This window comes from Perca flavescens, chromosome 8, assembly GCF_004354835.1.
Source record: "Perca flavescens isolate YP-PL-M2 chromosome 8, PFLA_1.0, whole genome shotgun sequence".
Lineage (NCBI taxonomy): Eukaryota > Metazoa > Chordata > Actinopteri > Perciformes > Percidae > Perca > Perca flavescens.
In genome coordinates, this window is record NC_041338.1 from 29662507 (window position 1) to 29950864 (window position 288358).

The 288358-nt window shown below is 39.6% G+C and overlaps 9 protein-coding genes across 22 annotated transcripts; 3 read left to right on the top strand and 6 right to left on the bottom strand.

Annotated features, from left to right (window-relative positions):
• The first annotated feature begins 7819 nt into the window (after positions 1-7819).
• Positions 7820-92671, top strand: map1ab (microtubule-associated protein 1Ab). The gene is given in 11 exon segments (XM_028585248.1): positions 7820-8129; positions 8879-9174; positions 19253-19354; positions 71071-71153; positions 72377-72514; positions 72978-76815; positions 76918-81774; positions 81877-85350; positions 85353-85730; positions 86637-86869; positions 89589-92671. Coding segments are annotated over 11 exon segments (13668 nt in total). The 5' UTR covers positions 7820-8016; the 3' UTR covers positions 89745-92671.
• An 8137-nt stretch (positions 92672-100808) lies between these two features.
• ppip5k1b (diphosphoinositol pentakisphosphate kinase 1b) lies at positions 100809-166612 on the bottom strand. 5 transcript variants are annotated; one of them, XM_028584189.1, is made up of 31 exons: positions 166446-166612; positions 152333-152927; positions 150419-150614; positions 145295-145385; positions 144144-144229; positions 143828-143982; positions 143177-143278; positions 142907-143068; positions 141667-141788; positions 139052-139153; positions 138101-138187; positions 137558-137633; positions 137149-137258; positions 134431-134516; positions 133823-133948; positions 129353-129474; positions 128427-128609; positions 127951-128092; positions 127478-127701; positions 126082-126209; positions 125807-125921; positions 122646-122753; positions 122408-122524; positions 120504-120644; positions 120177-120285; positions 116615-116764; positions 114108-114170; positions 109615-109800; positions 106442-106579; positions 105383-105496; positions 100809-103591 (listed from the first exon to the last, which is right to left on the bottom strand). In XM_028584189.1, exons 2-31 carry the CDS (start codon positions 152519-152521, stop codon positions 103500-103502), a joined length of 3822 nt encoding a protein of 1273 aa, XP_028439990.1. In that variant the 5' UTR covers positions 152522-152927; positions 166446-166612; the 3' UTR covers positions 100809-103499. The 5 variants fall into 5 exon arrangements, with proteins under 5 accessions (XP_028439990.1, XP_028439992.1, XP_028439993.1 ...); XM_028584191.1 differs by lacking the exon at positions 109615-109800; XM_028584192.1 differs by lacking the exons at positions 109615-109800; positions 114108-114170.
• An 18307-nt stretch (positions 166613-184919) lies between these two features.
• On the top strand, positions 184920-195534 carry acanb (aggrecan b). Its single transcript, XM_028585249.1, has 18 exons — positions 184920-184998; positions 185524-185907; positions 186232-186406; positions 187063-187190; positions 187311-187682; positions 187816-188013; positions 188755-188929; positions 189045-189172; positions 189269-189562; positions 189710-189817; positions 189979-190086; positions 190270-191373; positions 191575-191688; positions 191831-191989; positions 193058-193140; positions 193217-193361; positions 193526-193708; positions 195443-195534. Exons 1-18 carry the CDS (start codon positions 184920-184922, stop codon positions 195532-195534), a joined length of 4029 nt encoding a protein of 1342 aa, XP_028441050.1.
• Positions 195535-200827: 5293 nt separating this feature from the next.
• On the bottom strand, positions 200828-209513 carry hapln3 (hyaluronan and proteoglycan link protein 3). Of its 2 annotated transcripts, none has more exons than XM_028585887.1 (5): positions 209432-209513; positions 208346-208492; positions 203798-204196; positions 202357-202659; positions 200828-202271 (listed from the first exon to the last, which is right to left on the bottom strand). In XM_028585887.1, exons 2-5 carry the CDS (start codon positions 208476-208478, stop codon positions 201994-201996), a joined length of 1113 nt encoding a protein of 370 aa, XP_028441688.1. In that variant the 5' UTR covers positions 208479-208492; positions 209432-209513; the 3' UTR covers positions 200828-201993. The 2 variants fall into 2 exon arrangements, with proteins under 2 accessions (XP_028441688.1, XP_028441689.1); XM_028585888.1 differs by having other exon boundaries at positions 208346-208489; positions 209432-209489.
• A 9027-nt stretch (positions 209514-218540) lies between these two features.
• mfge8b (milk fat globule EGF and factor V/VIII domain containing b) lies at positions 218541-244339 on the bottom strand. 4 transcript variants are annotated; one of them, XM_028585431.1, is made up of 11 exons: positions 244109-244339; positions 235444-235566; positions 235001-235132; positions 233963-233995; positions 224784-224897; positions 224004-224185; positions 223443-223598; positions 222710-222854; positions 221108-221292; positions 220489-220644; positions 218541-219288 (listed from the first exon to the last, which is right to left on the bottom strand). In XM_028585431.1, exons 1-11 carry the CDS (start codon positions 244176-244178, stop codon positions 219145-219147), a joined length of 1440 nt encoding a protein of 479 aa, XP_028441232.1. In that variant the 5' UTR covers positions 244179-244339; the 3' UTR covers positions 218541-219144. The 4 variants fall into 4 exon arrangements, with proteins under 4 accessions (XP_028441232.1, XP_028441231.1, XP_028441235.1 ...); XM_028585430.1 differs by having other exon boundaries at positions 221108-221310; XM_028585434.1 differs by lacking the exon at positions 233963-233995.
• A 5867-nt stretch (positions 244340-250206) lies between these two features.
• Positions 250207-259690, top strand: LOC114560754 (monoacylglycerol lipase ABHD2-B). 3 transcript variants are annotated; one of them, XM_028586363.1, is made up of 11 exons: positions 250207-250297; positions 250700-250772; positions 251883-252113; positions 253412-253587; positions 254492-254659; positions 255382-255565; positions 256119-256211; positions 256646-256747; positions 256854-256923; positions 257194-257278; positions 259439-259690. In XM_028586363.1, the coding sequence occupies exons 3-11, from the start codon at positions 251902-251904 to the stop codon at positions 259663-259665; spliced, it is 1317 nt and encodes a 438-aa protein (XP_028442164.1). In that variant the 5' UTR covers positions 250207-250297; positions 250700-250772; positions 251883-251901; the 3' UTR covers positions 259666-259690. The 3 variants fall into 3 exon arrangements, with proteins under 3 accessions (XP_028442164.1, XP_028442166.1, XP_028442165.1); XM_028586365.1 differs by lacking the exon at positions 259439-259690 and adding an exon at positions 257987-258074; XM_028586364.1 differs by lacking the exon at positions 250700-250772.
• A 2284-nt stretch (positions 259691-261974) lies between these two features.
• On the bottom strand, positions 261975-269070 carry rlbp1b (retinaldehyde binding protein 1b). Its single transcript, XM_028586188.1, has 8 exons — positions 269008-269070; positions 267727-267769; positions 266453-266581; positions 265604-265808; positions 264885-265063; positions 264257-264415; positions 263872-263982; positions 261975-263328 (listed from the first exon to the last, which is right to left on the bottom strand). Exons 2-8 carry the CDS (start codon positions 267736-267738, stop codon positions 263200-263202), a joined length of 924 nt encoding a protein of 307 aa, XP_028441989.1. The 5' UTR covers positions 267739-267769; positions 269008-269070; the 3' UTR covers positions 261975-263199.
• A 4311-nt stretch (positions 269071-273381) lies between these two features.
• Positions 273382-279195, bottom strand: isg20 (interferon stimulated exonuclease gene). Of its 4 annotated transcripts, none has more exons than XM_028585156.1 (5): positions 279154-279194; positions 278649-278768; positions 276487-277168; positions 274723-274923; positions 273382-274418 (listed from the first exon to the last, which is right to left on the bottom strand). In XM_028585156.1, the coding sequence occupies exons 3-5, from the start codon at positions 277135-277137 to the stop codon at positions 274218-274220; spliced, it is 1053 nt and encodes a 350-aa protein (XP_028440957.1). In that variant the 5' UTR covers positions 277138-277168; positions 278649-278768; positions 279154-279194; the 3' UTR covers positions 273382-274217. The 4 variants fall into 4 exon arrangements, with proteins under 4 accessions (XP_028440957.1, XP_028440955.1, XP_028440958.1 ...); XM_028585154.1 differs by having other exon boundaries at positions 278608-278768; XM_028585157.1 differs by lacking the exon at positions 278649-278768 and having other exon boundaries at positions 279154-279195.
• Positions 279196-279588: 393 nt separating this feature from the next.
• Positions 279589-288126, bottom strand: pdia3 (protein disulfide isomerase family A, member 3). Its single transcript, XM_028586236.1, has 13 exons — positions 287801-288126; positions 286764-286842; positions 286547-286664; positions 286247-286354; positions 286014-286143; positions 285720-285836; positions 284360-284485; positions 283840-284022; positions 283311-283419; positions 281223-281351; positions 280924-281003; positions 280290-280347; positions 279589-280197 (listed from the first exon to the last, which is right to left on the bottom strand). Exons 1-13 carry the CDS (start codon positions 287932-287934, stop codon positions 280075-280077), a joined length of 1494 nt encoding a protein of 497 aa, XP_028442037.1. The 5' UTR covers positions 287935-288126; the 3' UTR covers positions 279589-280074.
• Between the last annotated feature and the right edge of the window lie 232 nt (positions 288127-288358).

The following is a 288358-nucleotide window of genomic DNA, read 5'->3' on the forward strand; positions in this document are numbered from 1 at the left end:
ACATCGCTGTATGCATTGTTTTGAGAGAACAGAATCCAGTGCCTTTTGTATTTCAATATTGAATATAGCATCTATTAAAATGCTTGGCTTTCATTCAAAGCTGTGTTTGTTTTGTCTTATAGAATCTTGTCGCAGTCCCTATACAGATTTTTTTTTTTTTTCATAACATAAAATACTGTCTGAAATTCTGTAAATTGGAAATCTCTGGGTTCATAGGAGAGTAGATGTTCTGATGAGCACTTGTTTTGACATTTTTGCATTAGTGTCCTCTTTGATAAGTACTTTATTATTCACCATTTATTTATTTATTTATTTTACCATTATTCTGTTCTTATAGACACTCAGTCTGTGTACCTTAACTTAAGAGAAGAGTTCATTCAAGTTACTTTAAGGTGGTCATGAAACTGGCCTAAAACTTGCACACAAACTCCCACATTTCAATTAGCATGCTGTATTCTCCACAAGGGGAAGCCGGAAGAGTCACTATCTTAGTCTCGCATTTCCCAGTCTATATCCTTGACGTTCCACTTCCGGATTGCTCTGGTGCTGCAGGAAAATTCCACCAGATGCATGTATTTTCCATTTCCTTCCGCTTTCTTTGTGTTGGAATTTTAAATCTGGTCGATTTATGAGGACTACGGTTAACTGCTCCTCAGATCTCTGCAGGGTAAATCCAGACAGCGTTTTCCCTCGCATGACTATTTTGCAGCAGCTCTGTGCGGAGCTTAGCGCCGCCCATGACGATTGTGATTGGTTTAAAGAAATGCCAATTAACCAGAGCACGTTTTTCTCCCATCCTGGAAGCAAAATTACGAATCCCACTATGGCCACGCCAAGACCCGCCCTACGAAGCAGCTCGATTGGTTGGGGTTAGGCATTTCACCTCGAGTGGTTAAGGTTAGGGTTAGGGGATTGGTCAGGGGATAGGACCTGTACATGTAAACATGGACGCCTGGCCAATAGTAGTGTGTGAACGCTATTGAAGGGCGGGTCTTGGCGTGGCCATAGTGGGATTCGTAATATCGCATCCTGGAATGCTGTGGGGACTAGCCAGACCTAGCCAGACCCCCCTCCGCTTCGCAGCGTGTGGATGGTCTGGCAAAGCGAGACGATGAAAGAAAAACGTGCTCTGGTTTATTGCCATTTCTTTAAACCAATCACAATCTTCATGGGCGGAGCTAAGCACCGGACGGAGCCACGGTGCCGCTGCAAAATGGACATGTGTAGTTTAAAGACTGCCACCATCTAAACTTAAGCAATGGTTTTCAACCTGGGGGTTGGGGCCTAAACAATGCATCGTAAGATATATCTAAAAAGGTATACAAAATGATTAACAGGATGGGGGAGGGATAGTGGGGGGGATCTTTACTCTTTTTTTTTTTTTGTGAATAACTGAATAATCCTATCTCTACAGTGCTCTAAATATGAAATAAAACAGATATTCTTAACATAAAACACTGCACATGTAGACATTACCTCGCAATCTGAAAAGGATTGGGAGCTGCTGATCTGGAGGGAAGGTTCTAGCAGCTGCAGTTTAGACGGACGTAGACATGTTAACGTTGACTCCTACTTGGCGCCGCCCGCAGACAATAAATTATTGATTATTCTTGGCCGCTGGACGGACAGGAACCGCAGACACTGCAGCTGTACGTACAGTTGCCCAGATGGTTTGGACCGGTGTCTGTCAGAGGGTTTCACATCAGGAGATTCTCGATGTTTTGCTGATGTGTTCCTGAACTGAAATTCTTGCCCTTAGCCAGAACATTTACATGTTATTAAACAACAGCTAAACATACTGTAGACAGCTCACTCATCTTCAATGGCTCGAGGCAATTTTCTCATCTTTGATAGAGTCTCGCACTTTTTTGTTTCCTTCTCTTTTTTTTTTTTTTTTTTTTTTTTTTTTTTTTTAAGAACAGAGGAGCAAAAAACTAAAGTGGAGAGGGCTGACTTTTGTGACCACTCTGTGTCTGCAGTGACCCAGACAGTCTCCCAAACTGCTTCTACCATCTGTCTGTTTATCACTCCGTCTGTCTGTTTTTTTTCCTCTAGGCTCTGTCTGTCACTCAGTCTGGAGCTCAGAATAACTGCAGCCACTTCCCATCAAACTCCGGCTCCGCTATCAACAAACTGGGCCAGACCTGTCGGCTACTTGAGCAGACGGGCGCTTTTGGAAGCACAACTGTGCAGTTTTACTCTTGTCTTCACTGTAATCTTAAAGGTCCCATGACATGGTGCACTTTGGATGCTTTTATATAGACCTTAGTGGTCCCCTAATACTGTATCTGAAGTCTCTTTCCCCAAATTCAGTCTTGGTGCAGAATTACAGCCACTAGAGCCAGTCCCACAATGAGCTTTCCTTAGGATGTGCCATTTCTGTGTCTGTAGCTATTGAGGAGGAGAGAGGGGGGGGGGCCTTGATCAACTGCCACTTTGCTCGTTTGAAAGCCATGATGTCTCTTTCTCGTGGGTGGGCCAAATTCTCTGTGCGGGCAAAGCAGAAAAAGGGGAGGTAACCAGAAGACTTACAACTTTCAGACACGTTGCTCACGTCACATTTACGTTGTCTCTGTCAGTTGGAGGCTGCGCAGTAAAGCAAGAGATCACCGGAAAAGTGCTTCTAATAGCCTTCACTGGTCTCCGTCCAGAGCAACGGGCTCTATTGGTCCATTATATTTATGTCAATGCATACAGTACAGTCTATGGCGCAGACACGTATGTTATTGTTGAACGCAGCAAAAACGAAGCCTCAGAAAGAATGAAATCCCTAATGAAAATCCTGTAAGTGCTTCGATTATGTTTATATCTCCATAATAATTGCTTATTATAGTAAAATATTTGGAGTTGGTGTTCTTATATCAAAAGTTGCATTAACTAACTTCCAGCGGCTAGTTGTTTTACAAATTCCATTAACATAAGGGATGAGAATTGCCAACCCTTTGAAGGTGCATGGTGCTGCCATAATGAGTACACCTGGTGGATTTAGGTAACTTAGTTAACTTCCTTGCTCAAGGAAAGAATGACTGTTATCCACTTTGTCATGTCAGGGATTTATATAAGGTGCTGTAACTTTGTTGCTCCAGAATTAGAGGGTTACCTGTTAGATTATAGCCAATCCACTTCTCCAGACACCACTACAATACTGGGACTAGCCCAAACCATGAAAAACATCCCAAGACCATTATTCCACCTTCAAAATATGTCAATATAATTTTGCCTGCAGTAGTGTAGCAAGGTAGTCTTCAGTATTTTTTATAATTACATTTTAGGGGACCCCCCCAAGAGTCCTAAGTCATTTCGAACCCTGGCTACAACACACACAAATTCACCCTAATCTGCAAAATAAATTGTATAGAATTACCTACATGTCCCTGTTCTTCAGGTATTCCACGCAAAGTTGGGCGTGCGCCCTCGTTCAGAAGAAGTCTCCCAGCTAATCCTGCCTTGTACTGACTGAAGTTGGAGAAACAGCTAGCTAGCTCATGTAATCCTTACCTAGCTACTGCGCATGTGCGACTGACAACAAAGACGTTACAGAAGTTGAGAGGTCTCACTCTGTAGCTAAAACAGAGACCTGATACAGGGTGAAAAGAGGAGCTGCAGCAATGTGCAGTACAACAAAAATATGGTGTTTTTTGAAAATTAAACCATGTAAACCTATTCTGATACAATCTCATATTACAATTATGAACCTGAAAAATAGCATAATATGGCCACTTTAATGTCCGTTGTATGAGGTGAAGTCTACAGAAATATAATCCATGTTTTGCTGAGATAGTGCAGGTAATGAGAGAGGGGGAAAGGTCACATCCCAGTGGTTTCTCTTTAGCGTGCTAATCACCTAACAATCTAATTACCAACACCTGGGTTTCCCTAACAAACCAGCCAGTAAGTATGTGTTTCACAAAACCTTCCTGAACTCTCTTTCTAACATCACTCATGTCCTTAGTATTGTTCTTCTCCTTCTATGGAATAAATTTGATCAGTAAGCTTCAAATACCATTTAATTGTGCCGTTTTCTGTGGTCCCACAAGATATAGGATGGCCCATATTCGTACAACTCCACATCCTGCACGTGTTTCATATGATTGCTTTACAGTCTGTGAAAGATGATGCTATAGACCTTTCTCACAGACGTTTTGACTTGTCATAGTAGGAAAAGCAAAGCTGAGATTGATAACCTTAACGATGGCTCAATTCCATCAAGTGTCCCAGTAAGATATTTCAGTGAGTCAGCGTGCACAATACCAGGGCCTCTCCTAAGTTTAATGCAGCCATCATTAATGGGTTTGAATACACCTGTGCTTTTCCTACTATGACATGTCAACATGTCTGCCGTGAAAAAGGCAGTCTCTGTTTTACAGTAGGTCAGGATATACCTCAAGTGAATTTTAAAATAATTATACATTCAGTTAAGGCACAACTTGTGAGTAATTTATTTATTCAAAGCATAGAATATGAAGTAAAGTGATTTTCTTTTTCCCATTTTAGCTTGTTCTCAAAGTGTACGCATGCACACACTTAAACACACTCTCAAGACCCTAAAAGATAGATCTTTGCCTATTTCGTTTTATTCTTTGGTAAACATGTTTAAATTAACAGCTGACATACTTAAATGCAATAGATTTGATTCAAATACACTTTTTTGTAGCTTTTTTTTTTAGTATTGATCAGTGTAAAATATGTTGTAAGTAATTAAAAAATGAGTTTGTTGGGTTGGAGGGATACTGTATTTATGGGTGATTTGAGCCAACAATGTGCTTTAACATCCGTTGTCCAGCAGATGGCGAGGTAGAGGCCATGCTATAGTTGCCATATGTTGATACAGTAATCTTGACAATGTAGTATTGGGATCAAAATGCTCTAATGTGCTACTTGTTTGTAAAAACTGACACAAAACCCGTGTGATTTGTCTGACTGGAGGGAATTAGTTGTAAAGTGTAATATTGGGAGCATCCTTAGGAACATTTATAAAAGTAATTGTGTGCACATCCCACCTTCTGGCAGGCGCAGGACAAATGAAAAATACTGAAGTGAAAAAAATGTAATGTCCGCAACACTGCTTTAAGCTCCCATATTTAATACAAAGGCAACATTGCCAGTGGACATTACATTTTTTTTCACTTTAGCATCCTTAGGAACAACATACTATTATTTATTTTTGGTCAGTCATATTTTTCTTAAAATGAAAGTAAAACATTGTGCAGAATTTTTGTCTTATGCCTGCTCTTAACATCTACTTCTAAACAATGTTTTAGTCTATGATGAAACATTTGCTTTGTCAGTTATATTTATTTTATTTTCCAACAGAAAAAAAACTGAAACTGTACATTCTAGCTGGTTTTATATATTTCTCAGCCATAACCTACAGATGTATTATAGCTTACATTAGAGATTTTCAACAGGGGGTGCGGGACCCCTATGGGGTCCTCAGAGTTACTGCAGGGGGGCCTACAAATTATTGTTAATGTTTTGAAAGTTATGTCTTATCATGAATCCAACATATTATTAGCAAATATAAATCAGCATAATTTGTAAAAAAAACACATTGATGATAGGCTTACATACCTATAAGGTAGTCACTAAGGTAGATACCCACAGATACAGTTCATCCTAAGGATTCACTGTGCCACATGTATGTTTAACATTAAAACATGATTCATAAAATCATGCCAACAATTATTTTAATAGCTTAGTATTCTATGCACTAAAAAGCTATGTATGTTGAGACAAACAACTGCTGTATGTTTTTTGTGTAAGCATACACATATGGATGTACAGATTATGACTATGGGTATTACAGCTACTACATTTGATCCTTGATCTCTTTTGTTTTATGTTATGTGCCTTGTTGTTCTGTTTTTGTCTGTCAAATGTACAAAAACTCAATAAATACATGTTAAAAAAAGAAGGTATGTATAAAGGCTTTAGGCCGCCCTACATGTTAGTGTAGGCCTAGTTTAATATGCAACTTAATTTTATGCAACATAGGGGGTTCCTGCTCTGTCTTCTTTCAGTTAAGGGGTCCTTGGCATAAAAAACGTTCAGGACGCCTGCCTTACATCATCTACCAACTAGTGAGTTGGGAGTGTCGTATTTTTACCACTAGAGGGAAGCATTTCTGTGGTGTAGGTCGTCTATGAAGTGAAGTGCTGACTCACTGTCAGAGAGATCTGCAGCAAAAACAGAGGTATCTTCACACTGCTACTGTGGGATTTAACACACTGTTTATTTTTTACTTTCATGGTGTCTCTTACAAATGCAGCACGTAGTAAATGTACCGAATTGATGTTTATAACCATTTAACTTTGGCTTAAATTGAATTCAAGAAGAGAAATGTTTTTTTTTTTAATAAGGTATGTTTGGGTATTTGCATTTTGAATCAGAAATAAGAATAGAAAACAGCACATCATTAAAACAGAACTTTATTAAGACCATGGCCTAAATGAAAGGAAAGTATTTACAATCTGCATCAATGCAAATAGGACAGATCTGAAAACATGTGCTTTTATTTGCAGATATCTCCTGCCATGTGTTGAATCATTGGTAATCAGAGTAAAATAAAGGTTCATGCTTACTTGCGAGGCCCAACAGAAGTAGGTGTGGACCTCCTTATTATCCCCTCAGTGTGATGCTGACAGTTTATGCTGGGAGGCCCTCTGCTTCACAGTGAAATGGGCCAAGCTCAAGGTTAACCAGGAGAAAAGCTGAATGAGGAACATTTCTCAGAGAAGAAAGAGGCTATTTTAAGGCTGGTCTGCATTATCTTTCTCTCTTTCTCAGTGTGTCCTGATGTGTGTGTGTGTGTGTGTGTGTGTGTGTGTGTGTGTGTGTGTGTGTGTGTGTGTGTGTCTGTGCAAAAAACATGTTTTTTCTACAGGTTATTTTAATAATTCCTACGCATTCACTGCACAAGACTGACTACATTCATACATCATCTAAATCCTGAATGGAGATTGAGAGGGAAAATCAGCGCCTGATTGACATTTAGAGAGATCTAATCTTGTTTTGCTTATAAATCCTGTGCAAGTGTGCAGTCTTCACTGTCACAGTTTGTTACACTCAAGCTGCCTGATTCAGGTTTTGTTTTTCCAAAACACAAACATTCAAACACAGTGAAATGCTGTAGCTTCTAGGTTTTTATTTGTATTTAAATACATATGAATTTAAATACTTTAAGATAAAGCATAGGCTGTTGTGCAATAATATTTATCCTGGAACAAATACGGTTTGTGTGGTATTCATGTTTTAGAATAGGAGCTACTTGCTAAATGACAGAAAGTATGTCAATGCATTGCAATTCCTCTCACAGCAAATAACCTTCATAAGCAAGTGCACTAAAACATACACTCAGTTGCCATTTTATTAGGTACACCTAGCTATAACTAATGCAGTCTACTACAACAGTCCTGCAACAAATCATGAAGGTTATAAGGTTCAGTCTTGTTTTAGGGTTTCAACTTTGTGATCTTTATGGAGGGTGTAGTTTGTGGTGCTGTTGAACTGTATTGCAAAAATAGGTGTTTCTGTTATTAAGCCTTCCCTCATTGATATAAATGTGGTGGACACAAAAATAGAAGCACCTGTATAATGCAGCACATTCAGCAGCACCACAAACTACATCTTCCAAAATGCTCATGAAGTTGAATAAACAGTTTAAGCAAAATTGTAATATTAATTTATTTCATGGCTGTTGAATAGAATAAGACTGCGTTACACTGAGTGTGTTTATTGACTGAAAACATTAAGCAACATTTTTCCCTCTGCAAACTAGAGGGTGTTGCCCATTTACCCATAGACTGTTAAGAGAGTGATGTATTATGGGTTGTTTGTAGCCTTACTTTTGCGAGGCTGCTACTACTAAATTGTGAATTATCCACATACCTGTGTACATGTTTGTTTCCCAAGTTAATTTGTAACCTGTTTTGACGATTGAAATAAATCCAAAAGTGGTAACGTTAACAGTCCTTCAGAGAGTCCGTCAAGCAAAATAAATGGTGTCACGCAGAAATCATGGGAGAAAATGGAGATACCAAAAAACGACATGCTGAAGCAGTTAAAGAAAACATTTCTAACAAGAACTTGGTATGTTGTGGCCTAGTTATTGCGTTTGTGGCAGAGAGAAGGTAAGCTTACCTGATTGATAACTCTTTACTCTTCTACATGAGAAAATACTTCAAGAATGATCATTATTTCATGAATTTGTCAACAGCAGGATAAATGTGCTAGCTTATATTGTTTTAGCTAACATTGACGTTAGCTTGTTAGCATAATTTGTGACCTCAGCGCACTCCGTGATATGGTCACATAACGTTAGCGTTTAGTAAGCAAACACAGTAGGGATAACTCAGAAGTTTTGTACCTGTTATTTTGGAGCAGGTTACATATCTTATGGTATTTCCTACTTCTCACATTTTATAATTATATACAATAACATGTTTATTCGGGCCGAGATTAACGTTTAAATACAATGTTTTCAAAGTGTGTCGGGCCACTACCATTGACTGTATATTGACAGTCTATGGCCACTAATACGCACTGCTAGCTATGGGCACCATGTGGTATAGCTACATTATAGAAATTGATTTAAACATTGGTTTCACCCAGCGTTTCACCACAATATTTTAAAATAAAGTTTTGACCTATCACTGGTTTGCTCAGCTGAAATGTTTGTAAAACGTAGCTAGTATAAGCCAATACACATTTTACAGTTCATTCACCCAAGAGCTTTTACTTTGAAAGCTCCACCGGAGATTTGTAGCCTGTATAGTTTTAATAGTCTGGGCGGTTAGACCATGGATGTATTAATCTTAGTTTGACACGACACGCTGTCCCCTGCCTCCCCTCTTACTCCTCCCCCCCCCCACCCCACCAGATTTTTCCCCTCGCTCACACCGGTAGTTGTCATGGCGATGGAGTCAGCCTCGGCGTCGGTTCCAGGGGTTGTTGCCATGGAGATCCCGGTGCGAGGTGCGCTCCCGGTGGTTGAAGAAGACGAGGGCTACAGCGCGCCGCCGCCGGGGTCCGAGGAGCGACTACGGTACCGCCGAGGAGGTGGAAGACGTAGGCGCGGGGTGCCGTTCAACCGGGGCGGCTACTACATGCTGATAGTGATCGGGGAGATCGGCACAGAGCACCAGTTGGACACCGCCAGAGCGCAGATAGAGCGGGGTGAGTGATGGACGAATCACCGGCTTGTATCTGTACTTGTTATCTGTTTGGCAGCTGTGATTCAATGTGTAACTTTGCGATGGAAAGTCGTGGAAGGAGGAGAGAAATGGTTTGACGCAATGGACAGGATAGTATGGATGTATAAGGTAGAGGCATTTGCTGCAGCATTGCACCATGGGACACCACGCATTTTCCCTCACCCCAACGTGAACTGCAGACTCAAGTTTTAGATGCAGCAGAGGTCTCTTTACTTTAATACAGCAGCGGCAAGCAGCCTTCTCGATTTTAACCTTAAACTGTCATTTTATCAGTGTATGAATCAAATATAAATCAAGCAGATATTAACATACCTGGCCAATCAGCATGACTGGATAGGTTAAGTTAAATAAGTAAGACATTTATTTTCACCCTGCACAATAATGTACCTGTCTGTCTTGCAGCAGTCATCTACAATGCAGTTTGGTTTGAGCAGGATGTTACGTGTGTGTGTGTGTGTGTGTGTGTGTGTGTGTGTGTGTGTTTTTGCATACATGTGTATCTTTACATGGGTTTATTCCTGGATTGTGGTGTCATGTACCCTTAAACCTTTAAACAAACAAAATATGCAGGCTGTGCTCAGCGGCGAGAACACAACCCCTTCAGATATTATAAAGGAAAACTCGTAGCTTTCTCTTTCCTGCTGGTTTCTTATTTTGTGTCACTCAGGCATCGTTACTCAGCAATATTTCAGTGAGTTCAACCCCTTCTTCTTGGAGCAGGCTACATTTATCCTGTCCGTGTGGGCTGTCTAAAGTTTAGGGATGTTGAGCAGTTGTGAAAGATGTTGTTGTGTACGGACTCAGGAGTATGCAACTCAGCAATTTTCCGCTGTGCCGTTGCCCACTCTAACCTGTTCTCAGTCCAGATGATCAATCACACTTTGAAATGCCAGTCTGGCACCATAGCAACCCCATCCATCCCCTCTCTCGTTAGGGACTTTACTGCTCTGCTGCTCTGTTGCAAACTCCGTGTCCTCCACCCTTCCCCATTACACCATTGATTCGTTCGCCCAGGTTTGTGTTTTAAATGTGACTCCATGTGAATGACCTGCCATTGATTCTCATTACACGTGAGTCACAGCGTCCTTTTGCAGGCCTGCAACAAGTCACCCACGCTGCAGTGTTGTCGTCAAACAAGAACCAAGGTTAAAGATCTTATTATTTGGGCAGATTTCATTTGATTTTCTTCAAATCTGACTCAACAATGTTTTTGCTTGCTTGAAAAATTACTTTATTGGTAATCGCTTATCAAAATAGTTGCAGATTAATTTCCTGTCTTTGAAAAATCTATTAATTGAATGACTGCTTCAGTTCTAGTCCAACCAACAGTCCATAACCCAAAGGTTATATATATTTACAATCAGAGGTCCAAAATGAACTTTTTTTTGTCCACCAGCCAAATGGCTGTGTTCCATTCAGAAAACTTGGATGAGTATTGTGATGCAGTGACTGGGTACATTGACTTTTGCATTGATTGCTGTGTTCCAAGAAAGGTAATAAAACGGCATGCTAGTCAGAACCCGTGGTACAATGCGGATGTGAATAGGAAAATGCAACAGCGGGCCGTGGCTTTTAAATCTGGTAACGCCGCTGCTTATAAGCTGTCCAGATATTCTTTGGAGCGGTCCATAAAAGCTGCTAAACGAGCTTATGGAGCTAAGATAGAGGGTCATTTCATGGAGGGGGACCCACGACGTATGTGGCAAGGGTTAAATTCTATCACTGCTTGGAAACCTAAAGGAGGATCTATCACTAATGTTGATCCATCCTTGCCAAACAAACTAAATGAGTTTTATTGTCGTTTTGAAATCGGAAATGTTGAACCTGTTGTTTTTCCTGCTTGTAATGAGCAGAGTTTTAACATCATTCAAGAGGATGTCCAGAGGGTTTTGGCCCGGACGAAGGTTAGGAAGGCACCTGGACCGGATTGTATTCCTCCCTGTGTCCTTAAACTGTGCTCCGAGCAACTTGCTCCTGTTCTGACAGATCTTTTCAACATGTCACTGAAGAAGTGCACTGTTCCAGCTAGCTTTAAAAGATCAATTATAATTCCAGTGCCCAAGAAGACACCTGTGACGTGTCTGAATGACTATCGGCCAGTGGCCCTCACATCTGTCCTGATGAAAACCTTTGAGTGGTTGGTGTTGGATTTTATCAGTGATCAAATCCCTGTGTCTTTGGACCCACTACAATTTGCATACAGGAAAAACAGAAGTGTTGAGGACACCATTTCTTTTGCTTTAAACTCTGTCTATAAGCATCTAGATGCACATAAATCATATGCTAGAATGCTATTTATAGACTACAGTTCCGCTTTTAACTCAATGGTCCCAACAAAGCTCATTCATAAATTGAAATGTCTTGGACTTGATGATGCCATTTGTAAATGGATTTTAAATTTTTTGACTTGTCGACCACAAAGGGTCAAAATCAATGGTTGTATCTCAGATGAGCTGTATGTTAGCACTGGTTCACCGCAGGGGTGTATTCTGAGCCCCCTGCTGTTCACATTGTATACTCATGACCTCGCAGCATCTCATGATAATAATGTCATAATCAAATCCGCCGATGATACAACTATCATTGGGCTGATCAGCTCAAACGATGAATCTCATTACCGCGAGGAGGTGGAGAATGTTGTTCAATGGAGTAAAGAAAACAACTTGCTTTTGAACACTTCAAAAACGTGTGAACTTGTTATTGATTTTTGTCACAATAGGATTCAGTTGCCTATTACTATTCATGATTCTGATGTGCAGATTATTGAGGAATGTAAATTTTTGGGTGTGACTCTTTCTCATGATTTGAATTGGAGCTCTAATACGACTAATATTGCTAAGAAAGCGAGACAGCGCCTTTTCTTTTTACGTAGGCTTCGAGAGTTTACTCAAAATACTAAGATTTTATTGAATTTTTACTATTGTGTAATTGAGAATGTCCTAACCTGTTGTATTACTGTGTGGTTTGGTAATCTCACTCAAAAAGAGAAGAAGGCTTTGAATAAAGTGGTTCGCTCAGCCCGCAGAATTATTAGCTGCACTTTTCCGCTCCTGGAGTTCATATATAAAGCTAGACTATTGAATCGAGCTTTACATCTGGCTAATGATGCCTCAGGCCATCCAGCAGGGGCTTTCTTTGAGATGCTTCCCTCAGGGAGAAGGTATCGTTCTGCCAAATGTTCTACTGATCGCTTTGAACAAAGCATCTTAAACTAGGCACTTTAAATTTATGTATGGATTTCATTGTACAGCATTTTTATATTGAGCATTTTTAATATTGAGGCTTCATGTGGCTTTGTTTGTCTGTTTTTATGTTGTGTCCGCTGATGTGTTGACTTTGCACTTTGAGCTACTTGCAAATTTTTTTCCAATGCAGGTTACACTGCAAATGGCTAATAAAGGGAATCTGAATCTGAATCTGGCTAGTGGATGTTCATATTTTACCACCCATTCAATAGATAAACATGATATTGATCTACCAGCATTTGGCTGGTAGATGGTGCCGATTTTGGACCCTGTTTACAATCATATTTAACACAAATACACCGCTCTTTCGCCGCATAAATTGCTGATTTCCGCGCAAAATATGCGGGGCTTGCATGATTTCATAATCCCCGCATTTTCGTTGCAAAAAAGTCACATATATCTTAACAGAAAGTTGAAAAAAATGTTGCGTTTACTTCACACAAGAGCAGCCATTTTCCCCTGTTGCCATGGGAACGTTATGTAGTGGCGTAATTACGCGATGTAACATCATCGAAAAGCAGGGTGTTGGGGGAATCACTTTTTTTTCTCTTTTTCATCAAACCGCAGTTTTTGCAAGTTCCCGCAATTTCATCGCATAAAATTGCATAAATATCCCGCATATTCCATCGCATTTTTTAAGGAAAGCAAAGGATTTTTGCCTGCAACAATCACAAAAAAACTCTGCATTTTTCTGCAAGGACTGGTTATCATTGCTTCCCTGTCCAGTAAATCTGTACTGAAATGTTTCTTTCATTTTGGCTTTGCCAGATCTTTGTCCGAGCCGCTTTACTATTTGTTCAGGTTTAGGAAGGACTATCAGGAAACATGAAATCTACTAATGCTGACGGCATGAAAGTTTAATGGGTCTCTTATGTTATTCCAAACACTGTGATACAGAAACTGGTAGCGTGCACTAAATGACAGCATGAAACACAACAGCTTGTTACACTTTTTAAGCCCTTTATTTTTTAACCTATGGCTTACTGTTAGCCCCAGGTCAAATCCCACTTCCTAAATTTAGAGCCCACGATTAATATATTTATCCTCACAAGTTATTTAAATCTCATTGGACAACAGTTCAGTTTTTTTTCTTCCCTTTTAAAATTTGAGTATAACCGCTACAGCTTGAAAGATATGTTACTTATATAACATTGCTCTGCGGATATAATGATTTTTGTGTAAATGTGAAGTGATGTATACATTTCACCATCTATTGTCTTCATTTACACTGAATTTGAGACCCAGTTCTTGCACCATGTGTTTGACCACCACAGTTTGTTTTCTTTTAGTGTTCCTGCACCAAAAAAATGACTGTTCCTGAGATAGAGACTGATCTAACATCACTAACACGTCCTGAGCTTATGATTCAGCGTTTTCCCCAGAGGTGCAGGGGAAGACTTTCAGGCTAACACCTTTAAGGTTTAGCAGATCTGAAACCTGGAGGCAGTGAAATAGAAAATTAGTGCGACTGTGGTTCTGACACTGAGCTTAGTAGGGCTGCAACTAACGATTATTTTCATAGTCGATCAATCTGTTCATTATTGATTATGTGGATCAGTGTTTCCCAAAAGCCCAAGATGACGTCCTCAAATGTCTTGTTTTGTCCACAACTCAAAGATATTCAGTTTACTGTCACAGTGGAGACAAGAAACTAGAAATTATTCACATTTAAGAAGCTGGAATCAAAGAATTTTTACTTTTGTCTTAAAAAAATGACTCAAACCGACTAATCAATTATCAAAATAGCTGGCGATTAATTTAAGAGTTGACAACTAATTGATTAATCGATTAATCTTTGCAGCTCTAGAGCTTAGTGCTCTTTCCCTTTCACCTCAGACAGCATGAAGACACCATGTCCCAACCCTGAATTCAGATTATGTGATTCACTTTGCCCTCCGTACAGGCTAGTGTAGGTGTTCTGCAGCATCAAGCAGCCATAATCCTTTGGCTATTTTACACACTGCGCAGTTAAAGGGATAGTTCAGATTTCTTGAAGTGGGTTTGTATGACGTAATTATCCACAGTCAGTGTATTACCTACAGTAGATGGTGGTCGGCACACGCTCCCAGTTCGGAGAAGCAGGCTAGACTGCTGTGGACGGGGCCATCCGAACTACGAAACTGTGAATCTGACTATACCCTTCAAAACACCAAAGTCACACAGTAACCCAAACAAACTAAGTGTTCGAGGCAACGGTAGACCAGCAACTCCTGTGTTCTGCGAGGGAAAATGACCATAGATGGATAACGGCTTCAGTTCCCCATTGGAAAGGGCTGTCTGATAGCAAGGTAAAGCAGTGCAAATATTCTAAATATCAGTGGTGGAAGAAGTATTAAGATCCTTTACTTGAGTAAAAGTACTATTACCACACTGTAAAAACACTCTGTTACAAGCATTAAAAATGTTACTTAAGTAAAAGTATGTAACTATCATCAGAAAAATATACTTAAAGTATTAAAGTAAAAGTACTCCTCACATTTTAGAAACTGGAAATGATCAAAACAGTTCTGTGAACTGTTGAACGGCTAATCATTTCAGCTGGACTTGTAGGCCATTATATTGTTGGGTAGTTTAATTTATAATAAAACATTGTATTTTATTGTGTTTTGTGTGCAAAAATCGAATTTGTAAAGTAACTAGTAACTAAAGCTGTCAGATTAATGTAGTGAAGTGAATAAAGTACAATATTTCTCTCTGAAATGTAGTGGAGTAGAAGTAGAATGTGAGATGAAAAGAAAAGAATCAAGTAAAGTACAGGTACCTCAAATTTGTATTTAAGTACAGTTCTTAAGTAAATGTACTTAGTTTCACTCCGCCACTGCTAAATATAGCATACACTTAAACTTGATTTTTTTGAGTGGGCCTTTTTTAGGTGGTAAAATATGTTTTGCTGCTGCCCTGGTCCACAGCAGTACATTGTGCTCAGCTTCCATGTTGGTACTCCTGCCTGCCTCTCGACCGCCTTCTACTGTGGGTAATGACCTCAACAGTCCCACCCACAGCCGACTCCAGAAGTAAAAATCCCTTTGATTTTCTCCATAAGCATTTAGAATGTCAGTCATAATGTCTAAACCATCCGAGCTACGTGGTTGTGAAACGAAGGTTTCTGCTCCTGTAGAAGCTAGAAGTCCATATGAAATCAACCTTGTTTTAAGAAAAACATGTTTTATCCGCGATCTTATGGAGAAAAACTACACAACCCACAATCCTAAGCGTAACAGCAACGTCTCTAATTGGTCCAAATCTCTGTTACCATAGAAACGTTTACCGTACCCGCGAAACCGCGAACGGCTAGAGCGAGCTTCTACCATTGAAATCAATGATAGTTTCTGTACACGGTCTTGTACCTTTGCCTTTTTTGCCGTTTTCAAAATGTTTTTTTTGTGCCAAATCAAATGTGTTATGCTCACTATTCATCTGGTAGCTGGTTGGCTTGGTTCCAGACTTAAAACTCTCTATATAAGCAATTTTTCGAAACGTCAATGAAACAATTGAATCGGGAAAAACACTTACGGAGTCAGAGCCGTAAAAAAGTGGGCGGTCACTGTTGAGCTCTATACACTGACATTAGTACCTACTACAACCCCTCTTCCTTCAAACTATCCCTTTAATGACTCATTTAGTAACTGATGGGGTATTAAGCGGTAACATATTTTTATGAATACCTTTTTTTTTTCTCTCTCTGCCATTCACGTACCTTTGCTGTATCAGACGCTCAACCCTTGTGGATGTTTGTATTGTAACTGACATAAATTTAACTGATCAACTACTCTTTAAACGAGGAAACTATAAACATATTACAGCCACCTTTTAGGACTACAGCAGAAAAGTGTTTAGTACTGAAAAGATTTTTGGTGGAGTATGAGGTGCTTTAAGGCTCAGGATGATTTAGCTTTACTGGCCATACTCTTGTTGAGGTCTTATTCGGGTTAAATGAATCTTTACTGAGTCTGTATGTCACCACAGGCAAACCAAATAACTGTAAATATTTCAGTGCTCCTCCAACAAGTATTTAGTTGAATTCAAAGTATCTCATTCACTGATAAAGCATATTACTTATCCACATATGTTTTTGAGTGCAGCATCGTCCTTGCTTCATCCTGGTGTGCCAAGCTGTAATTGGCTCAGTACTGCCCCCTGAAGCTGGAGAGCTGAAGCTGTACTTGGTGATAACTGCAGTCAGAGTGGCTGTTTTTTCCCCCGTTGGTCACAGGGTGCAGCAATGAACCCATTCAACTCTCGAAAATTAAACTTGTACAGTTTGTTTTGGTTTTACAAGTAAGAAGGCTTCAAGGATGAGACCTAAGTTGTTGACTTGGCAAGTAGTCATCTAGTCAAATTCCTCCCCCCATAATAAAGAGCATCAGCAGCCGCTCGGGAAGCATCGGTGACTCTCCAATGCAGTGGAGTCCCAAGCTGGGCACCATGATGCATATTGATGTGCAGGTCTGGATCACTCTGTCACTTTGAGCAGATACTGACAACTATAAGTGAAAGTACAAAAGAGGCTTTCACTCCACATTAACTTGTATAAACTTGTATCGGTCTAACCAGATCTCTCATCATAGAAGAGTGAGCTGAACTGCCTTATTTTAACTGGTGCTGCAACTAATTGTTTTCGTTATAAATGCCATTATTTAATGAATTAATAATTTTGTGTATTCAATGTCAGAAAATAGAGAAAATGTCCATCACAATATCTCAAGACCTAAATTGTTTGTTGTGTGCAACCACCTATCCGAGACCCAAAGATTTACAATAATATAAAAGGAAAAAATCTGTAAATCCTCACATTTGAGAAGCAGGAACCAGCAAATGCTCGGCCTTCCTGCTTGAAAAATGACTAAAACAATTATAGATTATCTATATAGCTGCCAATTAATTTCCTGTTGGTGGACTATTTGATTGACTAATCATGTCGGCACTAAACAGTTGTCATCTTTATGTCGACACACAAAGCTGGTCACTTAGTAATAAGTAAAGTAGATTGAAACTCTCCGTGCAGTATACACAGCCACTGACGGCTCTCCTCTTGGCTATAAACAGGCAGTTATGTCTGAGCCTAGTTATGTTCGACACCAATGTCATCCTCCAAGAGGAGCGGATTCAGATGCACAAATATGAAGGCCTCATTTATTCCCATCCCTTTGCCTGTCTTCTGTGGACACTAACAACCTTTTTATCGTGAGGATTGGCATGAAAAGGCATCAACATCAGACTAGGAGGTTGTAATTTTTATGCGTCTGGTAGTGCAAAGAAAGACGTTTGCCAATGAATTCTAACGAAAAGGTAATAACAGTGACACAGCATTTCTGGGAACAGACTGCAGTCGGCAGCAAGGGAACATTTTCTCCTCAGTTAAGGGCAAAACAAGGTCTTCAAAGTCTTCTTTTGTGAAAGAGGAGATTTAAGCAGGGGCATGATTTGAAAAATTAGAATAATCTAATTTCTAGCTCTCGCTTAAGGAATCCACAGGTGGATAAGATGAGAGAGGTGTGTGTGTGCTGGTTTCTATCCTGCTGGATGAGATCTGACACAAGTTCTCTCTGAAGTTTGACTCACTGTGTCTCAGTAGAATCTGATAAAGCTGCTGCTGTGTGTGTGTGTGTGTGTGTGTGTGTGTGTGTGTGTGTGTGTGTGTGTGATGCTGATCAGTTCATTACTGAGTCATTTCTACTGATCCAGTGAACTCCAATTAGTTTTAGTGCTGATGTTTATGTGGGGGCTTTTACTTTTACTAGATATTATTACTTCATAAGCTGTTAAAATAAACATTAAAAGGTATTCATAAACATGTTATAATGATGATACGACAAAGACTGATTAACAATTCAAAATGACACAACAATAATTCTATTCAGTTCTATTCAATACCTCATAATATTGATATTGTATCATCAGCTAAAATATGTAATAAGGCATCAAACCTGCAGTTACAAATATTAGTAAGTCATTAAGACATTATTATTAGCCAGATGAAGTCTGAAGCCTTGTACTAGTAAGGATAGAAACAGTCAATAGAAGGAGTATGATTTCTGAATAAAAACACAAAATAAGGTGACAGAGGATATACATAAACCAATTCTATATTTTACTTAAAGTGTGTATTGATCTTGCATTCACCAGGTGGAGGCAACCATGACTCCGGACAAAAGTACAATGAACCATCATTTATAACATTAACAGTTTTATTACATTTTCTTTTCATTTAATGATTAAGAAAAAATCCAGACACAGAATTGAAGATATTCGTCATCAGTTATTGCAAAATGTGTTTAATACTTTGATACAATCTCTCATTTTTGTCCACTTTCTGTTAACAGTGACTAAGCAAAATAGAATTTCTTTCACCAAATGAGCAAAGCGTACAGTAACTATACTATAAAATAAATTGTAAAGTTACAAAGTGAAAAATGTTTAATAAATATGTCCCTTAGTAATATTATGGTTTTATACTGGGACTGCGGTAGTACAGGAGGATTGTTGTATGACAAAGTAGTGAGTAGTGATACAGTATGTTAGTGTCACTTGAGGTTAGTAATACTGTTGTGCCATCAGTCTCAGGACATTTTGAACTCTACACCGCTTCCTGCTCAGGGACCTTCCCTGCAGCTTCAACAGAGTTAGGGAGGCAAGATGCTGCCACAACATCTGGTAAAAGGCTATGCATGTTTGTGCCTCAGGTTCATCAGATAATGGTCCAAAGGTTTTTTCCATTAATTTCACTAATCTCCGTCCTTCCCTGCTTCATGTTGTTGTCCTCAAGCAATTTTTCTCTTCCCTCCTTCCTGACAGGAATTCGATCCTGGGACGTGGACCTCAAGTGCTGCAACCTTGATCAGCAGCTGCAGCTGTTTATAACTCGTCACTCGGCCCACTTCTCCTCCGAGGTCAGAGGTCAGTGTGATGTGGTGCTCTTGGCAATGGACCAATGATGACTACAATTAGAGGCGTTTATTCTGAGAAACGCATTGATTACATTATAGAGGTTTTATGGAGCAGATTTTGGATGAAACAAACACTAAGAAAGCTGCATTCAGCAAGAAATGAATGTAAATATACACCTGTCTCATTAGCTGAATCAGAAGATAATCAGTAGTGTTCTGTTCTCTTACCTGAGATGATGCAAGAAGGGATGAATTGCAAATGATCAGCAACTGACAAAGCTGGTCTTACTTTACAGGGGATCCTCTCTTGTCCCTTTTAGTATTTTTTGGCTGTCATTTGGAGCTGCAAAAAAATCCTAATACAGAAAGATGAAGCCCTGAAAACTTTAACATACGCTTACATACAGTACAGGTACTTTTTTTTTTCTCCCACAGTATCTTTATTTATTTCCAGACATAATGACATTTACATATAACCACTGGGACTCAAAACTCCTGCCCCAAACCCTGCAAAACCCATGTCCATCAAACCCTGACCAAGACATAACAACAAAACAACAACACAAATAAAAAAATATAAATAACTTAAGAAAAAAGGAACTTAAATACACAATAAAATAATAATACAAATACTACATAAGTAAATAAAAAGGGGGGAATAAGTACAAAACCAACCGTGCACTGCTCATACTCACAAGTGTGCACTACACATAAATTAGATAGTGGTCATTCAACACCAGACAGTAAACATTTTTCCCAAATGAACTGCAGAGGGCTACTTATGGGTCGTCCCCAGGTGTTTCCAAGTCTTTATTTGCAAGAAAATTTCTAAAGCAGTACAGTTACTTTTAACCTGAAGATATGGTAGATATACTGATATTATATAAATACTGGTGTATCAATATATAGCGATATTGGGACATGAGACCAGATATTATCTGTATTAACTGTCCTATATGCTGATCTACAGTTTAGTGATCTTATTTATACTATTATGCGTATACCGTCTCTACCTGCCTGACCGTTATATTCACTTCATTCATTTGTTTATTTTGACATTGGCAGTGCATTGATAATAATAAGTGCTCTTTCTAAAAACGAATGTGCTGAAAAAAAGCAGGCTCATTGCAGGTTGGGCTTATTAAAAAAAGGTTATAAAACAAATCCTGACTTGAGATTAAAATACTAATGGAACAAACTAAATATTTGGTACAAATTAAATATTAAATAAATGAGTACATTTATGGCTAGAATCAGAATGATCTATTAAGCATTCATTGCTTTTTTTAATTGCATTAAAATACACAAATACAGCTATAGAAAAAACAAGAAAATTAACAAATTATTTTTCTATTAAAACGTTATGCTAGCAGTTTTATTTTTATTGAAGGATGATTGACAGTAGTGAGTTGCATTTAGTTCAGACATTTAATCCATCTGCATTGCTTTAAAGCTGAACTGTGGGTATAATCACCCGGGTAACTGTTCAGTGTGTGTGTGTGTGTGTGTGTGTGTGTGTGTGTGTGTGTGTGTGTGTGTGTGTGTGTGTGTGTGTGTGTGGATGTGGACCTGCCTCTTTTGTCTATGTGATGCAATGATTTAGGGCTCAGAGCCCACGTTGAAAGTACAAAAGATGCTGAATAGGGAATTATTTCAATCATCTAGGTAAGGGCCTGATGGGATCTAACATGCACGCACACAAACACACACACACACACACACACACACACACACACACAAAATCACATATACACAAATACGAGGAAACGGACAACCCCAGGAGAGAATATTAGTGCACTATTGGCAAGTTCTAAGTAGCAGCAGGAGTCAGCAGAAAATGACACAGCGTTTTTCAACACAGTTGTTAAAACAGAGCAAATACCTTGGGAAGAAACAGAAGAATTCCTGTAAAACAATGAACATTAGTATCCTTTGTCCATCTGTCAACCAGTCTGGCCTTCTGGGTTACTTTTCTAAAGAGACACGGCTCCACTCCTGTGAACCAAAGTGAGTCACCTCCATTCGTGCTTACTGATACAACTGCTGATGAAACATCCAGATATTTTAGTGATTCATTCCCTCAAGTCTGCTCCATCTGTTACACATGAGAACAACAACATTTCATCTTTGAACACAGGATGATGCGAATATATCTTTTTTATTTCCTTAGATTTTTTTATTTATTTTTTTTACCTCAGGGGACAATAACATGTTTTGATAGATAATCATTTTTACGTTAAACATATCTTGGTTGACTGGATTCATATTGCTTTGAGAGAAACTGTATTGATTTCTGAATGGTATATTGGATTTCTAAGGTAATGTAAAATAGCATGGTGGCATAGTGGTCAGACAGGACGTCCTGTAAGGGTCTTCGTTTCATTGTCCGATGACCTTAAGCATCCTCCCTGCGGACGTGTTGCTGAATCCCTGCAGGTCTGGTTGGTTGTCAAAAGCTAGTGTTGCCTTTGGTAGATAAACAAGTAATATTTCCGAAAAGCATGTACTAGCATGTATTGAGTCTTGTCACTGCCCTTTATCGTGTAGACTCATTCACTAGTATCACATCTTTTTCACTAGATGTTTACTTCTGCATTCAGAGTGACATCTGTGTTTCTGGATTTTCTGTTGACAATGTTGTGGATATTGAACTTTCAGCAATAATGGTGTTTATTGTTAATGCAGCAACATCATCATCATATCTCTTTTTTCATTTATTCCTAGGGATGGGTATGGCCAAAATCTTCTATCCCAAAATAGATTGATAACAAATAATAATACAAATAATAAAAATAATAATTTATATCATGACATAGGATGTTTTCTGGTAATTCAATAAATAAAAAGTCTATATGAAATAACCACATGGTAAACAGTATCAAGGGAAATTATAAAGAAAAAAATAAATAATTATTTTCCAGCTATATACTGTGTTTTTTTTGTGATTATAGTGTGACTTTAAAACAAATCCGCAATTCTTCAAATGATATTTCCTCAAAATGTTTCACAACAGATTTTCTGAGAAAATTGAGTTAGTATGTGCTTGTTATTATCAATTTTGACGACGTAATTGTATATCTCGATATATGATTTCATCACGATACGATTCCATTGAAAGACGATAAATTATCATATTAAAGGTCCCATATGGTGAAAATGGGTTTTTATGGGATTCTGTGTGTCATATAAGCTCGGGGGTGTAAAGTAAAAGCTGTGAAAATGTGAAATCGCTCACTGCCACCATTTCTCCACCCCGCCACAAAACTAGACCGCCTCCCAGCTAAACGGGCCAGTTAGAATTTGATGTATTTGCTACGTAGAAACCAGGTAACCAATGGGTGTCGTGTTCCCAAATGGACCTAGCCCCGCCCCCTTTTCAACGTTCACTTCGTTCCGCTGATAAGAATCCGAGAAGATGCCGGAGTCATGTCGGGAGTTAATTCCTCCCTGAAAACCGGCCATGAGAAATGCATCATTCCAGGGTGCTCCCTTTTGTCTTCCTTGACAGACAGAGGAAGTTATATATGTTATAAGCTCTACAGTACCTATTTTTTATTATATACACATATATCTTTATTGCATCTAACTTGTTAAATACCTTCTTATATTGCACTGTTTGCACTGCCAGTGTTTAGTGTTACTTGCCTCATCCAAGTGCCTTTATTATCACTATCCCTATAATTATCACGACAACATGCAACATTAATTCAATTTAATTTAATTTATAGTGTCAAATCATAACAGAAGTTTTTTCGGGGCACTTCATGTAGAACAGGTCTAAAGTGGTGCAGCTGGGCAATGGGATCAGCTGGGGGAAACTGACAACAGTTAAATCACAACACAGCATTTTAATTTTTTTAAATGAACTGTCCCTCTGTCGTTGCTCCTTCTTGTGCAACTAGTCGTTGAGGTTGTTGGTCCAGCTGAGCTCAGACTGGCTCACCTCACTAAAAACTAAATGTTTAAACAAAAGGTTTTACCTGGACTGATGCCCATTGCTATTATTTTTATTTGTCATATTTCTATTATCTCTTCGTTTCTTGTTGTTGAACGTCTCTCTCTGCAAAATAATTAATTCATATGTTACACTTAAAATTATTTTACATTAAACATTTCTTTCTGTAAAAACACAGATTCAGTTCGGATCAGGATCGCTCTCTGTAGCGTACACACTTAAACTCGTATATCACGTACTGACGATTACTTCTACTGTCAGCATTAGCTACTGATGCCCAGTGTATTGTAAAGCCTAGAGCGCCCTCTGCTGACTATGCTAAGCTTAGCAGGAACAACCTCACCCATTCAAACACATGTATTGAAATTACCCTGTGACCAGACACTGATACAGAAAAGTAATAAAGTAGTTTATTTATGTTTTGAGTCCTTAGCTTCTAATCAGTTCAAAAATTAAAAAAGGGGCTAATATTTGCCTATCTTGTAGAACACACCATGTCACACATACATTTAGTACATTGCTATTAAACATTACATGTTTATGAAAAAATAAATAAAAAATACCTTACAAATTCATTCCACAGGCTATGTAAATGAGCTCATTGCCCTCTTTATTTGAGAGTGTTGTCCCTGACCCAGCACCTTTTACTGAAGAGCTGCAGAAGATTGTGGTTGCTGTTCATCTTTGTTCCAGGAATGCCTGTTACCAACTTAGCATCTCTTTTAGGATTGTGGTGGTCCTGCTTGTCATTATTGTAATTATTAGTCTGAGGTTTCTGCCTGTTAAAAGGCAGCTTTTCCTCACCACTGTCAAACCAAATGCTTGCTCTTGGTGGGAATTGTTGGGTCTCTGTAAATAAAATAAAATTGAACATTTGTAAGCTTCTCTTGCTGCCTTTTCCAGGCAACAGTGGTGCACAAAGAGCCGGGGATAAGAATATGTGGCCGTGTGTCAGGTAACGTTATGTCCTGGCACCGGAACATAAACACAGACACATCACTGACAGTATGATAATAACATGAAAACACATCATTCACTCTAAGTGGTTTCTGTGACTTTCAAATGTTTAAAACCCCCCAAAGACACCAAAATACACAGCCACCATATAACGTTAGCCTTAGCCCCGAATAGCCACATCACTGAAGATACACTTGTCTAACATTGACTTTGTCTGAAATGAAAACACACTCAACTTACCACTATGAAACATCCTGCTGCTGACCTCTTCTAAAAGAAATGAATTGGTCTAAAAAAGGTCTTGCAGATCCCGCTGCCATGTTTATGGTAGGCTTCCAATAATATCTGATTCCAGGCCGCCTTCTATGTGGATCTGTGTTTAGCCAATCAGAGCGTTCTGCTCATGAATATTAATTAGTTGTGGGCTGAACATTCCATCCAGCAGCGAATCCAAGCGTTTGTGGGAGGGGAGAAAAAAGGCTCTCAGAAAAGTGTGGGAAAATAAACCCAACTCTTTTTTTTTTTTGGTAACACTATTAAAATTGTGTTTAATAGACACTATAAAGGGTACAGCTATAAGTTAAGTGTCACCATATGGGACCTTTAAATTATCGCCCAGCCAAATTATTTTAGTCACTTTTCACCTGGACAACTAAGTGCAACACTATGATAGTTTTCCAGGAGACGGTGTGTTGTTACCTCCAATTTAAACGATATTGCACCCCCATTAAATGCGCCTTCAAGTATGGCGGTTTGAAGCAACTATAAACACTTTTGATTTCCGACGTGGTCAGACAACATGTCGTACCGATTCAGTTCGGATTCAGTACTGTAACCCAAGTAGAGAAGAGCTACAAACTCAGAAAACCGACCTAGTAATGTGAGATGCACAGCAATTTCTATCTAAAATGTGCTTAACATTTGCCACCGTAAGCTACTGGTCACACTAGACCAAGAAAAGCTGTCATGGCAAAACATCTGCATTCATTGGACTGGGCAAGCCTGACTTTTCATGCTCATTAACCCTCTGAGGACAAAAGACGCAATGTTTGACAACACTCCTACTCAAAAGCGATATTACAAAATTTCATTTGAGAGCTTTATTTACTATTTCATTCATATATTACACTACTTTTGTGAACCCAAGACTTTTGTAAACTTATTTCAAGCACCAAAACAATTGACTTTAGCTTTGTTTTCACAAGAGATTTGAGAAACTTCAAAAAGTGTACATACAATTTTCAGCTTTAGGCCAAAATTATCTCTTTATACATTGCTCTGGAACAATTTTGGGCATCACTATACAGAAAGCTGAGTTTGTGCTGAACATTTTTATATGAAACACATGGTTATACGGTTCTATGCAAATATCCTAAAATGTGAATTTAATAAGTAATAAGTAATGTAAAAATGTCCTTAGAGGGTTAATTAAAAGTTTTATTTGTAGGAGGAAAAGGAGAAAAGTTATTTCTTATTTCAAAAGTTGTAATGGGTTATTATATAAAATACTTTAATAATATTGTTGCTCAAAATGGATGTAAAACATTATGGAGCAAAACTTCATGTGTCAGTCTTAACATTTAACGGTAACACGTTGTACTGGAGCACCATTAAGGCTCTGACACACCAACCTGACAGCCGTCATTCGGCAGAAAAAAGGCAGTCGGACTGACTGCCTTCCTGAGTTGGTCAAAAAAGTGCCTCAGAACACCCTGAATCGACGCCGACTTGAGCATACGTTCTGCGCATGCGCAAGACGTAATACGTCTCCATAACAGCAAGCGGAACTAATCTGTATTGTCGCCCAAAAAATGTAAACTGGCAGCTGATTGGACGAACGCGTCACGTGGGTCTGGCTGCTCCCGTATTTTACAACCGAGCATAATGGCGGCTCCTTTCGGAATGCAATCTCATATTTTACGAAGATAGTTCGTGTTTCTGAAACATTTTAAGCAAGAAATAGGCCATGCGGTTCCTGGATCTGTCTTCATTTCAAATCAACAAAGGTCAGTTTAAAAGATTTTGAGAGGCGTTAGTCAGGCTCATCCCACTCGTCATTTCCGGGTTAGCGCTCCACGAATCAGATTGGCCCTTGAGTCCGACTGCCCGCCTTCCGATTCAACATGTCAAATCGGCCCAAATGAAGGCCGACGGCTCCTCCAACTGACGACGGCACGGAACACACCGAACAGACTCGAGTCACCGACCTCACCAGACTGTCCGACAGCCGATAATCTGGTTGGTGTGTCAGGGCTTTTAGTGTTCAACATGCACACATACAGTACATGATGTTGAAAAGTAACATTGTGCTTTCCTAAACTGATGAGGGAGATCATTGAAAATGCCTCATCCCTTTTTAAGACTGACGTGGCTGAGGCCAGAGGACCAAGGATGGAGGCTGGGAGTATTGATTACACCCCCACTTTTTTTTTTCAGTACAGCACACAAGACAGATCAATAGCACTTCAATGGAGAGCAGTCCGATGGATGCAGTGCATAAATAGATAAAGGGATCACATTGCCTTGGGTTAGCGGAAAAAATTCCATTGTGGGAAAATGGTTGATTTTGGACATGAGGTTATAAGGTGAGGGAGGGCTGATCGGTTTAACATTTAATTTACCCTTGAAAGAACATTCTAAAATATATCCACTTTGGAGGAGAAAATAACCATTTATTTTCACAAGTATCTCAATCACAGAGAGATTAAATCTGCATTATTTGTCTGGTTATTTTTCATATACCCAACCAAGGCCTTCAGCTGCCTACTACTATATTTTGTTTTGCTTGACAAGTTACTTTCAGTTTTGTATTTCCATTTGTATCAATGTAATTTTTTGTTGGATTTCTCATTTTGCAGCAAAACTCTCTGATAACTCTTTCACAGCTTGACCTTGATATCTTTCGATGTACATAACTATTTTCAACTCAAGAATGTACTGTTTTCTCCAAGGGGCAGTTGTTGGTTATTTGGAGGGGAGGCTACGGTTCATGGAGGTGTTTAGGGATGTCCATCAATCCATCCATCCATCCATCCATCCATCCATCCATCCATCCATCTTCATCCGCTTATCCAGTGTCGGGTCGCGGGGGGAGCAGCTCCAGCAGGGGACCCCAAACTTCCCTTTCCCGAGCAACATTAACCAGCTCCGACTGGGGGATCCCGAGGCGTTCCCAGGCCAGGTTGGAGATATAATCCCTCCACCTAGTACTGGGACTTCCCCGAGGCCTCCTCCCAGCTGGACGTGCCTGGAACACTTCCTTAGGGAGGCGCCCAGGGGGCATCCTTACCAGATGCCCGAACCACCTCAACTGGCTCCTTTCGACGCAAAGGAGCAGCGGCTCTACTCCGAGCTCCTCACGGATGACTGAGCTTCTCACCCTATCTCTAAGGGAGACGCCAGCCACCCTCCTGAGGAAACCCATTTCGGTCGCTTGCACCCTGGATCTCGTTCTTTCGGTCATGACCCAGCCTTCATGACCATAGATGAGGGTAGGAACGAAAACTGACCGGTAGATCGAGAGCTTTGCCTTCTGGCTCAGCTCTCTTTTCGTCACAAGGTGCGATAAATTGAATGTAATACCGCACCCGCTGCACCAATTCTCCGACCAATCTCCCGCTCCATTGTCCCCTCACTCGCGAACAAAACCCCAAGGTACTTGAACTCCTTCACTTGGGGTAAGGACTCATTCCCTACCTGGAGTAGGCACTCCATCGGTTTCCTGCTGAGAACATGGTCTCAGATTTAGAGGTGCTGATCCTCATCCCAACCGCTTCACACTCTGCTGCAAACCGATCCAGTGAGTGCTGAAGGTCGCAGGCCGATGATGCCATCAGGACCACATCATCTGCAAAGAGCAGCGATGAGATCCCCAGCCCACCGAACCGCAACCCCTCCCCACCCCGACTACGCCTCGATATCCTGTCCATAAATGCTACAAACAGGATTGGTGACAAAGCGCAGCCCTGGCGGAGGCCAACCCTCACCTGAAACGAGTCCGACTTACTGCTGAGAACCCGGACACAGCTCTCACTTTGGTCGTACAGAGATTGGATGGCCCTGAGTAGAGACCCCCTCACCCCATACTCCCGCAGCACCTCCCACAGTATCTCCCGGGGGACCCGGTCATACGCCTTTTCCAGATCCACAAAACACATGTAGACCGGTTGGGCATACTCCCAGGCTCCCTCCAGGTTCCTTGCGAGAGTGAAGAGCTGGTCCGTTGTTCCACGACCAGGACGGAATCCGCATTGTTCCTCTTCAATCTGAGGTTCGAATATCGGCCGAACCCTCCTTTCCAGCACCTTGGAGTAGACTTTACCAGGGAGGCTGAGAAGTGTGATACCCCTGTAATTGGCACACAACCTCTGGTCCCCCTTTTTAAAAAAGGGATGTTTAGGGATGTGTGGTTTTTAAATTTATAATTTTAGTCCAGGGCTCTGTCCTTGGGTTATTGTTTAAAATGAGATTTGCAATCACACCGTGTCAACGTTGTACCTATCATCACTTGTAAACTAACAGCATTTTGGTCTCAGCTTGTTATTAAATGGGCAGAATACAACATTTCTACGTTATCGTTATGATTCAAACACACAAGGGGCTGTTCAAACCTAGCTAGAATACTTTAATTATATCTTCAAATTTCACAGTACACTGGTTTTTAATAAGAAATGTCAGGGCCCTCTGCACTTGCGCGGAACAAGAAATAGGTTTTCTTTTCATGTTGTAGCGGCAAAGCAAGTTCCCATCACAACAGTACTGTAATACTGATACACTGAAAGTCATCTATGGGATTTACTGGTTTTGACCAAACATAGATTAGATAACTGCTGGATCCAAAATACTACAGTTGTTTGTCCACAGCTTTGTTTGAATGCCAAATAAATCCATTTACCTACTGTAGGGTTTTTATTATTTATTATTTGATAGGATGTAGTTGACCTTAAAACCAACTGTCATACTAACATCCTTTGTAAGCGTTACATTTGTTTAAATGTAGATTGAATCCATACGACAATATTTGGCCATAGTAAAACACCTGAAAATAAATAAAGAAGATACAGTCAAGGAAACCTCTTTACACTGTAGATTGCCTTTATTGATCTAAGATCTGAAATTCTCCTTCAGGGTTTTCATGCTGATAAGTATCTATTGAATGGGTTAATTCAGTAGGAGAGTGATAACACTGCTGTCCAGTACGACAGCCTCACAGTCAGAAACACGATCACCCTTTTCCCTTTTTAAAAAGCTGATCAAGTGCAAATCAAAATGTCAATATGAGGCTATATTTGATGATATGAATGTTGATTTAAAGAGTAAACACTTAATGCATAATATGCTTCAAGTTTAAGTCAGTCATAAACATCTGTTTTTATAGTTACAGGAGGGTTCACTTTTACATGAACGTTCCTCCATAACAAATATTACAAAGTGGCCCCTAGTGTTGAAATTATGTAATGCAGTGATGACTTTATATTTCTGGATAGGGACTGTCTCACTTGCAAAGAAATGCATATACAGCTGAATAACCTACCAATACTTAAGACACCACACACACACACACACACACACACACACACACACACACACACACACAGCCTACACAAATACCCGGCGAGGACCTGGGGAGATAGGCCATGGATTAGTGTCAGCGATTTACTCTGATTAACCCTCCCACACTGAAATCACAAAGGTGTGCGTGTCCATTTGCAGCGTATGTGTGTGTAGCTATGACTGTGTGTGCATGCTGTGTTTTGTGGAGTTTGCGTGAGTGCTGATTTCTGAGTATCCGAGTCCTCACTTGGTTTCTCTAAGTCATTGAAAATCTCTTCTTCCTGCTGTGGTCCTTACACCAGTGGTTGCCAGACATTTCCAGGAAGAGCTTCTTTCTTGGGAAATCTACCTTTTGTCTGGTTTAGTTTTTAAAAATGTTCTGTATTGCTTACTGCAAAATGAGTTTTAGATGAAACCTTCAGAGGCATGGAAGTTGAAGAAACGTGCATGACGTGAAAAAAAAGTCACTTCCATGCAGTAATATAGTTTAGAGAATATTATAGATCCAAGATGAAACTGACAGAAGGACTGAACTCAGAGAAAAAGTCGCAATTACAAATCCTTCTGCTAGTTCAGAACCACGGACAGCTTTCTGGATCCATCAATACACAGTTAGGCAACAGATATTTCAGTGCCATGGTCGGGACCATAGATAACTTGCACAAACCTCAGTCGGATGATGAGTCAGGGTGACTAGACTAAAACCTTTAACTACACAACCCCTCTGCTCCTGCTCCCTCTCTGCTACTAGGGGATGGAGAAAGGGGATGGCAGGATAACAAGGGGCATGCATTTTGCCAACAAGGGGGATGGCATCCCCCCTCAAATTGCACACTGGTCAGCAGCATGTAAGCATCTAAAGATGGTCAGAAGTTTAGGAGGTTTTACGCAGGCACTGAAAAAAATGGCTCAGATGCCAATCGTAGTATGAGGATTTATTACTGTATTGTTTTATGGATATATTTAATATATGTATGGTTTGTGATGATTGATGCTTGATCTGCTGCCACTTTGCTTTATTCTGTTATCCTGACTTTGTTTTGTTTTTAATGTATGGTGCATAGTTGTATCATATTTTATAATGAAATGGGCAAATAAAATCAATCAAACAATCAATCAGCATTACAGAAGCATCCATTCATCTGACCCTAGGTACTTTTTTCAGTGCCTTCTTTTTGGGTATTTCACTCCTGAGATTCCCTTAATGATTGGTGTATCTTTTCATTATTTATTCATTTATTCCATTTCCCATTAAGCTTTATTGTATACTCTAATAATGAAACTGCAGGTTTTTGAACGATCAGTATAGTACAAGTTCAAAACATATTAGAGGTAGATTTGTTTTATGGCAGCCTACGGGAATTATACTTAATTTAAAGTAAAAAAAGAAAAGAAAAAAGAGCGGGTCTCATAATGATGCATGACACACAGAGTCAAAGTGTTGTTACACATACACTCAGTTGTCAGTTTATGAGGTACACCTATCTTAAACTGATGGCAGTTGAGATGTGATGATTTGACTTGGTCATTTTGGGGGATGTAGTTTGTGATGTTGTTGAATTGTGTTGCGTTATACTGAGAGGTGTTTCATCATTTATCCACAAGGATACTAATAGAAGCATATCTGTTTTGACAGACAACTGATGACTAAAACGCTTCAGAAACACTTTTTAGGAAACGGTGTTGGTAAGGACTGTACATTTAGATTAGCACTAACAATATACAGTGTATAGTGGTTGCACATGCCACTACTAGCCTGTCAGTGCAGGTACTTCTCTAAGATGTTTATGAAACGTATTGAACAAAGCACTGAGAATGCTAATTAGGCCTACAGCGGCAGTTGGTTTATGGGAAACAGGCTTTAACGTCCCAGAGGTCCAGAGATGCTTTGAAGTGAGATGTGAAACATCACGTGTTTCTTTTCTCTCTTTTATTTGCTCTCTGGCTCTGTCTCTGTCTCTCTCTCTCTCTCTCTCTCTCTCTCTCTCTCTCTCTCTCTCTCTCTCTCTCTCTGGCTCTCTCTCTCTCCCTCTCTCTCATTGAGGGAGATGTGGGTGGAGAGAAAGGGAAAAGTAAAAGAATCAGTGGGAATAAACTTGATGTAATCATTACGTGTGGATCCTCCTTCCCACACACACACACACACACACACACACACACACACACACACACACACGCACACACACACACACACACACACACACACACACACACACACACACACACACACACACACACACACACACACACACACACACACACACACACACACACACACACACACACACACACACACACACACACACACAGGTTGAACTCAGTAAGATGGCTTAGTCAGGCTGGGAGCTCATGAAAGACTATAGACAACCAGTCCTTAATAAGAGGCTTCCAGGACGATCTATAATTCTGCTTCTCATTCATAAGAGCAGTCGTACCACTAAGATTAGACTTTCTTCTGTAACTTTTATGTGTGAATCTGTGACCGCTGGAAACATAAACTGCACAGGCTCACAATAGAGGGGATTTACTTTTCAGGAAAAGTAATAACTGGTTGCAGCTCTACCTTCCATAATTAAATAAATCCTTCATTGAATGGACTGTTGGTTGTGTATGTAGGAACTATTCCCATTTTCTTTTCTTCATGAGTTTCCCTCAGCCTGACCCGTGTGTTCATAATTTATGGGAACTCACACACACACACACAGGGGAGTGTTATCTCCATGGCATTGTCTGACGTACGTGGTAGAGGTGAGAGATGTGGCCTGGGGGCGGCACAGAGTGATTAATGATTCACATTTGATAGTGGAGCCAATTTGCTCCTGAGCCTGGGGAAACGTGCTTTTCACGGCCGTTGCCGTAGCGACCTCTCCACCCCTGCATGGATAGGATGACACTCGAAAGACCCTGAAGGCGTAACTCTGTCGACATATCATGACTGAGGTGAAAGGAGGCCGTGAGGGGGTCGAGGATGGTCAGGGCGCGTGCTGAAAATCTGAAGGAGACATTGTTTTTTGGTAGGAACAGGATGTTGGATTGGGAATGATGACGAATGAGAAACTGTATCCATTGAGTTCCAAAGCTAAGAAAATACTTAATCATAATTTAACATATCATCTAGATTTTTATCTGGTACCCCATGAAGTCATTGAAGAGTGTGTAAGGATAATGCCAGACGAAGTGTCCATTATCAGGAATGAATTGATGACTGGGAGGCCAGAACCATCTGATGCGCAGCGGGAGTTGCCAGTTTATTAGGTACACCTAGCTAAAACTAATGCAGTCTAATACAGCAGTCCTGCAATAAATCCTTCATTCATGAAGGTTATAAAGTTTAGTTTTTTTTTGTTTTAGAGAAAGTTTAGAGTTTCTGTGGTTTAGCTTACCCCCAAATCAAAATGCTCTGCTATATCAGCTACATTAAATTAATGCTATTTACATTTTTTTTTTTTGTGGTTAATGACTCAACAGACCACCCAAACAGATCAGCTTAAAAGCCCTTATTTGAAATGTCAGGCTTTTTACTTTGGATAAATCTTCATCATCTGTTATCGCGCAACCTGTGCTAAGTATTTGGATTGAGATTCTAATCATAAACCAAAAACTTGGTCTTTAAAAGTGTAAAGAACGCATGGAAAACTATTGTCAATGCCTGCACACATGCATGGGCCTGAGAGTCATGTATATTAGGATGGAAGTAGAACCTAATTTGTTCTTTCCATTTAGTCATATCCCCTCTCCCAAATCTTTACTTGCTGTAATATATGCTTATCTGGAAGTAAAGGAAACCCTTCTACATCCCCTGTAAGCTCTTATTGCTGTTATTTCTTGCACTTCTTTCTCACGTCATCATTTTAGGCTTGAATTAATATTTTTACACCTAAAATCTAAGTGATAGATGGCTTTAAATACCTTAAATAAAACCTATTTTATCTCTTTCCTCAGTTCTCATATCCTTTCTGTTTCTGACACTTTTCGTCTAACAGCTCACAGAAGTATTTGCACTTTGGCTCTGAACTTTGAAACATATTAGTTGCTTGTAATGTTGGAGATCTATTTGAATGGGAGAGGGAAAGTCTCATATGAAGACACATAATAAGGAATTATTCAGATTGCAGCTGTAATCTTTACTGAAGAAGTGCAGAAGTCCAAGTCATGATGTTTAACTGCACGCTCTCATCTGCAACTATCCCTAACATCTAACCAACAAATCATTTAGGCATCATTTTTTTATTCATTCAGTGATGTTTTTGTTGACCAGGTCTGTTTTTTTAAAGGGAGAACGGGCTGTCCACCCACTATTTTTATTTCTTTGTACAGACAGTAGAATAGCCATGAGGGAAATATGTGAGGGGGAGAGACGGGGGAAAATATGATCTGACAGGATTTGAGCTGAGCCCAGTTGTGGTTCCACTCACTGCTTTTGTGGTCAAGAAAAAGATGGGTAAGTTATTATCTCCAATTACCGTACTCACATTACCAGAAACCAACTATATTAACTACTGTATATTTTCATAGAAGTATACATTTGTGCTTTGTTTTTTTTTTCTTGGATTGACCACCACCACAGTTTACTTTGATGTATCTTGAAAAACTAAATTGGTCAGATCCAAGCCAATCAATCCAAAGTTGTTTAAAATAAAATATTCATGATAGCCTTGAACAGGGTGACTCACAGAATGTAATCTGTAAATGATACGGGCAGTAAACAGGTGGGAGTGATTGGAAATAATCACCCATAAATGTGACTCTGAGGATATTATGCAATAAGACACTTTGTTTACCTCATCTGTTTACCTTTTCGTTGAGATCATAAATATTAGATAATTTCCTTTCTGTACGAGGGTTGCACAAGGTAATTAGAAGGGCACTCGGAGAGCACAGACCTCCAAGACATGTCCTATTTCACATTGTTAATGCAGTGTGAATTTTCCGAGTCGGGAAATTATTTTTTCAATTATTCCAACACCACATGATTGCACACATATGCCCTATCTTGCAATGTTAAAGGAGAATTCCGGCTGATTTTTACCTGAATCTTGATTGCTATATATCTCTGAGTACTGTCGATAGGAAAAAAAAAACAAGCAAAATCGGTGCTAGCAAACTGGAGTTGCTGCAGCTATGTCCAGAGCTCCCAGTTAGCTAAAATGCCAGTTGTCTGGGCATCTTATAAAGAGTGCCTTTATGCCTCTTAACAGACACAAATGCAATTAAAATGTCTGTGCAACATGAACAGGGCCCTTACGTGACAACCAGATGCGTTTTGGTGGATCGGCTTGTTTTGTGCTTTTGTCGCCTGGCTTTGACTGGCTTTTGACCTGGCTTTGAGAATTGGCATCAGCTGTGTGCTTGGCCATCAAGTGGTATTTCAGACTGGACGTGCTGCGATGATAGCTCAGTTCACAACAAACAAACAAACAGATCACTTTGCTCTTGTCAATGGAACCATTTGGCAACTTTTTAAAAGTAAACTTTCCATTCAGAATCTTATTGGCATCCATTTTGGCGTCTCGCGCTCGCCGTCCACTCAAAAGGTAACGTTGGCCTCCTACTCTTTGGCCGGCTCGCAAGCCCAAACAAGTGTGTGCGGCGTGCCTGTAGTTTTGTTTCTGGTCTAGCTAGATCCGGTGTGGTGTTGTAGTTTTTCTAACGTTACTAGTTGTTGCAACAGCATGTGAAAAAAACTACAAAGTTTTCTAGGCCCAAAAGAACGTTATTCTTGCGATAAAAAAATGTACGCCTAAAAATGGGTTTACGTTAACGCCGTTAATAACGCGTTTAACTGACAGCATTAGTACAAACACACACCTCACACTTAATCTGATTTAACCTTAATCTTGAACTAACCTGTGATGTTTGTCATGTTGAAGCCACACGACGAAGGCGCAGCACTACTGTAATAAACTTACTGTTTCTCATGTTTATGGTGCCAGTGTTCCTTCCTATTCCCATCCCCAATCACCTCCTGCCTCTAACATATTTCTTCCTGTGTCAATTTCTGTGTCTGTCTCCTATATTGGATGGCGAGAAGAAGACATTTTCATCACTGTTAGGCTCGGCTAGATTGCCTTGAAGGAATCGATTGAACACAGTGGCAGCAGAAGTTATGGTTGGGAAGCTGGGAGCCCTTTTCCCCAGTGCCAGGATACGGTGTCGGCTCCTTATTTCCGCTGCTTTCTGCCTTATGTTTCTGGGCTTCTGAGCTGAGCCTTTTTTTTTTAACTCCTTGGTGTTTTCCTTTTATATACTGTAGGGCTGCACAACAATTAGTCATTAAAAAATCAACATTACACTCCTCACTTCTGCACTTTCCAAATTGCATGAGATTTCAGTTTTAATTTAGTCCCAAATGGCTTTGTAAACAAAATACGCTAGCGCTGTGGATATTCCAGTTTCATGACAAAAAGGTCCTTGTTATTCAACTCACAATCTACAGTATAGTCAGCTCAGAAGAAATGCGGTTCTAGACCATTTCAAATGAGGGGCAGGTACCAAATACACCCTCCGGTCTCTTATCAATCAATCAATCAATCAATCAATCAATCAATCAGTCAATCAGTCAATCAATCAATCAATCAATCAACATTTATTTATATAGCGCTTTAGAGCAACCAGCAGGTATCCAAAGTGCTTTACATAAAGTAAAAACATAAAACATAACATACAGTAAAATCAGAAAGGAATAAAACATACATCTAAATAAAACATACATCTAATAGACATCAAGGAGGAACCCAAGGCACTCGTCTTCAAGAAAAAATATTTTAAAATGCCTTTTAATATGTCTGGCACATTCTCAATAGAATAAGATTAAAAAACAGCTTCAACGCGTTGAGAATGTGCCAGACGTATTATAGGCATTTTAAAATATTTTTTCTTGAAGACGAGTGCCTTGAGTTCCTCCTTGATGTCTATTGGAGCTAAAGAGCACCGCCTTTTGTTCACTAACACTAGTTCCAAGAAGCTCTCCAATCTCTTCCGTTCTTCAAAACATACATGTAGTTTGTGATTGTAAAGTTTCATGAGGCTGTGATTACTATGGGGAATTTCTTCATCACACATGAATACAATTGGGCTCATTGAATTCACAAGAGTCTCAGCTTTCCAGTCATAACCAATTTTTGCAATTCCAAGACCGTTTAGGGTCCCCAGTATGCAGAATATTCAAATACACCACTTTAGAATCGGTGAAAATAACACATTTATACTGCATGAGAATAACTATAAGGTTTTTGCCCAAACGTGCATGGGATTAGAATAAAGTGGACATGTCTGCATGGGGTACCCAATCATAGAATTTCTTTTTTCTTCATTTTTTAGGCCTTTATTCTGACAGGACAGATGAAGACATGAAAGGGGAGAGAGAGGGGGAATGACATGCAGCAAAGGACCACAGGTTGGAGTTGAACCCGCAGCTGCTGCGTCGAGGAGTAAACCTCTATATATGTGCACCTGCTCTACCAACTGAGCTAACCCAGCCACCGTAGTACCTGTTTTCATTCAGATATTTTGAGGTGAGAGGTCAAGGGACCCCTTTGAAAATGGCCATGCCAGTTTTTCCCTCGCCAACCTTGGAAGTGTTATTTAGCCCCCTTTCACGACAAGCTAGCATGACCTGTCTGGTACCAGTGGACACCTTAAGTCTCTTAAGTTTCTTATTTGTTAGTATTATGCAGGCCCAAGTATCGATCAATGACTTGACAGTAGGGCATAGGGCATTAAGCTGTTTAAATAGTGTAGAACTGTTCTTTACAAATTAACTTCTTAACCTTCAAAGTCTTAGATACCACACTCACATTTCACTGTTAGTAGCTTTACATTTAGATTTAGAACATTTTTATTCCACACTGTGCAACAGAGTCACGTATTCTTTATCTGCTTACTCAAAGGATTCTTTGAATCAGTGTGTTGAAGGGGACCTTCTGATCCGTTTCTCTGACCTTCTTTTGCGTAAATTATCTCTTGCAACGATTTAAGTACTTTATACATACTATTTATATATGTGTGTGTGTGTGTGTGTGTGTGTGTGTGTGTGTGTGTGTGTGTGTGTGTGTGTGTGTGTGTGTGTGTGTAGATACTACATCAGATGCTACATCAGAAGCACAAAATGTAAAACATAATTTAAAACTAAATTGAAAAAAATGAAACTGGGGCGCCTGGGTAGCTCACCTGGTAGAGCAGATTGCCCATATATAGAGGTTTACTCCTTGACACAGCGGCCACAGGTTCAACTGCACCCTAATAAGGCCTAAAATGCCCCCCAAAAATAAAAATAGAATAGGAAACTGGCAACATTTGTTAATGCAAAAAAAGGAAAGAAATACAACAAAACAAATACATGAGCAAATCAATGGTGTTCATCCATTTATCACTTTATATTTTAAAGCAGATGTGGTTCTTGTGCCAGGGGATCTACTGTACCAATAAAACAGAAAGAAGTGACATTAATTTTGTAGCACATTATTAAGCTCTGTTAGACCATCCCCTATGGGAGCTTACTCATTGATTATCTTCATCGTCATTGTCACAGCTGTGTATCATTGGCTCTTACAGCACTCAAGGTGACCGCATTTTAATTTTGCTGTGTAACAGTGTCCTGACCTCTAAGTGTGACACAGCAGTTCTGTCCTCTCACTTTGTCTCAGTGGGAGGAACTGTGTGTGTGTGTGTGTGTGTGTGTGTGTGTGTGTGTGTCTAAATAGACCTGCTGATAACACTCACACACACATATTGCTCTTTCTCATACAAGTACAGTAATGCTTATGTGAGAACTGTATGTTCTTGCTCTTGTGGGTACACACACAAATACACATAGCGTCAGCTATCGTTAGAAAATGGCATCTGAGAGCCTGTCGGTTTCCATTTCGCTGGCCCTGAGCTGAACCAATGTGGAAAGGCTGTTTGCGCTTAGTCGACTCCTTTCTTTCCGCCTCTCTGCACATCGTCTTGTCTTGTGCTTTCTAGTAAAACGCTCCCCAGTGCCCGGAGGCAGTGAGTAGGGTGAAGAGTTTAAATTCCCTCAAGTTTAAGAGTGCCACTGGCTTTCGTCGGTTAGTGGAACATAAAAATGTAATGTTTGTTTTTTTATTATTCATGTCCTCATCAAGTTGTAGCTTTCATTCAGAATCATTCCCACACTAAGAATGCAAACGCTGAAGATAAAGCTAATTGCTAACTGGCATGAGTTCTGAACACTTCAGACAGGTTTGTATCATTTCATTTCAAGTAGGAGAGGTTATTTCTAAAGTAGTAGAAGAAGAAGTACTAGTAGTTTTCTTTTCTTTTTAAGATTATTTTTTGGGCATTTTTGGCCTTTATTTTTGACAGGACCGCTAAAGACATGCAGCAAAGGGCTGCAGGTCAGAGTCAAACGACCAGCGCCATTCCAGTTCTTTTTCTACATAGAAAAAATTAGGTGACTGACGGTTGCCGCATTTCCAGGGCTTGGATTGACATGAAATTCTCGTGATTTAATCATCAGTACCAAAACAGAGCATAGCTGCGTTAGAAATATCTAGTTTTGTTTGATAAAGTCAAAAATACAAGCTTAGATACAAATTAAACATAAGAAGAGACATTTACGACTACAATGTGCATCCAATCACCGTTCTTAAAGGGTAACTACCGTTTTTTCAACTTGTACCCTATGTTTTTGTGTCTAAGTGACTGATGGGAACAACAATATTTGCCATCGGTCCAGTATTAAACGAGATTGCTGCAGTCGGCAGCGGCGAAACAATTATCCAGCTTGTATTTACCTTCACAAAAGTGCTGTTTTGCCACTAACAGGCTCAGATTAATATTCTAAGTGTCTGACAACATTATGGTAAGGATCCCTTCAGAGATAGACCTTTTAAAACCTCTTTGAGACCTTTCTGTTTAACCAGAAACAGCTCTGAGGTCGCTAGCGCTAAACCCACCAAAGCAATACTTTTAGCATGTATAGAGCCATCATATTTTCACATATAAATTGGTAAACTATGTGTTTATTTCAACCAAAACTAGAGTTGTGGTAGTTGGAAAAGTGGAAAGACAACCCAAAACGGTTTGCTTCTGTCGACTTTCAATGAAGTGTATTTTAAGATTCTGAAATGACTGTTAGCGAATGCAATTTCGCAGATGTTTTTATGTTTTAAAAAAGGATCTTTCTCTTTAACAGAAAGGTCGACCTCCTTAGAAATCCTTACCATAATGTTGTCAGACACTTAAAATATTAATCTGAGCCTGTCAGGGGCAAAACAAGCACTTTTGAAGGTAAATAAAAGCTACACAATTGCCCTATTAACTTAAATTGTAGCTGCAGCGATCTTGCTTACTACACCAATTTCAAAGATTGTTGTTCCCGTCAGTCACTTAGACACAAAAACAGGAAAATAGGGTGTAGATATATTGTAAAAACCTGATAAAACATTCTGTTGCTTAAATCACCTCACTTTCAGATTTTGAATTCCGGCAGCTCTGATTTGTGCCTCTGGCTTCTTCTCTGTGTCATTGGCAGCTGAGGCTCATGGGTATCGTTGTATTTAAAGCCACTGGCCATGCCAAGCTGACAGAAAAAAACATGATTTTCCTTCTGTGTTTATGTGAAACATTGTGGATATAATAAAACAAAAAAATGAAACAAGAATTAACAGTGTGAAACCAGCACCTCCTCTGAATTTGCAATTCTAAAATAAAGTGCTGAATAATGAGAGGCCCGATACTGACTGCTAATAAAATGCTAATGCAAGAACTTCAAATTTATTGTGTTCATTGCTATGATTATTAGGCAGATTAGAGTCCTTCTCCTTTTAGCTTCATAAACACACTGTGGTAGCAAATATTTCTGCTAGCAAGGCAGGGAAACATCTGAATACAGTGGATTTAAACAGAATCATAATCCGTAGCCCATGAAGCTCATTTTGCTGTGACATTAACCAGTTTAGGTGACGAGTCATTACATTCAAATCTTTGATGGAGATAAAACTGCTTCACTTGGTGCTGAATGGACCTGAGTGAGTCTACAGCTGTGTGCACACTAATGCTAATCCAACAGTGCATAAAGTGCAGCGTCATCTCCCCTGTAATCTCACCGGCCTAACCCTCACCATGTGGGCAGGGATAGGATGGGTATCTGTTAGGGTTTAATATTTCCATGTTACCTTCAAATTTAATGTCCCTCCTAAATGAAAATAACCAAGAAGTGGTGATTGCCAGAGTAAATTTTTCACTTGGCACCCAGGACAGCTAATGTGAAACTGGAGTGTGAGGGACAACATCTAAAAGAACCTTTTCAGGGAAAACATGTCTAATAATTGCTCTACTTCAAAAGTGAGAAATGTATGAACTTATTAAATAATGAATAAGTGCTCACTTTGCTGTCTTTGATCTGCGGTGACTGTAGTTTTGGAGTAAGAACACTGAACGCTAGCTTTTGATCCCTGTCATACAGTATGTTGTATTGTCCCAGCCACAGCAGAGATACTTTCACAGTGGTATCAATAATCCTCTTTGCACCAATGCTAAGTGCAGCAGTGAGGCTGATGCACAGCTTGTGTTGCTCTCCGTGTTCAGTGGTTGTTATTTTGGCAACAGGAGGAACTGCATTCTTAATATGAAACTAAGACATGCAGTGAACAAATCTGACATTCCCAAACTAACTAATTTCACGTCATGTTTGAATGCTATACATTTGTCATTAATGCAGGTTGACTTCACCTGACTAGGTAGGCAAAGTGAGACAGAGAGACTGAGACTAAAAGAGACAGAAAGAGAGAGAAGGAGGCATCCTTCCAAAGTGGTTCATTGCGTCATACATTATTGAGGCAGCTGTTGAATTATGCAAAGCTTTGATATTGATCCCAGGGCTTGCCATCACTGCAGTCTGAGGGATAGAGAGAACGTGAGTGAGAGTGAAGAAGACGGGGGATGCATGAGGAAAAGAAAGATTGGAAACATAAGTAAAAGAGGGAGATGTACAGTATACTAGGAAAGGTACTAAGATAGAGATAAGGACGGTGAGATGGAAAGAAAACAGACATGAAGAAAGAAAGGAGTGAATAATCCATTGAAAACAAAGTAAGAAAGAGATAAAGACACACTGTGAGCCCCATATGGTGTATAACAACAAGAATACAAAGGTGAGCCCCTGTGTCTCAGAAGGAACAGAAGGAGACAGAGATGTTTAAAAAAAATGTATCACCTTTGGTGCTCCACACATCATAAACGGCTTCCCTGGAAGGCATGAAGTTGATCTCCAAGTGGCCTGGCTTGAATGCTGTTTTTGTTAGAGGGTGAAATGAGGAAAAACTCTTTACTATTCAGTGTTTAACTGCAACGAGTGAGAGGTAATCCTGAAGGTAGAAACACCATCTGTCCTAATATGTTTGGCTTTGCATAGTGATTGATCAAATGAACATTTGCAGGTGGGGTAGTCAGGCAGAGAAAGGACAGCCTCAGTCTCAAAGTGAGATGTTTTTCTCTGTCAAAGTGTAAGTCTCCTTTTTAAATACTAAGAGCTCACTTGATCTGTTATTTTACTAAAAGCAGAAACATAGAGAATAAAGTAAAGTTAACATTGTAAGAAAGTTGAAAGGGAATGCTTATCACTAAAGACTATAGACTGCTAGTTAAATAGTATAGCGTAATTTCTGTCGCCCCCATGAGGAATTCTAAGTTATGACAACAACAATGTCGGCGCATCCACATGACGCAAGCCTTCGGTGATCATGCACCACCCCCACCCCTCCTCCACGCTGTTGCTAGCGTTTATCTCGTCAAATCAAGGAGGATACGGAGGATTCAAAAAACATGATGGACTCTTCAGAAAAGGTAATTATCTTGAAATTTTGGATGTCCTCCAAAGCTGAACGCTGCTGTTGCCCTTTCTCAGAGGTAACATAAAACACGTCATTTGAGCTTCTGCGCGCCAATGTCACCAGACTACACCATTTTCTAGACATAGCCATACTGAGAAATACAGAGAGAGGTTTGTGTAGCTGATAGGCTTAATTAGCTTTGTATCAACTCATTTGGCAATAGCTCGAATATAACAGACGTTCATTAATATAAAATAGTTGCGCACTATAGCTTTAAGTAAACAATCACGCTTGTAATAGGAAAGTAATAGTCATGGTGACAGGTGTGGTCAAAGATTTCCACAACACCATATTTTCTTGTATTAATAAAACACTGGTATTAACAAAAGAAACACAGAGGTCACTGTGTTAAGTTAAGACAAGAAAGGAAGCTTTATTTATTGAAGACTGTGCCTGCTTCGGTTATCTCTCTTAAACCTTGTGTGAGTATTAGCCTTTTTAGCAGGTAGAGATTAACAAATTGGCTAAGCTAGATGGCTAATATATGCCTGCTTGTTAGCTAATTTATAAGCTAATGTTAGTTCTGCTCCTACCTTAACTCAACTATTTTCTAATGTTTAGTCTTTTACTCACAAGTAACAGTGATTGTGATAATGTGAGTTAAAGTGGGTTTGGCCAGCAGCAGAAATGTAATGGCAACTAAAATACTAGCTAACATAGCTAGCTTGCAAATGTTACCCAACTACCCTTCATTAGGTTGTCTTGTCTCTACTATAGAACCCAATCTATGAATCAGATGGGCCATTATGTTCACAAATATGCTGGCATATATACTAGTTGATGAGTAACACAATAGCTGTAGAAAAACCCAAATTATGTTAATCTGTCTCTCTATCCATCTACAGATAGGACTTAGATGCTTTGTTGCCAGGACCAGGCAGAAAAATCTTTTCCTCTGGTTGAAACTGGTTGATCTGATCAGCTGACAGGTTTTATTCCAGTGACAAGGCAGATAGAGAGTTAAATTGTGTGTGTGTGTGTGTGTGTGTGTGTGTGTGTGTGTGTGTGTGTGTGTGTGTGTGTGTGTGTGTGTGTGTGTGTGTTCAGGGTATAGTTAAACTGTTAGATGAATGGCAGTTGGTGCAGTGTACTCGTGGCAATGTGGCAAAAAGTCAGCAACACACGCAGAGCAAACACATGTACATGACAATACACAATGGCCAACAACAACAACAACACATTAACTACTTAACACAAAACATACAAGAATGATTATATATAATAGCCAAAAGAGCAAACACAATTGCAAAGACACAATCACAGTCCCGCTTACTGGAGTGTAAACATTTTCATCATTTACTTTTCTGATTACTTCTAAGCTTTTTTTATTACACACAGTGGTGGAGAAAGGTATAAAAGATTAGAGAATGTGTGAGAGAGAGGGTGAGCTGCTCTTGGTTGTCACATAACGTGACACTAATTCAATAACTAGATACAAACTAATCAGTGTTGTGGGTGGACATTATGCACACAGTGTCAGCATTATGATTAAGTCTGTTTAGGTTAGACTGTTGTTTGTGCATTATATTTCTCTTTAACTAGGATGATGTTCTATACTCAAAATGTACACTGTGGAAACATAAGTAATTGTTGAACAATGGGCCTTAGCATGCTGCTGTAACAGCCTCCTCTCTTCTGGGAAGGCTTTCCATAAGAGTTTGAAACCCATCTGCAGGGATCTGCTCTCATTTAGCCACAAGAGCATTAGCGAGGTCAGCCACAGATGTTTGGCTGATAAGACCTGACTCACTGTCGGCGTTACATTTCATCCTAAATGTGTTTTGATGGGTTTGAAGTTAGGACTCAAGTTTTTCCACACCTAAATGTGAAAAATATTTCTTTATGGACCTGGCTTTGTGCATGGATACACTGTAATGTTGTAACAGGAAAATGCCTTCACTAAACTGTTCCCAACTGTGTTTAAATAGTAGTTTGTTGTATGCTGTTACATTAACATTTACTTTAATTGGAATTAAGGTGGCTAGGCCAAACCAAACAGCCCCAGACTAAAACTATAATGGTATATTGACTGAGATGTCCACATACGTTTGCCCATACAGAATACATACCGTAAAAGTATTTGTTGAACTTTACTATGTATACTATACATAATTCGACTTACAAGTAATTGACCAACAAAGTGGGCATTTGCTGCTGGGCTCCAGACCCACAGAAGTCCAAGGCTCCAGGTTCACTATGTGGCAATTAACTTGTCATGTGATTGGTGGCCCATTTGTTTGTACTACAACAATCTTAAGGCCCCATCTTGTAGAGGGGCCCTAAGTTAAAATGTAGTTTTAGGGTCTGTATTATTTCAGTGTCTATTGTGCTTACACAGCGCACATGTATACATTTGTTTTTACTGTGGGAGAAAGTAGGGGATCATTGGGGCCTCCTAGTTATTTGGGTAAAGCTTGTAGTGGTGCTTTTTGTCTCGTTGGGCCCTATTGCTGTCCATCCGGCCCTAAATGCCATGACATTTGGTTTTGATAGTCTTGGTCCCCTGATGTTGATTCATAATTTTTGGTGCATCCCTGATCTGTCCTGCAGTGCCACCATTAGGACAAAATGTATGTTTTTTTCATTCATTTCATCAAGACAAAATGAACTGTCCCAAGGCTGATTGAATTGTTAAGCATTGGTAGATTGCATTATGTATCTTACCGTACAGAGTAATGTTAAAACTATTTACTATAACTCCCTCTGGCCCTCTTTTACAGAAACTAAATATCAAAAAATCACTTTCATATTGTCATGAATAATGTGTCTGTTTAATTCCTTAGCTGTAGGCTGATCCTAGGTCAGGTGTACCCCTATGTTTCTAGAAAAAAAAATAGTTTGTGGTATTTGAATTATAGTTGCTGACTAATTTATAAACTGCTGTAATGATTCTCATGGTGTCATTGTAAGCCACGATTGATTGGCTGACAACATATGTTTTTATGAAGCGCTGTGAGATATGGTGCATAACACGCTCACTCACAGACACACATACACAGCACAGAGCTGCTGTCTCACTCCCTCTGCTTACAAAAGCAGTCCACCCACCCACACCGGCTTGGCAGTGAATGAGTTACTCCTGGTGCAGTGTGTGAGCCTGGTGCGCCCCTCCCTGGTTGGACCGCACGCCGCTGGTCGGCTGTCTGCAGACGGATGTTGCCGCAGCTCGACGCGCTGCGCTCCGGCACCAGGCTGTATTCCTCTTCTAATGTTCCAACTCTCCTCCTCTTTCCTCCTGTCTACGTCTGACGCGCGCGCGCGCGCACACACACACACACACACACACACACACCGCCGACGCTCCTCTCTGGCTACTAGACACACAACTCTCCAGTAAAGTGGCTCATCATCCATAACGGTACGTAAACTGTTTCTGAAATATCCCAACTGTATTGTTTTCCTGCTTTTTTACGCGGAGTTGATTGCCACGGCAGGTTTCTTGAGTGGGATGCTGTGGAGCGAATGGTGCGTATTTTTGCCTGTTTTTATTCTCCCACGTCTGATTTTTCTCTCCTCTCCGCACAGACAAACAACTGCGTGCTAATCGGATTTCGTTCGTCTAAAATCATCTCCGCATCCAACATCCAGGAGCGAAACATAGACTTTTATGCGCAGTGTTTATGATAACGCGCAAAGGGAGAGCAATGTCTGGAAGTAATTAGGGCATGAACCAGCATAAACTCGTTAAACTATCAATCTATCCAATCTACCTTGACATAAGAGGAGGCGTGTGTGGTTCAGACGGGATTTCAGCAAGTCCTTTCTTTATCCAAAGTAACAGGATTAATGCAGGACCATAGAATAGTAGGTGCCTATTTAACCTATTTTTGTGTGAAAATATACTGTATAGAGCCACATTCAATTACATATCTGAATGAGCTTTTATGGAAATGAGGGCAGTCTCTACTTTTATCGGTTAAATAATTATTAGAAAACCAAAAGATGAAAAGGTTAAGGGTGATATAGTGGATAGATAGATTGTCCTGTAACTGCAAGGACACAGGTTGGATCCCCTAAAATTAGCCTTTTTCTGCTCAGTCACTTAGCCTTTTTCTGCTCAGTCACTTTGAGTCGATATGGATCATAGATATGAGAAATACCTTACATGCAGGTGATGCGGATGAACTCAGTGCCCCCTACAGACAGACATGGAAAAAAACAAAAACCCAGTTCTGTGTTCATGAAGTCATTGCTATGGTTTCCAGTTGGCATGCTGGTAACGTAATGGGATGAAGTCAATCTCTGGCCTGTGTTTTGGTCCAGAGGAGGAAAAATGACCATGCAGGTCCAGACTTGTGCACAAAGAGGGGATAGGGACTGTGTTTGTGTTTGTATGTATGTGTGTGTGTGTGTGTGTGTGTGTGTGTGTGTGTGTGTGTGTCTGTGTGTGTCTGTGTGTGTGTATGTGTGGGCGAGGGGGTAAATGTTTTGGTTGCGAAACAACCAGCCATCAATTTTACTCTAAAATAGAGCCTGACTGTGTTTTGTGATGATTCATTCATGCCGAGGATGTTGCCATTGCCATTGCGGTTAAACCATGTGTGTGTGTATGTGTGTGTGTGTGTGTGTGTGTGTGTGTGTGTGGGCTGTCTGTGAGATGACGATTGATGCCAAGAAAAGCTGTTATTTTTCAGTATTAGTCAGTATTCATCCTGCGTTATTGAGTAATCACCATCACTGCTCTAGTTTCCTGTATTGGTTTCTTGGGACTGGATGTTTCCAGTGACTCAGCAAAGGTGGTTCGACCCAGCCTGTGTGTGTGTGTGTGTGTGTGTGTGTGTGTGTGTGTGTCTGATCTGATTGACTGTCTGTCTGCTTGCCCGATTATTTTGGTTCCGTGATATAAACTGTGATTGTCTGCATGCAATCTCAGTAATTATTTGGCAGCATGCTTATCCCAACTTTAATTTTGGGATAAAATTGAGCCCTCAACTTCTATAATTATGTGTTGTAAAAGATTTCCTCTGATGTGCAACTTTGATTTTCGTCGATGCTGCATGTCGGTCCATGACTGTTAAAATATAATAAATAGAAACAGTTATAGAGTGTGGTCTAGACCTACTCTATCTGTAAAGTGTCTCGAGATAACTCTTGTTATGATTTGATACTATAAATAAAATTGAATTGAATTGAATTGAATAGTTGTTTTTAAATTTGTATTAGTCATGTAGTCCGACTGTCAAGTTTAAATCTGATGACTTGAAAGATGAAGCCAGTGTACTTTAACATTCTGCTTGAGTTAAACTGGGCTAACTTGGCCTTGTTGAAGCGGCTGGACTGCTTTGTATGTGAATGTTGTGTTTGCCATGGATTTAATGTTACTATTTGTACTAAGGTAGTACATGTCTGCGTTTATTTGAATTTGTGGCAAAACTAGTATTTAAGCGGACATATTTAATACTTCCTAGAGCAGAATCAGGGCCCTGCGGCATTCTGGGAATTTTTAGTTTACCAGGCTAAGTTTAGCCCTACTATCTGGCTTGCCATTGAATCAGCTTTTAGCAGCTCAGCTATCATTGCTGACTCACTTTTTGACATTTATTATTTAATATTATATTATATATATATATAACATTATATTATATAAATGTTATAGAAAAAAACTTAAAATGCATGGTTAAATTCCCCAGAGCAGTGACACTGTGCTTCATAAACAGACCCTGCTGAAGTACTACTGAGCATAGCAACACCGTAATGACATACAATTAGCCTAGCTGTTTGGCCTGCCAGTGAAACAACAGTTAGTAGTTGCAGTGAGAGTGCTAAGTTGCCTCCCAGGTCCTCACATCCCACACTGACTACATAAATACAAAGTTTCTACATGAACTATAGGAAGTGCTGTGGACTAAGGAGAAATAAATTGCTGTAGATAACTTGTCAAATCAAAAGGAAATCAGTCTTCAGTTTTCTATTTTCTTCTTCTTCTTTTGATACCTTCTGGTTTTAGATTCTAACCCGTCATCCACCATTTGTACTAGTCTTTTATCATGAAACAGAAATTCTATATTCATTAATATATCCTCATGGGTCTTTTTTTATAGTACAAAAACATAATGGAGTTTTGAAACAGATATAGCCCTGCAGGGAGTGCTGATGCTGGTATGGTTTTTAGACTCTCTATAGCTCAGGACATTGACTCGTGTTCCAGTTAATGGAGCAGCTGAAGCATAAAGGTTAGGGCATATTTTAAGCCACAAGTTAGAAATCTCAATGGAGAAAGGAAAATAAATGAATGAGTAGCTGTTATGTTTTGTCAACATCTACTGATGAAGTGCCACTGATCCGAGCATCCAATTCACAGCTGTTACATCTGGGCCAAATCAAACAGGTTACTGCTGTTTCTGGACAAACGGGTACAAAGAAAATATGACAGTACTATTAAGTTACCTACTGTAGAAGTGTTGTTGTTTTTTAAAGCTCCATACCATCCAGGGCTGAGCAATATATCAATAATATATCTATATAAATATATTAGGCTTGCTATCGTCTTACATTTTGGATATCATAAGTGTTTTCTTTTCCTGGTTTTAAAGGCTGCATTACAGTAAAGTGATGTAATGTTCTGAATTTTCCAGACTGTTCTAGCTTTTCTATTAATTGCCTTTACCCACTTAGTCCTTATATCCACGGTAGTGATCATTATTTATCATTATCACTATCATTTCTTTGTGTAAAAAGTTTGTGAAAGCATCCATTGTCAACCCTACAATATCGTCGCAATAATGATATTGAGGTATTTGGTCAAAAATACTGTGATATTTGAATTTCTCCATATCGCCTAGCTCTAACACCATCTAAAATTCAATGTATTCGTATCCACGCATCACAGTAATACATTTCTGGGGAAAAAAAGTGAAATTAAACTTTTTAACTTAAAACAAATGTCTTTTTAAAAAAACTACCATTAAGGGTTTTATAATAAAGTGTTGCAACCTGCAATGCATTAAAAGCTAATATGGAGGGATAATCATGTAATGTTATTAATGAATCACTGAGGGGGGAGTTGTTTTTCTCCTGCCCCCCTCAGGTCAAAGGTCAGGGTCAGCTGGAAATCAGCTGTCCTGAAACAGGTGGGTCATTTGTCTGTTTGCGCTTCAGCATTGCAGGTGTTTGACGACATGGATTCTGCTTAGGGACCCAGGTACAGACTAAGACTGGAACTAATGGTTAATCTACTGATTGTTATTATTATCTTTTTTGACTCATTGATCAATCATTTGGTCTACAAAATTGCTTTTTTTGTCTGACCAACACTCCAAAACCCAAAGATATTCAGTTTTCCATCGCATAAGACAAAGAGAAGCAACATATCCTCACAATGTAGAAGCAGGAAGAAAGGATTGGTTGTTTTGAAAATGTACTTTATCAACTAATCGATTATCAATATAGTTGCTAATTATTTTATCGGTTAATCAACCAATCTCGGCTCTAGTAAATTATTTTAGGAAAAACTGGCAGGTCGTTCCATCATGTGTTCTGACTTTATCCTGTTACTATTCCACCAAAATTTGCCTCACCCGACTCAACCACACGCTTTCAAATCACTAACTCACTACTCAGGAAGGTGCTTATTTGTTAAACTGCAAGGATTTGGGATTGTTGATGGAGAGACAATAAGCCGCACTCGCTCTTAGATTAGCAGCTTAATAGGGCATAGACCTTTAGATTAGTTCATTGATAGAAATACACACACACGCACACACACACACACACACACACACACACCTCCATCCCATTTAATATATCTTAACTGTTTTAACCACTGACCATTATAAAGCACCCAAAGCTGTCAGGAGTCCCTGAGCACCACTTGGCAAAGCCTGAGTTGCAGACCACTGTGATCATTGACATACTTCATTAGGTTGTCTTATTAAAGTATTAGCCGTCTTATGTCACTGAATAAATGCTTGAATGGGGACATTAGATGGCTTTCTAATAAGTGGCCAACTTGATAATGAAAATGCAGTTGGAGGGCAGCGCTTGAAATCGGCTTGAACCAATTTTCTCTCGCATTCCAGCTAGACTTTGAGCGATCCTCTTGGGTCAGTGAATTGATGAAAAAGACGTGTTGTTGCCTTTTTCTGCATGTAACAAAGTCCAGTGATCAGCTAATGCAGCTTTAGGTCACTGCTTTACCACCACTACTTCTACTACTATCACTGCCAACTTGGTGCAACGTTTCTTTTTGCCCCCACACCTGTCTCACAAAGCAAATTGTCCAGTTGCCATTATCTGCTCTCTGCAGGCCCAGCAGGGTAGTCAAGTTGTAGGAGAGGCAGACGTCTAGTAGGAAAGTTGTGGCTTTGATGCCACCTTCCATCAACAGCAAAGTTTTTTGGGAGGACTCCCTGCATGCTCAGTTCAGATAAGAGCATCAGCTAAATGGCAAAATGTAGTTCAGAGACACCAGGAGTGTATTGAGTTAGATGGAGTAGGACTGGGAGAACATTATAAAGATGATGCAGGAAGCTGGCCTCACTATGCCTCGGCTCATTTCTTTAACAAATCCTGTCTGCACTGTGTAGTCTATGTCCAAAAAAATATTTTTGTCTCATCCAACAAACGCTGTCAAACTACCAGCAAAAAGTTATTTTTGCATTCGTCATTTTACACATTTTCAGTGCTGTTATGTGTGTAGAATCAGTTAATGTGATTCATGTAGAGATGAGAATAGATTAGTGATTTAACTCAAAACTTGCTCAAGATACATATTTTAGTTGGACATATATTTTTCTACCCTTTTGGTGGCCTCACAGATGCATTGTGTTGCCAACTTGGCACATGTAAATAGTGCTTAGTTTAATTTAGTACTACAGTACAACAGTAGCTTGAAAATTACCACACAACTTTAAGTAGACGTACGCTAGCAGCTCTATGGATGGCAGTGCCACTTTTGTAAAGGACTGAAATATCTTAACAGATAGATTGCCATAAAACGTTTTGCAGACATTCATGGTTCCCGGACGATAAATCCTAATAACTTTGGATTAATGAGTCTCGCTTTGCCTGGAGGAGGGTCTGGCTACTCCACACAGCATTCGGGGATAGGAGGAAAACGTGCTCTGGTTTATTGGCATTTCTTTAAACACAATCACAATTGTCACCGGAGAGAAGCCGCAGTGCCGCTGCAAAATAGGCTCGGAAGGAACTTGTTTAGTTGGAACATGTGTACCTTTAGAAGTTGTTTTAGTTGTGAGCAGAAAACTCAGATTGGACAGACAGTCTAGCTAGCTGTCTGGATTTACCCTGCAGAGATCTGACAAAAGGTTAACCATAGTCCTCATAAATCGACCGGAGTTTAAAATGCCAACACAAAGGAAGCCCAAGGCAACGGATATCCGGCCTAAGTGAGTGAAATCCGGCGGATTTTCCGATCGCAACGGAGCAATCCCGGAAGTGGAACGTCAAGGATATAGACGAGGATTCATTGACTTTTCCTCCAGCGCAACCATGACGTTGACATTTGTGATTTTGAGTGAAATATCTCATCAACTATAAGATAGATTGCCATGAAATTTGGCACAGACATTCACGTCCTCCACCGGATGAATTGTTATATCTTTGGTGAACCTGTAACTTTTCCATCAGGTCAGATTTTTTATTTGTCCAATACTTTGTTTTTTGACCTGCAAAACTAAGGACGCTCCCATCCGCCTCAGTCATACTTTGTGTTCAGTGCTTATTTGCAAATGTTAGCATGCTAACAAGATAAACTGAGATGGTGAACATGGTAAACATTATAACTGCTTAACATCAGCATGATAGCTTTGTCATTGTGCGCATGTTGGCATCAGGGGTGTAGCACAAAATTCTGGACCCTGCACACAGGCATCCTCTATGGGCCCCTCCCCACATCCACGGCTATTCATTCTAGTACCTTTGTGGGCCCCTTTCTCACACAAGGACCCTATATACTCATTCCCCTTTTTCCCCCCAGTCCGATGCCACTTGTCGGCATGCTGGCATTAGCATTAAGCTCAAAGCATCTGAGTGCCAAAGTTGTTATAGGATCCTTGTTTTGCTTTGATTTAATTGGCTCACAGTCAGAAAGAGTGTACATTGATCAACGTAGACAAAGTTACTGTCTTAATGTAGCTGCCTATCAAAGTTTAAACACCATTTAAATTGTGTTAATTTGAGATCCTGATTGGGATGTCGGCTATCTGCGTTTCCAATTACAATATATACTGTATGTGTACAGTATGCTTTATATGTAGAGTGTGACAGCAGTACATCAGTTCCTGATCGCTGCTATATGATCATTCAGTAGCTATCTACATATATTTATTCATATTTTTGTTAAAATTCAGTTTCATCAATTTTCACCTAATTTATTTGGTAGTGCATTCTAGACCTTCCCTTGCTATTGGGTCACCCCACCTTCAGGAATAGATTACCTGCCTGTCATATTTTAGCTTTCAAAGGACAGTTTCACTGTTCCATTTTTAACTGCTTTGTCAGACGAAACACTGAGTACTGCGCTAGTATTTTTGGGGGCATGAAAATTGTCATTAACATGCAATACATCATTACAAAACACTGGCTCGCAGTCATAAATATTGGTACTGACTCTCATAAAGCCTCATTTGTCAAACCCTTGCAAGGTGTACCTTTGTCCGAGCAACAGCATCTTGATCATTTCTGCGTAATTTGTCACAATATAGTTAATCCCGTCTCCCCGCGATATTTATATACGATAAAGAAGTGCTAGTTACATAAATATCAAGCAGGCACAAATCACAATCACCGCCACATAAAACTTAAATGTCTGTAGATTATTTCGGCTTCGACAGAGGAGGAGTACAAAGAGAGCGGGTACTGAGCCGAGAGTCTCAGGACTCGTTGATAATAATGGAGAGAAAAGAGGGGAGGTTCTGGCTCGGAGAATGCAGCAGTGAGCAGTCTTTGTTTCGCACCTCCCTGTTTGCTCTGCTGCTTTAGCAAGCTCTCCCTGCTGCCTCTGTGTGTGTGCGTGCGTTTGTGTGTCTGTGTGTGTCTGTGTGTGTGTGTGAGAGAGAGAGAGAGAGAGAGAGAGAGAATGTACAGATATGCAGAAAATAGCCATGCTGTGTTTGTATTATATTTATATAAAAAGACTGTTTCGACTCTTCTGCAGACCAATGCGACGAACTCCTCCGCCCCACCCTCCGTTCTCCAAATACCCCCTTCTGAAATTCGGGTCCCTGTTTTTCGGAAGAGAATATAATCAGAGTTCTTTAAATTCTTAAACATACAGCCACTAGCCAGTAGATCAGAATCAGGGACACACAGGGTTAAAAAACAAATGTTTTTGTTAAATTTCTCTCTTTTTCCTTCTAGTCCCCTGGGTTATAGAGCAGAAATAGAGAGAGGTGGATAGATGTAAGAACTGAAAGAGTGTAAGGAACATTATTATGCTGCTTTTTTTAGGAATTGAGAGTGAGAAGACTTAGTGAAAGCTGCAAAGATTGAGTCTGAATGACAAAGCATGAAAAACACAGAGTTAAAGTGGAGAAAAAAAAATTGAAAAAAGGACTAACAACAGTACGAGTTGACTGCCCGACAAACATATTGAACAAAGGCAGAACGACAATGACTAACACAGACAGACAGACATAGACACACAAGCAAGGACAAAGAGAGAGTAGTCACACTGCAGGCAGGCAATTCATGCTGATGGCAGCCATATTGGGCTCGGAGTGCGGATGTGCTGCCTCAGTGTCTGCCGTTGTTCCACTCCACCCTCAAAGGGGAAGAGTAGAAGTAAACATTGATCCCTCCATCAGGAGTTGTTCCCAGAGGACCCTAACCTCCATCCCCTGACAGACAGCGGTGCCACCGTGTATCCAATGTGCCTGACACACCCAGACTCTGAAGGGATGGACCTCAGCAAGCCAAGCAACATATAGGCAGTGCAAAGGCAAACCTTTGTTTCTCTTGATAGCTATTTGCCACACATGCTGCATTTCGGCCTCCATTATGTTGTTGTATAACTGACCAAAGTTAGACAATATGGTGTTACTTTGACAATGGCCGGATCAATTTGATTTATTACAATTTGGGTCTTATGTTTGTAGTTTTGGCCATCAATTAGTGTGAATAACATTGTAATTACCTGGTTAATTGCTGAGATCTGGGAATGCGGATACATTGTGAAAAGGAAGTCGATAAAAGTCAAGAAACCCAATATACCGGTTTTATAACAAACCCCCAGGTTAGCCAAATTTCTTTGGAAGAGAAAATAACAGCAAATGGTAAAATATTTACCCAAACTGTCTTGACACTTGCTGTATTTAAGCGTGTGCACAGTTTCCGTTTTTTTCCAGATTTTCTGACATTTACTAACTAATAAAAAGGTTTAGTGGTCTACTATCTGATTGTTTCTTGCCCTGTCTGGGTTCATTGTAGCAATGTCACCATGTTTTCAGATCTCAGCGATTTCTTTGGTGTTATCATAACTGATTGCTACATCTAAGAAGGAGCCAAGTCAAGCATCAGTGATCATTCTTGACCTTTAGAAATAGAAGTGAGACAAACAATCGCAACTCAAGGTCTACAAACTCAAAAGTTCAGCATCGATGTTCAGTCTTGGAGATAATATTTCAACCAAAACAGTCCCGACTCAAAGTTTACTTACAGTATTAGCTTTGTTCAGGCTCACATGGTCTTCATCAGCGGATGGAGTATGAGACCCAAGTTGAGTTATCCTTTAACATCAGCATTTATTTATTTATTTAAAAATGTAATATTGTTGTTCTCTGTCCTTCTCAATTAAAGAGCAAGGGCTTCTTTCTAGAGCCAGCACTCTGCACTGATGTACAATACAACTCAGAAATACAAATTTGTAGCTGTTCTGCCAGCTGCTTCTGTGATTTCTAGTTTTCAGTTTTTGAATGCTAGAAAATAATTGTTATACCTTTTGGTAAACATAAGGTGTTCACATTTTCAAACCTTCATGAAGCAAGGCTTTGTCCCTCTTTAGACCAGAATGTAATGCTTAAACAAGATATATTGTTATCACTGTAGAGCTAAAATGTGTATATTCTTTCCTGGAGGTTGTTGAAAGGTAAATGTAGAAAAATGGGTTAGGATTATGGTGCATGATGCAAGCTGAAGGGAAGTGAGGTCACACAAAAATTAAAATTCATTCATCACAAATGAATAACTCCTTTGATAAAGTTTAAGATGCCACAGAAAAATGTTTTAACTGCTTTCATTTTATGGAGTTGCTGGACTTGAAGTGAACACAACAGGCAGCGAGTACTCATTAGATAAAACACTGTCCGTGATTAAAATATTACTTGTTTAAAAGCTTAACCTGAGGACCTTCATCTTGCTGAACATAGCAGGTTTGAATGTGCTCTGCAACCAAGAGATGCAAATGAGGAGAGAGACAATAACTGATGAGGAGACAGTGTCCATGGTAACCTAACCCCTGTAATGTGAAATAACTTCTCTGGTTTGTTATGTGCTGTGACAAAGCTGAGACAGACTCCTATTTTTTACCCAAAACTCTTAGAGTAGCTTAGGCCTTCACAAGTCTTTATTAGTGGGGTTTTGTCTAAATGAGGGTTACATTTTTCAAATATTAAAAACCTCATTTTGCAATTCAAATCTTCAAATCCTTCTGCAGACTTTTAAACCTGCAAACAGAACAGCTGATTGAAAAACATCCACCATGCCAAGCTGGATAGTCCTGAAATAAGCCTGTGTGCACGTTGATCCAAATCTAGTAGCTGAGCCCAGAAAGGAACTGGAACACGCAGCTTTTTTTCTTCTTCTTCTTTAACAGTATTATTACTTTGAATTGAATGCAGCCAATACATAATAGTGAAAGCTGAAGCTGTGTGCTTCAGTTTCGTTTTGAGCTCGTCTAGTCATAGGTTTGGATCTACATTGGCTTGTGCTTCTCTGAGAGCCTCTACTGCAAGGTATGGTGCTGTAATCACAGTATTGCCATTCAAATAGAGAAGCTCCTGTATAATGTTAGACTGGATCAGCAAAGCCACGTATCTATGAGGCTGTTGTTTCTGATAAGCTGTTATTACCAAGCGACCAGCCAGTAACTTGAACCGGCACGCTGGCAGTTTTAAAGCCACCTTAAGCTGCGAGTAAATCCCTGAGGGCCAATGCCTCTCACCCAGGAGCCGGCGCAGAAAAAGCTCCAAACAAATAGCAGTCTATCTGCAGCCAATTTAACAGCCTATGACTTCTGAATGGCATTTTTTTTTCACCTCTCCATTCCCATTTTTTCTTCCTCGAGCTTGTGATCTCTCGAGTCTTCTCTGTCAGGGGAGGAAAGCTTCTTCTCTCCCTTTTCCATTGCTTTGGGTTTTCCCACCTTGAGGTATTGAATATCTTGTCATTGTGTGAGGGAAGGTCACAGCGACTCTTATTTTTCATAACTGTCGTCCCTCCCGCCTGCATGTCTCTGACCCAGAGACCTTGTCTTGTCAGTCACCATGATGAATGAGACGTCCCTGCTCGTCAACGTATTGTTGACAACCACTTCATAATCATTATACCGCTCTCTTGACACCGCAAGACCTCAGTGAGGAATGTCCTTTAAAAAAAATAAATAAAAAAAGATGTGAATGTGTGTGGGGTGTTTATGTCAGTGCTTCATGGTGAAAAATAAGCTGCAAGAGAGTCTTAAATTTGCATAACTAATTTCTTCTTTTAGGCAAAATTGTGAGTAAAATTTCCGTAAGTTTACACGCTGCTATCAATTCAATTCAATTCAATTCTAACAACTTTATTTATCCCCGTACGGCAATTCTGTTTTTAGCCTACCAGTCGTATCAACGAAACAAGACAACACTTAATCAAGGATACAGACAAACAGAGAAACACTGTCAGTGACATCATATTGCATAAATGGGCGTCAAAAACAAAGCAACACATACACAAGCCATGATACTGACTAAGCAGCAACCAACTCTCAAAATATTATTATTATATATTAAATAAATAATAATAATACTAAGTACATACTAAATAACTAATAAAACAAAGGTTTGGAATCCCTTGCGCTTATTTAGTTGCCGCTGTCAACAGTATTTAAGAATCTAATGGCAGAGGGAATAAAAGAATTTGCATGTAGTGGGTCTTACTCTTGGTTGTGTTGTATAGTAGAGAAGCACCACCACACTACGTGGGACAGTTCTTTCAACACTCTATAGCAAGACAACACAGATCTGCATAATTTCATTTCATTTTAATTTTAGAGTAATAAAGCATTCACACATTGCTCTACATAGATGTGATGTTTTCACTTCATGTTAAAACACAGAACATCCCCATTAATAGGAAACTGTACAAATTATATTAGAATGTATTTTTTCTCATAAAAACATATTAACAACACTTTCAGAAACGTAAGAAAAGTAAAAAATAAATTGGGTTACACTTTACGTGATAGTATATACCCTTCAAAATATAAGTCTCTTTGAAAGGCCAATCATTTAACGCAGCAAAATACACACTGCGCTACACAAGCTCATTTAGGACAAATAACGCAGACAAGTCTGAATGTGACTTCTTGTTCTAGATACAGCCTGAACACAAAAGGCTCATTACTGTGGGTATTTATACTGTTGGACAGTGAGGGCAAATGTTTGTGGTGGCCTGAAAAAGATGTTCTGACACATTTTAGTGTGATGTTTTGGCAGCATACTGTACTCTAGAGTGTCTGTGTGTGTGTGTGTGTGTGTGTGTGTGTGTGTGTGTGTTGGAATTTAGACTGCTTTCAGTGCCACTTTAGGCCTTTAGACAGTGAAAAGGGAGCACAGGGGGCAGCAGTGATGTCATGGTTGGCACTCTGTGGACCGGACTCTAAAAGACGGTGACACTTTGCCAATATCCTCCTGCTGGCTTTTTCTAGCAGCAGCTCTTGCATTTTCATGCTTCTCCGTACTCTCAGGGTGGTCAGTCCCTCCGATTATATTCTCTTCTGCTCCTATACAGTTTATTATGAATGTCTTTCAACCAACTGGTTTATTAGAAATGACAATCATTACTGCAAGTACATCAACAAACACAGTTCTAATCTAAAGCTGGTTGTGTATATGTTTGTGTGTTTAAACTATGCCATCACACTATCATTGATACTTCATTTTTAATGCAGCATATGCAAATATATCTTCACTCTATCTGGGCCACAGCTTCATAAAAAACTAACATGCTTTTTTAACTGCCAAACAGGATATTTTTTGTATTTTAAGTGGTCATGTAATTCAGACAGTTTTTTGTAAATATTTTTTCATTTCTAGTTCTACTGTAGTCAATATTTTTATCTAACATTTAATTATTGTTTGAGAGTTTTTTGTTTTCCTTGATAGTATGAATGCCATTTCAAAGGCCTTCCCTCAATAACAAGAATAAAGTTATGTTGGACATGCAATTAGAATAGCCTGACCAATACTTGGCTTTTGAGGCCAATATTTAGATTGTTATTTGAAGGTTTCATTAAATCAGTCAATATTCATTTTTAAAAATCGTGACCATGATGATACTGAGTGGGACATTTTATAGTTGAAAAATAAACTTGTCACTCTGGGAGAGGAATTATGTAATGGAGACAATGTGTTTTAAATGACCTCAAACATATCTATTTCTGTACTGACATTTTTATTTATTTATATATCTTGTCATCAAGCCAATATCGGCCAATATATCTGTTTTAGAAAATAGTCACATTTATAAATAGTTAATATCTGCAACGTCGGTCCAAAACTATTGGTATTAGACATTAGTGTTCACACGAGTGTGTGTGTGTGTGTGTGTGTGTGTGTGTGTGTGTGTGAGTGAGCTGTAGAGCATCACCATGGCAGTCTGCAGCAACAAAGACTGAATGATAGACTTGCAAAGGGAGCTCAGAGGCCCTTTAAGGAGTGGACGAATAGGAGAAGATTGGAATGGCTGATGTAATAGAAGTTGAACTAGCTTAAGTCTGCCACAAAATACTTACATACTGAAATACCAAAGAGCTCTGGCTTTTTTAATCGACACATCCTTGCCCTCTATCTTCTCCTCTTCTTCTTCTTATTGATTCCTCCCTTTTAATGTGTCAGACATGATGATAGTGAGCTAATACCTCACCCCTGAGTTAAATCAGGTGAAATAAAGTTCTACTGAAAAGACTGGAGAAGTTATTTAAGTTCTTAGTACTTAGTTAAGTACTTTGCAGTCAGTTGGCTTTCCTCTTTCTCTTTATCTCCTTATTCACCCGGTGACTCATATGCTAGTAATGAGTCGGAGCTATTTAAGAACCCAATTTGAAGTTGTGAGAACAAACCTTTCAACCAAATCATTTTATGCTTTGTTGGTACATCAACATCTCAATTGTGACATCATCATATACAAATTTGTATCTTTGTTTTTTGTGTCTCTTATTGCAGCTTTGGAATTTAGTACAAAGTACAAATAAATATGACTAAATCTAAACTAATTAAACTAAACTAGACCCATTTTTTAGGGTGAATTGCTGTAAAGCATGAGCACACCTGTTGCTTTAATTGTAGGTTTTAATAAATGAAAGAAGAGCTTGATCAGTCTTAATCACTGCCTTGGAGCGATCCTTTCCAGTGTCCTTGCAGCAATAACAGTTAAACCTTATTTGCAGGTTTACACTTATCAGGTTTTTGTTGGATGTTTTCTGATGTGTCCTACTTTCAAAGTGCTTGTTTTTAAGGTGCAATTTACAACAGATTCATGGCTCGCTGTTTGACTCATACCCCGACAGTTACAGTTACCACCATGCTGGCCGAGTACATTAATAATAAATCATTTATCCGCAACAATTTGCCAAGATTAGCTTTATGAAAACTCTGTATTTAATCTGAGACAAGAGGGACTTTTCTTTTTTTGAGATACGATACACTTTAACTGATCCCTGTGGGGGTATTTGAAGGTTTTGCAGAGGTTTGGATATCTAGTCACTCATTAAACCAACATTGCACTTGACTCTACAAGATGCCACTGTAAAGGTTTTACTGCATCGTACATCAAAGTTAAGTGCAATCTGTTTTGTTGAGTACCTCTGACACATACATATCCTACTCCGTATGTGGATAAACGACAATTAGTTATCTCGAGAGCCAAGACTAACTTCACAAGACATACAGTTACGCACAGAGCTTCTGTAGAATGGAACAAGTTGCCAAATACTATCAGAGAATCAAAAAGAAAGTGCTTACATTTTTAAAAAACAAATGCAGGTGTAACTTAAGCAGACTGAATACATACACGTTTTTCTATCTGATGTCGTCTTAGTTTTTGTGAATTTTACAGAGGGTTGTGTAGTTAAATGTAGCTGTATTGTAATTATTATTTGTTATTCGTCTGTGCTTATTTGACACATTCTTTGCCTTTTTTTGTGTTTATATTATTTGAACCATTTATTGATATTTCTGATAACTGTGTCTTTTATTGTAGTATTAATGTTTTATTTGGACATTTTTTATGTGTGGATCCCATGAAGATTAGAAACTTCTTTGGCAGAAGCTAATGGGTCTCCAATAAAACAAACAAATAAACCTTAAGGTCTCAATGAACACATTTTGGACATTTCCTATCAATTCTTTTGACCAATTAGAATACATACTATATACATACAGTATGTATTTTTTTCTCTTTTCCTAGAAAGAGAGAGAGAGAGAGAGAGAGAGAGAGAGAGAGAGAGAGAGAGAGAGAGAGAGAGAGAGAGATACACTATTAGCTAACTATAACTGGCATAAAGGCTTTAGCTGTCTTAGCAGCCCAAACATTCAGCGCTGACAAATCACAGGACCAGGATTAGCATCAGGAACTAAGACTCTGGCTTCCTGTTGCTGTTGTGAACTAACGACAGTGATTGTGGTTCAAGGAGCAAGTTTGTGTTCTGGAGGTTACTTGGGCTGGATTTAATCATTTCGGCATAAGAAGTTACATAATCTACAACTGTTGAGGGGTAGATTATAGGGTCTGAGGTAGTCATAGTTATGCAAAGATGTATTTTATAATTTCAGTAGACAACAGGTAGCAAACATGGCAGGCAGACAACTAAATATCATTACATATGAGTATGCTAATTAATCAGTATAACCTTCCATATTTTATTTCTGCTCAACTTAATATAATAACTGTTTACACCAGTGAAAACATTTGGATGATCTGACATATTTTAACAGTACCTGTATTTTATTGGTCTGCAATGTAGACTTCAGCAGTGACTCAGCAATGACTTGACACTTTTAGACAAAAACAAATAAAGAGTTGATATATGGCTTTACTGGTGTGTGAAGATGAGGTTGGAGACAATCTGGTCGGTACCGGGATCTTTAATTTTCCAACCCACTTCACACCACTTTATCTCTAAGCTCAGACAATAGTTCTGAGTCTGAAAGAAGGAATGAGCTCACATTAGGTAAATGAGATTAAGAACAGGGTAATAACTTTTTGATGTCAGCTTCCATCAACCTCTGTTGATCTGACGTGTATGCTATATGAAGGCATCAGTTCACCTTCATTACCCCGCTCATTACTTGACTTAATTTTACTTGATTCACATTTAACAGAAAACAAGGCCAGAGTTACAGCAAAAGGATATTTGGTAGGGCTGCAAATAAGAATTATTTTCATTTCAGTCAATCTATAGAAATGCAGTATATAGATGTTAAACAAAATCATCTAAGCTCAAAGGTTCAGCTTTCAGAGCTTTGAAACCACATCTGACGGTCTAGATCAGCAAATGCAGCAGGCGTGTCAGGATGTAAAGGATGGTTCAGGGACAGCTATCCTGCTAGATAAACCTGTTCATGGATGGTCTTTGACGCAGGATCTGAACATCCTCCTTGATCTTTCTCTGGTCGTCCTCTGAGTCCTTACATACAGTAGTGTGTTCCACACCACTCCAGACTTCCCTTAAGGTATTGTCTTGTCTTTAGGGTGTACCAGCAGAGATATATATATATTCCCTACAACATTTTGTTGCTTCATTTATTAGTTGTATTCTAAAAAAATCTAACATAATGTTAGTTGAGCCCAAACTGGTATCCTAAGAGCCAAATCTTTTTATTTTACGGTTGAATAATTCTGAGAACTACCAAGCAGATTTTTGCATTAAATGATAAAATGATAAGAAATAAATTAATAAAAATATAATATTGATACCACCAAGATATGACTGCAAATACATTCAAATATAATGTATATACTTATACTAAAACAAACGCAAGTTTATATCCAGCATATCAAATTCACACCCTGCCTCAAGTGTGTGGCTATTTTCCTCTGTCATTAATGTGATGTGTTTACCAAATATTGCTTAAAGTCGCAACAATTCTCAAAAAGGAATGGGTTTCTTTTGATTTAAACATTATTTTTTACAAAGGAAATATATATTTATATATATATTTCTTGGTATTGCTTGGTATTTCTTGCTATTTCTTAGCATTATATATAATTCTATGCTATTTCTTAGAGTGAGTCACCATTTGTGTGTTATTGCGATACATTTACTGCCAGCAGTTAAGGCCATTTTGATAAATTGTGCTTTATGTCTTATATCCAGAGGCAGTACCAATGTGTCTCCTTGGAGGACAAGTCAGGCTAAGCAAAGTATATCAACTCCATTTTTTCGCTAATTGACTAATCATATTGGCTGTAACAATTAACCTTTTCTCTGCAGTGGCCGATGCTAGAAATTTGCATTATAACAACATTCAATGACTTGACCTTGTTTGTATGTTTGCTCACGTGGATGGTTTTCATAGCATAATACTATCCACCATCAAGCTCATTGGTTTTATATTTATATTTTATTTAACAGGATGTTGGCTGTCTGTCTGACATTACATTAGAATTATGAGTTTTACAGTTGAAAGAGGAGCTGTCCTTGGTACTGAAACTAAGCTCTGAAACACTGATCTTATATGCTGTTGTAACATCGGTTGTGAGTTTAAATTCAAAGTTTGAATATTACAACTTGTTAAACTGAATATTACACTGTATAAGTCTGTCTCCCTAGAAGTAGCTACCGCTTGTTTTACATGTTCCTTGAACCCTCTCACCATCCCACTTACCACTGTAAATGTGGAACATGCTATCTGGAGCAGTGCAGTGGCTGGGCCTCGGTCCATCAGTGCTCCGTTTTAGTCGCCTTTAAACAGAGCGTTCTCGTTTTGGGAGTTCAGACGTGGATATTTATATCAAACAGGTCAGCTGAGGAAGAGCCGGAATGAGCAGAAACACAGAGTTCTGTCTGACAAATGACCTTCCTTCCTCTGGGCATCGCAGTTATGAGCAGAGTCGTGGAAAGACCGAGAGGGAGTAAAGAGTTCACTTCCAAGATCCTTAAGTCAACTGACAGAAGCGGGGCGGATGACATCCAGTGTCTACTCTCCCACAAGTTATTTTTGTCAAGAAAATGGATCATGCAGATGTGTGATCTCAGTTAACACACATAAATTACAAAGTGTTTCTTTGGACTGTTGGAATTCATCAAGACTTATTTGGATCATAGAAACAGGTCAAGTTCAGGTTTAAGTAAAATAAAAACAGAGTACTGCAACAGTCAGTAACATAAATATAGAATAGAAATATTACAATAAAACAAGCTAAAAATATGTCAAAGATACTATAACAAATACTATAATAAAAATGTAAAATATAACTTTTAAAAAGAAAGCTGTAAGATTTTGTGCAAGGTGTGCCTAGATATAGATGAGGGGAAAATTTACAGTATATAGAATATATAGAATTTGTGGAAAATTTGTAATAATGGCCTGCTTTACCCTTCAAATAAAAAATAAAAATTCTGATACATTGAAAAGTCCTTTGAATTTTTTTGAAAATATAACTATGAGAGCCAAATCAATACATCTGCATGGCTCATATTATATGTTGGCTGACAAGCAATAACAAAGTTCACAAAGGTATGTTAGAAGCAATTTAGAAACGGTGTTACCATTAAATATCGTCCTCCAGATAACACTTATAAGTTTGTCCCCCAAAAGCAACTTTACTTCAAAATGTAATCAAACTTTAATCACACAATTTAGTCCTTATCAAAAAAGTTTGTTTATTTTTTGTGTTTATGTAAAATAAAAAACAATATCGTCCAGCATATAACTATCTGTTAAGCTATCAATATTGTATCATCGATTGGGTTTTGATCACCATTAAAACTGAAAAAGGGTTATTAGATGATTCAACACTTAGATTTATTCCTTAGTTGGGCAATAAGTTTTGTGTTCTATTTTTAGCCCTCATAGCGTGATGCTTTTTTAAAGCAAAGAAGCTCTGGATTCAAAGCCTTGACACTCAATGACACTTACTAAAATTACACAAATGAAATATCTAGTTGCAGAAGGAGTTTCTTTTTGTAATCCCAAATAGAGTTGCCATGTAATTTGTTGTGGACTGAGTGAACTGCAGAAATGTGTCACAATGACATGCTAATGATATGCACCGCTTTGATGTTGCAAAGAACAGGCTAGAGAACCAACTGATATCATAGGAAGAAGCTAAGAGTATTTAAGATGGATTCAGCTGACAAAGGATGCAGGGAGCCTCGTAAACACTGTGCAAAAATGAGAGGTATTTTAAAATGGTGCAAGTAGAAATGATTAGTCAGTGTGAACATTCTCATAAGATATTCCAATGCCTTTAGCTGAAAGTCACTTTATTTGAAAGGATGATGTCTGGGATGCCAGTGAAGTAAAGCCACGGGATAAATGGATGAGGGCAACTTGGCTGAACATCGCACTCTTCAAAAGGACTGTTTAAACAAACACTTTTAAGCTGAGGAACAGATGCTGGCCTGCTTGTGGAGGGGAGGGTTTAGCTTATAACTGTTTGGATCTCAGTGTATGGAATGCAGCCCTAAAGGCTCACTCACATCATTGAATTGTAATTTCCAGTAAAAGTCTTGTTATTTATTACAATTTACAGAGCACAGGAGTTAAAAGACTGAAATGATGATGGCTGTTTGTCATGAATACCACACAGGTTTCTTTGTGTTACCAAGCGGTGACTATGACTGTGTTATTTAACAGAGTAATATCACTGTTCTGCCGCAGTAGACATACAAATACCTTCCTTGAAATATGCCTGGAACTAGTATAATCTATAGTCTACTCAGAATTTTCTTAAAAAGGTGAATGCAATAGTTTTAATTTGTTTTTCTCCATGGATTCCAGCCTTGAGGATACAGACATTTAAAGGCTGACATGGTGGTGTGGGGACTTTGTAGGAGGTGGAGATGTGTTTAATCAAGGCGTGTCTGATGCACAGCAGAGATAAGTCGATTCCCACCTTGACTTAAGTCAGCGAAAAAGTCTTCCCCATTTGACAGCTTTCTTTAGGCTGAGCACATTTATCATTTAATTTGTCAATGCCACACAAAGATGGCTATTGATATGTAGATATAGGTTGTTGAATAGTAGTTATACAAAGAAACATTTATGTATTTTGTTTGAAGATCATTTTCTTCAAATAAAAAACAACATTAAGTTTCAAATTTGAAATTGTTAAGGCTTTTATAAAATGTAAACAATGATTATGATTATTAGTATAATGTAAATTGTTTGTCCAAAATGTTGTTATTTTTCCAACCTCAGTCAATTTAAAAAGACATTTAACGGGAAAATGTAGATACCAGGGATTCATCCCAGCTGTATGTGTTAAGAAGTAATTGAATTATTTCATGTACTGTGAAAGGGGTCCCTCTGTTCCCCTGTGCTCTACGCAGCGTTTTAGCATCTTGTTTTGGTTTTACAGCCTACAACTATGTTAGTTTGGTCCACTCTCACCACTCCCATCAAACTCATTTCCATCTGCAGCAGGCAGCTGTTTTCAGCAACAAGTGCAGTTATTTCATCATAAACTTGTAAATAATATACATAGGAATTAAGATTAATATGAATTATTATTTATTTGTGTCAAATACACAACACTAACTCACTGGACACACAATGTACATTTAAATTTATGTCATGATTTTTGCTAATGGCAGAAAAATGCTTCTAAACAGAATGTTTCACTGCATAACTTAATTAAAACACATATCGACACAATATATGTATAGGGTTATGTTGCAGTAATTAACACAAATACAGGCTGTGATAAAACAACACACCACATCTGACAATGAATGACCCAACTCTTTTTTAATAGTATATAACACAGTCGTCCAGAAAAACTACAACTGATAAAAACAAAATAACAATATACACATTTAATTTCTGCTTTTCAGTAGGAGGGATGACTAACCCTTTACTTTCACTTGCAAACAACCATCTAAAATCCTCTGTTGACTTCTTAGTTTACGCTACCTGTTGTCTCTCAGTAGGCCTACAGACTCAACACTCTCAGACACCAGTCCGTCTCTGCAACAGCAATAAGTAGGTCTTTATTAGAAGCCCAGGTCAAAGCAGACACGCCTCCAAGGAGGGTGTGGATCATGTCACACTAACTAATTAATGTTAAGATTAAATGGCACTTCTGGTGGGGCAAAACCTTGTACCATCAGTCTCAGCTTTTTTAGAAACACATCATAAAGTGATTTTGGACCTTTTTTAAACTTTAATTCAAAAAACATTTCATAAGCTCAAGAAGTTGAAAGAACAAATTTCCTAACCTGAGGGCCACATAGTCCCACAATAGTGATATGTTACATTATATACTGTATGAAGTTGAGTGTCTTGGATTTCGCCATGTCCATCAGTATGTGATATTTAAACTGTATGAATTGAGGAATTCTGTTCTTCCTTCCTATAGTTTGTCTCCAAAGATGTTTAATTTAAAGTTGTTTCTTAAATTTTTTTTGTTGAATTAAGATTTTAAGATTACTATACTATAGATAGAACATGATAACTGGACTTAGTCTTGATTCACAACACAAACGTCTTCCCAGTCAGGCACATGTTTTTGCATTTGAACCCCAAAATCAGCAGGTTTACTGAGGCTGCATCTAACGATTAATTTTCATTATTGAATAATCGGACGACTATTTTCGCTATTTATCGGTCTATATAACCTCATAACCCATCACAATTTCCTCGAGCCCAAGAAGATGTCGTCATGTTTTGTTCCCCAGAATATAAATTTTACTATAATAACAGGACAAAGAAAAGCTGCAATTTTAAACAATAACGATTATTAATAATAATAATAATAATAATAATAATAATAATAATAGATTATTTTAAAAGATTATCGGTAACACTTTACTTGAATGTATCTACACAAGAGTGACATGACACTGTCATGAACACATGACACTGTCATGACACAGTCATGACACATGAACCCTAACCCTAACCATAACTTGTCATGACAAAAACCGAATGACACTAAAAGAAGCGTTATGTCATAAACGTTTATGACTTGTTTTAATGTTTATGACACATTCATGACAGTGTCATGTCACTCTTATGTAGAGACCTTCAAGTAAAGTGTAACCAAATTATCATAGTAATTGCTGAATAATTGTCTGCCGATCAACTGAGCGATATACTGACTAATCATTGCAGCTCTAAACTTCATACACCAATGGTCTCATTTGACCATTTGAAAACAAAATCCTGAAATCTGAGCATTACAGGACCTTTTAAAGTATTTGTGCACCAATGACACCTCCACAGATTCCCGTCCAATTGCTGTGTTTGGGAGTGAAAATGAACCTGATCTGAGAGAGCGCCAACCGGCAGTGGGAGTGACAGTCCTCTCAGCTTCCCAGGGGGGAAACGGCAGCATTTCAGACTGACTTAGAGTGTCTTTGTTGTATTAGTATCATGTTGTACCAGTCCGCAGTGTCAGCGAGCCGTCACCCTGCAGGGCAGCCATCAACGGCAGCTAATGCAGTCGCTTCTCCTCTATTTCACCCAAGGAAAGCACATCAGGAGGTCAAAAGGACGCTCCGTCTCTCTGGGCTTCTTTCTTCTGAACGTGGATGTACGAATGGATACCTTGAAGCTGCCGTCTCTAATGTCTGTATCGACGAGGTTGCCTCAGTTGTTGTGTGTTGCTCTTGTCAGCGTTAGAAGTATCAAAGCAAAAAAAAAATTGCAAATCATCGCTCACCCTCGCAGCTTAGTCATCGTACTGTGAAACCGGACGCGTCTGTGGGCAGATCTGCTGAAGTGTTCAAACTCCTCCTGATCGCTGCACCAGCATGTTTTTTTCTATTTGATCAGTGACGGGAATCATTGTTTTCTGTCCATCAACCTCCTCGCCCACTCCATGCAGGGGTCAGCTGAGTAAAAAAAAAAATCATTGTTTTCTATCTCACATTAATGATGGTAACTGCAGTGTGTCTGCAGGGGGAAAAAAACATATGGCCATTAGTGTGTTGCTATGGTAACATCAACAGAGGGAGCCACATCCTCTAGTTTGTTTTCCGGGATGCTCTCTGAATGTTTTTTTTTAATAACTGTTCAATTCAGTTTCAATTCAGTTTTACTTATAGTGTCAAATCATAACAGACATTATCTCAAGACACTTTACAGATAGAGTAGATCTAGACCACACTCTATAATTTCTAGAGACCCAACGATTCCCCCAAGAGTAATCATTTGGTGCGACAGTGGCGAAGGAATGAATAACATGGTAAATGTTACCATATACCGTATACCTGCTAAACATCAGCATGGTAGCATGGTGATGTTAGCATTTACCTCAAAGCTCCAATGGGCCTAAATGCAGCCTCACAGTTAAAAGTTTGGCAGCTACATTTTGAACAAGCTATAGTTGCCTAGGAGCTTTTCTGTGTAGACCTGAGAAAAGACATTTACAATAGAATAATAATAATAAGCTAAAGATTAATATCGATTAGCTTTTTCTTTTAATTTGTATTTATTCACTGTAAACCACTGTTGTTGCTGTTGAAATGCAACTTTTGCTAAAGGCTGGATAAGTTGCCAAAAAAGAGCCACTAGAACAGCCGAGTAAACGTTTTCAGGATCTGACTTTAGTTTGCTCATATGAAAATGTCACGGATAACTATTTGCTAGATAAGAGGAAAATGTGGTTGAATATAAAACGATTCAATTCAGCTCATGTTTTTCATCAATGTTATAATGTTAATGCCATTTAGTTCGATGAAGAAAAGGAAAGCATAAAATACAATCATGGGCTGAAAGCAGATAATATGGCTGATTATCATCTGTAATATTACAGCTACTTATTAGGTGCTTCTTGCTCTGACTCACAGATGGTCTAGACTTTTAAGTCCTGTGCTGATTACCTTCTTGATATAGAAGCTGTAGAATGCTAGCTTCTCAAATGTATGAAATTACTTTTCTTATCAATTGCATTCAAACTCTTGTTCATCTTCACTAAGGGTAATCATCCTTCATCATTTCATAATGTTTCAGTCCTTTTTACATCACAGTAAGTGAAGCTGAGAATTATTTACTTTAGAGTATATTTTTCTTTTCTTTTTAAGATATTTTTTTGGGCATTTTAGGCCTTTATTTATATAGGACAGCTGAATACATGAAAGGGGAGAGAGAGCGGGGGATTGACATGCAGCAAAGGGCCGCAAGGCGGAGTCAAACCTGCAGCTGCTGCGTCGAGGAGTTAACCTCTATACTATACTGCTCTACCAGGTGAGCTACCTAGGCGCCCACTTTAGAAGTTTTTTACGGAAAAAAACATGTTGACAGCGCAGATCCTTAAAAGATGGCGAAGCACCGCAAGCTCAGGGGATGCACTGAAGATCCCGGTGGATGGTGTAGTCACTGAGATCCCCCTATTATTAGACCTCTCTAATATAAGAGCCTGCATCTGTGCTAAAACAAAGGGGAATTAAAAAAGCTTAACATCACCACTGAGTGGAATTAAGTACTGCTATAATTGCGATGAATATGCATCAGGATGTATGGGAAATGTACTTAACAATTTTCTTTCTTTCTTTTTGTGTGTGGATTTCCATGCATTAGTGTTTTTATTCACATAATCATTTATATTTCTGTATTGCAATTTAGAAATCAGACTCCTTTTAACCAGGACTAAATTGCAAGTGGCATATGTTTCTGTCTGCGTCCAGAAAAACATAAAATCAGGTTTAATACCTTATACCAAGGGTAAATATTGGACTCAACGTAGTGTGTGTTATCCTCATAGCTTTTTAAAGTATTTTAATCTTCACCCAACAGACATCAGTGACCTATTTTCTATTCTAACTTTTGTTCTTGCGTTTATGCACAAGTGCCTGTCTCTATACTGTGGTTGTCCCACATATGATGCAACACGCAGTATATTAAATCTGCCTAACTCAAAGAGGTTTTCCTTATCGGGTCTGGACGTCGTCCAGCTGGATGTCTTCAGCCCAGACGGCTGAGTGTCAACTTGTTTACCTCGTCCAACCTTCAGGCTTTAATGGAGAATCTTAGGCTTAAGTGCGTTATTCAACAACATAATGTTTTCCATCTTCTCCTTCAGGACAAAGAACTCTACACCACAGAAGTGATGTCCTAGAGACTGTAGTCCTCGTCAACCCTTCAGAAGAAACCGTAGTATCAGAGGTAATGGCAACATATTCTGAGGTACACAACCCTGCTGGTTGCATGTACACTTACATAAAAATGGTGTGGCATATTTAAAAAAATAAATAAATAGTACCCTCTTTCTGACTTGAACATTTGCTTGTCTATTCTAAGTCTGGGCATTGTTTGAAAATGTTCAATACCATTGCTAATATGATAATTTTGCTAATGATACCAAAACAATTGTTTTTTCTATAAACCAACCAATTCTTGATTCTTGCAACCAATATCAATATTTGAGAGTTTAAAAGAAATCTGATTTTTTTTTTTTTTTTTTTTACATTAATACTTAAACATAAACAATTTTGCTAGGTATCCACTAAAATTATTTTAAAGAAACATTTGCCCACCTGTATAGCATTGTTTGATTGCAAAACGCTGTAGAAGGGCGTCCTGCCCCAAAACGTCCGTGTGGCAACAAAAAGAATTAATTGGAGTGCTGTCCAAATCACCTTTTATATATTAATATCCACATTAAGGATCCAGCATCCAGTCTTCAAATTCTGCTTCAAAGTGAGTTGATTGTGTTAGGTTTCCAAGATATGGACTGAGCAGAACATTTTACAGTTAAAAAATAAAGTTGTCAGTGCTCTCTTGTGGACGAAGGATGTAATAGAGAAACTGTTTCTAAATTATCATAACTTTGCCATTTTTGTACTGCATTTTGTTTGCACTTATCAACAACATACTGTATACGCCAATACCAGTATAACTGTGACAAACTTATATGGGCCCAGCCAAAAATAATATGTTGGGCTTGCTTTGGAGAATGTGTTTATATTCCTGTTTGTCTACTTTTGTTCTTACAACTTTGCCAGGATAAATACAGTCTTAAATAGGCAAAAGTATGATTTAACTCTAAATCTATCTTATCAAAGAAAACAAGTTTATAAATCTAGCCAAGCATGCAATGCCTGTTTTAAACTGCAGGTGCTATTAGTTAGTACAAAAGAAGTAGATACCCAGCATATCCTCTCCTTCACGTCTGTTAAGGATATATAATAATAAAAAGATAATAGATTTTTCTGTATTTTTTGAAGAGAACTCATTGCCAAATCTTATTAACCTTGACACAATTAAAGTGCATGTTTTGCCAGTGACACAGGCATTTCTCTTTCCATCTTGGCAATGTTGTCTCACCTTTAACTGTCCTTTGTCTCTCTTTCTCTCTTTGTGTGTGTGTCTGTGTGTGTGTGTCCCAGATCCAGTCTCTCGTCACAGACTCAGCAGGACACAAGCTTCTGGTCTTGAGTGGACAGAGCTCAGATCACGGTGGCCTTCTTCTTCAAACTGGGGTTTTCACCTACAAGACCTTTTCACGTGTCTTTGCTGATCCTGGGGTGAGTCAAATCTACTGTCCTCTAACAATTAGCAACAATCCGATGAAAAATGTATACTGTACATTCATGAATGCTTTTCAGTGTTTTAAAATGGTTGAATATGAAAGGAAAGGTACTGTACATGCATTGATACATTTTAAGGAATATATTTATTGGATTTATTTATTTATTATTTATTGTATAAAAAAATAAAAACCTAATGTGGCCAGAAATCCACAGAGAACTCAATGTTTGCAGAAATAAGGTTTTTTGCACAAACATTGACAGCAAAAGAGAGTTTTCAGGCCTCAACTTTCTCACCTTCCAGTTAAATTGATAATTTTGTTCTAAAAGATATATATTTAAAACATACCCTTGACACACAGATTGTCTACTATTTTATTTCTTTCTATTTTTTTCACGTCTTTACACACACAGGTGCTTTTATCACTGACAGATGTGTCTGGGTGTGTTCCTCCTGCAGGTCAGTGAATTACTGGGCACAACAGTCCCCAAGCAGCAGGCTACACTTACTGTGTCCTGCCGCGGGGAGGTGGGCTGGAGCTCCCTGGGACAGCAGCAGACCCTGCGGGAGTTTCTGGAATACAAACTAAACCCTGAGTCTGTTCTTCCCAAGATGGAGGGCGTCACCGAGTTCACAGAGTACATCTCTGAGACGGTCGACGTCCCTTCACCTTTTGACCTCTTGGAGCAACCCACATCCGGTGGCTTCCTAAAACTGTCCAAGCCATGTTGCTACATCTTTCCCGGCGGACGAGGAGACTCTGCGCTCTTTGCTGTGAATGGCTTCAACATTTTAGTGGATGGAGGCTCTGAACGAAAATCATGCTTTTGGAAGCTGGTCCGTCACTTGGACCGCATTGACTCGATTCTACTCACACACATCGGCGCTGACAATCTCCCAGGTATCAATGGGCTGCTTCAGAGGAAGATAGCAGAACAGGAGGAGGAGCAGTCTCAAGACTCCACCAACTATAGCGACTGGATGAAGAACCTGATCTCCCCTGAACTAGGTGTGGTATTCTTCAACGTGCCAGAGAAGCTCCGTATGCCAGAATCTAATCTTAAAGTGAAACGCAGCATCGAAGAGGCCTCCCTGACTTTGCAGTACCTTAACAAACTAGGAATCAAACCGGAGCCTGTCTTTCGAGTGGTGAGCAACACCATTGAGCCCATTACTCTGTTCCACAAGATGGGAGTGGGCAGGTTAGACATGTATATTCTCAACCCTGTCAAAGACAGTAAAGAGATGCAGTTTTTAATGCAGAAGTGGGCTGGGAACAGCAAAGCCAAAACTGGTATTGTGCTGCCCAACGGGAAAGAGGGAGAAATATCTGTGCCCTACCTGACATCAGTTACAGCCTTAGTCGTCTGGCTGCCTGCCAACCCTGCAGAAAAGATCATTAGAGTGCTGTTCCCTGGGAATGCACCACAAAACAAGATCCTAGAGGGGCTGGAAAAATTAAAGCACCTTGACTTCTTGCGCTATCCTGTAGCCACACAAAAGGACATTGCCTCTGGAGCACCTCCCTCTGTTATAAAACAAACCAAGTTAAAACAAAGAACAGACAGCAAAGAGAGTCTCAAGTCGTCCCCGAAGACCACTGCAAAGGCTTCAAAGAAGGAAACTGAAGGACAAGATGATGTGTCAACTGCCACAGAAGTCAAGAGTGACTCTGTCAAGGAAAATATATTGGAGAAAAAAGAGGAGAAAAAGCCTACTAAAACTCTAAAATCTAAAGCTGATGTCCCAGAAAAGAAAAAACTCCTAAAAGACAAATCCTTAAAAAAGCACCCGAAGGAAAGGGTGTCGAAAATGGATGAGAAAAAGGACAAGGAAAAGAAAGAGATCAAGAAAGTAAAGAAAGATGACTCCGCTAAAAAAGATGAAAAGAAAGATGTTAAGTCCAAAGACGACAAAAAGAAGGACACATCCAAACCAGAGCTGAGAAAAATTACAAAGCCTGACCTGAAACCGTTTACACCAGAAGTCCGAAAGACTTTACACAAAGCTAAAGTGTCAAGTAAAGCAAAGGCTGGAAAAATCAAAACAGCAAAGGCTTTGCCTGCTGAGCCGAAGCCAGAGGAGCCAAAACCTGAAGCTATTCAACCTGAACCAATAGAGAATGGAGCTGTTGAGGGCACGTCTGTTCCCTCAACCCCCGAAGACCTCACCAAGGAATTTGTGGATATGAAAAAAGCTGAAGTTGTAGCTGTATCAGCAGAGCCTCCAGACAGTTATGAGCCGACAGCACAAAGCCTTACCCAAGAGAAGCAGGAAGCACAAGAAACGATTTCGGAAATTCCACCTGGCACAAAGTCTCCAGAAATGGAGGAATCAGCCCCAGAAGCGGAAGTTGAAGTTGAAAACAAAGACAAGGACTTGGCCCAAGAGAGAGAAATGGAAGAGGCTCAAAAGTTTGAGGATGAAGGAGCAGCAACTCAGGATGAGGATGAGGATGAAGAAGAGGAGGAAGAAGAGGCCCCAGCTGCTGTAAAGAAAACAGAAGAGGAGGAGGAAGAAGATATGGGAATAGGTGAAGAGGAAGATGAAGCAAAATGGAAGGACGATGGGCTTGACAGGAAACATGAGTTAGAAGAAATGGAGAAATCTGAAAATCTCTTAGCTAAAGTTGTGACAAAAGAGGATCAACAAATGATTCCATCCGAGGAGGATGACAATGAGGTGGTGGAGAAAGCCGAACTGGAGGAGGTAGAAGATTTAGATGTAATAGCAGATGAAGAGATCAAACCTGAAGATGTAGCTGAAGAAGAAATGCTCACTGAAAGAAAAACTGCTGAAATTCTGACTGCAGCTGAAGAAGAAGAGGAAGAGGAAGAAGAGGAGGGCTACCTGTCACATGTTGGAGGGGCCACGGCTCCCATAACCTCAGTAGTTCAAGGAGCCGCTGCAGCCGAACCCATCTCCTACATCCAAGACGAGACCATCCCCGGCTACTCTGAGACGGAACAGACCATATCTGACGAGGAGATTCACGAGGAGGCAGAGGAGAGGATACCACACCTTCAGTACGACGTCGGGGCCTATGACGTCTCTGTTCCAGATCAGACCGAATCATTTGTAAACGTTCACGGCATGATGGAGATGCAAGCTATGAACGAGAAAGGTTTCATCCCAGGCGTGCAGGAGCCGGTATCAGTGTTCACCAACATCATTACCGCTCCTCTGGCAGAAGAGGAGCATGTGTCCTCTGCAACATCCATCACAGAGTATGATAAAGTTTCCTCCTTCCCTACTTCTATCGCTGAAGACCAATCGGTGACGTCCGTCACAGCACCTCCAGCTGAGGAACCACCCAAAAGCCACGTTACCCTGTCCACCCCACCTGACGCCACCCTAGGCAAAGAGCAGCCACTCTCTGCAGGAACTCTTTCACCACCTTCTTTGGAAGAAGACAAACAATCCAAGTCTCCGTCTGATGACTTACAGCTTCCTGTTGCAGAAGTCAAGACGCCGGCCAAAGCTCATGAAGCTGGTGAGGAAGAGGAGGAAGAAGAAGAGGAGGAAGACGACCAAACTCCTAATGTTGACATTTCACTTGAAAAACTTCAAGAGGGCTATGCTTCATCCCATTTATTACAGGATGAAGAGACAGATATCAAAAAGCTTGCTGGCTCAGTGTCTCCGGTTTCTATTCAAGCCACCAAACCAGTCCACCTACCAGTTGAAGAAGAAAATAAAGATGCTGTTGCACCTAAAGATATTTCATCTGTTGTGCCTACTAGACCTTTTGGATCAGACTCAGTAACTTCAGAGAGCGAAGAGCGCTGCTTCAGTCCGGATGATATCACTGTGAAAATGGCCTCCCCTCCACAGTCTGGACCACCGAGTGCAGCTCACTCTCCTCTTCGTCAGTCACCAGTGGAAGACAAGATGAAGGTCTTCCCTGATATGGAACTGGAAAAGCCAGAGGAGCTCCTCGATGTCGTCACAGCAACTGAAGACAACACTGAAAAGAAAGACGAAGCAAAAATAGAAACACAAAAAGATGCCGACAAACAGAAAGCAGATCAGCATGAAGTAGAAGTTTCAACATCTTTGGATGAATCATTTGAGAAGGACATAAAAGAGGTTCCAGTCATAAAGGAGTCCGAAAAAGACACTTCATCAGTGCCAAAAGATGATGGCAAACAGGCAGAAACGATACCTGCTGTTGCTGCGTCTTCAACTGAAGTTCATCCACCTGTGTCAGTGAGGGATTCCCTCATCTCATCTGGACAAAGTGATGAAGAGGTTGACGACAAGCTCAAAGAGAAAGATCCTAAACTGCCTGCTCCAGGTAAATTTCCAGAGAGGGACAGTCGTTTCCTGGATGATGATGATGATGATGATGATAAAAAGAAAGATGATGATGACGATGATCATGATGATAAATCTGCAGTTAAAACTGTCAAGGCGGAACAGGAAAAAGTAAAGGACGACACCTCTAATGTCATACAAATCAAGGATGACCAAAAACAGAAATCCGTCATCCAGGAAGACGTTTCTGCCATTATGTCCATCACGGATGAGAAAACAGCAGTAAAGGATGATACCTCTGAAATAAAACCCATCACAGAAGAGCAAATTGCAAAGGACGTTGACACTGTTGATATAGCCATTAAAGATGAACCTGAAAAAGACCACACTCCTCAAGTAAAAACTAAAGAAGCAGAGATTGAAATTGTTGCTTCTGAGGTCAAACAAATCAAAGATGAGCAGAAGCAGAAAGATGATTTTGACCTAAAAACCAAAAGTGAGGTGAAGGAAACTGAGGTTAAAAAGGATGATGTGTCTGATGGTGAGATTTTGAAAGAGGAGGAAAAGAAACAGACAGATAAGGGTGATATTTTTGATATTAGCTCTATAAAGACTGAAGAAAAAGAGATTGAAAAGGTCCACGCCACAGATATCAAGCATGTTACAGACGAGATGGAGAAAGAGGCAAAGGATGATTTGCCCATTAGTGAGCCTGCTAAAGATGAGAAGAAAAAGGAGACAGAAACATTTGATATCAAAGTGATCGAGGATAAGAAAGAGGAAAAAGAGATGGAAAAGATAGATGATTTTGCTACCAAGCCCTTTACAGATGAGCAGAGGGAAAAGGAGAAAGACATTGGTCACATCACTGTTGCTAAACTCACCAAAGAAGAAATGATTAGCAAGGGTGATACATCTGCTGTTACCATGAAAGAAGAAAAGGGGCAAGAGATTTGTAAAGATATTATCTCACCCATCAGCCTCACCACAGTGGTGGAAAAGGATGCAACAGTGAGTAAAGATGAAAGTCCTGCTGCCAAGCAAACCACAGAGACAGAGAAAGAGATAAGTACAGATGATAGTTCTGACACCAAACTTTCCAAGGAGCAGGACAAAGATATGACAACAAGCAAAGATGATGCTCACATCTTCATACCTACTATAGAAGATGATACTGCTGCTATACAACTTACCAAGGCAGAGGAAAAGGATGCAACAGTGAGTAAAGATGAAAGTCCTGCTGCCAAGCAAATCACAGAGAAAGAGAAAGAGATAAGTACAGATGATAGTTCTGACACCAAACTTTCCAAGGAGCAGGACAAAGATATGACAACAAGCAAAGATGATGCTCACATCTTCATACCTACTGTAGAAGAAGAACTTACCAAGGCAGAGGAAAAGGATAAACTGCCAAGTGGGGAAGACACTTCTACTGTTAAACCAACACTTGGAGAAGAAAAAGAAGAAGAGGAAAGTAAAGATGATACTGCTGCCATAAAATGTACTAAGGTGGAGGAAGAGCACGTTAAAGTATGTAAAGATGACGATTTCTATGCCGCATCAACCAAGGTAGAAGCAAAAGAAACATTTAAGGAAGCTGTCAAACCGGTCATGGAGGACGAAAAGGGGCAAGAAACAAAGAAAGATAAAGATGTCACTTCTCCTGTCCAACCCGCCAAGATGGAGGAAGAGGATGTAATGATGAGCGAAGATATTTCTGCTGTCCAAACATCCAAGGACGGATTTGTTGCTAAACCCACCACGCAAGTTCCACCACTTCCAAGTGGGGAAGATACTTCTACTGTTAAACCAACACTTGGAGAAGAAAAAGAAGAAGAGGAAAGTAAAGATGATACTTCTGCCATAAAATGTACCAAGGTGGAGGAAGAGCATGTTAAAGTTTGTAAAGATGATGATTTCTATGCCGCATCAACCAAGGTAAAAGCAAAAGAAACATTTAAGGAAGCCATCAAACCGGTCATGGAGGACAAAAAGGAACAAGAAACAAAGAAAGATAAAGATGTCACTTCTCCTGTCCAACCCACCAAGATGGAGGAAGAGGATGTAACGATGATCGAAGATATTTCTGCTGTCCAAACATCCAAGGACGGATTTGTTGCTAAACCCACCGCACAAGTTCCACCACTTCCAAGTGGGGAAGATACTTCTACTGTTAAACCAACACTTGGAGAAGAAAAAGAAGAAGAGGAAAGTAAAGATGATACTGCTGCCATAAAATGTACTAAGGTGGAGGAAGAGCACGTTAAAGTATGTAAAGATGACGATTTCTACGCTGCATCAACCAAGGTAGAAGCAAAAGAAACATTTAAGGAAGCCATCAAACCGGTCATGGAGGACGAAAAGGGGCAAGAAACAAATAAAGATAAAGATGTCACTTCTCCTGTCCAACCCGCCAAGATGGAGGAAGAGGATGTAATAATGAGTGAAGATATTTCTGCTGTCCAAACATCCAAGGACGGATTTGTTGCTAAACCCACCGCACAAGATGAAAAGGAGAAAGAAATCAGTGAAGATATTTGTGCTGTCAAATCAACGATAGAAGAAGAAACTGAGAAAGCAGTTGATAAGGAGGAAACTTTCACTGAAGAAGTGTCAATTCAAGATCATAGTGTTGCTATCAAACCTATCAAGGAAGAAAAAGATACAGTAATACTTAAGGATGACATGTCTGGTATCAAACCTACCGAGGAGGAAAGCAAAGGCGCTGCTGGTGTAAAAACCCCTGCAGATGAGGAAACGAAGGTAGAGTCGAAAGATGTTACATCTGATGTAAAATTCAAAGAGGAGGCAAAAGAAATCCCAAAATATGACTTTTGTGATAAAGAAATGAAAGTAAAAGAGGAAGAAATGGAAAAAGAGAAAGAAAAGAGTTCTGATGTTGTATCCAGCAAAGAGCAGATGGATGATACTTCTGTCAAAACCATGACGGATGACAAAGAGGTGGAAATAGGTGACAGTTCTGAGGAGAAGTCTGATATCTCTGATCACAAACCAATTCTGGAGGAAATAAAGAGTAAAGAAACTGAAAAAGATATAACAATAAAGGAGAAAGAAACAGACGCCAGTGTTGAGCAGCCCAAGAAAGAGGAAGAGTCATCTAAAGTTGAAACCATCGAGGTCGAAGTTAAACAGGGCAGTCGTGAAGCTGAATCCATTAAACAGGAGACAGAGAAGGAGATGTACACTCCAACATTCAGTGCCAAAGATGAGAAAAAAGGGAAAGATGATTATCCTTTTGAGTCTGAATCTAAGAAGGATGATATAAAAGATGTAGATCTTCCCGTGTCTCAGACCTTGGAAGAGGAGAAAACTAAAAAGGAAGATATTTGTGGCGTAAGTGACAAGCATATACAGGAAGAAACCTCTGATAAGCTTACTGGAACTCAGAAAGAGAAGGAAACGTTTGGCGCTACATCAACAGAAATGCAGCAAGATACTTCTGTAACCACATCAAGTGAAGACCTCAAACCACTGAAAGATGACATTTTTGTTTCACCCAGCCACATCCAGGAGGAGAAAAAAGAGCAAGACAAAGATGCAACGGTTGTTAGTCAAGACGAAAAGATGGATAAAGAAAAAGACGACACACATGTTGCTGAACTGAGCAAAGAACAGAAAATGGAAAAGGAACAAGAAAAAGAATACACCTATGAGACTGATGACACAAAAGATGAAAAGACAAGACCAGAAGAGGATGAAAAGATGATTCCAAAAAAGGATGTTGCTGACAAGAAGACAGATGAGATAACTGAGAAAGAGTCCTCTGATGCAGACCAAACCAAGGAGGAGAAATGGGAGCGAGAGGAGTTGCAAGAGAAAGACCTGGACAAAGCAATTAAACAACCTGCACAGACAGTATTAGGAGATGCAGCAACGGCATCCGAGTCCGATTACAAACCTGCATTTGTGGTTCAGTCCTCCGATGAAGACAGGGAAGATGAAGATGAGGAGGACATATGTATGGGAGGAGCAGGCTCCAGACCTTTGTCAGTGAAGCCGAGCGACTCAGAACATGAAATCTCGCCTGCAGGTCTGGCCTCATCCCAAAAACCACAGACAAGTGACAAAACTAAACTCCCTATTTCAGAGCAGACAACAGTGATCATACCGATACTTACAATGCAGGAGCCCTCTATTGATGAAGACATCAAAGAGTTTAGCAAAGAAGAATCCATGCTTTCACCTGAAATGGGCAAAGATGTTGTGAAAACAGAAACTACAGCTGCACCACTTGCTAAGCCGGAGCCCTCCTTTGAAATTGTCACACCAAAGGAGGAGACAACCTCTATTCCCAAACAAGAAATGGCTTCTGATGTCCCAGCAGCTAAAGCAGAACCAATGTCAGACTCAACTGAGAAAAAGCCTGTGTTGTCAACAGTATCAAGCACTGACAGTCAACCCAGGAGCTCTACGCTCTCGAGCACTGAGAGCCAGTCCAGTGTTGAGGAAACACCACAACAAGAGAAACAAATACCGTCCCAGACAAGCTCAGGAGTCAGTGCTACAGAAAAGACAAAGCTGCATGAGAAACCAGAAAAGGAAGCAGAGAGGGAGATGGAAGGAGAGCGAGAGGTGGCTTCTCCAGGATTGCCACAGCCTTGTTCGTATTTTATGTTGGATTCCGAGGACGTCAGCCACGTTGAAGTTGTAAAATCAGACGCTGCAAAAATGACCTTGGAAAAGGAAAGCCTCACAGACGAAGAACAAACCTTTTGCGCGTCCAAGTACGACCCGTATGAAAAGCCTATTCCAAAGGACTCGGACTTGGACTCCAGAGAAGAAAGTGAGGTTTCTTTAGGTTTTGATCACGCCTCTGATATGGGTATTGATGATAACAGAAGAACAAGCCAGTCAGAGGCTGGAGGAGCCATGTTCCTCCTGGATGATCAGTACAAAGAAGAGCCTCTGTCCTTTAGTAGAGTTGACTACAGCCCGGTTTCCCTCACAGAGAGTGAAAGAAGCAGCCACCACAGTCAAAGTGCCTCACCTAAATATGAAGACAGAGAGAAAGGCCAAGAGGAAGAGAGTGAGAGAGAAGAAAGACCAGATACACCTTATGTTAAGAGCTGTTCATCCGTAGACATTCAAGATAACAAAATGTCCCAGGCTGCTGAGTCTTATTCTTTCAGTCCCAAAGAGGATAAACCTGAGAAATCAGAGAAAGAGAAAGAGGATATGAAGAAAGGTGCCGCAGCAGCAGCAGCTTTTCAAACAGGGGCTACAGGAGAAAGTGACACGGTTTCTGCCAGTGCTATTCAATCAGCAGGCGTATCATTAAGACAAAAAACACCCTCTCCGTCATGTAGCCAATCGGATCTTGTTACACACGTTTCATCTGCTCCCGTAGCTTTTGGAGAATTCACAGAAAAGAGAACAACAGAAAAAGAGAAAGAAAAATCTGCTGAGTCACTCGAAGACAAAATTGAGTCCTCTGCTCATGAAAGAGAGGGATCTCCATCTGGTCGGCATTCACCTGCAGAAAAAGACATTTTACCTCAACAAGCGTCTCCTTTAGAGAAAGTAGAAACTTCAAATGATTCAAGGACTGCATCTGCTGCCACATTTTCAGGACATGAAATAGACGATAATGTTTTGGCATCTGACAATAGTCAAATTAGCAGCTCTGCCTCTTGTAAATCAATGTTAGACTTTCCTGATGGAAAAGAGAGCCTAATAGATAAAAGGTTACTTGTAGAAGGGGAAGATTTCAATGTTGATGATGACGATGAAGATGAAGATGAGGAGGACGAGGGAGAAGAGGAGGAACTAAGTGATGTAGATGTGGAAAAGGGTGCCAGAGAACAGTCTGAAAAAGAAATGTGCAGACGTAGCTCTAGTGATAGTGCTACGTTAGAACAGGTAGAGGACTCAAATAAAAAGTCTCAGCTGCCTGAATCAAGCTTCCTCAAAAAGGAAACCGTCTGTAAACCAGCACCTGATGATGCCTCAACTTCAGACAAGCAGGACGTGAGTCAAAAACCACCATCTCCTCAAACAAAACCAGTCAAAGAAGATGATACAGCCACATCCAAACTTCCGGAGACAAGGAGTGAAGATGTAGGTAAAATAACTCTGTCACCAGAACCAAGTGCTCACAGAATGGATGAAAGCGGTTTCGCTACATCAGATGCTCCAAAACTTCCTGAAACAAAGAAAGCAGAGTACACAGATGAAAAACATTTGTCTCCTGAACCAACCACAAAGAGAAGGTTGTCATCAGCAGAGGATTTCACCTTGTATGAAGTGCCACAGTCAGAAAAAGGAGATGACGACAAAGTGTCTCTATCACCACGCTTTTTGGAAAAGGAAACTTCTCAACCAACATCCACAAGCAGCTTGTCAGGCAGCTTTTTGCCAACTGACTGTTCAGAGTCCATATCCAAGACTACATTTAGTCCTTCCCCTCCTCTAAGAAGTAGCTATGCCGACATTGGACAGAATAGATCTGGAGGTTATTCTGAGCATTATTACAGTGAGGAGAGTCAAGTAGAATTGAAGGAAGATAAAAAAGAAACCTTGGTGCTCTCAGATGCCTCCCAGCTATCCAAGCTAAGCGATGATAAATATTACAGCCAAAGCGACTTTCGAGAAGAAAGTCTAGATGAGCGGCAGACCCTAGATATCACTACAAAACATGAGGAAACTGCCTCATCACCTTGCACATACACCACCTTAACATACTCTACTTCAACATACTCCTCCACGTCGTACAGTTACTCGTCCTTACCCTCAACTTCTGCCCCTTTGAGCCAACAGTTTGAAGACAAAGTTAAAACTTTTACAACGATATCAAGCTCTGCAGTACCTCTAGCCAAAGAAGAGCCTTCGTTCACGACAGAGCCTAAAAGCTCCTGCTTCGGAGGGTTTCAGAGAGATGAGTACATGGAGGTGACGACGAAACCTGCAACAAAAGTGTCTTTACCCAGCCAGTTTGATGAGACCAAACAATCAACTCCAGTCTTGTCTACCACTGCCAAACAGACTGAGGTTCAAAGCAGTTCTGCAAAGCCTGAAACAAAATCAAGCACTGATAGTTTTTATATGCTAGAAACTAAGATTACAACCTCTGCAGCACAAAGTATCGAAGCAGTAAGGGTGTCAGACAGCTTATCCACATCAGAGGCTCGCTTTGATGTTTCTCCCCTCCAAAGGGCTGACTCCTCTGACAAGGTTTCCCAGGAGTCATCAGGAGATGAGGAGCCTGTTACACTTGAAATGGAGGACAGCACCCTACCATGCCGTATTGAATGTCAAAAAATCAAAGTGGCTGAGCAAAAGGAAAGTTCTTCATCGATAACTGCGTCATATGTGGTAGAAAGTACCACACAGTCCACAGAGACGAAGACCATCACCATCGCCTCTACTACTGGTGTGTCTAAACCTGACATGGTGATGGAAACAACTCAACAGGCAACCTCACTTACTTCCCTGAGTGATAGTGGAGCTAGCAAAACCACATGTGCCACAACAGACATGTCCAAAACAGAGGAGGAGAAAGAGAAAAAAGGGAAAACACCAGAGGTAAAAGAGGAAAAGACGAACGTAGCGATTGCACCATTGAAGGAAGATGCAAAGGTGTCAAGTAAAGATGACAAGACAGAGACTGCTAGTCAAGTCAAGCAGAAAATAGAGGAAAAGAAACTTGAGGAAAAGGAGTGTAAAGACAGCACAGACGAAAAGAAGGCAACAGCTGAACCAAAGATATGTGAAAAAGCAGACGATGGTAGAAAAGGAGAGGCAGAAAGAGTAGAGGAGAAAACCTTGTTGGAGAAGCCACCAGAGAGATTAGAGGTTAGGAGAAGGAGCAGTATATCCGATTGGGAGCTTCTACAGAGGCCTGAAGACTGCCCAAGTGCCCCTCCTCCAGGTTATGGTGATGATGATGATGAGGAAGAGGATGAGGAAGCAATGGAAGCGATGGAATGGATGACCAGTGTCCACAGTACCTCTATGACCTCCTCAATAGATATCTATCACACAGAAACAGCTAGCAAAGAAGCAGTAAGGGCTGATCGTCCCTCTGACTTGAACACCGGAGCCACCTCCTCCTCTGCCTCCCCTTCAGGCTACTCCTCCTGCGAATACAAACATCGCAAAGGAGAGCTTTCTCCATCGTTCATCAACCCGAGCCCTCATCCGCTCTCCAGTGACGAGGGCGAGGGCAAAGAGGACAACCGCAGCGACCACTCCCAGGACGGGGACGAGGGCGATCAGGAGCAACACTCTGTGAAAAGGAGGTCGCACAAGCAGAGGCACCACCACACTCCGAGTTACCATGGAGACCCTGGACACGGGCCACAACAGCTGCCCGGCGCCATGTCCTCTGGTTTGGCTGTGACGTTAGCTGGAGAGGAAACACCTCCGACATCAGTGAGCGAGTCGCTGCCTTCGCAGTCCGATTCCGACGTCCCTCCAGAAACCGAAGAGTGTCCATCCATAACAGCTGAAGGAAATCTGGACTCAGACGAAGACGCTGAACACCTGCCGGTGGACAAATTATCTGGAGCTGGGGGTGGTCACCATCCTCCATCACCAAGGTCCGCTCAGAAGACTCATGACCCCCACCCACCCCGATGAAGGACCCTCATCCCCACCCTCCCCATCCAGATGTGTGCATGGTAGATCCAGAGGCTCTTCTCAATGACCACAGCAGCACAGAGAAACTTCTTAAAAAGGAGCACAAGACCACCAAGGGCCTCCGAAAGGGCAAACCCAAGTCGGCCTCTCCCGCACGTAAGGGGGAAGTCAGGAAGAGGTCCTCTACTCCAGTGAAGCAGACCTCCAAGGACTCCGCCTCACCTCGATCAGCCTCCCTTAGGAGGAAGGACACAGACAGAAGCTCCAGACTGATCAAAATGTCTGAGACCCAAGGCTCCAGGAGCGAGATCCTCAACCCGGGGAAAGGCTTGGTCAATGGTGTCAAGAGCAGTTCAGGTGTGTAAACATTTTCACATCCTGCAACACAACATAATTTACCCTGAAATTATTCTTGGGTTGATTGAACTCATCAAATTAAGTCAGAAAAAAGGGGTTTTATTCCCTAAGCCAGAAATCATATTTGAGATATTGATAAAACACTTGATATTGGAATCTTTTTGACAATAAACATTAAGTTAGAAGTAAATGTTAAGACCTAAAGATCAAATTAAATTTCAGCCATTAGCCACATTTACATGCTAATTAAAAAAACATGCTGTTAATACAATCTAAACACAGTGTTTGTTAGTTCACTCCAATTATTTAAATGAGATTAAGCTCTTAATTAAAATTCACCTAACTACACTGACATATAAAGAATGATGCTTGCATCAGTAGATACAGTACCATTTAGAAAGTTGTACATATGCTGTTTATTTGATAAGATTTCGTCAAATGAAACTAGTTGACTGGCATTTCTACGTTTCTTTATTTCAGTAAATATGGTTATTTTGGGTAGTTGATACAATTATGTTAATGTTAATCTATGTTGTTACAGCTCATTTTGAACATTGCCTTTCTATTTGCAACTGTTGTAAGTCTGCACTTAATACAGACATGCAACAGATTGTGGTCATTAAAAATTGTGCTGTCAGGAGGTGCAATGATGTACTTAACATTAAACAGCAAGTATAACTCAAAAAGGAAGTAGGAGCACATTAGAATGATGGATGTGCACAGACTTTATTCTGTAAAGCTGCAATGATACATTGTGGTCATATTTTACAGAATAATTGATTTCTATGAATAAATTAGTGAACAGAATGTAATTTATTCAGTTGAGAAAAAAGTTGGTCTTTGCTACTGCAGCGCAAGTACTATTATTGCCCTCTAATGCGGTTTTATATCTTTGCTCACCCCAAGGTAACAACTCTCAGAAAACTAGCTTGGCCGTCCCCCCTGGACCACCCGTCTACGTCGACCTGGCCTATGTGCCCAACCACTGCAGTGCCAAGAACGTGGACCAGGAATTCTTCAAGAGAGTGCGAGCTGCGTACTACGTGGTGAGCGGGAACGATCCGGGCAGCGGAGAGCCCAGCCGTGGAGCCCTGGACGCCCTGCTGGAGGGCAAAGCTCAGTGGGGCTCCAATTTACAGGTATGTTCCTTCATCAGTCTGTCTGTGTATTCTCATATTCTCAGCTGTATCTATACATTAAAAAAATCATAGTATAGTACGTCATAAAAAGTAGTAAAAAAGTCATAGTATAGTATGTCATAAAAAATCATAAAAAAGTCATGTATAGAATGTCATAAAAAATCATTAAAAAGTCATAGAATAGTATGTCATTATACTATGGCTTTTTATGACTTTTCATATGTCATAAAAGTCATAGTATAGTATTTCATAAAAAGTCATAGTATAGTATGTCATAAAAATTAATAAAGTCATAGTAAAGTATGTCATAAAAAGTCATAGTGTAGTATGTCATAAAAGTCATACAAAAGTTCATAGTATAGTATTTCATAAAAAGTAATTAAAAGTCATAGTATAGTATGTCATTATACTATGACTTTTTATGACTTTTCATTGGTCATAAAAAGTCATAGTATAGTATTTCATAAAAAGTCATAAAAAGGTCATAGTATAGTATGTCATAAAATTGTCACAAAAAATATAAAGTAATCATAAGTATGTTATTAAAATGTCATTAAATAGTCAAATGTTTCAAGTTCTTTATTGTCATGTGTACAACAATTACAGAGAATCAATATTTGGAAATCTAAGATCCCTCCAACAATGGTCATTAGATATAAAGATAAAATTGTGCAAAGTTGAAATATAGGGATAACATAAAATAATATAAAAATAATATGTACTGGAAGACAGTACTTATATGTGTAATTAGACTATATAAAACCAGTATGTAAACCAGTAAGTAAATGTTTATAAAGGTAAATTGACAGTATAATGTAAAGTCACAGTGATACTCAGAATTTAGAAGATCAAAAGTCCCTGAGACTGGTGGTGCGTGACCGGATGCTGCAGCTCTGTCTGCCGGATGGCGGCAGGCAGACCAGTTTGTGGCGAGGGTCACTAATAATCATGTTGGCCTTCTTCCTGCACCGTTGGGTGTAGAGGTCCTCCATGAACGGCAGTTCCGTCCTGGTGATATGCTGAGCAGTTTTCACCACCCTCTGTAGAGCCTTACAGTTTAGGACAGTGCAACTGCCATACCAGGCAGTGATGCAGCTGGTCAGTATACTCTCAATGGTCCACCTTTAGAAGTTCCAGAGTCTTTTGGAGTCCATGTTGAACCCTTTCAGCCAGTGGAGGAAGAATAGCTGTTGTCTTAGTGATGGTGTCTGTGTGGTGAGTCCAAAAGTCATAGTATAGTTTGTCATAAAAAGGTCATATTATAGTCAAGTCAAGTAGAACTGTATTTGTCCCCAGAGGGACAATTGGCTTTGCAGCAGTGACAAATACACAAGATCAATACAAATCAACATACAACAATACATTAAATATCAAAAATGTAAAAAACAAAACAAATTTTACCTTAATTTTTAAACTTAATTCAAATTAAAAAAGCCATGTTAATTGAGACTCAATAAAAGATCTATAAAACAAAGTCATCAGGGACATGTCAACCTCGAATTGAGCCAGCTTCCTCAGACAGAAAAGGCGCTGCTGGCTTTTTTTACACAGCATATTGGTGTTACATTCAAAGGTAAGCTTATTATCAATTATAGTGCCCAAGTATTTACCATTAACTGTAGTGTTGAAAAAAAGTCATAAAAGGTCATAGTATAGTATGTCATAAAGTTATAAAAAGTAATTGTATAGTATGTAATAAGTCAAAAAGTCCCGTTTAAAGTGGCCATATTATGCTCATTTTCATGTTCATAATTGTATTTTGAGGTTGTACCAGAATAGGTTTAACATGGTTTAATTATCAAAAAACACCATATTTTTGTTGTACTGCACATTGCTGCAGCTCCTCTTTTCACCCTGTGTGTCCAGGTCTCTGTTTTAGCTACAGAGTGAGACATCTCACTTCTGTACCATCTTTGTTGGGATTCGCACATGCGCAGTAGCTAGGAAAGGATCACAATTGCTAGCTACCTGTTTCTCTAACTACAGTCAGTACAAGGCAGGAATAGCTGGGAGACTTCTTCTAAATGAGGGTGCACTTCTAACTTTGCGTGGAATACCTGCAGAAGAGGGACATGTAAGTAGTTCTTTTGTAGATTATGGTGAACTTGTGTGTGTCGTAGCAGTGTTTTGCCATTGAGAACGAGGGGGCTAACCGCTAGCATGGTTTAGCCCCCTCGTTTCGGCTAGTGACGTAGAAAACCCTGCAGATTTTGAACAGCTCACCTGGAGGTTACATTCAGAAACCCGTATCTCACTCAAAACAGCATGGATGTTTTTTTTTTTTCAAGTTTGTATGCGTGTGGAAGCACCAGAGATACAAAATAACACCCCCAAATCCCAGAAAAAGATTTTTTCATAATATGGGCACTTTAAAGTCAGAATACTGACTTTAAACTCAGAACTCAAACATTTTTCACGTGGCCCTGATCCTTTTCCATTATTAAGTCATAAAAAGTCATAGTATAGTATTTCATAACCTGGACGCTATAAATAGCCACAGCCGTGCATAGCAACCAGCTGTTCTGGTTCTGTTGGAGAACCTCACCGATGGGACACAGTCTCTGAAATTGCACTTCTTTTTTGCTGTTCTTCTCCCTGACAAGTCTAAGGAGTGGTGGAGTGGGTTGAACTATTTTTTTTCATTCTTGAATTTGTTTTACCAGTAATCTTATCCCCCTCACTTCCTCCCTACTCTCTCCCCTCTAATTTCACCCTTCAGGTGACTCTGATCCCAACCCATGACACAGAGGTGACCCGGGACTGGTACCAGCAGACCCACGAGAGGCAGCAGGACCTGAACATCATGGTTCTGGCCTCCAGCAGCACCGTAGTCATGCAGGACGAATCCTTCCCTGCCTGCAAGATCGAGTTCTGAGCTTGACGAGGCTAGCTTGGCTTCCCCCCCACCCCACCCCCCACGTCATCTGTTCTCAATGGAGGCAGAGTGAGAGTGAACAGCACGCTCTGCTTCTTGAAAGCTTCTCGCTCTCATGGTACCAGTCTCAAACGCATTTGCTGCAGCCCTCAATACACTAGATTATTTTAACTGAAATCAAAGTCTAAACTCTGGGTTTATGCTCTCTGTGGCCGTGGGGTCTGTCCTAACATACCTCGTATACAAGTACTCAAAAACATATTTAATAGCATAATCACGCTTTCTTTGCCCCATACATCTAACTAGACAAATGGACATAATTATCCCAAAAATGCATAATGCTACAGTTAAACTATAGATTAGTAAGGTGTAGTTCGTAAACTGTTTGGCACAAATCACAATTAACTCGGAAATGTAATACTCCCAAGTGGTAATTTCTCCTCCAAAAGGCCAAAACAAGTGCCAAACACTGTTAAAACAGAAGTTATTAGTTAACTTCTCCAAAATGTCTCCTAAATTCATCAGTGATCAATAATTTGTTGAGATTGTATGCAGTGTTTTTTAGAAGAGTAGACATTTATCGGTTTATTTGCCATCGGTGCTCATCCTTTGCAGTTCTGATCACGCTACAGTAGCTTTCGGATTAACTCAATAATGACATAAATTGATGTTATGTAAAAGACATAAAAAAATAAATAAAAAATACGTCATTTGTGGTGAAGTTTTAGGAGGTGCCTGAAGTTGCCACCGTGTGAAATCTTTCTTCTTGGCTTTCACAGCTTAGCTGGTGCATGATGCTTGTGTTTTAGCTGGGACTCTTTGAGAACTACATAGGGTTAATCCTTTCTTTAGCCACCCTTGAAGTGTGGAATGCAGTATAGTGTAGCTAGGTTACTACACTATTTGGCTGTCTATGCTCAAGTGAATTCAATAGGCGCCAGGCAAATGGACAGTGTTTGTACACCAATCCTATCTCTGCTGGATGTAATGGTTCCTCTTTAAGTCTTTATCATGCTCTTTGTTGGTTGTATGTACTCCAGTATACATATAGGGTAACTGTTTCTATATCAATACAGAGGTTATGTTCGATAAATTATATATTTTGTGATGATGCAGCAACTTATGAGGCGAATGCAGCGTTTTTGATGATGCATTCGAGAAGGTTTAATTAAGATTATCTGTCATTTCCTCCTGTTCAGCTACATTTTACCATCTCTGTCAATATCACAAAGCAATCGAAATAAAGAAAGAAAAAAAAAAGAAAAGCAGTGACTTGTGAAAAATGTAGCAATGGAAGCTGGTCCGCTAGTCCCTTCAGAGAGTGTTACGCCAGTGGGAACTGCAATATTAATATTTATTATTAGGGTTATTTTTCAGGAGAAAAAGTGTGAAGTGTGTAACAGGAGGTTTCATTCATGTGCCTTTAGCTTGTGGTTTTGGAGAGAGGGGGGGTATATTAAGGACATGTCAGCCATTTTTAAGCAGATCCAGAAACCAGGGTAGATAGTAAACTTTGAAATAGAAGACCAATCAGTTCATACAGTACACAAACAAACCCTATCCACACTGAAATAGTACACTGGATACTACTTTGGAGCTATGTAATCCAATTCAGCATTAACCCCACATTCTAAAATGCCACTTTCAAACAAATATGAATGTCTTTGAGCAAAATATTGCACTAAATAGGAGTGCCCCTTTCTGAGAGTTTAGAAGTTGGATTTTTGTTTGCAGTTGAAGCACAGAGAGTGAGTGTGGTCGCATCGTATTATAACATAATGTACAAGACGTTCCTCCAAACTGAGCTTCCTGTTAAGCAAGGGACATCTTAATTATGAAGCAACTACCTAATATGAATCCCAGAGTAATATTTATAGAATGCGCATGAATGATTATGATTGTACTGATATAAAGTAGGAATGTCTTGTGTGTGTGAGCATACGATACACACTGGGTTGCTGTTTTATAACACAGCATGGTTCGTTTCTGACGGTGACGTGGCAAGGGACTTTTCTGTGGGTTCAGTATAAAAAGTCTTTCTGATCGATCACAGCCAGATTGGAGAGTCAATCATACGCTCACATTAAATTTACATGTGGCCAAGTTTTATATCTTAATTTCTTAATTCTGGTTTCATTTTCTCCAAATTTGTGCTGAGAAGCAAACTTTTTAATACATTTCTTTGCCCTAATAAGAATTACATTTCTGCCGAGATGGCTCACCGCACGATTGTTATTTTTGTTTTGTAAGGACTGATATGAAACTAGGGGACGAGTCAGGCTGGGCGATGGAGGAGGGGAGGCCTGGATTTCTGTTGATGACAGATTGATTGTTAGGATGTTGCAGACCTAAAGCAGGGAGGATGCTCTGCTTGCACAGTTTAAAATTTACTCCATTCTTTCTCCCAATCTGATTCAGAAAATGGAGCAAACGCAACAGAAAGCTAGAGTGCGTTGTCCGAGGGCGCTAGCCTGGCACCAGTGCCATTTTCTTTCCCTGTAAAACTCACACTACCTTATACCTCACCTTCCAAAGCCACCTCCGTGCTCTTTGCTCCGCCTGGCCTCCCTTAAAATTATAGATGTCCATTATGCACTGTGTAAGCCTTGATATGCATCTTGTGTGTGTGATGATTCAGAGGCAGACAGTTTTTTTTTTGTCATCCCACTGGGGAGAATCTGAGTTGGATGCAGGTTGTGTATTAAACAGCTGGGCACGCACAAATATACACCATAGTCTTGAAGAAGTTGATTAACTGAAGGGCACATTAAGACGTGCACACTGAGGGGACAGAGAAGGCTCAAAAGGACTCCCTTGAAAACAAGCAAAAGGTCATTTTTAGCCCCTCTTCGATGCTCTATGGAAATGTGTCCAAATAGCCAGGAAGAAGCTTTTTAAAGTGATGGTTCGGAGTAATTTACCCTAGGGTCCTTTGCACCATGACCTCGAGCCAAACACCCCCCCAGAAGCTTTTTTCACCTGGGTTTAACATTGGGCGAGTTAGCGTAGAGTAGCGTTAGCAGCTGAATAGCTTAGCGCAGGGGCTAATGGACCCACGTTTGTATCTCGTAAATGACTCCACTACTAATGCCCGAAATGATACCAAACTTCTACACTAGTACAAATAGGTTATGCACTCATAAAACGATGGATTGGAAGTACACCAGAAGTTTATGAACACTTGCCTGCTCTCTTCTGCTCTCTGTTGCTTCTGCTGCTGCTGCTGCTACCTGCAGTTAGACGAGTGCTTAGGGCTGTCTACAAATTACTACACCGAAAAGAGATACAACAAAAATATTTATTAATTTAATGATTAAATAAGGTAATGTCTCCAAACTTACCTCAATTATTACTTTTCTCCTGCTAGTTATATTACAGCACTTACTTTAAAAAATAAGTTAAATTAAAAAATATTTTTGTTGCATCTCTTTTCGGTGTTGTAATTTGTAGATGGCCCTAAGCACTCGTCTCACAGCAGCAACAACAACAGCAGAGAGCAGAAGCCAGCAGGCAAGTGTTATTTACATAAACTTCTGGTGTACTTACAAACTTTCCAATCCATCGTTTTATGAGTGCATAACCTATATATACTAGTGTAGACCCTTGGTATCATTTCGGGCATTATTAGTGGGGTCATTTACGAGATACAAACGTGGGTCCATTAGCCCCTGCGCTAAGCTATTCAGCGGCTAACGCTACTCTACGCTAACTCGCCCAATGTTAGACCCAGGTGAAAAAAGCTTCTGGTGGGGTGTTTGGCTCGAGCTCATGGTGCAAAGGACCCTAGGGTAAATTACTCCGAACCATCACTTTAAGGTCTGATATGTTGTACTGTCTTTGAATAATGTTTTTAAGTTGGCAGATTCCAAATACCCAGCTTTGAGATTTTCAAAGCATCGGTAGAACGCTGTGAATCCCTCAATACTGAACTGTATGACTATACAGAAGCTGAATGCACTATAGAGGAGATCTATTTTTGTGAATGTAGAGTTGGTACTACCATGCAAATGCTGCTGGATCAAAACGAGAGAGAACAATAAATACCACAACAACAACAACAACAAAACAAACAGTCACACCAGACTGGACAGAAATACATTTTAGGGAGCACAGCATGAGAGCAGATAGCACGGTTCTGCTCCAGAAGAAGTTCGATTTCTGACATGACAGAAAACAACCGAGATCCCGTAACAAACATATTAACAGAAACACATAAATAGTACTAATAGTACTTTTCCTTTTCCTGAATATGACTTGAAACACATGCAGACTCAAAAACCATCGATGAAATTAAACAAAATGCTACATGCACATTTATGTACTGTGCAGAGATTTGTACATATCGCTCTAGAGAGAACAAATGTATGTAACAAACTATCCTTCTTGTGACACCTGTTCATTTTAGCTGGTTTTAGTGACAGTATGATCATAACTGCTAACTACTGTTTGAAACAAGCAAACTACACAAAACGCTGACAAGATACAGAAAAGATCAATAAAAAAATGGCATCTTTTAGTTCAATTTCATCGCCATACCTGCATTGAAATGAAGATTTCATTTGATCAAAATATGGTGTCATCTGTCCATCTAATCTCTCTGCATGTGATTTATTTAGTTATAATCCTGAATGTAATTGTTTAACATGGAAATAATAATAATAATAATAATAAAAATGCAATGATATTTTAAAGAGGTATATTTGAAAAAAAAGAGCTAATTGTCTTAAATGGTACTGAAATGACCTACCGTAATATAATACTGGGCTGTGCTTTTATTGTTTGCCATATTAACATGTTGTTAAGAAGATGCTGTATTGGTAGTTCTGTTTGATTCTCTCTCTCTTTTTTTTTTTTTTTTTGCATTGTATTAATCTTAGTTATGTTTTTCTTCCTCAGCGCAATATTCAATATCTCTCTGTCTCTTTAAATCTAACTGGTAAAACTAGAACTACTGCAGATTCATTGTAAAAGGGAAACAGCCTGGTGATCATCAATTAAAGTACATTTAAATCTAAATGTGTGCCATGAGTGTCTCTTTTGTCTCTTTACTGTTCATTTTATATATCAGGAGTGTACATCAAAGTAGCAGGGAGTAACTAAATACAACATAAACAAATTATGTAAAAGAATAATACAGTACTTACATGAAAGATGAAATGGTAACTTTGTCATCTGTGACTAGACAAGAGTAGACAGCCATGCTAGCAGCTCTGTGAGGCTGTACTTGGACATAGCAGTGCTTTAAGCTAAATGCTAACATCTGCAGGTATAATCATTTTATATTAATTATTTTTGACCTGATGATGGCCCATCTCATCCTGAGACTGGGATATGAATGTATGTATTAAATATCATAATAGTCCATCCAACACAATCTGCTGGTGGAGCAAGAGGAAAAGTTAGAATATCACCAAAAGGTAGTACGATTCATCCTCTAGGGAACATGAATGCGTGAACAACATTTAATGACAATCTATCACAGAGATCTTCAACAGGGGGTCCGGGACCCCTGGGGGGTCCTCAGAGTCACTGCAGGGGGGCCACCAAATTATAATTTTTGAAGGTTTTTTCCAAATTAAAATGTCTTAACATGAATCCAATATATTATTAGAAAATATAAATCACTGATGATAGGCTTACTGGCCTATAGGTAAGGTAGTCACTAAGGTAGCCATCCTAAGGATTCAATGTGCCACATGTACAATATGTGCTACATTTAAAGATGATTTATAAAATCATGCCCACAATAATTATTTTAATAGCTTAGTATTCTATGCACAAAAAAATTATGTATAAAGGCTTTAGGCCGCCCTACACTTTATTGTAGGCCCAATTTAATATGCAACTTAATTTTATACAATATACAGTACGTAGTAGGGGGTCCCTGCTCCGTCTCTTTTTCAGTTTAAGGGTTGTTGTTTTAAAGCACGTTGAAGACCCCTGATCTATCAAATATTTGCTGAGATATTTCAGTCTGGACCAAAGTGGTTTCCAAAAATATGCGTCATCTTACATTTTTTCAGGGATATGATTGATGTAACAATTACATTTTCTGACAATTAAAACTTTGAAGAAAACTTTAACATTTTCTATAAGTGGATGGACTACATAAAGTTACTAAAGCTGTCACAAATGATATAAGTTACTGTTTTATGTTTGTTTTAAGCCAGTAAAATCGAAGAGATGCAGAAAATTAAAAGTGATTTGGGGGAAATAGACCAGATTCTTGCATTTGTCAATAAATACAAACAAAGTCATAAACTGGTTGCTTTGCCATTTCTTAAAACTCATTGGCCACCATACACCCCAATACTGATATTTAAAGGTGCCCTGCCACACGTATTTCATGACTTTGTGGTAATGTCTGAAGTTCAACCATGGACTCTGTAACATTTTTTGTGGAAAAAATGTCTTGGTTACCTTGTTTCAAGCCATTCTAGCGTGGTATGGAAAGCCTGTAGGAAGACTCCGCTCGATTTCTGCCAGTTCTCATTAATATTCAACAAGCTAAGCTGTTTGAATCTGATTGGCTAACAGCTAGCCAATGAGAGCCTGGCTGTCAGAATCCTTTACCCAGCCCAACTGGGCGAGCTAATGAATAGTAATGAGCTCAGGCAACATGATGTCAGACTGACCAGCTTTTGTAATTGGCCTGATTTCTCTGCTTATTTCTTTTCAGTGGCTAGAGCTGACAGAGGAGGCAGCAGTTCATTTTCACATTTGCAACATAACACAAACACATATGGACCTAACATATTTAAAAAAATGGAAGTAAAAACGGTTTTGTATGGCAGGGCACCTTTAATGTCAGGAACGCAACTCTGCCCGGCTCACCCTAGTATTCTTACCCTAACCAATCTCACTACTCATACCTGCAAAACAAATCAAACCAAATATTCCAAACCAAAGATAGCACATTACATACTGCCCCAGTGGTATGAAACGGTACACATTTCCTGCCTCCTAAGTGGACGAGGCCTCGTTTTGTAAATGTGAACAGCATGTGGATGGATGTGTTGGTCCACCATTTTGTTCCAGACTGAAATATCCCAGCAACTATTGAATGGAGTCATAACATTTTGTGCTTTCATCTATGTTCCCCTCAAGGTGAATTTTAATAACTTTAACATTTCATCTAGCACTATCATCAGGTTAAGATTTGATATAGTCCATTTATTTGGTTCTAACCAAATACCTAAAGGAACATTTCCATCAATAAATATTTAGTAAATATCACACATGCTTAACATCAGCATACTTGCATTGTCATTGTGATCATGCTGATGTCATAGCCTGAAACGACAGTGTCCCTAAGAGCTTTAGTCTTAGTTTTATGAATAAAGGGGCCAGAATTTTGGCTTAAAGGAGAATTCCGGTCGATTTCAACACGTAGCTCCGTTGTTTGTAAATTTGGAGTGCCGTCAGTAGCGAGAAAAATGAAAACAATCGCTGTTGCCTACACCATGTTCTCCTCCTGCTACAGTTAGCACCCAGGAAGATGAAACCGGGCAGGTTTTAAACATGCTTTTAGCCTCTTAACATGTTCGAAATGTCATTACAAGTGCCTACCCATGTGAAGGGATTCCTTCCGAGTCGAGTGAACACAGTGAATCTGACCGCAGTAGATGGGAAAGAAATGTATAAAAGTCGTGCTAATTCAGCTCTGTTTAGTTCCGGTGTTGAGACGGCAAGACAAGTGCTTAGGGACCGTCAACAAACTACAACACCGAAAAGAGATACAAAAATAGGCATATGCTTATTTTTTAAAAGTAAGTGCTGTAGTATAACTACCAGGAGACAATTTATAATTGAGGTAAGTTTGGAGACAATACCTTATTTAATCATTAAATTAATAAATATTTTTTATCTTTTATTTATCTTTTCGGTGTTGTACTTTGTAGACGGTCCCAAAGCACTCGTCTTTCCGGTATGGTAGGCACTTGTAATGACATTTCGAACATGTTAAGAGGCTAAAATTTTTTTTAAAACTTGCCCGGTTTCAGCATCCTGGGTGCTAACGCTAGCAGGAGGATAACACGGTGTAGGCAACACCGATGGTTTTTGTTTTTCTCACTACTGACAGCACTCCAAATTTACAAACAACAGAGCTACGTGTTGACATCGACCGGAATTCTCCTTTAATGTGACCTTTACATAATTTTCATGGCCTGCAAAATTAGAAACTGGCAGAAAAAGAATTCATTATAGTAAAAAAACATTGGTCTTCTTACTTCAGTTGCAGTTTCTCCACAATTGTGTTGCTGACAGTTTCTTCCCTCTGAAGTAAAGTAGTTAAACATACAGCGGTAAAGCTGTTTTTGGCAAACTTTGAAATGGTTACCTGAATCTGCTGCAGTCCTGTTCTGTAGACGGAGGGGATGAACCCCATCTGTCACAAAATAATACACAACACCAATAAACACATTTTTCAGTAAATATATAAAATGAAGTGTGAAGTAAGGAAGTGAGCTGTTGGCTTCAGTAACGGAGACAACAGGCCTGGTCAGCTTTGATTAGTCAGCAGCACGGCTCAATTCTCACTCCCAACTTGTCAAAAATAAATTAACAGTTTTCCATTTGATATTTATAGATCTTTGACTGAGCAGCGAGGGAAAGAAAACGTCAAGGTAACTCCCCGAGTAATGGTGTGGGGCTTCAAAATCCACCTGGATGGATCCACACCTACACCTGATGCCGTAACACACATTCATTACAGCCAGTGATGCAAGGCCCCCTAATTTATCTTTGTCCCTCATTTTATTTTTTGTGTAAGTGTCTAACCTCTCGCTGTTATTCTTTCTGCACTCAGGAACAAATTCTAATTTGGCCCGTTGCACGTTGATGTTGGCAGTCCCTCTCACCGTGGACGCCTCACTATTTAAAGCCGTTGGTAATTATCTAGAGAGATGACCGAGCCCACACATTGCTCCTCGGCTGCCACGTCGCCAGGCAAAACAACTCCCATCCCTCCTCCAGGTTACCATGACAATGCATTTTGACTTTGTAAGAGGGTTATATGGGGGAGTTTGAGGACAGGCTGTGGGCGTGCACTCAAGGTTTAACTGGACAACTTCCTGCCTTCCTGTCGGGTTTTGGATGGAGACACATGAGGTTAATTCTCGCTTCAGCACAACTAATAGTTACTCTCCTCTCTTGTCTTTCTCTACCACCTCTCTCTTTGTGTTTACATTTAGATTTCAGGCAATTAGCGGAGTAAAAGCTAAGTCATTGAACAGTAAGAAAGAAGTTGGGGCATTCTACAGTTGAAAATACACATGTAAAAGAGCATTGATAGAAGAAATAAAAAGGCCTAAAAGGATTTTTATAGCAGGTTAGAAAAGAGTTGTAAAGCTTCTTAACCTTTAACTCTCACAACATAATGACTTTAGGGAAGCTGAATAGTTTGACCACTGGAAATATACAAGATATCATGCCAAGAGCACATCCAATGCATCTTTAAATCTTATATTGAAGTGGCTGATTCATGCAGTAAGTGTTCAGCACCACACAGACTGGCTTCAAAACATCAAGGAACGAGTCAGCAAAGTCATTTCCGGTTCGTTTTGTAAAACACAGTTAAAATGGCCAAGGGTCTAAAAAGAATTTTATTGTTTTCAATTGTTTGTGTACCAGCTTCTCCTCAGCTCATTTCATCTACTCCTACCTTACGTTCTCGTTTAGCTCCTCTCTGTCTTGTCTAGAAACGGCTTTCTTTTTGTGGTTTGGACTGCTGGAACTTTGATGCAAAATGTAGAAGCTTTAGAAAACACATTTTTTGCTTTAAATTGGACAGGACTGATACCAAATTGTTGTATTTTCTGGTGTTTTAACACATTTGTAGCTGCATATATATCATGACCCTGTAACACCTGTCATACTTATCCCCAAGAAAAAGAAAACACCAACATGGATTTAGAAATTGCTGCTCTTCCATTTAGTTTTTTTTGAGGAAGTTTTTCCTTATCCGAACTTTAAAGCCAACAGCATTAAAATGTAATCGGCTCTGCTACCGGAGTACAACTTAATAAAAGGTCACAAGACTACCTGCAGCCAAACAGTGGGCGTTTTGTGAGCATTGTGAATGAAAGTAGCTACAGCAGAGTTTGTATTGAAGCAAGAGAGACGGCTGTGTGTTTGGGAAAGAATGACATCAGCTTTTGGCTTCTGGTGGTCTCTGTCTGTCTCCCAACCTCCCTCCCTCCCTCCCTCTCTCTCTCTCTCTCTCTGTCTCCCCCTCTTCAGTCACCCAGCTTAGCTCAGGGAGAGTCAATTACATCTGGGGCGTCGCCATGGAAACTCAAGGGAGCAATAGGAGGAGGAGGTATGAGTCATCACTATTCTTAAAGCGGTTTGGAGGGGAGTGGGAGATAGCGACAGAGAGGGGGGAGGGAGGGAGACGAGTAGAGAGAAAGAGGAGGAGAAAGGAAAATGGGGTGAGGTAAAAAGACAAGAGAAGAGGGAAGGAAAAAGAGGAGAGAAAGAGGGGAACAAGGGAGAAAATAGGGTCGGTGGGAAAACGAGATTAAGAGACGAGAGGAAACAAGGAGAGAAAACAAGGAGAGGAAAAAAGAAGATGAGACAAGGAGAGGAGATAAGATGAGGGGAGGAAACAAAGAGTAGATGAGGAGAGGAAACAAAGACTAGAAATGGGGAGTGTAGGGGAAGAAAAATGGCTGAGGTAAAAAGATAGGACACAGAATAAAAGTATAAGATGAGAGGAAGCAGGGAAGAAAGAATAGGGTGAAGAAAAAACAAGAGATGAGTCAGGAGAGGAGAGAAGGCAACAAGGACAGGAGGAGAAAATAAGAGGGATGGACTAAAACTCGAGGGAGGAAAAGTGAAAGTGAAAAAACAAACTGAGAAAGGAGACGGGGAGGGAGAGGAGTGTGTTGACAAGGGGCTTTGTTTATGGAGCAGTAAAGGGCTTATAGTCTGGACAGTGGGCCATTAATAAAGACACAGACACACACACAGACACACACACAGACACACACACAGACACACACACAGACACACACACACACACACCTGTTTGTTTATTGCTTGATAACATATTGAACAATGTTTTCACTGTTTATTGGATTGCTTTTATTACCTCCTCCTCTTTCCAACATTACAGCCCGACCTGAACCTCAAGAGATCGACAGAAATGTTTAACACATTTTACACATTCAGCATCCACTTTGTTCTCCAGCAGCCATCACAGAAACACACCTCCTCTTTGACATTAAATAATCACATAAATACACATCTAAAATTGCTTACATCAACCAACCTTTATGTAAAAAAAGAAGAAAAAAAAATCATTAGTCCTATTCAAATCTAAAACTCTTTCCATGATGATTACTATATATATGTTTTCTGCAGCAGATGTTTCCAGGTTATGGGAGTCAGTTCATTTTCAATTTAACCAGTTTGAAATGTGTAATACTTTGGTGTTGCAGACAGTACTGTCCGAACATAATGCCCAATCATCCTGGAGCTCTACTATAATAAAACTGCAAGTCATTGTTTTATGATAGAGCTTACCCTACACGTTTTGGTCAAAGTAATACAAGTATTTCTTTGGAGTTTGAAGTAAATTCACTATTATTTTCAAGATAACTGAAAGTGAATTGAACCCCAGTTCAATCACATGATGATAAAACCAGTTTACATCTGTAGATTCATGTCTACCTGAGTATCACTCATTCATTCATTGGAAACAGTCATTTGATTCATTTTTAAATAAAAATACACATTATTTGCAGTGACATCAACTGAGAAAACTCACATAGTTTTCATTATGTAAAAGTACATTTATACCATTTTCCTAATCAAGTGGTTCTTCCCTTTAATTATAAAATAAAACTACACCACAGATTTTCTCAAAACCATTTTGGATTTGTAACACCCCCCCTCAAAATGGGAACGAAATAAAAATACAGCAGTAAAACCCACAGTGTCTACAATACTGTATTAAATATGCATTTAAAGGCACATTTACACATCAATTGTGTTTCCATTTAACAGCAGGCAATAACTGAAAAGATAAACAGTTTGATAAAGCTGGCTCGAGTTTTACATGACACAAACACCTGTATTTTAAAGTATGACGTAAACTAAAACTCCTGTGAACAAAAAAGACCTTTAATATAGCAGGTGCCAAGCATTGAAATGACAACACATACCTCTCTAGATTCTTGAGAATTAGTTTATAATCTCATTTTTGATCTGCACCTGCCCCTTTTTTAAATAGTTTAACTTAAATTCAAAATCTGCCCAGAATAAGTTCCAATCCTTAGGTTTCTAATGTGTACATTGTCTTAAAGGAATAGATTGACATGTTGAAGCTAAATCCAGCAGCTGTCAGTTTAGCACAAATAATGGAAACTGAAAGAAAGCTAGCCTGTCAAATGATAACAAAATCTACTTATGGACACATCTAAATCTCAATAATTAACACTTTATAAATGTATCCCGTTTTTTCAATTCAAACGAAAGCCATAGTGTACAAATGGAAATTTGTGAAGATATAGCACCCAGCCAAGAAATAGTCGGGCACACAATCTGTGGTTTAACAGTGGGTTGTTGTTTTTACACTTTAGTTTTTGTATGAATTAGACAAACAAGATAAAGCGTGTTAATTACAGGTGCCCGTTTGTTACCTTTGGACAGAACCAGGCTGCATGTCTTCCCCCCGTTTCCTGTCTTTGTGCTAAGCTAGGCTAACCTGCTGCTGGCTGTAGCCTCATATTTAACGGACAGATGTGAGAGTGGTGTTGATCATCTTACCCAAACTCTCAGAAATAAAAGGGAACACGGGACAATTTATTTAAGCTTTAACTTTCAGCCGATGTGCAGACATTTGTAGCTGAAACAAACTGCAGGTCAAAGTGTTCAAATCAGTAGGCCATTTTTTTATTTTTAACAGGGTTCGTAACAACTCTTTGTTCTGTATTTGTTTACACCACCACTCTGCCCCTGCACTCTCTGCTACTAGGGGGAGGGAGAGAGGGGATTGCAGGCCAACAAGGAGGATGGCACCCCCCACCTCAAATCGCCTACTGGTTCAAATGTTAGTACATTTTACCTGGATTTCAAAAACAACAGCCTTGTTTCAGGGTGGGATGTGAATGGCTAGCCACATTGGTTGCAGCACAACAGTAGAGAAGAAGAAAAAAATATTTCAAAAGAGTTATGGTCGACACTTTGACTCACAGTCTGTAATGCATTTCAGTCGTGCACGTCTAAGGTCAGAGATGATGCAGCTGGTGTGTGAGAATTTTGCAAAACAGCATGTGGGCTAAAAACAACAACAAAAACAAACAGGCACGTTGTTGTTTAAGCGTGGGCAGCATTCAAATTAAAGTAAAGGCACAATTGCTCTGACTGTTGGCGTGATGCACTGCTACACAGTCGGAGCCGGTTTCATGAACGTGTCGACAAACCGAAGAGGAGGATTCCAGGTTAAACTGTTGAAGGTCCAGTGTTCTTCTCTTATTCACGGGGCAGGAAAGGTGTGGTGATCACATGTGTGCAGCTGAAGAGTCCATGTACAGTTCGAGGGGTTATATTTACAGTCTGAGTGTTTGTAATACACAAGGTAAGAGTGGCCTCTCCCCAGAATCAGCAGCTCTCCAGTGTTTGTGTGAATGTGAGCAGGACACAGGAAAAGCTGAATAAAAGCCCGGAGAGACGGACAAACCAAGGTCTTCAAATCGTGCCCTTAGATACCCAGAAGTCCTTGTGTTTTTTTTTTTCCAGACAGAGAGTTTACTCACTGAAGCTGAAGTTCAGGCCGGAGCTCTCTGTGATCGGGGAGGAGGGGCCTGCACTGGATACAGCACTGGAGGGGATACTGCCATCTTTTAAAAAAAAAAAAAAAAAAAAAAAAAAAGAGATCATTCAGTCAAATATCTTTGGAGCTCAGAAACAAAGATCTTAATGCATATATGCACAGATTGTACAAACAGCACTGCCCTTAACCTGAGAACAGATACATTATTAGGTACACATCCTACATTTTTAAAACAATCTATGATGCAAGTAATAATCTCATTATTTGCCGCTCTCAGTCTGAGCGTGTACTATTCGTTGCTGTGTGTGCATCATATGGAGGGACACAATCTGAACAAAGAGGGGGAGTGATCCGCAGTACAAAAACAGGAAAGCAACAGCGTCATGCCCCTGCAGCTTCATCTTCTGTTGCCATGGAGAACTTTATGAATAAAGTTTTTAGGGATTTCATAAATTAAGCCACATGCACGCCAATGTGTATATAAATAATGTAACTACAACATACTCTTAGGATTTAAGATGAGGATCAAGGTCAGTACACTTTAACATGAATATTTAAGGCCATTTTAAACCCACATGTAGCAACAAATTCAAGTTCTCTCCCTAGAGTGGCAACAAATGTTTCACAGTGGTTGTACAACAGCCTCACTGACTCTGCACTTGCTAATAGGCTGTCCTGTAACAACAGCCAATGGGAGAACAAACAGTGTCGCACAACCAGCAGAACGTGAACGTGTCCAGCTGTAACCTCCAGCACCCCTGCTTGTGCACCGGGTGTGATGAATAAGATCGACAGGGAGATAAAAAGCCACCCAACGTGTGCACAATGTGAATAAAACACAAAAGTAGTGGATAAAAATGGGGCAATAAAAGAGAAAATAAGTTAAAGATAAAGATGCTTCATCAATTAACACTGAGAATATGGCTAAATTAAACACCTCACCACCCAGGGGGTAAAACAGCTAGAAGAGAAGAAGTGAAGAAGATGAAAAGGGGAGAAAAGAAGGAGTTGAGTTTTATAGGTTATACGTTTTAGAACTGATCCCACAGGATGGCCTGCCAGACATTTACATTCTGCGGTTATTTAGCTCGTATGACAGTTTGAGGGCTTGTTTACTAAAATACAGCTCATTTTGTAAGAATACAGGCAGTTCATGAAACCTCATAAAATGTAATATGCACATTTTACTCATTTTAGATGATGCTCTTACCCATATGAATGTAAAATGGCTGCTGACGTTGGTGTTCAGAGTAGTAGTCAAACAATGATTTGATCCTCAATTAGTTAACATAAAACTCCAACAATTTAGATAAACAATTACTCATTCAATTAAAGCTTTCATTCTTGACCTAAACCTGAGCATGCGCAACCTTTTTCAACATCACTATCTACACTATCTTTGTACAGTTACTCATGTTCACACATGGGAGCTCCACTGGCAGGACTGATGATTAAAAGCCTTTTTTCAAGGCAGACTATGACACTGATAACCACAGAGCAGTGACTGCAGTACTTTTAGATTGATTCTGGGGAAATACATTTTTATTTTTACCAGCCAGAATGGGGCTTCAAAACCAGTGTCGTTCCAATCAATGTGTTATATTCCTATTTTATAACAAGTGCTTACAAATAGAATCCACAAAACCCCAAAATGCTGTGTATATATGTAGATCAAAATATATTCTAACAGACTCATTATTTCCTTTCATTGTAGTAACAGTTTGATTTAGCTGGGATATAGTCCTAATCCTCATAACTGCATTCACATGCAGACTTATATCAGAGGAGATAAAAGTGGGCGTACATATTGCGTAACCAACCTGCGTAACGCCATAAAAATCATTAAAAAAACACTCACGCCATAGAGGCTGACTTGTTGGCCGAAGAGATGCTTCAGATCCAGAGGAGGACAGCGGCGGCTGAGGGCTGTAGAGAGACGACTGGCTCTGAGAGTCAAACAGGCTGGACAGCGCTGGAGCCAAGACAAAAAAAAAAAAAAAAAAAAAACACATTAAGTTTAGTTTCCAAATGTCAGTTTACTTAAGAGAACCACAGTGCAGTTTTTATTGAGATGGCTCTACTCCAGTTGATGTGGTCAGATCAGATCACTATTTTAGGAATTGTAGCCCTTTTCCCCACATACTGTAGTCCCCCAATTTTAGAAAGAAGTTGATTTGTACTCATATCTATCCAATCCACAACCATTCATTCATAATTTCTTCTTTCGGCCCTTAAAATGATTCTTGGTTTTCTTGTGTGTATGTGAAGGAATATTTTCACTGCTATCCCTTTCCCTCGCAGAACACGGAAGTTGCCGGTCTTCTAGATCTGCTGCCTCGATTTGTTTGTGTTATTGTGTGACTTTGGTTAAATCAAACTAACCCTTCAAAACACCAAACTCACACAATAACAAACAAACTAACCGATCGAGGCAGTCGTAGACCAGCATCTCCCGTGTTCCGTCATAGGAAAATTACAGTTTTTGTCAAAAGAAAGAGGCTGGTGGATTTAAAGAGAACATAGACAGCGGCTTCAGTTCCCCGTCGGAAAGGACTGTCTGACAGCAAGGTAAAGCGATGATATGAATATTCTAAATAGGTTTTGTTATGTGCCCCCTGTCCACAGCAGTGCATTGCTTCGCTTCCATGTTGGTACTCCTGTTTAGCCAAACTGGGGGTGTGTCGACCGCCATCTACTGTAGGTAATACACTGACTATGGATAAGTACCTCATACAACCCCACTTCAAAAGATCCAAACTATCACTTATCAAATATTTGCTGCACTGGAACTTGCATTGTGTTTTTCTCCCTAACAAAGCTTTTGTCTGCATTTCATAATTAGTGGAGAACTAAACAGCACAAAGAAAGACTGGTTGGTTATATATTACTTATTGCTGCTTTACTATGCACGCCTTACCTTTCATGGTTTTGGCATGGGCCTCGCTGCTGCTCGCACACACTGTGTTGAGGAATTCGTCCACCTGCTTCAGTGAGAGCGAGTTGTGCAGTGTCTCCAGTGGGTAGATAGAGGGCACCATGGAGCAGCCTTCAAACCCTGCAGCACAAGACAGGGGAGACAGAAACACAGCCGGGTCGTACCACTTCTCCATCCAACGGAAGAAGAGGAGGAGAGGTGACACTAATAGCTCTCTGTGCATGTTGGTTGTCTACTCATCCTCACATTTTATTTGTTAACTAGCCCTACAGACTTTCATTTCTTCTACGGTAAGATCTGAAATTAGTGGCTTGTTACAGTGACTGGTACGGTCTACCTACTGTCTGGCCTCTGACAGCAGCTGCACTGCACAAACTTTTCCAGCCAAAATGAATGTCAACAAACCATAATCTGCAATATGGCTACGGTAATGTTAATTTATTTCTCTGGTTAGTTTGACCATAAAAAGCAGGATATTCTGATCATCTTGGAAATTGTCATATAAATGTACATAAGAGGGTGTGGATCAATTCACTCTTGATTCACACCACATGAAAAAGTATTGATTAATAAAAGCACATTCACATAGCGAGTGGCTGTCAACTTTAGTTTCCATGCTGATGCTTAAATGTTTTTTTTTTCCTTAAAGGGAATGTTGGATACAAAATACAAATATTCTGTAAACCTACCTATGTGATAAGAGGTGCCGCCAACAATGGAAGACCATCAAGAGACAAAAAGACGGTGAGTTATTTCCTGTGTATGCAGCTGGCCCGAATATCATTTATATATCATCATGTTTTTAATAGAGGTGAGATTTGTACAGGGCAAGATTTCCACCTTCTATCTTCCTCTGGTAAAGTTTTTAAAGTTAACTAATTAATTTAGGTTGATCCAGAGAGCAAGAGGAATGCAAAACAAGCCACATAACAAAAATGATCTGGCCTGCTGACGTGTCCTTGAGCAAGACAGAGAGTTGAATTGGACTTTGACATTTAACCTTAATGATGGGGTGGGTGACAAAGACGATTTCTCCTTGATGGTCAATTGTGTTGCAATAGTTTTTTTCTATTTTTGATTTCATTAATTGAAACACAACCCAAGGTAAATTTAAATAAAATAAATCCTTGGTGCAGTGTTGATATGATTGATTGATATATGATTCATATGTGACAGTTTTGGGTTTGCAATCAATCCTGTTGTACATATTTATCTTGCCTTTGTAGCCTTTATGTCAATTCCTTTTATCTGGTTTTATTTTGGGCTGGCAGAAGTCTGTATGGATAGATTAATTAATTCATGTACTGCATATTTTCCTTTCATAAAATGATGTGTATGTGCTGAGAAACATCTAACACAACTGTGCCATGGCAAGCTGACTTTTACACACAAACTTGCAGCAAATACAATCCAGTGTTATTCAGTGCAGCCCGACAAAGAACTCTATGAAGAAGCGATTCCATGAAACAGAAAAAGGGGAATGGATGGAGGTTGAAGCAGCACATCCATATCCCCAGAGAGCATGCTGGTCAGCCTTGCATTTATTCATAACTAATGTGCTATGACTACAGATTTTTCCAGGGCTACTACCTAAAACTATAAACGATACAAAGCGGAACAAACTGCAGCCAGCACTTAATGAACAGGAACCATTCAAGGCCTTGAGGGGCCAACATGAGAATTTCCCCTGTTGATAATTTTCACATCTAAGTTTCTGAACGTTAATGTTTCTCATGGGATCATTTATGTGCAGAACAAGACACGAGAGGTTATCAAAATCTGTTCACAGTCAGTCGTTTCTGCTGTCACTTGATTTTACATCTCAACATGATATTTCTTTGGCCAATGATCTGCTATACACCATAACAAAAAGAACAGGAGTGGAAAAGCAGGATACATCACAGCCAGCAGCTTTAACACTTAGACACTTTAGACTGTATTCTTCCATTAATCATCAAATTGTTTCCTCACTGGATGTTGGCCAACGTAGCTTTATTTATTACACCAAGGTAAGAGGATCGCTGCTCACAAAAGAAAATGTCTTCCCGTCAAAGCTTTTTATGACAGAAGGAAAATAATACCTGTTTGGCTTAAACTGATGCTAAAAAGCCTCAGGAGGAAGGGTTTTGGTGGCTCAAGATGTGTATCGTATGTTTGCTACATGACATTTATCCTCACATCCATCTGTTCGTTCTGTCCTTACTGTACTCTGTCTAATAAAGCGGTTACGTGGAATGTATAAAAATAAATTACGATGGCATTTATCTTTACTCCTCCTCCCCATCCTGCTGCAGCATCTCCATGCAGATATGAAATTCAGCTCACACACCAGATACAGCGGGAGCAGAAAACACTGATGCTACTCTGCTCCATTCACTCAACCATCCATTAACCCAGGTGAATACAAAGACCGGAGGAAAGGGATATTTAAAAGATCAAAAAAAATAAGTCATTAAAATGTGACAAAGCCAAAAAATCTCAATCAAATAAAACAATCTGTAAGTTATTACGGACAGTCGTCACTGCTGACTGCAAAAGAATAATTAAGGTGACACAACGTGCCAAGACGTGCTCCAGAAACACTCTACAAAATCAGCAGTTTGTGAACCGTCCACCACTTAATTTGTCAATTAAAATGAGGGATGAGATGATGACCCAAATCGTTCAACAGATGCTCAAATATCTGCCACCTGGCCAGGAAACATATTCTGGGATGGTTGGTGCCGATATATAATCTGTGCCACCAACAGCTGACTGTACAGACGGAGCTCATTATTGAACAAATGGCCAGTTTTAATGTAATTTTCTCTATAAACTCAGGATGGAGCACGCACACAATGCAGTTAGACAAGCCTAAAACTCTTTCACAGAAGTGTTTGTGTGGCTGGTCATCAAGCGTCCATCCAGCATGCATGTAGAAATGCATGCAAAATAACAGAAAAATAGGAACACATTTACAGTTGGGCATGAAATGGAGCAGGGCTGCAAATGTGACAAAAAGAAGGAGAAAGGATGAATGCACAGAAGGAAAACCAGACTGAAAAAGCACTGAACTACAGTAGATGCAAAGCTCAACTGGCATTAACAGCATCCAACTTGCCCCAACACTGGCTGAACGGGGACAAAGGAAGTGAGAGGGGTCTACAGCGGCTGACCGTGGAGGGATTCTGGGAGCTCCTGACCAGACATCAGCCAGCTCTTGAAGAGGGGGAGGTGGTAGGGACAGTGGCACAGGTGGTGGGCTATGGCCCCGTCCACAGCCAGAGGGGCAAACCCCAGCAGGGCCGGCTCAGCGGGAAGCCCCCCCGGCAGCTGGACTACATGGAGCTCGTCTGAGGGCTCTGAGGGACGAGAGGCAGAGCAGGGAGAGAGAGGAAAAGAAAAGTACAGTGGAGGAGGAGTGATGGGAGCTGTGCAACACAGGCACAGAGCTAAAGATTTGTAGAGCTGAAAAATTCATCATAGAAAGTTTATTCAGATCTAATCTCTGGCTTCATTTGAGCAATACCGGTCTTGACCTTTTAGTTATGACTGAAGCAGACCAACTACTGTATGAGAGACACTATCAGAGACAATGATCTACTTTACAAAATATGTGATTGTTTTTCTATAAACCACTCTGGGTATGGAGATAAAAATACATTCTGATCGGCCGCTCTCTCAAATAAACATTGTGTATTTAAGATTTACGGCATTCAAACTAGAGCCCGACCGAAAAAGGTTTTTTAAGGCCGATACCGATACAAATATTTGGCGATTTAAAAATCCCTATATAATCGGCTGATATATATATTTCTTTTAAATCCAGAAACGCGTAACAAAACATAAACAGATTTCCCTAACATTAGTTATTTGTAGTTATTTATGAGTCCTCACTAAAATAATATGATAATGCAGTTTAAAAATAAACTTGTTTTATTGTCACAACAGAGGAACATCAAAATATATTAAAGTTCTGATAAATAAAATGTATAAAAATACAAATTTAAGATATGAAATATGAAAGTCCTTAGAACAAAAACAATAAAAACAAAAAACAGGGACGTAGAGTGCCCTCTGGTGGACAAACTATGTTTAGTGTTTCGTCAGTTTTTATTTTATTTTTTAAATATTCATTTATCAGAATCATTTATTTGTCATTATTAATGATTCTGATGAATGAATTTAAAAAAAAAAATCATTTATCGGCCATTATAAATGCTGATACCGATCGTTTGGAAAATGCCTATATAGAGTTGTGTTTCTGTCCAATTTATAAATGCGAGTCGAATATTCTATGTTCACTAGCTAGTCTCTAACTATGTGTGTCTGTTGTTTGGTGTTACGCAGGTAGTGTGCAGTCGATTTTTAGAGCTTTTTCACTGAAAACAGCTGCCTGTTGCAACAGAAAGTGACGCTATCAGGCCAGACAGCTAAACAATGAGCTGAAACTTCATGTAAAGCTCTGTGAAGCTGCAGATTTTAGTGATAATAAAACAATGCTTAATGAAGGTAACACAAACTCCCACAGATCATTTTTGTAGTTGGTTAAACCGGCCCTGATGATGCTACAGATCCCAAACCCCCCACAAATACAAATAGAAGACAAACCTACCCATGACCAACCATTTCACTTACCTAGGCAGCATTGTCAGCCATGTGTGTCAGCCGACTCAGCAAGGCCCGAAACACCTTACAGAGACTAAACAGCGTCTGTAAGTCTGCCCAGTACAGCACCAACTCCAAGCTGAGACTGTACCAGAGCTGTGTCCTGTCTACCCTGCTTTACGAGTGCTGGCGAACAACTGAAAGCGATCTCCACAAACTGTCGACCTTCCTCACCAAAAGCCTACGTAAAATAAAAGAGAATATTCTGGCCCAACACCATCTCCAATCAACTTCTACTCAGCCAGTGTAAACATGACAACATGACTACCATCATTATGAGAAGGCAATGGAAATAGTTTGGAAATGTAATATGTAGAGAGCAAGAAAACATCACGCCAACTGCCCTTCACTGGACACCAGAGGGCAAACATAAAAGAGGCCGACCCAAGAACACCGTCCGAATACCAGGACGGTGGAGGTAGAGCTGAAGACCCTTCATCACACCTGGGGCTCTATAAAGACACTGGCCCAAAACAGACAAGCGTGAAAATCCTTTGTTGCTGCCATACATGCATAACAACAGGCATAATGGTCAGTAAGTAAACCGGCCCTGCCTTGATCACGACTACAAAAAAAGCAACAACTTAAAGAAAACAGTGCAGGACTGAGCACAACTCTAATAATATCTTCTAATATTTGATTAATGAAGAACTAATCACGAAGTCATGGCTGTTGCTCAAACACTGCATAAAACCTCATACAGAACACATTTTACTTTCTTTCCAGTACACTGTGCCGTACAATATTTCATCTAACAAAGTTATGAGAGAGAAAAGACTGTTGTGATGGCTCTTTTTTCCACTGAGCATAATAATGGGTAATTAATCAGTGCTACTTTGCTAACTTTCCTCAGTGAGGACAACAGGTTTTCACAAACTCAGCAAGGTAATAACTAGAAATAAAATGGATTAAAGAAAAATGGTATTCTCTACATTTTTCTCCATCACTAGTGTCTATATTTGCTGCACAAACTCAACCACATGTCTGAGTTCAGGTTCTAGTTTAATCACCTGACTGATTTATGACTCAATCTAAAAGAAAAATATACAATTGAACATTGTTTTACTGTACATCAACCAAAGCCTCCCATATATGAAACTCTCTCTCTAAAATTTCCACATTGAGTTTTACTTCTCCAGCCATAATTCTCTTCATGTGTATATAAAAGACATTCTGATATTAAACTACACTCTTTTCAAGTGAATCGCATCATTATCTATTAATAACAATCAAAAAACATACAAAAAGAAGTTAAACAAAAAAAAACTTTAGCTGCAGGTCACAGAATTTGAAAATATAAAAATTTAAAAAAACCGAGCTATCGAAACGAAGCTGAAGAAAAACGGCTTAAATAATTATGTTAAATGTGTTGGGATATAAAAACAAAGTTGTTTAAACAATAACAAACATGATTTATATATTGTAATAATATTTTTTTCTTATAAAAGTGTGGACATCAAAAAAATAAAAGTCAATGAAAAGTTAATGTTATTACTTTCTAAGGTCTTAAACATACTAAATACTAGAGCCAAATCCAACCACATACATACTCAACGCACAGGAGGCTACTACAGTCCGAACTGGAGCAAAGCACTGTGGTTTTCAGTGGTCTGTCCAAACCCAAACACTTGTCAACATCACATCAGACTTCTGAATCACACCGACTCTGCTTGTCATTCTGAATCAACACGTCCGATGATCCTGGTGCTTCGACGATATGCAACTTCTCCTGTACAGACGGCACGTAACAGGCCGCCAACACACGCTAGGCCATTTCTGAGCCTGTGATCAAAATCCTAAATACCATTCAGTCATATCCAAATAACCGTACAGGACTTGTATTCAGTTCTGTGCTGTGATGTTTAATTTGCCCCTTCTGAGTCTATAAGAGACAGCGGGGATGATTATTTGCATTAATAATGAATATATTGTTTGGTCTATGAAATATCTGTAAATGCCCATTTTAAGGTCCTAGAGTCAAACGTCACATCTTGATTTGTCCAACCAACAGTCCAAAACCCACTGATATTCATTTACAAAGATATAAAACAAAGAATAGCAGCAAAAGCACACAATGGGAAAGGGCATTTATGATTATATTGTTTATCAAAATAGTGGACGATTCATTTTTTGGAGATTGTGTCATCGATTAATCAATTTATCATTTCAGCTTTATTTAATGATCTCAGATTACAAGTTTTAGATTAGATTCAACTTTATTGTCATTGTGCAGTGTACAAGTACAAAGATAGCGAAATGCTTGTAAAGCAGCACTAATTTGATGAGTAAAATAAAATGAGACTGCAAAGCAAACTAAACTTGTGTTCACACGTCTTGCTGCCTGATTTTGTGAGGCGCTCCTCATTCACATGTTGGAGAGCGACTCACAAAAGCAACTTTTTGCTGACCTCCTGGTTTAACTTCTCACCTTGCTGCAGTTAGTAGAACTGTACTCCAGGGTGTCAGTACACCGTGACGTCACTGTTAAGTGTGGTTACAAGTGCAATATTTCAGACCACAGCAAGAGTGATGCTGTCAGAAGTGAATTTTAGTTTGTATAACCCAAACTAAGAAATTAACAGATGATTTGAAATGAAGAAAAAGTGCAGCTGAGGAGATATTATAATGTGTGCATAGATTATCTGCACATGGAAGTATATCTGAGGCAGGAGATATATTCCACATAAGGCAAACACATCTATCCTGTGAAGAACAGCAGGATCAGAGAGGCAAATTAAACAATTGCAGTCAGAGCAGGTGGTGTTAGAAGTGAGGGCCGAAAACAACACAAGTTACAACAAACACCGAGGGTGTGTGGTGAAACAGAAGCTTTTCAAAATGCATTTTTTTTCTTTAAATCTTGGAGACGTTTAAATGTAATTAACGCAGCCAAACGTCAAACCCCCCAAAATAGAAAACACAGGAAATGTTTTCCCACAAAAAGGCCATGCAAGTTAACAGGAAAAACTGTCGAAATAAACTTGAAAAAAAGCAGACATACCATTAGTCGGATGCCTGGCAAACGACACAGAAAATCTCTTTACTGGTGGCATAGAGAACAGCTCTGAGGAGATAAGAAAGGTAACTGGTATTACTGGGTCTGCTGCTGGTACCTGTGTCTGCCTGTTTGCCAGTGATGTGTTTTCACATGAGAAAAAAAAATAGAGGAGAAAAACAGAATGAGAGAGAGAGAGAGAGAGAGAGAGAGAGAGAGAGAGAGAGAGAGAGAGAGAGAGAGAGAGAGAGAGAGAGAGTTGGCCCATTGATTCATCAATAGCTGTCTGCCAACCAATAGTGTTATCTCTGAATAAACAAAGAGGCTATCAGTGAAAGTGAGTGGAGAGGCTGTGGAGTGGATGGTGTAAATTATGAATCTGGCTGAATAGTAAACATGCTGGACTTTGATATAAAAGGCATTCAACTGTGAACTGTGAATCCAACTTCCTGATTCGTCCTTTCCTTGGCTGTGGACTTATTGCACTTATTCACTTTCTTTCCAAGATTTAGAAGAGAAGATCAATATTACTCTCATGTCTGTACAGTAAATATGAAGCTACATACATCAGCAGGTTAGTTAGCATAAATACTTAACAAGGGGGGGGACAGCTAGCCTGTCCAAATGTAACTAAATGTGCCTACTTGTACACAGTATTTCTCATTTGTTTAATCCATACCAATATAGGTCCAATATTGACTCTCTTTTAGCTCTGGCTTTGGACTCCATCAACTCCTATCTGGCTCTATAGTTGCTAAACGCTCCACTATGTTCACCAGCTAGTTGCTTACAGTGTCTGTCTGCTGTTTGGTGCTGAGCAGGTAGTGTACAGTGGGTTTTTACAGCTTTTTGCTGAGAAAAGCTGCCTGCTGCTGAAACAATGCTATGAGAGCGGTGAGTGTGAACCAAACCAGTAAAGTTGCAGCTGGACAGCTAAACAATCAGCTTAAAGTTGGCAAAACGCTCCATTTGAAGAGAACTGCAGTTGAAACAACGATCTTCTGCAACTTTAAGCGGTACAGTAATAATAGCATTGCAAACTTGACCAAACCTAATGGGGATAAAAACCAGAAGTTTAGGCTTGATCTCTTTTCCAGGATCCAAGATCACTAAATCATTGTAAGAATATCCAATTTTATATAATTAATAGTGGTAAATTACATCCAAGTTTTAAATCCATTCAAAAAGAACACATTTGGAACATGCCGGGTGGTGTTAATGAAGGGGTATTTGAACTCTTCTGCTGTGGGGGTACATGAGACAATAAAAGATTGCTCTAAAGTACACTCCTCACCAACACTGATTGCTTTAAGGTCCGAGTTCAAACCAGTACACTTCCATTCACATTTCCCGTTAAAAGAATAATCTGTTGTTCTGATGCAGAGCCCGCTTCCCTTCAATGAGCAGCACTGACGTCAGTCCAAACCCTCCCGTCTCTCAGAGAGCAAAACATGATGTAACAGAATTGCGAGAGGAAAGCATCGGTTTGCTCCTGGCAGTGTGTAGCCTTGCAGTCAGAGTGACACCTGGTGGATAAACTCAACCGCTCAGTTTCCTGTGTTTAAAACCAGCAGTGTGTGTGGGGGGCGGGGGGGAAGAGAATATATTCCTGCAGTTTGTGCAGAGTAGAATTATCTGCTGCTGACTTAACCCGAGGATGTGACACATCTTTGAAAATGTGACACAAACATATTTAACTAAAGCAGCTGTGACCATGAAAATGATATCCAATCCAGATGTATGGGATAATTAAACCTGCTATAAGGACCCCTGGTGGCTGTAAAAACAGCTTGCTTGTACTCACCATTTCCAACATGAGACTGAGGGAAAAGGGTGGGGAGGGAGAATGCGACTGGGAATTATTTAAAGGTGGATTATTGGGTCTTGAAAATATATCTTTTCCAAATAACAGGCTGAGTTTCTTAATGTAGGGATTACCGTAAATTGTGATTAATAAAAAAAGCCAGACTTCTGGCTTCCAGACACAAAAACTACTTTACAGTGCATTATGAAATTAAATCCCCTGAGAGAGGATATGGTAGCACTGCAAAACAACATGCACAGAGAGAGAGAGAAAATTTCAACACGTTCAAACCCAAGCAGACAGCCGTGTGATCAGTAAGTGGACATGCTGATCTGGGAGAACATTGATCACCGATAGCTGTGGTACATGACATAGTCCAGTCCAGTGTCAGGTTGCGTGCTCAGCATTTGCTGCACAGCCTATTACTCTGCCGTCAAATCAGTGCCCTGCAGTACACTGCAAAGTAAAATCACTCAAGAAATGTGATGCAACAGATTGAAATCATTGGTTTGGGAAAGGTAGCAAAAGAAAGCAGGGGGTGACAAAACTTAATGTCCCAAAAATGAAAGTGTCTAATGCTTCAGGAGCAAAAAGTAGAACAATAAAAAAAGACATTCTAAGCCAGAAAGAGTTTGAAGACTTTCTAAAAAAAGGATAGAGATGAAAAGACCTGCCTTGTGGAGGAGGACAGACAGTGGTGTGAACATACCAAACATGCTAATCTGGCACGGCAGACTGCCGGGGGACAGAGGTGGTTTGCGGTGGAGGTGGTGGTGGGTGCGTACGTAGTCTCGCAGGTTGGGGGCGCTACAGGACACCCCAAGGGCGGAGGCACTGAAGAGGCCAGAGCAGAGCGACCCTGTGTGAGGAGGAGCCGGGGGAGGAAGGTGTGCAGGGTGAGTTTTTATTACACACCATGCCATTATTCATAACAAACTGATGCTATTAGGAGAGTCTGGCATTAGTGTGTGTACATTTCAAAGGATGTACTGTGTGTGAAAACCCTGTAGCTACAGTTTATGATAAACAAAAAATTGGACAATGGACAATCTGAAAACAAAGCAGCTATTTGTTCCTGGAAATGATAACATGCAAGCTTTAAGGTTTTCACAATAGTGACTGCATATATAAGAACTGCATGTATGTATAGGGCTGGGTATCATTCAAAAATGTTTAATACTGATACAGTCAATTCAATACCGGATCTTCAAAATACTTTTTTCGATACCAATTTTCTAAAATACATTTTAACCAAAATAAATTACAACATTACACGTTGCAGTACACCTATGTGACGATCAATGTAGTCATGCCTCTCAACACACACGTGAGCCACATCTCTGTATGTAACATAGGGTTTTTCCTGCATGCCTCTACGATGTGTAATATTAGACAGCCATTATTATGCGTCACTAGCATTATTAGATCTTTGTAAAGCATGCTGCATGCTTACTGGCTCACTGACGCTGATGAGATACTCCTTACTCAAATAACATACTCAATACTATGGAGGCTGTTCGGTGGGTGCATAAAAGTATCAAAGTTTGGTACCCAGCCCCAACTATGTGTGCATGTGTGTAAACAACGCAAACAGTGAGTAAAACAAGTAAACAAAGAACATGTGTTTTGTATGCAAAAAGCAGCAGCGGCGTGACAATCAGACTGTGGAATGTGAAAAGGGGATTGTTTCAGACCCCTGCTGTGCATAAACCCTTTGAAGTTGCAACAGCCAATGCTCATAAATGTATCATGGTTTTTATTTTAATATTTTAAATCAATATTGAGTTTATAGACCACACAGAAGAGGAAATATTATCTTTGGAATTGCAGGGGGGAAAAAAAATTTAAAAAGGCGTCTGTGCCTCATCCCTTTGTTCTAAAAACAGTATGAAGGTATGACTAACAGAGGTCAGCTCTGACACCTGCTGCTCTTGTCAGCGACCTGTGCAGTCGGTGCCGCTGGTGCTGGTGATGAATAGGGAGGGATCGCTCAGCAGCCTCACACTTACTATACATAACTGACAGGCTCCACTCACCCAGAGGCTTTAGGTGGAGCCCCTCTGATGTTGCGTGGACACAGAACCAAGTGCTGCTTTCAGACTTGCGATAATTAGGCACTGAGTGACAGGATGATTAACACATTTAGGCACTGTTATACTTGTAACTGCTATTGTTTGCATTGTCTTGTCTACTTGATGTTTATGATTATACTTGATTGCATTGGAGATTTTTTACTGAAATTACTTATAATAAGCTTCTTTCCTCTCTGCCACATATCCATTTAGTTTATTGCATCTTTTAGGTCTTAATTGTGCAAAGAAAGGAGATACACTGCACTGCAGCAGTTTAACATAGCGGAGTGCAACACATAGGTTTGAAACCCAGTGAAGCACATGTGACAGAAATTGTTTCCACAAAGTGACTTTACTCCCTGTTCTCACAGTCACGGGTTTCTCCATACCTCTTGATTTAGACGACGGGGCTCTCACGCTTGTGTGAGTGTCACCATGCTAGCACGTTGTTGGAGGTTGCATGCCCTTGGAAAGTGTACACACAGCAAAACAAGATTCCTCTAATGGGTCTTTCATTAGGGGGGGGCCCATAGATGTACTTAAAGAGACAGCTGATTTAGAACATTGTAGGGCATTTTATGTGTACCATGATAGGGGGTCAAGAAGAAATACCCAAACATTTAACTTAAGGGGGTTTATTGTAGCACCAAAAATGACTATGGAGGATGAGCCCAAAAACCATATTGGGGGCAATATAGAACACAGTGTGTTATTGATCATGTGTTTGTTTCATCTAGTTTAAAGGTTAAAGACCTAGTTAGACTGCGGAGCATGCACTGTACCATACAGCTGCTGATGAAGGAGACCCTCATATCTACACATTGTACACAGTACAAACTTCAACTAAATACCACCCTTTAAAAGGGATATTGATTTTAAAAAGACTAATTCTTAAATGACAATTCCTGCAATTAGACGAACAAATTATCTTAAAAGTTGGTTTAAATAAAATAAATAAATAAAAGATTAGTCTTTATTTGTATTTCTTTGGAGTGCTCTAAAAATCAATTCAAAACCTAATTGGCACATCAGGTGTGCAAGATAATACAGCTATAATCTCACAATGTGCAATGTGCATGAGCTTTTCTTTTCAAATACAATAATGTGAATTTATATAACTTTAATGCCATTACAATTTCTAGCATTATAACCATATTTATTTCTTTTGCTTTTCCTGCATAAATATATCAAACAAGACACCTGTCACTGTCGCTGTCTGGTAACAACTAAATCTATTTTGAGAGTGTGTCGTGTTTACACCAAAAAATGCTTGAATTTTAAGTCTGCTGTTCATGTACATTATTGTACCAGGAAAAGGAGGAGCTTCTAACAACTGCAAAAAAAATTAAATAAACTGATCTTGAAAAACAATATAATTGTATAAAATCTATTGCTTTCACTTTGTCAGTTAGTATACAGTACAGACTGTCTACAATTAGTGTGCAGAATAGAATCAGGACATTGGTTATATTCCAAAGTTTGTTCTGCAATAATATATACTTTAAAATAAAAAGCAAAATGGCAAACATCAGTGAACAGTCTAATGATTTAATTTGATCTTCAGAACTTTGGTTTGTTTCCTGTACAGACCTCAGAAATAAGAGATAGAAACACCTACAATATGTCCCCTATGTTGTCACTTTATCACCCAGCAGGGATATCGGTACGTCTCTAAACACTATGCGACACCAGAGATCCTACAGTTGGCTGTGAACGTAACTCTCCCTGCTGACCTCGCGCCTGCATAGTTTTGAGTTTGATCCTCTTTGGCTGAGAGTTAAGCTACGCTAAGGTGGAAGCTGTGTGAATGTCAGAAAGAGAGACCGAGGAGAGGGGGGTGATGGAAAGAAAAGTGGGGAAGAAAAACACTGGAGAAAGAGAGAGATATGGAAAGGTGGGAGGGCAAGCAGAAGTCACAGCCAGGGGCTTGTGATGAGGGGAGGATCAGTGATGACAGCTGCAGATAAAATGTGATGTGAGGTCAGTTTGTCTTTTGGGATGAACTCTCTCTCTCCCCACACACACACACACGTACATAACACACACACACACGTACAGAACACACACACACACACACGTACAGAACACACACACACGTACAGAACACACACACACGTACAGAACACACACACACACACACATACAGAACAAACACAGACACACGCACAGACACACGCACACATGAAATGAGGTGCCCACCTAGGCCACTGGCTGGTTTGATCTCAGGAGACTGGCGTGAACACGAGGGGAAGAGTCGGTGAGATGTGCAGCCTTTGGAGGACTGGGTGGGAGAGGTTTCAGAGAGGACCTGAGTGGAGCCATGGAGCACAGGGGTTAAGACTGACAACTGCCAAAGTAAATCAGGGACCTGATGTCTCTCGTTGACTAAAACAAAACTGCTCAACTAAAGAGAAGCTTGAACTACTATGTGGGAAAAGAAAAAGAAACACCCAGTCTGGTTGTATTATTATTAATAGCAGTACATCCTGCCTACTCCTGAAACACCAACACTAAAGGGTCTGGTACCTCCATGGAGCCCGTCTTGCGGTTGCGGATCATGGGAGACCTTCGCTGGATGTTGATTGGCTCAGAGAGGGGAAGTGCCTGGTCTGGCTGGTCCTGGGAAAGGTCCTCCAGACTTCCCTGATTGGGCTTTTTGTCTTGATTCTGATTGATCAGAGAACACAAGAAGGAAACTATAGATATATTCAGTGATGCCACGTAACATGTTACTCTAATCTGAGCACTTTTTTCAGTAACGAGTAATCTAACGCGTTACTATTTCCAAACCAGTAATCAGATTAAAGTTACTTATCCAAGTCACTGTGCATTACTATTTTTGTCATTTTCCTTAGTAAAAATATATATTTTAGCTTTCTTCTTGCGTCTCGCGCAGTGAAGTCATGTATGCGACAAGTCACGTTTTCAGCATGTGGACAGTTCACGTGTACCACGCAGCAACACAAACGTAAACAACAATGGAGGGAGGAGAGAGATGCGCACTTTCTAGCTGGAAATACAGTCACTATTTTGAGTTTGTGTCAGCTAAAGACGGAAGTATTAAGGTTGGTTGTACACTCTGTGCTGTTGGCGACAAAGTGCTATCTAGCTATAAAAACACTACGTCAAATTTGAAGAAACATTTGGAGTCGCAGCACTGCAGTCAAACTTACAGAGCAAGTCCCACCAGGTGGTGCGAAGCAGAGAGAAGGAGGCCCCCCACCACCCAAACAACAAAAGCTGGACTTCGGTGCAAAACCAGTAAGTGGGGGAGAGTTGGTTGGGCAGTAGGTTGTAGAGGAAATGCTGCCCTTAAACACCGGTGACTGGCTATTTTTTGTGCCATAATAAACCAGATCCTACTACTGGCAATGCCGAGCTGCCTCACAATAAACCGGTTGTCATTTTATGTTGAGGCTGTGGGGTGTTGTCGGCAGTTGCTGAATGTAACTAATAAATTAGCTTGTAATCTAACTTTGTTACTTTTAAAATCAAGTAATCTGTAAAGTAACTAAATTACTTTTAAAATCAAGTAATCTGTAAAGTAACTAAGTTACTTTTTCAAAGTAACTGTGGCAACACTGGATATATTCTTGTAAAAAAAAATAAAAAATACCCCACTATTCATGGAAAGTGCAGTAATGTCAGCTTTGGTTTTGTAGACAATGACCATCAGTCAGACACCTGCCTTCCAGAACCTAGAGTCTAGGTGGTATTGCACAAAGCAGGATTACTCAGTTAGCCAGGTAACTTCCAAAATAGCATGCAGCAAGTAAACATTTGTTAATAGCAATAATCAATACGTTACTTACAATGACCAACTGACACCTAATATATACATATATATTACAAATTTGAAACATTAAAAAAACACAAATATTTTCACAGGTTCATTTCCTAGAATAGCAATAAGATCTAAACCTGCCATAAAACAAAAGTGGCTGCCTGATGAATTGCCTGGGCATGCCTTCAAAGCAGTAAGGATGGGAGAAAAAAGGGTGCAGGGCTGGTTAATTACAGTAGAGAAGCAATGGTAAAATAATAAAAAAAAAGAATTCCTTTCCCAAAAGTTTTTGTAGTTTCAGTAGTTAACTACACAAACGTAATTTAACTATCTGAATCACTATGCAAATATGAATGTAGTTAAACTACCAGCAAGCTAATGCAAAAATGTAGTAAACTACTAATTTAAATTACATGTAGTTTCCTACGCCCCAACACTGTAAAGGGCAGCCCACTAAAATACAGAAATGACATTTATATAATTTCAGATAGAGAGCAATCTCATGATGTGAAAACAATTGTTAATGGTGCATAACCCTTATCAAAAATATCAATTGAAGGAAGTTTGGTGTACATTCTATATGGGATTTGCTCTTTTTTGAAAGAAACAAGTTTACAGACTTGAACTAAGTGACAAGTTTACACACCTCTGAGGAGGCTGGGCGGAAGCCGAAGCCAAGAGGTACATTCTCCTCATCTTCACACCCTTTGACTCCTGGACTGAAGTGAAGCTCGACATGGAAACGCTCCTCTGAGGAGGGCTCCTGCTCACGACACAGATAAAAAGACAAAAAGAAATGCATAAAACTGCAGCGGTAAGGCTGAAAGAATATAAAAGAGCAAGACATGTGTGCTGCACAGTTATGCAGCTCTCTGCAGGCTGACCTTATTGTTGTCTTCATACAGCATAATGACTATCTGTGTCATGTAGTTGAGTTCATTTACAGCACTCAGGTAGTCCATGGCCTGTTTCCACTGCTGGTCCTTCTCATCCTGATACTCAAACAAAAACATACGTAAACACACGCAAACATCTCATACATAATAAATACACAAACACCTAAATCTAATTATACACCAGATAATATGGAAAATTAAATCATCACATGACCACGAAACAAAAGGTGTTGTGTTTAAGATATAGCGAGACCTGTGTTCACAAACAATGATCTAATAATGCCCATAACCGTAATAATGATGTGCAACAGAAGATATTAATCTATAGGACTAGTCAATACAAATACTTTTATTGATGGGACAGTCACCAATGTAGCTATATCAAATATATCATTTGCTATAGCAAATGTGTGTATACATTATGCAAGACAAAACTTTCACAAATTAAAATTCAATATACAATTATGCGTAACAATTGCCCAGCTCACTGCTGTAGAGTAGTTAGTTAGTTATATTTTATTTCTGTATCATGCCAAACATCTTGGCCCATCCCACATGGGATTACAAGACACCACAAATTCACTTATTCAACAAACATCTTCCCGTTGCATATACAAATCCTTCGAACAAATACATGAATACAAATATATAGACATACACATACATACATACATGTATATACACGTACACACATACCACACACAAACAACTAGTTCTCATCTACCCTCGATAAAGAGCTTTTTTCCTCTTCTCCCAGGCTTTATCTAAATAATTAGCCAATTTATATGTTTCATATGTGAACCGCCATCTCAATCTTTGAGCATCATTCATATTTACCAAATCAATCTCTGCTTTTATCCTACAAAACAAAAAAATCACGCTGCTCACGATAAAAAGGACAATAGAAAACAAAATGGAACTCATTTTCTACATCATTCAAACAGCACATAGGACAAATACGTTTTTCCTCTTCTACATTAACATATTGTCCTGTTTCAATAGTCAAAGGTAAAACACCAGATCTCACTTAAGCGCATAAGGATCTTTGCCTTTTTGACAAATTATATACAACATAATTCTCAGTGCCATATTCTGGTTTTATCATTACAAAAATATGCAATTTTGGCTTAGCCCATATATCATCAGCCCACTGCTTTTTGTCTTTAGCAAACACAGATTCTTTAAACAAACCAATATTCAGCTTTTCATTATTAAGAAACAAATCCCCAAAACCATAATTACAAAACAATTTGCATATGTCGTTAGACCAAAGACCAAGAATATGTATATCCCAGAGAAATATTTTCCTTGTCAACCTATTTGTGTCCATATCTAATAGACGATTCCATAACTGGGCCATACATATCTTCCTGCGAGCCTCACATGATTCCCATCCCATGTCTCCCACTATTGCCAATGTAGGGGTATACTTATGCACACCCAGAAAATATCTTATAGCACTATTTTGCACTAATTCACAATTAGATATATTCTTAAGTCCTCTAGCACCCACAATATAATCAAGTATAGGGCACACACAGGCTTGAAACAATTTAGAATACGTTTGAAAACTTATGTCTTTCAGATTCCTGCTTTTACCAATAATTCCTCCCAAAGCTCTACGTGCTGAATCAGCAAGAACCTTAACACCATTTTTAACCTTAACACCACTAAAATTCATATGTTCATCTACAGTAAGTTGTACCAGTACCAGTAATCACCAAAGGGGTAAGCCTGCCTCCACAAAGTGTAGCTCCTATGGAGTCATTTTGAGCATCCTATCGACTGCCATTCATTTTGGCGCCACTTTGACAGCGAAAAACTTTACATCTGAAGCGTTTAAAGACTCCATTTGTCCATTGTTTATTTCTAAAGAAACACAACAATGTATAAAAGGCTCCATTACTCATGTGTATCTCACATTATGGCTCTGTAGCAGACGTTTTTGTAAAATTGGCTAACGATTGTGTCACAACCACACGACTTACTATCGCAGTTTCAACTTACATTAGCTGTTTAGTTTGATTACTAATGTTAATTAGCTTTTTGGTTAGCAATAATTAGCCTGTGCCTATGTTATCTCCTTACACATACCTACGCTCTCAGTCTCTGCAAGATTCATAATGATTGAGATTTCTCTTGGCACAGCTACCAGAAGACTTACAACTTTCAGACAGGTTGCTCACGTCACATCTACATCAGCAAGCTCAGTTTGCAGCTGCGCAGTAACGCTCAGCCATCACCTGAAAAGTGCTTCTAATATCCTCCACTGGTGTCTCTCCAGAGCAACAGGATCTGTTGGTCAATTTATTTTACTGTCTATGGTAATCACACATGAATCTTTTAAAGCTATAGTGTGTAGTTTCTGTCTCTCCCATGAGGAATTCTAAGTAATGACAACAACACTGTTGCCCACCTCCCCACCCCTCCTCCACAAAGTAGCAAATAGCCAAGAAGGACACGGAGGATTAAAAAAACAGGATGTATTCTTCAGAAGAGGTAATTATCTTCACTCAACCTTCTGTGTAGGAAAGTCACTGGACGCCACAATCTTCTGAACATAGCCATACTGAGAAATACAGAGAGAGTTGTGTGGAGCTGATAGTCTTAATTAGCTTTGTAGCAACTCATTTGACAATGGCTTGAATGTAACGGACGTTCATTATCAAAAAGTTACGCGCTAAAGCTTTAAGGAACTCCTTGATAGAAATAATTGATAAAAATGTGTCCTGAGTGGCCCCTGGTCTTTAGTGAAGACTTAGTCTTGCATTGCCAGACATATCTCCACAGCTCTGGAGTCTGGTCTGGCTACACCGCTTATGGTCTATTCTGGGATAGGGGAAAAATGCTCCGTCTAGGTTTGTTTTTCTTTAAACCAATCACAGCCGTCTTGGGCGGCGCTAAGCCCCAGATGCAGCAACGGTGCCCATGCAAAATAGATAGCGGAGGGACATCTATCAGGCTTTATTTCAGCACTGTACATCCAGTGAGCCAGACTAGTAAAGACCGCAAGGACGTTTAGGAAGTAAAGAACTTTTCTGATGTTGAATTTTTTTCTTATTCTGGCAAATTATTATCAGCAGACACAGAAAGATGACATAATATCACTACTAAAACAAAATGGTCAGAGATGTTAAAATCAGACATACATCCAGCAGTCCTCCATATCGGAAGACGCTGAGCAGGGAGTGGACGTGGCTCTCACTGGTGAAGTAGAGCCGTGTGCGGACATGACGGCCAGGAGACATTACGCCACGAGAATACCTGAACACCAGGGGACAAGAAATGACACAAAGCTTATCAGTCAACACAGCACCAGTGACCTCAAACATACTGTACACAAACACAGACTTTATATATTTGTGTTTTGCCTATATACAAGTCAAATGTTTGTGTGCGCTTCAGTGGCGGCTTGCATTCTCACAGAGGGTGCAGCTTGTTAACAGCCTCGTCCTCATGGGTCCTCTGCAGGTCCAGCTGGATTTTTTTCATCAAAGGAACACAGTAAGCCTGAGCGATATCCAGTTTCTCGTCTTTGGTGATGCCGTACTCCTGATATGGATGTTATAAAAGAGAAAAAAAAGCCCTTTGAACACTTTCATCCAGTTCTTTTTTATCTACTTACAGTATTAATGGCCATGAGGAGATGAAGTCTTATCATAAAATATTTTGGGGCAGAATGCAGTAAAACTCGCTGAACATCACAGGCTGAACAGAGATAATTAGTGACGCATTCATGCATGGAGGCCTAAAAATGGGTATTCTGTGACATAAAATTATGCTGTGGCACTTCCAGAATTAATTCCCTTTTAATGAATATAGGGTTTCACTGTTGCTGCTGTATTTCCATACTTCATAGAGTATTTTGATTTTCTCTGCTGAGTCACTACTACCCTTTTTTGGTGCAACATTTTATTTTTGCCACAGGGATCAACTAAGTTTGAGTTCATGCTCAAAAAGGGAAAAAAAGTTGACAAGCGCAATAAATTTGTGAAATTATCTGCAAAAGGCCTTCTGGCACAATTTTCTAATGTGACCCATTTGTTAACATTCCTGACATTCCCCGACTCCTTCAGATCATTTAAGTACATAATTTAACTCTTTAACCGGCAATTTCCACTGGATGCGGAACGTCTGCGGAACGTCTGCGGATCGTCGATGGAGTCCTTAGGTTTCCATTAAAGTCGATCTGTGTATTTCCACAGACTGCGGAACGTCCGCGTCCCTACTCCGTCCCAGTTCCGTCAGTCCGCAGCAGATACGCAGAGCTTCTATTTTTGACGGACGACGGAGAACTCCGCAGCAATTCAGCACACGGCAGATAGTGCGGGACAGGAAGTCGAGCACAGAAACAAAATAAATATCCGGTTAATTTTCAAAATAAAATACACCGTGCTCACGGCGGATCATATTTCCCTGCACTACACCTTGAAAACACAGCACAGAGTCGTTTCCCCTCAACTCCTCTGGATGGAAACAAACATTTGTTGGTTTTGTGGTTCTATTCTACGTGAATTAGCGAGAACTTGTGGGTCCTTGTGACTACAGCTGTCAGTCACGGCCGCAGCCGTTCCGCAACAAATCTGGACCTGGTGGGTATTGACGGACGGCGGAGCACGCAGCAGACACGCAGTGGAGCCGGTCCGCAGCCGTTACGCATCCAGTGGAAATCCCCGGTAAGTTTCCCACTCTTGAAAACAACTCTTACAGTATAATATTACAATGTAATTAGGTAGTAATGCAACATGTGTGCATGCTATCTTCTAGGCAGGTCCCGAGAAAACCTAAAATGTGCTACAAAGCTAAATGACGCCTTTCACCTGTGGTATGACTATGTCAGCCAGGGCGCGGGACAGTCTGAACAGCTCCAGCGTGTCCTCCAGTCCAAGTGAGGCGTTGTGCTGCGAGTCGTATTTGATACAGTCATAGATGTCCGGGATCTTGCTGATGTCGTAGCGGCCGTTCTTCATGCGAAAGTCTCTCTCCAGTTTGGACCAGCGCTGCAGCATCAGCTCCAACGTCTCGCTGTGGTAAAGCTGAAGGTCTGGGGAAAAACACAGAATGACTAACCTTAGTCTAAAAAGTAAGGTAATTGTCTCTGAAGATTATAAATACTTCACTACATAGACACATTTAGTCATTTTCTGCTTCTGCCTGATTCATGCAGACAAAAGTCTATAGACTAAACTAAATATCTCTGCTTTAACAAAGTTAAACATTTTGATAATTTTTTTCTCCAAATGCAGCTGAATATTTTTTTCTTCTTTAAACAGGTACGGCAGGTTCACACTACCTGCAGACTTTGGGTCTTCCAGTCTCTTGCGGATCTGTGAATTGAGACTCTGGATGAGGGCGTACACCTTATCGCAGGTTTTGACTGGATCCTGTATGACCTTCATTGAGTTGACCAGCGATGGGCTGCCAGTTGGTGCCAACTGGGACACAATGGGAACAGAATGAAAGAGATAACATGTTATATAACATCATATCAATCAGTGTAGTCTGGAAGGACTTGAAAGAATTGCAGCAAATACATGCATGGGAAGGTTTTCTTTTGTTGCATTGTTGGGCAACAGGAGAAACTTGCATAACAATATTTCAAAGATTCTGTGGAAAAGTATATACGTTTCAAGAATGAAGACTTGTGAAGCAAGTCCAACTGTTTAAACTGAACATGTGAAAGCTTTCTGGCAAACATTGCACCATGCACCTTCTCAAATTAAGCCATTTTTTATATTTTCCCTTCCCTATCTCAGGTTTGCCACATACCTTCTGATAGTCATCCTGTGTAAACTCCTGGCCCTTCTGCATGATTTCATGCAGCCTTGCCTTCACCTTCTGTTGGCAGTCAGTCAGAGAGTCGCTGTCGCTGTCCAGCAGTCCGTTCATGTTGGCACTCTTCACCATCTGAACCAGGATCGGAGTCAACTCCCCTTCTAGAGCCAGCAGACCCTGCAGAGAAACCAGAGAACTTGAACTGAATCATTGTGTGGCATTTCTACTTAATATATGTCATGTGAGAGAAATACATACAGTACATGAGTAAAGAGTAAACTTGATATGTTTAAGTTATAGTCAAGCTGAATCAGGGTTCTTCTTAATTTTCCCCTCAGATAAACTGAGGGTAACTTTAAACCATACATATAAAACCGTTGGTTTGTTGCTGTTGTATATTTATGCCTTTAATCTTTTAAACGCCTTAAATGTTCTTATGGTGGCTCTGTACCTTCTTAAAATGTGGTCTTCAAACCAATTAGTGAATTAATCGATTAGTTGATCAATATGAAATGAATGGTATTTATTTTGATAGTTGAAGAATTAAATGCCAAACATTTGCTTGTTCCAGCTTCTCAATGTACCAATTTTCTACATTTATTTGTCTTATGTGAACAAAATATTTTTGGAGAAAACAAGCAGTTTACCAGAAATAATCACCAGAAAACAAAGATGTGTTTAATGTTTCATTTTATCCCCTAACTTATCCCCATCCCCTAACTGCTAAATAACCCCTAAATATGGAGAGGTAGTTATTTTTTCAACAAATGTATCACTTATATTTGGCATAGACTCTAGTGGATCTCAAGCATCCAAAGATATATTTTGTCCTCGAAACCGTAAAAAAATTCTCATTTAATTGTTTAAGTTACATCAGTTATCCCTTAGATATATTCTTTCAGGTAGAAGGGCAGAGTTACCTTCGCGAAAGCAGCGGCTGTCATCTGCACCCTGCCTTCGTCAGAGGCGTAGATCTTCAGGTCGTGGCGGTAAGTGCTGTGGAGGCGCAGGAGGCCACAGCCTGGAAACCCAGCATAGTCACCTGGAAGATTGCACACAGAGTGGGACATCATAGTTAACTAGCTAATAATGTTCTCAATTAAGAAATGGCTGAGTCAGAGAGGTAGTTGAAAGAAAAGAGAAAAAAATTAATTGATTGTACCCAAAAGTACCAAGGATTTCCGTTAAAAATAGGCACACAGGAGATACACAGTCCTGTGCAGGTGCAACATCACTTTCAGTTCAAATGCATTGTCCTCAGAACGCTTTGTAAGCTTTTGAGATGGCTCATTTCACTTAAACTAGACTTAACTTGTTTGGTTTAAGCTATGAATAAAATGAAGTGAAAGTGAAGTGAACAGATGTTGAGTAAACCCCAAAAATTACTGAAGACAGCCCCTGGAGAATACTTTAGATTACTTCTTGAAGAGAGACTATAAGTAGTGAGCATTTTTAATATACTGAATATTAGAGATGGTCCGATACCACTTTTTTGCTTCCCGATACCGATTCCGATACCTTAACTTGCGTATCGGCCGATACCGAGTACCGATCCGATACCAGAGTGTCATATATTTCATTATGTTTTAACAGCTGTATACTACTATCCCTGTATGGATGTGATATGATTTCTATCTTTGTTGTCGGTCTGGCTCCGGTTAAACTCTTTGTGAAACATGAACAAACACAAACAATGAATGCCCCAGAACTTTCTTTTATTCTCCAGTTTGACAGTCAGTTATAACGGAAAAAGAAAAAAACTACTTCAACGTAGATTTTTTTAGGGCTTTATTACGTGGTATCGGATCGGTGCATAAACTCCAGTACTTCCCGATACCGATACCAGCGTTTTAGGCGGTATCGGAGCCGATACCGGAACATCTCTACTGAATATACTTAAATTAATGTAGCTGTAGGAGGTGGATGCATACCAATGCTACAGATCAAATCACACTGAAGCTTCATGCATTTTTCTTTAGTGTACAGCCAAATAGTAGCCTGATGTTATACCATTTACTAACTTGGGTTATCATGCCTCATTTGACAAGATGTACAACTGTTCTAGGCTCTAATTGAGGCTAAAGTAGACTGGCTTTCATCAACCAAAGAACAACATCCCAAGAACTCTTGAAAAAGAAATGCAGTAGGATTAGTGTGAGATGATCCGTGTTAGCTTACAACACCAAACTGCAGTCACTTTAGCTGCCTGTGTACGAATGTGTGACCAAAACACGTTTGCTGCAGTGGTTCACCTCGAGAACACATAAATGACGATACAAACAATCCACAGCAATCTCAATGTGGGACAAACAGGACTAGTCGCCAGGTGAAATTAAACAAAATCATGATGAGATGAGAGATCAGAGCACGTTAGTGGACAGAGCGACAAATGCGCAGAATGAGAAAGGTGTGGAAGAGCGGTGATGTCCAGGAAACTTCTTACCAAAGTCAGGGGACTCACAGCCACGGGACCGGCGGTTACCGGCTAGTAGTTTACACAGAGCAACAAAAGGTAAGAAGAGAAGAGCAGAGTTAATAGATAAAACTTGTGGTGGAGAAAGAAGTATGAAAACAGTGGCCGGGATGAGAAAATAGTCTTCTTTTTATTAAAAAAGAAGCAACAAAAGGGACAGATTATTTAATCTACTTTCAGTTCTATTCTGTTTTTTTCTGTGCAGTTTGGGAGTTGTTTTGCATGCACTATAAAACAAAAAAGCATTAAGATGGAAAGCTTGAAAAGGGGTAACCTATGAATGAAATAGAGGTGTTGCTCAGTTCAAAGCTCTGCAAAGTGATTGAGAGAGAAAAACCTTTATGTAACAGGCAGGTTTGTCTACCAACTCACTGTATTTCACTCTGGTTAAAGCGTCAGGGTTTTTAAGCATTAAAGAGTAACTCCACACTGCATTTGTGTATCATGCACAACACCCGACATAACAGTTGGGTGTTTTCAGGTGTGCTCAACTACAGAGGGTGTGGACAGTATGTAGTAGTATTTTGAGCCTGGGTATAGTTACTCTTTTAAATGTAATTATCCAATGATACCTTGACATACATACTGTAAAAGAAAATAGTTAGCAGTATTGTTAGTGCTAGCATTACTCAAAATTAAAATAGAATTTCACGTTCATGTCCTTCAGATACTGATATAAAGACAACGATATAACGGTCGTTACTTTGACCGGAACCTTTGCACCACAATGTAGAAACCAATGTGGAAGTGGTTGACAATACAATCTTAACTCTAGGTTCTTACTCGCTTGTTGTGGTGCTTTTAACCATAACATGCAGCCTTCATCAGCAGACCAGAGTTTGCTCAGTTGTCATGGAACTGTAGATGTTCAAACTTTATTCTGAGCACTTTTGGGACCTTGATTTAAGATTGTTTTGCCAACTGCTGTTTCCAAGGTCATGAATGAACTGCCAAGCTCACATGTAGAAGTGTATTTTGATAAAGTTCCTCTAATGGCCACTGAAATAAACCACTGATTTAAGTGCTAAATTATTCTAATGTTGGTCTTGTGGTGATTTCAACAATGTTTGTTCCATTTAGAAGAAATTAAGGCCTAAAGAAGCAGGTACAGTATTTAACAATATGTTTGCATGATTGAAAGGGGTTTAGGCCCCACCTGGTTTTCCCATTTACATTACATAACATGTAGCGGACAATTTTATCCAAAGCGACTTACAGTTGCTACATATGTCAGCGGCCGCACACCTCGGGAGCAACTAGTGGTTAAGTGTCTTGCTCAGGGACACATTGGTTGATGTTTTGCAGTGGGAATTGAACCCGGATCTCCCACACCAAAGGCATGTGCCTGACATTACAGATGCTACAGTATGTTCATGTTTTTCTACAGTCACATTTTGGTCAACCATTTTTCAACCTGTTGCATATCTGCTGTAGTTACAACCTATTAGCAGCCTCTTCCTGCTTTAGTCTGTACAGTAATCCAACAGAGTCTCATCAAAATCCATCATATCAAATTAATTACATCATAGCAATGATTCTACAATGTGTGTGACAGCGTATTTACTAAAAGTAAAAAGAAATTTATATTTTGAACTGAGAGTCGGACCTTTTTGAATGCATCAGTCTTCTTTATTATTGTCTATGATTTTAAGTGAAGGCAACAAGTCTTAAAGTACTCATATTATGCTTTTTGGCTTTTTCCTTTATTGTGTTATATATCTTTTTTGTGCATGTAATAGGTTTACAAAGGGAAAAAGCCCAAAGTCCACCCCAAAGGAACCCCCACAGAAACACGAACTGCTTGAAACAGCCCTATTCTTCCGTGACAAACATGCGTAATTTTGCATCACTTTGTAACACACGTTATAATGCTGGCCTAGCTGCAAGTGTGGCACGCCCTCAAACCAACCTAGTTAGAGCGGAAGTAGGAAGAGTTCAGATAGTTCTGCCTGTGTTTCAGGATCAGACTCGGGTTCAAACATGTACTGCTGAGCAGAAGCCATGGGTTTATTTTGGATCACACTAGCTTGCTCGTTGGGGCCCACCCTACTCTGCTTCTGACTGGTTAGTAGTCCTTACCTAGGTACTGTGCATGTGCGTCTCCCAACAAAGACGGAATAGAAATGAGATGTCTCACTCTGTAGCTAAAACGGCAAGCTCAACACACAGGGTGAAAAGAGGAGCTGCAGCAATGTGCAGTACAACAAAAATATGGTGTTTTTTGAAAATTATACCATGTAAACCTATTCTGGTACAACCTCTTAATACAATTATGAACCTGAAAATGAGCAAATATGAGGTCTTTAAACATCTACGAAAGCAAATAATGAAAATAATGAATGGTACAAAAAAAAGCCCCAGACCCAATGGCTTGTCGACTAAAATAACCTCCACCTTTAACTCGTTCTATGTCAGCTATGCAGTGTTGACATTGTATATGGTAGTGCTTTGAGTGACTGAAAAGAAGGGCTAGAAAAAAAACTTTTATGAGCAAAGGAACATGTTGGTAGGACAGACAGGGCTGTATGATTATCATTTGCAGTTTTGACTGTGTTATGAAGTAATTTGATAATGTCTAATGTCTGTCAGTTTTTGCCTATAGATGTGTGCGTAGGTATGTGTTTGCTTCCTTGTGGAAGTTGTTGGAATTAGATCCAATATGTTTAGGAAACCAGAAAGGATATGGGAATTTCATAAATAGTTGAAATGAAAAGAAAATACCAGAATGTCTTCTCTAACATGTTTTTTAAGCCATTTCTTCCACAACAGCCCAACTGTACTAGAAATGTTTCCTCTGACACAAAATAAAAATAAAACATTTCCACAATAAAAGAGCTTAATTTACACCAGAGCTTAAGTAGAAGGATAATTCATAAGTACATCTATTAGCTAATGTGAGTGTGAGTCCAGTGGATACCTTGACCTCCAGGGTACATGCAGCGAAAGGCCCTGCCCAGCTCCTCAGCCTGAACACGGCCTGCAGGCGTCAGCTCCCCGCCCCACTTCAACACCAGCAGCAGAGATGGGCCGTCCTTCTTAGAATCTGAAAAACAGCAGCGTATTGTTATTCATATCAGTAATAACTATACAAAAATGCAGAGGAAGAACCTTTTTTTATAAAGAGACCCAAATTTCAGGTAATAATAAAGTAGTATTTCAGTCAGTGGGAATAGCGCTACACCCCCTATATGTAAAATATAAACAGGGTATTTCAGCTTCTCTTCCCTAATTTACCGGTAGCACTTTTTATTTGCTAAAATGTTTTATCGTTTAAAATGTCCCGGTCTCTAAACTTCCCCAGAAAATAACTCACATTAGTCACTTCTTTTATTAAAATATAAATTTTAAAAGAAGTGATTTCTCTAACTAGCATTTCATTTGCAGGCCTCCTTTATTCTGTAATCACATGAGTATCACCCGTTTACATGTGAGCTCACCAAACCCTGTTCACATACCACACAATATACACACTCACAGGTCCAAAAGAGCTACCCATCAATATAAACACTACTTGTGCGTTTGTACCTTCTTCTTCGCTGGATGCTTTAGGTTGGCCGTTACGCAGGTAGGTCAGCTGAACTTTCCTGTTGATGCCTGAGAAATGACCGTACCTGGAGAGACAGAACACACACACACAAAGCAGACACAACATTTGATATGCACACAGACAGACAGACAGACAGACATACAGACATACAGACATACAGTTAGCACACACAGATAGAAAGAACAAAGACAGAAAGAATATATCCCATCTTAAAGAATTTAGTTTAAATATTAAACAGCACACACCTGACTTCTATTCCAACAAAAACTTAAAGAGAACAGAACAAGGCAACAACATTTTCAAAGATGATACAGTGATCATACACATAACTACCAGTATTAGCAAATGGTTTAATGGTAATTCAATCATTCAGCAGGTACTTTGGATCAGCTAATGACCAGTCTGATTTTAGTGTGTAATTGCTTACACGTGTGTGGGCACAAAAGAGGCAAAGAGAAAGTAAAAACGTATGTGACTGCTTCTAAAATGGTTAAAATCAATGCCAATTTTAATTGTGTTATTCCTAAAAGGTCACACGCAGACACATATCAGGAGCCTCCTCTTGCCCAGCGTACAGTGCTTTAGTAAGAATTTGGCACATCCTGTAGACTAATTATCGCATAGTGTTCTCTTATAGAACAGACAGCTGAGCGGACGTCTCAAAAAGCCACATGATGATGGACCCTAAACCAGGATTAATAACAGCTGTTCTATTCTCTGGCTTCCTGCCAAAGACTCACAAGAAACATCATCACTTTGGTGACATAATTCTTGGTATTTGTTTGCATCTACAATCTCTATTATCTATAAATTGGGTGGAGCTTACTGCAATCCTGCACTACACAAACTCACTATCTCGTTCTGTCTCTCATGCACACCTATTATTAATCAAGGAGGCATTTTACCCTAATTAACGTAAGCCCTCAGTTAGGAATGCACAGTATAATACTGCTTGTACAGTGACAAAGCCACCCGCCTGTGTTGTTTTCCACAGCTCTACGGAGCATTTCAGCCTCTTTCAGCTCGTTCTTTTGGTTTTTACAGTCCTAAACTTTATTGTTTTGGTTCACCTTCACCACTTTCATTCAGGCTGTTTTCAGCGCAAAAAGGCTGCGATAAGCCCAGAGTACACTACCTGTTCAGCACCAAACAGCAGACAAAGTTAGCGGCTAGCTGGTGAACACAATGGAGCATTTAGCAGCTAGAGGCCAGTTAGTGGTCAGATGTGGTTGGAGACCAAAACAGAGCTAAAAGGTGTTTAAATATTGGACTAACATTCATCAGGTAGACAGGACACGACTCCAGATAAATGTAAATGTTGCTTTATATCTGCAGGATGTGTAAATATGCAGCAGTTTGTTCACCCTATGAAATTGTAAGGTAGTAATATGTGAGTTGTTTCTGCCGCCCCGATGTGCCAAAAAAAAATAGTTATTGCAGGTTTAAACTTTATCCTTTTTAACAGGTAAACTATAGGCTTGTTTGTAGAAGCCTGTAGAAAGGTTTTGACAGAGAATGTCAACAGATTTGACACTAATACAAGAGCGCAACGTGTAGGAGTTTATTTGAAATTTACAACAAAAACTGTTAAAGCGTATTTGAAAGGGGTATACGGTGGGTTGAATCACTACTGTGGTGTATGAACTGGCAATAGAATGACGAACAGCACATCTTTCACGGAGGTGGATTACTCTTTAGTTGTAGTTTCAGTGGACTGTGTTGCCAACCCTGCCGTACATTTTCATGAAATTTAAACTGTCAATTTTTTTATACCTATTCACTTCAGAATATAAAAAAATATTTTTTTCTACTGCTGTTTGGAACCTTGCATTTCTTTCAAATTTGATAATCTTAGACTTCCATCTTACTTTTGTTGTTGCACTCATTCCAATCTATATGGAGAAGAGCACCAGCAAATCACTTACATGAGTGTAAATGTTGATGGGAGGCAGAGGAAGGAAGACATTAGGAGATTTAGAGTCCAGCTGATATGTGGTGAGAACGGCATGCACACAAAGTAGCCCAGAACACTCTGATTTACACACACATACAGAACACAGTGAAATCCTCAAGGACATTTGACTGTGTATGGGTCTGGTGTTAATGGCTAGAAATGAATGTATGTTAATAAAAATGATACACTCAGGGCACAGAACATTAGGAATACCTTTCAAATAATGTAATCTTGCACAAGCCATATCTAAACTTAACTACCTCCTTTACCCTGTTTATACCCATAGACCCACTTGATCTGTGTCAAGAGAGAGAGCAGGTATTCCTAATATTTTGTACGCACAGTCTAAGTAGACTAAAGAAAAGGAGGGTGGTAAAACCTCATCCTTTAAAGTGAGAAGGGAGATGGTGCATACTGAGTGTCATTCAAGCTGGATTCCCTTTTGGAGAGAAAGGAGGAGGGATGGGTGGCCAGGAGAAATGAGAGAGATGAAGGAAGAAAAGAGAAAGTAAAGAGTTAGAGACTCAAGAGGGATGGAGAGAATCAAGGTAAACATGTGTCTATGAGTACAAGAAAAGTTGACTGAACCTTTGTCGAGTGTTGAAAGATGAAGCTAGTTTTGATGAGAGTGGGTGACTGCTGATAAATGATGACGACAGGAAACAGGAGGATGATGACTGATTTTGTGTGTTTGTGTGTTTATGAGAGAGTGTGTGCTTGTTTGATGTGAGACGTCACTCACATCTCCAAGACCGTCTTGAGTTGCTCCAGTTTAGATTTCTTCTCCTCGATCTCACAGTCGTTGTGCTCGACCAGTTCAACCAGCAGCAGGCGGGCGATATCCAGCACTTCCTGGAAACACAGAGGCAGTTATTCTTAATTTAGTGCTTATCTTTAAAATAGACCACCCACCCACACACATGATGAATGCAGTGTGTTTAGACAGCTGTGTTGGTATACATATTTACACAACAAAACAACAATGGTTTGTGATCCATAAAAATAATTATGAAGCTTGATATGCAAACTGTGCTCTGAAACCCTTCATTATGCTGTAAAAGAACTCAGCCATAATCTGCCAAAAAAAAAAAAAAAAAAAGGAAGGATGAAGAGATTAAGATGAGATGAAGATTAAAATCAACCTCACTCACTTGTAGCTGTTTTGGCTTCTTCAGTTTTAGTTTTCCTGACTTGTAGCCTCCGTACTTCTCAAATAACTCAAAGAATCTGTGCAAGAAAAAAAACCCGAATAAAACAGTAGAATTAAGAGACACAGTTACATTGGTTGAGGGCAACATCTTTAAAGTCAAACGTATTTGACATGTTGATTAATCTCAAAAATAAGTAGGTAAAGAGAGACAGGCTGGTGCAGTTTGTTTTTATTCCCTTAGAAATTTGCAGCAGCGTGAAGATGAGAAGGCAGTTTATGCTGAAATATAATATTGTAAACATCTGCACTTTTCTGTAAATAAAGTACTAAATAGACTCCTAAATGCAGTTAGTGAGGACAGTAAATTCTGCATCTTAATCTTCTTATCCACTATTTTGTAGTTACAGGAGGTACACTATGCAAGGATATCTTTCATTTTATTATGGATAATAAAACAAAACAATTTTACAACAGACCAACTATTTAAAATATATTCTGACAGAACAAGGAAGAGACATCTTAATGCTAAAGCCAAGAGACTTACAGAGGATGTCGGACCTCCATTTTCATCTTTTGCTTTGGTGTGCGATCTCCATGGCGGATAATGGCAATAACACAGCGCAGCTCCATCCTGAATAAAGTAGAGGAGTGGACAGGACAAAATTGAAATGTGGCGGAAACTCTGTTATTTCACCATTGCACCTCGACAAATGTCCACTAAGACCTTATCCAAGCCTGAACAACACTGCCCATCATCAAGAGTGTCAGTAAGAATGAGAAACCAAAGGACACTTATTGATACAAATTAGCGTTTAAGCTATAGTGCGTAGTTTCTGTCTCCCCCATGAGGAATTCTAAGTAATGACAACAACATTGTCGTTGCATCCACCTGATACTAGCCTTCCATGATCGTGCAACACCCCTCCTCCATGCAGTTGCTTGTAACCAAGGAGGACACGGAGGATTAAAAATCATGATGGACTCTTCAGAAGAGGTAATTATGATCATTCAAGTTTCGGTGCGCGAAAGTTGCCTGACAACACCAATTTCTAAACATAACCATACTGAGAAATACAGAGAGAGTTTTAGGGAGCTGATCGTCTTAATTAGCTTTGTATCAACTCATTTGGCAATAGCTTAAATGTAACGTTTAGCTTTAAGTAAATAAATCATAGTAAAATAATACATTTTAAAACTAAACATTTATTTAACACTGAATTTAGATTTATTTATTTTTGCAACGTTTGGTTCAAAAGTACTTCTAGTCTGTTTATTAACAAAATACCTTATTTAATGAATCTTTTAACTCGATAAAGGATTTTGAAGACAAAGACATACTATATAGTTAAAGACATATCATCTCATTTATGGTATGCCGTATCATATGCACAGTAGTCCACTGATCAACCTATCTTCCAGGAGTTATCCAGGCTATCCAGGACCCTTACACCACTTAGCGGATCCTTTTTTTTATTTTTTTTATTTTAGTACGTACATGGTTCCTGAGGTTGTTGGGACGATTGGGATGTCTTCAGCTTCCATGGGGATGGACCAGGGGATGTGGAACTGGGGGGCCAACTCCCTCATCACCATGTTGCTGTTGAGGCAGAGAAAACAATAACAGACTTAAAAGGATGATTGTGTAGGATTTAGTGACATCTAGCGGTAAGGTCGCACCCCTTCCAAGCATGTAGTAGAGCCTACGGTGGCCTTCAGGTAATGTAAAAAGGCGTAAGGCCCTCTCTATAGCCAGTGTTTGGTTTGTCCGTTCTGAGCTACTGTGGAAACATGGCGGTGCAACATGGTGGGCTCCAGGAAAGAGGACCCGCTCGATATGAAGGGCTCATTCTAAGCTAACGGAAACACAATGATTCATAGTTTTAGGTGATTATACACAAATGAAAACACAATTATGAATAATGTATTCTACTTCTGTGAATAAATCCCTCTAAATCCTAAACCCTGCTCCTTTAAAAAGGCTTTAAGTTTGAACGGCAGGTTGAAAGGTAAATATCCCAGAGAGAAAAGACTAAATATAAAGCAAAAGTAAACATGCCATGAATTCTGCAGGCTTTTACTTGTGCCAATCCATTTTATTTTAATATTTTGATTTAAAGTTTAAAGTTTTGTCTTAGATTTCTTTTAACTGAGATATGTTGTGCAACCAAAAGTAACCAGGTATATTAAGATAATCCAAAGATCTTGGACCAAATGTTTGTTCTTTTATTTTAAACTCAAACTAGCTACTAAGTTGCTATCAAGATGCTGCAGTTCAGATAATACAAACTACAGTGTATCAAAATAAAAACCTATCATTTCATAATATTACAGTTTCTTTTGATTGCTAAACGACAGTGGGCACAACTGGATGTGCAAAACTCAAACCAGTCTACATTACCAACAGTCACGTGAGCTAAACAGTTCACATCACCTGCAAAACTCATTCAAAGCAACACAACTCTCTCAAAACAGGCTCAGTGCAGCCAAACACTATGAACTCTCCTCACTGAGATAACACACAGTCACTCAGAACACAGAGTAAAAACACTAGCATCAAACACCATTTCAGTAATTACAAACTTTTCATCTTTACAGTTTAAAACAATTTGAGTGACTTGACACTACTCAATAGTTTAAGGAAAAGATATAGATTGTACAATATACCAATTTTGACATAAGGTAAACAAGAAGGAATGAAAATGAGCAGTTTTCTTCAATATAGTATTTTGTCTCTAGTAATTTATGGAATTACTGGGGGAAAAAACTAAAAAGGTACATACGTAAAAGTAACAAAGAATAGTGAGACTAATCCTGCCTCTCTCCAGCATTATGTGGCAAGTTTTTTTCATCACATTGGATGTCTGCATCATCTCTCAATACAAATTAATGTGGTGTTTCCATTGCCCCACCTCCATTACTTTCTGAAAAACAGTAAGAACGCAGTTTTACTATTGTAAAGATAGTGTTTTTCACTTTTTTTTAAATAGCTGTGTACACAACCTCAGACATCTTACCTGGACATATTGGTATCTTTGCTCTTTTACCTGTTTCTCTCAAACGGTACAGTGTATAATAGTTTCCTTCTTATTTGGTGTTTGTATACAAAAAAAGTCTCTCTGAGCTTTCTCTGTATGAATACCATATATGTTCACCAACAAGTCTAAAACAAGACACCTGCTTAGGCTTTCAGCTAAAATTCCAATCAGCAGTGTTTGATAGGCACCAGACTGAAATCTATTCTGTTTTGAATGTGTGGTTAACAGTTTTAACAGCAGGGTGTTAACATTTGAACAAAGTGCTGTAAATCTACAGTGTTGTGCACGTTGTGGTTAAAGTCATGGGATAAGTGTGTAGTTTTGAAAACTGTGTTCAAGCAATGAAAAACGAACTAGAGTTTGGTCCACATGAACTGCTGCTGTGCAGACTGTGAGTTTTGCACATGTGACTCCAGTTGTGCCCACTGTTGTTTAGCAATCGAAAAAAAAAACTGTAATGTCAACTTTAAAAGGTACAACAAGCAAATTCTTCAAAGTGCCAGAGACGTCAGGTAATATAGAAAACACTGCAATCAAACTAGTCCAGAACAGGCATTGGAAGACATGACCATGTTTATCACAAATTAGAGCTGACATTTACATATATAGTGTTTCTTGAAGGCTTTGGTGTGACAAGATTCTGGTGTCCATTATTTTCATTATTGGCTACTGCAACTAAATAGTTTTATTATGAAGGATTTTGATGACAAACTGTGTATGTGTAGATGTGTGTTTTCTGTGGTGGCTGTCTGTAAGCTTGTGGTCAAAGAAAAATAAATTGTTTTATTTCAGTGCTCTACTCAAACTAATCTGCTTATGGATCAGCAGAGTTACAGGTGAGGCAATGCATGGTTAATTATATAGCACCTTTCAAACACAAGGCAATTCAAAGTGCTTTACATAAAATGGAAGGCATTCAAAGATATACATATATAAAAAGAAATATAATGAGAAGCAATATACAAAGACACACATAAATAGGATTTTTAAAACGAGTAAAATTAAATAAAACATGAAAATAAGCTAAAAGCACAATACACATTGATAAAATAGTATGTAAGCTAATGTCACCTACCCCAGGACTTTGGCACAGTCATCGTAGTATTTCATGGAATTTTTGACAAAGCTGAAGCCGTTAACGTCACAGACGTAGGAGTGGCCGTTGGCTCTGAGCAGGTCGAACCCACACACTGTTTGCTAAAAAAATAAAATAAAAATAAAATAAATAAATCATACACAAAACTGAGCTAAAGTACATTTACACACTCCATAGAGATGTTAGACACCATGTGCAGAATAAAACAACTGTTTTTATTAGACAGTTGTAAGGTTTTTACCTGAGTTTGTCTATTTGTTTTTTGTTTCCCAAAGAAGAAAATGTGTTCTCATGTGCATTATTTGTGGCATGTTATCATTTCATTTATATGCGCTTTTTTCTGTGAAAAGCTTTATTGCTTGTAATAAAACATGTTTTAACTGCAGCTAAATAAAACAGTTGAGCTGTGACATCTGTAACTGTATAACTGTTATTCAGTCGCAGGTTTGTGTTTATGAAGCTTTTATTGCCACTAGTACTATTTACAGGAACATTTTCTATTTGGTCTCATAATCCTTAAAAACAAATTGCCTTTGGGAATACACAAAGGATATTAAGAGCTCTACTTACAATACAAAGAACTTATGAATTATTCATTTTCTGTGCCTCATGCTGTCAGCCTCTTTATTTGTTTGTTGTGAGTTTAGCAAGGTTTCTGAATTCACACAGTCTACCATAACGAACGGTGGTTGTTAATGGAGTCCGCACCAGAGATCCTCCCTATTTGTTAAATGTTTGCTGATTACAGCACTGTATAGTGTTGGTCAGAACAGTGTGATATGAACAAATCCCATGGCAGTAGCATAAGAAACAATGCTTCTGGCAGCCCCTGTTCACAAAGTACATTTGTGTAAGGAAATATTCCATTTAGTTTGCAAGTAAAACAATTAAATAGGTCTACAACTGTCTGTGTTTACAGTAATTGGTTGAAAGATAATGCTCTCCCTGTTCTAAAATGGGTTTCATGAGCTGACAGCTCAAGGTCTTACGGTCTCATTGGTGCAGTGTTTGTCTTAGCTATAAATAGATTACTCAACATAAAGAGAGGTAGAGTTTCTGACCACTAACAGCTTGGGCAGCAATAACAAAAGGACAAGAAAAGGACCCTAGTCCCATAAATCAGGCAGTTTTCAAAAAATAAATGCAGATTTCAAACCTCTTTAATGTTTTCCTGCACACTACACAGCACTACATCCTCTACATGATGACTAAAGTTTACCTTAAAGGCCAGGCAGACCTTGCGGGCCACCAGTTTCTCCATGGCAGTCAGCATGACGGGGTAGCGGATTTCCTTCCCCTCACTGTCCCTCTCTACCTTTCCGTCCAGTGCAGGAGATTTCCGGGCCTCCGCGTGGGCGTAGTCTGGACCCACTGTGTAAACCTGGAAACACCACACACACGCGAACGCACACAGAATGAGTCACTGATGCATTGATCAATTCAAGCAATTAAACACCTCCATCAATGGCTGATTGAACATGCACACTACCTTGACATCAGTACCATCTGTGGGCATGAACTCCTCGTAGATGTAGGATCCAGTCTTTCGTACGCTGCTTTCTGGAGAGTACACACTGCTACGACTCCCTATCTACAGCACGGAAGGGAGAGAGAAAGACAAAGAAGGGGAATTCAAAGGGCATTTGGAACCAAATCTGTAAATACAAATCTAAAATGTGGGATATACTCGCCGCAGCCGACTTGTCGTGCGCAAATGTTATGTCATGGGAGCGCCATAACTGTGCGACACTAGTTGCAGTCTTCTCCTGAACAGTGGTGTCGCAACTGGAAAGGCTACCGACTTTGCTATTTCTACGGACTAGAAGAAGAAAAAGGTAAACAACGGCAGAACTGGCAGCAGCATTGACGTCAATGCTTCGATTTGATTCAATGACCTACTTCTTCGGATCAAGCCTTTCATTCGCCATAAAAATAACTCATCTTAACCCGTTAAGTTTACAAGACAGATTTGCAGTCACTCTGAGAGTCCTGGCATCCGGTTGCCTTCGAGCTTGTTCATGCTTCCTGTTTCCGCTTTGTTGCGCGCCGCTGAAAAAAAATAAATAGAGTGGTGCGCACCCTCTGGTCGCCAGCGAGATCTACGTCATGGATTTTTCTGCGTCTCTTAGGTGAAAGCTACCTTTCTGAAGAGTCTCTGGCTGCCCCCTCCAGCAGACGTTGGGTAATAGATGTACACATTGTGGTCCTCGGCACACACAGGTTTCTCCACGAAGGGTTTAGGGAACACCTCCCCGTTTACCTCAACATGGTCCTCCGCTTCCACCAGGTTACACTCTGCACAGGGTAAGACTTTTGTTTTAAATTCTTGTACAGTATTATCCAATACATCTTTCCTGGAATTGACTAATTGAATTGAAACTATTTTAGTGTGTTACCATGAATCAAAGGTTTATACATACAAACTTATTTAACACAAAATAAGAACTCTTCCTCACCCTCAGGATTGTCGGGGTCTCGGTTTAACACAGCATAACGAGGCAGATCAATGCCTTCTTCCTGTAAGATCCGATACACTTCCCTCCTGACAGGGAATCAAATAAGATTATAAATTACCTCCAAAAAGAACAATCAAAGTGAGTCTATATGGCTTTGATGTGCATGTGTGTGTGTGTGTGTGTGTGTGTGTGTGTGTGTGTGTGTGTGTGTGTGTGTGTGTTACTTAGAATGAGCTTGTTTAGCTGGCATGCAAACTCTTGTTGGTAAAACAGTGAAAATCAAAAAATACATAAGGTGGTGAAAAACCTATACTGATGCAGGTACATTGCTTTTTGTGTTGATGTTGTTCAGAGGATATACTTCAATAAATCATTGAGTTTCAAAGTAACTTCTTGGATGACAAACTCAAGGGACTGATAAAACGGCAAGCATCATGTGTCGGAGAGCGCAGAGCGGTAGCACTAGTCATTATTTTACTTTCTACAATACAAATCTCACAGTTACAGTGGTGCTCATAAGTTTATGAACCCATGCTAAAGTTGACAAAAAAAAAAAAAAATCATCTTTTGGAAATTGATCTTAATGCCTTAATTAAAACAATAAGGAAAAATCCAACCTTTAAAGACACCAATTTTCTTTGTGAATGAATAATGTAAATAAATAAATGTTCTTCCTTAAAATACAGGGGGCATAAGTATACATAACCCTATGTTAAATTCCCATAGAGGAAGGCAGATTTTAATTTTTAAAGGCCAGTTATTTCATGGATCCAGGATACTATGCATCCTGATAAAGTTCCCTTGGGCTTTGGAATTAAAATAGCCCCACATCATCACATACCCTTTACCATACCTAGAGATTGGCATGGGGTACTTTCCATAAAATCATCTCTCAATGTAAATCAAACCAGCTATTAGGCTAACTGAAATAAAACTATGCCAATCTCTAGGTATGGTGAAGGGTATGTGATGATGTGGAGCTATTTTAATTCCAAAAAGAAACCTAACAATGACTTTGTCTACTTTTTGACCCTTGTTATACTAATGGTATGTGCAGCCACTAGCTTATTAGAGACCATTATTTCAAAATTAGCCAGTAAAAACTTTTTTGATACCCCTCAGCCCTGTGTGTGTGTCTGCTCAAACTGTACCTGTCCTGTATGAAATACTGCATGTTGAGGTCATTGATGAGCAGTGGATTCCTGAGCTTGGCATACTCCACAGCTTTGTCCAGAGGGAAACCTAAACAAGAAAATATCACACAACATCAATCCTAGCTCAACCAGCATTTACAAACAATGTAGAAAGGAGTAGTAGAAGTAAAAATGATTTCCATGTATATACAGTACATTTCTGTTTTTCTATTCTCTGTTGACACAATAGTGAATGAGCCTATATTCAGTTTAGCATATTAAAAGTGGTCAAAACAATTGTATTGATGGTTTATATATGAAGTCATGGGAAGGTTGAGTTGGGATGGTGCCTGTTGGTCTTTTGAGCTGCACATGGAGCTGCTTGCTTTCCCTTCATACTGTATATGGGATCATGTATTGATCCACCCATCTGATGGATTCTAAACTTATCTTAAATCTGTTGTATTTCAAACGTGTAAAGGGTCTTAATGAGTTATTTTTATAAGATGTTAGTGTAGCTCTATCTTAAAAACCTTTTCACATCTATAGAAACTTCAACAGATTGAAAAAGTCTCTGCACACCTAAATATGTGATAGAGGAAGGCAACATTTGAATAAAAATGAGAAAACTATCACACTGCATGAGAGTTTTCTCATTTTTAATCAAGAAACTTCAACAGAAAATTAAAAGGAACAGGTCTTGGGTCATTACCACTTTATATTAACAGACTTGACTACTACTACTAGTACTATGTGTAGCTAATTACTGGTACAGGTAGTGGCACATATTATATGTCACAAATTGCTAAAAACAAACTTTCATTCTCAAGGTCACAGTTCACCATATTGCTCTGCATGTGAGCAGAATAGACATGTCTCCAGGAATTTTTTTGGGAAATACTAGGGGTTTCTACTTTCCAATAATAACAACACAGGATTCATACTATGTTCCCATGGTCTCTGAGCAACAATCCAAAAATCTCATTCTTTTAAAAATAGAATGGAAAAATTGTCTCATGTGATAAGCTCAAGACTTAAGACTCAAATACACACTGTGAGACAGTTCAGAGTCAAAGGGGAAATATAATACTTAAATAGAGAATGAAAGCATATGTTCTTTGCCATTTATATTTGGTAATACATGCACAGATCTTAAAACAAACTGATCCTAATGTTTGAACTCTTAATGAGTGTTCACTAGCATGTATTCAAGTGTATAATTTAAGATAGAGGTCATATACATGGAAGGTGTATTTTTCTTGTTCATCTAGCTCTGCCTTTGTAAACCACACACATGGTCATACAATTAATTACAAGCCATAAATAGATATTACCAACCCCACAGCTTTTTTCCTCCATTGAGGGATTCCCAGAAACTGGTACTGGTTACTGTCAAACAGCTTGACACAAACCTGGCAAGGCTTTTTCAGTACACAGAACAGAATTTTTTTTTATTTAAATTTGAACAGCCAATAAACTGGTTCAGGGAAACATTTTACTAACTCGCTGCCAACACCAAAACAATCATTTCAAAACAAGACTTTGATGTCATAGAACAAAAAGGAGTGAGCATCTCTTATTCATTACTGTTGTGTTGTTACTTTATTGCCATCTCTTTCCCCAGTTTTAGAGATTATTTACTTAACCTCAGTTGAGTTCCGAAGAAAGATTAGGGATAGTTTTTTTCTTCTTGTGGAAAATATCAAGATATTTTGTGATGACAAAATATGATGCAATTGCAGGACACAAGGGTACATGTAAACAGCTTAAAAGCAAGATACCGTATTTTTCGGACTACAAGTCGCTCCGAAGTATAAGTCCCATCAGTCAAAAAATGCGTCATGAAGAGGAAAAAAACATATAAGTCGCACCGGACTATAAGTCGCATTTATTTAGAATATAAACACAAGAGTTATTCAACTACACAATAGCACACAGAACAATACGCTCAATACGGTAGGTGTCCGGTATGTTAACGTAACACATTAACAGTTATTGAACTATACAATAGCACACAGAACAACTAGCTACCAGGGCGTGGAGCATGGATGTATTAAAAGGCGTGGAGACGTAACTGCACCGTGAACGAGCCCCTCCCGACTCGTTCCTCCACCTCTGGCCGTCTTGCTTTCAGCCCACGATTAGCCGATTAGCTTTCTTTGTTTTCTTCATTGCAGTAAGAGTCACCTTTTCGCCAGTCTCCCTCATAAGTTTCTCCCTCATTTCAAACTCTCTTTCTGCTGCTCAATTACAGTTTTCGGGGCTGCATATTTTACTCCCTGCAGTTTGTTATCTCTTTTCTTTCTCAGTTGTCTTTAGGAGGAGCGTTCTAGTTGTCACAAGCCTAGAGCGCCCTCTCGCGGCTGTAGACGGTAATGTTTTCAGTATGAATTAACATGTAAAAACATGTTAAATTATATATATTTTGATATATAAGTCGCACCTGACTATAAGTCGCAGGACCAGCCAAAGTAGGAAAAAAAGTGCGACTTATAGTCCGGAAAATACGTAATTAAAAATTTGATTTGTTTAGAGGCTGTCGGCAGGGGTGCCCTTTATCTCCATTTTTATTTAACTTGGCAATTGAACCACTCGCAGAAGCCATACGGGCTAATGAAGAGATTGCTGGTATCAATATCGGGAAAACACAGAACAAAATTTCACTATATGCTGATGATATAATCCTATACTTAACCAGCCCTGAGCGATCAATCCCAGCAGTATTAGACCTTATCTCTAAATTTGGAACAATATCGGGCTATAAAATCAATTTGACAAAATCCAATCCATTATTAATTAACTCGTCAGTTTCTAATAGACTCAGGGCAATCTCTCTGTTCACCTGGGCCCAGAACAGCTTTAAAGTATCTTGGGGTAAATGTGGCTCTAAAACTAAAGGATCTTTACTTCATAAACTACATTCCATTGCTTAAAAAGATTAAGGAGGAATTAGAACATTGGAAAATGCTCCCCATCTCATTTCTCGGATAAATACATGTAATTAAAATGAATGTTCTGCCCCGTTTTAACTATTTATTTCAGTCAGTGCTCTGTTACTTGGATAAAACATTCTTTAAATCTATAAACAAAATGTTAACCTCTTTCATCTGGAAAAATTCCTTACCAAGAATAGCTTTTAAAACTTTAACAAAATCTAGAGAGAAAGGGGGACTGGCATTACCAGACTTACAGATGTACTATTGGGCTGCCCAAACAAAGGGCCTGATTAGCTGGGTGCAAAAGCGTAATAATGCACACTGGATAGACATAGAAGAAGAACTTTGTAATCCTATTTCTACAACTTTGCTGCCATTCATTAACAATATAAATGCACTACATCAGATAACAAAAACATATGTAGTCTACAACACTCTTCGGGCTTGGCAAGATATAAATAAGTTCTGTGGGAATTTTGGCAAAATCTCCAGGCTTTCCCCCTTATCCTTAAACCCAGATCTGCCACCATCTATTGGCGGATCTTAGTTCACAAAGTGGAGAGGAAATGGTATACATCAATTCCAACAATTGTTTGCCGGGGATACACTCAAGTCCTTTTCTGTTCTAATGTCAGAATATGAAATTCCGAAACAAGACTTTTATAGATACTTACAAATTCGCCATCTAATAAACACCCTAAATGGGGAAAAACGCCTGTCTTTGGGGCTGATGAATCTCGAGGAGATTTTGGTAAAATCAACATTAAAAGGAAAAATCTCTGTAATTTATAGTGCTCTGTTGGACTATTACAGCTCTTCCTTGACCCCACTTAGGAACATATGGCAGAAGGATATGGGACGTGCTTTTGACGAAGATCAGTGGGATACGATATGTCAGAATGTTTTTTCCTCACTGTCCTGTAATATAATAATTGAACAAAATTATAAATTCATGCACAGGATGTACCTTACTCCGCTCCGCTTAAGTTAAATGTTTCCTAACTCATCCCCCAGATGTCATCATTGTAAAACATGTAGAGGGTCAATTATGCATGTTTTTTGGAAATGCAGGAAATTAATACATTTCTGGAAGGCGGTACATGATCTAACTGTTAAGATTGTGAAAACCCCGCTGGGCATTACACCAACACGGTACCTTTTTGGTACGGAATTGGACAAGACCCTGGACACTACATGCAGGAAGAGGATTATCATAATGTCTTATATAGCAAAGAAATGCATCTTGCTCAATTGGAATCAACAAAGACCCCCATCATTTAATCTGTTTAAAAAAATCCTAAATGAAACTTTGAGACTGGAACAACGTATACGCCCTAAAAAATAAGGGGGATGCCTTCCGCAGGATATGGGAACCGCTTATGGACCTCTGACACTACCATGTCATAACAGAGTTTGACATGTTTACATAACATTCACAAAGGATGAATGAACTGTGATCTGTGACCATGGACTGACCTGATCTAATTTTCTGTATTTTTTTATTTATTTTTCTTTTATTTCGTTTATTTTTTTAATTTTATTTTTTTTCCTCTTCTGTCTGTTATGTTAATAAAATGTTAAAAATCAATAAAAAAATAATTGAAAAAAAGCAACAAAAAAAAGCAAGATAATTTATTTGGAGGATAGGTAAAACATGGCTTACTCCATATATGTCTGAGTAAACAATAGGCGTGGGGGAAAAAAATCGGTATGGCATAGTATCGCGATATTTTCCGTGGCAATACTGTATCGATACACAGACGCCAAGTATGGATCTATTATCATATATGTGTTGGTCAGTTTGTCTGCTTTACAATCCCTTTTTGCAGCAATAAATTTGAAGTGAGATGGACAAAAAGAGAAATGTATCTTTTTATCTAAAACAGATGTTGACAAAGTTTCCTTTTGGGGACATCATTTGAAATTTTGGTATAATTTGAAGTTGGAAAAAACATTGCAATATGTTTAAAATCGCAATAATATCGTATTGTGACATAAGTATCGAGATGATATTGTATCGTGAGGCCTCTGGGGATTCCCACCCCTAGTAAACAACTAGTTATACCCATTACATCATATCCATTTTATTTCTATGGTTATACCAGTTTATGCCAGTGTAGCCAGTGAGTCACAGTCACATTTCCCCTATACCTCCCTGTCACGGTTTCCTCTTATGCAACAGGATGTTTTTAACTTGTTTTTTTACCTTTGGAGTGGAAGGAGATGAGGCAGTCGCAGAGGGGCCATTTCTCTACAGGTTCCTCTAGGATCACCTCCTCTGGAAAGATGACCATACTGATGTAGTCAAACTTACAAAGGCGCTCCAGGATCTCAGTCATAGGCTTGGATTTGGACTTCTTCATCATGGCGCATATGCCGACCACAATCTGCCGCTCTGGTGGCTGGTGAAGAGGACAGGGGAGACCAGGGCAGAGAAGGGAAGGATGACAAGTGAGACAGATAGACAGGTATTGACGACTTACAAAAACGTGCCAATGCAACAGTATGTATAGGGGAATGTAAAGACAGCAGGACGGCAATCCTGACTCGTGGCCTTTAAAAGCATATCGGAACTTATGGTCATATTGTGAGATATCAAGAGTGATATTTGAGTAGTATGATAGACAGAATAATTCTCTTTAGAGTTTTACAGCCCTAGATCCTAAGGCTAAAAACTACAAACATGGCATAAACCTGCACTCTTCCTGAAAGCTTGGTTAACAATCAAATGGTTGGTAACGGGCTAACTGTAGGTTTCTTAATTGAGCCTACCAAGCGGAGTCTGAGATGTCCTAAAATAGGAAGTGCAGAGAGGAAACCCCTTTTGATTTAACTAACAGCATTGCCTTTCCCCAGTCCATTTATTTGCTACACAAATGTTGGTACTTACAATGATGATTCTCAAAGGATATAGATTATTTTTTATTATAACCTTTATTTAACCAGGAGAAACCCATTGAGATTAACCCTTGTGTTGACTTCGGGTGAAATTGATTGATTTTCAATTTTTGTTTTATATCAGAAAATATGGGACGTAGAAATAAGCGCCGAAAATGTGTAGAAGAAAAATTTTACAATTTAAAATGCAAAAACAAACTGTGAAAAAAAACATTTTTTCAAGGTTGACGGGAAGACAACACAAGGGTTAATAATCTCTTTTCAAGGGTGACCTGCCATACTAGTGGTAGTGGTAGGGGACATTTCTCCATTTTACATTTACGTCAACATCAATTTTGTTTTTGGTGTGTTGTGAGCTGTACAGCCTCACAGGCCACTAGTGTTGCTACAGATTTTTATTTTATCATAAATTGCTGGCCGTCAAGATATGACAATGATGACAGCTGTGTCCTTATCATTATCAAATCGATTCATTGACTGAAACCTGAAAATGTCACCATTACTTACCACAAACAGGAGAAAGTTATTGCTTCATCAGCATGCTGACACTTCCCACGCATGGAAAATGTATTTGAACACTAAATTGTTTTTGTGTACATTGATTCTTACATGAAGTAGGAAAGTCTTTGCTGCTGTGCCACAGTGGTTCAGGTGACTAAAGTATGAACTACCTGTTACCTGCTATCTGTTCACTCAGTGTAACTCAGTCTTTAGATAAGACCATCAGCTAGTACAACAGAGACATACACCGAGACAAAGAGAGGAAATCATAGCAAGTAAGTGAGCAGTTAACACAGCACTACCATAAAGTCTTTTTAAGATACAGGACTAAACAACAGTCCAGATGCCTTAACGCTGTTTATCTACTGCATTGTTCTCACGCCAGCCATTGTATATTTCCATCTCCATTTCTTTTTCCACTCCAAATAAAACTTCCCTCTTAAAATTTCCAGTCCTATTAATACCCTTCTGCCCAAAAAATGACCAAAGGTTTAGCTTCCTGATCCACAATGAAATCATCTTTTTTCTATTGTAAATTTACAGTTACATTATTAAGTCATTCATTATTAATACAATGCATGGACTCTAATTTATAAGTGCAAATCATTTTGTGATATTTTATAATTTACACTTCTTAATAAAAACTTTGAAATAAACAAAAATTGTAATAATTTAACTATGATTTAAAAAGTATTTTAAAGTCTTTACACCTGTGACTTACCGACTCATCTTCATCGCACTCCATTTCCTCTTCTCGATACATCTCATTCCTCATGCCTGCCTCCATTTGGCCCATGTCCTGCTCGTCATCCCCACAGCCAACCACAAACCTAGGAACATGTATGTCACCCCGCCCCTGTCCTTCCCCTAGTCCTGGTCCTGCTCCTTGCCTGTCGCGGGTCTCGGACATCACAAACCCCTGTGAAACATGGCTGCTGCGCGTGGCTCCTCCCCAGATAGCAATTATGACAGCCAAGCAGGAAGAATTCCAGTGTACTTTGTTACAACGTCGCTAGATGACTGGCGCCTGAGAGCCTGGTGATAGAGTGAAGGGTCTGTTGGTGTTTCTGAGCAGGCTGATAACAGCTACGTGCTTCTGTGTGCGGAAAGTATTTGTTGAAGTAGAAAAAGAGCCTTGGATGTCCTAAGAGGTAGAACACGGAGTGGACTCCACGTATGTTGAGGTAGAAAGTCAAGATCCTGGTTGCAAAAGTCCTTGTGTCAGGACAGAGGAGGTCTGGCTCTGAGAGATAACATGACCCAGTTCTTCACACAGGAAACTCCAGGGTCAACATCGGTGCACCATTTTGCTTGCCCTATGAATAAAAAAAACAAAAAGGTGAAACTGGTTAAGCAACCGGTTCAAATTATTCTTATACGTAGGTGAAAACTGTTTAACACAAACGAGTAAAACTTGACAAGTTAAGCACCATTTGGCAGTTGCAGAGAAACACACCAGTTACAGCTGTGCAAGCTAACTTAAATAAACATTCTGCATGTAAATAACCACAGTCCTGGTTGTTGCAGTATTGCTACATCATCCATTCGTGAAATAAAAGTCAGGGCTGTAACATGGTATTTGCATCAATAGTTTATCACAAAACATATGATCTAAATGCACATAAAGTTTTAGGATCCAGCAAGGAGGAAAGTCCTCACCACAAGATATTTATAACGTGAAATGTAGGGACCCTTATTTGTCAAACTTCTCCGGGTTACACCAAAGAGCCAACGGAGGAGGTAAGAGTGAGCAACAACACACAGTGAGCAACAACACACAGCAACTTACACCAACAACTCACATGTGTTCAGAGCAGGAATAACCAATCAAGGACAAGGATTTACGATACATCTGCCATTTGTTATTAATGTTGTTAACTTTACTCAATTATGTTATTCTGCAAAAGCTTGTACTTTTTAAATTTCAAAAAGAAAATCATTAAAATATTTCCAGTAGCAATAAGCATGTACAATTATAGCTATAGTGCGTAGTTTTTGTCGCCATGAGGAATTCTAAGTAATGGCAACAACACTGTCGGCGTTGTTGCCATTACTTAGTATGAATATCTTCTGAACATAGTCATACTGAGAAATACAGAGAGAGTTGTGTGGAGCCGATAGTCTTAATTATCTTTGTAGCAACTCATTTGGCAATGGCTTGAATGTAACAGACGTGTATTAATATAAAAAAAAAAGTTACACATTAAAGCTTTAAGCATTTAATATATTTATAATGTATAAATGGAGGTTAAATAATAGAAAATTGGCTGAAATGGAAACAAAAAGAAAAGTGGAACAGGAAAGAACTTCTGCTGCTGATATAGAACAATCAGAAAAACAGATAAAGATCAGATTTGTTTTCATCATTTGCACCTCTGATAATTGCAAAAAACGTGTTGAAACATCAAATCAATGTATTCCATTTCAGCTATACAATAATTATTTTATCGTTTATTGTACAATCACTGCGTGTCTGAAGCTGTTTGATCAACTCTCTCTGTACTACAGTCATAGAATCTACTCTTAATTAATTTAAGAGACCTCTGATGCTCTTAAATTTAAGGGCAATTATTAATCTGTAGAAGTCTGCAGCAGTTTAGGCCAAAGCTTTAATTTAGTTCTTTTAGTTTGGCTCACAGCTCCTCTAGGTGAGATGACCCACACTTCACTTTCAGCTCAATATCACTCATCATCTCTTACACACTTAATGTATGTATGTATGTATGTATGTATGTATGTATGTATGTATGTAGGAGGTGGATCCTATTTACAGTCTATGGGTGGATCACATTACTCTGGTTTACATTTCACTTTTCAGACAGAGGCACTTATGACACGTCCTAGATGGACCCAGTCCAGATGTCGTTTATCGCAATTGTTAAACTAGAACTACAATTTAATTTTAATGTGTTTCCTGTTGTCCAATCTTCGCGCCGGGCCAAACAACGCCCCATAGCTGCGATATAGTCACAACATACCACAGCTATTGCTTAAACATGTCAAAATCAAATCAAGAGCTGCTCGCTCCCAAATAGTACAAGGATTCAACCCTGAGGCCTTAACGTCACAAACACCATTCTGTAACCTTTCCTGCTTTGTGATCACATTGCTAAAATGTTCTTTTAAATTGTCTCTTTCACGCTTTTTATGGAAAATGCATTTGTATGGATACAAAAGGCACCAAAGGTTAGAATGGCATAATGGCCAGTCAATGTAAAATGGTGCAGTAAAGTGTGGAAACAGCATTTTTATGGTATTTTATTAAAATGTCGTTAAAAGTCTCCTGTGCAGTACTTATATTTAAATGTATTATTAGAAAATCTGAATCTGGATGCTTGTAAAAATCTTAGATTGTCTGGGTTAGTTTGCTTGATCATCATCAGACGGCTTTACAACAAACTGATGCCACACTGAAGTTGTTTCTGCACCTGGTTTCGAATTCCAACTTGTTGAGATATTCTTGGAAGTGAAACAAAAATAGCTGCCGTTTGTTGTCATTGTCTTTACTGTGATGATAGTCACAAACTAGTTTCAGCCTGTTTTGTGTATTTTAAAAGCCAGAATTGGCATATCAGAAAATTCAGTTTCAAAATGGAAAAAGAACCTTAACTACACTCAGTTGTCAGTTTATTAGGTGCATCAAGCTAAAACTAATGCAGTCAACTGTCCTGCAATAATTCCCTCATGAATGTTAAAATGTTCTGTTTTTGTTCTAGAGAGGTGTTGATTCAACTTTATGGTAATTTTGGTTAGAGGTTGACCGATAGTGGATTTTAGCGATACCGATCGTTAGGTTGGGCCGTATTTGCAGATAACCGATTAATCGACCGATAGTATTTAGAATTGATACTGGATAAAACAGTTGACAAAATACATACATTTTTTCAAAAAAAGTCCAGACGCTTTTGCCAATAATCTAAATAATAATGTCATATTTATTTATTATTACACCCACAGCAATGCTACACAAGCATGTGTGTTGTCTAAAACAGTTCTCCTACATATTTGGAGTCATCCAGTGCAAAAATAAACATAATGAGCATTATAATTCATATAAAGGACAAACTATTTACATTTCTTCAAAAAAGGCCCAAATGTATGCTAAATCTCAAAACAGTGACGCCATTCTTCTCTGTAGAACGGTTTAGACCTAGCCTGACGTGGTCCTACTCAGATTCTAGTCAGAATGTGAGTCTGAAACCGCTCCGTTGGGCTGTGATTATGGGGTGTGTTCCAACCGAACCAGGAAAGGAAATGCCTCTGCAGTCATTGGATAGACCTACAACCAATCAGAGCAACGGAACTCAACACTGTGTATCGTCTCCATAGCAACCACTCTTTGCACAATGCATTCATTCTAACTTCCAACTTTTAGACTTTTTTTGAAGCTGGATATATCATTTGTTGCGTGTAAATATAAATGTGGATAGTTAGTGATAGTGACATGCTCGCTACAGTCGCATTTCTAGAGATGAATCAGCGAAAACCCGTTTTATTTCTCCGATTCACGGCTTTGTTCTAGCGCCGGCGATCCCTCTCATCAGTCTCTCTCTATCTCTCTCCACCATATAACGCTCCCTCTCTCTCTCTATCTCGCTCCACCATATAGCCAACGCTACCGTGCTTTCGGGCAGTTGTTGATGCTCCTCCGCTGAGGATTTTAAAATGAATGCACTGTCGATTCTACACATCTCAATTCTCCAGCGGCAGCCACTAGACGGATCGAGACGATTTGGGTCGGACTTGCGTTCATTTTTGTCAGTGTTTTAACCACTGCTAATGTTTAGCATCATCTCAGCCTCGAAAGCAAACAAACAAACAAACATACTGTTGTGCTGTTCTTTCTCTACTAATGCAGCATCTATTCAACAAATTAATAACTTTATAATGATATAGCAAACCTTTTTGCTGTCAATGGTTTAAACGCGCATCTGATGTCAGCCTTCTCCGCACAGCATGTGCTCTCTGTGCAGCGCGCAGTTCACGTGTCGAAAATAAACAACACGAGGCATCATTGATAGTTTTTATTTTGCCTCTAGAGGCCGCTATTGTAATGCATGATGCCAGCAGAGCCTTCTCAGCTCTCGTGTACTGTGTTATGAATGACAGCGTGCGCTTCTCAGCCGCTCCAGCAACGGACGCAACCAGGAAAAACTATCGGCATGGATTTTTGCCGATAACGATAGTTCCACCAATCAACTATCGGTGCCGATTAATCGGCAAAACCGATGAATCGGTCGACCTCTAATTTTGGTGCTGTTGAATTGGGCTGCATTAGACAGACACAAATATGGGGGGGGGGCACATGGCTTTGTTTTGTCATTGATTACATGCCACTTTGCAACACAGCAATACTAGACCTTATTTATTGATATTAATTGATTTCAATATCGATCGATCCAACACCAAAGATTCTTTTCTACCCTAAAATAATGTTTCTTTTCACTCTGACATTCTGGTTCCGCTTCGGATGCCCTCTTCGGATCTCTGGTCGTAATCAATCCTTCACTGACCAATCAGCATTCATTAGCAGAATACTAACGTGTTATGGGCAACAACGACTCAACCTGTAAGAAATCGAAAGGACATAGTACTCGTTCATTCAACTTTCGACCTATAACCCATGTTGAACTTGCAAAAACTACAATCAAATCTGAGATTTTTCAACGACAATCAGGCGAAAGAGACAAATTTAGCCGTCTAGCTCCATAGTGTCCCATTCATTTTTACACTCGCCTGCGATCGCCCCCAGTGGAACTCTGGTGGAACTGCAACCAAATTCAGTACAATGGGGCTAAACAGGGAGTGAAATGGCTTTCCGTAGACGGGCTTTGGCTTGGTCTATAACGTTAGCTGTTTATATTGTTTTGACCGCGGTTAACAACTCTGGGCTAACCCACGAATTCATCAGTAACGTTAACTGTATAGATAAACCACTAATCTAATGGTAATTTAGCCAGCTAGCACACCCGTCTGTCTGCCTCACTCTCCCGGCGCTGCAAGGCTTCAGTCGGGAGTTAACTCTGGGAGTTGGGAGGGTTGTGTTGCAATTCAGCCTTCTCACTCTGTGACACAAGTTCGTGGAGTGTCGCAATTTCGGTTTCATATTGCATATCGTTACAGTAAGTATATAAATAAGTTACAATAAGTTGATAGATAAATAAGGATAATTCTAATCATCTATTGCTAAAAATCAAATCGGTAATAGCTGCCAAATTTCACCAAACATTTGCAACCCTCTTGCTTCCATTTAATTGACGCTGTGTGCGGTTACTGCTTATCCGTTATCTGATCCGATACAACTCAATAAAGAAACAAAGTTGTTATGTCATTGCCTCACAATTGAGCCCAAGCCCAAGAGTGAGGTGGTAATTGTAGCCAAGCTAGAAGAAGAAACTTGCCACCGTAGTATGTTCACACAACAGTAGATGCAACCAAAGCCTGTTCATGTCTCTCATCAGTATAGTCTAACCCCCCCCCTTCAAATTCAAACACCACCCTGACCCCAACACCCACAACAAACAGCTGACTAGAGGGGAAAAGCCTCCTGAAACAGATGGATGGAGCATATCCCCTCTCCGTGACGGCCCACAAGCAGACTGTGCGCTCCACGCGGTCTTTGAATGACTGCAAGAACTTATTTAAAGTCACTTCTACTCACATACAGTGGAGATTAGGTCACTGGCAGTGATTAACTGTTTTGGCTGCTAAAGAGAAGACATGTGTCCTGAAATGTTTTGCCAGGACATACCATCATATCACTAAATCTCACACCACGTGACCCAGCCTAACCTTGGTACCCAGAAATAACAGTGTCCTCTTATGCAGGGGGGGTGATACAGGAGCTGAAGGGTGGAGCAAAGGCACGGGTGTTGGGTGCCATGGGCCAGCTACGCTACCCAAAGATAACTCATCATTACTAACGTCTGAGGCGATGACAGGCCACACTAAACAGTGGAAGCCCTTCTTGCTTGCCCGGGGTCAAAGAACACTGACAGACAAACTCGTAAATAAATATAAATGCTGTGAGTAGGCACCGCTCAGCTTGAGTTTATTCTGCCTTTACTAGGCCAAGGACATGTCCTTTACTCGACTGGCAAAGATAAGCCAACATCGCACACCATAAAAGAAATTCTGCATGATGGTTAGAAACACATACATGCAAACAAAGGATGTATCAAATCATACAAAATTCCAACCAGAGATTAAAGAGACTTAGACTTAGCAATGAGCTCAGCTGGTGTTATGATTGCTTGTAAGGGGTGAAAAAAAAAAAAACTCACTCACACATGACTCAACACCACTGATGGTTCCACTTTGCATGCTATTATAATTCTTCTCCAGGTACACGGTGCTCTGAAACAACATTTCCACAGAAAATCAATTCCTCTTACGCCTGATTTTTATCTTGGAGGTATCCTATGGTGTGTATACAAGTCTTGCCACTGCTTGCTACCATTGTTCAAATCAAGAAGATACAACAAATCTCTGACCAAATAATACTGAACACGGGTTAGCTCAGTTGGTAGAGCAGGCGCACATATATAGAGGTTTACTCCTCGACACAGCGGCCGTGGGTTCGACGCCGACCTGCGGCCCTTTGCTGCATGTCATTTTCCTTCTCTTTCCACTTTCATGTCTTCATCTGTCCTGGCCTAAAATGCCAAAAAAAATTATCTTTAAAAAAAATAAATAAAAAACTGAACATACCTGTGCATTCACATATTTTGTGGTCAACATCCATTGTTGTCTTTGGAAAACAATGAAGTTATGCTTCCAACGGGTTCTAATAGCAGTTTGAAAACAAGTGGTACTCTTTATTTAGGCAAAGTTATTGTACAGCTGCTCGTTTAAATGGGGTCTCCAGTGATATTCCACATGAAGCTCAGTTTGCTTATTATGAGGAGTATAAGTATATTACGTAGTATAGCCTAAGTCTGAAAATAGATCTGATAACAACAGGGTTAGATAGAGTTTAAATGTGTTAATTCAGGATTTTTCTTCAGTTTTGACCATTTATCAAAATCTGTGTCTTACAAGTCGCTCAACTTTATGGAAGTCCTATTACTAAATCGCTGAAGTGTCTCTTTAAATGAGACTATGCAACTCTTGAAAATGCAAATAACACATTTAAAATGTTGAATTCATAATCAATAAAATGTTGAATTCATAATCAATACACAGAGAACTTGATACAGCCTTGGCTAGTAGTTGCTTTAGGTAGCTAAGCAAACTTCAGATAGGCCTACATGTTGGTAGTAAAACTGACATTACTGAGATAGTTTGCTGACTTTATGACTCTTTTTCTACTTGTTCTACATATGCTGTGTTTGAGCATTTACCATGATGTCTAACTATGACTTGTGGTAAAAGTGTTCGCTTTTTAGCAAAAGTCACATATTCCTGCTTTAGACAACATTAAACACAAAAATATTGCTTTGTTATCAGTTATGACACACGGGTGTTGTATTCAAAGAATTTCAAACAATTCCCACTCCTAGACAGTGTTGAAAGTTGTAGCTCAACACAGAAAGTGTATTATTAAAGCATGACTTTCATCGTAACACAGCTGCGATGTTGTACTTCCTTTTACTAGGACAAAACGGAAAAGGAATACAAAAAAGGAGGTAGACAGAGCAACCAGACAAAAACATCATATGACAATGTGTCCCCTCTGCCAGTTAAAGTGATGGTTCGGAGTAATTTACCCTAGGGTCCTTTGCACCATGACCTCGAGCCAAACACCCCCCCAGAAGCTTTTTTCACCTGGGTCTAACATTGGGCGAGTTAGCGTAGAGTAGCGTTAGCAGCTGAATAGCTTAGCGCAGGGGCTAATGGACCCACGTTTGTATCTCGTAAATGACCCCACTAATAATGCCTGAAATGATACCAAACGTCTACTGTAGTACAAATAGGTTATGCACTCATAAAACGATGGATTGGAAAGTTTGTAAGTACACCAGAAGTTTATGTAAATAACACTTGCCTGCTGGCTTCTGCTCTCTGCTGTTGTTGCTGTTGCTGTGAGACGAGTGCTTAGGGCCATCTACAAATTACAACACCGAAAAGAGATGCAACAAAAATATTTTTTTATTTAACTTATTTTTTAAAGTAAGTGCTGTAATATAAATAGCAGGAGACAAGTAATAATTGAGGTAAGTTTGGAGACATTACCTTATTTAATCATTAAATTAATAAATATTTTTGTTGTATCTCTTTTCGGTGTAGTAATTTGTAGACGGCCCTAAGCACTCGTCTAACTGCAGGTAGCAGCAGCAGCAGCAACAGAGAGCAGAAGAGAGCAGGCAAGTGTTCATAAACTTCTGGTGTACTTACAAACTTTCCAATCCATTGTTTCATGAGTGCATAACCTATTTGTACTAGTGTACGAGACACAAACGTGGGTCCATTAGCCCCTGCGCTAAGCTATTCAGCTGCTAACGCTACTCTACGCTAACTCGCCCAATGTTAGACCCAGGGGAAAAAAAGCTTCTGGGGGGGTTGTTTGGCTCGAGGTCATGGTGCAAAGGACCCTAGGGTAAATTACTCCGAACCATCACTTTAAATTGTTCCCCTGAAGAAAAAAAGAAAATACTGTATCACCCACGAATAAATTAGGAGGCTGATTAGAAATGTCCCCAGCGGTCAGCTGCAGGCCCTCATCCATGCATGAGTCACCTCAGTCATCACTGCAGGGCCGGAGATAAACAAAACGGCTCCAATAAAAGGCTTTTAACCTTCGAGACTGTCTGCCACAGGGAGGCTGTGACATGTTTATTACCGGTGAGGGAGGAGATGGTCATTAGCTCCAATTCGCTATCACTGCTCTGATAAGATGGCAAATGAGGAACATCACGATTTACGACACACCGTGCAAATGGAAACAGTTTGCCTGTTAATTACGGGCTCATATTTCTTGGATTGATCTAATAACTGTAGATCACTTCTAGGTAAGAAAACGGATGTGTTTGTGATTGGGACATTTATTGTGAGAGGTGAAGTATTTTGCTTAGCCCAGTAACACTACTTTTCTATCAGGGTCAGCATGATGCTGATCAAGTGAACAGCTTGTTATCTGAAGAGAGTTCAAGACTTAATCATTAACAAAACTGTTAATTATTATATTCAATAAAATTCAACTCACTGCTCAAGTGTACAAAGTTATCGAGGTTGGACGCTTACATCAGCCCTGAAACACTATCACCCCCAGGGTCAGAAAACATGCTGGTGATGTTATTAGGTGAAACAACCAGAGGAACAGCAGTTACAGATGCTTCTACAAGCTTGTAAATTCATTATGCACCAGGCACTCGAGAAATTAGCTTTGTTTGCGAATACAAACTGCCGTCATTACTGAAAACAGAGGCCATAATAAGCTTACAGTGGGCCCTGCAAAACAGACCCGTTATTTCAAACTCATCAACGCAAACATTTCTCACTGTATGAGATGAGTCCCCTGTAGGGTTTGCAAGATGATTTATGGAACGTGGAAAGATGACTTTATTCTCCCGTTTCTAAGCTACTGATGAATAACTTTTGCCAGGTATACAGCTTTCAGCGTTACAATAAATTAAATTGTAATGGGTCCCTTCGGAGAATATGGGCTGCTGCAGCAGCAGATCATTTAAAAGAGGCAGCAGCAACAAAACAGATGATAAACAAGATAGATTGGAATATGAACACATATATAAAGCAGATGGGCTTCATACTAAACTATGGTACAAACGTGATAGTTTTAACATCATCGCATGATACAGTGGGGGAAATAAGTATTTGACCCCTTGCTGATTTTGCAGGTTTGCCCACTTACAAAGAATGCAAAAATCTACAATTTTAATCATATTTACATTCTAACAGTGAAAGACAGAATCCCAAAGAAAATTCCAGAAAATCACATCATATGAATTTATTAAAATTGATAACCATCTGATGAGGAAAAACAAGTATTTGACCCCCTGGACAAACAGCATGTTAATATTTTGTAGAAAAGCCATTATTGGCCAGCACAGATGTCAAACGGTTTTTATAGTTGGTGACAAGGTTTGTGCACATTTCGGCAGGGATGTTGGCCCTCCTCCCTGCAGACAGCCTCCAAATCATTCAGGTTCCGAGGTTGTCGCCTGGCAACTCAATTTTAAGCTCCCTCCAAAGATTTTCAATCGGATTCAGGTCTGGAGACTGGCTAGGCCACTCCAGAACCTTGATGTGCTTCTTCTTCAGCCACTCTTTTGTTGCTTTGGCGGTGTGCTTAGGGTCGTTGTCGTGCTGAAACACCCATCCTCGACCCATCTTCAGCTCTCTCACTGAGGGAAGGAGATGTCGGTCCAGAATTCCACGATACATGGCCCCGTCCCATCCTCCCCTCAATACGATGGAGTTGTCCCGTCCCCTTGGCTGAAAAGCACCCCCAAAGCATGATGTTGCCACCACCATGCTTGACGGTGGGGATGGTGTTCTTTGGGTTGTACTCGGTGTTCTTTGCCCTCCAAACACGACGAGTTGAGTTGAGGCCAAAAAGTTCTATTTTGGTCTCATCTGACCACATCACCTTCTTCCAGGCCTCTTCTGAGTCGTCCAGATGGTGAATGGCGAACTTTATGCGGGCCTGTACATGTTTCTTCTTGAGCAGGGGGGGGACCTTGCGTGTGCGCTGCAGGATTTCAATCCATGACGGCGTAGTGTGTTACCAACCGTTTCTTTTTGTAACTGTGGTCCCAGCTGTCTTCAGTTGATTCATCAGTTCCCCTTGTGGTTTTGGGATGATTCCTCACCGTTCGCATGATCAGGGACACCCCACGAGGCAAGATCTTGTGTGGAGGCCCAGACTGAGGGAGGTTGGCGGTGGTGTGGTGCTTCTTCCATTTCCTGATAACTGCACCGACAGTTGATCTTTTCTCTCAAGTTGCTTTCCGATTCTCTTGTAGCCCATCCCAGCCTTGTGCAGATCAACAATCTTGTCCCTGATGTCCGTAGAAAGCTCTTTGGTCTTGCCCATGGTGGTGATGTTGGATGCTGGTTGTTTGGGTGTTGACAGGTGTCTTTTATACAGGTAACGAGGTGAGGCAGGTGTATTTGATGTAGATAATTGGTTCGGATTGGGGCTGTGTCTTAAAGAAAGACTAACTGGCTTGTAGGAGCCAGAATACTTGCTGTTTGTCCAGGGGGTCAAATACTTGTTTTTCCTCATCAGATGGTTATCAATTTTAATAAATTCATATGATGTGATTTTCTGGAATTTTCTTTGGGATTCTGTCTTTCACTGTTAGAATGTACATATGATTACAATTGTAGATTTTTGCATTCTTTGTAAGTGGGCAAACCTGCAAAATCAGCAAGGGGTCAAATACTTATTTCCCACACTGTATATACAATTTATGAATGAGAGGTTAGAAGAAAAGTAAAGATCATTGCAGTAAACATATTCACCGAAAAAACAGCAGGACCTTATGATATTTGTATGCACTGATCATATAACATTACATTCATTTGGCAGTTGTTTTTGTCCAAAGTGAGTTAGGCTTGGGCCGGAGTAAACAACATTTTTAAAACGGTTTGATATTAAGCCAAACACCGGACTTGACTGGTATACCGAATTTTACCACTATTAAGAAGTAGTTAAACTAGTAACGCAGCTAACGCTACTGCCCAACCATATGCCCAACACTGCTTGCAAAACACGTTGGATTTAGTGCTGTGATGTCGTGGGGCCAAACTGCTAATGTAGGCTACTTTTTACTTTGCCAGAAGGCGTCAAGTGACAAATGGCAGTTCAACATGTTTGCATATACAGTCTATGGTATGCATACAATTAAACCAGACAGGTTATGCTGGAAATCGACCCAACAACACTAATATTAACCAGAGACCAGTTTTTCATGGTTTCTTCCATTGCTTCCATACATTTTTCTGCCACGTTTAATGGTGTCCTTGTTGAGGTTGCATGCATTACATTTTTTTCTACAGTCTTGCAAAAGTCTTCTCAAACTGTCTCAATGTTTTGAGTAGGTCTTAAAATATATGAAAAAAAATATTATTACTATAGTCTCTCTTATCTTGTCTCACATCAGGAGGAACTGTGCCTTTTGAACTATATTCTCAGAAGGCGAAGCTCTGCTACTTCTGCTACTTGGGCAGAGTGATTTGCTTTGCAGCTAGCCTGTCTGAGAATATAGTTCCCGGTATGTTTACGGTTAGAAGATGGCTGTGTCTCATGTTACGTTGTTTTTTGTACACGCTGTTACTCTACAAATCACAACATGTAAATAGGAACATGTCGGTGTTATTTTGTCACTTTTGTCACAATTCGGAGAAGTAGGATTACTGGAACCATTCACCTGCATTTTCTGTGATGGGCTGCTGCCGGCGGGGCCGTCAGACAGCCTTACAGCACGCACGGAGATGAGAAGGGTGTGTATCAACTTGTCTAACTCTTGGGGGTTACGGTGGATAAGCTAAATTCCCAATAAGTCGGCGTGTTCCTTTAACAAAATATCTTCACACTTAGATTTTAGATAAATAATCATCAGTAATGTGGATATAATGTCTAAGTGGGGAAAAGGCAAATAATAGAACAGCTATAACAGTCTGGTAAGTTCAGAAAAGTACATCACTTTACTGTAATGCAGCCTTTAAAACCAGGAAAAGACAACATTTATGTCATATTACGATATTATGATATCCAAAATCTAAGACGATATCTAGTCTCATATTACGATATCGATATAATATCGATATATTGCCCAGCCCTAATTTGAATCTTATTGAAATTTTTTTTGTGTAAATTGTTAATAATTGAGCAATGGGAAAATAATCGCTAATTGAAAAATTAATCGTTAGATTAGCCGACTAATCGAAAAAATTATCGCTAGATTAATCGTTTAAAAAATTATCGTTTGGGACAGCCCTAATTGTGATACTGTACTACTCTTCTTGTTTACACTAATTGCCCCCTGGGGACTCATACAGTGTTTTGAATAGAATTAATTTACAAATAGAAACTATTATCAATCAATCAACAAAGTTGCTGAAGTTATTTTTAAGGCAAAATGCCAAACATGTATATGTTCAAGTTTCTCATTTGTTAAGATTATAGGTAGCAGTGTATAATAACAACCATCATTAATACATGGTAGTGGATTGTCGTTATAAAGTGTAACCGGATTACCTGTATTTGTTAGTCAAAGTGAACTTAACTCTACAAATGTAACTTTTGGTGGGACAAAACAAGCAATTTGAAGATGTACCCTTGGGATTTGGGTTATTATGTTGGGCACTTGTCACTACTTTCTGAAGGTTTATAAGAGCCAACAATAATGTTAGTTCCCGCCCAGTACACATAATACCACCCTCAGCAACCACCCCCCCCCCTCCCACACACACACACACACACACACACACACACACACACACACACACACACACACTTAGGTCTTTCTTATTTCAAACTGATGATATATTCCCTGCGCTCTCCCTCTCTCTCTCTCTCTCTCTCTCTCTCTTGGTGGTTAATACAGAACGTTATATTTGAACCACACATTACAGGTGTCCAACAGCCTGTCACAACCTGTAGTTGTAGTAAAACACGACTCCTTTGGGAGCAATAAACCGAAACAAAACACAATATAATTGAATGCGTCGACCTGCCCAATACACAGCACTCCTGTTACATACAGTTAAGTTACACAACGTTTAAAAACCCGCCTGCTTTTATCCACTTCCACAGACACAACAGCAAAAATCCAACTTTTCGCTATCACAGGACTCAAAGCTACGCCGTACAGCATAGTCCCTTATTAGAAATTCTTTGGCATAGTGTTGAAAACAACAGGACTTACCGGCGAAGAAACAACTGAAATTCAGTCAGCTGTTCACTTCCTTATTTCCCCTGACTAAAGGGGAAGCTGCAGCCGCCTGAGTTTAGTTTTACTCTCAGTAAAGTTGTGAGGCGACTACACGCTAAGTTCACGCCCGGTCATTGCTGCTGCTAGCCAAGTGCTAGCTTCCTTCCTTTTCTTTTTCTTCACCTTTTTCTTTTTTTTTTTTTACATGAAGTTTAGTTTCTTTAAAGACGCGTCATCACTGCCATCTAGCGGTCAAAGTGCTGAATGCTCAAGGGCATGAAGGAAGTTGAGATCACAACTGAAATAAACAGTGGCGGAAGAAATATTCAGATCCTATATTTAAGTAAAAGTATCAATACAACAGTGTGCAAATACTATTATTTATGCTATATTTTACTATAATATATTACATTATACTGCTGTACTATACTTTATGTTATTCTATAATATTATTATGATTGTTATAAAACAATAAAGGCGTATCTGTTCTTATCCTTTTACAAGTAAAAGTATTGCATTCAACTTCCTACTTAAGTAAAAGTACATCAGCAAAATGTTTCAAAAGTAAAAGTACTCAAGTTTCTCGATTCTTTGTTACTCTTTGAGTCTCGAACAATTCGTCAACATCTGAAACAAGGAGCCACACAACTACAAACAACTTTTCTGTAAATAGTCAGAAACCGAGGTTGAGAACCACTGATTTAATCTTCAACAATGTTTAGACATTTTTAAGCTCATTAAATGTTTTTTAATGTAAAATCTTCAATTGAAAAGTAACTCCAGCTGTCCAATAAATTTAGTGAAGTAAAACGTACAGTATTTATATTAATGAAATGTAGTGGACAAGTATTAAGTAGCAGAAAATGGAAATAAGTAAAGTACAGTACAAGTACCTCAAAAATGAACTTAAGTACTGTATTTATTGTAGGCCTAAACAGTCATGACATAAAATACCGGGTATAGAGAAAAGAGCAAAAATGCATCGCTGCATATTAAATGTTGTATACGTTCACTTGGCCTGGATGTATTGTGAGCTAAACAGGGTAACGTTATCACTGTCACTGTGTCACGAGCCAAAGCATTAAGAGTTTGTTGTAACAACCAGACAGACTTTTTTAATTAGGTGAAGTTATTCATCACACCCTGCAGCCTCACACAGGAACCACACACAGTCAGCAGAGGCATGAAACAAGCCTTACATAAATGTCCATAATCCCACAGTTCCCTTTGCTTCCCATTGAGCCATTCCCAGCATCAGACCGGCGCTGGTCGCTGCCAGACAGCCCGGTGTGGCTGATGTGAGTCTGGCAACCTGTCAAGAAAATGTGGAGCAGCTCTCTATCCCATCATGCAGCAGGACATGAGAAGTCAGTCTGTGCTGCAGGCATAAGGAAGTAGTGTTCACTAAAAAAAACAGTAACCACCTCTCCCTCCCTCTCTTCATCTTCTTTCTCTCACCACCTATCTAACATCCAAAAATTTCTTTTTTAAACACTTGAAATTATGTAATGCATAAAAAAGCTCTCTGAAGCGCCCTGTCTCTGATTCAATAGGCACACTATCATTGATGGCCATCTTGGATTTTAACAAACAAGTCCTTGTCCTATTTAAGTGACATTCAGCTTACAAAGAGACAGAAACAGAGAGGAAACAGAGGTGAAAAGGTCTGTTTAAAGTGTGCAGCGCTGTAACATTAGACTTACTGTACAAGACTGTCAACATGGACACCTATAGAGAAGAGCTGGTTAAAATGTGTGCGTTGTGACCAAATTTAGCTCTGTGCCCATAAAAATGGTTAAAAAAACAGGAAACTTTCCTTGATTCCATGGATAAAGAGTGTGCACAGTCACCAGTGATGGATAATGAGGTGAACGGGTTCAGTAAGTGTCTCTTTGTGTTTCTTTCTCTCGTTTCTTTCTTCCTCTAGCTGTCTTCCTCATTTCTTTCTCTCTCCCACAGATTTCCTTAAAAAGGGGAATATATTATTATGACTCATTAACTCTGCTGCATTTAATAAAAATGGATTGGTCTTTATACAAAACTGCACTTACATTTCTCACTTTAGGCCTTGAGGGCAGTTGATTACATTTAATTAATTTGAAGCTTAAAATAGCTACGGTAATGACAGAGATGCAGAACAGAGGACTTTAATCCTGCTTGCCATTTGACACATTGGCCTTATTAGCAAAAAGTAATAACATTTTACTAACAAAAATGCACACAAAACAGCATGCTTGAACAGCAACTTCATTTTAGAAATATGATAAGCACTGGTGGAACGTAGATAAGTATTGTGCATTTATCCTACTGTATGTCTTTCCCATCTTTATCAAGTTTTCTTTTTCTTATGCTGCAAAGTCTAACAATACTAATGTCTCTCTACTAAGTCTCAATAACTGGTGGTTAAATCCTCTTTTGTGCCTTCTGTCTGAAATGAGAATTAAACTTTTGAGACTTTTTTTTAAAACATTTCCTCTTCAGGTTGAAAAACACGTGGGTCAAGCACATTAAATGGAGGGTGGTATATTTTCTACAGTCCTTTGTGTGCTGTGTAAGTCATCAGTTTGTCTGTCTTTGCATCAGTGTCACTGATTCCTGCACACACGACTGACTACAGCATCCTAATGCCGGTTGAATAATTTCTTACAAAATGATAAAACAGCCTGTTAAAATAAATCACAGAATGATGATACTCATCTTATCAAGACTTGTTCACCAGAGCTATCAGTGTGGCTCATACATCCACACATATACACATGTATATATAGTGTGTGAGCCCTGACAGCCATAAAGAAGAGACTATTCAGTATTCACCTCTATAGAGAGGCTGTCAAGAAAAAATGAAGCCCTCTAACTTGATAGACTGCCAGAGGCTGTGTCAACACACACACACACACACACACACACACACACACACACACACACACACACACACACACACACACACACACACACACACACACACACACACACACACACCGCCCCTTTCCTTAGTGCATAGCAGGACGAGATGCCATGCCAGGACTGGTTGAAAGAAGGCCTTATGACAGCGACACACACACACACACACACACACACACACACACACACACACACACACACACACACACACACACACACACACACACACACGACAAACAGCCTTCATATTAACAACTTGTGTACCAACCCTCCTGTGTAGAAATAAAGGAAACACTTTACACCAGAAAATGACTCTACACATGCATTTGGTGACTGCAGGATTACAACAGCATAATATGATAATATATATGATCTCATTTTAATTCCAGACTAATGCATGTACAGAAGACCTCAACTCTTGGTGCCCTCTATTGGTCAAGGAAAGAAGTTGCAGGATTCATTACAACCAATGTCCTTGTTGTATTCTTACAGAATGCAAACATTAGTGAAAATGTATGCCAACCTTTCTTTTGTAATTTTTTATTCAGTGATTTGGAGCCGTGTTTCAACATGACAATACACACATTTTACTTAGCGTAAATCCCAAATCTGACAAATTACTGTAAATGAAATATCTGAGTAAAATCAGCTGAAAAACATAAAAATGTTAATTACAAGAGGTCATTGAAAGATTTTATGTTTTATTTGGATACTCACTCACTAGAATTTACTTTTTTTTGGAGAGTTTGGAACAATGCTTGCCCAACCAATCTACCTTATGTTGGACCTGTTAGAAGCTCTGTTGGAGTGAGGTTTTAAGTGTAACATCAATATGGAGAATTGCTCAGTGTTGGCAGGTTTGTCCTTTCTATTTCATTTTTAGCCACAGAGGTGAACTGATTCTTGTGTTTTTAATGAGCAGCTTCATTCTCTGTGCATTTTTAGAAATAAGTAAATATATACTAACATGCATTCTAGCACAGAACAGTGTGAGAACAGTATGTTTAACATTAAAAAAACTCACAATCACTGTATACAAGCAGCCACAAAATGCTAAACTGAGAGTGTCTATTTCAGTCGTCACATTTTAAAACACAGGTAGGAATTTTCTGGCACCTTCAGAATGTTAATGTTGTTGCTGGACCCCAACCTCTTCTTGTCTGATTTTTCTCAAATGTATCTATTGATCTATCTGTCTGTCTAACAGCCTGTCTTTTGCCTGTGTGTGTACTGATTTACAGTCTGCAGAGCATACAAAGTCAGCAAAACGTTTTACTCTATGAATTGTGGAGATGTTTTACAGTATTCAGGAACTCTGATTTACAGACCACCGACATTTATATGACAATATATTCTAATATAGAAGATTTGCAAGTGTGTGTGTGTGTATTGTTTATACTCACCCAGGTACAGGAGGTATACATTACAGTGGTATAATTATATCAATAGTTTCTAAATTTGTACATGTATCTGTAAAACTTTCCTGACTACCATATGTATGGATTCTGTCAGGTTTTCTCTGACAATGTATGTGCATATCATAAGAGATCATTTCTAAATAAACACAGTGGTGCTGTTAGCTAAATGCACATCTTATTTGGGTTTTTTTTTATATCACAAATGTGAAACTCATGGTGGCACTAGAGGAAATGCCAGAAGATCATCTAATGCTATCTGCAAAAAAATCAAATGGGAGTTGAGTCAAGTCAAACCATGCAGTGAAAACATAGACTGTTAATATGAATGGAAAACGCATCCGGTTCGGCAAAGTGCTGCAAATGCGGAAGAGCCTTAAACCTGCGTTATATCTGAATTCCAGCAGTGGGCGACACGTGCAGTTGCAAAAGGAGGTCGGTTTCTGTAGAAGTTTATGAGAAAGTGACCCACTTCTCACTTGATTTATTACCTCAGTAAACATTTTCATAATGAGTTTATGGTCTCAATCGCTAGTTTTAAGTCTTCTGCAACACAGAATGATGTTAATTTTTTGAATTATGGTCTCGTTGATTTTAAAATCGGCGATAAAGCAGGGGGTGTTTTAGGGTGTGGCTATGATGTAATTGCCAGTGAAAGTGTGTAACGTAACGTAGAGTGTAAGGGCTCCTCCCTCACTCCTCCCTCTCATCTAAAATCGTCACACCCGCAACCAGGATGGCTGCGCCCGTAACGGCAAACTCGACGACGGATAGCAGATCTCCACAAACCAACGGGTGACGTCACAAATGCGCTGTCCATTCATATAAAGTCTATGAGTGAAAATGAGGCATTAGTCATTAGCATTCACCATTGGGACCATGAACGTCTATACAAAATGTCATGGCAAATCTAGTCTATATCCATGACGTTCCACTTCCACTTTGGGATTGCTCTCGTTCTGCTCGTTCCGCTGGATGTCCATCTTTTTGGCCAGATGTCCATCACCTTCCGCTTTCTTTGTGTTGTAATTTTAAACTCCGGTCGATTTATGAAGACTATGGTTAACTGCTCCTCAGATCTCTGCAGGGTAAATCCAGACAGCTAGCTAGACTACCTGTTGAATCTGAGATTTCTGTTACACGACTAAAACAACCTTGGAACGTACACACGTTCCACCAAAACGAGTTCCTTCCCGAGGCTATTTTGCAGAGGCACCGTGGCTCCACTCAGCGGTTAGCACCCCACAAGACGATTGTGATTGGTTTAAAGAAATGCCAATGAACCAGAGGACGTTTATCTCCCATCCGGGATTGCTATGTGAACTAGCCAGACCCTCCTCCGCAGCGCTGTGGAGGAAGGTCTGGCAATGTGAGACTTTGGCAAATCATACGTAGTAGCAGTAATAGCTGTCAGGACGCATCACTAAAACATCAAAATATCTACCTTCTGGTGGCGTGAGAGGAAAAGTCAGTGAGTCACCGAGGTTTGTAGGATTTATCCTCTGGGAACCATGAATGTCTGTACCAAAAAATCTTAATGCAGCCAATTATTGTTCAGGTATTTCAGTCTGGACCAAAGTGGTGGAATGACAGACAGACATCGCATGCTATAATTTTGTGCTGTTAATGTGACCTACTGTAAGAGAAAAGCCAATCCCACAACAATAATTTCTCATCACTATATGTTTATCTATGCATACCATCCATGCAAATGTGTGTGTGATGGCTTGGTGTGTGAGTGGGTGGGTGTATGGTGTGTGTGAACAGAAAGTGCATCAACCCATCAACCGAAACAGAAGCCTCAGCACTTTTCCTGAGCTTGAAATTTGTCACCCTCTAGAAAAAGCCTCAGTCTGGTTCCAGTTGATCCCATCCGACTACCTGTGTCAGCAATATTCCAGCTTGTTTCCAAAGTGCGGCTGCCCATAGTTGGATCATTTGAGGCAGAGCAGAGAGGAGACACAAGCGTCTCTGTGTTGACCCTTCTCGTTCACTCTGAGAGGTCTTTCAGGTGGACTCTGCTTCTAGTTGTAAGTCAAGTCTGCACTCACAGAGACTGCAAATGAGCTGAAATCAGTCACTATAAATGATGGTTTGGGTGTGTCGACAAAGGCACACAGATAAACACACACACTTAAATACAGAAAAAACTATTTTAAACTCAACTTAACTTATAAAACAAACTAACCCAATTCTTCATTTTCGTGAGAACAAAAGGGTCATTCATGGTCGAACTAGGCTGCTATATTGTATAAACTGGTGTGGGGAGCAACACAGTCATTTGCTATTAAATATTATTGATTTTATGAGTCAGCTCAACACCACAGCCATGCACACAATTTCTTTACGACCCGGTCTGTGAAAACAGATTACCTATCTGTTTCTAGAGACTCATTGTGTGCCTTAATATATAGTTAGCCTAACACATAAAGCCAATACACTCAACACTTTTAACAACCTCAGTGCAATTTCAGGCTGATGACAGTATTTATTCTGGCGTTTTTTTTCCTGCTGCCACGGACAAAGTGCTTCAGTTCTTTAAGCTCCCAAAGACAGAAATACTTTAGGCCTCTTGTTCTGACTTTGAGTGACAGTAGTAGGATATCAAACGCCAAACTGGAGGAAAACCTTACCCTTAATCACGTGTTTCTAAATAACTCAACAGTTGAGTATTAGGATATCCATTTAAATATTTCCTAACATTTGTACCAATGTAGCAAATTAAAGCCATTCCCATGACAAGAAACCTAAACTTACAAGACTAAAAGATCCCAGAGGTTGTAATGTTGCTTACACAATACAGAAGTGTTGCTATACAGCCTTACCAGTGAGGCTGAAAATGTTAAAGTAACAATCTCTGAGATTTCTCGTTTACACTTTTTTTCAGGCGATTCCCCTGTCACAGACAAATTTCCAATATCGGAATGAAATCATGAGAGTCTTGCTAGAGTTGGGGCACGCTCCAGCCTTCTCAACCGTTTGGTGTAATGTGGTCATAAAACTCGGTCCGAGCTGCCCTAAATCAGTCTTTTTCCCGTCTTGACGTTCCGACAAAATCAAACATGTTTGATATTGTCATAAGTTTTAAAGCAACACTATGTAACTTTTAGTGCAAGCTGTACTTCCAATGAGACAACCTGTAGGGGGACCGAAGCGGGAAAAGTTACATAGTGTTGCTTTAAGTCTTGGTAGTGAAGTATTTGCAAAATCTGATAGTCTATGAATAAAAACCCAGTGAAATTATGACAGATTGTCTTTAGATGTGAGATGGTGTCAGACTTTAGTCTTTTCAGAGTCTTCTAGTATATGGTAGGCATCATTTGTGTGTAAAGCACCTACTGTTTTTTCCGGTCTCTGTTAATGTGAGTAAACAGTTACTCCAACAAAAAAAAGAGTGACAGACTGACTGAAGAAGGAAGAAGGACAGAAGGATGAAACTTCAAAAACAAGTGAAAGTGAGATCCAAAAACACACCTGCAATTGCCGCCATAGGTGCCCCCAAAAAGAACGAAACAGAGAACTTCGAGATTGTAACTTTAGGTTTGTCCCGACACTGTGGATCATAAACCGTAAAAGAAGGGGAACATATGTTACTGGGATCATTGCAACCAAAATGACTCATCCTCTGTGGACATTCAGCAATGTGCCCATTAGATTTTGATATTTCTTGTTCCCTGTTGTTTGTGCTGGAGGAAATATGAGGGGCTCAGTGTTTTCACTTTATGTTCAGTGAGATGATGTCCCACTTGTCCCACTCCACCTAAAAACAGAAATGTATGACAATCTATACTGTGTTCGGAGAGGTAAAGGGTGCAGAGCCACTTTGTCATGTGGCTGTTAATGGCAGTGATAGTTTAGCTATAGCCTACATCAAAACCATGGTTTAACATTGTCAGCTGTGGATGAAATTACCTAAAATTGTCAAACTAGAAAGGTAAAAGCAACAGGACTGGAAGTTGATATTACATTAATTTTTGGCATTTATACTTTAGTCATAATCTAATTTCCGTAATCTTAACAGATGGCTCAGTATGTGAGAGGATGACGATGAATAACTTTCCCTATTTCAGAGAAATGTGACAGAATTTCTAAAGTGTGTACAGTGGAAAACATAGCTATGGTCTCGTTCCTTTATCTGACATTTAATTTTTCTTTCATGGGCTACGGAGCAACTGCAGGGTTTGGCTCAACAACAGTCTTAGCTGTCTTTACCTTAAGAGAGACAAACGCACAATCAAAAATCCAAACAGTCTGAGATCACAGCAATAAGTGAGTTACTTTGTGGTTATTAGGGGGATTTTGCATGTAACAAAACTATGAATGCCAGAGAGTAGTTTTCTCAGAGTTTTGACTTTTGATACAATTTGTAAAGTCAAACTGTTGACAATCCTTTTAATCATCTTATAAAATCTACAATGTATAACACATTTTGGGGGTTATTTGGCCTTAAGTTTATGGATGCTTTCTTGTGACTCGAAGAGCGCCATTTGGAATCCCCACACCTCCTGGCTTGGACAGTGGGAAACTCTTCTTCCTCTTCAGCATCTCCTGTTGAAGTTTGCTTAACAGCTTTCCAGTGAAGCTTCTCAGCTGCCAACATCAGAAATGTGTGGTTGTACAGGCCATATAACTATGAATGTGCATGAAAATTAAAATGAGCAAGTGTCACTTTCCCTGTATAAAAAAAAGCCATAAAATAGATATGTGGAGGTTGCATGGTATAAAAATGTTCTGGTGCCTGACTTTCTGTGCTGCTCTTTTAGATATGTAACCATGCAACAGCTGATTGACATGAATGATGGTGAGTAAACCTGATGTTTCTATTTCATCTGTGTACAGCTGCTGAATAAACATTGAGTCTGCAAATAAGTACAAAATTAGAGCAAATCGCCTGCTAATACTTTCTTCCTTTGAAGATGTAGATGGTAAGTGTGTGTCAGTGAGTGCAGGGAGCACACAGCCAGTATTTACAGCTCTGAATAGAGTTTGGTAGGAGACGAACGGGAGACACACCTTTCCTTAACCTCAGGCCAACATTGGCATGTTTAATTTGAAACTGAATGCAAACACCAGCAGCAGACACATGTGGCAGTATATATACATACTGAAAAGACACATGCATGCAAACACGTGCTCACCCAAGCACTCACCCAAACATACCTCATTATTTCCCAATTTTTTTGGGAAGTACTTTTTTTCCCCCAAGTACTTAAACAATTATCTTGAAAAAAAATGTTTAAGGATAAACAGTCAATACATACAGTATTTTACAGCCTCTAACATTATTAGAAAGTGTTGTAATCTGCTACTAAGTACTGCACAACTATAGTATAATTTTTATGTACTTTTGATGGCGATTTGAGGAGGGGTGCCATCCCCTTTGTTAGCAAAATAACCCAAATGCATGCCCCTTGTTAACCTACCACCCCCCCCCCCCCTCCATCCTTTAGTAGCAGAGAGAGCACAGGGGCAGAGGGGTTGTTTAGTTGAATGTGTTCTAGTCTGCCTGACTCGCTGATCCTTTATCTGATTGAGGTTTATGCAAGTTAGAATCTATGGCCCCGACCATGGCTCTGATGCCAGTAGCCTAACTGTGTATTGATAAATGCATGGCACTGTCCATGGTGCTGAAATGATAGACTGAGTTTTTTATTAATTGCAACTTTTTCTCAGAGTCCCACCCTTCTGTGAGTTTAGTCTTGGATCTATAATATTCTCTAAACTATATGGCTGATGAAGGTCTAGTACCAAAATGTCGCTAATAAATGTATCTTTGCAAGTGAGACAGTGTGTAGGAGTTTTGTTTAAAACTTTTGACCTATTCGTCCCCCTCTTACGCGCCTGCCTTATAAAATAAATGTGCGTAAAATTCTTAGTATCAGTAATCAGGAGTATTTTCCTGAACATGATGGAGTGTAAAATTAAAGGTGGAGAACGCCATAGTTTTATAAGTACATACTTGTAATGTTGGCTAGCTGAACAGGTTGTGCAATAATAGACACCTTTTTATTTTTTATTAATTTAAATCATGACTCTTCTCATGATGAAAGTTTAACCACCGATTTAATTCAGGGAACAATACATTTAAAGTAACCATAGCAATAGTTATTTTGCCTCACTGGGGAAACAGACCTGACCATGGGTAAAACTGACTACAAAACAAACTGAATGATGTCTTCTGCCAGTAGTAAGTGGTATGGGGCTGACAATTTTGGTAGAGTTCTATATCTCTTGTTTATCAGGACCCCTCCCTATAATGACAATGACACAGAGACAATTAGTGTAAGACAATGACAGACATTGGACAATACTGCAAACAATTATAATTTATTCTTTTGTTTTCAGGCAGCATAAACTACAGCATAAGATACTGTAAGATAAACTTGTATTGTTACTGCGCAAGGAAATTGAAAACTTGCTAATTATTAATCAGTGTTGCTGGCAATAAGCGTGCTGATGAACCAGCTGAATCAATTGTATTTAATCATAGAGTTGAGATTTATTGATTGTATTGGTTTTGCCTACACATGTACAAGTGCAACAGGTTAGAGCAAGGACCAATTGATTGATACTAAATTATAAATAACTTGTATTTATCGACATGCATATCAACCTGTGAAAATGTTGGAACCATGTTTGTCTATTGCCCTTAAAGGTGCAATATGTAATATTGTGTGTAATACTGGCAGCTAGCGGTTAAAATAGTTACTGCACTACCAATTCAAAATACTGGAGAGTTGTTTCCCCCGCCCCCTCCTGCCCAGACTCGAAGTTCACGGAGGTTGCCAGGCTGAGACCGCAGCATTCACAACAATGTTGCTAGACGCTTTTCTCACATAGCCAGACATTACTCCACAGCACAGCGGAGTAGCTAACGTTAGATGCTAGTCTCACATAGCCAGACATTACTCCACAGCACAGCGGAGTAGCTAACGTTAGATGCTAGTCTCACATAGCCAGACATTACTCCACAGCACAGCGGAGTAGCTAACGGTAGATGCTAGTCTCACATAGCCAGACATTACTCCACAGCACAGCGGAGTAGCTAACGTTAGATGCTAGTCTCACATAGCCAGACATTACTCCACAGCACAGCGGAGTAGCTAACGGTAGATGCTAGTATCACATAGCCAGACATTACTCCACAGCACAGCGGAGTAGCTAACGGTAGATGCTAGTCTCACATAGCCAGACATTACTCCACAGCACAGCGGAGTAGCTAACGTTAGATGCTGGCTGACAGTCATAAAAGCCTGTGCTCACGCGGAGCTCTGTAACCAACTGACAGACACACTTTTTCGGCTTAAAATGACAGTATGAACCGCTAAAAACACAACAACCTCACTGTCCTCTCCACACGCCAGTCAGGCACACTTCCTCGGCTTAGAATTACAATACGAAACGCTAAAAATACCACTACCTTGCCGACGGAACACACTTCATTGGCTTAGAATTACGGCAACAATCGCTAAACACACTGCAAACTCACAGTCCTCTCTTTCCGATTTACAGCCCCCCTCTCGTGGCTTAAAATAACTCACTGTTGTCGGCTCCAGCCGCTGAACTGCACGTTGTAAACAGCCATGGCCCGCTTGCCTGGTCCTCCCGGTAACGTTAACAGTTAGCAGGGTTAGCATGGCGGCGTTAGCCAGGACCAGTCGGGATCACTTTACTGGCTATGTCTCAATTGTTTTTGCAAGTAACCAACTCGGTTACTTTAGCTATATAATTCAATGTGAGTACACAAATGTTGAAATAACAAAAAATGCCTGTCCCTAGTAGCTGTGATAAATTAGCCTGAAGCTAATGCTTACCTGTTCAGGAGAAAATAAGCCAACTCTGCGTCCTTTTGGGCTCCAAGCTGTCTCCATCTTTCAAATACAACTCCAATATTTACCAGGGGGTTGTTACGTCTCTGGTCACGCAACTGTTAGAAACATGCTGTTTTCTTTTTTTTATGTCATGTAGAATCTATCTCCGTTGATCCTGTTTGTTTGTTTGCTGCTTTCATGGCTGTACTACCGTTACAGTTATAGCGCTGGGTTTACGTTTTTACAGGTATATCTGGCAACCCGGCCTGCCTGTCAAACTGGGCCGTTGATAACAACACACAGACCAAAACATAAATTCTGTCACGGAATGTAAATTTCAAAAAGAAAAAATACTGAAATTAGCATTGTTGTCAGAAAAGACAGTATTTCAGTTTAACATGTTTCCTTAATATCTGATGAGGCATTGGTGTCATTTTTGGATTTATTACAGTACAAATATTACATATTGGACCTTTAAAGTTTATATAGTGTATTTAGTGTGTAAAGCAGCATGAACCTCCATTCAAACCAATTTGACAAATATATGCAGGAAGATTGAGATAATCTGACATTTGGCAGGAGCAGCAACAATCCTTTCTTTTTAAAGATTTTGTCTGATTCTGTGCTTCAGCTTTGAAATTCAAGGCTGTTTGTATGACCTCACCTCTCTCTCTCTCTCTCTCTCTCTCTCTCTCTCTCTCTCTCTCTCTCTCTCTCTCTCTCACATCTAAATATGTGGTAGAGTTTGAATAAAGCTTCTTTCTGCTCTCCTACTCAGGCAGGAGCAAGAGGCCCCTGGAGTCGCTGGAACTGGGAGCTTTGGAGCATTAACGGTACGTTTCCAACTTACCACTGGATTCCCTAACAAGGAATATTGTGAAGGGGTTTTAGGGGATATACTTTGACACTTCTTCATCCTCTGATTGGGGGGACAGGTATTGGTTGAGGTACTGTACTCAGATGTCAAAGCAAAGGTAACAGTTTGAAGTCAATTTTTTTGATATATTATAACTAATACTGTACAGTCAGATTTGACATAGTTGTGACACAGTTGTGATTTATTTGCTGGAAGTCTGGTATGACTTCTGAGTTTAGCTGAGTTGACTTTTTGAGTTGTTAATGGAATCAGCTAAGTGATTGTGGATTTTTGAGTTTAATTTCTTTGTGCTGTGTGTGATTCCACACAGTGATTTCAAATGTATAATGTGGCTAAAATAAGAGTTTTAAAAGCAGGACATTGTTCAAATTTTATGTGGAATACAGAAATGAATTAGTCAGTTTGTTTTCTGGACGGCTTTCCTGGATGAAGAGTGGCATGTATGTAATTTTACTCAGTTTTTGAATTCATTTTATCTTAGTATGCCAGTACTCAATGTGTTGTGGTCCAACCCTTTATGGCTTGTGACCCCTAAGGCTTTCAACAAAGCAATGTCTACGTGTCGAATTACTACCAATTTTAAACTCTTCAATCAAAGAGGAATTTGTTTTCCTTGTTTATTTTTTAGAGGCCTGAAAAGGTAAAATTATCCAGTAATTCACAAGAAAAAAAGATAGAGGAAAGGCTGACGAAGTGGTCCAACATCCAGGTTGGGAACCATTGTTGGCATTATGTGGAATAAGACACTAAAATGTGCAACAGTGCACAAATATCTTTATATATTATTATATATAATCAGTTTCCAGTCTTACATGAAGAAACATGTTATTTTACTTTCAAATTCAAGCATTTGAGCAGTAGCAAACTGTGTTTGATTATTGGGATAACAATGTTACTTATTGTAACATAGGAAACTGTCAAGAGCGACATCCTGTTACTATGGTAACATCAAGCTGTTTGAGTGCAGTTGTTCAGTTAAAGCAAATGTTTTTATATTTAGGCAAATTTGTAAGCTACTGAAGTAGCATTCGAGACCTCAGATATTGTGTGTCTACTTGTGTATATGTTTGACACATTAAACTAATGTGCACATGCTGCTCAAGCATGTCTTTGTATGTCGGTGTCGGTCCTAATGCACCCATAAGAACCTGTGAATATGATTTTTTCCCCTCCACCCATTTAACTGTACAAGAGTCTGTGTGTGTTCTCAAACACAGGCCTTACAGTATGTGTCAATAGCGACATATGTACACACACTCCCATGCGTTTTCTTTACCAGGGGCATCGGATGTGCGCTCCCACACATCCCCATGGTAATCTATGAGTGTTGGTCTCTGTTTCTGTGTGTGAATGCGTATCAATGTCAACTCTGTTCTTCTGCTGAGGGACTCTGCAGGGTTGGAGGAGAGAGGGAGGTGGTGAGCCTCCCCTGGATGCTCGCCTTGTGTTTACCTTGGCAGGGTCGCACCCCCCAAGGCCCTGCCCCTGTCGGTTGCTGGAACAGACCATGGCCTTATTGCCCCCCACCTCAGCTGGGAGCGGAACATACCACAGCAACCGAACAGGGGAGCCAGCAGCCACCCCACCGACTGAATGGGCACACTGTGGAGATAGGGCTGATTGGCTTGACCTGGCCTGGTGTGGCTTGCTCACGAATGCGAATGCACGTTATGAAGTGGCCACAGTTTAAATTATGCATTTAAAGAGAGCCAAGGCTCTGCTCAATGATAGTAAGCAATAGTGAGTCAAGGTTTTGTTTGGCTCGCTCAGAGAAATGGGGAGAGGTTTTAGCTGGCGTTGTCTGTGTAAATTCATTATGTGAGTTAGTGCAGTTCTAGCTAGTTTTTGCTGTCTTTATCCATTTTTGGGAGGCCCACCTTGACTGTGACATATTGCATTGTAATTTCATGTTAAATAATATATGACACCAGAAAAATATAGCACTACTGATATATATATATATATATACATATACTCTATATCTACGTATTATCACTAACTCTTAAGAAAAGATACACATCAAAAGGTTGGCATTTTCACTGCCTGCTATGGTTCAGTTTCACCATCTCTGAGGAAGAGTGCTCTGTTGCACCTATAACCACATCTATAACCACACCCAAGACTGATTTCACATTGTTCTGACACACCCTGAAATACACTTCTACATCAGACCCTAAGTTAAACCACAAAGATTTTCAGCTGCTGTTAAGTTGCTCTTTATTAAAAATACTGTATACTTTATATATTGCCCTTGATCCTATGGCAAGACAGTTGACATGCAGCTTTAATAGAATTAAATGTTTCCATGAAAAAATATTAAGATGGCAATGATAATGATTTGGTGAATATCCCTTAAAATCATAGAGCTGAGACTTCATTCTTGTCTTAAAATTTTAGACCAAGTTTAAACAATCCTACAAGAAGAAATCCACTGTTAGAGATACCCATTTCATCATAAAGGCATGTTGTATTAATGCTCATATGCATGAGCGACATCTTAAAAAAAGATAATGGAAGGTTGTTGGAAAGATCAATTTGGGAATAATAGAAATTTGGTAATAATCCAGAAAAGTCCAACAATGTTATATAATTGTAAAAAAAAAGTCTGGAATCATTCCCCAAAACAACAAAACATTGAAGAAGTTACAATACGTCATCGCAAAGAGGTTCCGGTGTTGGACTGAAGATCAGAGCCCGATAATAAAACAGTATGTGATTATTCCAGGGAGGATCTGTCTACATATGCCGTGTGGTATTTTGTGTTTCCTCTCAAACTAAGCAAACATTCACTCTCAGACAGATCTTAGTCAGCAGGGCAAATATTAGTCCTACTGTACTGTAGCCTATATGCCCTGGATCTGTGGAACTCAGAGAATGCTGACAGATCCCACGCACGCACGCACGCACGCACGCACGCACGCACGCAGGTCAGCCACTGCAAACACTTTGTGACTGTGAGCTCCAGGTTTATTGGTTGAAAATGTCTCTGTGTGACTGTTTGGAATGAACTGAGTGCATTCTGCAGCCCATCCTGGGGCTTGTGAACGCAGCACAATGAGGGTTCAGTTGGGACTCTCAGCAGTTTTGTATGTTTGGCTGTGCTGCACGTCACAGCAGTGGAAAGCTGAGAGAAAATAAGCAATGCGGTAATTAGGGCTTGATAGATGTGGGTTTGCGATAGCGGAGCTGATGTTTTTGGACTCTTTGCTTTAAATGAAAATTTACAGAAAACAGAAAAAAAGCAAGACTAAGAGTCTACTGCCATGCAGCCGTTGGAGCTTTGAGCTAAATGCCAACATCAGCATGCTAACATTCTCACAGTGACAATGCTACTAGGGTTGGGTACCGAAACCCGGTTCCACTATGGAACGCAACCGGTAGGAATTGGACTGGATTAGAACGCAAATTTTGGTTCCTCATTTCGGTTCCGTTACACACTTTTACTGCCAATCACATCGTTGCCACGCTCTAAAACACCCCCTGCTTTATCGCCAATTTTAAAATGAACAAGACCATTATTAAAAAAATGAACATCATTCTGTGTTGCAGAAGACTTTAAACTAGCGATTGAGACCATAAACTCTTTATGAAAATGTTTACTGAGGTAATACATCAAGTGAGAAGTGGATCACTTTCTCATAGACTTCTACAGAAATCAACCTCCTTTTGCAACCGCACGTGTCGCCCCCTGCTGGAATTCAGATAGAATGCAGGTTTAAGGCACTTCCGCATTTGCAGCACTTCGCCGAACCGGAGGCATTGTCCATTAATATTATACAGTCTATGGTTCCACTTAATGTGTCGACTGAAATATTTTCCCTCTGTCGCTCCGAAACGGACATAAAAATATCACACTTTTTCTGTAGTCTACTGTTAGCTTGCTACCGTAAATGTAGGCTACTTTTAAAATGCTATTTTTTCCCTCTGGGCTCACCAAAACGGACATAAAAGCATATTAACCATTCGCTTTTCAGTTTTTCAAGAATCAGTTTAGGAATCTGAATCGTTTTAAAAGTACTGGTTCGGCATTCAAATCGTAAAAATCCAAACGATACCCAACCCTAAATGCTACCATACTGATGTATAGCAAGTATAATGTTTAAGATGTTTACTATCTTAGTTTGATATGTTAGCATGCTAGAATGCTAGAATTAGAAGTAAACACAATAAGTACAGCTGAGTCTGATGGTAATGACATTAGTTTTGCAGGACTCATAAATGTATTGCACACATTAAATATTTGACCGGATGATGGCGCTAGAGGAAATGTCAGAGAATCACCAAAGTCTTTATGATTCATCCTGAGGTCACTATGGATATTTGTACCAGATTTAATGGTGATCCATCAAAAAGTTGTTGAGATATTTCGCTAAAAGATAAATAAAGAACAAATAAATTGTCAACCTCATGGTGGCGTTAAAGGGAAAAGTCACAGGATCACCAAAGTCAGGATGCTTCATCCTCTGAGAAGCATACATGTCTGCACAAAAAGTCAATTGAAGTAGTTTTGAAAGTAGACCCAAGTGGTAGACAACCTGACTTCTCTAACCATGTAGCTAATAAGCTAAATAAGAACTCAATTATATAAAAGCACAAATAAATACTTCATAGCAGTTTTTTTGTGGGAAATTTGGCTTAGAGCATGGCAAATACAAACATACATATATTTATTGGCAAGCAGAAGAATTCTTACTCTAGTTGTAATCAGAAAATACTGAGATACTGAGAACAATTTGACAGCAGCAGATTGTTTTTTCATACATGCACAGGCACCATAAATATACTGTATAAACACAAAGAGACAAAAAAAAGAACTGTTAGTAAGATGAAAAAAATGCCTTATTTTTCATCTTGAAGTCATTTCTTCATTAGTTTTCAAAAAATGGAAAAAGTGATTGAAATTAATGAATTTACTTCTCCCTCTCAGTCTGAACTTAATTTTAGTACTAAAGACATTTCCTGTGCATTGAGACAGAGGATCTTTCATTCCTCAGTGAGCATGTAAGGTATTTCCAAATCATACTAGAGACTCTTGACGTCTGCTTTCCATTTTAGCCAACGAGGCTGACGTAATAAACAACCAAATGTAGTATCCTAGATATCATGGAATATGAATGTAGGTGTACAGGAATTTGGAAAAAAACAGTGGCATTCAGGGGCAGAGGAAATGATAATAAACCAGCTTATTCATTCTAACACTTACTTCACTGTTCATTCAGTGCAGCATTTGAGAGCAGTTAGAAAGTGTTTATCATTTTACATTCCCTCTATATACTTTATTCTATGATTATGCTAATTTTAGCCAACTTCTGATCATGAAGTGATGTGAAAAGGCCAAACATCACTATAAACATTACAATGGCTTTCAGTAACTTTGAGCTCTGTCTGTCCTTTCCGTCATTAATTATCTCCTGTACACAAATTTGATTCCAGTGTTGTCCGTTTGGGTGTTTTTCAGGTAACGATGACCCCCCTGCTTCTGCTTTGTGTGTCCTTGCCCTTCATCTCGGCAACAGTATTGTTTGAACATAAAAACCATGATGGTAAGTGTGGTTTAATAAGATGGATTCTTCATTGTCTTTGTGTAAAACAATTAAATACGTGTCTCCAGACCCTTCGGAAACCGGACTATAAGACAAAGAGAAATTACTAGTAAGCTGTATTATAAAAGGTAACTGTTAGTTCTGTCATTATCTTTTGTGTAATCCTTTTTTCCTAATAATTTCCACAGATGCAATATTCCCCCCAAAAGTGACAAGCAGTACAAGAACAAAGTAGTCCTAGGATTGTTTTAAATGTGTTTTTGGTTGGTTTTTGACTGTTGGTTTGCTTAGTTTGTAGATAAAGTTGTTTAATTAATTTTATGTAGGGTTGGTGGATTGATCACTGGCTCCTCGTGTCCAAATTTTAAAGTGTCCTTGAGCAGGAAACCATAATTGCTACAGCCTTGTATGGTAGTTCTGCTGCCCTTGGTGTGTAAATGAGTGTATCTGCACTATATATTAGGTTGTATTCTCCTTAACACATAAAAAGACTAAAAACGTAACCTTGACCTATCTTTGCCTTAGACTTGGATGGCACATTGCGTGTCAGCATCCCTATGGAGATGCCTCTCCGTCCTCTGTTGGGCAGCAAGGTAGTGGTACCATGTTACTTCCAGGACAACACAGTCAATGATACCGGAGCCCCGATCATCGCTCCGCTCTCCCACCGCATCAAATGGACCTACGTCACCAAGGAGAAAGTCACCACGATCCTGGTGGCGTCAGAGGGAAAAGTTCAAGTGGAGATGGAGTATTTAGACAGAGTGACCATGATCAACTACCCGCTGGTGACCACTGATGCAACCATCGAGATAACAGAGCTGAGGTCCAAAGATTCTGGCACCTACCGCTGCGAGGTGATGCACGGCATTGAGGACAACTATGACTCTGTGGACATCCAGGTTCAGGGTATGCCGCAGAAACATTAAGTTTCATTTAATCTACTGCAATATTAAAATCATTATCTACTCACCACATGGAAGTCAAAGTTCCTTCAGTACATAGAATAACTTAGCCCCTGGAATTTATCTCAAAGGTCCTCTTTTACTAAAGGTTTACAGGAAGATCTTTTTACATGTCCAAAAAAACTTAAAACTTCTATAAACATGTTTGCAGCAAAATCCAAGTGTTGCTAAAACTTTATTCAATATTTATTTTCCTCAAAAACAATGTTCTTAGTGCACATGTAGATCCCAGTATCTAATATTAAAGATCCGTTTCCGTATCTCACAGGTATTGTGTTCCACTACCGAGCCATCTCCACCCGCTACACACTGACGTTTGAGAAGGCAAAGGCCGCCTGCATCCAAAACAGTGCTACCATCGCCACTCCAGCCCAGCTGCAGGCTGCTTACGATGACGGATACCACCAGTGTGATGCTGGATGGCTCTCGGATCAGACTGTCAGGTAGTGTCCGTCAATCGATCCTTCATTTCTAAACTGCTTATACTGATCATTATGGACAGGCAGCCATCAAACAAAGTAACAGTCACACCTACGGGCAATTGAAAGTTTCTTATTCACCAAACCAGCACGTCAAAAGCCACACAGACACAAGAATAAAGTACAAATTCCACACAGAAAGGACAGGCTGGCCTGCAGATTCAAACCCAATATCTTCTTTTGTTGCTGAATGACCACTGAGCCACCGTACTGCAGAAGTGAAGACCGAGGTATGCTTTATTGAACTGGTGTATTTATAGCTGTTTTGAATGGCCACAGTTGAAGACAGGGTAAAAAATGTCTACTGTAAAAGAGTGGGAAAGCATACAAATACGGATAATGGTGCACATTTTGAGACTTCAAAAGGCATTTATACTATTGACAGAAGTAGTTGTAAGAAGAATAAAAAGAGATAGGAAAGAGAGGGTTTTAGACATCATTCGACCATTTGACAAGCACTACCAAAATTATGTTTTGGGCTTTGGTGTCTAATATTGACAGCGATAATATAATATCTTAAACATACCAACAGACTTGCAATAAATGACAGTAAAAGAACTGATGTTACTGACATTTTATCAAAGTCCATCCGCTGACCGACTTCTCCCTTGACCTCTCAGGTACCCCATCCATGAGCCGCGGGAGCGTTGCTTTGGAGACAAGGAGGACTTCCCCGGCGTGAGAACCTATGGCGTGAGAGATGTCAATGAGACCTACGACGTGTACTGTTTTGCTGAGAAGCTGTCAGGTACACTTATCGGACAAGGGTAGCAACAAAGGCTGCCTGACCCACATTAACCTCTGTAGTGTATACACAACTGTCACTGTCATGTAAATGACGTGTGTCTCCCTTCCTCTCTCCTCCCAGGCAGGGTCTTCTACTCCATGTCTGTAGAGAAGTTCACCTTCTATGAAGCAGGAGATCAGTGTGCCAAACTCGGTGCCCGACTCGCCACCACCGGAGAGCTGTACCTGGCCTGGAAGGCTGGCATGGATGTGTGCAATGCTGGCTGGCTGGCGGACAGGAGCGTACGCTACCCTATCAACATCGCCAGGCCTCAGTGTGGAGGGGGGCTTCTGGGAGTAAGAACAATCTACCTGTTCCCCAACCAGACAGGATACCCCTACCCAGACTCTCGCTACGATGCTGTCTGCTTCCAAGGTAAATCCTTCCTGGAGATTTTAGGGGAAATCTACTTGGACAAACGATACATGTTCAGTGGCTTCTGGGAGCTTCTTTGTTGACATAACTCATAGCTGTTTTGTAATAATGCCAATTTAGGGTGAATTTCTTCTATAAGATTTCTGAAATTTCCGGGACCCTTAAGGCTTTAAAACATTTATCAAACAATTATGCAATCTTCTCTCCTCAGCTGGTGAGGATGCCGATGCCATTCCCGTGAGGACCACTCCTTTTCCAGACATAATCCGCATGACACCCCCCCCTGAGATGTTCCCAAGCTTCACCCCGAAACCTGGGGCAGAGGAGATCAAGGGTGGAGATGTCACCATCTCCCTACTGCCCGTCCCGCCCAGTATGACAGACTTAGATTCTGCCATGGCTCCCACAGGTAAGTTGGTTATGTACTTGATCAATAAAAAAAACCTGTTGGAATATTTCTTTACATTTTGAGAATACATTTCTACAAAAGGTACTGTAGAGCCTTCTGAGGAGTGAAATCCAGAGGGCTGAACCTTCACTTCTTCCCCAACCAAGACAAACAAGAGTATTCCCCTTGGCATATGTGCAAGTTCTTGCCTTTGATGATACCAACGATAAAAAGTTGGCTGCAAACTTTGACTGTATTTAAGAAAGTCTATGGAATGGAACAGCTATGTTTCCCATTCCAACGAGATGCCTAACTCAAAAATTCTATTTCTGTTAGCTATTCAGGATGCAATAGCAGGCAGGAGCCTAACCAAAAGCAAATCCAAGTATTCAAGCAGCAGAATCCAAGTGTCAGCACTATTATGTTCAACACTTTCCCAACGTGTATTTTTACAAGCTAAATACACCACTTCTACGAAATCGTATCACGCATGCCTGTGGCTCGTTTATTGGCCAGAAGCCTTACTCCGTCACTGGCTAATCTGATGTTACATAACCACAGAGCAGCCAAGAAATTACATATAAATGTTCAAACTATGAGTACATGACCACAATTTGCATCTGGAAAATAATGGCATAATGAGAAATTAAAGATGACTGAAGAAAGTAGGCTAAGCTGGAAGAAGAGATGACATAAAATGAGAGTTTTTACCTTCCTTCTGTCCTATTGTGTTTCTTCTCTTCCCTCACTTTCATTTCTCAGGTGTGGTGTTCCACTACCGACCCATCACCGGTCGGTACACTCTGACCTTTGTCGAAGCTCAGCAGGTCTGCCAGAGTGTTGGGGCGGTCATCGCCAGCCCCCAGCAGCTGCAAGCAGCCTACGAGAAAGGCCTGCACCAATGTGACGCTGGCTGGCTCCGCGATCAGACTGTCAGGTGAGCTGGAGGCATGTGTAGGATAGAGATAGACCAATACATCATGATTCCTGGAGGGATATCGTGGCAAAGCAAAACCTTAATATGATGCACCAATATTCTCTTTCATGCTCAGGTATCCCATCGTGTCACCCAGAGATAACTGTGCTGGTAATCTGCCACACCTCAAAGGAGTCAGATCCTACGGCCTGAGACCAGCTAGCGAACATTACGATGTTTTTTGTTATGTGGAACGTCTGCGAGGTGAGGAGCTCACTCACTTAAATATCTATCCACCTACCTATCTACTGTATCTGACATGTTTGGGCTCTTCTAAATGTCTGTGAATGTTTCTTCCAGGTGAGGTCTTCTTCACCAGTGACTATGACAGCTTCTCCTTTGAGGAGGCTGTGCAGCACTGTCAGAAACTCAACACCACCTTGGCCACCACTGGGCAGCTGTTCGCTGCCTGGAACCAAGGGCTTGACAAGTGCCGTCCAGGCTGGCTGATGGACCGTAGTGTCCGCTACCCCATCACAACTCCCAGGTCACACTGTGGAGGCGGTCAGGTTGGAGTTCAAATGATCTATGCCTACCCCAACCAGACAGGATTTCCTGATGAGCATTCGCGTTACGATGCATACTGTTTTAAAGGTAGGAAAGGGTTAGGTGTCTCAAAGTCTCCTTAACAGCTTCTCAACCAAACAACTTCTTCCAGACAAATTCACCAACATTAGATGTTATTTCTATTCCTTAAAAACTCGCATAAACTAATCTGTTATTTCATTTTGTCTTTTTCAGCTGAAATTCCCGTTGTTGACGTTGAACATGAAACCAGTGTGAATCTGACGATTGTGACGGTGGATGTTATCACCAAGACAGTCACAGTTGATCACTTTGCTCCTACAGGTGAGACGGATGCATGAAATCTGTTCTCTGAAGTCCTCGTTAATACCTTGGCTTGGTCTGGAGGTTTTATTATTTCTCAAAATAAATTTCTCTAAATATTATCTTAAATTTGCCAAAGTTGTTTACAATTTACATCTTCATCATCTCTTATTTGTTTTTAGTTGAAACTACTGTGTACTACAATGAAACTGAAACCAGTATGAATATTACTGAAATAGAGGATTTTATCAACAAGACAACCATCCCAACTCATGAAGTTGCTCCCACTGGTAAGACAACTGGAAATAACTGTGTGACTGAAAAGTGTCTTTTACTTTCCCTTTTAATTGCTTACAATCATTAGGCTACAGCTATATCATTTCAATAAAGCTAAACACAATGTTTCACTTTGCTAAACAAGATATAACAAAGTATCTAATTTACTCTTGATTCTTCTTAATATTTTTCAACAGTCCCTGTTGATGTGTCTGGCTCTGGTTCAGCTGTTGATGTGTCCGGCTCTGGTTCAGCTGATCATTCAGCCAGCGGGGAGATCTCAGGGGAGTCTGGCGCCTCCGGTACCAGTGTTGATGCCTCCGGTTCAGGACAGAACGTCATCTTCAGCAGACGCACTGATGTCTTCTCCGGAGATCACTCTGGCTCTGGAGGTCTGCAGGAGGCAGAAGGGGGAAGTGCTGTCATCGTCACATCTGGAGAACTGGGTAGTGCATCTGGATCTGGGGAGGGGTTAGACAGAAAACACTCTGGCTTCAGTGTATCAGGATCAGGTTTTACTAGTGGAAGTGGGGACAGCAGTGGTGTTTCGATCATCATGGTGGATGGGAAGATGATAGAGGTGCTTAAAACTTCCCAGAACCTCACTGAGCAAGAGGTAGGCCAGGGAGGCATTGATATCAGTGGGGCTTTCTTGGAATCAAGTACGTCCGGATCTGGAAGTATTTCCGGGTCAGGCTCAGGTGAATTTTCTGGCATCTCATTTGTCGACCACAGTACCATTGATCAGACAGTCCAACCATCCGGTGAGCAGGAGGTGTCTGGATATCGACCCTTTGGATCTGGGGTCCACAGCGGCTTTCCCAGTGGTTTTCCATCTGGTGTCTCAGGCAGCGGCTCTGCCTCTGGGTACTATGTGCTGCGTCGTGGTGATGTTGTTTACCTGACAGACAATGATATGATAGAAGTGACCGAACCGCCACAGGTACGCCACCCTGAGCAGGGACGGGGGTTGGTGGAGGTAAGCGGGGAAGGAAGTGGGTCAGGGAACCATCATGAATTTAGTGCCACTTCGGACCAAAGCTTGCATCTCTCAGGAAGTGGAGCTCCTCATGAAAAACCGTCTGCTGAGAAGCTTTCTATCTTCCTACCGCCTGGAATGACTTCCACTGAGTACACTGCCAGTCTCGGTCAATCAGGAATTGGGGATGAGGGTCAGGAAACCCGTGCAGGACCTACAGTTTATGCAGTGACTCCAGACGCAGCCTACGCCAGCCCAACCACAGCACCCTCGTTGTCATTAGCAACCCCTGCTGCAGTGGAGCAACCTGAAGTAGTGGAAGGTATGTGGTGATAGCATACTGTTTCATGAGGCCAAAAAATATCGTATTGTCGTATTCACACAATTAACATTTTGGGAAATGCACTTTTATGTCCACCCAAGTATTTTAGCAATTCTGCTTGTAATGCAGCACCACTGATGAACTAGAACTACTTAATTAGCAATAATGTTGAAAGTAAAGTCTCTTTCTCTCTGCTGTCAGCCTCTGCAGACCCGTGTGATCCAAACCCATGCGGTTCAGGATCCTGCTCTGTGCAGGGAGAGCTTGCTGTGTGTCAGTGTCCTACTGCTTTCACTGGTGAAGACTGCTCAACACGTGAGTCACCAAACTACCATACCAAACACCACTGTATTGCTTGTATTGCCATTTAGCTTGTACTGGATACCAATAGGGAAATTCTAGCTTTTATATACAGCATTTTATGCTTTTGTCCAAATGTGTTTTACTGTGTGTGTAGCTGTGCAGGGCTGTGCAGAGGGCTGGTTGGAGTTCAAGGGAAGCTGTTACCTCCACTTTGCGGAGAGAAACACCTGGTCTGAGGCTGAGCAACGCTGTCAGGAGGTCAACGCCCACCTGGTCAGCATTGGCTCCCAAGAGGAGCAGCAGTTTGTCAATTGTGAGTAGCTCAGTGTGTGCTTCTACCTGCTCCCGCGTGTTTTTGCTACAGTTTGGGTAATTCTATTTCTCTCCAAAATGTATGGGTTCTTCCTTGGCCCATGCTACACCCTTCCACCAAGTTTCATGAACATCGCGCCAGTAGTTTTTCTGTAATCCTGCTGACAGACAGACAGACAAACAAACAAACGGACAAACTGAAAACATATCCTCCTTGGCGGAAGTAAATATCTAACAGTTGGGACAGTATAAGTAAAGGGGAGAATGTCTAACTTTTAAGAGCTATAAATCTACATCGCTGGTCAGGTTTTGATGAAATAGGGAGGGATAATGTAGCTTGTTACTACTACGGCCATTTGAGGGATACGAGGATACTATGAGGGAGGACATCTATAAGACGTTTAAGCTTAAAGTGCCCATATTATGAAAAAAACACTTTTTCTGGGATTTGGGGTGTTCTTTTGTGTCTCTGTTGCTTCCACACACATACAAACTTTGAAAAAAATCCATCCATGCTGTTTTGAGTGAGATACGGTTTCTGAATGTGTCCTGCCTTCAGTCTCCTAGTGAGCTGTTCAAAATCGGTTCGGACTGTGACGTCACAGTCCGAAATGAGCTGGCTAACCACAACCGTTAGCTCGTTAGCAATAGCAAAGCACTGCTACAACACACACAAGTTCACCATAATCTACAAAAGAACTACTTACATGTGCGCCCTCATTTAGAAGTCTCCCAGCTAATCCTGCCTTGTAACTGACCAAAGTTGGAGAAACAGGCTTTCTTTTACTGTCTCTAGAGTTAGCTAGCTGACGTGATCTACATCTGAGCTACTGAGCATCAATCAAAGATAGTACAGAAGAAGAAGAAGTCTCACTCTGTAGCTAAAACAGAAACCAGGTGAAAAGAGGATCTGCAGCAGTGAGAGAGAGCTGTGCAGTACAACAAAAATATGGTGTTTTTTGAAAATTAAACCATGTAAACCTATTCTGGTACAACCTTAAAATACAGTTATGAACCTGAAAATGAGCATAATATGGGCGCTTTACATTTATTTTTGTTTGCAATGCAGCCAATGGCCAGGACTACCAGTGGATTGGACTTAATGACAAAGATGTGCAGAATGAGTTCCGTTGGACAGACGGCAGTCCTCTGGTGAGTTTGGTTGCTTAACAACTCTACATAATTTATCTTTTATATGTATTGATGATCGCCTTTGTAACGTCCTTAGACCTTTGAGAACTGGAGGCCCAACCAGCCAGATAACTACTTCAACTCTGAGGAGGATTGTGTGGTGATGATCTGGCACGAGGGCGGACAGTGGAATGACGTGCCCTGCAACTACCATCTTCCTTTCACCTGCAAGACAGGACCTGGTAGGCTTACTGGGTTGGAATATGTATCTGGCCAAGAAATTATTCTGCAAATTCTTTCCAGTAGGACAAGACGAGATTCGTAACCACCAACTGTCACTTGACGTCTGTTTATTAATAAACTGTTTATTTTTGTGTTTTAATTGGTTGCCCGTCATCTTTTTCAGCCACGTGCCGAGCTCCCCCTGAGGTGGAACACGGTCGGCCGATGGGCAGCGGCAGAGAGCGCTACCCTGTCGACTCTATAGTCCGCTACCAGTGTGACGCAGGCTACACACAGCGCCACCTGCCCGTCATACGCTGCATGCCAGACGGACAGTGGGAGAAGCCACAAGTGGAATGTACAGAAGGTGAGCTTGCAGGGATATGCTGATATATGGATTTACCATCCAGAATTATAGCTACACCAACGATGAGATAATCATAGAAATATAGACTCAGTAGTCTTCCCGTTAACACAGTAAGCCATTTCCACGATAAATCTGCTCACCTTGATCACCACTTGGTGTCACAGTAAATCTAAACAAAGTGATTGCGTGGGTAAAGTTTCTATTAAGTAATGAGACAAGGCTAATATCTATATATCTATATCATGTATGTGATATTGTACACTAGGGCATTAACGAATAGTGTAGTTTAGTAGTCATCAACTACTCCCCAAAATTCGGTGAAATGCAATCTCAACATAAATGTCCCCAGATTTCATGATGTTTATGAATTAGTTTATTGAAAAACATCAATAGTGGCTGACAGACAGCGGAATGAGCCGTCATAGGGACACAGATAATTAACACATTTTCCTCAGATAGCAAGTGTAACCAAAAAATAGGCTGTAAACTGTGTAGTCTCGCATTGCCAGACCTTCCTCCACAGCTCTGCGGAGAAGGATCTATCTAGTCCACACATCATAGTAGTAGAAAAATGTGCTCTTGTTAATCGCCATTTATTTAAGCCATTCACAATCGTCTTGGGCGGAGCCAAGCGCCGGACGCGATAACGGCACCTCTGTAAAATAGCCTCGGGGGAACTTGTTTTGGTGGAACGTGCTCGTTCAAAAGTTGTTTTAATCATGCAACAGAAAACTCAGATTTGACTGATAGTCTAGCTAGCTGTCTGGATTTACCCTGCAGAGATCTGAAGAGCAGTTAACCATAGTCCTCATAAATCGACCAGAGTTTAGAAAGCAAACACAAAGAGAGCAGAAGGTGAGGGACATCCAGGTGGAAAATAATGGACATCCAGCAGTTCTTCTGGTGGACCGGATCAATCCCCTAAATGAATAGTCGTTGATATAGACTATAAACAGTGCAAACAGAAATTCCAATCTCACTCACCACAATGAAACTGCATAATAAAAGTGTAACAATAGATAATATCCAACATCTTTGTGTCCCTGATAAAGTGACAGTTTATCGCTGTCGCTACAGTCCTCTTTTATTTATTATTATCCTAATTTTGCACTCCTTGTTAGCATTCAAGAAAATGTCCACTCTATGTCCATTGCTTTACCGTCTTAAGTCACAAAGAACAACTATGACTTGTTTACCCGCACCGCCCCCTGCTGCATATCTGATGTAATTACAGGCATATCTGATACATTGCCACTACTTCATTACTACACCATGTTAAAACCAAAGATGAACAAATATTCGACAATAATGTGCCAGGTTGATCACTAGTTTTGGTGGTCGCATAGTCGACTATTCTGTGAAACCCTTACTGTACACATGTAGCAAAGGTCCCTGGTCGAACCAGGGACGTTTACAGTTCATTCTCAATGCCTTAAACCCCTAGACTACCTGGGCACCCCTAGTGCATGTTTTTAATCCACTTCATTCATGAATAAGAGATGGAGGACCCAGGCTAATGATGGGAGATTTAAACCTTGAAACAAACATAAATTGTAAAGTGTGTTAAATACACCTCCTGCAGAGCTAACATTTCAACATTACACTGATGAAGAGCCCATGGTAGCTTTGAAAATGGATCCTCTAAGCTACACCACTCACGGAGTAATTTATAAGTCTATTGGCAACTTGTGTTTACATGATGTCATCAGTATGCGTACCTTTTCTCTCCCCCAGCTGGTGCCAACAGCAACAGGCTACACAAAAGATCCCTCAGGAGAAGAAGTAAAGGGGTCAGCAGCCAACAGGAACAGAGGAAGCTGCTCTGAGCAGGAATGAAAAGGACATACAACAGAGAGCCACAAAGGACCCCCCTCTTGTAAAGAAGCATGGACACCAATGCAAATGCCCGACCAAAAAGATAACATTCCCTACCATGTGTATACACACACACATACTAAAGCACATTTAGACAGTGGTAGTGTAATTGACTGATGTTTTGGATCTTTGAGTGTCACCCTGCACCTTCTGAAGGCAGTTTTTGTATGTATTTGTACTGTCTAATTTATAGCTGTGATCTAGTATTTGAAAGCATTTTTTCAATGCACATGATGACATTTTCTGCAATCAGTTGCCAGCACTGCACACAAAGTAAGGTAGATAAAATGGTCAAATAGTGATATAGAGGCTTAAGAGTGACACACAAAGTCCAAAACAGCCCAATTTAAACGTGTTTTCGATTGCAGCTGGATTCTCTGAAGTCAAACACATTGTTACATAGACTATTGCTATATTTTTAGGGTATTTGTCTAGATCTGTGTTTCTTAGTAGTTTTTATTTCTTGTATTTGGTCTCGAAGGACTACAATTGTGTGCTTCAGACTGGTGAAACAATACTGTTTCTTACATTATAGGCAAAGACAGTGAATCTCAAACCTTTTTGGTTGTGACCCCTGAAAATACAGCAATGCGTACATGTTACCTCTCCTAACCTACAATATAAGAATGGTAAAGTTAGGTTTTGTTTTATTTGAATTATCAGAGGAGGCCTACAAAAATCTAGCCTGGAAATCCAGACCCAAATCTGAAAGATTAAGGGTCTGGCATTGAGTAATGAAAATGGCCCAACTCGAGGGGCGGCACCAAGCATGCATTTGAAAATCTCACTGCACGCAATTGGATAACACTACGACCAATCACAACTAAGCCCTATAAGCCCCATACGCTTAGCTACCAGCGGAGCTAACTGGTAGATTAAACTGTCGTCATCTGTTTAGCTCGCCTCTGGCCCGCCTATATCAGATACACCGATGCGATTGGTGCAACTCGGCTACAAGGGCATAGTTAATGAGCATCATTACTCAATGCCAGAGAGACTCGCTGAGCAAATTCAAATTGTGCTCTCGCAAGAACTCTGGATTTCCAGGGTAACAAAAATCCAGAATTGCATAAAAACCCCAATCTGAGTAAAAGCAAGGGGTAAAAGACATGCCGATACATTGGTGATAAGCCATCTTTCAAGACAGCAACCTCAAGTTTGAGAGCTACTGTGCAAAAACATTGCCACAGTATCAGATATACTGAAATGATTGTGCTGTTCCAATTGATGATGAATATAGAAATCCAAGTTCAAGACGTGATTAAAGTCACTGCAACAGACCTGGATTGAAATAATCAGCACTCATGCACTTTTGTGAGTCTTCAGTCACTTCTGTGCTAATCATTTGAATCCAGTGCACCTTAAAGACAAAAAAACAAACCTCACCACACGCTGTAGCCGACACATTTCAAGCAACGGAATGCCAAGTGAGATTTACAGTATGACGCTGAATTGGCTGATGGCTTTTCTGCCAGGACCAGGTTGCAAAAGATCCACACCCAGTTTTGCATTTTGTGGTTTATGTTTGCGACTTCTCAAGAGCAATCAGTGACTTCTGTCAGCACTGTCTGATATAAGAATAATGCTTTTATGTGATTCGGTGTTTGCTGAATGAATGAGTTTCTCATTGTAAATATTCTACCATTCTCTGAACAGCAGGATCTGTCAACAACTCACGCAGAGCAGACCATTTAATTGTTTGATTAATTCAAAATCAACCTGTTTGTTGATTTGTTAGTTTTATTAGCTGGTAAGTTGCAGTTATGAGCAACTTATCAAGTGGGCATGACTTTTGGTAGCCAGCTGAACATAAAGTCTCAGACATCTTCACAAAGGTTTCTGGCTTTGGTAATATGACAGGGTCTTTAAACAGAAATGTACTTCTTAAAACTTGAGGAATTTCACACTTTTAGGGAAAAGAAGCTGTGAAAGCAGTACAAATTATTATGAAAAATGATGAGAAAGAAGATGGAGAAGGGTGAGGTGGAGGTTATAAAATGTTGACCATGGCCTTTTAAAGGTCAAGATTTGTTTTTAAACTCTGAAACCAGATATTTGAGTCCGTATCTGACTTCTCACGGAACAACCACACACACACACACACACACAGACAGTCAAACTGGTACTCACGCACACAATTTAGTAAACACACTACAGAATGTGAAAGTGGATGAGTGAGCATGACAACGCCACAAAGTGAAACATGTGGCTTGCTCAAAGTTTGTACATTTTGTACAAGTAGGCTAAATAAATGAATGAAGGTAATCTGGACACTCCTGGTATGTGCTGAAATTATTTTACTATTACATTACAGAGTATGCTAAGATTTCAACTTGAAGCCAACATTTGAGTGATTATGTGGAGGCCAGTTGAAGAAAATCAGTGAGTCTGTATCAGTGTTTTTATTCTTCAACAAACCGATTTATCTTTTGACAAATAAACCAAAATATGTGTAACGTTGCACACATACACAAATGTTGTGACTTTGTTACGATCCCGAATCCTGATGTGAACATACAGTATGCTGTACTGTGCTGTACCAAATAAAACTTGGAATCATCTGTCTCTGTGAAATGATTGTCCTTGTGTGCAAAACTAATGTCACTTTTTTTTTTTACCCAGGAGTCATATTAAGGAACTGTACTATCTACCTTATGAATAAATCACACACTGAGATATTCTGGAAACATCCTCATCATCCCCTGAGCTGTTAAATTTGAGGTTTAACTCTCCAAGCCAGAGGAACAAACCTGGCATTTAGTTTGTTTTTACCTTCCTGTGGAACGCAACCGTGAAAAAAACACACAGTAAATAGCTCCTTCATTGGCCTCTACAGCGACTAGCTTCATCACTAGTCACTGCAAACAGATCTGCTCTGTGAGTGAAGCCTTGTATGTATGTATATAAGTACATGTGTGGTAGCATTTATGTGGTGTGCCTGCGCAATCACACTGTACATGTTTGTACATTAATCTGATGTTTGTGGCATAAAATCCCTGTCTGTGTGTTTGTGTGTGTGTGTGTGTGTGTGTGTGTGTGTGTATGTGTGTGTCCATCCACTCATGTTTGGCCAGCAGGTGTAAATAGGACGTGTTTATAAAAACCTGCTGGCCTTATAATCATTGGGGCTTCTGTTCACACCCGGATGTAGGAGGGCGTAGTAATGTGTTCGACCCCACTCGTCTAAAAGTGCATCGTGCACCCAGACAGAGCGCCGCTGTTTACATACAGTGGCTGTTTTGTATGGGTCGGTAACCCATCTCACCTCTCTACCCTGGCATTCCTGTTTGAACTGTAAGTGAAACTGTATCCACCTTGAGAGCAACACCAACCAGCGGGCGGTTTATGAAAATCACTGAAAACATCAGTGTTTCACAGGTACACATCCAGCAGTTAAAGGGCATACAAAAATTCTTCTGAACGGGTCATTCATTTAGGAACGATTAATCAATTTTTAGCCATGACTGTTGGAACATCTGTTGGTCATTCTGTCGGTCAAACATTTATTTCCATGAAGAAATATCTCAAAATTTGGTACAGACACTTCAATCCTAATTACTTTGTGGATATACTGACTTTTCATGTAGGTCAACGTTTCCACTTTCCAACACTTCAGTCCTAGTCCGGTTGCAGACCTCTAAATCACTACAGACATCTCCAATTAGTACATCAAAACAAATGTCTATTGAGTCAGACCATCAGGGTATTATATATATATATATAATTCATGACAGGGTGCCTCAAAATATAGACTATGCTAAATTTCTGTCAGCCTCATGTTTATTTATTATTAAATGATTAATGCTAACACCTAATATATATGTTAATGTCCTCATGTTAGCGTGTCAACATGTCAAATATTATGCTAAACGTTAGCATCTTACCATGCTAACTATGTGCTGACATGCATGCTAATGTTAGCATACTGTACAGCTCAAAGTACAGCTGTTTAGAGTGATGAAACTTGAGCTAAGATTAACCTAAAATGTCTTAAAATGGCCCACTGTTTCAAATTATGCTCTGGTGCCACTCAGGCCAAACTTTGAACTTTGAAACTAATGTTTCTGCTGTGTTGTAGGCTAGCAGCATCACAGTAGTACTAGCATGGCTATGGAGTTTTAATCTTTAACCCCTTGACGCCTGAATTTATTCACAATTATATAAACAGAATATTATGTGTGTTTCTGGCTCCAAGCTGATGCTAAATTAAGTTGAGATTGTTAATTTGTCTATAGCATATGGAATAGATATAAATTTAGGTATGATGCAAATTAGCGACAACAGGCATTATGGTAAAATTCTTTACAAAATGGTAAAATTAATAAAACACATAGTAGATTTCATTCATGTCACAAAGTTGTTAGAACTTCTAAACTGTAAATGACAAATACATGGATCTTGACAACGGCAAGAAAGAAAACACTCTCCTACTCCCTAACATTGACAGTAGTTTCTTTAGGGTTAGGGGTAGGGTTAGGTTTAGGGGTAGGATTAGGTGTAGGGGTAGGGTTAGGGGTAGGGTTAGGGTTAATTTCGCTTACGTGAACCGGATGTATCTCCCACTCCGACCGGTCCTACGAGAAACCAGTGCATGCAAAAGGTTCCTAGGTATGTATCGCATGTAAACAAACCAGCATTGGGGGGAATACACACGCTATCTCGCCTGCAGTCGGAATGGAAGGGGTTTGATGCAAATTAGCGACAGTCGGCGTTAAGGGGTTAATATTTAGACTTGAAATAAGTGTTGCCTGCTTGTTTGACTCACCTAAGGCTGCAGGACTAGACACTGTTTCACCCATGTAAAGCACTGGCAGGCGGAGATAGTGGTTGTCTGTCTGTCTGTCTAGTAGGCCAGATTAGGTTTGGGAAGCCAACTGCTCTCTTTCCAAATTTTTACACGGCCCAAAAGAACACCAACGAAATTTGCCGTTCCTGCAACATCTGCACATGGTACAACGTAATATCTTCACCTGCTATAAGATTGTCTCCAGGCGTGTCGCATCAGTGGCTAATAATGAGTCCTGTGTGACATCAGTGCTGACCCTCCAATCTCTTCCTACACACAAACTAATCTACCAACTTTTTCTAATAGTTGTACATATGACATTCTCAACCTCAGATTACAGGTTTGTGCTTGAGTACATACAGGATTTACGGGAACTTTGAAGTTTAAATGATAGCTTCCCTAAATCAAATTCTAATTTATTCTAACAAATGTACCTCATATAAAAAATGTCTCAAAAGTGGTGTTTTTATTACTTTGTAGAAAATAGTACAAATGCGTAGACATATATAATGAAAATCAAAAGATACATGTATGTAACAAAACACAGTTTCTTCTTCCACAATGGATGTAAACAAGATAGTTTAAATATTACAACAATACAGATACTCACTCATAACTCTCCATCATAGAGCACTATTCTTAATCACCCAGAAAAATGAAAAAGAGATGCATAATGCTTAATAAAATGGGATACACAGACATTTCAGGAGACAAACAAAGACTCCAGTATATTCCACCGTGTTTGAAAGACAGAAAGAGTAACCTTCAGTTAGTAAGTGTACAATCGTGGACCAACTGGAAAGATCTGACAGGAAAATAATGACAAACACTCTCCACTCCCTCAACCATCAAGCTGCCCTTTAGCAAGGCACTTAACCCAGAAGTTTGTGGTTGTAGTATGAAGCTCCCAAGATTGAATGTTTAAATGTTCTGGAGAGCACTGCAGAAAAAGACAATGTAAATGTTGTGTTGAATAAATACAGGGTAGATGAAGGATTGAGGTACAGTTGGGGAGCAGTGATTTAATTTGAGTATGAAGATCGCAGCCATGTGTTATCCCCCCTTTCTGGTCATTCTTAAGCTATCAAAAAGGCAATAAGAAACTGTGGCAAATACTTTGGAGCAACATTAGTTTGATTTGATTTGTGTGGGGAAACTTGCAGCAGAGAATTACTGACTCTACAAACAAACTATGGGAAGGTGTTCTCTTTTTCTGTCGTTGTGGTTTCCAGGTTCCATAATCTTGTAGCAAGCCTTCCCAGAAGAGCTGAGGCTGTTACAGCAGCAAAATAATGCCAATAGTTTTAGAAAGAGATGTGGGTGTAATGGTCGTATCCACATACTTCTGGCCATATAATGTAGACAATTTGTACAAGTGACATTGCATGATGGATGCACATAGTTTAACAGCTGTTGACTGGTAGTTGAGTTCAATACTGATCAGTTACAGTCTTATGGAGGTGGAGAGCAATTAACCCAGATGGCCTCAAAATAGCTCAGAAATGAACAAAGTGGCTAACTGCTAATTTGCTTCCAGGCTACAGCCAACGCTAACCTCTCAAGCAGAGCTTTGAGCCAGTGCGTTAGAATGGTTTGTTTGTCTCTTGTGTTGTGGAGAAAGAATCTACCGATAACAGTAGACGCCAAATTTCAGGTACAGAGGGGGGAACCCAAAACTACGCACCCCTGGTTCTGGTGGGCCGCAGTTAGCCCGGGCCTTTGTTATAGGATAACGGACACTCCCATCAGCCAACCATCCGGCATCACAGCGGTCCAATCCCATCATCCTCCAGGCGGCGTACATCTGGCCCACTTTGGCAATTTGAGATCCATCGCTGACACAAGCCTGGACCGCTTCTGTAAAGTTGAGCTTGGCCTGGTCGTTTAAGAAGAACACAGTCCCTAACGTAGAAGAGAATCATATGTAAAAAGATTGTCATATAGTGATGTATTTAGGTTTAAAATGTGCAAAAACACTCCTACTGACCCTTGACCGAGGCGGAGAAGCAGAAAGCATCATAGCGGTAGAGAAGGCGATGCCGTTGTCCATAGCTGCGCAGACCAGGAGCTATATCCACGCCACCGCAGCCGTCACGTGGGACTGTGATTGGATACTGCACTGTGCCATCAGCCAACCAGCCAGCGTTACACCAGTCTAGCCCCTCCTCCCACGCTGTGAAGAGCTGCTCAAAAGTAGCCAGAGTGGCCTCCTGATCCTGGCACGATTCTTGGGCCCCAAAGAAGTTAAACTGGTAGCGTCCTTTCTGAGAGAAGTAAGGGAACACCACGCCTATATCGGGAAGAGAAGTGTATTATGACAGTTTGTTGTATCTTTTTATGGTCATATTAGCAATATATAGGCAGGCGACCTGGTGGTTAGAGAGACTGCCCTATTACCAAAGGGGCTCATCCAAGCGGAGATGCATTGGACATTGTGTCTTGCATGTGAAGGCATCTGTAATATGCACAATAAAGCTGAACTGAAATGTTAAGGGCTTTAAGGAAGGCCCTACATTGTTACCCATATAGGGGTCCTGTGCCAAAATTGACATGGTGAATATTACTAATTGAACATACTAATGTGAAGGCATCTGTAATATGCACAATAAAGCTGAACTGAAATGTTAAGGGCTTTAAGGAAGGCCCTACATTGTTACCCATATAGGGGTCCTGTGCCAAAATTGACATGGTGAATATTACTAATTAAATACATGTTTAACCAAATTACAACAAACAAGTGGTTAATAGGGGCCCACCATGGATATATCATAAAAAATGGAAGGCTGGACTCGAAGATGGCGCCCATTCATTTCAATGAAAATTGCTTTCCCAGTTCATAAGCCTAAAAAGTATAAATGCTTTCTGGTTTACTTTCAGACTACAACACATGAGTATTAGTGTTTTCCATATAAAAATAGCTTTTCTGTTTTACAAACATAAATCCTTCATGGTTTAAAAATTGTCACCGGTCAACAGTTTTACAGACGTCTCTTTTAAAATGGCTTAAAAATGCTTTTCGGGCCATAAGGGATGGTATAGCTGCATTAATGCAAAAGGCCACTGGGATAAATTAGCGCTGTATCAGGTTTTTTATTTTTATTTTTTTATCCATTGGGCTCACAGATTATTTTTACTGCTGGGCCTCCTAGTGGATTAATCCAGCAATGTGTCTGTGTGTATCTACATCAAGTGCTTAACCCTATACTCCAGGTGGGAGCTGTTTCATCAGGTCCCATCTTGAATGAGCCAATCCCAGCCACATTGTACTTGAAAGTAGAACATTGCATTGGGCTACCATCACAAGCTTTTCAGTTGACATCTCTCTATCATCTTAAAAAGATTTTGAAACTGATTCACTTCACATAACATTTCACCCTCATCTCTCTCTCTTTCTCTCTCTCTCTGTCTCTCTCTCTCTCTCTCCTCACCCCGCAGCTCCAGCTCCACCGTCACACTCTCGTCCTCCAGGCCATCAATCACCTCACATCGGTATCTGCCGGTGTCGTTGAGCTGCAGCTCATTGATCACCAGGGACATATCCCCTGGTGCCGAGCGTCGCAAGCGCACGCGGCCCCTGAAGCTGCCATAGCTGCGGTGACGGTTGCCCATGGCGACCATAACCTCAGTTTCCCTGGCCAAGGCTTCGGGGGAAGCAGGTGCATGGATGGTGTTGGCAGGCAACCAGGACCATTTGACCCGGGTCCTGCGTGGTGCGGACAGTTCAGGCTCGTAGTGGTAGTGACAGGGGAGGGTGACGGTGCTCCCCCTGGCGGCCGACACTAAAAGCTGCGGGGAATCCACGAGGAGGCGAACCCCGTTAAAATAGACTAAAAAAAAAAGACAAAACAAAACACCAGAAATACAACATGTGTTAAACAGTCGAATCCCAACTTTGTTTAATATATTTGGTATTGATGATGATTTAAAGCTAAAGTGCTCTGGTCTGTGTGGAAAGGTAGTACTGAGCTGGTCAGGTATAGCCTAATGGGGTAGGCTATTTACATGGGATGTGATTGGTATATTGGGTTAATCCATGAATCTTATTTTATGGTTTAACCCATCCCGCAATTAACCTTTTTAACAGCAGACATTTTGAATTGTAACAGCAGGGAAAGCATAGCTGTAAAAAATAACATTAATGATGGCTCCATTTAGGTCCTAGTTAACCATGCATGTGAGTCAGGATACAGTGCCCTAAAACACACACACACACACATACACACACACACACACACAAACACACATACACACACACACACAACATGAATGTATAAGTACTGATGTTATTAGTAACACTTGTGCTCTCCCTGCTATGATAAAGTGTCTGCTGAGAAAAAAGTCTAAACGGGCTTCCACTTTTATTACATACCAATTCTATATGCAACACATTTGTTTTTCTGTTTGTAAGCTATTCACACTTAATATAGGCTATATGCATATATATATATATATATATATATATATATATATATATATATATATAGGCTACTACCTACCTATACTACCTATAGGCTATATATATATATATATATACAGTATACTCTGTGTATATATATATATATATATATATATATATATATATATATATATATATAAACACACACACACACACACACAAAATGTACGTACTAACTATTCGTGGCAACAAAAAACAATAAGACAACCACAGATCGATGTCAGTAGCTTTTGAATGCCACTGCCAATTATACTTCATTAACAGAAAGCAAAGTGCATTTAAAATAGTTATTATTCTATTCAAAGCCACTCTAGTGAAGCCTGTGATGAAACACATTAATCTCAGAGTTGCACTTATCATTCGCTATATAAGCCTTTCAGTGTGCAATGATGTTGCCTGCTGCCGTCACCTGGGAAGGTACTCCTGTGCTGCTGTGCTGCACAAAGCAATCCTTCTTTGTAGCTCAACACAAATATTTTATTTTTGTTTCGTTTTCCACGACGGAGCTGTTCCATTGCAACAATTTGTATATTTTCCAGCTTTGCACTATCAGAAATCTAGGAGTTATTTTTGATCAGGATATATCCTTTAACGCCCATCTAAAACAAACATCGAGAACAGCTTTTTTTCATCTTCGTAACATTGCCAAAATTAAGAATATCCTGTCTCAAAACGACGCTGAAAAACTAGTCCATGCATTCGTTACTTCCAGGCTGGACTATTGTAATTCCCTACTGTCAGGTTGCTCAAATAAGTCCCTTAAGACTCTCCAGGTGATCCAGAATGCTGCAGCACGTGTTCTCACAAGAACTAAGAAAAGAGATCATATTTCTGGCTTCTGCACTGGCTTCCTGTAAAATTCAGGATTGACTTTAAAGTCCTTCTCCTGACCTACAAAGCCCTAAATGGTCAAGCACCATCCTATCTAGAACAGCTTTTAGTACCTTATTGTCCCACTAGAGCACTGCGCTCCCAGAATGCAGAGTTACTTGTGGTTCCTAGAGTCTCTAAAAGTAGACTGGGAGCAAGAGCCTTCAGCTACCAGGCTCCTCTCCTGTGGAACCAGCTCCCAGTCTGGGTTAGGGGGGCAGACACCGTCACCTCATTTAAGAGTAAACTGAAAACTCTCCTCTTTGATAAAGCTTATAGTTAAGAAGTGAGGAGTTGCAGCGTCCGCCTAACCCGGCCCACCTGCTTCTCTTCGTAGTCATCAGATTTATTGATCATATAATCAATAATATAGTGAGAGTAGAGGGAGGCAGGCCAGTACAGCCTCTCATCAATGTTTTCATTTGTTTCCTTTTGTATGCATCCTGTCCCAGAACTGCCTGTTACTAACCTAGCTCTGGGGAGTTTACTCCCCAGAGTCCTTATGTTTCTTCTTCGCAGAGCCATGCTCTGCGATTCCCTTCAACGCCCGGCTGCGTTCTGCTCCGTCCGCCGCATCCACCCGTGCTCTGCAGCGCCACGTTTCATCCCGCAACGCCCTGCTGTGACATGAACTACAACGACTACCTTCAAAGTCACTGTTCCACTATCTTTAATGTGACTATTATCGCCACTGTTCATCACACTCCCAACCGGCCCCGTCAGACACCGCCTACCAAGAGTCTGGGTCTGCCGAGGTTTCTTCCTAAAAGGGAGTTTTTCCTCGCCACTGTCGCAATAGCTACTGCTAATGCTTGCTCTTGAGGGAATTATTGTAATTGTTGGGGCTTTGTAAATTATAGAGTGTGGTCTAGACCCACTCTATCTGTAAAGTGTCTCGAGATAACTCTGTTATGATTTGATACTATAAATAAAATTGAATTGAATTGAATTGAATTGTGGGACAATACTGTTTGTTAACAGCACACTCAAAAACTGTGATTCTAAAGTGAATTAAGTCTGCGTGCTGACGTTTGTGTGCATTAACATTTATACTGCGAACCCACTCACTATTCAAAACCCAGTTAGAATCAGCATCGTTTCACAGCAACTAGACTTCACAGTGGACATTTTAATCTGTCAACCTCAGCTGTAACAAATAACATTAATTATTTAAATATTAACCGTATTACTAGCCAACCTAAATAAAATGGAGTCATCGTAAATGTTATTATTTACACTTCTACTTTTCCTGAAACTACACTGAGAAAGATCTATTCAGTCATACACTCAGTGTGTACGTCCCTGCAAGACCAACTCTGCCTTCCTCCAAACTATTTACATCAGTGAACCTGTAATTGTACAGTTTAAGTGCACAGTGGTTCCAAATGTCCAATAATTATTCCTATTTTTTTTCCTATATATACAGTTTTTTTATGTACATTTTTCCCACAATATTGTCAGTGAGGGAAATATAGGAACTAAGCAGTGGACCAAGGGAACAATTGATAAACAAAACACCTAATGCTACAGAATCTGTTTGGAGAAACAAGATATTTTAAGTCGAGGAGCAACATTAACATGGCTATGTTCACATCATTTAAGTTAAGGTAAGTAAAAGTACTCTTCAATACCCTATACACACTCACAGAGGTCTACTGCAACACAAACCACATCAATCACTAGCAGAGTTTGTTTTTACAACCCGGTAGACTGTCCGGGCTCCATTAAATATAGTTGTCTTCTCCCGACACATCCAGGTGTTGTGGTGTACACAAACGAAGCATGTACTGGATCTGTGTCTCACACACAGAGGTGGAACAAGTATTCAGATCTTTTACTTCAGTAAAAATAGTAATACTAGGGTGTAAAAAATACTCTGTTACATGTAAAAGTAAAACTACACAAGTATTAGCATCAAAATATACTACAAAAGTAAAAGTATGCAGAATGGCCAATTTCAGGTTAATATATCACTGGATTATAATTAGCAATGCATTAATTTGGCAGCTAATGTTGCAGCTGGTAAAGGTGCCTATTTTTTATACAGTACTGCCTGGTAGATTAACTTTTTCACATCAAGGACCCCTAAACTGACACAAATTAGACCCATTTAATAAGATTTTGTCCCAGGGCCCCCCCATCTGATAGGATTTTTGCTTTTAGATTTTTATTACATAAAGTGTATGAAACAGATGACCAAAATAGTTGTACATTCTGTCATTGTGTTACTTATGGATGGAATAATAGGGAACTGAATTATTCCCCTTTTTGCTCGGGACCCCCTGGAACCCTCTCAAGGAACCCTGGGGGGGTCATAGGACCCCACTTTGTGAACCAAAGGTTTAACAGCCTATTACATTATGTTGATTATATTTTTTATTAATAATCTGAATCTGCAAAGTAACTGAAGCTATCAAATAAATTTAGTGGAGTTAAAAGTATAATATTCCCTCTGAAATGTAGTGGAGTATAAAGTATAAAGTAGCAGAAAATGGAAATAGCCAACCTAAATAAAGTAGGCCTACAAGCTATCTCAAAACTGAGTAAACCATTCCACCATTGCCCACACAGGCAGCAAAGCAAACCCAAACAAACTTAAAAGGCCTCCAGACGCACAGACAAACAAGTTTCAGACAAACAGGGGACCTACTCTCTCCGTTTCCGTTCCCGTTGATGTCCTGGTAGTGAAAGCCATTGTTGTACCCGGGGGGGTTCCAGCCCTGGCAGCCGGGTAGCAGCAGGTACAAGCAGACGGCCAGTAGGGGGCGCAGTAGACTGAGCATGATGCTGTCCTCTGCTAAATCAACGAGCAGAAAAAATACTGAGCTGTGATATATATATATATATATATATATATATATATATATATATATATATATATATATATATATATATATATATATATATATATATATATATATATATATATATATATATATATATAGGCCACCGGGCTGAGGACGTTGCGAAATTACACACTGGTGATTGTTTGGATAAAAACATCTGAATTGAAGCTCAAAGTTGTTCGTCACACCGATTACCTATACTGCAAATTAGGCTTAAAATAAATGCAATAACTTTAGTTTGGCTCAAGGGAGACGTACAGCACGGAGTGATAATCCAATTTCACAATTAAAAAAGTTCCCTGCATCCTGTTTTATCCTCGAAAAGTGCGAGGAAACTTTATTTTTAAGCATGTTTTTTTTGTGTGTGTGGTTATGGTTGTTGTTCTACACATTCCTTCATGTTAAATACAAATTATCTTTTCACAGCCAAAATCTATAAAAAAAACAACAACCTTGCAATGCAATGTGATTACTGATGATACGTTACAGGATAGGCTACAGTGGATCGATCCTATGTCTTGTAGAAACTTTTCAGTCATTGACAAACGTCGAAAATGTACCTTTAATATCTTCAAATTCTTTTCCTTCGCAGTTTCCTCTACCCTTAGAAGTGTAGCCACATCCCATAAACGTTTCAATAAATGATAGCCTACTAATTAACGTTTCATATATTTTAATGTTTTACTTTAATGTATGGTTACCGCGGCTTATGAAGTAGGCTAGCCTATATGAGCCGTATTCAAGCAGGGTAACCATAACATCGTTTTAAAATTCAACCTCCCAGCCAGCTTAACAAAACAGAAAATCAGAAAATAAGCGAACTACCTCCGGCTTAAATCTTCCTTATGAACGTCTGTTTATGGAAAATAAAAGTTGTAAAAGTCACTCACAGATAAGCAGTTGTCCGACCAGTGTGTCTTCAGCTCATCTCCTCCTCATCCTCTGCGCTCACCGGACTGTATTCACTCAGAGGAGCGCGAGCGTGACGTCACGAGACGAGGCATCCCCTTTGAAGTAAACCGTGACCTCATCATACACGAGCCCATACAGCCGATTGGCAACTATTCTGATCGTTTAAGTCATTTTTCATGCATGAACGCAAAATACATTTGATAGTTTTAGCTTAAAAAAAAAATGATGATTATTGTAATAATTTGTATTTATTTGAATAGTTTTGAGGTTTGGACTCATTGTTAGTAACACTCATCTCACAAACATTGTGAAGGTGTCACTTTGCGCTCTACGTAACTGACGGCGTTCACTATTTTCAGATTATTTTACAAACCAAACAATCAACTGAATAATGGAGAAAATATTGAGACAGATTAATCTATAATAAAATACAAATTGCAAATCAAATAATCTAATGCTATGATATATGATAGTATAACGGTCACAGGAGACATTTTTCTGCATTGAGTACTTTTAATACTTACTACTTAGGCTACTTATTTTTATTAATTGTGTTAGGATAACAGTCTAAACCTAACTGAAACAAATACCTGTACAGATACTACCATATCACCACATCTTGCACACAGATGCAACCTGAATTCTATTAGCATCATTGTTTAAAAATTAATGAGGGTCAGGTCAAACGAGTTGACCCCTTTCTTGACCTCATCTCATCCCATTAAAAATGTAGGCAAACCCCAATAATGTTCTCTGTCTCAACCTTTTTTTTTTTCATTTTGGGTGTGCAATGACAAGACAAAAACAGCTACATCTCCTTCATCCAATGTGCAAATATAAAGTGTAAACATGCTGTAGCTTCATATAATCAAACAATAATACCCTGGTCATTTACTAGGTTTAAGGCCATTTAACAGCAAAGGAAAATCCTAATGAACAGTTAACAATGGAACAATGCAGGTGTTAGGTGTGCCTTTTCTCGGGATGATGCAACCTAGAATGACCCGACTCTAACCATGGAGTTTTAAAATATAAATGAGGGATATCAAGTGTTTTTCCACCTGTATTTGTCATTGTAAGCACTGGATTGAAACTAACCCTAAATCCTTAAAATGTTAAATGTTGTGCATGTGAAATACTGCACATTTTGTATTAATTACAACAAATAACTGAGATTTATGGCAGTTTATGTGAAAAACAATGTTAAGTGTAAAAGTTAATCTTTTTAAACAGCAAATATTGTCAAAGGCTGCCAACTTCTGTATTGTTGCAGCTGACAGAGCATATTCCATGCCCCCTGTTTTGACATGGCCTTAAGTAACACAGCAAATATTGCCACATGGACTCATATTTCAGTCATTAGTTGAAATAATAACAGCCGTGGTGGAAAACAATTCCAGTTCTCCTCTGGGGCTAGAGAGAATGTGCTGCTGCTATATCTGAGCGAAGGCTGGTTATCACGGTGCAGATGGAAGCTGCCCTCCTGACACGAGCACATAGTGAATCCTGAAGTTGTAGATATTATTGTCTGGCATCCCCCGGAAGAGCCACAACACTCAAAGTCTTAAGCCTCCCTGAGTCCTGCACGCAATGCTTTCCTCTGTGGTCAGCCCTCTGCAGCCACTGATGTTTTTCTTCATGACTTGACTGACACCCAGCCGACATAACAAAAACCCAAGACCGCCACTATTTCAGCAGGGTGGGGGAAGGCAACCACAATGTTGAGGGTTTCATTTTTAATCACTGCTGTGGTCACTAATCAAGGATACCATTTGTTTATTTGCCACATTCAAACATGAAGCACGAAACATGAAGTTGCATTTCACCAAATACTAATTCCAGTTTAACTATACAGCCACGCTAGCAGCTCTGTCAAGCTGTACAGCACAGCGGTGCATTGAACTAAATGCTAACAATAGCACAATGGTGAAAAGAAGAAGTATTCATATCTCTTACTTAAGTCAAAGTAGCAATGCCACAGTGTAAAAATACTACAAGTAAAAGTCCTGCATTCAAAATCTGACTTAAGTCAAAGTACAAAAGTATTACCATCAAAATATACTCTTAGTACAAAAAGTAATAGTATTCAAAAGGCAGAATGCCCATTTCAGGAAAACTTTATATATAAATAGAATAATTCCCTCTGAAGTGTAGTGCGGTAGAAGTGTAAAGTAGCAGAATATGGCAATACTCAAGGAAAGTACAAGTACCTTAAAAATTGTACTTAAGTACAGTGCTCAAGTAAATGCACTTAGTTACTTTCCACCACTGCAAAAGCATTGTAACACGCTCACATTGACAATACTAACATGCTGATGTTTAGCACTTTCACGGTGTTCACTGTTTAACATGTTTAATGTTGTCTTTAAAGACAATTGAACTTTAGTTTGAGTTTATGTGACCTTGCAAACAGTTTAGCTACATTAATGTAATGTTACAGTCATGGCTTAAAAACAATAGTCATCTAAAAGCCCAGAATCCCAGATCCGGACCACCACCAACCACCTCATCAGTTGTGGTTTGCCCTAAACTGAACTCCTCATGCCAGGATTCATCTTGTTGTGCTGGTCCTCCTCCAAACTTCCTTCTTACCTCCTTTTCTTAACATCCACAAACCAACATCTACCATCTGTCTGAAACTCCTCCCAACACTACAAACGGCAATTTTATTGTGTTCTTCCCCACAAACTTACACTGTGTGGAAATTCAGATGATGATGTGATGATTCGTGTTACTTTCACATTATTGGACATAGTCATGAAATGAGAACATTATTTTTCACAAAAAGAGGTTAAATTAGCTCATTTAAAACATCTCTGGTTAGGGTTTGGGTAAAGGTTTTGAATAGTTGCATCTTCACTCATCATCATTGACGTAGAATACCCTGAAATACAGCTTTGTTTCAGTGAAGCGCTCACGCTCAATCCTTCTCTCTCCACATCCCTGCATTCTGTCTTCATTACCATCTGAAATATGTGCTTTGTAAGAAAATATCCATGACGGCTTCAAAAAAAAAGGGCTTGCTTCCTTGCCTGGGATTTCCTTTTTAGTCACAATGCTATCCGGTCCACCACTTTGGTCCAGACTGAAATATTTCAACAACTATGGATTGCAGAGAAATGTTATTTAAAGTCTTTTTAAGTAATTTATGGTTCCAAGAAGATGAACTTTGATGATGATACTGACTTTGACAATCCCCTAAAAATGAGGGTGACATTTGTTGTTTTGGGTAAAATGTCTCCACAATTATTGAATTGATTGCCATGAAATTTGGTACAGCAATTCATTGTCCCCTTAGGATGAATTGAAATAAATTTGTTGATCGCATGACTTTTCATCATCAGGTCAAAGTTGAATTTATTCAGTGAAATATCTCAGCATCCACTAAATGCATTGGCATAGAACTTCACACATTCATGGTTCCCAAAGGATGAATCTTGCTGATGCCCTGACTTTTCATCCAGCATGAGGGTAACGTACTGTGTATTAGTTTTTTTGTGAAATGGCTCAACTATTGAAGGGATTGCCATACATTTTGGTAGGGGAAATTATTTCCCACTTGGGATCAGTTGTAATAACTTTGGTGATCCACTAACCTTTCATCTAGCGCCACCATCAGTTCAAAATTTAAATCTTTCCAATATTTAGATAAATACCAGCAAAACTAATGACATACCACTTAGCCTCAGCTGCACTTTGTGATTAGCTCTAGTTAGCTTGCTAAGCTAAGGTGGGGAACATGGAAAACATTATACCTGCTGAACATCAACATGTAAGCACAGATTACATGTGTAACCTGGTTTCTGACTTTCATGCAAACACACTTAGAGCTTGATTTAAAGTTACATTCAAGGTTTTAAGAATAATATCTTAAAGTGTTTAATTTCATTAAAAACTGTTTACAGGGGCGCCTGGGTAGCTCACCTGGCAGAGCGTGCACCACACGTACAGACGTGCTCCTCGCCACAGCAGTTGTGGGTTCAATTCTGACCAGCTACCCTTTGCTGCATGTCATTCCCCCTCTATCTCCCCTTTCAAGTCTAAGCTGTCCTGTCAAACAAAGGCCAACAACAAAACTTTAAAAAACCTTGCAGACAACAAGCAAATAAATTTTGATTTATGGATTTCAGTGATGTAAGGAAATTGCTTTATTCCCTAATAAAATTAAACGTAAAATTTTAAGAGGCAGCAAGATAAGCATCAACAGCACCTAAAACCCTGAAATCTGTCTGTTAACGGCTGCAGCCCCCCGCCCCACCTCCCTGTGTGTCTCCAAGCCATTATCTCCCAGTGTGTTTGAAAAGACCAGACCGGTGCTCTTCCCAAAGCCCCAGATGAAAGGTTTTGCCCTGGGGCCCTAAATACCAGCAGCCCCTCTGAACTGCTGGGTGACTGTGGTGTTTGAAGGGGTGTAATTTCTGCAAAGCTGCAACATTCAGGTCCAGAGAGGCCAGCGGAGCTTGGACCTGGAGCCCAGAGAGACCACATGAAAGAGGAAGAGATGACTGTGTGTGTTTATGTTTGTGTGGTTTGACTGAAGAGCCAAGCAGGTGATCGTGTCGGTTTGTGAAGACACACGCTGTCATCAGCAGAGACTCCTCATAGAAAGGTTACTCACAAAAGGGGTGTGTGGGTGGGTGTGTGTGTGGGTGTGTGTGTGTGTGTCAGTGTGGTTTTAGTGTGACTGAAATGCTTGTGTAGGATTAGAGAGGAAGGCCTCAATAAAAGACCAACATGAGAGTGAACTGCAGGGCTCAGAGTGACAGTTTCCAGCTTGATTAAAAGATGGAGGGCATAATAAGCTGCAATAACAAATAAACACTACAATTCCTCATCTTTTTGTGACTCACTGGTGTAGGTTTAGCACCAACTATAGATACAAAATGCCAAATAAGGGGTGTTTTTATGATAAAAGCCACTCATCACCTGTCAAATCAACAGTTTCCAACATTTATTTGAACAGAAATAACATAGGATTTTCGCTCTTAGATGACTTCCCTTGGGATGGTGTCTGTGTTGTTGGTACATACCTGATCTAAAATAGCAGTTGTTTTCTAGGAGTGGATCCATCCAGTTTGAACCCGCTGCAGTGCCTCCAGTTTCCTGCCTCGGCCCGTCCCTGGCCAGCTGTCATACCAGGAAACCAAAACGGAGAGAGACGCCCGACACAGAGCTGATGGAGGTGCAGTCAGTTGGATTAAATTCATATTTTTTCAAGACAACTCTGGGAGACATTGTGTAATTCACATAGACTAGTATATTAATATTAGTCAGTATTTACTTCACTGTTTAATGTCCCTGGTAATGGCTTCGTTTGGATAACTCTTTGCTGAATGCTATCGAGACAATTAGTACATTTTCACATTTTTCATAAGTAGGTATCATTTCACTTTCCTTACATATTTAAACATTGTAGTTTTTAATCCTCCTGATAACGGAACACAATTTTTTTTTTTTTTTTTTTAAATTGCATTTTGGAATGCATCGGTTTCTTATCAGGTGTAGTAAATAAAACAGCACTTTATGTCAACATACTATAAATATATAATTTCAGGACAAAACAAAGTTGTTTGCTCAATATTTCAAATAATAGCTGGTTAAATTTCCCACAGCCTTTATGTTTTTGTCGGCAAAAAAGTAAACTTGGTGACAACTGATAGAAAGCTGTAATACAAAAGACAACTGAATTGACAACTGAGGAAGCAACTGTGAGTGCTCACACAACTGAGTGTTTTTCTACAAAGTACTCCCTAATTATGATACATACAGGACACATCCAGAATTTATAAAAAAGCAATAATGGCTAAGTACGATAACAGCAGTTAAAGAAACTAAAAAGAAAACATCCCTCCTCTGAATACTGGACACTAAGAATCTCCCTCCTAGAGCTATGCAGAGAAAAGGACAACAGAGGGAAGACAAGATGGAAAATTTGGCATTTCATTAAATAACAAAGGGGACACAGAGGAGAAAACGGTCATTAGGTCCTCAACACTTTAAATGCCAGCAACTCCATCATGTGGGAAAAACAGCTGGTGTGTTGAGGAGCGCTGGCGGTAACTAGATGAGCTCATCATATAAGACAACTGTTGTCTTGCATGATAATTAGCTGCAATTTACTAATTGAGCACGAAAAGTGACGTCATCTGGTGTACAACAGCCTTTTTCCTCCAATACTACAGTCTGCTGTGCTGGAACAGTGCACCCCCATCATTTAGCCTTCACAAGGTCAACGTATTTTCTTGTGTTTTAAACCCCTACAGAGAGATTTCACCACTTTAGTGTGACCTTCACAGACTGTAATGAGGCTAAGCGGGACGTGCCCTCCTCGGGTGAAGACACCTTTGGAAGATTGGATAGTGGTATAAAGAGAGATTAGGCCCCTGGGGTGTTTAAATGCTAAACAGGCAGTCTTTTGATCTGCCACCTTTTTAAATGGAAAACGGCTCCAATTAATTCAGGAATATGAATATTTAATACAACCTAAATCTTCCATTCAGTGATATACATAAAAGTAAAAACTATTGCTATTGAAGCCATTTAGAGTCGATTAAAAATTTCTGTTTGAAATTATTTATTTATTCTTCATTAAGATCCAAATACCAAACATGAAAAGGAATCCTCTTAGAAACACAATACTGAAATTATTCTTTTTTTGTTTTTTAAATCCCGTCAAACTTCTATGAGGTCAACAGTCAGTATAGCAGGAAATTAACTCATAATACCATAAAACACATCCATTATTTATTTTTTTAATCAATCATAGAAAACCTGAACAGTGGGGACACAATATATATACAATACTTTGAATGTTGATAAACACAGAGAAAATATATGAAGCTAAGTCACCAATAAATTCAAAATCGGTTCAACTTAAGTAACACTAGTCAATAAAATGCATGCAGACGTGGATAACAAGGGTGACTGCTTATGGAATCGTCTCCAACAATAATAAATATTGTGAAGGGTTTGACACCAACCTCTCAGTGACACCGCTATCCCCTTATGCATTTTTTAAAGATCTTGAATTAATATTCATAGTTATCAAAACTAACACAGTATTATATTGCACAAGCCCATTATTCATAACTCATGGGGTGGAAAGGTTTAGAATACTGTGATGGGGGAAGCAGAAGCAGATGATGTGGCGGGTCGTGTCACATGTCCAGTGGGACCGTAAAAATCAGTTTTAATTTGGTTTCTCTATTACGGTCTTATCAGCAGGGCCTCAGCTTTCAACTGGAGGCATAATGTTGGAACCTGAATATATGGGCTGCAGCAGACATTAACATCCACTAATACGGACAGATCTCAGTACAAAAGTATTGTATATAGGCATGTCACATAACACTAAACAACCAAAGCAAGGGATTCCCCCAGACTTTCAAAGCTCAGTTTAATCGGACAAAGAAACTGAACAGCGAGTATATTTTCTTTTGCTTAAACTTTTACATGTAATATGTTTACTGCTCTTAAACACTTCAATTATACGGTTTGAAATAATACTAAAATTTTAAATGTCAAAATACAAACATCAAAGTGCCATAAAAGAGGTGAAACTGTGAAGCACAGCAGTGTGTGTGTGTGTGTGTGTGTGTGTGTGTGTGTGTGTGTGTGTGTGTGTGTGTGTGTGTGTGTGTGAATGAGAAATGTTTCAGTAGCATTGACTGTACATTAGGAGCTGATCTGCTTTGACCTGAGACGATAACATCCATCAGAAATATTTATCTTGCAGCCTCTACACTATTGTTAATCTCTCCGTTTATGATTCTAACCAATTAGTAATGAAGACAATGGTTGTATAGTCTTGAATTTAATACTGTCATTTCAAAAACCCTGTAAGCCTTAAAAAACAAAACAAAAAAAGATTTGTGGGAAGTGTCCTGATCTGAAGTGGTTCTGGTGATAACAATCTCAACACATGCTTCTTTCTACAATCATTTCACCTCAACAGCCTGTTAAAGACAAGACTAGTTAACTAAAAAGTCCATAAACTGTTGTTTTTGTTGTTGTTACACATGCTGTAGCAGCCAATGACATGAATACTGCAACAGCGGTCACGTGTAAAAACAAAAACAAACTCTGAATGAATAATGTAAGACTTCAAAATGTGAGTTCTTGTGTAAGATGTCAAATCAGCCCATGACAGCAGTACGTGTAAATCTCAGTCATTGGCTCACTTTTTTCAAAAGCGATAAAGTGCCTCTGCTCTTTCACTCAACAATGATCTCAAACTCTTTTTGGTCAATTGTTCAGAAGAGCCTGTCTGTCAACGAGGGCGTTTCTTCTGGCCTTTAGTTCACATCTGTTTGGCTGCTAAACTGACTGACTGTGATGGTTCATTGACTTCAATGTCCCACAATGATATGAAATCTAAAATCTAATTTATGTGGATAATCTTTCATTTGGTGTGTGTCTGCGTCAGTTCACCATAAACTATATTTTTCTAAATAAACCCACAGAAACAAAAGTCTGAGGGTGCGTTGGCACAAGCCTCCAAATGCTTGGAGAGTGTACATGAATACATGTTTGTACACATGTTTAGTAAAAATGAGGAATTGTGTCAATAGTGGGATGCTCCCATTTCTGTTGTTGGCTGCAGAGTGAATACTATATTTACATCTTGGATGTTAACCCTCTAAAGCAGTTCAAAGAAATGTACTGTAGGAAACATGAACTGAGGATTTTACTGTCCAAACCACTGCAGAGAAATATAAGGAACACTAAAACACTCACAGTGGGACACCTTAAGATTTTGCGTGTCTTATTACTGCTCAACAGAGCTTTTTTTTTTTATAACTATTTGGTATTACTTTCCCCATCAAAGAGCAACAAGCATGTTTCTTATCAGATTAAAGGTTTCTTGCCATATCAATCATATTTACTTATGTGTAGATTCACTTTTTGGTAAAGAAAAATAATAACTAAGCATTAATGTATCATCTGAATGATGGATAACATTTCACTGGACAAATAAAATTGATTGATTGTTTAATAATAATAATAATAATAATAATAATAATAATAATAATATATTATATATATATATATATATATATATATATATATATATATATATATATTCTGTGCGGCTTGAGGGGAAGTGAAGTGTTTGGTTATAGGATGTGAGCAAGCTGTCAAGTGGAGCTTATGTACATCACCAGCCGTAGGTCTTGCGAGGTTCAATGTAGAACTGATCTAGGATCAGAATCTGGGCAGCACCAACTAATACAGCAGCAGTCCTGTTACCCCTGACCTTAGACACAGGGATGAGGGAGTCAACACCTTTGATTTAGCTGCTTCGGTGGGATACAAATCGGACCCTGAGCTCTGCTCAGTGACAAAGAAGATATACGGTCGTTTCTTGAAATGATCACAGATTTGGTTCAGGTGGAAAAGAAGAGTGATCTATTCAGGAAACGAACAAAGAGGGAACGCTGTGAGCTAAACTCAACCAGAGCCCTGGTAACAGTGGTTAAAAGGTAACATCTCCCACCTGCAACCAGCCAGGGTTGGGGGTGGTGGTGTGCTACTCTGGTGTTTGCTGCCCCCTAGGGCTGAGAGCAAGGCAGTGCAGGTGTGGCTCAGGAGGGAGAAGGGAGGGAGGGAAGCGAGGAGGGAAGGGGGGAGGTAGAGAGAGGAGGAGGAGGGGGAGGAAGAGGAGGGGGAGGGAGGCTGGACCAGGCCGGCGCTACTCGTCACAGCCCAGAAGCTCCATTCGCAGGGTGATGCGCTCGTGCCACTCCCACGGCAGGATGCGGACGTACCGGGCGTAGAACGAGGGCTCGAAGATGTTCTTTTTGTGAACGTTGTTGTCGCTGTTTCCTGGGAAGATCTGGACAGAAAAAAGCAGCCAATCAAAACGACACCGATCATAGCTGCTGTTAACCTCAACGATCCAGATAACAAAACATCTATTATGCTGCTTGTTTCCTTAACGACTAAAAACAAAATGGAAAATACTGGCATCTTTTGAAGTAAAAGAGCTTTGGAGTGTTTTGGACAGCTTGTTTACTTTTCCCCCATCATTTTGTAATTTCCATATCGTATTTAATTTGATTTTTTAAAACAATATAATAACAAATACAGACACTGATGTAGGACTATATATATATATATATATATATATATATATATATATATATATATATATATATATATATATATATATATATATATATATATATATATATATATATAAATAATTTCCTGTGGAGGTCAGATGACTAACAATAAGCATATGTATATGAAAACACTCTCTGCCACAATAAAATAGGGATTAAAAAACAGTTAACTGAACACAGACACCAGAAAAAAAAATCATGTAAAATAAATCTTGACAATTAGTACAACCTCATCAACAGATGCAAACATTATCCCATAAAAAAAAAAACTGATTTAATTATAAATGTTTCATTGATTAAGTCAGAGGAAACTGTCAAGTGCAACATCCTTGATTTAATGACTTCATTGGTCTGTACTTTGGTGCACATCTGGCAGGGAAATGGATTTCTGGATGCATTATGAATGAATGCACACAGAAAACTAATCAAACCCAGTGTCGACATAAATGGTACCAGGTGTGTAGACGAGTGCGTCAGATACAAGCTCAACTATTACTCCTTCTTTATATTTTCATTTAAGACCACACAAATAAACAACCCTCTGCAAAATACTGTATTATTCTTTTTTCCAAAAATCCACCAAGATGTTTTTATTATAAATAAATCATTATTATTTTAATTAAGTTAAAAAACTGTTTATATCTTATTGTGTATTTTCCCATCAAAAGTATTTTTGTTTAATTGTCTCAATAATGTATTTTACATATCCTCAAAATGCTGTGTGCTTTTTTTGTGTGCATTGCTGCCATGATGATGCAATCCATGCATGTTTTTGAGTGAATGGGTTTTCAGGTGCCATTTTCTTTTATTTTTTATGCTGTAGTTTTTATTTTTTATTTCCACAGGGATGAATTCTGGGTTATTTTTTACTCAACATTTGTGAGCAGGTTTCTGGGCAGAGCTGGACTGACCTTGTCCTTCTGTGTGGTTGCGTCCATCACAACGGTCCAGGACGAGCCATCATCACTGTGAGCCACTTTGAAGGCTGTGACGAATTGGATGGAGCCAAAGTCTTTGGCCCCCTGCGTGATGACTCCTGTGATCTTCTTGGGAGAACCAAGGTCCACCTGAGGACACAGAAACAGCTTCGTTTTACAAACGCAGCAATGGACAAACTAAAAAAACAACAATGAACGAATGAAGACATTTATTTCAGACATATCAAAAATGAAATAAACAAATAAAAAAGCATATTACATAACATAGTATAAAACAGTATACAGCATAGACATGCCTGAAAAGGGGTAGGAAGAAGTATAAACTTATTTAATCCTACCTCTACTCCAGTTTAGCAATAAATGTTTATCAAATCACTTCCCTTCCTGACCCTGTGTACTGTCATATGCTCCCATTTAACTACGGTATATACAATTTGATATATTGATATATGTACAATTCATATACATACACACGCATATGTATAAATACACACATACATACACGCATGCACATCTATGTACCATATACTAAACATATGTACCTATACATGCACATTACATTGATATTACATTGTGCAGCTTTGTCTCTTACCTGCAGCCACTCAGATTGGTTGTTGGTGGCGGCGGTCCAGGCGTTGGTCTTTCCTTGTTTGTCCAGCCGGGCGTAGTGAGGGTGCCAGGTGAAGGCCTCGATGCCCCAGGTGCGGAATGTGCTGGAGGACGTGATCTGGCGGTCAGACACCAACCGGGACTTCATGCCCATCGGCTCTGAACAACCTGAAGTGTTTGAATACACTGTGGAGGTGAGACCAGGCAGAGAGACAGAGGAAGAGACAGAAACAAAGAGGAATGGAAAGAAAGAGAAAGAAAGTATGATAGACAGGGGACGGACAGGAAGTGGCCCAGGCCAGCCAGTGATGTGAAGCAGCAAACACACACTTAGAGATGATGATGCAGAGGCAGTGGACATAGAGCTGAATGTGAAGCCATACATGTGCAGCTTCAGGCTCCTATCTGTGAACCACCATCAAGATATACAGTGATCCTCCACGAGTTTGACTTTCTGTATCGTATCAAGTCTGTATCGTTTCACATGATGAGCAGAATGCAAATAAAGTAGAAACAAACTTGTGGAGCTCATTGTACAATTTATAAAAGCTGTAACAGACTTTATGAGTGTGGGTTAGTGAAACAGCTGCACATGTAGGTCAGATGAGCACAGGGTCAAAGATGCATGCAAAACCTTCAGCTGTACTGTTGCCATCCAGCACCATGGAGCTGCTTATGTAACATCCTCTAATTTTCATAACATCATTTTACAGTTAAGGTCATTCACTCAATGAAGTGTAATTAATTGAGTTTAAAGTACGGATCTAAAACCTTTAGAAAAACAAACATACATAACATTCATAATGAGTATTTTTCATCAAAGTGAAAGCAGTGAAGACTTGTTTTTCTGTGTTTAAAAAGGGTCAAAACTCATGCATGCTGGCTTTGATCTCATGTCAGACTGACAGTAGACCCCAAAACAAAACAAGCCTCAAATATAGCAATTTTGGAATCATGCACAAACTGGGAAGCAAGGCTGATGGGAGAAGAACAGATCTGATGAATGAGACCATAAAGAGAGAGAAATATTCAACAGTGTAATGAGGCTGGCAAGTTCTAAAGAACCACACTGGCTTTACATAAAAGAACAGCAAGAGGAACAGAAATTTGTTGCAATACAAAAGACTGAAAAGAAGAATTACATTTGCCTGCTGCAGTGACAATTTCTTAGATGATGAATATGACCAGTGTGTTCTCTGCAGTAATATTATCTCTGAGTCATTAGCATCCATGTGCAGTACGCTTGCCAGTGTTTCTACAGTAAAATATGATCATAAGGTTTTGATAAATGTGCATCTTTGTTCAAAGTTACTAAGTAGTGCAATCCTCTGAGTAATATCCTTTGAAATATGATCAATCACTGAGCGTGAGGCTGAATATAATTAGTGGGGAAACACAACAGCCAAATGCTGGTTAAAAAAAAAAAAAAGACTGTTGGATGACAAAGTTTCCCACCTGGAGTTTGAATGACTTAAGATGTGAAAAGAGTGTTTCAGTCTCTAACAAACATCAGTATACTGAACACCAACAGTGAGTGGATGTCCATGCAGCATGTTTATGTTGTGTGTTTTCTGTGCGAGTTTACCGTTGAGTTCACAGCCCACCAGTTCCATGCGCATAGTGCAGGCCTTGCGACACACCACAGGGACAATGCGGATATATTGGGCAATGATTGGGGGGTCAAACAGGTTGGTCTTGGTGCTGTCGTTGTCCACGTTTCCAACAAATACCTACAAAGAAAGAAGGCATTAGCAAACTGTGTCGTGTGCTGTTAATTTGTTATTTTTGTAACTGAGTGATACTGATAAATGATACTTAGTGGCAGTTTTGAAGTGGATTTATGTATTCTTTTTTTGTGATTAAAAGTTGTGACAAAATTTACAACATTAACACATCCCCACCCTTCCTGAACCAGTACATTTATTTTTTATTCTAAACAAATAGCAATTAAACTAAAACATGATGTAAAGCACTGCATGAAGGATTCATCTTTGTTGCATTTGTTTTTCAAGCAAACTTATAAAACTTATACTCCATTTGTATAATATACACTAACATAACTTCTCTCTTTGTTTCACAGCTGGTGTTGTTGGTCAAAGTGTCACAGCAAAGTTTCAGTAAAATGTTTTTTCTGTGTACTGTATGACATGTTTGTCATTGCTGCTCCCTCTAGTGGTTACTTTATATCTTTAAGAAACATAGTGACATATTATGTGTATTGAGGTTTGATCTTTCGATATGGCCAAGGGGACAATAAATCCGTTTAAAACTGACTTATGGACTATAGTTTATTGCTGCGTTGTGTTGCGTCTTCTCACATTGTCCTTCCTCTGTCCGTCTGTTCTGTACATGGTATAAGTCTTGCCATCCAGGCTGGATGCCACCTTGAAGGCCTTAATGAACTCGGCGGTTCCAATGCGACTGGCGCCCTGCATCACGATACCTGTAATGCGCATCTTCCTTTGCATGTTGATCTGAAAGAGGAAAGAGAAAATTAAGTTTCTTTTTTATGAGAGCTTCAATCCAAAAGTTCAACTTAATACACAAAATAAAATATAGGCAGGCAATGCTGGTATGGTAAATAGTAAAAAAAAAAATAACAAAAACATAAAAGTGCTGAGCAAAAGCCTCCTCATGTTTGTAATTGTATCAATAAATCAAGTTTTATTTTTTCATAATATACAAGTTCTAATTATTTAATGTCAGGACAGTTATTTCTAACCTGGTAGATCTGAAAAAAAATTTAAATAAAATTAAGAGTCTAGACTAAGAATAAATCTAAACATTTCCATCTATGCACTATGTATGTACTGTTACTGTCTACATGTCTAGCAATCTACCCACTTAACAATCTACATTTCTATGTACCCTGGTCTCACCTCTATCCACGGGTTCTTGTCATGTGCAGCGGCGCTCCAGGCGTTAACCAGTCCCTTGTTGTGAAGGCGGGCGAGCTCAGGTCCCCAACGCTGCAGGCCCAGCAGGCTGTAACGGACTGATGAAGCCGAGATCTGGGACTCAGCGATGCCCCCTCCCTCCATGCCGAGCAGAGAAATACAGCCTGCAGAGGAAAAGAGGGAGTGGGGGGCAGATTCTGACATTAGTGTAAGATTCCCCACTGAGGCCTTAATGCAAATTTGGCATACAATTCTGCTACTGAACATACAATTTAGACAAAATGTTTACACTATGGCTGTAGAAAAGAATGGTACTATGAGAAGGACTGATCCTTATAAGAAAGTGAAATGTCTGAATAAATGGTCACATAATCAAAATCTTATGCACATCTCTGCATATGCGTTACCTTCACTCAGCTGTGTAAACCATAAAGTCATTACGATGCAGAGCCATGAATCAGCTTAATTGAATAAAGTATTGATTAGCAGGCTCTATATGCTGCCTATTGATCATCCTAAAATGCCGCAGCCTGGCCACCCTTCAAAATCATATCATCATCATTATTCTTCCTTCAATTAATATATTTATATAACGCTGGCAATAATAGCAACATTACATGTGGATTTAGTGTACTTGCATGTATGTGTTGTTAGCTTACTTGAATACATGTGAAATTATTGAATTTGTGAAAAACACACAATTTATACCTAGTAAAATTAAGTTGTCTTATATTTTCCTGACTGTTGACTGGTCACACTTACGCAGTTGGCAATGTTTGCCCACATAAGGGGACGGGCAGTGGCATTTGAAATCTCCTTCCAGGTCCCTGCAGGTGCCACCATTCTGGCATGGCTGGCCGGCACAGTCATTCACATCTGCAGAGAGATAAATCACACCGTCACTTACTGAAGTCATAATCACAAACAGCTTACTGATCAACCGTTATCAGCCAGTCTGAAAGCAGATCACAGTTAGTTAGAAGTGTGAGTGAAGATCACAGTTCATGCTTAAGAGACAGGGATTGCTATTTCTGCATCTGCTTCATACTGAGGTTAGTTGAAGCCATGCCAACAGGACTGGAGCTGTAGTAGAGAGGCTAAGCGAGAGGAGCTTGTTTCTTGTTATTAGACAATACATGTAACTTTGATCAAGATATCTGGCAGCAACGAACCAGCTGCACCAGGAGATCATGTGGTCAGGATGTGGGGTATTTAATGAAGAGGTCCTAAGTAAATGTGTTTAGCTGGGCAAGTTTGAAAATGAGCTTTACAAAAAACCTTCATGATACATGCTGCTTTAACAGAAGAGAGGAGTATCATTAAGGGCCATTTTAGTGCAATATGTTTCATTTCCTTGTAACTCTTTGTATTGCCTCTTGATGGCGTCCTTACCAACACTATTTGCCCAGCTCAAAGTCTGTGCTAGATAAGTCAGAAAGGAGGAAAACGAATCAGCAGAATGAAACGGGAATAAACTCCTTTTCATCTCTCCCCCACAAGAACTGTCAGTGTGACTAAACCAGCTTTGAACACGCGCTATATTGACCGCATACACAAGGAACAAGGCACAAATTTAGGTGGTTGTATAGATGACTGCACACCAAAAAAAAGAGGGGTTTCAGTCAGTCCCTGAAGCTTTAATCCTCAGTGGTTGTTATTATGGAAGAAAATGCACGCAAACAACCCAGGCGCACCAATGTTAGGTTTCTATCCAACAAACACACACATGGCAGCATCTCCCTGCCCACATGCTCTCTCCATAAATAGCTCCTTGTCCAAACATTTATTTTCACACAGTCACAGGAGGAATACAGTCATTTTGAAATGTGCATCCACAAACCCTGGATAACGAGGTCCACAGTCATGACCCCCACTACCTTTTAGCAGCGACAGCTGAATATTTTAAACATGAAGCTCGCTACACTTTGTAAACACGATCTTTGATCAATTTACTGTCTTGTTGGAACAAGAGATAAGGTAGCAGCTACCTCTGTCTGTATCCAGATATATATATGACATATTACATACATATTAACAATATCATTTAATCATAGACATTTAATCTAATGAAACTGTTACAAACTATAACAAAAGCAGAATGTGTAGTGCTAATTTGGTTAGGTCAGTTTTGGATTAAGACGTGTTTAATAACCAAATACCGTTAAGTCAGTTAGCGGCATTAGCTAAAAAAACATCAAAAGGTTAAAGGTTATTCCTGTTTACATCATTTCTTTGATTAAAATCAGACAGATATTTCACAAGGATGGATGAAAAGATTCATCATTCAGTTGCTGCATGGGGCACAAATACAAGAGTATGTAGTATTTGAGTAACCTGACTCCGCCAGATGGATTGCTTCGCATTTGCTCGGCATATCCATCTGGGAACTTTCGGTTGGAGAACTTTTGGGAAGGGGCGGAAATACTGGTTAGCTGATTGGATGAAACATCTGTTTATCACCTATGTTGGTGATAGACGGGCCAAATCAACCAATCAGATCCACGAAGCGTATGAAAATACAACCACAAGCCCGCCCCTGCTGCTGCAGGCAAAGCATAGCTCGTTAGCTCAGCAAGCAAGCAACATGTCGGTAAAGGAGATTTGCCGTTTGTGTAACGAGAATTTAGGAATAAAAGGCACCATTTCAGGTTCCCGGACCATATTCCAAAAGAAGGATCCAAGAGAAAAAAAGCATTAGCGAGCGGCTAACAGAATTAGGGCTCCAAATTTTCTCTGCCTCAACATGCCAGACTGATCTGCGAGTGGAAAACTGGAGCTCGCGAGATCAGGACGGTCTCACGAGGCTAGTATTTGAGTAGGTTTCTAAAGTTTCCTAACGTCAGACTCAAAGAGGTTGACTGGACAAAATGCTCCATGTCTCACCTTGTGGCATACACACCAAGATCTCTCTCCCATGTCAGAGAACACCCGCCCCCACCTACAACCCAGAGACCTATATCAGTAATCGAAGAAAGGTGACGATGACTGCGAAGGCCTCTAGTTTTGTTAATTACCAGGGCTATACATGGCTGAAATGTGAACACTCATGGCGCTCTGTAACCATTAAATAAATGACTTCTAAAGATGCTTCAGGGTGAAAACCTTGTTACTCTAAAATGCCGACCAAGAAAAATAATACTGACATCTAATCAGCCGTTACATATTTAGCAATATCCACTATAAGCACACTGTTTGTATTTTTGGGGGCAGAGCACGTGCTAGACAGACTACCACTCCATGGCCTGTATCCAACAAACCCTAGCTGAAAAAGCACACTACCACAATATTCAGAGCGTCAATATCCGTCTCAGCATGAAGCAAAAAACCAATACAAATCTCATGCTGCTTGTTTGAAACCTGATCCTGATCGATGTAAGGCCAAGGTCAGCTGGCAGTACATGTGGTGATCAGCAAAGCTATATACGTCCAGGATCTGTGTTGCAGCCAGCAGGATTTGGGAACTAAAAAAAGGGAGTTCTAAAGGCATTATGGTCACCAGATAAAACCACAATGGCATTATTAATTTAAAAAAGGCCCAAAGCGTTCTAGATGTGTAATTTGCTGTGCACATTGTGGACTGGCTACATCGACAGGAGCACCCAGAATAGCTTTGAATCAGATCTTTGCACTCTTGTTGGAGGAATGCAGAGCTGTAAGATAAAACTTCTGATGTCAGAAAGTATATTTACAGAGTATATTATTTAAAGCTTGGTTTCTAAGCTCTCACTCTGAATAGATCAAGTCATGGTGATACCAGATCCTGTGCACTGGTAAATGATAGCTGTGGTTTTTAGAATTACAATGTCTTAAGCATTTTAAGATCTATATTATTACATTTCTGCAGTATGAACTAAATATTATTGTATTTATTGTAAGATCAGCTCACCTCAACTCAGAATGTATAATTGCTACAGTAAGTCCTCACATGTATTAACTTCTTTTTCTTTTATATATAGAGGTAACATCTTAGTCAGAGAAATAAAGTGCCATCAAACTGACAAAGTCAAGACTTAATGTCCTTATGGTTTAAATAAAAAAGGAAATCTTTGAAGTTTTAAATGTTGGATTTCCCCTTGCAGAACGTCTAGAGTTATTCAAAACCACATTATGGTTACAGATATTTACACAAATGTGGTTGTTCTAGTTTCGGAAGGATCTCAAGCAAGTCGCTCAACCCCCAACTGTTGTGTGTTCAACGGAAGAAGAGTTACAGATGTGAATATGCAGTACTTAACTATATGAGTGAATACCAGAATGCTGATGAAAAAAAAGCTCAGGAAACCTATTTTGATTGAAAAGGGATTCAAGAAATTAAAAAGGTGCTGTAATTAGGGTTGTGAAGATCCAGCCAAAGAATTTGAACATCAACAACTTCTCAAGCCCTCCCCCTCTTTCTGCTATAGCTCTAACAGTCTCCTAAGCCCCTCCCCCCACAAGGGAGAATAAATGCATGTGCCTGAGCAGTGATTGACATGCAGTTAGACACCCCTCCTGGGCCTGATTGGTGAAAATGAACAAGGAGCTGTGGATTTTTGTAAATCACACTACAGGCTGTAGGTGTAGTTTTTTTTTTTTATTAACTGCTTCATGTATTTCTACTCCAACATAGGGTCCGTTTCAGCAAATATGACAGAAAGTTAGTTTTATAAGTCTTACCTACTGCATCTTTAATTAACCAACTTCATTTAATAGTTTGCTAGTTTTAGCAGAATCTGGGTAAATGGGTTTACTGTTAATCTTTTACTTTCTACAGCAAGATTATTTATAATTAAACCAACTTAAAGGCAAGGCTCAATACTTAACTGTTTTTCAACACGTGATTTCAGTTTCCATAGTCATATCAGCAGTTACATATCCATGAGGACACCCTCTGTGGTTAACTGTAATAACAGCCCTTTTGCTGTTGTCTTGTTTATCTGTGAAGGTCCAGCCTCATCAGTCAAAACAACTAACAGTTGCTTCTGTTACTTAAGATCATGTTATGATTCCTGGTAAGCAGCTTGGGGATCTAACCTACTGCATCGGTGTGTGGTTTGCCAGCTGCACAGCAGCAGAGAGAAAAAGTGCTCTGAGGGTCTTCACCATCGCCCAGAAGATCATTGGCTGCCCTCTCCCCTCCCTGGATGATCTTTACAGTTCCCGCTGCCTCAAAAAAGCCCAGATCATACTAAAGATCCATCTCACCCTGGACACTCTGAACAGCTGCCCTCGGGCAATTAAAACACTAACAAACAGACTGTTTTTATCCAAGAGCCATAAAAAAAAAAAAAGACCATTCTATTCTCTATTCTAACAGGACAATCTAGTTTGTTTAATGCAGACAATAGTGAACCAGGAAATGCCAGTCAGACAGCACTAACACACAGACAAACACATATATTACATACACAAACAAACACACCCTGTACTCAATAGGGGGCCATTGAGCCCAGTCTGCCCACACTACCACATCCTTAGAGGAGCCAAAAACTCCCAAAACAAGAGGAAGAGCAGCACACTCATACACACCCCCTTTGATGACTTTCAAGAAGCAAATAACTGATTTAATCTTATGACAATCTGGGATTTGGAGGCTGTAACTAGAAAAAGACTCCTTCTTCCCTCTCGTTTCCATCCATCTGCTTTGGCCCAAAGTGAAGTGAACAGCTATTAACATTGCTCTCGCTCCCTCACTACCTCTTTCCCTCCATACTTGAGTCTCCCCATACACGCACACACACTCCTTCTCAGGAATCTATAAAGGCTTTTAGGCCAATTTGACAGGACAGTCAGAAGTGCTGCAGTCAGACCTGAGTAGTGAGTGTGACATTGTCAGGAGGGCAGACTTAATTCACCGTTCCGCCTCCACATTCACTTTTCCGCCTGGCAACAGTAGCAGCGCTGACGTTGCAAGCGCTCTGCGTGGACCGCCACTTTCTGTTGGCTAGACTGGCACAAGAAAAGAACCATGTGTGTATGTGTATGCTAAACAGTCTGTATATGAGATCATGAGCTGTGTGTGGTTGTTTATGTGGGATGTGCAGCGCACACGTCATAATCTTTTTCCAGTGGAGATTTTCTTGCTCCCTTGATCTATTTCTCAGAGGATTTATTCAGCAATGAAATACATTTGAACTACATATTGGAAAAAAAACGCATTTGTTCTTCGTCGTTAACTTCTTTTCCATAACTTATAGTATTGACTAGTCCATCTTAAAATTCTTTACTGTTGTTTTTATTAGGGGTCCAAGCCAGAGTCTGGAAGAACCGGTGGTAGCGAAGCCACGCCGTTCGCACAGCAGGGCTGTGGAACCCGATTGTTTTTCTAAGGATTATTTTTCTTCTCCGCCTAAAACTCTGACTACAGCCTAAACCGTACATGGCGGGGGGTTGCCATTTTCAGGACTGGTCCAAAACTCCGCAAGGACCTCAGGCGCAACGATTGACCCACTTCCACCACTAAGTTGTTCCATTATTAATTTGACTATTATCGCCACTGTTCATCATATCCCCAACCGGCCCGTCAGACACCGCCTACCAAGAGCCTGGGTCTGTCCGAGGTTTCTTCCCAAGAGGGAGTTTTTCCTCGCCACTGTCCCACTGCTTGCTCTTGAGGGAATTACTGGAATTGTTGGAATTGTTGGGGCTTTGTAAATTATAGAGTGTGGTCTAGACCTACTCTATCTGTAAAGTGTCTCGAGATAACTCTTGTTATGATTTGATACTATAAATAAAATTGAATTGAATTAAGTGCCGCTATAGCAGAAAAACCGCATTTGGCCCTATAACATAATATACACCGGACATTCAAAACCCATATATCCACCCGTTCACCTGGATCGAACTGAATCACGTGATATAGGCCACGCCTATCAAAAACATATTTTTTCGATCTCCTCCTAGACCGTGCAACCGATCTGCACGAAACTTGGCACGTAGCATCTCCAGACCGACCTGACATAAATGTATTAAAAGAATCTTTATAGGATAAAAATTGCGCATATTACGCACAAACAAATTTGTGTAGCTACCTATGAAAACACTAACTTTGCCATATCTCGGCCAAAATAAATGCTATCAACACAAACCTTTAGATTCTTTTTTGATATGACCCTTTGGAGGTGCCCCACACACATTTTACAAAAGTTGGCCACTAGGGGGCACTACAAGTACAAAAAGTTTATATATCATGAACAGCTCATCCGATTTTTGCGAAATTTGGATGGTACCATCTAGAGCCACTCCTGAGGCCACCCCTACAGTGAGATACTGATTAGTCAAATTGGGCGTGACCTATGGGACCCACGTTTGGATTCACCACTTACACTAAAGTGAATAACTTTAAATGTATAATGGGAACTTGACCTCACTTACCAAAAATGACACGTTATAATTACGTCAAACGTGTTTTTGCCTATAACTCCCACATTAGACATTGCACATTAGAAAACCTGATATAGGCCATGATATAGACCCCGCCGATTTCTGCTGAAAACTGTTTTCGCAATATCGCGCAATACCAACTTTTTCGAACTCGTCCTAGGCCGTGCGACCGATCTGCACGAAACCTGGTACAGAGCATCTCCAGATGGCCCTGACCAAAAGTTATTCAAAGAATTTTGCTACGTTGAAGTATGCGCATTTGACGACCAAACTAATTTCCCTTGCTAGCTACGACACACATATCATATCTCAGCCAAATTACATTTCATCAGCAAAGAACTTAAGATCTTTGTTCAACATCCCACTAAGATGCTCTGTACCAAATTTGGCGAAGATCGGCCATAAGGGGGCGCTATAATCAATGTTTATTTATTTTGGCCAATAATGCATTTAAATGGGAAATTTGCAATTGCAATATCTCTGCCACAGTAAATGCTAGATGAAAGATGTAATGTAAGAGGTTTGTTCGGCATGGCACTCTGAGGCTCTGTACCAAATTTGGTAAAGATCGGCCATTATGGGGCACTATAGTCAACATAGACCAGTTTGGGCCTTTTTACCCCTTCTGGAGGTCGAGCGCACTTCTGATTCATAACTTTATAACTATAACTAGTTATAGATGTTTTTGTTCTCTTCCTAGCCCTTACAGAAGGATTTGCATCCAGCCTAGAAGTCCAGCGTTTTTCAGGGTCCTTGTGCAATTAATCCATACTGTTACATCCAAGATTGATACACTGTATGTAAGAAATGTAAATAGTTTTTCCGTTATATGAGTTATAATGTTCAATATGTTTATTTTTGCACTGGATGACTCCAAATATACAGAACTGTTTTAGACAACATAAATGCTTGGGTGGCATTGCTGTGTATGTGATATCAATAAATATGACATTATTATTTTGAGTATTGGCATAAGTGAATGTCATGAGGACAAAAGCGTCTGGACTTGTTTTGAAAATATTTTGACCACTGCATAAGGTACAATGTTTATTTTTTCACTATTTGACTCCTAATACATATGAAAACTGATTACGACAGGAGATTGGCTTAGCTTTTATTGCTGTGTGTGTTAAATCAATATATATGTAGTGATGAGTGGGGCAATGGATGGTAGACAGGTCTTAATGAAAGCTGATGGGATGGGATCAGCTGTTCATACCTGTGGTGAAATGTGAAAGCACCACAAGGGACAGGAAGAGAGTGACTGATAGGGTGGAGGGGGGGAGGCAGGTGTGGTGTTTGAAGAAGCAGGGGAGATGGTGAAGTTGTTGTAAAAGGTGTTGATTTTGGATTGAGAGAAAAGAGTTGCATTTGTCCACTGTGAAGGTTGTAGAAATGTTGTCAGGGGGGGTTAAGAAGTTTGTTTATTGTAGAGAAGAGAGTCTTGGGTTGTTGGAGCCGGATTGTACGAGCTGTGAGTGGTAGTAGGACTGGGCAGTGTTTAGGGCGTTTTTGTATTGGTGAAGATAGTGTGTATATGCATGGAGGTAGACCGTTAAACCAGTACATTTGCAATGGCAATGTACCGCAGACCTTGCGGCTCACACCACTCAATATTTACTGATGTTTGACTCCCCACCGTAAGGCTTTGGGTTCCGATTTTGCGCGCTCCCCGGGGCGACTGGCATCGGTGGCTTGGACCCCGTCATAACTGCTTGTGGTTCTAGTTTTCTGTTTATAGTTTTTAAGATGCAGTGGTTTGTGTGAAAACAATATATTCTTCTACATCCGGCTCCAGTTTTACAACACCTCCATGTCATGGTCTATTTGGCTGTTTTCTGATTACAGTGAGAAGATTGTAGTGACATTTCACACAAACCATAGGAAGTGGCTGCCATGAGCCTCATTCCTTGGCCACACACAAATTAGAGAGCACTTAAACTGTCACAACACAGTCATCAGTAGCTGTGCATGGAGGGGCACCTCCCTGACCCAGTAATCCTCAGGGGGGATTTTAATAAAACAAACACGGTCAAATAATTTCCCCTCATCATTATCCTTGAGGCATTATCTAATTAGTGTAAATGCCTACTTTGAACAGGGCTCTAATTCTGGCAGCTAAGCTAACAGTAGTTGGACTTGTTGACTCAGTAAAAGAAAACACAAACAAATTATAATGTTTGCATAAATATGGGCTGGAGAACCATAGATTAAAATAGATGGTAACTTGGAAACAACTTAACTGGTTCAGAAAGCAAATAGTATAGTTAAACTGATGAGGCATGAGGGATTTGAATGACATCTTTTTGTCTTCAAGGAAGTCTTCCGGTCTGTGTGGGTTAACTGATAAAAAGGGCCGTGTATCTAAGGCTAACATGATCTTACTGCCGGTTTTACGGCTAGCCTTGAATCATAAACAAGGAGATAGCACTATCATCTTTCAGATAGTGCTGAACTCAGCAGCTTCTTTGTCTGTGACTGTGTGCTGTATGTGCAGTTTGTGTGTGTGCCTCCGCATGCAGCCAAGAGAACAGAGAGCACCTGGATCCAAGAAGGAACACACACACACACACAGTTACCTTTTCTTGAACTTAAATCTGCCCCTTGGACACCTAGAATAAAAAGGCATACATGATCAAACAAAAAATGCACTTAGGCTTTTCCTAAAAGTCCCACTTCATTCCTGCTAAATCACTTATTTGGGCACACTTGGCCACTGTTATTCTCCCGCCTTCTCGAGCAAACAGTAGCCATCTGTCTTGTGTGCACGGCTGGAGGCAGTTGGAGGAGCGCAGCACATGTTCCCACCGTTGCTTCTCTCTCTCAGGCTGACCCTGAGTGAACCAACCTGGTCTGAGTGACATGTAAATCAAGCTCCCATAAGGACGACAGCTGTCTGTCTGGTGGCCACCACTCACAGCAGCTGTCTCCATGTAAGTGTGTTGGTTGGACAGATTAAAAAGGGACCTCATTAGACTTGCCAATTAATTGTATAGGAATGTAAATCGATAGCCTGTCAAAGAGGGATACTAGCATATCTGCATCACTGAGACCTTTAATGTGGTGTGCTGCTGCAGCTCAAAGTAGTAAGGATGTACTGCAGCAACTAGAATGATCAAGGCTAACGATAAAGATTAATAATTGCTACAAAATAAAAATGATAATGTTAAATAGCTCCACTAACAAGCTAAATTACACTTTTAGGAAGAAGAATATAGCCCCGAGAAAGGTTTTGTTGATATAAGATGGCATCTGAGATATGCCCACTGAGCTTGACATTTTGCTGTTATGAGATTTTTTCTCATCCTTCATAGTCAGCCTTTCCATCTATTTATTACAATACAGTGGTGCCTTATGACCTGGCCTACCAAAATTGAAATACACTGAAAACTTTTATTCTGGCCACAACAAAAATACTTACACATAAAAAAAAAAACAGAACAACTTCCCATGGATCATGATATAAATATCCAAATATGACAAAGTGGAACGGATATTCAGTCGCGTCAGAATTACAGTTACCCCTGATCTCACATTTATTACACAACTCTACAGGAAACATTCATAGCTATTAATATAATCCTGATAAAACGATTCAAGAGGGAGCCCAGACTTACTGTTCTGGCAGTGGACTCCGTCGAAGCCTTGCTGGCACTTGCAGACGTACTCGCTGAAGACGTCACCGCGGCGGGAGTGGCCTGTCACCTCGCAGATGGCATCATTTTTGCATGGGTTGGGGTTGCAGGGTCCTTTTGGATATGGAGAAAGATACAAAAGAGGAAAGAGAGTCAAGTTTAACATAGGTTTTGTGTAGGAATTGGAATCAGGTAAAGGATAGGGTTGATCAATGTACAGTTTAGAAAATGAAATAATCTTTTAGGGCTGCTCTCATTTAAAATAAATGACTATTTAGCTTTAGAGCTATAAGTTACACATTTTCTAACCAGATCATACTCAGCACAAATAAGGAATTTCATTGTGTAGCCTATATTGTCATTGTCTAACCAGCAAACTAAAAATAAAAATAAACTCTAATTTCGACCTTAGAGGCATCGCTTACCAGTCTCAGTCTCATTGCAGGTTTCTCCAGAGAAACCATCAGGGCAGATACAGATGAATGGAGCTCCTGATCCGGTCACACAGGTTCCACCATTAGTGCACACATTCACCTCACAGTAATCACCTGGAGAGAAAAAACATAAAACGGAATTAACTAAAACAAAAAAAAAGATAGAACGAAAGTTATATTGCGTCAAATTAAAAGAAATCTTCTAATCTTGTAGAAAATATTTTTGTTTTCGATTCACAAAACCGCACGAACGTCAAACACAGAAAGTATTATTGTGTCATCCTCACCCATAATCATATTGTCCCTCCCGAAATCAAAGACAGCTGTTGGGCATAGGACTTCGGCTTAAAGACTCATGACTGATGTTTGTTAGGGTTACAGAGTGAGTAATGGTTATGGCTACTCATAAATCAAAACTGAACAAAAGAAGAAGAAAAAAAAACTGTTTATATTCATACCAGTTTAAGTTTCCAATAAGAAAGAGTTAAATGTGTTCTGAGAGAGCATCAGATAATCCTGCATTTTTCCATTATTACATTTTCCACTCTATTCTCTAGTTGGCCTGCTGAATAAAGAATAACCCGGCTGCTGCAGGTTGGAAGTGATGGTCTGAACAGCTGAGTAAGCCATCATGACACTGTAAAAACAAGACAAACACTGGATGCTTCCACCAGCATCACTGCTGCCTGGCCTGAACCTGACAATCCAGCAGATCTCTGGGCACGAGGGGAATTGGAAAAAAAAGAATCAAGAGGCGTGTAGTGGTTTTCAAAAGCATGTAGACCAAATGAGCAATGGTTTACAGTAAAAGAGTTTTAATCCAAAAGGAGATTTCTGCCCTTCGGAAACTATGACAACATTGCTTACAAAATAATTAATGGCAACCATTGGAAATTCAGTAGCCTATGATACATGAGTGAGGCAGCCTAGTTCCTAACAAGATTACACTGAAATGAAATTTTGGCACATAGTATACACACAACATATAGAACCTAAAAACAAGTAATTACATTTTTCTCAATATAGATACAGCACATAGCATTTTGGAAGTCAAAGTTGTAATGACATCCTGTTTTGGCATGTAGAATATGGAGGAGGTGAATAACTGGGAGCCTTTTACAGCCATGAACACAAGGAAGGTGTTTCCAAGTTAACATTTATCATTCAGATAATTGTTAAGGAAATTGAGGTTGGGTGGCCCAAGTGTGAAATTGGTGGTTTAAATACCACACTGTCTGCCATAGAGGCTAAAAAGGAGCTCTGGCCCCGTTTTGTGTTTCAGCAGGGTACTTCTTTCCATCTCAAACTAAATAGACACATGGGAGTAGATAAATATTTTTTTTTAGACCAAAGGCGTTTTATTTTGCTGACGGTATAATTCAGAGGCCACAAGGCCATGGCTGAAAATGGCATTTTGACTTGTAACATTCTGTGCATCGCTGTGTCATCTCCATCTTTCTAACCTCAAAATTCACACACTCACACACATCTTTTCCTGTTTTTAAAACACTCAAGGATGAGAGCACTCTGAGAAGCTTATTTAGTGCCAACAGTGAAGCATTGTGAAAAGACTAGAAAAAAATTAACTATATTACAAATGAACATACTAGTTTGTAGATTGCATTTAGCAGTTTTATTTTAATCTCCTGATGTACAAAATCTGGACTCTCTAGATATATTATCCATCAGCAATCGAGGAGATGTGGGGTAGATTTGTGCCATGTTCACTGAGAGAGAAGGGAGAATGGCAAATGAAAGGGATCCACTTTGCCAACATCCTGTTTGGCTGTTTATCCACTGAAGTGCACTTCCCATGGATGTCCAGTGTTATCAGTGCTGTATCCAGTGTCATGGCCTTCAAGTGCTTTCACATCTCGTGGGACTGTTGGACAACAGGCTTGGCTGGCACCGCCACCACATAGTTATCCAAAAGCTGCTGCCTGTTTATCTTTGGAAGGAACACAGCCTCCCTTCCTACACTGGCAGATAGCTCACTTCAGGAAACCCTCTTAAAAGCTGAGAAATAACAATGGTGAATAAATGACCTGAGAAGACTTTACTGCCGACTTATGAAGTTAATACAATCAAGAAATAGGAAATAAGAGAGACACCCCACTTCATTTAAGGGTCTCTGTAATCGTTGCTTGTGATCTGAAGGGTATTTTAGCCTGGATGCTCTTTGAGGAAATGAAATTAGGGATGTATTAGTCAAGGTGGTCAGCCAAGAGACAGTGGTCAAACCACCAGAGCCTCCTTCAAAATCCCCAGTGACGCCACGGTCTGTAAAAACCACGTCCATAAAATTACACGGGAATGAAGAACAGGGTGTTTATTTCTTTCCCCCTATTCATACCATATTTGAAAAACGATGGGATTTCAACATGTTTTGCATTGCACATTGGGTCATGACACACTCAAAACAAAAAATAAAATAAACTTGAATTCAACCAACTAAAGAATGCAGTTCTGTGGTTTCCAACTGTAAACTCCACTGCTGTTTGAGAGGAAACCAGAGACTTGTTATTTCCCATTATCTTCAGCAGACAGAGGAATACAGATTCAGATAAGCAGGAGTTTATATTTCAAGAGAAATTGTGGCTGTAGTTTCAGTTTATTGAGAAACCAGTGCAGAACAAAGGCTTTTATTTCAACTATTCAAACTGACACACACACCACAGTTTAAAGGATACAAAAAAGAATACATTTCCTAGTGATATCTAGTCTTGCAGAGAATTTTGGTTTTATGTTTTTTTTTTTTTTTTTTTTTTTTTTTAGATCTTCCTCTCTGATATTTCTGCCTCCACCACAATCCAGTGCAGGTGAATGGAATTTCATTTTGTGGTGCTCCCTGCATTGAAAAGTTACATTTTCAAAATTCAACAGTGACATCTCTCTACAAAGTCAGCGTGTCTCTGTTTTTGTCAACAGTTTTCATAGGAACTGCTTTCTACTCAAGCTATTGTCCAGATGAAAACTGTTGACAGAAACAGAAATGTTGAGGTTACATTTTTCAAATTCCACTTTTAAATGCTGTGATCACCTCAACTGTGTTTTAGAGGTAACAGAAATCTCACAGATGTATATCTAATAACCTGGACAAAGAAAACCCAAAGTATCTGCGTGGCCAGATACTACAAGCTGTTAATGTGAAAGGCTTTTGTGTTATTTGAACAAATCTATCCTTTAAGCTGCTGCAGCCGCCTATTAAAAGAGGTAATTAATCAGTTATCCAAAAATACATCAAGTATTGGCACACAACTGTTTTTCCAGTCTATAGTAACCCACTTCAGGCCACATGTGCCTGAAGAAGGTTGTTGCTGAAGTAGGCTAGTGACTCCTTTATTACAAGAACCACGATAGAAACATAGCCATAGCATGTTAATGCTTGATATTTTAGTATATGAAGGTGTGGACCTGTAAACATAGGCTGAGTTCCAAAAAGAATATATCAGTTGTTTTCATGATATAAACACACCAATATATGAATTGCAATAACTAACGATGAAAGAAAGCGATGAGTCATCTGACAACATAAACACATCTAATTTGCAGCATTTAATAATGCTGTAAAAAAACATTTAATACATTCGTCAAAATGACAGCAGCGCAGTACCCAACATGGTGCCCCACTTTGTCCTCACCACAGTGACAGATTAGAAAGGTATGTGGAGTTATGTTTGGCAGGACAAGCAATTTCCAAAGGGCATTGTGCTTTTCTCACTCCTTATGAGTCATGGTCTGTGCCTTTCCCATGATGCCTCAGCCCAAGAATGAGGTTTAAATACCAGACAAAAAAGCACAGAGCCATTAGAGCCAGAATAACAAAATAAATCAGTCCCCAATAAGAACCGCTAAAAAGAAGGTGTATGTGATCCTGCAAAAGCTTGAGCCTCAACTATAAGGACACAGCTGGGGGTGGACATCAGCGCATGTAGCAATATTTGTTTAACAAATCAAAAGATACCAAATAAGAAATAATCCTAAAAGGAAGTTATTACACTAAAGTTGGGTATTTTGTTGTTAGCGTCTGTTAACTACTTGCATACAGCCAATAAACCTTACTGTATAAACCTTGTATTAACCTTATGGGTTGAACTATTTTTGCCTCTGTGCAACTTGGCTAAAAAAGCTCTCAGTATCAGCCTCGTAGAATGACTACAGCGAGTGCCGCCGTTTTGCTTCAGGGGGCTGGGTCTGGCATGAGTGACCATGGCATGCCTTGTATTTACTTCTGGGAAACAAATGAGCAGCAGCACAAAAAAACATTGTGCACATGTTTCCTGTAGGAGCTTCACAGAAGAAGGAGTTACTACAAGTTAATCGGCTGCTACTGAAAGGATCAACCAGAGGGCTAAGTCAACACATTGGCCCTCTGACCATATCAGGTGAATAGACAACAAGGAAACATAACCCTTTTCTAGGGCTAAACAGACGTCACAAAAGAAAAAAAGAGTAAAGGACTGTTTGGTAAAACGTCTTCAGGAAGTCATTAAGAGCTCTGCGCCATGACTCATGTCATATCAGGACAAAAGGGTGGGGGTGGACTCTTTGAGGACCGTTACTGCAGCCTATATTAGAGAAACAGTGACTGATTACGGTGATAAATTAGAACTTGGATAAAAATTGGCTTGAAATAAGTGGAGTAGGCTAGCCTTGATCAGTTTGATGTTAAACAAAATCATTTCTGGGGGTTGCAGTGTTTTTTTGCCATTTACCGCATTACACAGTGCACCGCCATGGGCTAAAATCTCTTTCGTCTGAATTACTTTTGAGTTATCAAAGATGACAAGGAATATTATCAGTAACATACAAAAAAATAATGCGCCAAGAGAGTTTAAGATGGCTTTAAAGGAATGTAAGTCAAAAGCACAAGGTCAAGGTACAGTCATCTGGACTATGTATATTAGCCTACCTGGTGGTTATGCAGACGCTGATAAATGCATGTGTACGTGTGTGTGTGTGTGTGTGTGTGTGTGTGGTTACGTCAGTGCTCATATCTGATGTGTCCTGAGGCCTGAAAACAGTAAAAGCTCTGCCCTCTGCTCTGTCACGCACACACTAGCATGCTGGAGTGTATAGGCTGGCAGGCAAGTGTGGGAACTCAGTGTTCCAGAAAGAAAAGGAGAGGCCTGCGTCACACTCACATGTCCAGCCCTTGTTAAAACTGTTAAGGATGTGGGGAAGCATAATAAGGATTGAGACCTGTAGAGTGCTCATCTGCCAAGCTAATGAGTGCTCGCGACATAAGGAGAGGGGAACCTGCACACGTGTAACAGGAAGTGGATTTATCGAGGCCAGGGCTGCCCGAGTCCTTAAATTACCCTAGGCTTTTCAGCAGGACTCCAGCTGCAGGTGAGCTTTCTGTAAGCTGTGCTACTCCAAAGCAACACAGCCATCTGCTACTGCTTCAAAAAAAATAAAAAAAACAGGGGCCAGCCACTAAAAATACACACAGGCGTCACGAGCCGTCAACCAAACAACAAGCTTTTCTCTCTGAAGTAACTGAAATCGAGCCTGGAGTAGTGTCACAACGAACGTCTATAACTGAATGAAGTTGTTCAGTGAGTTTCTCTGATCATATGAACACAAAGATTTTGTGTGAACATTTCTGTCTCTTGGATTCAAGTAGCTCTCACTTTGTCCTTGGCTCAATATTGAAGCTCACATGACCGCGTGTAAAATATTTATCATGGCAGATTGGAAAGTGGGCCAACAGACACTAATAAAGTGGCCCAAATTAGAAGACTCCATATTGCAATGAAACATTGATTAAGGAAGCTATTCAAAATTCAAATGGAAGAAAAAGAGCCGTTCCTGTCCTGGGGGAATTGGTGGGAAAAGAAATGATAAAGTCATCAGTGCTGAAAAAGACAGCAGCCTGAAGGGAAGTCCTAATATGGGCAGATGGTAAAAAGCGACACAAACACTCATATTTCTTACACACACATTCACAAACTTACTGACACAAGAACACTGGGCTGGGCTGCCTCTAACCATTTTCATTATCAATTAATCCACTGATTATTTTAATGATGAACTGATTGTTTTGATTTAATACAAATTATTTATTCAAATGTCATGCTTTGTATAAATGTCAAGTTTCCACCCAACAGTCTAAAACTCCAAATTATTTAATTGTTATATCCACATGACAAAGGAAAGCATCAAATCCTCACATTTTAGAACATGGGATAAACTTGGCCTTTTCACTTTTGAAATAACTAATAATTAATAGAAAATTTGTATTGAAACCCACAATAATGATTATTTTAATGCAGAGTGAGCTACAGAAACTGTTCAGTAATTAAGGAGACCCGATTAGTCAGAAGAAATACCATAAGCAGAAGTAAGGGGCAATAAGAATTTATATAATCCCTTAATCATAGTCAGTCCAGTCAACTGCAGGTGAAAATTAGCCTGTATGGCTAAAGCTGACACAGCTACATGTTGGACTCAAGTGTTCATGTTAATTAATGTGCACTGTCCCTTCTAAATAAATAAACAACAAAACAAACATGATCCTAAATAAAAGTCACTGTATGATTTGACTATTTTAGTGGAGAGGGATCATCCATCACGTTAATTAAGTCCAATAGCTGTCCAATATATGGGCAATTAAACCCTATATTACACCCACAAGTAAATTTGCACCAATTTCAACTGAAAATAATTCATATTATGCACCTGTCTTTATCCACAAATTATACACATACTCAGGGCACGCTATTGGCCCAGCGTCTGGCTATATTTAGCCCTCGTTCACTCAGTTGCCCTAAGTGTTCTCCTTGTGAGAAAAGACTGCCTCAGCCCCGACACAGAACACCATTTTCCACTTCTCTCCCCTTAGCAGCAAACAGATAGGACAAGTAAGCTATAACCTGCTGAATTGAACCTAATCAATCAGGTAAACATGGGGGGGAAAAGCTCAGCTCTTATTCTGCCCAGTAAACATTTTGCATGACACAGCAGCAACAAGTCCCGTCTCCCCCAACTCCATGACAGTGTGGAAAGCTCTTGTTAAGTGCTGTTGTGGGTGGAAGTTCACTTGCATGCCTGTGTTGGCAGCTGCATCCAGAAAAGTGACTCAACGTTGTGGCCAGTGCAACCACACCTATTCTCCACGGCTGTCCCGTCCCTGAGCCTCGAGGAACAAACATGTTGGGATGTGTGCGCTTCTCTTCAGGCTGCATACGGTTTCAATTCAAACTAAAAGTTTAAGAGAAGTGTGTTAAACATTTATGTAAGTGATGCACCTGGGAAATTTAACAGCCTCTCTTGTCATGAAAGTCTATATAAGGACGTTACAGGACAAGGAATGGATATACAGGCAGGACATTTTTTGGGGTATCTGTTAAAATATATCAGTTATGTTTGGTTCCAAGTTAAGTACCTGCGTTTCTTTGAACAACTATATTTTTCCCTTACGAAGTCAGATGTTTGCATCTGCAGCACTGCAGTGTGTTTGTCAACATAGTGGATCAACACAAGCATTTGAAAACATGTGCACCAAACTTATATGAAATGCAGAATGTGTATTATACTGTATAGGGTGTTAAGAAGGGCTATGTTTTGTATGTTAAACAAAATGTTAAAACTTTTTTTTAATTTTGTTGCCATTTATTTGTGACAATTGTCTTTCGTTTTTCAGCTTCTGTCTTTTCATATGCAGAAGCAATTCGCTTATTTTCTGATCTTTATATTGGTTTGTTTTATTGATACTGGGGGATTTGAAATAAAAAACCCAATTGTGAAAAAGATTTCATAAGCAGATGTAATGCTGCATTCAGATTACAATAAAATTCATAAGTTACATTTCCTTGTTAGATCTCCTTGAAAAGATCCCTGACTTGTAGTTGTAAACACTGATCCATGATCCATTAAATGTTGACTGTTTCTCTACTCAAAAAGTCCCATGTCCATCAGACAAGAAATACACACAATCTGTCTTTTACACCGCACCAACCCAAGTCATGAATTCATTCTGCTTTTTGTCGATGTGCAAAAAAAAAAAAAACTCAAAATGGAACAGGAACATTTTGACATCTGGAAAATACATCATCACACCAAGAAAAACACTTGTGTGACATGCGCCTTATCCATGGTCTGTGAGCAGAAAATGAAGGCAGGAGAATCAGGCCATTTGTACCCATTGTCCATTGCCCTAAATCTGTTTGATGCATGGAAATGCAAACAAAGCAAACTGCCACTGGCATGAGGTTAACACTGGGCATGTATAATAGCCAGCCTATGTGTGTCATGTTCCTTAAAAGGGGCACTGCGAAAAAACTGGCCTTAGGTATTATTTTTGTTATATACATTCAGCCATAACAAGAGTGTCTGTCCAAATGTTACAAAACCTACAGATAATATCGATTCCAACTGATTCGCTTGAACGTGCAGAAATTCTCTCTTACTTTGGTGACGAATTGACGGTGCCAGGCTGAGATTTAATACCAAACACATGCTAAGCGGATAAAACAAAAACAGCAAGTGAACCAAGCTACTGCATTTCCCACTAAGTTTAAAAGAGAGAAAAACACAGAGAAATAGCTACTTTAACCTAGCTACAACTTAACTGTAACAGCAACCCCTCAACAGCGACGGACGTTAACTGCGGCGGTTTGAACTGTAAACAAAAACAAAAGAGGCAACTTACCGTTCACTCCAAACACCAGGCAAGCTGTTAAAAGTTGCAGCCAAAGTACGAAATGTGTCTGCTCCTTCATGGCTGAGTTGTTGTCAGTCGTTGATTAGGTTAGCTGCAGTTCGTTAGTTACTAGGTAGTTAAAGGGACGACAGGAGGACAGCGGCGTATTGGACGTTGTTGCTTCTGTGGCTTGAGCTTGTTGTGCGGCTCTAAACTCCCAGGCAGCAGCAGTAGAGCAGGAGCACGTGCGCCTTAGCGCTCAGCCAATCACAGTCTGGATTTTTAATTGGAACTCCGCCCCCCTTGTTCCCGCTGTCGGTGACCAAAAAAATACACGCACACACGCACACACGCACACACACACGCACACACGCACACACGCACACACACACACACACACACACACACACACACACACACACACACACACAGCAATGTGTAAATCACCCTGGAAACAAAAAGAAACGTTTATGTGCTTCATTTAATGAAATGTCTTGATTAAGATCTTTAATATAAAACCACTGAGAGGAAAGTAATTGCTCCCCAAATTTGTCAGTTGCAGTCACATTTAACCTGTGACCTAATTTTTTTCCATGGGGTTACTTATAGCTGTAATCTCTAAGATTTTTACTTAAATAAGAGTCTAATAAGAGAATAAATTAAGTCACAATCTATCACAAAAGGAGGTAAAACAATGATGATTAAGCCTGTGGCCCATTGATGAAAGTATTGCGATATTTATAAATTTGCAGTATTATGATCTGGTTGTCTGGCGTGACATCTCCCGGATAAAAATGCATCTTTTTTTTCCCCATTGTACGCAAAAAAATTGAACTATGCACACAATTTTGCAAACTTAGAAGCTGATGTAGGCCTATCAACAACAATACTCCAGACCATATAAATAGAAAGATTGATTGTTTTTACTCAAGTAGAAATTCTAAATTAACCAGTACAAAAATCGTACAGCTTGACACTTTAAGCCGTACTTTTATTTAACAAGTTCTGGAGGAAACCAGTGATGAAATTAAACACTCAATTCACACTCATTTGCACAAGTGTTTTACTGTACATATCTGAGGTAGGCTATTTTCTTGAGTATTTCTATTTCATACCACTTTATACTTAACATAAAATATTCATTTCACTTTTTATTCCACAATATGTATTTGATAGCTGTAGTTAGTAAGATTTTACATAGGACATATGATTAGGAGCTTATGAAATGCTGCCATACAAGGTGCCATCTGCTCATTTGATAAACATTTACACACATTCACGCAGTTTACACACATTCACACATGCCCCATATTTATCCCATGTAAAGTGGTGTTTCACTATGTTTCGTTTTATGTAATTTGATAAATTGCAAACTTGTTTAGGGGTTGGAACTACTTACTGGGAAGACAGTATCAATTAAAGTAGGTCCTCCTATATTTGGCCCTGTCTTTTATAGGGTCCAGCATAACAATCTAGTTTTAAGACTTTATTTTAGTGTATATGCTTGTGCTCATGTGGATAATTTTCCTAAATGAAGTTGTGTTAAATCAAATTGCCTCAAACTAACTGAAAATTTCAAAATATTTTGCAGGGAAAATCAAAAGGAGAATGACAAAACACATTTCCCCCCGGGCTCCCAAGGTAAATTTGGCCATACATGTTACTTTTTTACTATCAAATTAAAAAGTGTGGGAATTTATGAACACTTGAGCACAACCCTACACTTTTTTTCTGTTCAGCAGCTGATTAAGACTGTATTTGCTCTGCTTCATGTAATCAAACAGAGCAGTATGCATCTTTAATGTCTTCTTGTGTTGGCCTCTTCTCAAATAGTTCTGGGAAAATTCCCATGATGATTCCCATGCATGAAATCCTTCTCTGAAATGCAGACTACGGCCAATGTTTTATTGTGGAAATCCGAAAAGGTTAATCCGTGGGCGTTTCTCGAGTCGAGATCTAGCAGGGGGTTAGAGTTGATTTTTGTGCTTTGGGACCGAGTGGGCGTGAGGCGAAAAACTGTTTTTCAATGGGTGTTGAGTTTGGGAGGGATGTCTAAATGTCTAAGGTCCTTCCAATCTTTCACCTAATTCTTTTTGCATGGATGCATATGATTTAGTTGTAATTTTTCATCCTGCTCCCAATTTAAGAGACCAAAGCGTGATTTAGAGGATACGACACCTGCTTTATAGTCTTAGAAGTCATCTTTACATTTCCTTTCCTGTGATTTAAAATGTGACACATTTTACAGTATAGCAGCAACAATATGCTCAGATTAACTCCACACGCTTTGATTTGCAGGGTAAAATGTACCCTTCTGTAGCCTAGGAACAAGCAAAAATGATTTAAATGCATCTTAGAGTGGTCTCACGTTTTGGCGACTAGCTCAAATACAGAAGAAAAAGGCTGCTGTGCTTTGATGGTCTATACTCTCATCACATCTCCATGCTTGGTGCAGCTCTCTGTTCACATGCATGTTTAGATCAAATGCAGTTGAAAATGACAGTCCAGTCTTAAAACTATGCTGTGTGAAACCTATAGCCCTTCTTCTCACATGCTGGAGCAAAAAAAAAAAAAAAAAAAAAGGAAAAAATCCTTCCCCCAGATGACCTTTTCACATCAAAGCTATCTCAAGCTATATGGAGCGATACCAAGCTTCTTTTATATTCCCACTCATTAGTTTGATGAGCGGTAGGTCAAACAGAGGGTGAATCTACTGTAAGACGGGAAGGACAGGATTCTGTTGACCTCAACTCCTACTTGATAAGATGAGGAACATAGAAATGAAAAAGAAATTAAAGTGCATAATTCTCTTTAGGAGGTCAAATACATCTCTTGAAAGTTTGTTCTTCTTGCTGCCCTTTAAATATCATGCAAATGTAAATATAGAAGGTTATTGTGGTAGTATGTCCTATCAAGGCAAGCTGAGAAATATACTGGGAAAATTAAAGCAGCAGTATCATCAAGCTTCTCCTGTTTATGCACATATGTTATAGAGAATGAGTAACTGAGAGCTGGTTAAATGATAAATATGAACAGGAAGGTTCTCTTTAAGCAAGTTTATACTTACTTTTATTACAAGAAGGGCTATTTTCTGTAAATCAACCTGCACTATTTTTTTCTTTTCTTCTTTTCCATAATCCATTCACTGCTTGCTGTAAATAAATAAAATGCATTGTAAAACATCAACAGTTTTCTCATCCTCAGCCACATTTATATTAGAAAATAAAAAACAACTAAAAGGTGCTGACCATGAACTGCAACCTTTGCAGTCGTTCCCCATCTCCCTCTCTAAAGCTAGATTTCCAACAAAGCAGGCCACTACACAAGGGCCCAGATTCACAGTTTTTCAATAATACTGTTTGCACCACTAAAGCACAATATGAACTGAATGCTGAGTACCTTAAAGACACACCTGCAATATGAACTAATCAGGAGGCCCCAGTTTCATTTAGGGGCCCAAGTTAAAATGTAGTTTAACACTTTTGTGGTGCACATTCTTAAATTAATTTGTGCTTAAAGGTCCCATGGCATGAAAATTTCACTTTATGAGTTTTTTTTAACATTAATGTGCTTTCCCCCAGCCTGCCTACGGTCCCCCAGTGGCTAGAAATGGTGATACAGTAGGGGACCACTAAGGTCTATATAAAAGCATCCATAAAGCACCATGTCATGGGACCTTTAATGAAATTACCACAGAAATACTAATACAAATTGCACAGCCTTTTCCTTTAATCATTGTGCATTTTATTAAAACCATATATCTGTGTATGTCTAATAATACTTTAGAAAATGTGAAAGGTTGATGTGGACAGCAAAGAGCAGGGATAAGTGAGACCTCCCTAAAGTGTCACCTAAAATGCCAAAGCTTCTATTATGTTAAAGTGTGCTTCAGTAAAGATATATAATCTTTCTTGGTTTCTTTTTTTTTCCTCAGAAAAAGAGTGTCAGCAAAATCCTTAAACTGTAAAACTCAACAGGGAGAAAATGTCTTTATCCATACAGTCATGAAACCATAAGAACAGTCACGTGCACTGGGGGCTGGTTTGCATGAAGCAGCCGTCAAATGTGGTGAGACTCCACAATGGCAGCATCCTCTGATGTTCCTCTTCTATCAGACAAAGCTTCTTCTCATGACTGACCCTAAGTCTGAACCAGAGGATGTGATGGTTAGATGGAGCTGTAGTGTGACAGAAGCCTTTTTGATCCTAATCCTCAATGTGGAGCGCAGCATAATCCTGTAGACTCAAACCGTGTGAAAATGTGGTTAAGCCTTCCTTAAGGGGAATGCTACTCAACAAATGTGTCATATAATTCAGAAATCTAACTGGTGTGTATCTGTGAATTTTCACTTCTGTCTCCCACACAAAAACAAGACCAAGCCCTCTTTCACTTCTGCCTTCCATCTGCAAACACGAATGATGATTCACACTTATAAACAAAGAACTGAAAATGATCAAGGAGTGTAGTGTACATTCCTGTGCCGATATTTCTTTGGAAGAAGCGCACAAGCCACATGAATCATAGTACAAACAGCTGTTTTTGCACACAAACTTCATCAGGACTGTTCAGGACCAAATAGGTGTAACAACATAAACTGAAGTGTAGGGCTCTCTAAAGATATAACTAAAGATATATGGTGTATGTTCAGAGGTAATACTGGATTTGCTCTTTATTTATTTTATTTTATTTTATTTTATTTCTATCTTTATTTTTAATTTAAGACATACTGTGTACATATACTTATACTTATATTGTTTATACCTATACTTATATTGTTTATTACATTTAGAGAATGTGTGATGTGCACCAACAACACCAAAACAAATTCCTTGTATGTGTTAAAAAACGTACTTGGCAATAAAAACCCTTTCTGATTCTGATTGATTGGGTTCAGATCTATTTATTAAAGTGAAAAAAATCAATAAAATGTTGTTCATTTCATTATGCATCACTACCTCTGCGCCTTTTTCTATAAATGTATGGTGTTTTAAGACGATTAAGGACCAACTTCACTCAAAATGAGTGTTCACTTTCTGTGGCTCTATTTCTTTTGAATACATGTGGCTGTATTTGTAAAATGACAATAAATAAAAATAAATAAAGTGTATTTTAAGAAAAGCCAAAGCAACTCAAAACACTCAACATCCTGTCCACTTCATCATACGGTTGTTTAATTGAGTGATTCCTAACACATTCTTAATAAATTTGAAATATTATGTTAGTTGTTTGGTAATTGTGGGGTAAATTGCTTTTAAATAATGTAATATTATTATTATATATTTTTCTCATAATTACCTATAATAAACACATTGCCCTATAATAAACCTATAATCAATTTTGAATGATACACAAATTAGCAGTTATAACAATGTATATTGAACGCATGATTTGGTCACTACGAATAAATATTAAGTACCACTCACCACATTGTATGTCCAATTAGCGGATGGCGCCCTCCAGTGGTTAAATAAATAAAAGGGTCTGACTGATAACTGGAAACTGAGGAGACATTAATTACTAAACTTTAAAACCGATTTTTACATACAATAACCAAATAAAATGAATCAGTTGGTGTTGTTGTTGTTGTTGTTGTTGTTGTTGTTGTTGTTGTTTTTGTTGTTGTTGTCGTCACTACCCATAAAAAAACTCTTGTGTAAGACCTGAGTAGCCTATCTGGTAGTAAGTTTACGTCAACTTAATCAGCTATATAATACCTAATATGTTGAATATTCGTGTGTGGGATTATGTCAATATTTTCTATCTACATATTTGTGTGACATCTATGTTACTGTAAAATGGTTAATGTTTCTCTAAAATAGGAAGTAAGCTACACCACTGTTTGTTATGCGGCCTTCACGTGCTGACGGGTTTCAAAGATACATTTTAAGAATGCAGAAACTGAAGTAGGTTACATAACTCAGAAAGCGGGGAATTAATTCATACATAAGCTATGATAACTAATATATAGTGGATGTGATGAAAATTAAACACACGAAGGCATATAAAGAATACGCTTAAATGTGTTAGCTATTTTGTAATGTTGGCTTGTATTTCTAAAAGTCGGAGCTTTATAAGAGCACTTGAATGCGTTCTGAGTTTCCTGATACTCAGTCACTCGCCTGCTGTAAACAGACGGTGTTCAGCTCAACTCCGGGTGGATCCGACCAGAACCCGAACAGGCTACCAAAAACCGCGATGGTAAGACCGGAAATGTTCTCTGTATACTTTTTTAAAACTATATTGTGTACTTTATGTAAAGTCCATGTAGTTTTTGTGTTTGTTGAAGCCTTCAGCTTCACCTCGACACTATTTAGGAACAGTTTTACCTGAGTGACAAAACAAAAGAGGGGAAGAAACGTTAAGTACACTTTAGCGATACACAGCTGGCTGTTTGTTTTATTCTATGCTATCCTATTCTACATTTTGTTGTTCCGGTTTTGTCGTTAATACATTATAAATGCATCTAAATGTGACATATCAGAAAATTAACGTTATATGCCGGGTGTGTATGATTTTGGTATATAGCTACACCAAACGCATAGCTACACACCCTGAAAAACTTTTAAGTTTTTACAAGTAGCTTAACTGTTTGTTTTCCAGCACTGGGAGTGAGCATCATCAGACAGAAAGGAGGGCCACAACCACTGTGTTTTCTTCAAACTCAGACAACAAAGTGGGTAGAAACTGTTTAAATCAGTAGAGGGCATCTCTCTTCTGGTTAATATCATACAAGGTGTCCAGAGTGAATTTTCTCAAGAAGTTTCCAGTGGTCGAATTTGGTATCAGTACTCTTGAATTGTAGCATCGGCTACTCCGTGGTGGAAATGAACCTAGTACGTTTATTCAAGTACTGTTCTTAAGTAAAATATTGAGGTACTTGTACTTTATTTGAGTATTTCCATTTCCTGCTACTTTAACTCCAGTAGAATTCAATGGCAAATATTGTACTTTTTAATCCACCGGTTTTGTTAACTTTAGTTACTTTGCAGATTCAGATTAATAGCCTAATACAAAATATAAACCAACAAATAAATGATGTATTATTATAGATTAAGATGAAAAAAAATGTGATCCCTGGAAAAGGAATGCCCAAGCTACCCAGCAGATAAAGTATATATAGCCTAAAGTAATTAAAATTAGCCCCACCCCAACTTTTATCAACTGCAACTTTAAAAGATTCCTTACACATGAACTCTTCACTAATTATAATCTAATAATATACACATTATTCTGAAATGGGCCATTCCACATAATAAGTACTTTTACTTAAGTAAAATTTAAATGCATGACTTTTACAATATTTCTCCAGAATCGCAGACCTTACCTTTTTTAGTAAAGGATCAGAGTACTTCATCCACCTCTGCCAATACCAAATATTTTGTATCAAGAGCCAATATTTATACATTTTGTGTCAGATATTGTAAGTCTGCTGCAGAAGGTCTGTTTGCAGTATCCGAGATTCTGACACATACCTCAGACCAATACGAGAAAGTAAAACTTTCCACTGACAGCAGACTACAGATATTTTATCAGGGCTAGCAGCTCTGTAAAGAGAGTAACTACAACACACATGCTGAGGAAGGCAGAGCCCAAAACCATCATGGGCAAACTGATCTAAAGTATATATTTCTCTAATTCTATTTTCATTAGTAATTTTTCAAGTTTTTCAATCTCAGCAAATTAGGTAATTTTATATTACTGTAAATAACACTCCACCTCCTGTACACTCTTAATATAAGATATATCATATACATTTAATGCTTTCCTAACATGCTGTACATAGGTCTTCTACTGTGTATACAATGGCCACCATCGAAGACGGTAACATGAACACCTTCGGCCCGGAGCTGCCGGCCATGTTTGATGGCATGAAGTTGGCAGCAGTGGCAACTGTCCTCTACATCATTGTCCGCTGTCTGAACCTGAAGAGTACCGCATCACCACCAGAGATCATCCACCAGGATACACTGCTCAGCCGCTACCTGTTCAAATCCTGCCCGATGCTGACCAAAGAGTGAGTGTTTATGATTATGTAGTCCCCGTTTTAAAGACGTGTGATGCATCTTAGACTGGAACATTGGACGGCTTCTGCTTTGGCTAATTTGGGTCTAGATCACACGAGACACCGGGTGTGAGGTTCACTTGCATGGCTTTATCAAGACTGCTGTGAAAAGAAGTAACACCTGACAGAATAATTGAGAAAAATAGCACTCTAAATGGAACTTAAACTGGTTTCTCAGATGTAAACATGATGACTGTGGACATGACATTATTGACTCAGACTTGACCTGGAGACATGAACAGGATCTTTTTGACGTTGATATGAACTTGAACATGGAAAAATGAGAGTTGGACTGAATTCAAATTTAAACATAGAGGACCTGTGACTCGACTTGGATTAAATTTCATTTTTTAGCAAAATACAGCAGAGGGGTTTTCCCACACTGTGAGGAGAAAGAATAGACAAATAGCATGAAGGTAAAATTAATGGAGAGCAATAAAAGTTAACTAGACATAAACCTTCTTCATATTAAATCAACAAACTTATTTAAAAAAAAAAAAAAAAAAAAATAAATACAGAATTTAACAAGAACAACAAAAGTTATGAATACAGAGAGGATAGAAGGTTGGTAAGTGAACAGGTTAGCTGGGAGGGACCATATGAGCTGCCTTACACCTGAACAACTAACGTTGTTTGGTGAATGTCAGAGGGATCTAGTCAGCGAGTAAACTTTATGCTTCTGTTGGCCTTTGGTCCAATTTTCTAAAGCATACAGGTTCATGAAAAGTGACAGTCTCTCTCAAAAGAGTTCTCCACAAATTTAGCATTGCACTCCTATAACATTCTCGGACTTACAACAGAGTTTTAAAATGCACTGTCTCAAAACCACTGCAGCAGAACCAGAGATGTCATCTTTTGCATTCTTCCTTGTTACTTGGCAAAACTTAGCACCTACATTTACCCACAATGCAAATCCGCATTGTGGGTAACAGTTCAGTCTGAGATTTGAATGTGTTATGCCCAGAAGCTTCTAATGTAGCCAAGAGCCAGTAGCCTCAAGCAGTAACCTATAGAGGTCTGGTAACCTCTATTCTTTCTAACTCCACACCCCTAGATAAAAAAAAACAAAACACAAATAACTGGTTGGACTGGTTAGTAAAATGACTGATTTGTCTGCCACTCCTATAGTTGGAGTGGTAGATGTGTCTGTCTGTAGTGTAATAATCTTTGACTGTGCTAACAAATCTTCAAAGTGGAGATAAGGAGATTACAGCTGTGATATGTAATATGGAGCTTGTCCTTCTCTCCAGATACATTCCTCCCTTATTGTGGGGTAAGAGTGGACATCTCCAGACCGCCCTGTATGGCAAGATGGGGCGTGTCAACACTCCAACACCCTGCGGTGTCCGCAAGTTCCTCCCAATGCAGGACGGGGCCACAGCGTCCTTTGACCTCTTTGAGGCTCGTGGAGACCACAGCACAGGAGGTCAGTGGCAAATACTGGCCTATCTAGTGAAGCACCAAAGCAGCTGGCTTTGGATTTACTGCATGTTTAGGATTTAATTACACAATTACTGATCTTCTGTCCTACTTTTAAAGCTTATTGTTTGATGAAGATATCAGTGATTATTGTTTTGTCTTTTATTTATGTATCCTTCTGAGTTTTATGTGCTTGTTTGAATAGTGAGCAGACCATCCTGAAGTAACCGCTCACACTACAGTACAGTATGCAATAGCAGGAGGACCACTAATGAAATCTCTAGAGCAAAAATGCCATTTCAGCAGCCAATTAAACACACACACACACACACACACACACACACACACACACACACACACACACACACACGCTTGTGGCACTATCTTTGTGGGGACCCATCATTGACATAATGCATTCCCTAGCCCCTTACGTAACCTAAACCATTATTATTATTATTATTATTATTATTATTATTATTATTATTATTATTATTATTATTATTACATTACTTAACCATCACAACTAAATGCCTAACCTTAACCCTTACCCTCACCCTAACCATAACCTAATTCTATCCCTAATCCTACAACCAAGTCTTAACCCTCAAACAGCCCTTTAAACTTGTGTGGTCCAGCATTTTGGCCCCACAAAGCTGTCGGGACCCCACCAGTATACTGGACTCCTGGTTTTTGGACCCCATGAATATAGTTCTATACACACACACACACACACACACACACACACACACACACACACACACACACACACACACACACACACACACACACACACACACACACACACACACACACACACACACACACACACACACACACACAACATCCACTTTTACACCCACACATGACTACACTTGTATTCCCTCTTGTTTTTTTGTCTGTGTGTATGTCAGATGACATTACCATGGTAATCTGCCCTGGGATCGGTAACCATAGCGAGAAGAACTACATTCGGACTTTTGTGGATCACTCCCAGCAGCAGGGTTACCGCTGCGCCGTCCTCAACCACCTGGGTGCCCTGCCCAACATGGAGCTCACCTCTCCCCGCATGTTCACTTACGGTAAAGAGGGAAATATCACATGGTAGACTTATAAGAACAGGTGTGATTACATGTTACAGTTCAAACCAGAAAGGGGAAGTTCACTTCATTGCTAAAATTAGGGGAAGCAAAATGAAACAAAACAAAACAGAAAATGCAATCTGTTGCAACATACTCTGAGAAAAGCTGATGTTCATGTTTTATGACTTGAGAAAATGAATTAGGGGAGTCTAGAGTATCTTCATTCGAAGGTAGTAGCATTACAGTCTGACAGCCTTTAAATGAAACCTAATTTTATCAAATGATTTGGTTAAAAAAAAAAATCTAATATCATACTTAAAGGTGGAGTCAGGGATTCTAATCTAATCCATTTTTCGTCAAATTCAGCGATTATCACCTCACGGCCCACTAGCTATCCATTCTGTGTGTATGCTGAAAAAAAATCCTGTGTTCATACACAGCCGTGGCCCTGTAAATGGGGGGGAAAACTAATTCTGGGACAAAGTCACACAACACTATTCCTGTTGTGCCTTTGCACGGCACAGGGGTAAGGCAATGGATGTATAAAGAGAAAGGCAGTGGGAGCGAGAGGGACTGTAAAAAAGGAGCATCGACAGGAAGGGTGTATTTGTTTTTGGGTGGTCAGTTTAAATATCAACAATAGCTCTCTAGAATCACAGACTCCACCTTTTTAAACATTTATCAGTACCACATAGTTGTAAAAATGTCTCTCTGTCATTCAGGTTGCACCTGGGAGTATGAGGCAATGGTGAGCAATATCAAACAAGCTTTTCCTCAGACGCTGCTGATTGTTGTGGGCTTCAGTCTGGGGGGAAACATTGTCTGTAAGTTTCTGGGCGAGAAACAATCCAACCAGGACCGAGTGCTCTGCTGCGTCACCGTCTGTCAGGGTTACAGCGCCCTCAGGTTGGTAGAATGAGGGACAAACGAATGAACAGAAAAAGGGAATTGATAATGCATGGATTAGATTACTGAAGTGGTGCTTCAATTTCAGCCCCCAAACCTTTGAATATACATTATATACATATACATACGTAAAGATTGGTCACCTTGAAGCTAGGGCTGGGCAATATGACGAGAGATAGATAGATAGATAGATAGATAGATAGATAGATAGATATATTCTCGTCAAAACGATATAAAAATGTCTATATCGTTTCTATCGTGATGATGCACTAAAATTCCTAATAAAATGAGAAAATTTATACTGTGTACAAAAGTGTAAAAAACTAGGCTTTATGTGGTTATTTCATATGGACTATTTATTTATTGAATTACCAGAAAACATGCTTAAACGTTAACAGTATATATTTTTATCCAGATATAAAATGACTTTTATTGGGATATAAGATTTTAATTATTGCCCAGCCCTACTTGAAGCTTTTTTTTCTAAGCTGGTCAGATGTTTTTTGTACCTTTTTTAGTGTATGCATGCATTTATGTGTGTTTGTGTATGTAGGGCCCAGGAAACATTCCTTCAGTGGGACCAGTGCCGGAGGCTCTACAACTTTGTGTTGGCGGACAACATGAAGAAGCTCATCCTGTCACACAGGTGGATAAACCTAACAGCAGTGTCTGCAGTTACAGATGTGTTAATCCCTTCAAGTTTATCATATATTATTTGCAGCATTGCTTTATTCTGGTGTGTATGTCAGAAAGCAAAAAAGATAAAGCTTGGATCTTGCTTTCTTTCAGATGTATTGAGTTGTTTCTCTACATTAATTGTAATTAACCAAGATAAACCTCCATAGGAGGCAATACTTTCTGGACTGTCTATCAGTAAAGTACAGTATAGACAAGTAATCATTCCTAGACATGGGCCAAATGCTGAAAAATTAGGCTAACAGTGTGAATGACTTGCAGCTACTGCATTATAAAACATTTCTGACATTGTCAAACAGGTGTTAGGGTTTACCAGCCAAACAAAGATTTAGCTTCCTAACCGGATTTGTCTATAAATACTTTTCTTATTGTATTGTTCAACAGGAGCACTTTGCTTGGCCTGAACTCCAGCAATATTTGTGACGCGGACCTGGGCAAACTGTACGCAGCCACGTCTCTGATGCAGATCGACGACAGCATCATGAGGTGAAGTTCGGGTGTATTTTGTATTTTGATTCGCCTGCTAATGGCTGCCACAATCTCTGCAACTCTTATCTCTGTCACTGATGTTATCACACAATTGGTACTGCAGGAAATTCCACGGCTACAGCTCCTTGAAGGAGTACTACGAGAAGGAGAGCTGTGTGCACTACATGAAGAATGTGAGTGTGTAGAAGTTTGTACAGAAAGCTTGATAGATATGACATTCAGTTTGGTTTACTTTGATATACTGCTAATAACTAAGTGATAATTGAGAGGGATCCCTTTTGTACTGGTCCCACTATAGTATTATTGCTTCTACAACTACAGTACTACACTGACTAACCCATCTAAAACATCTTCCACTAATGCTACTACTACTACTAGTATTATTATTACTGCTGCGGCTCCTTACAAAGTCATTCAGAAACGAACTGTTGTTTCATCCCCAGGTCACTGTGCCTCTTCTCCTGGTAAACTCATCGGACGACCCACTTGTTCATCAGTCACTTCTGGATATTCCACGCACGCTCGCAGGTTTGTGTTAATAGAAAAAATGTATTCATCAACGGTCAATAATTAGGAGTATTTGGGGTCTTATGCAATGGTGTTGTTAGCTATAATATATTGCTTTGGTCATGATGTAGAGTAATTCATCAGTTACAGTAATATCAGATATTTCGTGTTTAATCCAAATGGATTCAAGGTAACCCTGACACGATTTGACTGATGATTAAGAGACAAAGGCTGATAAGTAACCTTCAAGACGGCCTTAGTGAACCAATCAGAAAATAGGTCCCATGTTAAAGCAACATATAATAATAAAACCATAATGTTCACACGTTATAAAAACAGTCAAATGGAAGTATGCCGGAATGATCATCTCCTCTACACATCTTTTTAAGCAGCAAAATGCAGATGGATTAATTAAAGTGTTGCTATGGCAGCTCATATTTAGTTGACTACAACAGTAAATCATTGTCCTCACAGGGACTCAAACTCAGACTAGAGTAGAGCAAAAGGCACCCATTGTCCTTCCTTCCTCTGGAGTTGGACACCGGAGACGGAGTCATAAGTGTTGATAGTCTTGTTGCAGTTATCTGCTCAACACCACCCAGCCCAGACAGTCTTGTTGAATTTTTCAGGGCCATGTGATACGACTAGGCTATTGGACTATATATAGAGAGAGCAGTGTGTGTGTGTGTGTGTGTGTACTGAGCCTGTTGCCTTGTCTTGCCTCGGTAGGTCACATCAATTGGCCCATGTGTGTAAATCAGTGTGAATAATAACTTTGACATGTGAAATTCTAAAACTAGCTCTCTACTTCAAGAAAATAAATGAAATTTTTTTTTTTCTTTACATATTTCCCTTCATTACTTACAGTGACTCAGTTGTAATTATTTGTACAAGGTCCAAACATTGACATAATTTTTTGTTGATTAAGTTTGAACTGTGTTATCCCCTGAATTTAATAAAATTAAAAAAATTTAAAATGAAAGACTTTGCTGCGTAGACCTCTGACACATAGGAAACCCACTTAAAAGCCACTGAATAAACTCATATTGTCACAGGCTTTCTTAGTTCTTGAAAATGTGCCTTTTTCTACGAATACATTTTGAAGATTTGGTGACAATGTTCAATATTCTGCACAATACTCAAGATAAGTTAGAGACACTGATGCTGTTTTTTAGTGCCCAATAGGGAAACCCACATATGTAGATGAATTGGAGCGTGTTTATGTGTGTGTAGTGTGGAGTAACAGAAAGGGAAAGGAGGATGGTGTTTCTGTGCGGAAACCGAACAAATTGGCCACTGGTCTCACAGTCAGTCCCCTCCACGTAGCAGTTAATTATTTACCTTCACATTAACAAGATCAGGGAGCCTCTGGTTCTGGGTCAATGCTTGTGTGGTGTATGGCCGGCTCATAGAGTAGTTTTTATATTTATTTTATATGCGTTATCTTTATGTATAACGCTAAATTCTTTCCTATATTGTGTTACTGTATGCGCTTCTGTTTTGAATTACCAAATGGCTGGAGATGCTTGACCAAAAAAACCAAAGTGACACAATAAAGTGCAAAAGTTAAAACCTCAATTCTAAGGTGTCATTATTCAGCAGTTACACCCCAGAAGTTTGGGCTGTACAGTCTTTACCAGCACTATCTGTTTCTGTGATTGTGCCAAATAGTGCCCATGCACCTGCCTAATCCTAAAATATCCTTTCACCTCCCTGTTGATGTTTTGAAATTCAAACCCTGCACAAGTTCGCAATCTTGTGCAAGTCGTAAATTTGGGGTCACTGTTAGGCGTTATAAAATCAGGAAGTCTTTGCTAAAATTCCTTATTTGTCACTACTCATTCATTTATTACAATTTCTTCAGTTATGAGCCAGTGTTTCCGTCAGGAGACATATGATTTGTTGGCCTAGATCTAGTTCTAATTGGTAAATTGAAACTTTACACATATGGACTAATGTCATGTTTGGCGATGATGACTTCAGTAGTTCAAATGGCTGCTTGACAGACAACCCAAACCAGCCCAACTTATTTTCCTGTTACAGATACTTTCACTATGTTTCAACAGCTGTTTGGAAGGATGAATGGGCTGGCACTAACTTAGATGTTAGCCATACTTTAATAGAAAATACTGCTGAGTAAAAAAAAAAAGAAGATGATCTTACTTCTTCTTCTATCTGTAGAAAAGATGCCCAATGTGATATTCGTCCTGACCCAACATGGAGGCCACCTGGGCTTCTTTGAGGGAGACGTGCTGTTACCTCAACCCCTCACCTGGATGGACAAGGTCATAGTGCAGTACACCAACGCCATGTGCCACTGGGAGAAGAACCTGCCGGCCTGCCAGAAGAGCAGCCACCATGACAGGAACTCATGCCTGCAGAGCACAGGGGTAACACAAAGTGGATAACATGCTATACATAGAAGTCTGGAGACAAAACAAGCGACCAAAACTTACGAAGACTTACATACTCTTCAGTACTAATGGCCTTAAAGTTTAGTAAGTCATTCTGGGAATTGAGGAAGTCACTAAACGGGTTAGAAAAGGCAAATTGGTAGTTGGTACACCAAGTTGTAAATTGAAACTCACATAAGATACCTGGAAATGTAACATGACCCCATGGTGAATTGGTCCTTCCTCTTGTTCCCAGTTAACCTCCAGTGTCACACGAGTTTACCCTCTGCTGGTTTTGGCAGCTGCTGCTTCTTGAGTCTGGAAAGCGGAGTGATATAATTAGAGAGGGGGGGTGACCTTTTATCTGCATGTGTTTTCCTACACAAATTACTGCTGAGAAATTTCCCAGATACTCAAATATTCATAAGTCAGCTTACACACAAATTAGGCAGATATATAAAAACTGGAAATGTATCTTAGTGTGAAGGACATAGTCTGAAGCCTTAAACTCTCAAACATAATATACTATATAATATACCTGTAGGGCAACATCCGTTATATTTTGAAGCATTTTATTTAAAAAGCCTTTTGGAATTTAACTTGTAAAGTTTGCGACCAGATTTTAAGTGCCTTAATATAAATGTGAATCTGCAACAGATGTGGTTTCTGGCTACTCATGAGTCAATGAGCTACCTCTGATAAGCAGCAGTATGACATGATTTACGGTTTACAGTAGTGATTTCCTGTTCCTTAACATGTTCAGTCAAACTGTAAATTTAATTTCCTTTAATTTGTTTCTGTTTTCATCAAGAGAAGATTGCTGTTTTATTGTAGTAAAATTCTGTTTAATAACACCCAGTTTGGTGTTATTTCTACTGCGCATATATATAGAGGCATCATTTTGCCCAATTTGACCCCGGTTTTTCACTTTTCATTTCCATTGTGTGCAGTGGACCATCAGCTGGCAATGTTGCTGCTGACCTTCAAAATAAAAGAATCAGGGAGTCAGGTTTTTAAAGAGTTATTAAAAAAACGCAGACAGAAATTGATTTTTCTAACATTTCTTTCTGTGTTGTTGAATGGAAATATGGGCACTTCCTACAAACGTGCGTGACATTGTACTACTCCAGGTGTCCCATCCCATGAATTGCTGCAACAGCATGAGGATGGCCAGATGGTAGAATTGTGGACTCCTAATTTATGCACTTGGACCAAAACACTCTTCACTTTTCAATTAAAAAAAATAGCTCAACTTTGTACTTTTTAATGATACTGCTGTATTTCGGTCACATGTAAACTTATAAAAACAGGCACATGGCTTTGGCTCAAATACAATGGAAGTCTCATGTTAGACATCACTTTGAACAAGAGCTAATTGTACGTTTCATAAGTGAACAAAGTTTTTTGGGGGTTGTTTTAAGCTGCTTATTGCTACATGCTTGATTGGTGGAGTCTGCCATGTAAAACCAAAAAAATAATACAGTTTTTGGTACATTAAAACACAGAAGGCGCATGAAAACATACCTCGGTTATGTCTCATGATACAGTATATTTCCATGAGTAGTATACTGATAAAGGTCTCTAATATTGACAAAATAAATGTGGATATTTTGTGATGAAATCATTTGCTTTCTGTGGTTTATTCTGGGCCTTTGGTGTGAAGGTTTATTTTTAGTCATAGTTTCCTGTGAGTAACATCCTGTCAGAAGCTGTTAATAAATACAGAGGACTCCACCTAAGTCCATGTGAGCTTATTAATCAACATTTTAACCATCAGAATTAATACAACTTTAATTCTATATCTGTGATTTAAAAGTTGAATGCAACAGCACCACTATTGTGTCTGTATGTGCAATATGTCCTACTTGTTTGATATGGACTTTTTTTTTGCCTGCACTATTGTTCTTTATGTATTAGCATATGGGTGTACCATTTATAATCTAATCTTAATGTGTTTTGTACTGATATGGTGCACAGTCATGACTAATTAGTCATATTTGAACTCACTCATTAATAAATATTTTCACATAAATTTAGTTTGGTCTATTTATTGCAACCGGCTCTGGGTTTTCCTTTTATAGCCATGCTGTCATCATGGAAATGCCAGTCCACCACTTTGGACTGAAATATTTCAACTATCAGATGAATTGCCATCAAGTTTTGTACAGTCATTCATCGACCATAGACATGATTTTTCCTCTAGCACCATCATCAGGTAAAAATGTACATGTTCTAAATACTATATTGCAAATTGATGCAAAGACTACAACTTATATTTATATACAGTTTATTGTACATGTATTGACATTATTATTGGTGCACCAGGTAGCACGATGGGTAAAACGTCATAATGTTCAAATTGAAGAAACGGCAATCTCAAAAACACATGAGAGACAGGCACTTGTTCAAATATCAGCCTTGTACTTCTAGGAGAGACAGGGAGGGGGGGCCAGAGGGTAGAAACTCAGAAAGTTGGAGCCTGCCAGTGTTCAAACTAGCTGTGTGGGTGAACTACAGTCCAAACAACGCACAAGTGAACAGGTGAGAGACAGACGGTAAGCACTCTCATTTGGCTCAACGTGAGTCCGCCTGTGTGTCTTAATTAAACAATTTCTTTCTTCATGAAATTACATAAAAAATACTTTAATGCATCTGAATGCTCAAAGAATCAAACTGGTGCTTTTGAATTTTTAACTCAATATGTGTACTTAACAATAACGCAGATTTTTTTTTCTTCTGACAGCCACTGGCTTCCATTTATTTGGGTTTGAAATCACATCAACTTGCAAAGCCTTGAAGATATGTAATCCATGAGGACATTTGGTCACCATCATTTTTTTGACCAGTCACAGTAACAGTTGTGAGCATGAAAACTTTTCCTCGTCGGCGACAATCACTAAAGATTGTGAATTTGGTCTTTTTAGAGCTTTTTTGAATGGACAACAACAACAACAACAACAAGGAAGCATGAAAACAGCACCAGCCCAAACCTGCTTTACTGTTATGTTGCAAAAAATAAAATAAAGCCATGTACATTTTTATTGTGATGAATTGTCTATTTCAATCTTTAAGTCTTTAAACTAAGAAGGTTGATTTTCAAAAGATGCTATTTTGAAGTGACGTCAATGCCTAAAAGGGCGAAAATCTTAAATCTTAATACATATGCATTGTTAAAGAATCTGTCAGTCTGTATTTAATTATCTAAAACTTGAAAATCTATATAATATGTAGAGATCTGGCTTTGGTCACCAGTGCTAAAAAAAGAGGAACTGTAAGGTGCTTAAGGAGCAACCAAATGGTTTATACAGAGAGGGCTATAATGACTGAGGGTGAGTGGTTTCGACCGCCTTGTTCCTGTTAAGACTGTGCTTCATCAGGAACCCTGGAAAACAACATCACTTGAACTTCTCACACACTCGTGCCTTTCATTCATAATGTTTTTTTCCCACAACCACACAGTTAGATTTGGCCTTTGAGTCTCCACAGTCTGCGGGGGTTTGTAATATATAATGGCTCTTCGCCTGGTTGTTGCAAATGGAGGGAGGAGGTTTAGTCGAACAGCTTGGCTGCTGTGGCATTGCCGTCGTACTTGGAACCTTTCCCATCGAACTCAGAGGGAAGGATGTCGGCGTCAAACTCCTTGTAGTAGTTTTCCAGCTCGTCTCCGTGGACAAACACCTAGAGCATAGGACATTCGCTGTTAGAGGCGTTTGAGACTATAGGTATTTATAGCACCTGACTGTCCAACATGTAAACAAGTGGATATTTAATTTGAGCACCCTGTACCCGAGTACTACAATATCACTGCATAAAGTTAATTGTAAAGTGGCATTTTGGAGTATTATTGCCGGCCTGAAACCAAAAAAAAAGCACTGTTACATGAAATATTTTTAAACGAACATGTTAGCACTGTTACATGAAATATTTTAAACCAACATGTTATTCAACTGAAATACAAACATAAATCTTCAAACAGGATTAAATCCGCATGTTACAAAATCTAAATGCTGAATCAAGATAATCAATGCTGACAATTGTGTTCTCCTAAATCTGGTACCATGTTATTTCATTACAAGGTGTGATTAAAAAAAGAAATAGTTAAAATGCCTCGGAGCTTCATGTAATGACATGTCACCCAATATTTTACATGCAGTTTCTCGATAAAATGATTAAAGCCCATGGTGCTGTCTCACTTTCAGTCATTATATTTGTCTGACTCACTCTCTCTAGCAGCTTGCCCTTCATGAGTGGTTTGACCACATTGTAGGTGGTGGTGAAGTACCAGGGCTGGTGGATGAAGTGCACAGCTTTGAAACGGGCAGGGAATGAATCCTGGCAGAAAAACAAACAAAAAAAAGGCAGATTGTTTGGTGATATAACGCTCAATAAAGCCTGGCTCAAGGTGTTAGGAGAGGGAAGACTTTTCTAATCTAAAAGCATCTAATTCTCTTACCTGCAAACCAATCTAGTTCTACTAGTAATGTAGTATCTAGCCCTGTAGCATTTACACTCTTTAAAAGTTAGGGTATAAAAGTTCTCTGAAACTTAAACGCAAACTTGGCTTTTCATCTGCATCTTTTATTTCTACAATATCCATCCCTCCCACCTGCAACATGTCCACCATCTTCTTGAGCTCGGTGGGTTTGATTCCTGACGCCTGCTGCATGGTGAAGCCCTTAAAGTTCTCAATGATGCAGAACCCGTTGATCTGAGTCTCCTCGTTCTCCAGCAGCTTCTCCAGGATCACGCAGTAGGCACGCAGGATCTAAACACACACACACACACACACACACACGTTTACTTATTTGTAGTCACATTTTGTCCTCTGTTCATGTTTGAGCAAAATGGGGTGATATGAAGAAAATTATGAAGAGATCCTGTGGTGGAATGTAACTAAGTACATGTACTCAAGTATTTAAGTACAATTTCGAGGTACTTATACTTTACTTGAGTATTTTTTCTACTTTAAATGTTTACTGCACTACATTTTGGAAGCCAATATTGTGCCAGTAGTAGTTTTGCTTATTTAAAGCCAATGTACTTACATTGCATTACATTACTTACACTTAGGCTACTACTTGTTGTCTGTAGTTCGGACCTTCAAGGTTGAAAGCACTTAATTGGAAGTCGCTTTGGATAAAAGCGTCAGCTAAATGACATGTAATGTAATGTAACATATATGCACTTCTAGGTGCATTGTGGGATATGCGGTCACCCAGAAACCACCCACTTACCTCATCAAACGTGATCTCCTCGTAGTCCCAGTTCTCAATGTTGAAGAGCAGAACCACGCGGCCGTATTTGTCTCTGCTCGGCAGGATGCCGGGGTAGCCGGCCTCGATGGTACTGCGTACGGCCTCTGGGGTCAGATTCTCAAACAGCTCGGGGTAATCCTTCCTGAAACGCACGTAGCCTGGGTGGAAACACAGGGGTAGAGTCCAGGGTCACACCAGGCTGTACATTTGGCTTTTTTTGGTAAGTATTGATTGGTCATAACAATTATGGAATCATAGTTTTTAATTTGAATTGTTCAATAACACTTTAGAATATTATTATTAATAATTAATCATTTAAAAGTCAAATGTTTTGTTGTTTTGTATTAATCAGTCTGGTTTTCAGTGGAGACTTTTAGTGTAACATGATGATCTAAATGCTGTTTGACAATGACCCATGTGTGGTGGAAATATAAATCACTGTAACTTTTTAGCATGAAAATGATCAGCTGTAAATTTTGAGACATTTTGTCAGTGCAAAATATATATTCATATTCAGGTATTTGCTCTCATTATGTCCTTTGAAGCCTGTTTCTGATAATATTTTTTGTAAATTAGTTATTATTAGAGAACTCTGGAGCAGTGTCTCAGTTGGGTCCATGTCATACAGTTATGTTTTCTGGTGGGAAAAATGCTGTCAGTATATTCATGTCTGCCACTTCAAACTGTTTCCAACGTACCCTTCATTAGGTCGAAGGCTCTGGGCACGTCGTACTTCCTGGCCCGGATGAAGCGGACCAGCAAACTGTCTGGTTTCTCTCCAAACGTGTCGTGCACCCCCTTGGCCAGGTCGTCACCTGCATCTGCCTTCTCCTTAATCATTTCTCGCAGCTCCTTCACTGCCGCCACCCGCTTCTCATCTGTCTCGTTCAGCTCGTCCTTGGCCTGGAGGGGGAGCCAGACCAGACAGTTAGCTCACAGAACTGACAAAAAGTAAATGATAAATGTCTACTAATGTTGCAAGTGACTGACTGTATTGTAAGAATGTGCAGGGAGAACTGCTATGCACAGAGGAGTACAATGCCTATCTACTCAATTTGGTTTCATCTGTCTCTCTAAGTGCCCTGATATTCAGTCCAACCTTGCCTTCATGTTAGCCAGTGTCAGTGAAGAACTCAAGTTTGACTTACAACTTAGTGTGTTATCCTAGCTTTCCTAATTGGGAGCAGCAGCTGATATGATGCATGCAATGCGTTACCCTCTGAGTCTGCTATTTCTTATGTTTTTAGTGCTTTCTTTCAAAGAAGAGTAACATGAGGTAAAGTATTACAGGTGGCTTTGGACGGAAGCAAAACCGTTACGTAACAGGAACAAAAGCTATAGCTAGTGAACACAAGTGTCAGCATAGCCCGGCTCTCTTCTGATACTGCATCATGAACTCATCCCTCTCTCTTTAAAAAAAAAAAAAAAAATTAGCTTAGCTTAATTTGTGTAATACATCATGAGTGATAAATCGTAGAACAGTGATTAAACTGTAGTACATGAATTCTATTTTGTGTCCATGGTAATGTGAGAACAGGTGTGCTTACCTTCTGCTTGGTGTGGTCCGGCAAGCTGGCGCAGGGTCCAAACACTGGCCCGTGGTCCTTGACGGTGAGACGTTCCAGCTTGGCCCTGAGAGCCTGCTCCTCCTCCGACACCATACGGTAAGTTCCACTCTGAAAAGAGAGTATTAATGCAAAAACAGACTAACTAGGACTGCACGTTCTGGTGTACGTGTTGCTGTAACCGTCATCCTGATTAACAGCAACCTTTCTGACCTTAATGACAGCTCTGTAGAGTGTCCCAGTACGAGCCTGCACACACAACTAACCGGGCCACGCATCTGCCACAGCTAAAGGAATATTAGCGCTTCACTTGTGTTTGAAAAGTCAAAATGTCCTCATGAGTTACTTAACAGGTGCATTATCTCAGGAGCAAAAACTCCTGAGCTAAAAAAAAGCCTTTTAGTAAAAAGCAGTCTGCTATCTCGAGTACATTTTGCAGGTACAGTACATCTTATTTGTGCACTAGCTGATAAATCAAATAGAACCAACAGTTAGAAGCTCGGTTGCTGCTCACTTTGCCATGTTAACTGAGCTTTCAAGCTACAGGTGCTGGGTATCGTCACATTTATGTACAAAAAGTCAAAGTTTTTAAATATTAAAAGACTGGAACACACACACGCAAACACAAGCAGCCATATTAGAGCTTGACATTCAGTAAATGTCTGATTAATGAATAGAAAAGACTACAAATCTGACCAGACATTTAATTCCGACATAATTCAATATAAGGGGGGTGAGGTTTGATATCCAGCCCTAATAGATGTAAGTTTGTTTCTACTCTGACATGTGATAATTCTCTCACAAGACTTGGTAATGCCGCATAAGGTTTAAAAACGGTCCAACTTATCTGTGAGACAAAATGTCTGATCACCAGTGTTGCAGGAGCAACAATCAATAGGCCTCAGTGTTTTTTTAATCTCCCTCACATGAGTCCAGGAAAGCCTGTAAATACATGGTAAGGACTCATGGTAGACCTGAAGCAGGGATCAGAGATTTGCAGCTAAGGCTACTGTAGCCGTTGACGGCATCCATAACAATGGGCTTTTGGTCTTGAAAAATGTTGAGCTGCAGCTGAGTCCATGTTAAAGGAACATGAATAGGTATTTGTCTTGGAGATTTATTCAATCACAGACTTATCCTCTTTCAACGCTCTTATTACAACTCAGAAAACCGCGTACAATGTCGGCATTGATTAGTTCTCTTTAAGCAAAATCAGACCAACAGAGTTTTAAATAAGTAAAAGTGCAAATACTTACAACCACAGCCATATCTTCTGGTCTTTTATCAGCTTTGTACTGTCTGCAAGAGAAAGCAAAAAAAGCAAACAATTGACACACTGTACTCCACTTTAATCCCCCTTCATCTCACCCTCTCTGCTATCACAGGGTACCTTGATTCGGCTATATTTAGCACTTGCCCATCCCTGGATGATTTATCAGGAGATTTAAGGTCAACAGTCTTTTGGTTTCGTAATCAACAGGCTCACAGTTTTTTTTGTCAAACTTTATACTCTTTAGTATCATGCCGACAAATTCTGTATACAACTATGTACTTGTATACAAGTATACAACTATAAATAGTGTTCCCTTAAATCTACCATAGATTTAAAAAAAGAAGAATAAATTGTGTTGTAGCAAATGTAGTATCCGCCTGTTCTAATACTAATCTATTAATCGATTGACAGGCAATGTATGAGCAACTATTTTGAAAATAGGTTAATCATTTCTCAAGTAAAAATACAAAATACTGTACATCCTAGCTCTTTGTAGGAAATGTCACAGTAAATTTAATATATTTGACTTTAAAACAAAATGAGCAATTTGAAGGCTTAACCTTGGGCTTTTAGGAATTCTGATGGACATATTTGAATATTTTCACGACACTAGTCTTTTATTTTATAGACCAAAATTAATAATAACCAGCAGATCAATAGATAATGAAAGCCCTATCTTAATGTCAAATATATCACACTTAAAACAGAGTGAAAAACTCAATGTACATTTGTATTTGTATTTAAGTATACATTCTCAAATGTCTTGTGCATCATTTAACACACATTTCCATGTAATCTTTGGAAACCTTGAGAATTGTTCTCATGGGTTTGATGTGCAGACAAGTAGTCATGACCCTTTAAAGCACATTACTTCTCCATTTCTTTACATTGAGTACATTGTAAGTTACATTCCCACACATCGGCAGGCAGAGGTTTGGAGAATATCATAACATAATATACGCCATTCAATGGACATTTAAATCCAAAGCTGCACCAGCTTTGGGATTGTTGGTTACAGTGGGAATGCAGCCAGAGTAAGTCCCATGATGCACAAGAAACATCAAGATACAAGAAAAAGAAACAAAATGTCCACACTCCTTTGATTTCATGCCACTTCAGAAGAGATCATCACTGCCCCTGGTCAAAATCCATTAACAACAGTTAAACTACAGAGGAACCCTGAAGAGCTGCAGAGTTTGAGAGTTGTACAACATCAGAGGTAGAAAAGATAAGTGAAGTAGCACATCCAGTAGAAGAGTCTCACCTTAGGCAGATGTGAAGTTGCTGGTGGGGAGTCGCAGGGAGTCTGTGTGGAGCGAGATGGATGGGACCTATAATTTGTAGTGTTGGGATTAGTGGCGTCACACCAGATTACATCCAACTTTTTTTTCTTTTCAATCAGCATAAAAGGCACAGAGGGTGGGAGGAAGTGATGGTGAGGGTGTTTGGTCAATGGTGAAGGTGATGAAAGGCAGGGTCAGGGCACATTGTGCATGATGTAATTTTGAGTACACACTTTAGGTAAGAGGTGGTTTAAGAGGGTGGAGGGATTTGAATGCATTCCAAGGAGACTTGAGTGAAAAGTGACTATTGTGACTGCTGATTCCCTGTTGGATTCTTGCAACTCGGTGAGAGGTGGAGGCCTGTATTCAAATGGTGTGTTTTTACAGACTGATCTCATGAAGTGGCGTATGTATGACACGCCAATTCATATGCCATTTTGGCGTGTTATCAAGACGCATACTCTCTTTTTAGCGTGTTTATCAATGCCGTTTGGTCTCCATTAACTTAACATTACCTTGCAATTGAGTGTGAATTTACGCCGTAGCGAGTAGTATGAAAGGGCGAAAATCTGCGTAGGGAGGTTGGTCAGGGTGGTAGATGGGTCAAACACAGGACTTCCACCCAGAACTCAATCCACGTCACGCTTTCTAAACCCAACCGTAGCTTTCTTCTTTTCCTAAACCCAAACCGTCCGGTGTATACGCCGCTCAAAATGCGTACAGATAACACGCCACTTAGCTTTAGAAAGTGGCGTGTATGTTTACGCAAAGTCATGATATCACGTTGGCTTTTAACATGTTAAGAGACATGATGTTGATTTGGGAGTTCAGATTGGTTCTAATGTTTTGACATTTCTAATGGGACCAGCAGCAATAGGAATACCTCTTTAATTTATCTATTTTTTTTACTTTTCAGAGAAAGGGCTGGGATTTATAATATAGGCTGTCTCTCTATGTGATTATATTCCATATTCATCACTTAGACAACCTCAGACCCTGATTAGCAGCAAAATCTAATAAATAAATCTAATCCACCACATTTCATGGTAATCTGCCAACACATTATATACATTACATACACAACGCATAGACTCTATCAGCAAATGGTGAAGGTTCTACGTTTTAGTTGAGAGTGAGAAGAGGTTTTGTGGAGTTGTGTGTATTTTGGTCTGGTCTGTCATCAGATTTGGTGCATATGCTCTCATTTTTGCAAAATGAACAACGCATGCATTTGCTTAGTTTTATATTAGTGTAAAATACATATCTTAAGATTTTTGCACTGTTGGATAGACAAACAAGACAATAGATGTCAAATTGGAAAGTTTCCCCCTTTTTTAACATTTCATAAACTAAACAATCAATCAAAAATAATTAGTAGGAGGGCTGGGCGATATGGCCAAAATCTTCCATCCCAATATAGGTCATCATTTCATATAGATATCACGATATAGCATGTTTTCTGGTAATTTAATAAAGTCTATATGAAATAACCACATGGTAAAGCCTATTTATGTATACTCTGTCAATGAAATACTTCACAAATGAATTTTTTATTTGAGTAGTTTTCTCATTTTATTAAGAACTTTAATTCAAAATAAACATAACGTGCAAGGATCATAAAGTAAAGCGTTGTCCAAATGACGTAAATATTGCTTTACCTAGTTCAGTTGTTGGTTTTTCAACATTGCGGTACAAACAATATAGAAAAATATATATATGATTGACATGGATTGACATGAGGCCCAGCTCTAATTGGTAGACTAATCTAAACATTTAAATAATCATAGTTGCTACCCTACACGGCTACAAGTGAAATATAATTAAAATCAAGAAAAACACAACAGTAAGAGGAAAAAAAGCAACACAAAAGAGAAAAAACTGCGATTTGGCAGTTCACCGAATATGCCCCACACTACAAAAAATGTTTTATAAAAAGGTCTCATTTTCATAAACCGAAAATATCCCCACACACACGGCTTTGGATTTAGACTAGGTGAATTCATATCAGCAAACACAGACCCTAAACTATCCACAATTCCCTTTGATCGGATTAGTTCTTACATACACAGTATATCAGCACTAGGAGCTGAGAGTAACGTAAAGGTTCATATAATGTGATCAATTCTGAGCACTTCCATCTAATCGGACAAATGAACTCAGTCTGAGGTTGAGTAAAGTCATCTCTAAATTTAATTTATCTTAAGTAATTGAGCAACAGAGGTGTGCATGAAAACAAATTGACAAAGAGCTACTGGAGAGGAACTACAACCAGATACTGTAATCGTAGAAGTTGAAGTTGTGCTTTAAAGCTGCTATTGACTGAAAATTATGATTTTTATTAAAAGACTGCATGCCCCTTAATGGGTTAAGAAAAGTTTACAGCATTTGATTAGAAACATTTTTAAAATCAGTGGAAACATCAGTAGTGGCTTAAATCAAATCAAACGTATGTGGCCCATTTATTATTAGTTTAATCTGTAACAGATCAAAACCATAAACACCTCTGTGCATTAATTTACTGCATAATCCTCAACATATCCTGAGTTGGACTCATGATGTTCAGGTGCCACACATTTTGTGGGGTGCAAACATTTTTTCCTCATTAGATCCCATTCAAAGTTATTTCTAGAGAGGACAATTTGTTTAAGCCGGCACAAGGAATTTTCAAGGAAAGTTCATCTAAGATGATGTTGCATCAGTGGCTGTATGTTTGAAATTTTTTCATTTGCTTTTGGGTTTGTTTACTGTATTTTAAACACCAAAAACAGTTAATCAAAAGCAATAGCCGAAGGATTTGGAGGCTGCCTTTCGGCCAATGCGTTCCGAGTCTTTTGCTCTCCACAAAACAACACTGTTTACCAGCATGCATTAGACAATACTGCTTGGATTTCAAACTAAAACTAGAACAATTCCGATTGTCCCGTTGCCTGCATGTACAGATTCTGCATTGATATGCAGATATCTGTTTAGGCCATAAATGCTGTTTTTTTTAGTGGGTTCTTTAATTTTTCTTTGCAACAAAAGTCCCCAGCTGGACCTGAATTGGGGTCTTATATCCTTTGCCCTGAATGTGACGCCTGTCCAGGCAGGTTTCTGTACACTCGACAGTCTAGTATGGACACACCGATGCAGCCGGTTGTTCTTTTGTGTGGTTGATGTTTGGAAGTTTCTCTGAGCCCTGGTAATGCTAACGTCACCAACACACATTTTCCTTCTGATGTAACAGTGAAAAAGCAGGCAGCGACTAGTAATCTGCTAAATCAGACCTGATCTTGCTCAATAAAGAGATTTGGGGAACAAAAGTAGATGGATAGAGAAAAACAATGCTACTTTCTGTTCTCTCCCTACGGCCTAAGCTGTGGGGCCAAGTTCAGGCTTTAAATGTGAGCGTGAGCTATTTAGAGATCCATGGAGCATAACAAAATGTACAGCTCCACCTGCTGCTCGCGATGTTTCATATTTAGTGTTAGTGTAATTATATACAATATATCATAATCTAGTGTAAAGCTCAAATCTTTAGACCTTTACAAACTTTTAGGCTACATCAAGCTGTGCCGCATTTCAGCTCAATGACTCACATGGATGTTAAGTATCAGTCACTGGAAATTAATTGGGAATGCTGGAATAGAAGCAAAAAAGAACACTAGTTAAAAGTGCACATTATGTTCAACTACATTTCTTCCAACTGTAGGGACATTGTTTCTAGGGTCAGCCACATTTATTGCAGTGGATTTTGTAACCTATTTGGACATTGTGCCATTAGTCGATGTCAGACTCCGTTTCCCAACACGCTTAATAGGCTGCTGCTGCTGCTAACAATGCTGCTTTTAATGCTAATCTGGCACAGGATCAAGTAGGACGAATGCGATGCCATAGTTGTGGAGTGGAATTTTGATCCAACCCACAGACATCGCAATTATCATTCATTTGGATGTTTCTGTCCACCTGACGAATGGCTCTCTTTGAGCTCTTTTTCGTCTCCACCAACTTCGGGTGGAAATATTGTTCTCTTTAGCTGCTAAATGCACCATTTTATATTTATTTCATTGCCATACAGGGACAAAGACGTGCTCTTCAGTCTCAGTGATTTTCCCTGTAATATCAGGTCTGTGTATCAATCATTCTAATTACAAAGGGTTATAATTTTTTGTACAAAAAGAATGAAGCTCAGAGCCAAGCAGAGATGTCCTGTACTGATGAGCCTCTCAGCAGCACTGCAACCATCTGCAAACTCAAGTTAAACCTGAGCATAAGACACTTTAAAGTGACACAAATAAAAGGCAGTGATAAAGAAAGTGTTATTAGGTTTCAGTTTTCAGTGTTGTCACATTCAGTCACTGAAAGCAAACAAAGTGTTTCATTTGAACAGGATGCCATTTTATTAGGACATTTAAGAGCAGCTTTTGAGAGGTAAAGATACCACTATTACAATTTACAATTGTTACAATATAAAACCTTTAAGGCCACAAATACATGGAGGACCAGTTTAAACCTGAAAAAACAGCAGTTTAAACTAGTTTCTAAAAATGTGTTTCCCGTTTGCCTTTTAGACTGTGAAAAAACATTTTGAAAGCTGCAAGTTGAGTATGCTCAGCCGCCACATTTCCATGTTCTCATGTGAACAGACATTTTAGAAAAACAAAACAAAAAAATAGTTTTCCAAAATAGCAGTATCTGTGGCCTAAGATCAGTTCCATGTCAAATAATGTTACATTTTACCTTTCAAGTAAGAGCAAATACTGTTCAGAACTGCAAACTCTTCATTTCATAAGTTAATATAACCCCCCCAACTTTAAGAGCACCAACATTTGTCACCCTATAAACATGATCAAGTCTGTTATAACTAACAACTCTGCAGGCAAATATCTGTTATCACAGCAAAACATATGCTGTTGGGAACTCCAATCATGTTTAAAAGAGATAAGTTAGCGTTTTCATTTCAAGCTATAAAAGTTGTTTCCCACAAAAGTTGTACAGTACATCTCATGTAAGACAATGCAGATAACCTTTTACATATTCCATCCAAAAATGACCCATTTTGAAATTACTTGTCATCCAGACTTAATTTACTATAGAAAGTTTATTAATTCACATTATTTATAGTTACTGAATCTGCTCTGATGACTGTACATCACCATGTATTGTAAATCCGTCGAGGTATTTTCCACTACACGTCATGAATACCCTCCTTTCATTGGCTGTCAGTTATGACATCATCTGGCCAGTACTCGTCCTGCATGTAGTGGTTTGAGGAGGCGAAGCTGGGCTCGTGTGAAGCGTCGTCTCCCCTCAGTTTGTTCTGCAGCTCCTGCTCCCACTCGCCCTCCACCAGCTTGTAGAGGTCGAGGGCGGCCAGAGCGTCCTCCACCGAGCAGTGACCCCTCCTCCCCACCTGGGCCGGTAAACACAGACCGGGTCAGCGTGGTTAACAACAACTCAAACTGCTTTTCATACTGGAAGCAGACTTCCAAAACACAGACTACACTGTGGTTACATTAGACAGAGAATCCGCAATACTGCCGTAAAGAAGATCCGCCATTATTTTTTTTCTGCCCCAGATTCCACCTTTAAGTATATAATATGTGAAATAATATACAATTTTAACTGGACAGTTGTCTACAAAAACAAAACCGTAATTTTTAATTTCTAGTACAAATTAAAAAAATCACACATTTTAAGTGTCTGAAGATGCTCACCTGAATCATCCTGTTCAGCAGCTTACTGGCCAAGATTTTGAGGGAGGGGCAGCGTTCGCGGCAGAAACCGGCCAACCGGCTGAGGTAGCGCGTCGTGCAGGTGTCCCTGACCATGTGACCTGGATGGGCAATGTCCAGCGCCTCAAAGTCATTGTAGATGGAGTGGCCGACGACCACTTTGCCCTCAAGTATACTGAGGATCTACAGGAGGGAAGCCACGCAAGTGCAAAAGAGGATACATATAAATTTACCTGGCATCAATGAGTGTCAGCTAGGTTTAAGCATGACAGTTCAAACCACCTTGACCTGTATATAATGGAGCCTTATGTTTTAAAATTTAGAGGCAGCACAGAAGTAAATATATATATTTAGTATATCTTAAATGTTTGCCAGACACCCTCCCTCAACCCCCTCAGGCCAGTCTGGATTTATACTTTTATGTGTGACTCGTTTTCCTGCAGTACAGCTTCAGTTTTTCTTAGCAATTCCTAACATATCTACATTCTTATTTATTGAAATTGTTAATGGTGATAGATGTGCTTTTTGCATTGACAAATAGCTGAAAATGGCTCATTAGATTTGTGAAAAATACAACTTCTGGTTAATAACCTTTTTATTTTTAGCCCAGCATACTGTAACATTAATTCAAAAGCTACTTCTGATTGATGAAATAGCTCTGCAACATGGCTGTATATGGATTACGGTTTAATCCATATGTTAAAGTCACTAAACCAACCAACTACGCCTTTACGCAACATTGAACATTAGACGTATACTCACTGCCTAAGCTGATGTATTCATTGTAAACTGAGTAAACATAAGCACTTAGAGAGAGGAGGTAATTAAAGAACCAATAGACCTTTTTCACGGCAGACATGTTGACATGTTATAGTAGGAAAAGCACAGGTATTCAAAATAGGGCTGTCAAAATTGCTTAAAAATTACGTTCGAATATTCCCTCTAAAATAACGAACATCTGGTTGCACATGCATCCAAGGTGGCGCGCGACATCGTGACGTCAAAATTATGCAATATCCGGCCGAGCAGACGTCGCGCACGGCTCTTTTGAGTTTGCCAACAACAGGACTCTCAGAGTGACTGCAGGTCTCTCCGGTAAACTTACCGGGTTAAGAGGAGTTCTTTTATGGTGAATGAAAGGCTCGATCCGACGAAGTAGGTCAGTGAATCAAATCGAAGCATTGACGGCAAGGCTGCTGCCACTTCTGCCGTTGTTTACCTTTTTCTTCTTCTAGTCCGTAGAAAGAGCAGCGTCGGTAGCATTTGCTCATTAGCGCCACCGCTGTTCAGGAGAAGACTGCAGCTAGTTTCGCAACCACCAGCGTAGGTACAAATAGTCACGGCGATCTCATGATGTCACATTTGTATGCGCCAGCTGGGCTGCGTCCAGTATGTAATGGCTTTCAGGCGCGCTAGCAAAGAAGACAGTATTTTTTTTTATTTGAATATTAATTTTCACCTTCGAAATTCGTTTTTTTTAAACTATTCGAATATATATTCAAATTTAGAATATTCGTTGACAGCCCTAATTCAAAACCATTAATGATGGCTGCATTCCACTTAGAAGAGACCCTGGTATTGTACATGCTGACTCACTGAAATAGCTTACTGGGACAGTTGATGGAATTGAGCCATCGTTAAGGTTATCAATTTAAGCTGTGCTTTTCCTACTATAACAAGTCAAAATATCTGCTGTGAAAAAGGTCCATCGGTAGATCTCGGATCCAAAAGTGAAGCACGCCTCACCTCCTCCCTGGCCTGAGCAAAGGGCATGGCGTTGTGCAGGTGATGCCTCCGGATGCCACTCCAGCGAGTCCTGTAATCTGTGACAGGCTGACATGGTCGGACATATTTATCATACAATACGTTGCCATGATAGTCCAGGATGCTGCAGCGGGCCAGCTCGCTGCAGCTCCCGCCAGGCCCCGTCCCAACCATCTCACAGTCCAACGCCACCACTGTGGTCGAGCACAAGCTGAGGCACGGCGAGCTCCGCCCACTGACTGGAGGACTCGTCTCAGAGGAGAACCCACTGTCCACCTCCCAAATGTCTTTGAGGGCTGTGACTAAAATGTGGTGCTCAGAAGATTTAGGCTCAAAGTGTTCAGGTTCAGATACATGAGAGCTCTTGCTTTCAGAGTCCAGAGTGCTTTGACTTTCCTGGTTAGCATTGTTAAATTTTGTTTTTTTGACCAGTTTATTTTTATCCAGTGGTTCATTGTGGTTGTCCATGGTTTTCCTTTTCATGTTGGCAAGGCTTATCTTCTGCTGGCATTTTTTCCTAGATCTTGCATTCTCCATGGCACGAAGCATCATCGATTTTTTGCACAAATATCGGTAGTTGCTGAAAAGCCCCCAGGAGGCAGCTTTATTCCTTTTTGACGCCTCTGCCATCATCAACACATGAAACCGGCATTGCAGTCATTTTCTAAAGGAAATAATAACACAAAACATCCTGATTATTAACAGGAAAGAAATTCAGTAGGTGATCAGTACTATTCAGGATTCTCTTTTAAATCTACCCATTTACTCTGATAAAAGATAGCATTGTACCTTTTGTTACTGGGCCTGTGGCTTAACCTTGGTTCTCATGTACATGTAATATATCGATATTATGATATGAGACTAGATATCGTCTTAGATTTTGGATATTGTAATATGGCATAAGTGGTGTCTTTTCCTGGTTTTAAAGGCTGCATTACAGTAAAGTGATGTCATTTTCTGAACTTACCGGACTGTTGTAGCTGTTCTATTATTTGCCTTTACCCACTTAGTTATTATATCCACATTACTGATGATTATTTATCAAAATAAAAATAAATATTTTGTGAAAGCACCAATAGTCAACACTACAATATCGTTGAGGTATCGATAGAGGTATTTAGTCAAAAATATTGTGCTATTTGATTTTCCCCATATCGCCCAGCCCTAGTAAGAGTGTGTGTGTGTGTGTGTGTGTGTGTGTGTGTGTGTGTGTGTGTGTGTCATACAAAAAAAGTGCATTGCCTATAAGACAGACTGACAATGACATTAGGAAAAATAAATATCAATATGTTTTATAACTCCTTTACGTTACAGTCCACAAAGATTTGGCAGACTTGGCCATGCAGAAATATCACTGACTTTAAGGGGTAGGTGATTGACAGCAACACATTACAACACGCCAATTCTGAAGAAACAAACTGTGGGACTCTTGTTTGCTTGATAAATTTACCAGTCAAATTAGCTAATTAAAAGTTCTCTAAGAAAATTAACTATGAGAGTGTGAGAACTGTCAAAGGGTCATTATTCCCAGATATATACATACGTGACGACAAATTTGTTTTACAGACAGTGCCACCACCAAACAACATTCAAAATTCCGGCAGTTTAATGCCTCGCTCGTAAAGCCTGACTGAAAATGGGTTTAATCATTGCTAGACTAAACCAGCATAGTGTGAATCCAGTATAACGTTAGCTGTATGTACCATCCACCAAATTGTCGTTTTACAGAAAACGTGTCACCTCAAGCAGGCCGTGATGGACAGTAACTTAGCTCGAACTATCGTTATAAAAAGCTTACACTTATTTACAGACGTTCTTGGGGAGCTGAAATCAAGCCGCATTAAACCCTTAAAGGGTTCACAAACTGCAATTCCCTGATATTTCTACGGTTTAGCGTTCAGCTCGCTAGCTAAGTTATGGATACCAGACTAAACGTTAGCTAATTTGTTAGCTAGCTAAAGAAGCCACGTCAAACAAGATATTAAACATCATTCCTCGAAGAAAAACACAACGTACGACTAATGCGAAGAGATAAACTTGTTGACAAAGAAAACACAAGAGTACGACATGACATTAAAACAGAGTTCATTATTTCTATATTACCTTTTGATGCATTCAAATAGATTTCATTATTTCTATATTATCTTTTGAGGTAGCTAGCACGTGTGTCAGAACAGTCAGAACATGCCTGGACATATGTCCTTTGCTCTTCATCTGATTGGCTCCTTCTCTTCTTCGTTTGTTGTTTCACAGCAAGCGTTCAACTGTCAAAGATCAACAGAGTCGCCGCCTACTGGTTAAAGGTATAGTGGAGGATTTTCCCCGAATTTTAGAAAAGAATATATATTATATACTGTCTATGGAAAAGAACCGCCCTCTGTACTTTTTGAAAAAATGCACATGCGCAACACTCTGCCTGCTCCCGAGAGGGAAACGTGTGCACGAGAGTTCACTTACAAGTTGCTGTCGGCATGGCTCATACAAGCCTACTTTCCAAAAGAAGATTTGCACTTTCACAAATTGAGATGTGTACCGTGTGTGCGCGGTGCGTGACTTGTGCCAGGGCTAGCATCGCAAATCATAGCTTACATCAACTTTTACTAGCAGTGATTTTAAATGGATTTCTCGAAATAGCATGCCAAACTTTACCTGTGGAGTAGAAACTTCACGACTGAGGCATCAGTGGGAAGCCCAACCTGTGCTTTTAGCGCACGCCAGCGTGTGAAATATTCTCCCAAAAGCTTCAACGCCTCAATGAATGGCTGAAACCGTAGCTCAAGCTCACAACACATATACACCTGAAAGCTAGGGGACGTGCACGTACAACGGCCTTACGTAAACATATCACCAGAATGATTGACAACCAAGAAGACCAATAGTCTTGATGATCCACCCGGAAAAAGAAAATCCTCCACTAGACTATACCTTTAAAAGATTTTCTCTCAAATAACTACATGCAATATTATATTATAAAAACAAAATTTTGAATTACAAGGTTTTGACCAAGGCTTAAAAATAAATAATCTGCAACAGTTTTAGGCAGTATGATAAAACATTTTCTGTTCATCAATGAAAATCATACAGTTAGTTTTGGTTTTGTGGGCCTTTTTATTTCACAATCCTTCCAAATGTACAAAAACAAAGACGTGTTACAAAGACAAAAAAAAAAGGAAGAATTCACAATTAGCATTATCCCCTGTGACGACGACAACAACAAATACCAAAGCGACAGATGACTGGAGATGGGCGTCAAACCAAAGTGCATCAGCCTGAGGTGAAGTAGACAGACCAGGGGAAATAAAAATCTCAATTTTCAAAAGCTGTCCCCTCTTCCCTAAAAATTTGTTTTTGTTTTTAAACAGCGGGCAGGCCCTGGCCACCACCTCTCCACTGTTTCCCCAGAGCAGTGGAGGACCTAAAGGGAGGGCCGCGTCTTTTCGACTTGGCCTCAGAGCATTCGGTAGTTCACTAAGAGAGTGGAATATAATTTAGTTCTTTCTTTGCATGGATTTCCCCAATCCTCCTTCCTCCTGTTGTGTTGGGGTAATGTTGAGTTCCTGTTTGGAGCTTTTATAGCTCTGTCTTGTCATCGTCCTTCTTCTTCTTCTTCTTCTTGGTCTCCTCCTGCACTGTCAAGGGGTTGGTGGCCTCCCTCTTCAGGTAGGAGATGAAGTCACTCACCTCGCGACCTCCCTGCAACACGAGCAGTGAGACGCGACCATTAGCAGAGTGTATATAAACAGGAATTCACTTTGTTTTAATCATCACTTCAAGCTGATTCTCACCTCGTATTTCTTTGGGCTCGTCTTACGTCCAGCTGGGGCAAAGTACAATGTTGGGAAACTAAAAAAACAACAAAAAGGTTAAGGAGATAGGATTCATTTTTTTAAATCTTGGTGAGTATCCCTTAGATTTGTGACCAATATACATACTGCGCTGCACATCTTAGAATTGAAAAATCTACTTGTCAGTGCTATGTGATGGCCTCACTGTTTTCTAAATGACTTCAAACCCAGTTTGGCATTTCTGTACTGAAATGTCTTGATACTTATCGGCTGACATATTAACCGATACTGATATCTACAATGCACCGATATGTCTGCCTGGATGTTTAACTTCCAGAACTTTTAATGACTCGGTTGACTTTGTTGAAATCAAAGAACTAAAAGAAAAAGTAAATGTGAATGATATAAGGTTTTTTTGGTGCCATGATCAGGAAGTATACAGTCTTTATTTTGCCCTTGTGATCCATTCGAGTGAATTAAGCATCAAAGCATATCTCCACCATACAGTTTCTAAGGGATGTGGTGAGCAGGATTGATGAATTTGGGTGTCACATTTCCAAAATATTATGTTTCCAAAATTCTAAAACATTCAAGGCTTTCCCTGAGTATTACATTGACGGAACTCATGACTCACCCGCTGACTTCATATGGAGATGGCACATCGTTTGCTGTGGCGTCCATCTTGGCAATGACAACGTTGGGATCACCGGCAAGCTTTAAGTGCAGAGGAGAGAAACTGTTAACGGTTTGCAAGCTAGTTCACAAAATCTACTTTCTAGAGTCTGCCAGTTTTGTTGAGACCATGCTAGCCAGACAACAACTAATCCAACTTTTGACTTAATTGTGGTAAAACAGTACTCGCATAAAAGGAGTTTCTATGGGTTAGAGTATCTAAGGTTATTCAAATTCAGAGTACTATCTCCGTTCCCTCACCTTCTCTCCCAGCTCGTTGAATTTGGGCTCCAGGCTCTTGCAGTGTCCGCACCACGGAGCGTAGAACTCGATCAGCACGTCTTTGCTGTCGTCGTTGACGATGGATTCGAAGTTCTCGGCCACAACAACCTCAATACAAATGACAGAATTCACAAGTTTACTCATTATAGATTGATAGTAGCGCAGTTAAAATGTTAAAGTCATGATAGTTGCTTAAGACAATCAGCCTTAGTCCAATAATGTTATTGGACTATGATGAAATGGATTCATCATGTGTACATCACTATAATGTGGTAACGGTGGGGCCAATTTTAATTTCTTTATATACACCACCAGGTGGCTTAATCTATATTAATATATCATAATTTATTAGTGGATTTATATTTTGTATTGTTAATCTAAATCTGCAAAGTAACTAAACGTATTATATCCATGTTGTAGAGTAAAAAGTACAATATTTGCCTCCAAAATGTAGTAGAGTAAAATGAAAATACTCAAGTAAAATACATCAAACAACAACAACTGATTTACTAGCCTATAATAACCGTACATAACCTGTATTATTGTACGGTATATTTTTATACCTTTTTTGAAGTTCCACAGAGCTTCAAATTTATTAAACAATCATTCCACTGAACCATTTTAGTATATACAGTACTTTACTCCAGTGGCTGGTCAGACAGAAGGACAGGAATTGAGATATAAGACCTTGGTGGAAGCTCTAAATACATTTTATTAAGATTATTTTTTTGAGCTTTTCCCTTTATTCGAAAGTGGACAGACATGAAAGGGGGAGAGAGATGGGGGATGATACACAGCAAAGGGCAGCAGGTCGGATTTGAACCTGGGCCGCTGCAGGACTCCGCCAACATGGGGCTCTTACTGGGGGCTCTAATGGTCCATTAATCTCAAAACGGTGACTTTGCGCGGGTATGGAGTGCTGTGGGCTGCAAGCCGTAACGGAGCTCAATCGAGCTCAGAGCAGGCCGGGGTGTGTAAAGGAAGGCAGGCCGTGCAGCGAGGCAGCAACACAGGCAGCACCGGCAGCTGAACTCCGACACATAGTCTTACCAAATTTGCAATAAGCCATCAATTTTCGTAAAACGTCCCATATTTGAGCTTTATATAGTAGATTTCTCGCTTAAAAAATTCTCAGAAGTGAATTTAATAACGTAATATCCCGACAAACAATGTATAACTTTGCAATGAGACCTGTTGTCGAGTCTCCCATGTGTTTCTATGTAGTTTGCTCAAACCAATCAGCGCGTAGCTCATTCTGAATATTCATGAGCATACCATATTTGGAAGAAAAGCTCTTGTTCCAAATAGAGCCATATTCACAGGGTAGTTAAGGGCCTAATAAAATAGCATTCGGGCAAATTTCAGCCCAACCAATGTTACATACCCCATTAGGAGACCTTAAGGAACAGTGTAAAATACCCTATATAATCATTCTATCACCCCTTTAAATGTTTTTGTAGCAACCCCTTACAAAACATGACACACAACAAATGCAATCTAAACACCAAAGATGTGGCTGTATTGAAGGATGAAGCATCTATGTATATTTTCCTTTCTTCAAACTAGTAAAATTGCAGAAGTTAGAATATAACAAAAAAAAAGCCAGAATTTGAAGTAGAGTGAGACCTCCTCCTGCAGCTCTCCCTCTCCCCTCTGTCACAAAGGTAGTGTATGCCCAGAACAACCAATAAGAATGCTCTTTCCCTCTCTAAATGACCTGTGACTGACCAAAGTCTCCTGTGACGGCTAGATTTTCTGAAGCCTGAAAACAGCGTCAATGTGGTGCAGAAGTCTAGTTTTCTCTCAGACCACTTGAATTACAATATATGAAAGATTACGGAATTTTTGCCCAATGACGCCAAAAATAGGTTAAAAAAAAAGTGCCTACCACAGCTTTAAGTTTATCAGTTTTACAGAGTGTAAATATTACACATGGCGTAAGAAAATGTGGGAGCAACATGCAAAAACATTGTCTACTAAAAAAACCAAGAGGTCACATTTATAATAAATAAATAAATAATACAAAAAACACAAATACACTGCACACGTGTGGACGTTTCGTCTCACCTTGACAGGTCCATCGTTGTTCTCTGGGATGGGCTCTGATTTGAGGTAACGCTTCAACTTGCCATCAAAGTAATCCTGAAGGAAACGCTCCAGAGCTTTCCCATCACGACTGTTGGAACAAAAACAGAACTTGTTTAGGGATTCAGAAAGGAAATGGAAGTGTTTGGGAAACACAAATGCAGAATCTATACATCTCCAAGTTTTCACATGGTGTTTTTGCAAGGCGTTTATCAGACTTTAATGTACAACTGCTACTTAATTACGCAGCTCCTGCAGGCAAATAAAAATGGGTGACTTGTGCCGTTATTTCTGTTTATTTAGTGGTCTAATATATTAGACAAAAACCTCCTCACTGTGTTAAATATGTATTTACTGAGTAACACAGTGGCACTTTCTGTAGAAACACCATTAGTTCAACATTCTTTTATAGTCTAGCCAAAAAGGATCATTTAAATGATTCATAATGTGTATGCCCTGTGTGGTAATGCACTTGTAGCAAACAAGAAAAATAACATTTGATTTGACTTACGAGAACTCCTCGGTCATGACGTATTTGTCTCCCTTGCCGGTGCGGATGGCCACCAGAGGCAGTTCTCCCGAGCTGCCATCCATGCCGAACTCGGACACATCTTGGCTGAACATGCTCTTGCTGGCCACAGCAAAGTTCAGCTTCTTGCCCTGATCCAGGAAGCCCTTGGCCACCTTCATCACCCTGTGAAATGTTAAAGTTTGGTCTGTTGAAAATGAGGATGAAAGTGGCAACTCAAGTCAAAAGGTTGTATTCAGGGCTAAATCCAACTATGAGGGCACAATACGAGTTCAGCTAAGCATTCTCAGAGCGCAATGGGTTAAAGTGAAAAGTGTTGTTTTGATTTCAATATTGTTTATCAGATCCTGGTGATTAACGGCCACAGAGGAGACACACGGTCTCCTTGTGTTTAAAGAAATGAAAAGAAAGAGCTGAGATTTGAGCGCAAAGTGAGAAAGCCAACATGGTCTGCATGGTGCAGAGGAAAGAACAACCCTGGGGTGAGTTTAGAGACACATACCTGTTCCTCCAGTAGTTGGAGCCCTTGGGGTTCTTCTCATAATCAACATCATAATAAGCCACCAGGAGGTCTTTTCCCTTCAGCTGGTCTTTGTTGTCGTCCGTCATGTGGGGGCAGATCCCAAAGCTGAGTTGAAAAGAGAAAGTAAGAATGAATCAGTTTACAAAGGAATGTTAACCAACAAGCTATACTCTTTTAGCCAGTTATGGACAACCACATAAGCCAGTGATAGTGACGGTCTACAGCAGTATACCAAAGGCAATCATTTAGTTTGTTTAAAGCAGCGTTTCTCAAATGGGGGTCCGTGTACCCCTAGGGGTACTTTGGAGTACTGCAGGGGGTAAGTGAGATTCCTTTTTGAAATGTTAATTTCAAATATATCAGTCATGCATAATTCATAAAATGTATTTAGTTATGGATTCTAAACATTTGAAGTAACATTTAAGTGTGTTTCAGTTACAAGCTTGTTAGGTAGAGCTGTAAGGTAAACCTTTATATAGCCTTTTTTTCTACCAAAAATGCTTTGCACTCGTCAGGGGTTACTTGGCTAAAAAATATTTCAAAGGGGGGTATATTATTGAAAAATTTTCGAGAACCACTGGTTTAAAATGTTGAGATCTAACCACACTGTTCACATCTTTCAGAAAGTCTCCACAAACGCAGACTAGCGTTTTAGACAAGAGGCGAGGCAAAGTGAAAGTAAAAGTAAATTTTGAGTCGTGGACAAAAAATACAGAGAGATAAAATAACCGTTTCACACTTAAGAGTCCTTACTAAACCATGTGTTCTTAAGCTCACTGGAGAACATATAAAAAAAAAAGCTCCATCAAACAGACTGGGCACATCAACTTATAGATGATATTACACAACTAAAATGGCCATATACACATAACTGGGAAAGATAAACGGGCCAGATGATTGTACTCACAAAAACCCAAGTGTCTACAATGGTAATAATTTTTCAGACTGCAAATACCAATAATTTGTTGTTTTTCTTGTCTAAAAATAATCACTCAATTATCTTATTTAGCCTCCAAAATGTAATGACACCAGATAATAAAGTCCAGTATATGTCCACCACAAGAACCAAACACATCCTAAATGTATGCATTTCCCAGAGTTCAGTGAGAGCTGACTGTGTTTGCAGAGTGGACACCTCACCTACTACACAAAGTCCTGTTGGCACTGGGCCATCAATGTAAATATGGGCCGTTACTATGCAAGATGATTTTATCACTGCCAACAAGACAAACTACTGTAAATGTATTGAAAAAGGAATCAGCTATGCTGCCAAACTGGAACATGAGTATTTGTATGTTAGATGATGTATGTGAGATAAGTGTATCCCCTCAATACTCACATGTTGTCCTGGATGAACTTCTTTATTTTGTTGCTGGTATATTTGTCCTCGCTGTATTTTACAGAGCTGTCTTCAAACTTGTTGTTGAGTCTTGATGGGCGGAAAAGGACGATTCCCCTGTAAAAAAAACAACAGGAAATGTCACTGTAGTCTTGCTGCACCAACAACAGCTACACTGTTGATATAAAAGGTGTAAGGACGCAAGTTATTTTCACTTTATTACTAATATCCGCTCCCAAGGACTCAAAGCACAAACTGGCACAGACTGGGCCAAAGGCAGAAAGAGCTACTTACTCTGCGTCAATGCCGTGGCTCTGGAGGAGAGCCTCAGAGCTTGTGTGGGCGAAGCGGTAGTTGTCCCTCAAGGCGCTGGCTGCCTTCAGGAACTCTGTCTTTGCTGTGCTTTTGTCATCAGAAAAGAACCCTGGGAAGGAAAAGTGAGACATGTTCAGATCAGGCTGCAATAACCATGGTCCCATTGTTCCCAACTTTCACCAACAGTGACTGAAATTCAAACAGTAACTCACCAACAACACTTGCGTCCTGGTCTGAAGTGTACTTCGCCAAGTCTGTGTCAGCCTTGAGCTCCACAGAAGCTGGTCCAGCCTGCTTCTTAAGGAAACTGACAATCCCATCTACAGAGAGCAAGAGGAAAGCAGACGAACAACACAGAGAGAAGAAAAGATAGAGGCAGGAAAAATAAAGATGACCATGAGGTGACAGAAATAAGCATATATAAAAAGGAGTACAAGTTGTGAGTTGTGTGTGTGGGAGAGCATTTAAGCCATTTTAAAAACACACACAAAAACCACATCAGAGGCAAATACCTGCGGTTCTGGGACCATCATAGGGACCAGTTTCCTCTCCATCCCTGAAGATCTTCAGAGTCGGGTAGCCACTGACACCATATTTGCTGCATGTGTTGCTGTTGGATGTGCAGTCAACCTAAGGGGGGCAAAACCATTCACTTTCTGAAGAGATACAGAGAGTACTATAGTACAGAGTGCACAAAGGCATCGTTAAGTGAACTGCATTATGTAATACCTTGGCCAGAGCGACAGTGCCTTTCAGACGCGTGGCGGCTGCCTCATACTCGGGTGCTAGCCGTTTACAATGGCCGCACCTAATGGACAGAGGATATGGATCAGTCATACAAGAGAACAAGTTACACTTAAGCTGTATTCAAGTTTCAGCTTGGCGAAGATCCTGAGGGAGATCTAGTGATCTCAGTGTGGAATTTGATATCTCTGAGGTAATTCAATTGGATGTGTAAAATACATAAAAAGGTTGTTAAGTGTGGAAATGACTCACAAAATTTTAAAATCATTTAACTTTAATTAGCTTGTAAAAGTATTAGGGAATGCAAGTAACTATTATTTACTTACTATTATATATTTAATTAATTACTCTGTTGATCATTCGATTAATCATTTGGTCCATAAAATGTCAGCAAATAACCTAAATGACCGTCGCAATTTCCCAAAGCCCAATATATACTGGATATTGCTTATTTTTCGGTGTAATAGCTTATCATAGACAAGACGACAGCTAATATTCACATTTGATCAATTGGAACCAGTGTATATTTTGCTAAAAAAAAAAAATTATACAAATTACGTTTTAATATACATCATCCTGCTTAACTTCAAGTTTGGCACAGTTGAAACACATCACAGTTCCTCTGGACCAATCAGAGGTGGACACCAAAACTTCCCTGGCCAATCACAACGTTACAACAGCGAAAGGACACACCCCTAACTTCCTCATAGCCTCATTAGCACGACGCATTTTACATTGAAAATGATTCACAGCAGTTAAAAACGCAAGTCAGGACTAATTGTCTTTAATTGTTACAGTTTAATGTTTAATGTACTGTCAAGTTGTGGCAGTCTTGGAATCTCAAATCAACTTAAAGTCTATGAATACAGCTAGTTTGCTAGCAACTTCACACAGAAAGGCCCTGCTCGAACAGGGTATCGAACCCAGTACTCAGCAGTGCCTCAGCTGTGAGGCATCTAGCATATTTAACGTTTGCAAACAGAATTGCTCATGTAGTCTTTACAAAGCGTGAATATACTCACCAAGGGGCAAAAAATTCCACAAGGGCGAGATCATGGTTTCCAATCTTGCTTTCGAAATCATCATCCGTGTAATCAAGCACATCACTGGCCCAGGTGAAGCCGGCGAGAGCGGCCAAAAAGATCACCCTCAACATTGCACACCGCGGTAGTTTAAAAATATATTTCACTTTGTTTAACAAAAAAAGTTTGAATTGCAAAGTGTGTCCGCGGCAGCCCCCTCTTCGGCGACGTCAAAGCCAAGGCTGCAAGATCCTCGGACAGGGCCAAATGCAGACTAGTCGATAGAGAAAGAGAAAGGGATGGAGGCGGTGAGGATGTTCAGGCAAACAGCGAGACCTCTCCTAACCACAGTGTGGCAACCTCCCATTGGTCCATGCGACGCGTCACTCTGCCTCGGTTAGCCAATGAGAGGCAGGCAAACGGGATACCATGTTCTCAGAACCAATCACAACTCGACAAAAATCTCAACTCGTCGCATCACACCAAGGGAAACAGACGCGGAAGTGGTCATGTTAATAGCTATGGTTAATAGCATAGTTTGCTGCTTGATAACAGCTT

Coding starts and splice junctions, on each gene's coding strand:
- hapln3 (XM_028585887.1), bottom strand. CDS start 208,478: ATGCTCAGTCTACTGCGCCCCCTACTGGCCGTCTGCTTGTACCTGCTG. Junction 202,660..203,797: donor GGTGGAGCTGGAGCTGCGGG/GTGAGGAGAGAG, acceptor TTCCCGATATAG/GCGTGGTGTTCCCTTACTTC. Junction 202,272..202,356: donor CTTCTCCGCCTCGGTCAAGG/GTCAGTAGGAGT, acceptor CTTCTACGTTAG/GGACTGTGTTCTTCTTAAAC.
- mfge8b (XM_028585430.1), bottom strand. CDS start 244,178: ATGAAGGAGCAGACACATTTCGTACTTTGGCTGCAACTTTTAACAGCT. Junction 222,855..223,442: donor ACGGACAGAGGAAGGACAAT/GTGAGAAGACGC, acceptor CTTTCTTTGTAG/GTATTTGTTGGAAACGTGGA. Junction 220,645..221,107: donor ACCAATCTGAGTGGCTGCAG/GTAAGAGACAAA, acceptor CTGTGTCCTCAG/GTGGACCTTGGTTCTCCCAA.
- acanb (XM_028585249.1), top strand. CDS start 184,920: ATGACCCCCCTGCTTCTGCTTTGTGTGTCCTTGCCCTTCATCTCGGCA. Junction 188,014..188,754: donor TTCTGCCATGGCTCCCACAG/GTAAGTTGGTTA, acceptor TTCATTTCTCAG/GTGTGGTGTTCCACTACCGA. Junction 191,990..193,057: donor GGAGCAGCAGTTTGTCAATT/GTGAGTAGCTCA, acceptor TTTGCAATGCAG/CCAATGGCCAGGACTACCAG.
- ppip5k1b (XM_028584189.1), bottom strand. CDS start 152,521: ATGTCCGAGACCCGCGACAGGCAAGGAGCAGGACCAGGACTAGGGGAA. Junction 139,154..141,666: donor GACTGTGCCAAAGTCCTGGG/GTAGGTGACATT, acceptor CTGCCTCAACAG/CAACATGGTGATGAGGGAGT. Junction 137,634..138,100: donor ATGGAGGTCCGACATCCTCT/GTAAGTCTCTTG, acceptor TTTCTTGCACAG/ATTCTTTGAGTTATTTGAGA.
- pdia3 (XM_028586236.1), bottom strand. CDS start 287,934: ATGTTGAGGGTGATCTTTTTGGCCGCTCTCGCCGGCTTCACCTGGGCC. Junction 283,420..283,839: donor GTCATGACCGAGGAGTTCTC/GTAAGTCAAATC, acceptor TTGTTCCAACAG/TCGTGATGGGAAAGCTCTGG. Junction 280,198..280,289: donor CGAGCCCAAAGAAATACGAG/GTGAGAATCAGC, acceptor CTCGTGTTGCAG/GGAGGTCGCGAGGTGAGTGA.
- isg20 (XM_028585157.1), bottom strand. CDS start 277,137: ATGATGGCAGAGGCGTCAAAAAGGAATAAAGCTGCCTCCTGGGGGCTT. Junction 274,924..276,486: donor TTGCTCAGGCCAGGGAGGAG/GTGAGGCGTGCT, acceptor TCCCTCCTGTAG/ATCCTCAGTATACTTGAGGG. Junction 274,419..274,722: donor TGCTGAACAGGATGATTCAG/GTGAGCATCTTC, acceptor TTACCGGCCCAG/GTGGGGAGGAGGGGTCACTG.
- rlbp1b (XM_028586188.1), bottom strand. Junction 265,064..265,603: donor AGCCTTCGACCTAATGAAGG/GTACGTTGGAAA, acceptor GTTTCCACCCAG/GCTACGTGCGTTTCAGGAAG. Junction 263,329..263,871: donor AGGGCAAGCTGCTAGAGAGA/GTGAGTCAGACA, acceptor CCTATGCTCTAG/GTGTTTGTCCACGGAGACGA.
- LOC114560754 (XM_028586363.1), top strand. CDS start 251,902: ATGGCCACCATCGAAGACGGTAACATGAACACCTTCGGCCCGGAGCTG. Junction 255,566..256,118: donor CAGGGTTACAGCGCCCTCAG/GTTGGTAGAATG, acceptor TTGTGTATGTAG/GGCCCAGGAAACATTCCTTC. Junction 256,748..256,853: donor ATCGACGACAGCATCATGAG/GTGAAGTTCGGG, acceptor TTGGTACTGCAG/GAAATTCCACGGCTACAGCT.